This window comes from Paramacrobiotus metropolitanus, unplaced genomic scaffold (assembly GCF_019649055.1).
Source record: "Paramacrobiotus metropolitanus isolate TYO unplaced genomic scaffold, Prichtersi_v1.0 Parri_scaffold0000025, whole genome shotgun sequence".
NCBI classification, from domain to species: Eukaryota; Metazoa; Tardigrada; class Eutardigrada; order Parachela; family Macrobiotidae; genus Paramacrobiotus; species Paramacrobiotus metropolitanus.
The window spans coordinates 292,758-558,883 of record NW_026570245.1 but is presented as its reverse complement, the minus strand read 5'-3'; the positions used below and the strand labels follow the sequence as shown (position 1 = coordinate 558,883).

The 266,126-nt window shown below is 41.6% G+C and overlaps 49 protein-coding genes, 1 long non-coding RNA gene and 1 other non-coding gene across 82 annotated transcripts; 29 read left to right on the top strand and 22 right to left on the bottom strand.

Annotated features, from left to right (window-relative positions):
• Positions 1-130: 130 nt before the first annotated feature.
• On the bottom strand, positions 131-7,214 carry LOC129587595 (moesin/ezrin/radixin homolog 1-like). Its single transcript, XM_055481404.1, has 8 exons — positions 6,912-7,214; positions 4,843-5,179; positions 2,949-3,474; positions 2,340-2,449; positions 1,792-1,952; positions 1,068-1,296; positions 778-872; positions 131-660 (listed from the first exon to the last, which is right to left on the bottom strand). The coding sequence occupies exons 1-8, from the start codon at positions 7,005-7,007 to the stop codon at positions 496-498; spliced, it is 1,719 nt and encodes a 572-aa protein (XP_055337379.1). The 5' UTR covers positions 7,008-7,214; the 3' UTR covers positions 131-495.
• Positions 7,215-7,784: 570 nt separating this feature from the next.
• LOC129587598 (uncharacterized) lies at positions 7,785-9,983 on the top strand. The gene is made up of 4 exons (XM_055481407.1): positions 7,785-8,002; positions 8,198-8,292; positions 8,493-8,634; positions 9,294-9,983. Exons 2-4 carry the CDS (start codon positions 8,205-8,207, stop codon positions 9,697-9,699), a joined length of 636 nt encoding a protein of 211 aa, XP_055337382.1. The 5' UTR covers positions 7,785-8,002; positions 8,198-8,204; the 3' UTR covers positions 9,700-9,983.
• Positions 9,979-14,495, bottom strand: LOC129587596 (arginase-1-like). The gene is made up of 7 exons (XM_055481405.1): positions 14,188-14,495; positions 13,379-13,558; positions 12,422-12,723; positions 11,601-11,657; positions 11,420-11,524; positions 10,865-11,001; positions 9,979-10,382 (listed from the first exon to the last, which is right to left on the bottom strand). Exons 1-7 carry the CDS (start codon positions 14,305-14,307, stop codon positions 10,198-10,200), a joined length of 1,086 nt encoding a protein of 361 aa, XP_055337380.1. The 5' UTR covers positions 14,308-14,495; the 3' UTR covers positions 9,979-10,197.
• A 272-nt stretch (positions 14,496-14,767) lies between these two features.
• LOC129587476 (organic cation transporter protein-like) lies at positions 14,768-19,943 on the bottom strand. 2 transcript variants are annotated; one of them, XM_055481242.1, is made up of 9 exons: positions 19,636-19,943; positions 19,196-19,425; positions 18,880-18,940; positions 18,228-18,397; positions 17,690-17,886; positions 16,990-17,235; positions 16,760-16,894; positions 15,994-16,264; positions 14,768-15,283 (listed from the first exon to the last, which is right to left on the bottom strand). In XM_055481242.1, exons 1-9 carry the CDS (start codon positions 19,649-19,651, stop codon positions 15,101-15,103), a joined length of 1,509 nt encoding a protein of 502 aa, XP_055337217.1. In that variant the 5' UTR covers positions 19,652-19,943; the 3' UTR covers positions 14,768-15,100. The 2 variants fall into 2 exon arrangements, with proteins under 2 accessions (XP_055337217.1, XP_055337216.1); XM_055481241.1 differs by having other exon boundaries at positions 19,196-19,753.
• Positions 19,944-20,436: 493 nt separating this feature from the next.
• Positions 20,437-24,423, bottom strand: LOC129587480 (formimidoyltransferase-cyclodeaminase-like). Its single transcript, XM_055481250.1, has 7 exons — positions 24,186-24,423; positions 23,818-24,130; positions 23,527-23,615; positions 22,642-23,091; positions 22,097-22,288; positions 21,706-21,867; positions 20,437-21,067 (listed from the first exon to the last, which is right to left on the bottom strand). Exons 1-7 carry the CDS (start codon positions 24,345-24,347, stop codon positions 20,696-20,698), a joined length of 1,740 nt encoding a protein of 579 aa, XP_055337225.1. The 5' UTR covers positions 24,348-24,423; the 3' UTR covers positions 20,437-20,695.
• A 41-nt stretch (positions 24,424-24,464) lies between these two features.
• Positions 24,465-27,547, top strand: LOC129587481 (calponin homology domain-containing protein DDB_G0272472-like). The gene is made up of 3 exons (XM_055481251.1): positions 24,465-25,008; positions 25,354-25,932; positions 26,662-27,547. Exons 1-3 carry the CDS (start codon positions 24,748-24,750, stop codon positions 27,268-27,270), a joined length of 1,449 nt encoding a protein of 482 aa, XP_055337226.1. The 5' UTR covers positions 24,465-24,747; the 3' UTR covers positions 27,271-27,547.
• A 2,687-nt stretch (positions 27,548-30,234) lies between these two features.
• Positions 30,235-33,788, bottom strand: LOC129587482 (something about silencing protein 10-like). Its single transcript, XM_055481252.1, has 11 exons — positions 33,553-33,788; positions 33,313-33,472; positions 33,178-33,231; positions 32,675-32,759; positions 32,019-32,212; positions 31,798-31,956; positions 31,513-31,631; positions 31,164-31,260; positions 30,926-31,102; positions 30,580-30,810; positions 30,235-30,512 (listed from the first exon to the last, which is right to left on the bottom strand). Exons 1-11 carry the CDS (start codon positions 33,573-33,575, stop codon positions 30,423-30,425), a joined length of 1,389 nt encoding a protein of 462 aa, XP_055337227.1. The 5' UTR covers positions 33,576-33,788; the 3' UTR covers positions 30,235-30,422.
• A 263-nt stretch (positions 33,789-34,051) lies between these two features.
• Positions 34,052-41,583, top strand: LOC129587397 (E3 ubiquitin-protein ligase SHPRH-like). The gene is made up of 21 exons (XM_055481135.1): positions 34,052-34,950; positions 35,306-35,551; positions 35,709-35,972; positions 36,039-36,114; positions 36,282-36,421; positions 36,481-36,686; positions 36,835-37,064; positions 37,149-37,802; positions 37,884-37,978; positions 38,083-38,291; positions 38,348-38,497; positions 38,576-38,727; positions 38,789-38,974; positions 39,121-39,386; positions 39,448-39,518; positions 39,580-39,864; positions 39,930-40,042; positions 40,144-40,300; positions 40,365-40,544; positions 40,619-40,794; positions 40,980-41,583. Exons 1-21 carry the CDS (start codon positions 34,266-34,268, stop codon positions 41,251-41,253), a joined length of 4,815 nt encoding a protein of 1,604 aa, XP_055337110.1. The 5' UTR covers positions 34,052-34,265; the 3' UTR covers positions 41,254-41,583.
• A 4,692-nt stretch (positions 41,584-46,275) lies between these two features.
• Positions 46,276-49,320, top strand: LOC129587537 (uncharacterized). The gene is made up of 3 exons (XM_055481330.1): positions 46,276-46,813; positions 47,223-47,612; positions 48,631-49,320. Exons 1-3 carry the CDS (start codon positions 46,359-46,361, stop codon positions 49,070-49,072), a joined length of 1,287 nt encoding a protein of 428 aa, XP_055337305.1. The 5' UTR covers positions 46,276-46,358; the 3' UTR covers positions 49,073-49,320.
• A 4,977-nt stretch (positions 49,321-54,297) lies between these two features.
• LOC129587407 (protein FAM91A1-like) lies at positions 54,298-58,647 on the bottom strand. Its single transcript, XM_055481146.1, has 8 exons — positions 57,921-58,647; positions 57,454-57,719; positions 57,047-57,133; positions 56,750-56,973; positions 55,794-55,992; positions 55,161-55,645; positions 55,020-55,089; positions 54,298-54,732 (listed from the first exon to the last, which is right to left on the bottom strand). The coding sequence occupies exons 1-8, from the start codon at positions 58,072-58,074 to the stop codon at positions 54,601-54,603; spliced, it is 1,617 nt and encodes a 538-aa protein (XP_055337121.1). The 5' UTR covers positions 58,075-58,647; the 3' UTR covers positions 54,298-54,600.
• On the top strand, positions 58,460-65,462 carry LOC129587440 (GH3 domain-containing protein-like). The gene is made up of 9 exons (XM_055481182.1): positions 58,460-58,791; positions 58,924-59,441; positions 63,051-63,450; positions 63,595-63,705; positions 63,771-63,943; positions 64,223-64,350; positions 64,520-64,668; positions 64,722-64,819; positions 65,111-65,462. Exons 1-9 carry the CDS (start codon positions 58,638-58,640, stop codon positions 65,333-65,335), a joined length of 1,956 nt encoding a protein of 651 aa, XP_055337157.1. The 5' UTR covers positions 58,460-58,637; the 3' UTR covers positions 65,336-65,462.
• A 761-nt stretch (positions 65,463-66,223) lies between these two features.
• On the bottom strand, positions 66,224-67,351 carry LOC129587406 (allatostatin-A receptor-like). The gene is made up of 2 exons (XM_055481145.1): positions 66,476-67,351; positions 66,224-66,241 (listed from the first exon to the last, which is right to left on the bottom strand). The coding sequence occupies exons 1-2, from the start codon at positions 67,349-67,351 to the stop codon at positions 66,224-66,226; spliced, it is 894 nt and encodes a 297-aa protein (XP_055337120.1).
• A 2,475-nt stretch (positions 67,352-69,826) lies between these two features.
• LOC129587449 (uncharacterized) lies at positions 69,827-75,101 on the top strand. Of its 3 annotated transcripts, XM_055481194.1 has the most exons (10): positions 69,828-70,128; positions 70,199-70,244; positions 70,360-70,396; positions 70,792-72,284; positions 72,344-72,436; positions 72,505-72,920; positions 73,101-73,416; positions 73,691-73,801; positions 73,961-74,098; positions 74,593-75,101. In XM_055481194.1, exons 1-10 carry the CDS (start codon positions 69,995-69,997, stop codon positions 74,821-74,823), a joined length of 3,015 nt encoding a protein of 1,004 aa, XP_055337169.1. In that variant the 5' UTR covers positions 69,828-69,994; the 3' UTR covers positions 74,824-75,101. The 3 variants fall into 3 exon arrangements, with proteins under 3 accessions (XP_055337171.1, XP_055337169.1, XP_055337170.1); XM_055481195.1 differs by lacking the exon at positions 73,691-73,801; XM_055481196.1 differs by lacking the exons at positions 73,691-73,801; positions 73,961-74,098 and having other exon boundaries at positions 69,827-70,128.
• Positions 75,102-75,493: 392 nt separating this feature from the next.
• LOC129587553 (uncharacterized) lies at positions 75,494-78,486 on the top strand. 2 transcript variants are annotated; one of them, XM_055481352.1, is made up of 5 exons: positions 75,494-75,644; positions 75,895-76,464; positions 76,782-76,856; positions 77,047-77,730; positions 77,849-78,486. In XM_055481352.1, exons 2-5 carry the CDS (start codon positions 75,901-75,903, stop codon positions 77,996-77,998), a joined length of 1,473 nt encoding a protein of 490 aa, XP_055337327.1. In that variant the 5' UTR covers positions 75,494-75,644; positions 75,895-75,900; the 3' UTR covers positions 77,999-78,486. The 2 variants fall into 2 exon arrangements, with proteins under 2 accessions (XP_055337327.1, XP_055337325.1); XM_055481350.1 differs by lacking the exon at positions 75,494-75,644 and having other exon boundaries at positions 75,655-76,464.
• A 332-nt stretch (positions 78,487-78,818) lies between these two features.
• On the top strand, positions 78,819-80,208 carry LOC129587468 (mitochondrial import inner membrane translocase subunit Tim8 A-like). 3 transcript variants are annotated; one of them, XM_055481231.1, is made up of 2 exons: positions 78,819-79,000; positions 79,600-80,201. In XM_055481231.1, exon 2 carries the CDS (start codon positions 79,616-79,618, stop codon positions 79,880-79,882), a length of 267 nt encoding a protein of 88 aa, XP_055337206.1. In that variant the 5' UTR covers positions 78,819-79,000; positions 79,600-79,615; the 3' UTR covers positions 79,883-80,201. The 3 variants fall into 3 exon arrangements, with proteins under 3 accessions (XP_055337206.1, XP_055337205.1, XP_055337207.1); XM_055481230.1 differs by having other exon boundaries at positions 78,819-79,023; positions 79,600-80,194; XM_055481232.1 differs by lacking the exon at positions 78,819-79,000 and adding an exon at positions 79,033-79,225 and having other exon boundaries at positions 79,600-80,208.
• A 31-nt stretch (positions 80,209-80,239) lies between these two features.
• LOC129587467 (COMM domain-containing protein 4-like) lies at positions 80,240-84,080 on the bottom strand. Of its 5 annotated transcripts, XM_055481227.1 has the most exons (11): positions 83,915-84,080; positions 83,570-83,803; positions 82,899-83,463; positions 82,544-82,830; positions 81,782-81,853; positions 81,345-81,410; positions 81,249-81,288; positions 81,066-81,185; positions 80,909-80,986; positions 80,673-80,843; positions 80,240-80,487 (listed from the first exon to the last, which is right to left on the bottom strand). In XM_055481227.1, the coding sequence occupies exons 4-11, from the start codon at positions 82,544-82,546 to the stop codon at positions 80,432-80,434; spliced, it is 606 nt and encodes a 201-aa protein (XP_055337202.1). In that variant the 5' UTR covers positions 82,547-82,830; positions 82,899-83,463; positions 83,570-83,803; positions 83,915-84,080; the 3' UTR covers positions 80,240-80,431. The 5 variants fall into 5 exon arrangements, with proteins under 5 accessions (XP_055337202.1, XP_055337204.1, XP_055337203.1 ...); XM_055481229.1 differs by lacking the exons at positions 83,570-83,803; positions 83,915-84,080 and adding an exon at positions 82,177-82,196 and having other exon boundaries at positions 82,899-83,525; XM_055481228.1 differs by lacking the exons at positions 83,570-83,803; positions 83,915-84,080 and having other exon boundaries at positions 82,899-83,181; positions 83,341-83,401.
• A 3,476-nt stretch (positions 84,081-87,556) lies between these two features.
• LOC129587386 (moesin/ezrin/radixin homolog 1-like) lies at positions 87,557-89,703 on the top strand. The gene is made up of 5 exons (XM_055481119.1): positions 87,557-87,833; positions 88,020-88,347; positions 88,463-88,985; positions 89,084-89,193; positions 89,308-89,703. Exons 1-5 carry the CDS (start codon positions 87,738-87,740, stop codon positions 89,382-89,384), a joined length of 1,134 nt encoding a protein of 377 aa, XP_055337094.1. The 5' UTR covers positions 87,557-87,737; the 3' UTR covers positions 89,385-89,703.
• A 435-nt stretch (positions 89,704-90,138) lies between these two features.
• On the top strand, positions 90,139-94,790 carry LOC129587385 (methylcrotonoyl-CoA carboxylase subunit alpha, mitochondrial-like). Its single transcript, XM_055481118.1, has 10 exons — positions 90,139-90,314; positions 90,399-90,475; positions 90,559-90,704; positions 91,314-91,679; positions 91,755-91,876; positions 92,325-92,853; positions 92,949-93,050; positions 93,224-93,706; positions 94,094-94,276; positions 94,446-94,790. The coding sequence occupies exons 1-10, from the start codon at positions 90,253-90,255 to the stop codon at positions 94,587-94,589; spliced, it is 2,214 nt and encodes a 737-aa protein (XP_055337093.1). The 5' UTR covers positions 90,139-90,252; the 3' UTR covers positions 94,590-94,790.
• Positions 94,791-96,405: 1,615 nt separating this feature from the next.
• LOC129587485 (protein argonaute-4-like) lies at positions 96,406-101,882 on the top strand. The gene is made up of 12 exons (XM_055481258.1): positions 96,406-97,023; positions 97,564-98,379; positions 98,528-98,914; positions 99,254-99,371; positions 99,433-100,052; positions 100,176-100,212; positions 100,281-100,396; positions 100,480-100,596; positions 100,688-100,847; positions 100,914-100,987; positions 101,082-101,272; positions 101,348-101,882. The coding sequence occupies exons 1-12, from the start codon at positions 96,709-96,711 to the stop codon at positions 101,448-101,450; spliced, it is 3,054 nt and encodes a 1,017-aa protein (XP_055337233.1). The 5' UTR covers positions 96,406-96,708; the 3' UTR covers positions 101,451-101,882.
• On the bottom strand, positions 101,879-104,602 carry LOC129587486 (leucine-rich repeat-containing protein 27-like). Of its 8 annotated transcripts, XM_055481261.1 has the most exons (8): positions 104,463-104,506; positions 104,325-104,369; positions 103,955-104,194; positions 103,658-103,847; positions 103,252-103,407; positions 102,961-103,096; positions 102,724-102,876; positions 101,879-102,320 (listed from the first exon to the last, which is right to left on the bottom strand). In XM_055481261.1, exons 3-8 carry the CDS (start codon positions 104,054-104,056, stop codon positions 101,930-101,932), a joined length of 1,128 nt encoding a protein of 375 aa, XP_055337236.1. In that variant the 5' UTR covers positions 104,057-104,194; positions 104,325-104,369; positions 104,463-104,506; the 3' UTR covers positions 101,879-101,929. The 8 variants fall into 8 exon arrangements, with proteins under 8 accessions (XP_055337236.1, XP_055337235.1, XP_055337237.1 ...); XM_055481260.1 differs by lacking the exon at positions 104,325-104,369 and having other exon boundaries at positions 104,463-104,602; XM_055481262.1 differs by lacking the exons at positions 104,325-104,369; positions 104,463-104,506 and adding an exon at positions 104,510-104,582.
• A 268-nt stretch (positions 104,603-104,870) lies between these two features.
• On the bottom strand, positions 104,871-105,824 carry LOC129587405 (lysophosphatidic acid receptor 6-like). Its single transcript, XM_055481144.1, has one exon. The coding sequence runs from the start codon at positions 105,822-105,824 to the stop codon at positions 104,871-104,873; it is 954 nt and encodes a 317-aa protein (XP_055337119.1).
• Positions 105,825-108,936: 3,112 nt separating this feature from the next.
• Positions 108,937-112,275, top strand: LOC129587563 (transcriptional repressor scratch 1-like). 2 transcript variants are annotated; one of them, XM_055481363.1, is made up of 4 exons: positions 108,937-109,713; positions 111,311-111,385; positions 111,517-111,666; positions 111,859-112,275. In XM_055481363.1, exons 1-4 carry the CDS (start codon positions 109,171-109,173, stop codon positions 111,967-111,969), a joined length of 879 nt encoding a protein of 292 aa, XP_055337338.1. In that variant the 5' UTR covers positions 108,937-109,170; the 3' UTR covers positions 111,970-112,275. The 2 variants fall into 2 exon arrangements, with proteins under 2 accessions (XP_055337338.1, XP_055337339.1); XM_055481364.1 differs by having other exon boundaries at positions 108,940-109,713; positions 111,571-111,666.
• A 2,835-nt stretch (positions 112,276-115,110) lies between these two features.
• Positions 115,111-117,114, top strand: LOC129587587 (rhodopsin-like). Its single transcript, XM_055481396.1, has 2 exons — positions 115,111-116,634; positions 116,806-117,114. The coding sequence occupies exons 1-2, from the start codon at positions 115,687-115,689 to the stop codon at positions 116,950-116,952; spliced, it is 1,095 nt and encodes a 364-aa protein (XP_055337371.1). The 5' UTR covers positions 115,111-115,686; the 3' UTR covers positions 116,953-117,114.
• A 612-nt stretch (positions 117,115-117,726) lies between these two features.
• LOC129587538 (uncharacterized) lies at positions 117,727-120,677 on the top strand. Of its 2 annotated transcripts, none has more exons than XM_055481333.1 (2): positions 117,727-117,856; positions 120,008-120,677. In XM_055481333.1, the coding sequence occupies exons 1-2, from the start codon at positions 117,815-117,817 to the stop codon at positions 120,413-120,415; spliced, it is 450 nt and encodes a 149-aa protein (XP_055337308.1). In that variant the 5' UTR covers positions 117,727-117,814; the 3' UTR covers positions 120,416-120,677. The 2 variants fall into 2 exon arrangements, with proteins under 2 accessions (XP_055337308.1, XP_055337307.1); XM_055481332.1 differs by lacking the exon at positions 117,727-117,856 and adding an exon at positions 118,179-118,430.
• A 574-nt stretch (positions 120,678-121,251) lies between these two features.
• LOC129587583 (gonadotropin-releasing hormone receptor-like) lies at positions 121,252-124,971 on the top strand. Its single transcript, XM_055481389.1, has 5 exons — positions 121,252-122,266; positions 122,803-123,025; positions 124,276-124,440; positions 124,504-124,605; positions 124,708-124,971. Exons 1-5 carry the CDS (start codon positions 121,805-121,807, stop codon positions 124,935-124,937), a joined length of 1,182 nt encoding a protein of 393 aa, XP_055337364.1. The 5' UTR covers positions 121,252-121,804; the 3' UTR covers positions 124,938-124,971.
• Positions 124,972-125,464: 493 nt separating this feature from the next.
• LOC129587404 (uncharacterized) lies at positions 125,465-126,561 on the bottom strand. Its single transcript, XM_055481143.1, has 3 exons — positions 126,283-126,561; positions 125,686-125,868; positions 125,465-125,581 (listed from the first exon to the last, which is right to left on the bottom strand). Exons 1-3 carry the CDS (start codon positions 126,370-126,372, stop codon positions 125,465-125,467), a joined length of 390 nt encoding a protein of 129 aa, XP_055337118.1. The 5' UTR covers positions 126,373-126,561.
• Positions 126,562-127,536: 975 nt separating this feature from the next.
• On the bottom strand, positions 127,537-131,864 carry LOC129587473 (uncharacterized). 3 transcript variants are annotated; one of them, XR_008690370.1, is made up of 4 exons: positions 130,813-131,864; positions 129,967-130,743; positions 128,602-129,592; positions 127,537-128,522 (listed from the first exon to the last, which is right to left on the bottom strand). XR_008690370.1 is itself a non-coding variant. In XM_055481236.1 (4 exons), the coding sequence occupies exons 1-3, from the start codon at positions 131,675-131,677 to the stop codon at positions 130,658-130,660; spliced, it is 777 nt and encodes a 258-aa protein (XP_055337211.1). In that variant the 5' UTR covers positions 131,678-131,864; the 3' UTR covers positions 128,934-129,592; positions 129,967-130,657. The 3 variants fall into 3 exon arrangements, 1 of the variants encoding a protein (XP_055337211.1); XR_008690371.1 differs by having other exon boundaries at positions 129,967-130,894; positions 131,069-131,864; XM_055481236.1 differs by lacking the exon at positions 127,537-128,522 and having other exon boundaries at positions 128,934-129,592; positions 130,813-130,894; positions 131,069-131,864.
• Positions 131,865-132,358: 494 nt separating this feature from the next.
• LOC129587564 (uncharacterized) lies at positions 132,359-134,126 on the bottom strand. The gene is made up of 2 exons (XM_055481365.1): positions 133,322-134,126; positions 132,359-133,235 (listed from the first exon to the last, which is right to left on the bottom strand). Exons 1-2 carry the CDS (start codon positions 133,940-133,942, stop codon positions 132,609-132,611), a joined length of 1,248 nt encoding a protein of 415 aa, XP_055337340.1. The 5' UTR covers positions 133,943-134,126; the 3' UTR covers positions 132,359-132,608.
• Positions 134,127-137,005: 2,879 nt separating this feature from the next.
• On the top strand, positions 137,006-140,124 carry LOC129587389 (transmembrane protein 220-like). The gene is made up of 6 exons (XM_055481122.1): positions 137,006-137,386; positions 137,524-137,553; positions 137,714-137,774; positions 138,078-138,207; positions 138,351-138,419; positions 139,728-140,124. The coding sequence occupies exons 1-6, from the start codon at positions 137,183-137,185 to the stop codon at positions 139,876-139,878; spliced, it is 645 nt and encodes a 214-aa protein (XP_055337097.1). The 5' UTR covers positions 137,006-137,182; the 3' UTR covers positions 139,879-140,124.
• A 46-nt stretch (positions 140,125-140,170) lies between these two features.
• Positions 140,171-142,365, bottom strand: LOC129587390 (uncharacterized). The gene is made up of 6 exons (XM_055481124.1): positions 142,209-142,365; positions 141,827-141,966; positions 141,332-141,412; positions 141,059-141,125; positions 140,759-140,925; positions 140,171-140,445 (listed from the first exon to the last, which is right to left on the bottom strand). The coding sequence occupies exons 1-6, from the start codon at positions 142,245-142,247 to the stop codon at positions 140,343-140,345; spliced, it is 597 nt and encodes a 198-aa protein (XP_055337099.1). The 5' UTR covers positions 142,248-142,365; the 3' UTR covers positions 140,171-140,342.
• Positions 142,366-143,545: 1,180 nt separating this feature from the next.
• Positions 143,546-146,325, top strand: LOC129587388 (palmitoyl-protein thioesterase 1-like). The gene is made up of 10 exons (XM_055481121.1): positions 143,546-143,848; positions 144,092-144,198; positions 144,368-144,495; positions 144,953-145,032; positions 145,153-145,228; positions 145,295-145,309; positions 145,399-145,543; positions 145,668-145,712; positions 145,880-145,951; positions 146,074-146,325. The coding sequence occupies exons 1-10, from the start codon at positions 143,734-143,736 to the stop codon at positions 146,197-146,199; spliced, it is 909 nt and encodes a 302-aa protein (XP_055337096.1). The 5' UTR covers positions 143,546-143,733; the 3' UTR covers positions 146,200-146,325.
• Positions 146,326-146,432: 107 nt separating this feature from the next.
• On the bottom strand, positions 146,433-158,478 carry LOC129587387 (voltage-dependent calcium channel subunit alpha-2/delta-3-like). Its single transcript, XM_055481120.1, has 25 exons — positions 157,882-158,478; positions 156,464-156,613; positions 156,166-156,320; positions 155,719-155,871; positions 154,992-155,102; positions 152,777-152,830; positions 152,460-152,536; positions 152,325-152,376; positions 151,967-152,095; positions 151,591-151,679; positions 151,475-151,528; positions 151,330-151,412; positions 150,864-151,117; positions 150,339-150,483; positions 150,150-150,278; positions 149,899-150,085; positions 149,591-149,768; positions 149,468-149,521; positions 149,170-149,325; positions 148,376-148,590; positions 148,148-148,315; positions 147,933-148,052; positions 147,736-147,840; positions 147,467-147,670; positions 146,433-146,874 (listed from the first exon to the last, which is right to left on the bottom strand). Exons 1-25 carry the CDS (start codon positions 158,044-158,046, stop codon positions 146,519-146,521), a joined length of 3,543 nt encoding a protein of 1,180 aa, XP_055337095.1. The 5' UTR covers positions 158,047-158,478; the 3' UTR covers positions 146,433-146,518.
• A 3,868-nt stretch (positions 158,479-162,346) lies between these two features.
• Positions 162,347-180,599, top strand: LOC129587454 (protein AF-10-like). Of its 6 annotated transcripts, none has more exons than XM_055481204.1 (13): positions 162,347-163,085; positions 170,313-170,434; positions 174,306-174,470; positions 174,815-174,918; positions 175,043-175,148; positions 175,481-176,730; positions 176,999-177,150; positions 177,997-178,138; positions 178,251-178,342; positions 178,596-178,850; positions 179,107-179,630; positions 179,749-179,854; positions 179,955-180,599. In XM_055481204.1, exons 1-13 carry the CDS (start codon positions 162,947-162,949, stop codon positions 180,083-180,085), a joined length of 3,288 nt encoding a protein of 1,095 aa, XP_055337179.1. In that variant the 5' UTR covers positions 162,347-162,946; the 3' UTR covers positions 180,086-180,599. The 6 variants fall into 6 exon arrangements, with proteins under 6 accessions (XP_055337179.1, XP_055337184.1, XP_055337183.1 ...); XM_055481209.1 differs by lacking the exon at positions 162,347-163,085 and adding an exon at positions 164,632-164,743; XM_055481208.1 differs by lacking the exon at positions 162,347-163,085 and adding an exon at positions 167,102-167,315.
• A 384-nt stretch (positions 180,600-180,983) lies between these two features.
• On the top strand, positions 180,984-183,667 carry LOC129587541 (uncharacterized). Its single transcript, XM_055481336.1, has 4 exons — positions 180,984-181,575; positions 182,061-182,584; positions 182,705-182,914; positions 183,073-183,667. The coding sequence occupies exons 1-4, from the start codon at positions 181,095-181,097 to the stop codon at positions 183,370-183,372; spliced, it is 1,515 nt and encodes a 504-aa protein (XP_055337311.1). The 5' UTR covers positions 180,984-181,094; the 3' UTR covers positions 183,373-183,667.
• An 80-nt stretch (positions 183,668-183,747) lies between these two features.
• LOC129587580 (zinc finger protein 474-like) lies at positions 183,748-191,784 on the bottom strand. Of its 4 annotated transcripts, none has more exons than XM_055481386.1 (4): positions 191,488-191,784; positions 185,157-185,264; positions 184,320-185,046; positions 183,748-184,052 (listed from the first exon to the last, which is right to left on the bottom strand). In XM_055481386.1, the coding sequence occupies exons 2-4, from the start codon at positions 185,241-185,243 to the stop codon at positions 183,916-183,918; spliced, it is 951 nt and encodes a 316-aa protein (XP_055337361.1). In that variant the 5' UTR covers positions 185,244-185,264; positions 191,488-191,784; the 3' UTR covers positions 183,748-183,915. The 4 variants fall into 4 exon arrangements, with proteins under 4 accessions (XP_055337361.1, XP_055337360.1, XP_055337359.1 ...); XM_055481385.1 differs by lacking the exon at positions 191,488-191,784 and adding an exon at positions 185,528-185,817; XM_055481384.1 differs by lacking the exon at positions 191,488-191,784 and adding an exon at positions 185,319-185,521.
• Positions 185,981-190,532, top strand: LOC129587579 (L-lactate dehydrogenase-like). The gene is made up of 8 exons (XM_055481382.1): positions 185,981-186,064; positions 186,176-186,284; positions 186,372-186,407; positions 186,692-186,763; positions 186,850-187,006; positions 188,827-189,063; positions 189,568-189,685; positions 189,808-190,532. Exons 2-8 carry the CDS (start codon positions 186,186-186,188, stop codon positions 190,094-190,096), a joined length of 1,008 nt encoding a protein of 335 aa, XP_055337357.1. The 5' UTR covers positions 185,981-186,064; positions 186,176-186,185; the 3' UTR covers positions 190,097-190,532.
• A 449-nt stretch (positions 191,785-192,233) lies between the features above and the next one.
• Positions 192,234-200,630, top strand: LOC129587578 (DNA ligase 4-like). Of its 2 annotated transcripts, none has more exons than XM_055481381.1 (16): positions 192,234-192,419; positions 194,475-194,853; positions 195,336-195,495; positions 195,581-195,756; positions 196,068-196,298; positions 196,671-196,784; positions 196,845-196,955; positions 197,409-197,515; positions 197,610-197,860; positions 198,278-198,575; positions 198,958-199,184; positions 199,276-199,486; positions 199,558-199,696; positions 199,817-199,905; positions 199,966-200,127; positions 200,188-200,630. In XM_055481381.1, exons 2-16 carry the CDS (start codon positions 194,500-194,502, stop codon positions 200,384-200,386), a joined length of 2,829 nt encoding a protein of 942 aa, XP_055337356.1. In that variant the 5' UTR covers positions 192,234-192,419; positions 194,475-194,499; the 3' UTR covers positions 200,387-200,630. The 2 variants fall into 2 exon arrangements, with proteins under 2 accessions (XP_055337356.1, XP_055337355.1); XM_055481380.1 differs by lacking the exon at positions 192,234-192,419 and adding an exon at positions 194,196-194,392.
• Positions 200,631-202,432: 1,802 nt separating this feature from the next.
• Positions 202,433-205,262, top strand: LOC129587577 (L-sorbosone dehydrogenase-like). The gene is made up of 3 exons (XM_055481379.1): positions 202,433-203,265; positions 203,492-203,736; positions 204,467-205,262. The coding sequence occupies exons 1-3, from the start codon at positions 202,751-202,753 to the stop codon at positions 205,009-205,011; spliced, it is 1,305 nt and encodes a 434-aa protein (XP_055337354.1). The 5' UTR covers positions 202,433-202,750; the 3' UTR covers positions 205,012-205,262.
• A 585-nt stretch (positions 205,263-205,847) lies between these two features.
• On the top strand, positions 205,848-208,310 carry LOC129587545 (uncharacterized). Its single transcript, XM_055481339.1, has 6 exons — positions 205,848-206,120; positions 206,198-206,319; positions 206,670-206,733; positions 206,920-207,182; positions 207,582-207,735; positions 207,823-208,310. Exons 1-6 carry the CDS (start codon positions 205,962-205,964, stop codon positions 208,021-208,023), a joined length of 963 nt encoding a protein of 320 aa, XP_055337314.1. The 5' UTR covers positions 205,848-205,961; the 3' UTR covers positions 208,024-208,310.
• Positions 208,311-210,555: 2,245 nt separating this feature from the next.
• LOC129587592 (uncharacterized) lies at positions 210,556-213,496 on the top strand. The gene is made up of 3 exons (XM_055481399.1): positions 210,556-210,906; positions 212,136-212,489; positions 212,936-213,496. The coding sequence occupies exons 1-3, from the start codon at positions 210,652-210,654 to the stop codon at positions 213,059-213,061; spliced, it is 735 nt and encodes a 244-aa protein (XP_055337374.1). The 5' UTR covers positions 210,556-210,651; the 3' UTR covers positions 213,062-213,496.
• On the bottom strand, positions 213,278-213,349 carry Trnaw-cca (transfer RNA tryptophan (anticodon CCA)). Its single transcript has one exon. It is a non-coding gene; the product is annotated as a tRNA-Trp (tRNA).
• Positions 213,497-214,549: 1,053 nt separating the features above from the next.
• On the bottom strand, positions 214,550-216,221 carry LOC129587586 (uncharacterized). The gene has a single exon (XM_055481395.1). It carries the CDS (start codon positions 216,102-216,104, stop codon positions 214,707-214,709), a length of 1,398 nt encoding a protein of 465 aa, XP_055337370.1. The 5' UTR covers positions 216,105-216,221; the 3' UTR covers positions 214,550-214,706.
• A 3,546-nt stretch (positions 216,222-219,767) lies between these two features.
• LOC129587475 (aldehyde dehydrogenase family 16 member A1-like) lies at positions 219,768-226,944 on the bottom strand. The gene is made up of 13 exons (XM_055481240.1): positions 226,693-226,944; positions 226,428-226,624; positions 225,838-226,016; positions 225,165-225,321; positions 224,958-225,051; positions 224,404-224,742; positions 223,967-224,080; positions 223,622-223,861; positions 223,412-223,500; positions 222,936-223,100; positions 222,637-222,838; positions 221,822-222,007; positions 219,768-220,232 (listed from the first exon to the last, which is right to left on the bottom strand). The coding sequence occupies exons 1-13, from the start codon at positions 226,795-226,797 to the stop codon at positions 219,933-219,935; spliced, it is 2,367 nt and encodes a 788-aa protein (XP_055337215.1). The 5' UTR covers positions 226,798-226,944; the 3' UTR covers positions 219,768-219,932.
• A 634-nt stretch (positions 226,945-227,578) lies between these two features.
• LOC129587466 (lysine-specific histone demethylase 1A-like) lies at positions 227,579-232,135 on the bottom strand. The gene is made up of 5 exons (XM_055481224.1): positions 231,673-232,135; positions 230,810-231,276; positions 230,074-230,460; positions 229,200-229,761; positions 227,579-228,730 (listed from the first exon to the last, which is right to left on the bottom strand). The coding sequence occupies exons 1-5, from the start codon at positions 231,887-231,889 to the stop codon at positions 227,889-227,891; spliced, it is 2,475 nt and encodes an 824-aa protein (XP_055337199.1). The 5' UTR covers positions 231,890-232,135; the 3' UTR covers positions 227,579-227,888.
• A 902-nt stretch (positions 232,136-233,037) lies between these two features.
• On the top strand, positions 233,038-235,649 carry LOC129587571 (BTB/POZ domain-containing protein 6-like). Its single transcript, XM_055481373.1, has 10 exons — positions 233,038-233,300; positions 233,386-233,508; positions 233,727-233,886; positions 233,966-234,150; positions 234,207-234,342; positions 234,493-234,589; positions 234,654-234,756; positions 234,819-234,979; positions 235,061-235,125; positions 235,186-235,649. The coding sequence occupies exons 1-10, from the start codon at positions 233,155-233,157 to the stop codon at positions 235,282-235,284; spliced, it is 1,275 nt and encodes a 424-aa protein (XP_055337348.1). The 5' UTR covers positions 233,038-233,154; the 3' UTR covers positions 235,285-235,649.
• An 873-nt stretch (positions 235,650-236,522) lies between these two features.
• On the top strand, positions 236,523-239,108 carry LOC129587591 (uncharacterized). The gene is made up of 4 exons (XR_008690381.1): positions 236,523-236,703; positions 236,984-237,228; positions 238,271-238,495; positions 238,649-239,108. It is a non-coding gene; the product is annotated as an uncharacterized LOC129587591 (long non-coding RNA).
• Positions 239,109-239,277: 169 nt separating this feature from the next.
• On the bottom strand, positions 239,278-241,935 carry LOC129587585 (uncharacterized). 2 transcript variants are annotated; one of them, XM_055481393.1, is made up of 5 exons: positions 241,807-241,935; positions 241,199-241,228; positions 240,497-241,095; positions 240,012-240,245; positions 239,278-239,866 (listed from the first exon to the last, which is right to left on the bottom strand). In XM_055481393.1, the coding sequence occupies exons 3-5, from the start codon at positions 240,796-240,798 to the stop codon at positions 239,419-239,421; spliced, it is 984 nt and encodes a 327-aa protein (XP_055337368.1). In that variant the 5' UTR covers positions 240,799-241,095; positions 241,199-241,228; positions 241,807-241,935; the 3' UTR covers positions 239,278-239,418. The 2 variants fall into 2 exon arrangements, with proteins under 2 accessions (XP_055337368.1, XP_055337369.1); XM_055481394.1 differs by having other exon boundaries at positions 240,497-241,228.
• Positions 241,936-247,359: 5,424 nt separating this feature from the next.
• Positions 247,360-250,319, top strand: LOC129587565 (uncharacterized). The gene is made up of 4 exons (XM_055481367.1): positions 247,360-248,005; positions 248,320-248,525; positions 248,873-249,063; positions 249,511-250,319. The coding sequence occupies exons 1-4, from the start codon at positions 247,899-247,901 to the stop codon at positions 249,949-249,951; spliced, it is 945 nt and encodes a 314-aa protein (XP_055337342.1). The 5' UTR covers positions 247,360-247,898; the 3' UTR covers positions 249,952-250,319.
• A 588-nt stretch (positions 250,320-250,907) lies between these two features.
• On the top strand, positions 250,908-253,725 carry LOC129587557 (uncharacterized). The gene is made up of 5 exons (XM_055481354.1): positions 250,908-251,271; positions 251,538-252,748; positions 252,825-252,935; positions 253,042-253,185; positions 253,416-253,725. The coding sequence occupies exons 2-5, from the start codon at positions 252,266-252,268 to the stop codon at positions 253,566-253,568; spliced, it is 891 nt and encodes a 296-aa protein (XP_055337329.1). The 5' UTR covers positions 250,908-251,271; positions 251,538-252,265; the 3' UTR covers positions 253,569-253,725.
• On the bottom strand, positions 253,685-257,536 carry LOC129587556 (vacuolar protein sorting-associated protein 33B-like). Its single transcript, XM_055481353.1, has 8 exons — positions 257,210-257,536; positions 257,047-257,127; positions 256,447-256,767; positions 256,007-256,287; positions 255,366-255,581; positions 254,988-255,270; positions 254,313-254,561; positions 253,685-254,227 (listed from the first exon to the last, which is right to left on the bottom strand). Exons 1-8 carry the CDS (start codon positions 257,303-257,305, stop codon positions 253,970-253,972), a joined length of 1,785 nt encoding a protein of 594 aa, XP_055337328.1. The 5' UTR covers positions 257,306-257,536; the 3' UTR covers positions 253,685-253,969.
• Positions 257,480-260,031, top strand: LOC129587558 (transmembrane protein 65-like). The gene is made up of 6 exons (XM_055481355.1): positions 257,480-258,355; positions 258,856-258,894; positions 258,983-259,105; positions 259,288-259,330; positions 259,492-259,597; positions 259,693-260,031. The coding sequence occupies exons 1-6, from the start codon at positions 258,040-258,042 to the stop codon at positions 259,804-259,806; spliced, it is 741 nt and encodes a 246-aa protein (XP_055337330.1). The 5' UTR covers positions 257,480-258,039; the 3' UTR covers positions 259,807-260,031.
• Positions 260,032-266,126: the final 6,095 nt, after the last annotated feature.

Here is a 266,126-nt window from a genome sequence, read left to right as displayed (position 1 = left end):
TCACACATTACTTACGTATAACGGTTTAAGCGCAGGTAACCCATGTTTTGAGGACATAGGATTGCCTGTAGCAGAAGTCTGGAACTCCAGTTAGCAGATATGGGCGCGATACTTTGCAACTTTCAAAATCTTATAAAAGTAATCTTTATTCATGCTTTAGGCAAAAGGCAACATATGAAAGCGTGTGATTACAAAGCCGGAATAACATGAAGTCCAAGTGGTCAAAAACAAAATAACAAACAGCTCCAAAGAAGCCATATCAGTAAATCAAGTCAATACAAAAAAGCCTCGAAATAGAACCTTTACGTCGCTGCTCCAACCGCTCAAATAAGACACATAAAAAGATTAATTAAAAATATATTATTAATTAGAATAACAGTAAAAACAGACAACCCAACAGGACTGGTCCCGCTCACGCCGGAACGGAAGCCGCCGCTATGACAGAATCAGTGCTGAACAAACTGCCAGTCCCACAATATCGCCGCCGCATTTTTTTTACAAATTCTCAAATTGATCCACACGACGCTTAGTGTTGCCCTTGCGGATATCGCGGAGTGTCTTGTACTTATCACGGCCTTCGCGCATATTGGCCTGGTGCAGACGGTCCTCTTGGGTCTGATATTCATCCACTTTTGAACTCTCCAAATCACGATTCAAGGCCTGGAGTCGGAAAAGAGTGATAAGCAACAAAAAAATCAAAGGCGCTTTAAAATACTTTCAACTAATTCTGACCAGAAAGCCCTGCCAATGCGTACGATACGAAACTACAATACTTACTTCAAGCTGCTCCTTCATACGCTGATTACGATCCTGTAACCGCGTCCTTTCCAATTCACGCTGATCCAAACCTTCCACTTCAGCAAACTCGGCCGCTAAAAAAGAAAAATGCAAATAAATCCCCAGGCAACAAGGAAATACAAAAACCATGCAGAACGCTTGTTTTATTTTGTTTCTGGTTTTCTACATTGGTTCTCTTAAAGCAGCAACACTTGATCAAGAATAGTATTCACATTCCAAAAATTTCCACCTGCCGCCTGCACCATTACATTAAACCAAAGCCAACTTACATGCACCGTTACCGTTGGACATGCCGTCCTCGGTGTTGTCATCCTGCTCCAGTTCAGGAACGTGAATATGGGCAGGAGTGGCAGCATGCAGCGCAGCCAGAGCGGCCTCTTCTTCACGCCGGCGCGCATCCTCCACTTCACGCTGAAGACGGCGAGTTTCCTCTTCCTTTTCTTCCACTTCACGCTGGATTTCCATTATGGCGCGCTCTTTTTCACGGATTTGGTCCTCCTATAACGTAACCCACAAATTAAATAACGCCTCATATCCAGCAGAATTCAGAATCGTTGCTGCAATTAAGTAAGCTTACTAGCAAAAAGTATGTACTACTAGCAAAAACTCCCGATATAAGTGTAGGACAACCAAACCATATCACAGGAAACTAATAACACCAACCACCGCAATATTTCACACAGAATTTAAATTAACCCAGAAATTAGCTAAAAGAATATAATTTTCCATTACGCGTCTTCATCGCAAAAGTTTCTTAAGCGACCATTGCGCAACATCAAAAGTATCCAGATACCCGTATCAATTTTCCTATGTTCACAACTCGACACACCACTGAGCAAACAACCCAAGTTGCCGTTTGCATTCAGACTAAAGTCAAGTTTATCCACCATACGTAATATTCACCGCCACACAACCGTTCTCCCCCTTTTGTCGTCAAGGTGAAACACAGTATCGTCGAAAAATCTATGTCAGCCATCAAGCGCCAATATTTACCAATCGACTCCGCTCGTCCGACTCTAATGACTTGGCATGCTCCAGTTCACGCAGCAAGCGCGTCCGCTCTTCCTCCATGTCTTCCAGTTTCTTCTTGGCCAGCTGCACCTCACGCAGCTGATCCTCTTGGCGGCGAATGGTCTCCTGGGCTTCCACCAGTTCTGTCAAAAAAAGAGCGCCGCTCAAATCAACATTATGCCGTCTGTGTACACGAGTATGTCGTAAAAACCATACAAACAACTTTTACGAAAAGTTGCATGCACCAATTTAATTTAGCAAACATTGACTCAATCAACAGCTCATCGATAAGAACTGTTGAGTATAACCTGTCTGCAACGTCACAATAATAATAAACAACAAAACTCCGTAATACATTTAAATCGCTCCAAAATCTATAATTGTAAAAATAATTTCTGAAAATAATTTAAGTATTTTTACAGCGTTTTAAATTGTTAGTTCTTACATAACGGAGCATTTCAGTTCGTTGCACGCTGGCCGCGAAAGTATGTCAAAACAACAAAAATTGTTTCAAGATAACAGCCACTTACGTCGGTTGCGTGCATTAATTTCGTCTTGCATAGAACGAATTCTGTCTTCATAGTCGCGCGTCTTCCGTTCAGCATGTTCACGGGCCAACACTTCTCGCTGCAGGCGCTCACTACAACAACAAACAATACCTCAACGTGTTAATGTTTTTGGAAAACACGCACCAGACATCCAAAAAGCAACTAGGCAGTTCCGTCACGCTACCGCCAAAACGTTACATTTGATGCGAGAGCGGTGGTATCAAAACATTCAAGCGTCTCTTAAAATATTTCGACATAGAAATCCTCAGCCCGACGTACAGCTTATGGTTAGTGAAAACGTCTAACGTATGTAAGCGCCAACACATCAAGCAAAAAAAGTATACACAAATTGAACAAGACGTGATTAAAAATTAATTTCAAAAATTATTCACAATCCGTACAATAAAAAAACAATTAGAACTATGTCGACTGCGAAATCTCTCAACAGCCACCACGCAAAACGGTTCTGTTGCACTTTAACGGTTCCCCTCGACGACAGATCCGTTACATTACTCGTGTCAACACGTATGAAACGATAAAAACTCCAACCGCTCATTAACGTCCAGCACCGCGCTTGATAAGCGTCCTTACCGTTCTTGCTGGCGCGCTGTCTTCTCCTCGCGCGCCTGCGCCTTCATCTGCTGCACCTCGATGGTGTCGGGTTTACGGCGTCGCATGTACAGCTCGTGGTTGCCCATGCACAGCGCCAAAATCCGCTTGTTAATTCGTAGCCGCGAGGCAAAGAAGACAAAGTCCGGAGCCTTCTTGTCAATGGGTTTGATAACAAATTTCTTATCGTTGAAGGAAATATTACGAATCTCACTCCAAGGGAAGCCAATCTTCGGCGTAAGTTTGTCCTCCTTCTCGTAGATGTTCAAACCGAGAGCGTCCACGCCCAGCCACAGATCGGTGCCGCGCTTGTTTTTAATGTCAAAATAGTTAACGCCGTACATCTCCAGATCCTGGGCGATCTTCAGATACTCCATCATGGCTTCCTCACGCATCATGCCCTTGTGCTCCGTCCACCAGTTCATAATGCGCTCTTCCCAGGCTTCGCGGGTCATCTTGTGCTGATCCATCACACGCTGTGGCAACAAGCGATCGTTTGACAAAAACCCTGCCAAAAAAACAATTTTAATGGATCAGTCAGTAAAAAATTTTTGGTTGAAAATTAAAGTTTTAGAGGAGCTTAAACGAACTGTATAATGATTTTAATTACCGACGTGTATAACCCATTTTTCCCATCATTGTGCAATTTCTGTTGGCAGAAGCTTCTTTCCAGTTCACAACGCACGTTTCGCATTCGTGCTTTTCGAAACAGTAACATTTCTCAATGATTCACCACCGAATCGTAATTAAATGCCCATTACCTAAAATGCGTAATCTTCTAGTGCGAGAAAAAAAACGAACTAAAATTAAATAACAAAATCTCACGATGACAGAAAAGCCAGGCATATGCGTTCGAAATCTTTCACACAAGCTTTTACTCTCACGAAACTTGAACCTTTCAAAACTGCTGTCGTTTACATAATCCCTACATGAAATGTTTTAAATTATTTAGATCTCAATGACTTTCATCTTCATTTACAAATCAAAACAGTCCGGCAATGCTGGAATCAAATTTCTGTCAGTAAATACCACCGGCACCAACAATATGAAAAGATCTTCAAAATGAACGCTAATCCGATTACGCACAAGCTGACATAACATGGTTAACGGCCTCCAATTAATCAATATTAAAAGCTCGACTTTTAACTTTTTAATGGCCGGTGCTGACAACTGCGGATACACATCATAAAGCACGGACCATCATCAATCACCCGTCACATCTTGCTCTTCTTTTACGGAAACGTGAGCGAAAACACCATATCTGCATAAATTGATATTTCACAAAACAGCCCACCCAGGAAACCATTCATTAATACTTGGAAAATATGTTTTTTAGTACAAAAAGTTTAATAAACTTTGTAAACGGATCATATAATTTCAAAAAGATTCGTCAGGCTAATTACACGAAAATTAGATGATCTAGCAGTCACGTGACTTCGTGAGTCGGATTTACTGGAATACTCATTCCCGGTATTAAACGTAAGACGTAAATCGATGTGTAACAAAACTCCGCCTTGATCACATCTTCACCTTACGTAAAAACCGATCACAATCGTTAAAAATACCGAAGCATTTCCCACACAATTCGTGACACATAAAGATGCCGCTTCGAAAAAACGCCTGCGTCAAATTAAATCAATCATACTCACACAAAAATGTACAGAGCCCACATTCCTACAGTTCTATTCGCATGATTTTGTAATCAAATTTTTAAAAGCAAGCAACAAAAAAAACAACAAAAAAAACAAGATGACAAAAAAGGAAAAAAGCAAGCCAAGTCGATAACTGAAATAATCAGTTCGTGCTTCGGTTCGAAATAATTGAATTCTTTGAAGCCTGCGTGACTATTGTAAACACCGTTTTATAACTCATTTACCGGCTGGATGCATGTCCTTATTATGATCGCCATATTTAGCTTGGCAGGCGTAGGAGGCCAGCAGGACGGAGCTCTCCGGCGGACAGTAAATTTCATCATTTAATATGGCGTTTTTCACTTGCAGATAAAATAATCTGAGAGTAATATCCTGTATAATCTCCTCACTGACGTCTTCGGGGAAGAATTTGGAACGGAATTTAAACTGCAGCGGCACCTCCTTTTTGATATCCTGACTGAGCACCTTCTTATTCAATTTGAGCCATGTCGAGAATCCATCACGATCCACATACTGCAGTCCAAAGAACCAAATCTCCCGCAGACCAATTGTCTTCACCACCTGCACAAAAACAGAACTCTAGCAATCATATATCTGCTAGGAACATACGAGTACAAAAACATCCACTCATAATCTGATACTAAATGTGTCAAAATTAGGACCTAGTTGTTAAACAATTCAAATATCTATACAATTTTTTATGAACTTACGGCCTGAGAACCTCTAATTAGAAAACTTCCAAAACAGCTTTTCACCACAAGCTGATGGTGGGTTTTATAATTCAAAATCTAATTTCATTTTCTCTACGCTTTTCTTTGGTTCACTGTTGCCACAAGCGGTGAGGCACTTGTCAGTACCTCATAAGGTCCTAATATTTTTAAGCCATTTCACTACGCTAATACGCAAACGAATTTTATTTAAATTGTTAGCAACTCATTGAAGGTGTTGTGTACAACTGTACTGTACAATTATGTCGTAACAAGAAGCAAACGGTACAAGGATCAAGTTCTGTCGGTCTGACAACATTATCGGGCACAAGAAAGCTTTGATAATTCTACAGCTGAAATCGTAATTATCATCAGCATAAATAATAACTCAACATAACACAATTGCGTAACGAATACCCCATTGTACCTTCGCTGAATTGCAAAAGATTCAACTATACAATTCAGATATTTACCTAATTTTGCTTTATCAAATCCGCCCATGTCGAGTCACTTCCACAGTAACTTAAAAAGAGATTATAAATCTAAATTTATGACTTTTAGGCTGATTCATTTCACGCTTACCAACTCAACAGTTTTTCTGTACAGTCAAAATACTTCACTCAATTGGGTTTTATTGCAGTATTATTATATTCACAGCCAGACCCATGCAAATTTGATCTGCGAGAATTCGCAATAATAAAATATTAATGCAAAACTGCGCAAATTAATAACCCTCCTTAAATTTCCAGCCAGAAAAAAACTTTAATTAAATCATCGTAAAATTACCCAAATCATAAGTTCAAATTCAACAAGAATGTGATACGCTGCTTCAGATTTAAATTTTATTATCTGCAACCACCACTGTACTAGCATAATATATATATATATATATATATTATAATAAATTTAATTTTTCCATGAACTGTTTTTTTATAATTTACAGTTTAAATTTATTAAGTTATCCGCCAGACAGATAGCAACAGATCTGGGTCAAGATCGTCAGAAGCAATTGGCTAGTGGCACTTGGCATCTCATTAATCTTTAACTACGAGCCGCACTAAAAAACACAACGCACACGCATCTGCCGCTCACACACCGCCGCGTTAAACCGCCCTGCACTGCATTTTGAATTAACTGACATAAAAAAGATGCTCGCATATTCAGCAGCGATGCTGCAACTGCCAGTGCATTATGACGGCTGTCGAATGGCGCGATGCAGAAAATGCAACGGCTTTGACAACAAGGAAGTCAGTGCGTAAAAAACCAACGCTGTGATGGTTTCAGAAAAACACGATATGAAGAGACAGGTGAGTACATTTTCCGATCGACCACCTAATACCCCATATCGATAACACTATGAACCAATACTTTTTTCACTACTCTGTTATTTACCCTACAGCTTAAATTCCAGCAATCACAAGGCAGGAAAAAACTCAACAGAAAAAAATCAAAAATTAAAAGACGAGCGCTCTCACATGCAGCAAAGAACCGCCTTTTTCTAAATTATTTTCTGAAATAAAAATATAAAATAAACTTGAACTGGCAAAAGTTAAAGTATGTATATCTAATTCTCTGCAGCAATGTACCTGATCGAATAATTGTTTGCCCGTGGTGCTCTGCTGGATGGCGAACTCCAGCTCGGCATCCATGGTGGTAACGCGTACATTGACGGATTTAGGCATGGTGGCGGTGAGGGATTTGGGTAGAATAAAAGGATAAAAAAACCCAGGGACAACCTCCCGTGGTGATACGAATAATATCCGCGAGCAATTGATCAATCAGGCCGCGATGGCATTGGGAACAAATGAACCAACCTAGAACCTTCCCAAAGACCGGAGAAATTTTCGTGCTTTGATACACACGATCCGACCTGCGCTAAAATGAGGAAATGGTATAAAGTAAAACGGCTTTATTATGGCTAATGGTTGATATGAGTCACGGTGACTCGACCAGAAGCGAGCATGCCGTTGAAGCGTGGATGTGGCAGTCGAATCTGTTCTTTACAGAAAGGCAGTTTTAGGCGGTAACAGGTTGTCTTGTAGTCGCGCATTAATTAACCGATTCGCGTTACTCGGTCCACAGGTCCGTGTCGAATCGTCAAACGGTAACGCCCCCGTGAAACACCTGTTATTAGAGGAAAAGGCGGTGACCGAGATATTAGTAATAACTTTTAGATTAAATCTGCACTGATTCTTGTGCAATACGAGATATTAATTTTTAAAAAAACAGATTTTTCTTTATGGAGCATTTAAATCAGTCTAAATTATGGGCCTCGTACGGCACATACTACTTGTTTTCTTATTAGGAGTTTTTCGCAGTTTGCATTCGGCTCCTGGTGTACTGGTTGCTTTATCAGTCGCAACGAGGACCACCCAGAGGTGGCACTGGCTGTTGCACCCTAGGTGTACTAGTAAAGTAACGCAGAGCTGAGCACAAGTGATTTACATTTTATTTTCCAACGTTTGTTTGGGTTCGTGCCAGAGAAGTGTTCTGCCTACGAAGCATCACGGTGGAATTTGCCTTCGGTCTAATTTCTCATTTGGGTGAAAATTTGTACTTATTGAACCTAGATTGTGCGGCATCTGAAACGTTTCAGTTTTCTAAACTTCCGGAAAGTTTAAATCTCGTTCTGTATTTGTTACAATCAAGTTGATTCGATAATTTGCTCATAACCACGGTGCGTACGAGAGCGGAAACTGCTGTTTGCCTGTACATTGTAAAATATTTCTTTTTGTGTAAATTTTTAGTTTATAATTTTTATTTTCCCGATATAGCGCTAAGGTTATATTGCGATTTTGCTTATCTGATTTGTTTTTGATCTTTAAAAGATCTACGGTTGTGTACGTTAGTTTACCTGCGCTGTCCTTTGAAGGTGGAAAATGATGGATTTTGCGACGATTCAAGGATACTCGGACAGTGAGCTGTACAATCAGCTGAAGAAGCATGGCTTGGACAGACCTGTTAATGGTAAAATATAAGTAATTAATTAAGTACTGTACTTCATAAATATTGTAGGTATGTTAGGAAAAGAATTAATTATTGCGGTTTTCTTTTTTAATTTCAAGTTGCCGATTGGGATGCAAAACTTTTATTTTAGTTCTATTTAATTAATTTTTATAATAAATTTAGCTTTAACTAAATTTGATGTTTTGCTGCAAAACTAACAGGCAATACCAGGAAAATATTGGAAAAGAAGCTAGCCAGCATATTAGGAGTGCCGACGCAAGGCAGCTCACCCGGCAGCGAGGAATACGAAGAAGTCTACGATGAGCCAGAAGGAGATGCCACATTTGACGAGAGTTTTTCCGGGTAAGTCTTTACAGCGTTTTCATATGTGAGAATTCATCGGACAATACCGGTATTTAAAAAAAATTTTTGGTGATTAATTCCGTAATGTAATGCTAAGCGAGCACAATGCAGATGTGTAATTTGAGAAGGTTGTTTTTCTTACTTGATATTTATCAAATAAACGCGCTGCTTGTGCGGCAATTCCGACGCGGCTATCGGTATTTTCTGTCAGTTTTTCCAGATTGAGCGTTCTTAAGCTCGTTTAGTGGTGGCTTTCGTTATTAAAAAATTATGTCTGGGGAAACTATTTTGTGAACGAGTAACGTAATTTTAAATTGGTTTTACATGTCTCTGATAATTCAAAAAATGATACGAGGATAATATTGTATCGTTTTAGGGTTTTGGTTGATTTGTCTGAAATTCTGAATACTTGATCGGTTTTATTTTGGTTAGCTCGCTTGATGTACAGGGTTGGTGAGATCACAGTTAATACGGGTATGGAAAAAATGAAATCACATACGTTTGAAAAGAAGTCCTAATCAGCTTGTTGCATTACGCAGTATTAGAGAAGCAGTAGAAATCGAACCTTTAAATTTGTCAGGGATTGTTTTATCAAATTTTGGACACCGAAGGATGGTATGTTGATCTGTTGTAAACTGACAGCACACTATTTTCTACAGCGGTAATGGTGACTCGATCCGCCGCCGTGGTCGTCAAGGCCACGATACCTTCGGCAATTCGTTCTACGTGGAGGAACTGGACGCCCGCCCCACGGAGATTCTGCGTGCACGCCGTGCCTCCGAGGTAGAACACATGGCGGAGGAGCTGGCCAAGTTGGAGAAGAAATGCGAGAAAATCGGCGGCGGTCCCGGCGCGGCCAAAGGCACGGGTAAGGGCCTCATCGTCCTGGCCATTCTCATCGCCATCGGGATCTTCTTCGTGATCACCTACATCACCGGACAGGAGAACGCCGACGAGATCATCATCGGCAAAGTGCCGCATGTCCAGGTGAACACCAACACCGGCGAGGCCAAGATCCCCCATAATAAAGGGCCCGGTATCCCCGGCGAGGATCCGCCCGTGTAGATTGGATGCGCAATTGTTTGGCTCTGAAGGTTTCCTTGATTCCTCTGTGTCCTAGCAGATTGTTTTACCTGGGTTTCTCGTGGGTTATTTTGATGGTTGGGCGCCATTTTCACGTTTATGGTTGATTTTTAGCGGTAGTGTAGTCCTTTCGTTTCATTTGGGATTTGTTAGCTGTTTCATTGCTTACTTATGTTTTTCGCAATAAACCCGATAGAATTCAGTATTGAATTTTGCCGTTTCCGCTATGTGGCTATGTGTTGGTTTCCATTAAAAGCTCGGCAAGGGTTGAGTCTTTTTCTTCCACAAAAATAACAGAAGGATAAACCAAACCATAAAGGCGGCTAAAAATTTGGGTTTCGTCTTTGCTCAACTCAGACAGTAACTGATTAACTACTGTAAAAATTCTCCATAAAATTTTAAGGACATCACAACGAAACTGCAAGCATACAGCCATAATCTCCAGCAAAACCAATAAACTGAAATATGGAATGCTTGTTTTTAAGAATCTTTGGCCAGCGCTTCGGGAATAGGCAGCACAAAACCGGGTTTTGGCGGAACACCTTGACGCGGTTTACCCAGTGCACCCGATATTATGGCAATGGCGGCCTCCATAGTCTTGGCTCGCTGATACGGCGTGCCCAGTTCGGGATTCACTTCCACCAGGTCCATCGCGCTTAGTTGACCTAAGGAAAACATTTGGTTACAACCCAAACCGGCCGGAAAAAAAATCACAGCTCTGCTAAATGTGAAATAATGTCAAATTTCTGTTTCGCCAAACGGCACGATTTATTCACGGACGTACTGTAACACCATACCTGGGCAACATAGATATTTTCTTGCTGCACACTGTGCACAGTGATGCACTACACTACGACTTAGCACTGCACTACACTGCGACTTAGATTTAAAGTAAAATGTTCAGGGCAATATAGAATACACGAAATTTTTAATATAAACTGAGCGGTGCAATGAAAAGCCCTTTATAGCGCCCTTATCTTCAAAACGTGCTACGTACTCGTACAACCTCAATGTGCAAATTATGCTGCGATACGAATTAAAGGTTCCCGGCGAGGGAATTTTTCTCTGTAAGAATGCATCGGGACTTCCGATAATATGCCATAACTCTGTGCAGCTGCATTTTTAAGTGTGGGGGTTTCAAAATTACCGCTTTGATGTACGTGCTCCACAATCTGCAGCCCTTCGCGTAAAGTTAATCCTCCCATAACCGGTGTACCGGTGCTGGCCGCCTCATTTGGATCCAGGGCATCGATATCGTAGCTTAGGTGTAACGGTAAATCACCTCTGCAAAGACAACACTAAAATGATTGGCCAACGTTGATGGATCCGAAATGTCGGTGTTTTTGCAACTGGTAAAAATACGTGGAAGAAAACTGATGACGTATAATAAATTTTATTGCGCTATTTTACTGGCAAAATCCGGTAGCTGAATAGTTTATTAATTTTATGAACGCATCTATCTGCCCAGTGACTACGATATTCCACTATAAGATAAGTACTTATTCATATTCATTAAACTGCACTCGCTAATGCATCGAATATTAGCGAACGCTTCGAGTATGTTAGAGCACAGAGTACTAACAGAATTTAAAAGATTATTACTGTCAGTAATTACTTGATTATTTTATAATGTATTATTATATATACAGAAATAAGTAGAATAATATTTTGTGATCCTATAATTCCATTCATTATGGCGCACCGTGGATTAATGGCATGCAACGCTCGTTCAACGCACTGTTGTACACCCAATTTGTCGACATCCCGCATATGGAAATAGGTGACATTCAACTTTTCTAGCAGGTAACTAGACCGGAAAGAAAAGTGCAATGGAGAGAACACCGGCATTAAAGGGAAACGGAAGTGCGGACGATTTGGCTTACTATTCATCTGGGTCCAGAGCACGAAGGCCAATGTATGCGATGCGATCAGCTGTTAAACTGCAAAGTAGCGAATGCCCGTTAACCAACAATATGAGCTTGCAGCAATATATCAACAACTCAACATAATGTACGTTTTGACGATATTAATAGTTGTCAATAACAAACTACAGTGTTAAAACGGTAACACAATTCGTATTATTCAGAAACGGATGGATATACTGTAAATGTGGTTGCGAGGTATTTGCAAACACAAGAATTAACCAACCATCGACATCTACAATGCATGGTATTAAAAAGATCCAAATTGATTAATTTTAAAGCATAATTATTTTTATAATAAATTTAAATGATAATTATTTTAGCGGTGTTGAATTGTGGAACTGTATTTAAGAATTCGAGTAGTACGAAAGTTATTCAACAAAAGATCTCAAAAGAACCCGAAAATATTCAGCTTCTAATTATAAAATTTGAAGTGCAGTTTCGGCGTTGCTTGATTCTCAGACATTATGAGTTTGCCACTACTCTACGAATTCAGCACATTTCAGTACGTGCGGTGTTCGGAACTACAGAATACTACCGTATGCTGCGGACTTTTATTGGCATGTCTTTAGCGCCCTGGAAAAACTTCATAGACACAAAAATTTCAAAAACAGAAAATGCGTATTACGGATAATTATTACTGCAAGTAATTTTGTTTCACGGCATGGCATAATTACGTGATACAAGCATTTAGGCGTAACCGTTATCGTTGGTAGAGTTGAACCTGGCATATAAATGTACTTTATTACGTTAACTATAGTACTGTAGTACATACTACATACCATGGTCGGACCCATTCCATGCCGGGCATACCGTGGGGAATGCAGTTCATGGTCTCGTGCAGCAGGAAGGAAACGGGACATCCGTGCAGATTACCAGTATAGGTGGTCAGCGGAGTGTTAATATCGGCGTGCGCGTCCACCCACAACACGCAGATAGGAGATGTGGTGCCGACGTGCTGCTTCCGTACATCCCGGATGGCCTGGGCGTGGCCCAAGATACTACCGATGGCTGTCGCGTGGTCCCCTCCCAACATTACCGGAACGCCTTGGTCTTTGATTATCATGTCCATTTTTCCGGCAATCTGCATTTAATGACCAGAAACAGGGTGTTGCGCTCAACTTTAATCAACGGTAGCGCTTTACACAAGTTCAAACATTCATGCACAAACTGACAAATATATTAAAAATCGTACAACGAGGATGCAGAAATTGTAATGTTTCTTAGCTGGAGCTATTGTCGCGCTTTGGTCGTAGGAATGAGTTATCATTCTACCACAGCAATATCAAGATGTGACAATGCGGCGATGCTTGCTAAAATAAAGGCGAACGCTCTCAGTCAAGACTGCCAAAATTTCTGAGTAAGTACCAAAATTTCAGCAACTAATAGGAGCCAAAATGTTTGCATAAGCTTTATAATTCAAATGGCAGAGAGAAAACACTATAAAAATAGAAAAATTCAGAAGTGACTGTTTATTTTTACATCTGAAGTAATTTTATATTTTGATTGTAAAATTTGTGTTTGACTTTTAGATGTTTTCGGTACTCGTAGATAATCTTTATACACAATTCAGTGCACCTCCTGGACTGGGTTACGTAAGGTGATAGCGTACAAGCACGTCGCACGAACTAATAATATTATTGGCAGTCAATATTTATAAAAATATTGCTATACATATTGAAAAAGTATGCCATTCTTGTTACAAATCATCTGGAAACCAGCAAGTTAGTTTTACACACCATTTTGCATCCGTTGCCGACGGTGCGGCAGTATTTGACTTTCTTCCACGGATCATCCGACGCCACCGCTTCAATCGCCACATCACCGTAATCCTTGGCGGTTATTCCACAGTCACTCAGCTGCTGGAACAAGCCGGCTTCACGGATAGCGTTAGGTCCATCGCGTACTCCTTCCTTGCCCTGTCGGCACATTTATTGCCCGATTATAAAAACAATAATAATATAAAAAAATAATACAATCTGCTGATTAACCAAAAAAAAGCTCTGTACTAATACTGAATTAAACAATTAAATTTAAACGTTGCGATTTTCCGATTGCACAGGTCAGTCCGCAATTAAAGGCCTACGGTATGCATCCTGACAGGCTGACAGCCACAGTACTACAATATGATATTAGTCCCATATTACTCGGACGCATACGTAAACAAATCGCTATAAATTATGTGTACATTAAAACCGTACAGTAAGTAATTTGGAACCGCGGGTGTTCAATGTACTCAGGTTTTACTGTATAAGTAATAATATTATGTTGTCACATACACATGTACTTTGTACTTATGTACGGACTCCTTTATGCACTACAGCCGCTCTGCGACGACAGTCCATTGACAATTTTGCGAATGTCAATAATCAAAACGTATAAAAATTGTTGCGTTAGAGTTTAATTTAATTGAATCATTTGAATGTATGGGCATGTTTCAGCAGGTTGAATCATATGAATAACGGTGTCCTTAAACTTCGGCAATGATCAAATTAAATTCGCATGCTAATTCTGACTGAAGCCATTGCAGAAGGAACTGCACAAGTACCTGTCCCCGATTCATCAAAGCCCCGAATATTCCAGCAAACTTCGGATTCGTGTACTCCGATCGCAGTCCATGTATTCCGCGCTTAGAAATATGGAAGATTGTCCGCAGTCCAGCAGCCATGTTACTGTTCGGTTGTGAATTAAGTGAGAATGGTATAATCGATAGATTATGCAAGCAACGTTTGCGGCGGACTATCCAGTCACTACTTAACTAAACGCAGAACTTTGTGAAAATTAATTCCACGTTAATTTTGTACTGCACACATAAGTATGGCACTGATAACTTCGGTACACTGCGCAATTTGAAGAATTCGCCCAAACAGCTGATTACGGCAGATAGACGGAAACACCAGCCTTTTATCAGATAAAAGCCTGTGCCCGCTGCGTGACGTCACCATTGAATGTGGCTTTGATATCGCTTAACACTGTGCTAGCGGCAACATTCACAATGATTACACAAATGAAATCAGATTTTCATTTTTGGGACACATTCTTTGTCAGATATGATAACTTTTGTATACGGAATGACGGAATAAAATATGAATAACAATCAATAAGTCAACACAGCAGACATTCCGTGACGCTGCATTTATTTATAGATTGTAGTCACTGCTTTCATTTGCTTGCGCTATATTATAACATTTAACACAAGCCAACACCGTGCATAAAACATTCAACCAAAAACGTCTCGAATTCCAAAAAACGTATTATCTACGATGCAACAAATATTTATAAATATGTGTCAAACAATAAATATTCCACATACATGGGATGTGTTAAAGTAAGCCTAATCTGGAATAATAGATTATCTGATCGCAAAAAATAATGGTGCAAAATTAGCAAAGCGCTACAGAAAGTTCAGCGCGCTACAACATTATCACATTATCGCTCCGCTGCTTAATTTCGTCTGATCTTTAATCATCGGTGAAATCCTCGACACGCTTGGATTTGACACTGGTTTGACGTAATAAGAGGTCTTCCACAGTTTCCGGCATGGGATGACCTTTCGTTTCCGGTAACAAGTAGGAGATGAGTGCGGCAGCGCCAGCCATAACCCCGCACGTTATCATTGGCAAATAATCGGTGGTATAGTTTCCCTAAAAGTTAATAACACACGCTTGTTGTGTCGAATAAACTGGTTAGGAATTAAATAATTGTAGTCTTTCAAATCTGCAGTTGCTTAAACGCTTTTCAATGACAATTGGTTGCAAATTGACTATCCAAAGCTGCTTTATCAAAATAAGTCTTTTTCTGGGTAATAATTGCCAGAAAATAAACAAACTCACAGCGTTAGAATTATTGAGCGGTGTGTTTCTTTTGGAACAGTTGCATCAGTGTAAAGAATCTATGGTCATTGTGAGGTGGTTAGATGTTTACGTTTTCCGAGTTACTGCAAAAATGTCAGTATCGTAGTGCAATGCATATAACTGTGTATTATAAAGAAAGAGTCCACAATAATTGTGAAGTAAAGAATAATTGCATATTTGTGTGTTAAAAAGTAAGCGCGCATACTTATTTACCGCGGCCGGTCGACGTCCATACTTAACGTTTTAATCTGCACTTGTTTAAAGGTGTTTCATACCGGTGAAATGTAATTTTATTAATTTTAGTAGCAAACAATTAATCAACGTATATTTAAGTGGCGCTTTTCTCTTTGAGTGATGGCTGGCTGCGCGGGATTTCGGCTACTGATTACAAGCGATCATTTCTGAGCTACGCCTGTGATGTTACAGTTACTCGCTAGTACGAGTACCAAAACTTTTTCGGATACGGAAAGACAGAAAATTTTTCGTTGACAAGCACTTACTAGTAACAGTAACTGGGGCGCCAGGACACCCCCCAGTCGCATACCGATGCCGCACACGCCCAGTCCATTATTGCGCACCACAGTGGGGAACAATTCCGACGCATAGGGGATCATCATGTTGAACATCCCATGCGACACCGCCCGGGCGATCTGAGCGAACACCGTCTTAGCGATCATGGCGGCGTGCGAGTGCAGCGGGATGGAGGCGGCGATCAGGCACAGCACACCGGAAAGACCGGATGTGTAAATCAATGGCACACGGCATCCATATCTGCAGATAACGTTGTTTTCACACGTTAGAATTCTGGATCAAGTCAGGCATGTTTTTTGCACTGATATGTACAAAAGATAGGAAGTATTTCTGAAGTATATTGACCATGATGGCCATCATATTTTCATTACAAACGTGACATATTAGTCTAGTCTGCCACGATAACCGGAAGGCACAATTAACAGCAACTAACAAATTGCGAACTTATGTAGAAAAGTGGCGCTGTAGTGTTTTTCTACAGAATGTCGAAATTGTAACACTGTTTTCTGTTATACTGAAAAGTTTGAAAACTTCAAAACTGAAGGCTGAGCAGCCTGCTGACCATGCTAAGTAGTAATTATTATAAGCCTTAGCTGTAATTATTTTTTGCTATTATATATACTTCAGGGTCTTCTAATAAACGTCATATTTATACACAACAGAAACAATGTTAAATGACATCGAGTACACAGCTGCTGACAAAACACCTGTTCATTATTAGCAGCACCCACGTACTTGGACACCAGCAGCATTGTTATCAGCGTTATGGGAACGTCCACCAACCCGCCAATGGCCAGGTTCCAGTATTTACTCCCAAACCAATCGGACAATGAAAACGATATGGCATAGTAGCAAATTGCGCCGGTAAACCTGTACGATAACATAGTTATTAGCTATTGCAATACTAACGCAAATCAATACGTACAAAATTTTGCAGTGTCGAGCATACATTGTACTAACCTTACCAGATAAAGGTCATACACAAGCAACGCTTCCGGAGTTGCGCGCTGGTGAAGAGATTCCACATGGAATGCGACGCTTTGTCGTCAATTTCCTCATCTTTCTGGTGCCACATAACCAAATAACTCATACAATCGCTAATTCGTTTCGTTAGCTGCACTCCATTAAACCGCATGATTTTGTGGACAATGTTGCTGGCATGCTCGAAGCGGTAGTTGATGTACAGCCATCGGAGAGATTCATGCACGAGGCTAAATGAAAGCAAATATAATAATCTGAAGATGTTCAGTTATAATAAAATAAGAAAAACTACTATTCACATTTTCGATAAGAAAAAATACTATTCACAAATGCAGATAAAATGTTTGTATGAACTTCCTTAAAGAATCTACCACTTTCTAGTTCCACTATCTATGCCTTCTTTCTCGGTGCTCTTTATATGATTAGTAAGACGATTTCGTAATTGATGGTGAAGTTAAATGCTGGTAACATTGCCAAAACTGTAATCAAACAATTTGGTACAAACGATAAGCAGCTGTAAACCAAAAACGACGGAAACCACAATTGTTTCTTAGCGAAGGAAGTGGTCTTCAATGTGAGATTTACAATCTTGTATGGCGCTCCTTTTGCTAGCCACTACTCTACAATTCTGCACATTGTCGGCTAACGTGTTCTGCCTTGCACTTTGCACTCGTATATACGCACAAAATGTATGCGACGGCAATGAGGACGGTGAGAACGACGAAAAGCTGTAAGTATCTCCAATTCGGGATTAAATATGCAAAACCGGCCAGGAGAACGATCCCGATAGCGAAAACAAACTGTGACGCCACGCCGGCCGACTCGCGGTAGTCTCGTGGAAAAGACTCCATCATCAGTGTAAAGGCGCTCATGGATCCGCCCTGCGGTTATGCATGCAGGCTTAATAAAGTAAACAGTTAGTAAAAACTCACAAGGACTGCACTTTTCACAACTCCAAACAGCACATGTACAAGAATTTATTTTACGCTGAATTGTATAAGAAATTTCTGCAGTAAGTTTTCGAAAAGGTTGCTCATGTGTGTTATTCTTTTATGTTAGAGTTCATTGTTTCCGGTCGCTGAAAAATAAAATCAAAATTCGATGAAAAAATTACGCATTACATGTAATGAATTTTGTAAAATTAACTTTTATCCAGTGCTTTGAAATCAAAACACATTTTCAGAAGAGCTTTCGCTTAAGCCAGTAAATTGTCGCATCTTACTTGTAAACATATTCCCAGGATTGTGCGGGATATTGCAAACAATATTAAATGCGGTGCAAATGCAGCGGCTATCCCGGCAGCTAAGCCCATTGTGGATGCGGCAATAATTGAGCGTTTCCGGCCAAATTTATCGGCAAGGATGCCAAAGACTGCTCCGCCCACCATCGAGCCTACAGAATTCAACCACTACTGATAGAAAATCAAAGATAAGTGTTCAATTCGTAAATACAACACACTGATAAGAACGGAAATTCACACTTAATTAACCACGCAATATAAACATTTTAAATACTGTCTTCAGTAATTTGACGACTCTTATTTGCAGAAGTGTAGTGTAAACCTGGGACCTCAAATGTACATTTCATGCAATATGAAATTAGTGAATCGGACGCTTATTTATGTGGAAAATGATTAGTTTTAAAACAGTAACCATCGAAGAGGCTCCAGCACCTTTCATATGTTTTATATTCAACAAACAATTAAAAATGCAGAATATATGTACTAATAACTGTGGCATGCGCGGATCCCGAAAACTGAAATCAGTTTACAAACAGCGCGGGCACAGTGATGACCTGCAGCGCAATACGTGGCAATATAAAGCAATTTTCTATTTTGCAAATTTTTGCTGATATGTATGTCACGTAAAGCTTACCGGCAAAATACATGGTGTTGCATAAACTGACCAACCAGTAATCCTCGCAGATCAAGTCAAACTGGAAATAAAAAATTATAATAATAACATATTTATTCTGTATTGCTCTCGTTAAAAAAACAATCCCTGTTAATTCTTTTATACACTGTTTCTCACAAAATCGTTTTGAAGTTTGCGTACAATAAACTTTATTAGCACAAAAAATCGGATCCCGTACATTTCATGATTAAATACGAGTACCATCACCGGTCAAACTGCTATATAAACAACTCGTATCTATAATTAGCATGTCGGTATTTTAGAATCAAGACGTTACCTCGCCGACTATAGACGACTCGCCTTCATTTCCGTGCATATATCGCTTCCCTTCGCAATTAACCGAACACCACAGAGAATTATTTCCGTACGTATCATTCCCCGCCATAACCGAAGTCGAATCCACTTCCGGCCGCTTTTTTGTACATGTCCGAATATCGTAGTCTTTAAAGGAGATTTCGCCGGCACAGCCCTCTCGTAACGAAAAATTCGACGCCGGGCAATATATTCCTGTTGGTTTATCCCCAAGAAAAATCATAGCGAGATTATTAAATGACAGTGGAATGTACTGGAATGTCAGGAGGAAGAAGATCATAATCTGATAACGGCCCGGCTGGCCTAACTGACTTAGCAAAGTATCCACACTCTGCCGAGTCATGGTCGTAAAACTTACAAAAATAGCTAATGCAGAAAATTACTATTAATTAAAAACTGAATTACCGGCGCAGAATCGCATAGCGCGTTAGCTGGGCTTTTCCGGCTTCTGCCAGGGCGCTCGCTCGAGATTACTGCCACTAATTTTCCGGGTATACTGCGTTCGCCATGTGGTTGATAGTGGGGACATACAATTGTATATGCAATATTAAGTATGCACGTAGGAGCGGAAGATAAATGGGTATGAGCAAAGTCCACACCTTTATTGTGGCACATGTGTACCTGTGTGTAAACGCTGATAAAGAGCGATTATTCATCCATAGTGTTACGCTTTAGTGGATACTGCTAAGGCCGCGAGCGATAACACTAGCGTTATTAATACCATAAAAAATTACAAGCATTAATAGTATTGCATCAGGGTGTGTTAACAGAAATCTTGCAGTACGTTCTAAATATCTCCTGGACTTAGATACGCGTTTTGGGTCGGCATTCAGCCCACTCTGCCTTTTTTGGCATTATGCTAACAGCAACAATTTGCATAATTTTTACAGAACCAACTAATTGTAAGGAGTCAGCAATACTTTAAATGTAAAGCCACTGCCTAAATGAATGTGTGAAAATCGTTAATTTTGAAGTTAAAATAACCAATTAACGTTAACCATTTATTCAAAAATTTAACAACTTATTCTTTCGCTTCGCATACATGACTTTAGAGATATTCCATCAACATGAATTACGAAACACAAAAAACAATTTTCGAAATAACATTATTTTGAAGCAAACTACAAGGTTAATGTTTGACATACAAATTACATATAGTGTGGTCAGCAATGCACGTAATTTAGTTTCAGGTTGAGGCTTACAAAATACGTAAAAGCTTTAATATGTACTCCATCACATAAAATGAAACACAGGCTCTGTAAAACGCGAATGTTGGCTGGTACTGGATACCATTTGAAAAAAACCAATAAACAAATATATTAAGAAATACATAAACGAAAACCAAGTAAAACAATTTCGGAAGATAAATAAAATTAAAATAAACTTTTCAAAAAATTCAAACAGAATTGAGCAACATTTTGAATATTAAGCAAAGCATTCACTGAAATTTATCAAACTTTCCCCTTCAAACTATCTTTTTCCGTTTCTCCACCATGTCACATACACGCCAGAACTGGGTCTGGGAGTATTTTAGCTGGGCATCCGCTTCCGCGGCGATGTGCTCCTTGGCAGCGGCATCCGTCAGCCCCGATAAATTGATGTGGATATTCCACACTGCTCCTGCTACCGCCGTCTCGATACTCTTGGCGCCCACTTGCAGATCGGAAATGGCGGTGATGTTGGCCAGGGCGGCCAATTCTTCCATTGCGCGCCAGACGGAATTGGCCGCTTTCGCCGTCTCCATCGGGACATTGATGGCCTCCATGGTGGCGCGCTGGATGGCTTGTTCTTTGGCGGTCTTTTCTTCAGGCGAAGTCGCCGGCAAGCGGTTAGCTTCCTGTAATAAAAGCGCTTGTCTTCTTGTTTGTAAGACTAACTGTATCATGTGTTACTTTTCGACGATCGAATCTGTCATTTAAAGTTCTCAGACGAACCAGCCGGCGGAACTAGCAGTCTGTATAAATATGTCTTTGAATTCTTCAAAATCCAAAGAGGAAGAAAAAACTAAAAATTTTCCGAAACGTCTGCTACAGCAGCGCATCACCGTATACAAGCGGAGCGACCATATCAGCCATTAATAACACAAACAACTACGACAACCCGGAACCCACTAATCTGCAAATCACTCCACCAAGACCTTTCAATAGCCAGGCTGGAAACTAACAACTACTCCAGAATAACAACACGTGCGAGCTTGGTGTCACTGCCTTATGGTGAAAAAATTAAACTCCAAGAAACAATTATTAGCTTATTAGTACAAATCGCCTCGCACATTAAACGCAATAGTTTCTGCAACAAAATGCTCATTTCTCTGTTTCTATGACCCTACACATGCCTTATTCCACAGGCTTACATGTGGTATTCTCGGCAATCAGCTGTTCCACTGTATTACAATTAGCACGACGGAGAAACCGTAAACAAAAGTTTTGTGCGGATAATTAAGATTTTCTTATAAAGAAAATGGAAGGCACGTACTAGAATGGAGTTGAAGGCTTTCGTATCTTGATCAACGAGCAACAGCAGTCGATTCATGGCAACGTGGAAGACCGGCGTTAAACGCCGCATATCGGTTTCCATCGCTTCGAATTTCTTGTTGCCGTGGGTCAGCAGGCCCACCATGCGACATAATCCAGCACCCTAACATCCCCAAAACTCTGTTAACTTACAAGGATTAATATTTACTAGAAGCAGCAAAGCGCTCTGTTTAATCCTTCCGAAACTAGAAGAAAATCATCAGGTGTTGTCACTGTTGACACCAATATGGTGTGCTAATATGGCGCGTAAATTCGTTTGTAATTTATATTTGGAAAGAAAAAGGAACGGCGTTAGCAGTTCCAAGATCAGGACCGAAAACCAAACCGCTTACCATGCTTCCTATGAGTGCAGCTACCGATCCACCTCCCGGCGCCGGCTTCCGAGCAGCCACCTCGTTTACGAATTCTTTAACGGTCAAATACAGCAGAGGACTCTCGTTCTTGGAATTATCAACCGCGTATTCGATAATTCTGGTCTTATAGTCGAAACGACTCAGCGTGTTCAATCCAAGACGATTTACGGCCTGTAACACAAGCAAATCATAAGTAATTATTTGACACTTGACAGTATTTACGCAGAATATCTGACGCTTTATTGTACATAAGAAATTGTCAATAACAAACTGTTTCACAAGAAGTAGTGCAGTGGCCTGGCTAGTTGCACTCGCGTCAAAAAATCAAAAAAACTTAGTAATGCTGCTTAAATGGCAGCGCAGTAGCGCAGTTTAACCCTTAAGTTTTTATCCCGATCAGCTGTACCGAAAGGTTTGCGGCTTTTGCACTAATCATTCTGATCGTATTCGAAACCTTTGTCTAAATGGAACTTCCAATTAAATGGAAGGAAGGTACTGTTAAAAATAAAAAAAGCACCCCCTACCAGCTGAACTTTCTGCTCTTCCTCCAGCACAAACAAATTTTCCTTTTCGATAAAGTAATCAGCCGCCTGAAGAATTGGTTTCAAGGGTATTAATCCCACCAATTCCGAGCCAATGACGGGCAGTTTCAGTTCCCCGGCATCGTGGAGCGCCGCTTCATACACCTCATGCAGCGTGGTGACATCCAGATCCGTCAGGTTGGTGGAGATCTGCGCAATCTTTCCCTCTTCATACCACCAACCCAGTCCCTGGACGCTCTTTAGCCGACCGGGCTCTTTGGGACCGCGACCCTGCTCACGGATATTCAAAGCGATACGATGGGCTTGCTCTTTTGTTGATAGAAGATTGATGTTGTAAGCGGCGAGAAATTTGCGGGCGCCGGCAATGGTTGCGCCCCACCGGGGAACGAAGGTGGTCGGGCCAAAATCGGGTGTCCATTCGGGCTTCTTCAGCTAAAAAAATATAACTGAAAGCATTTTCCTCAAAGATCGTGATTATAAAATAATAAAAAAACGTGCGAATTAAGTTTTGTAAACAACAAAAACTATTCCGTGCACACATATATATTTTAAGCAATCGTCCTAACAGCAGGAGCATCGATCAGAAATGCATATCGGCATGTTTTGGAAGTCCATTACTCTACGATCCTCAGTAAGTAAACGTACAGTACTAGTAAACAGGCGCACAATGAAAATCAATAAGTACTTTGTAGAATGAAATCTTATTACTGTACACCGTATTGTTTAAATACCATCTCTCAAATTCCACTCAATATTTCACTCAATATTCTTTTTGACAGTTATAACATGTACAGTACACCTCAAAATTATATTCTCAAAAAATTAATACGTAATTTAGTTTCTCAGAAAGCTATTTGGTTTTCGTACCTTTTCTGCCAATCCTTCATACTCACCAGCCCGAATCTGTGGCACTTGTTTTCGGTAATCGCGATCGGAAGCAAAACCATACATATATACTAAAAAAAAACAGGAATATTAAACTGATGTAATATTGGTCAAAACGAAACATTACATATGTACCGTGATACCAAAAGGATGAACCGCTAAGCTGCTCAAAATCAAAATCAACAAAATCATTGAAATCGAAAAGGGGAAATTAAAATTAATTAATTAACAAAAACTCGGTGTCGATTGTCGAAGTATTCGACAATTACCAACCTGGAACGTTCAGATCTTCACCCAGCCGTTTCGCGAACCGATTAGCACACTCCACACAGTCCTCCATCGTGCTGTTGGCCACGGGAATGAACGGACAGACATCCAGCGCACCCAGCCGCGGATGCTCCCCGGAATGCTTGGTCATATCAATCAGCGTGTAGGCCACTTTCGCCGCGGCCAGTGCGGCTTCCACCACATTCTCCGCATTCCCGACGAACGTGTACACCGTGCGATTCGTCGATTTGCCCGGATCCACGTCCAGCAACGACACACCGGGCACGCTGCGCACCGCCTTACTGATGGCTTCAATCACCTGCAATGCAATGTATCACGCGGAGAACAGGAATGGTGGCGCAGAACGGGCTTACATCGGGACGACGACCTTCGGAGAAGTTTGGTACACACTCGATGATCTGCGCCATTTTACGCTGTATGTCGAGCAGTAAGGGGCGTGTGACGATGGTGCGGAGTGGAATGTATGCGGTGGGCTGCGTAAAAATGGTGGATAAGGTGTGGAGCGATAGCAGCATTATCGCACAGAACGATCTGATCGTTCCGTTTCCAAATCAAACGACATGATCGGAAAAATAAATTCGCGGTTTCAAATTTATCGCAGTTCACAACTACAACGCACAGTCTGCGATCACAGCTGGTCCAGGCAAGCGTTTTAGATGTACTGCCTCACTGAGGCGACTGGCCTTGCGTTATCTTCAGATTGAGCCACCCGGCAGCGGTTGCCTGCTGGTGTAGCTTCCTGCTCCGAATGGCAGTTGAACAGAAAATTTATGTTGCCATTTTGTTTGTCAGCTTTTGATAAACCGCTCTTTGAATATAAAAATATGTCAATAAGTTGAGTGTAAAAGTGACAGTTTATGCTGTATTCGTGTTAGATTTTATGTTTTTATTGTTTTATCATTTTATGTTTTTATTATGTATGGATCGTCGAATGCCAGAAGGCCTCCGCTATCTAGCGATCAAGTACAGCAGGCGAAAACCAAAGACTGGAAAGTGCGTCGCGTACTGCGATTAGTGCAGTCGCGACAGCAAGCCAATAAATTTGCGGGCTGTATGAGGGAACGATTCTGGAAGGAAACTAATCTTATCATTCAAGCGCTGGAAGCAGCCAGAGCGGAAGAATTGGAGGTCTTACAGGAGCTGAACAGGCGCCGTTTGGAAGCGGAACAGCAGAAAGTAAGCAGGCTGCACGACCTTGTCCTGGTTAGACCTTGGGAAAATTTAAAAATCACAGTATTTCCAAGGAACGGTTAAAATAATTCGTATTCTGGTGGTAAAAAAATAAGAAAGTTTTTATTAATACTTTAAAGTGATCCGAATTTTTTTAAGCTTAACATAAATAAAGTCATGAATTAGAGACAAAAAAATTAGTATCTGACAAAGCCCAAAAATTGAAGGAAATTTGTTTTCGAAAAAAAATAATTGTGCCATTGCGCCAGCTGAAATGATTTTCATGTTAATTTTCGTGCAGAGAATGTAGTTTCCAAGCGTTGTTCAGCAGCTGTCCTGTGGGTTCTATAGAGAGAAAATGAAAGATTGCAAGCGATTGAAAAGGAAGAGCGCGAAGAAACTCTAAGAGCGGATAGAAAGCGCATCGCTGAGTTTTACGATGAACGGGCCAAAGAACGTCAAGAAAAGGCACTGCAAGAGGAACGTCGACGAAGACAACTCGCACAGGAGCAGCGCAATGAAATTCCCGCACGCGTGCGAGATAATCGGCGTATGGAGGATCAGCTAGCGTTCATCCGCCGCGAGCACTATCGACAGTCCAAACTACCCGTGCAGACGGAAGAGATTCCCACCGTCACCCGTGAGGCACTGCAACCGCGCAATGGAATTCCTCAGCCGACGCCGTTCGTCATGGCAGTCTCCGGAAGTGGATTAACCTTGTCACCGGCCAGCAGCTATGCGGAGCCATCACCATCGAGATCTGCGGGATTGGTGGTGTCTCAGCGTGACGATGCGAATCTGACGGTGGAGGACGAGGATCTCAGTATGTCGATGGGATCGATTATCTCGCTGGATAAGGAAAATATGCAGCCGGTGTCCGTCAGTGAGGATTCACGAAGACCACGGGCGGAAGAGAATATCGTCGAAAAGGTTTGCAGATTTTGTTTGGTGAACTTGATAGCTTTTTTGCTTCAGGCACTTTTAATTTTCTTGCTTAAGCGAGCCACGTAATTTTTAATTCCTTCCTTTTTATTTTGAATTTCTTAATTTTTCCGTTAATTTCTACATGCTGAACATTTATCTGTTAAAGCCGAGAGTACTAGTATCTGTTGTTTCCGGGGTGCAGGCATAAGGCTGGGCTTAAAATGAATTTTAAGTTTTGGCAGACTTATTTTGAAAAAAACTGATATCTCTGATAGTACATAAACGAAATAAAACTTTATGCCGTCAAAGTTATTCATTGTTAATTTGGAGGTGCGCTTAATGTTTGACAATGTGCCATTACACTACATTACACTATTATCGTACACTATTATCGTTCGGTTTTTTCATGCAAGTAAGCAATAAATCAAGCTTGATGCCTAGCCGCCTGTCTGTACCTCGGGGATAAGTGGTGGGCTTTGTTTGTCTACAGTTTATACGCTGGATTTTACGCAGTTTACACGCATACTGGCATTTAACGATAAATAGTGAATACTAACTTATTGGCACCGCTACAACAACGCTGAGTCGCTGCCAGCATTGGCCAGAATGGCTCAGGTGCATGCCCAATGTATTATGAGTCTGTGACCAAATTATGTCATCAAATTTCTTGAAAGTTATTGCGAAAAAATTTGTGAAGAGGTTGGCTGGTGTTTGCTTTAACTAATGCATTTGCAGAGCTCCCGACAGTTATCGGTAAGCAGTGGAAGTGACTCCTTCCGGTCGACGACCTCCGACGCGCTTCTACAGATTCTTCGCTTCCCTGCATGTGAGCTTTCCCCGCCAAAAACCCGACACGACACACGATGGTCCCCGCGCAAGCTCCCTATCCATAAATCTCCCGCAGCCAGCCCACGGAAATCCATCCCCCGCGCGCAGCCTTTCGTTGCCCGCTCGCAGAAACGATCTCCTGTTTTGTCGAAACGCCGCACTCCTCCGTCATCTCCGCCCCGGTACCCCCTTCCGGAAAATGTTCAGATTAACCTGGATAACATCATGCATGCCCTGACGCTGCTTGATGACCATTTGAAGGACTTTGAGGCGAATTCCTCCGCTCTGTCCATTAGTTCCGGTCCGTTGTCGCTGGCGGACACGGGCCATCCGTCCAGCGATAGCTGGTTAAGTCAGCAGACGCTCTCGCACTCGTCCTTCCACAGCACCGGTTTAACGGCGGAGAGCGGTAGCATATTCTCTCGATTGAGCATGACACCGACTAGTTTACTGGAGGATTCGTTGTTGTCGCAGAATGGCATGTCGGTCATCAGCGACGGCCAACTGGATGACTGATACGCTGGATTTGATCTTTTTATTTGTTGTTATTGTTTTAAATTTTAATTTATAATGGAAGTTGGAACTGTCTTTAGCCAATTGTCACGCTTTACATTATGATCACCGAAGTGTATACCTACCGTGATGTAATTAGCAGCATCGCGTGAACGATTTGCAAGGTACAATATATTCTACACATAGCTTCTGATGCTGATAGATATGCAACAGCACCAGTGCTGTCAGTATTTGAAGAAAAAAACATTTGTACCCGTCCAGAAATTACATTACATGAAATAAAAAAGATCAGGATGTCATCTGCTCTATGACAAATTAATATCTACGTTTCTATTGCATACGTACGTACGTATCAAGATTCAGATCTATATTGCCACGAATGGGATACACCAGAGCCGGCAAACCAGAAAAGACTGACCAAAACCAATATTATATTCTGAAAGCCCGTAGTCGAAAACCCGGCCAGATGGTATTCATTTCTTTTAAAACCTCTCCCGCTTCGAGCGCCACAGCGGAAGAGGTTTGACTACCTTCACCAAATGTAACTAAATTATTATAATAATAATTATCATCGTGGTATTTTTAACCAGGCAATGTTGCCACGTAAACCAAATAAAATATAGTTAAAAAATGAAAGTATTTTCCACTAATTAAAATATCAGAATCAGTTTAATTAGCAGACCGTTGGGCGTTGGCGTTATTGCAACAAGAACGACTACATATCCAACGTTGTCGTCGAGGACAATTCTAAACAAGTGCCGGCCAAGCAGCGACAGACAGAACTACCGCCACTGTTCAGTGCACAAGCCCGTTAGTTGACCGAAATACCACTAAATTCTAGTTAAAATAGCCCGCTAAGCCAGTGGCCGAACTGCCACTACGGATAGCTATGTGAGCGGTTGACCGAGCTGTCATTACTGTCCGATGCCGAGTGACCGAGTGAGCGAGTGACCGAGCTGTCACTACTTTTCAGTGTAAAAAGCCCGTTAGGGAACGAGTGACCGAGTTACCACTACTGTCCAGTGCACAGAGCCCGGTAGGAGAGCGGGTGACCGCGCTGTCACTAATGTCCGGCGCCGAAAGTCCGCTAGGTCAGCGGGTGACCGGGCTACCACTGCTGTCCGGCGCAAAGAGCCCGTTCGGTGATGGAGTGCTGAGCTGCCACTACTGTGCACAGGTCCCGGAAGTTGAGCGGGTGACCGAGCTGTCACTGCTGTCCGGCGCAGAAAGCCCGGGAAGTGATCAGGTGACCGAGCTGTCACTACTGTCCAGTGTACAAAGACCGTTAGGTGAGCGCATAAGCGCCTTAATCTCTGTACCGCAGAAGCATTTAACTGTACGCAATCACCTCGTGAATGCGTACACCGTTGTTTCGGAACTGGAGATTTTAAACCTTTTGATGGTAAAGTTGTGCACATCTAAAGAAACAAAGAAAGATACACTCGAAATTGCTAGATTTTTGTATCCTTAGTAAGGTTTTATTAATCTTTTCTGCTGAAAGTACGCGAGAGAATTGTTTTTCTCTGTTTACATACACATAGATTGATGCAATTTTGTATGTGAACTAATGAAATCCATGTATTTTATGCATTGCACAGTATGTGCAGAGCATTTCATAGTGGGGCAGTGCCCCTAGTCTACAGTCACCCCTTTGGGGGGCTGGGGGTAGCTAATTTGAATTCCGTACACCCCTGAATTACGTACGAAATTTTCCGTACGGAGCTGTACGTATTTCAGAGGTTTCACTGTACAAAGCCCGTTAGGGGAGCGGGTGACCGAGCTATCACTGCTGTCCGGCGCAGAAAGCCCGGGAGGTAAGCAGGTGACCGAGCGGTCACTACTGTCCAGTGTACAAAGTCCGTTAGGTGAGCAGGTGACCGAGCTTTCACTGCTGTCCGGCGCAGAAAGCCCGGAGGTGAGCGGGTGACCGAGCTGCCAGTGGCGGCTGTCACTACTGTCCAGTGTACAAAGTCCGTTAGGTGAGCGGGTGACCGAGCTACCACTGCTGTCCGGCGCAGAAAGCCCGGGTGGTGAGCGGGTGACCGAGCTGTCATTATTGTACAGTGTACATGAGTGACCGAGCTACCACTACTGTCCGGCGAACGGAACCGGTTAGCTAAGGAAGTAATCGAGCCACCACTACTGACCGGACATACACCGCTGGGCACACACCAACTTCCAGTGAAAAGAGCCAGTGAAGTGATGAGTTACCGAACTAGTGATCTAGTGCACTATCACTGTTTCGAATTTCACACCTTATAGACTGATATTTCGGCTTTCTTTTCGGGTAGGGGATATCATAAAATTATCTGTATGTACAGCGAAAGGGAATGGTTTCAAGGTCGAGAGAATCATGAACTGATTTTCATAGAAAATTCGTTTTTGCCCTATTGCATGTACCGATCATGTTTCGACGAATACACTGATGTTAATCTAATAAATATTCATTCAAATTCAAATAAAATGGCCTTGGACCACAAGAAACGCGGAGGCGAAGCCGAGGCTGTTTCTTGTATAGATATATTATATTGGCAACAGAACTCATATTGGCTCGCAAACTACGAACAACCTGAACCGATCCCAGAGTTAGCCATCGCACTACCATATTCTCCATCGCTTCCTAGCGCGATTTATGCAGTCATCTGCAAATCGCAACGTATAAAAAATCGCTGCGGCATGCCTGCTTGCTTCAGTTGAAACAAAACCAAAGAACTCAGAACATGAACAGCAAAAATCATACTTCGCTGCTCATGTTGACACGAACCAAGAAGGTGAGTACGTTAACTGTGTCATTATGAGAGCCTATTTTGTTTTAGTATTCAGTTTTGTGATTATACGTGATACTTATTACAGGTACTTGAAAAACAGAGTACATCCAGATGAAACGCTGGTTGCCCCATTCCGCAGATGGACCGTTATCAAAACGTAATAATGGAATACAGTCTGCACCTTAAAAACGTTTAATATAATATATCTATCTGTATTTACGATCGTTAATCTGATGTTCTCTCACGCACAGCGGCCACAGCCCCGTAGGCAGATACGTACACATTCAGTGCACACTACACCGCACGATTTGGCCCATCTCGCAACACTCATTCAACGAAACATTTAATTAATATTTCAGTTTCAGACTCTTGTCTCTCATTTAAACACTATTTTAGTTTTCGACTCTTAATGACACCAGCACGTATTCCGGAAATTTCTCCACCATACTTTCTAAGCTCCGGGCGGTGCTCTTTCACCTACAACAAAGACCATGTCCAACAGTCGTTCTTAAACAAACACCAAATTTTCAGTTACTGTACAAACCTGTCCTTTCCGACTGATCAGAGCTTTGCGGTATTTCATGCGGTGTTTGACACGCGGGTTGCGGTACTCCTTCTTCCTGTACGGTGTAATTCCTTTATTCTTGGCAATTTGATAGGTCACGGCACGCTTGACATCGCCCGCATTCGGGTTTTCTTCATCCACTTCCATTTCATCATCATCCTCAGCGGACGCGGGCGTTTCCTTTACTCGTTGTGATAAAGGCTTTTCTTTCTGTAAACCCAGAAAAATTGATAACCTTTGCATCTCCACAAAGTCAGACAAAAATTCAACATAATTCTGCAAAGAACAAGGTTGCAAAGAAGATCTAAGTTAGCATCACGCATACCGTTATTGCAGGCTTTGCAGCAATATCATCCATAAACTTGACCCTTTTCTCTGTCAAAAGTGTTTTCATTGCTTTCCGCCTGAGGGATTGTAGTTTCTGTCCGTTTTTCAAGGCGGCAACGGCTCGCTTCATTTCGGCGGAATATAACTTATCCAGCGGCTCCAGTTTAATAAACAACTGTAAAATACACAAAATGAAGACGCTAATTACGAATCAACCGTTGTAGGAAAACACTTACTTTACGGAAATCCACTAACCGCCGCGTAACCGGATGATTATCCATTGAAACCCTCTTGGCTTTCAGGGACAAATAAAATGCAATATTCTGACAATACCTACACCAAAAAAAGAATAAGGAATAATTTTTTAATTATTCAAGGAAAACCAATAATCAAGGTTTCAACGAAGCATGACAAATAGTTTATTTTAATCAAATCGTACATTACAATATTTGTCTGCTGCGATGTGCAAATGCGTAATTAAGCTATAAATTGAAGTACTTATATCTGTCGCTTTACTTGTAACTGTAAGCTGCTAAGATACCAATCGCATCGTTATACAGAAAAAAATATCGCAGCGGTACTCACCCTAAAACCAACTGATATTTCGTTTTAACGTATCGCTCCGCGCGATCAGTTAAAGCGTTCTGATCAGTTTTGGTGACTGCAGAAAACAAAGGATTCCAAATTTCCGTGAGCTCCGACATCTGCAAAGTACCGCAGCCTTCAAATCAATACCATATACAATCGGGAATACGTGGCCACCTATTTTCATTCCGTATAAACACAGAACAGTTGTACGCTACGGTAATATCATCGTAAAACGTGACAGGAAAATACGATACTCCGGTAACATTGTTTTCCGTTCCCAACCTTTCGTTTTCCATCAGCGATTAGGTCCAGCAATTCTGGAGATTCTTGCTTCAATCGCTCCATCTTCTCCAATTCTGTCAGCTTGGAAATATCCAGCGCTGTGGTTTCAGTCACAACCGGCGCATCCAGCGCTTCATTTGTTGAAGGTGTTTCCAGTGGCTACGACATCCACACAAACTGATGCATGGATACCACAACAAAGAACGGAAGAAGAGATTTACCGCTAATCCGGTAAGACCAAAGTCGTCTTCGGTCAGCTCAGCCGTCATCTTGGCGCGCAGTTCACGCGCTTCGCGTTCCTCTTCCTCTGCTTCTTCGGCATCGCTACCCAGAAACTTTCCGTGGTCCTTATCGACGAAATCCGTCTGATAATACGCGGAGCGCTTGGTGCCCCAAGCGGATCGATTTGGAAGACCTGGATTCAAGAAATGTAAGCGTAACAAAACTTGGAAAGAAGGACTTAACTCACTAAGATAAGCGTCCAGATGAATGCACGAGGAACGCGTAAACACTTATTTTGACCATTAGAGTACAGTATTGTAACTGAACAATTGCTACGCTAAAGGTAAGCAGTGTACATACATACAACACACAACTATTCCGCAACAAAAAGCCACAACAAACAGAACACACCAACACAGTGATACGTAATTAACACCGACGCAGTCTTGAAATACCAAAACTCAGCAACAGCAGATAAAAAATGTGAATCCCACAAATTACAATATCTTTGGGTAAAATCTAATTAGGAGGCCGTCATTCATTAATTACTTCGAAAAAAAACGATATGTAGAATTTAGTAACAAACGTTCGCGTGAATGTTCTCCTGGATAAAAATGTGCTTGGAAGTTTCCTATTTGAAATCTGGGAATTCTACCTTCTTCTTCATCATTCTGGGCATCCTCCTCACTATCGTCTTCTTCATCTTCGGAAGATTCGCCGCCGACGGGAAGGACTTCTTCCTACAAACAAACTCAGCAGGTAAAAAATGTAAATAATTTGAAACAGCTGCAATGCAACATCTCCAGAACTGCTCACGGAAAACAATCCACAATTTCGTAGTGAGTTTTACCATCGGTGTACCCGCTGCACGTACCGGAATATGCAGTGCTTATTATTTAAATAAGTTGTGCTTATAACTCATTTCACGCACTGCGCAGTGAAATTAGTGAGAAATTATGTGAAACTAATGTTCACCGGAAATGCGATTGCAAAGTCAAAATATGATCTCATAACCGTAGTTTTGTCGAATTTACCAAACTGAGAGCCCGCATTATAATTTCATAACGTGAAAAATCCCTTTTATGAACTTCGCATAAGCTGAAGACCGGTAAACGCTATGAAGTGAAAACGTGCACAACGAAACAGAAACAATCATACCTCATTATCGGATTCGTCTTCTTCTTCAAACTGGAAACCGCTGGCCATGTTATCCTATCACAAATAAAAGAATTTAAAAACGACTATGTCTATAAACCGCAGAACAGCATAGTAGCCGAAAATAATCACGAAAACCTTGTGCTTTTGCTGATGGTGCCGATCGACATCGTCGTAAATGAAGTCTTCCGCATCGGGGTCCACAAAGCCGTCATCCTTTTCCATGACATTCTCGCCAGCTGTGACTTTCTTCGGGCCACGAGCTTTCTTCTTCGCTTCTAGTCGAAGCTCCTTTTGGCTATAACGCACAGATAATGAATAAATTAATTAAAAACGAATAAAGGTATGAAGAGTCCGAAAAAGATCATCACGACTCACTTCTTTCGCGCAAATTTTCCCATTTCTGACGGTACGCGGGGCGCTGCTTAGGGAGAATATAGCATCGAAATCAAACGCGGAGTTTTCTCAAATGGGGGTTTTATCAGTCCAGTACGCTGCCAACTTCTCAACAATCACTTATCCAAAACTACACAATCAATCACTTATTACCTATAAAAATTTAATAGAAAACAAGAAAAAACTAAGTAAACAGAAACTAACGAAATGTGACGAAGTCTTTTGCAAAGTTTGCAAAGCAAGCCATCACAATCAGCGTAGGAGGGTAACATCTAACGGGTAGCGAATACCTGGAAATATGCTAGTAACGGGGCGAAGTGTTTTAACAGGGCCCATCCATTCAAAGTTGCATACTAAATGCATTATATCTATGAACACCTTTTTTGGTGGCAGTGCTCGCGATGCCGCTTCTAGAATGAATCATAGCTTTTCACATTCCGTACCAGACAGACATCGTGCCAGTGGCGGGGAAGAGAGAAAATTTTTATTTCGTGTTTCGACAAGATTTCTCTTGTATGAACTTCCTTCTTTCGTTTTGTATTCCCTTCGGACCGCGTCCGCTCGAAATTATTTCATCTGACCGCATAAATGCGGTTTTATAATTTTTATTTCTTTTAAAATCTAATCCGGTGGAGCTTATGGTTACTGTAACTCGGTTGAAGAACTTTTTTCTTTATTGACCTGTTTTCTCAACCATGAATTCGGAAATGGATGGTCTAGCGCCGCAACCCGCTGCTCCCAAGAAATCCCGAAAACGCGGGCTCTCGACAGATTCTGAACCGCAAATTGTGCCAATCATTCCGGGCCCGACGAAACAGAAACCAAGTGGAAGTGGTATTCGCAAGGGTTCTCCTAAAAAGAAAGCCAAAAGTTCGCGCTCCGAGCATAAGCACCAACCAGAGGCTTCTTCCCATGAAAATGTTACCCAGGCGCCTGTCCCCGAAACTCCGCCGGTCGTGCCCCTGCCGCCTCTCACCTCCGAGTTCTTAGAAATTGATACCGTGTACTACGATTTAGGCTACATTGTCCGCGACGTGAACACGGCCATTCCGGAAAATCTGTGGCGGACTAAAATCTGTCGTTTCTCCTTCCTAATCTCCCCGGATGCGTCGTCCGCTAAAGATATTGAAGCTATGAATGATATGCCGTATCTTCGTCTGCTCTGCACGGCGTCGGAGGCTCCCAGCATGTTGCTGCTCCCGGACAATAATGTGGTGCGATGTATTAAGGGCCGTCTGCAGTTTAATTACAGTGGCAACGCGGTGGATGTGATCGAAGCACTGCGACACTATGTTCCTGCATATATGGCGGAGCGTCTGGGATGTGATATTGACTTGCCGCCGCTTCCTCTTAGAACTCTGAAAGGCGACTTTTTCTTAGGCAAGTGAAAACCAGATATTATTAATGTATTCACAAGCCGAGCGTCATTCACAAAAATATGTTCAAAAAAATTAGAAATATGACGATACAGTAGGTCATTGTTTCACTGTATGATATGTATCGAGTTTTTTATGTATGGAAGTACGTTACTTTGTCACGGTGAGTTTTCTGTGAAATATTTACAGTATTTTTGAATTCTTACAGAATGCGTCAGATTAATATAATTTATTATTAATTTGTTAAAGGGATCACCAGATTATGTGTTAAATGTAATTTCTTGAAAAATAAAGATATTGTTTGAGAAATTGTTTAAATCGTTTATAAAATTAATTAACTTGTAGTTGCTTTTTGACAGGTGGGGGAAGGCATCCATGGAAGAACCGTCCGCGTATGCTTTATGGTTTGACCAAATCGAAGGAGTTGTATTTTGTGGGACAATTCGATGAAAGCAGCCACCAAATGAACATCGATGTATATCTCGCCGAAGACTTTTTCAAACACGACGAGGAGTATTCCGAAGCAGCGGAAAGTCACCACGACATTATACAGACCAAACGCGTGCGATTACTCATGGAAATGGGCAAAGAAATTGTTGTCAAAGGTATTTTGACTACGCTCTAAATTTGCAGTTTTTCCATACTCGTTTGTAGACACTTTGCGCGCGTTTGGTTTTCTTTTTCTTATTAATTTTTGCTTTTTTTATTAATTGAAGCTTTGGCCGTGTGCTTCGATTATTTTGTTTTGTATTTCAATCGTAGACAATCCATTATTAGAGATGTTGTTTGTGGAAAAAGGCTACGTTCCATCGCGCGAGAATGTCCAGGCAAAGCTGCTGGGCGATCACATTAGCCCGCATGATTTGGTTAGTCTGTTCCATCACGTTCAAGCCGTTCATGCTGATCAGACGATTCTCAGCACTCCCAAACCACAGCATTCCCGGCTAAAGTTGCAAATGCACACTTATCAGCAGCGGGCTGTTTCTTGGATGATCACAAAAGAACAGACAATTATGAAGAATCTATGTAAGTGTAAAAGTATAATGTGATCCTGTGTATGTTGCTGAAATTTAGTGGTTCACTGGTCGTCAGGTTTCCCTCATCCACTTTATTTTCCGATCGAGACGTCGGATGGTTATCAATTGTATATGCATGCGTCCACGGGAAGGTTCGTATTGTTAGGATTGTAATGGTTAAGATAATGTTAATGATTTATTGGTGATACTGAAATGCACCGTTGAGTTGGTTTAGTTATGACGTACGTATGGCAACTTCTTCAGTAGTACTCATGTTTGTGTTTATTAAATCATTGTTGATTCTGAATTCTCTTTGTAGGTTAAGCGAAACCCACCCGGCAGTTCCGGCATCACTGGGTGGAATTTTGGCCGATGAAATGGGTTTGGGAAAAACGCTGGAAACGATTTCCTTGATATTGGCGAATCCCTCACCGCTTTCCAAACCAAAGAATCCACAGAGTACGATCGTGAGAAGCGATTTTTTTGGATATCCTCGCAATGTGATGGTTTAATTTCAGGCGCAGAGGTTGACGAACCAGCACTGCCTGGTGAATGGGACTGCAAATGTATCGACAGAGGCGTGCCGTTAGAGTCAATGACGGCACAGAAGATCCCTAGAATTTCCTGCAATCTTTGCGGTGTTACTCGTCATAAGACCTGCTTTGAAGATCCATATCGCCCAAAGAATGTTAAATATTTGTGCGGGAAATGCCAACGAAATCATGTAAGCGTTTAACATTTAATGTGGTTATGGAATCCGTATTTTGCAGTGGTGTGCTTCAAAATCTTGGTTTTTTTACCGGGAGTTTGCCTGGAAATGCTTTCCAATGAGTTGATGTGTCATGAATGGAAATTGCCGTTTTTTGTTGTAGCGTATTTTGTGTAAAACCACACTCGTTGTGGCGCCGGCAGCGATTATACCGCAGTGGCAGAACGAAATTGAAAAGTCTGCACGAGGCCTTACAGTGTTCCAGTACCAGGGAGTTGCGGTCACTCCTGAACTTTCTCCGTGGGAAATGGCTTCGTACGACATTGTGCTAGCCAGTTATGAGATACTCTCAAGTGAAATCCTGTATTTCCACGCCGAAGTACGGAAGGAATCGTAAGTGTTGAGAAAAAACTGATACTGATTTATAATATTTTAAGAGAAATTGTTATGGTACAAGTACATTCGTTTTGTTTACAGGTTACGCAAAGGAATTCGGCGCCGTATAGTCCGCAGTCCATTATTAGCCATCCGCTTTTGGCGATTCGTCCTGGATGAAGCGCAGATGGTGGAAAGCCAGACGTCGAACTACGCGGAAATGGCCATGAAAATTCACGCGCAATTTTACTGGGCTGTTACCGGGACGCCGATCCAGCGCGGTGTGGCGGATCTGCAAGCTCTTTTCAGTTTTATTGAATTCGCTCCCTGGTCCATCTGGAAATGCTTCAGTGAGTATGTCGCCGGGCCGTTTAAAGCCGATATCCGGGAACCCCTACAGGATCTCCTGGGCGAGTGTATGTGGCGGTTGGAGAAAAGCAGCGTGGAGAATGAAATGGATCTGCCGCCGTGCACTGTGCAGTTGCATAAGCTGACCTTCTCCGGTATTGAAATGCAGTTGTACCAGCAAGTCTACCGGGACTGCATTAAAATGGTGACGACGAAGCTGCGTCAAGGACGTTACCGGAATAAAGATATCTATGACAAGAAAGTCAGTGAATTGGACTGGGATCTGGTGAAGACGCTGCGCACGTGGATGGGACACTTGGAGAAATTGTGCACATCACCAACCAGAGTGAAGTACTTCTTCCGAGAAACTAAAAAGAAAAAGGACGAAGAAAAAAATCCAGAGGATGAGTAAGTTGACAGTAATTCATCTTCGGTTGTTGTGCGGATTTTAATCAGATTACTTTCGCTTCACGGGTGTTTTTCGTTTAGGAACGATTCATTGAAACGGATGGTTAAAACGCTGCTTGAGAAAGCGAAATTGGAGTTTACGACGACGTTACGTACTTGTATTTTGGCTTGCGATGGTAGGTTATCTATGTATATTTCCCGCGGAAAATGCGCACACCATTTCTTTATGTGGCATTTAAATAGCAGTTATTTTCCAAGGGTTCGTAATTGTGGATTTCAGGTGCTGCTGGGATTTATTGGTTGATGGAGAAGTACCCCGAAGCTGCAGAAATGTATCGCGAAGCGAAACGTTTGTGGACAGATAATGAGCAGTTCGTGAAAGTGGATATTGGACAAAAAATGCATATCTTGAGTAATTTGGGTGAACTGCTGGCGCAACATCGGGATGCGATCCCACCTACCCTCGAAGACGATCAACTTCTTGATCAAGTATGCTGTCGGCGGGAAATTGTTTTTGTTGTGATTGTTAACTGATATTTGTGTAGGCCGACGCTTTGAAAGTTGATTTTCTTGGGAAGAATAAGCTGCGCAGAGAGAACGCTACCAAGGAAGTGCATGATGCTTGGTTCGTGTCCAGTCCCGCCGGGGATGGGCAGAAAATTGAAGTGCGTCACGATACGAAAACTCTGCAAAAGGTGTGTCAGTTGGAATTTAGAGTCCATATGGTGCATATTATTTTTATGAAAATGAGGTGACATTCCGTATTTAAATAGGCTATCCTTCCGGTATATTCGGCATTGCGGTGTGTTGCGAATTGCCAGCAAGATGCGGTGGAGTTGGTGCAGGAGTGTAAACTAGCTGCCCTGGGAGGTCTTTCTGCGGATGCGAAACACACCCGACTAGGCCGCAGCCGAGCCATGGATTCGTACGAGCAAAACTGAAAATTTGTGTAATTTTAAGGAAAAGTAATTTTGGTTTTTGTACAGTGCGTATCAGACGCTGGATGGTCTGAAATTTGTCCTGCAAGGACGCTGGTCCATCATCCTGGAAGAGCGTGAGAAGATTATGGAACTGGTCAAGGAAGTGATGGAGTACAGTATGAAGGAAGACGAAAGCTTTATAATCGAATGCGCGGCTTGTCACCTGACGAACAGTATATCGATTAATAAACGGTAAGAAAAAGTATCTTTTAGTGCAGATCGGTTAAAATCAGATATTGTTGAAAATAATTCATTGCATATATCTTGTGTGTTTGTCGTTTCAAATACAAAATGTTGCTGTTTACTGCGGATGAAGAAAAGTTTCTGTGCACGTGCAGATGCCGTCTCTGTGTACTGGAAAAGGCTTTTACTGGATACGAAGATCTCATTTTCCGAACTGTGATCGAATTAATTGACGATGATGATGACGCCGAGCTGACCGATCGACAACGCAAACAGAAAATGGATAAGAAGAATTTGGAAGGTGAAGGGCGCGTATCGAACCGAGCGGACAGTGATTTTGAGAAAGTCTGCAAAACAATCTCCACGTATCTGCGTCAGAAGCGCTACTTGAATGGTGACAAGAAAAGGAAATATATCAAAGGTACGACATGAAGCGAACTGTCTCAAAATTTGGTTATTGATATTATTATGTTTTTCGCCAGATTATACTGAGTGCGAAGCGGAATGGAAGCATTTCCAGCTGGTTTTGGATCTGCTGAAAAAGGAGCAAATTGTACGAGTCACTTTTTGCCACAGTTAAAGATTTTCCGCCTTATTGTTATGCATTTTTGCAGTGCTGTTCGAGTCTATACCAGACGCTGTGGACCGAAGTTAGCACCTGTGATGAACTGCGCCAAAGTCTAATGCGACTGCGTTTTGCCACGGAAGATGAGATGGCTGTGTGCTCCAGCCTGACGAAACCCAAGCAGAAAGAATTCATGGAATTTCGCTCTATTCTGAATCCATCCGATAAGAATCTGCAGCGTCATCTGGGATCATTCCAAGCGATGTCCAAAGAATATTCGCGGCGTCTCGGTGGTGATATTTCCCGATTCAAATACATTCAGAATATGCACGATGTAAACAGGCCTGTTTAATTTGAAGTTATTAACTTTTTACTTAATTACGGCGTTATTTCGATTAGGGCTACGTTAACGAAGGTCAGGTGCAGCAGCGCGAATGCTGTGTGTGTTATGATGCGGTGGGAAAAGACTGGGCTTTGTTTCCGTGCGCTCACATTATCTGCCGGACCTGCCTGTAAGTCGCTACATCGTCGCATGGAAAGCTGTTAAACTTTCAGAATTTCGGCTGTTTTAACTTGAAGTTAAAATTTAGTGTTTAATTTTTTTATTGTTTAGCAAAATGATGGAAAAAGAAGCCGCTAACCAGCATATGAGTCGGACGCAGTGTCCGCTCTGCCGGAAACTCGCCACGAAACATGAAATTGTCCAGGCCAACGGTGTACAGCGTCAACTTTCGCCAGTAAAAACGCAGTATTTCGATACATTATGTTTGGTGAGTAAAACTAATTGCGCTTTGACTTAGTACTCGATTTTATCTCCGGTCAAATTTTTTGCAGAAAGGCGCGCCGCAGAAAATGGAAGCGGTAGTGCGCGAAATTTTCCGCCTTAACGGTGTCGATCCGGATGCGAAAATTCTAATTTTTTCTGATTATACGGAGAGTCTTGAAGATTACACGAAGATTCTCGTTCGCAACGGTCTGACGGCTATATATGTCAAAGCCAAAGCTGGCATTCCTGTAAGCAGGAAATTTCGGCAAAAATTTGAATTATGTAACGTATTGTATAACGCAACCCGAAATTTGTTTTGTAGGTTGCTATAGAGAAGCTGCGAAGTGGGCGAGTAAAGATTCTTCTCATGCCGATTTCCATGGGCGGCAAGGGTCTGACCATTATTGAAGCGACGCATTTGTTCTTCCTGGAGCCAATTATGAATAAAGCAGCGGAATTGCAGGCTATTGGGCGCATCCATCGTATGGGGCAGACAAAGTAGGATTATTTTGAAACTTTTTCTGGTTTTCTTGAGGTGATAAGCCAGGTGACATAAAAATGAGCCTGGACAGTGATTGAAATTAAATAAATTTCAGCATTGAGAAAACAACCAAAATCTTGCATTTTTATGCTTGTTTAAAAAGTTATGTACAATTTTTTCAAGTTTTCATTGGTGTTATTAGACCGACTTTCGTTCACAAGTTCATCGTGGAGCAGACGATCGAAGAGCAGATCCATCAGATGATATCGACCATGGGCGAAGAGGGCAATCTGCTGCAGCAGGATTTGACGCTGCGCCAGACCTTGGATCTCTTGAAAAGCGCCGGTTTCCATGGACCGGATGCGGCGGATGGTGATATCTGGAATATTGAGGCGGGGACGGTGGAAAACGAGGGGGTGATATATATTGAAGAGGACGACGATATGGACAATCAGCCCAGCACTTCGGGGATGTGATCTTGTTCCGGATATACTTGGAGTCTGTTGGAGAGCTGAATCTCTACCAATTTTTTTACCTTATACACCGTCTTTTTTGAGCTTTCCAATAGTTATGTGAGCAGTTTTTGTCGCATACTGGCTCGTTTAATTGTTTATAAAAAATCGTTGGCAAAACGTACAGGCGTTGTTTTGGTGGGGTTATGATGATTCATGGGAGATTAGGAGTTGTATAAGTCTGATATTTTGTAGTTTCTTTCGAAATGATGCTCTTTTCTCTTCAGAGACCAGAAATGACATAAAAGTTTTCGCATACGACGAACGTGATTAAAAACAGCAGTTTCCTTGAAATTTAATGTATTTTGCGATTTGTCGAATTGTTTCTCTGGAAGTTCAAAATTTATCCAGTACAGATAAGAGTGAAATCCAACTTGTTGATTAAGGACTGACACTTCACAGAATCCTGCGGATATTGCGGTGCAGTCGTCGTAAGGTCAGTTTAAGCGTTTGCTGGGATCCCAACGATCTGCTGTAGTTTTCCAGTGCAGCGCAATTCTATGCACTTTGCAGTTAACTGTAAGAGTATCCGTTATCCTAAAAGCTTTAATAACGAGATTGCCTTAACCGCTACATTATGCCGGGTATGCGGTTTAAATACCTGAATACAGTACCGGGAATAGCAAAATAATTTTTATTAGAATATTAAAGCGGCATCGGAAGTGTATGTAGTAAGTCCCAGTGTAAAACTTTCCCTTGTCCCTGCAGTACTGTATGTCGAACTGTAAGCTTACGTATCAATAGTTTTGTTGAAAAAGTTTTACATTAATAAATCCGGGGTTATTCATAATTATTACCTGCACAACATGCATGGTGTTTTTTACTCGCACAAAGAAATTTCAATGAGTTTACTTACGGCCGCGCCGGCACACCGCACGGCTGCCGGCATACGGGCCCTTTCCGGTAAAGTTTCATGAATTCAAATCCGATACGTTTGCCGGTTTACGAGGGTCAGGACAGTGCGGCGCGTTTAATAAAATGAATGCGTAAATTTTGTTAATTAATTGTTCCGACTATTTGAGAATTCCAGAAGTTATTCATTCTTTTAGTGTACACGCAAACAGTTTTGTAAATTCAGCACAGTGTGATAGAAATAATCTCCAGATAATGGTTTCCGAAAAGCGGCGAAGAAAATACATTTCGACATGGTAGTCTTGCTTGCTGAGTGTTATAACTTGCCTGCATGCAGAAGGCCTGCAGTGCCAAACGCCAGAATGGCGTTGGAACGCCTGCGTGTAGCAGACGTTCGCAGCGGGTACCCGCCTACGGGTTCGGCAATCCGAGTTCAGTGGACTGGAAGCTGGAGTTCAGAGGACTTTAACAGCCGGAGCCTGTCATCCCTCTCAGGTTGTCCGGGAATGTGACTCCTGACAGCAGAAATGCGATACCGCACCAGCACTCCGGATGCTGGTGTTAAAGCAGTAAGGAATGTAAAATCCAAAAAATATGCCAGGCCCTAACCGGGCCATCAAAAATAAAAGAAAAGGGAAATCAATGGGATGGGTCTTAAATGTGCGGTTTTTTGAAATCAAAATTTTACTGTATTGTGGTTGCAACTGGTGAAGTTCTCAATCAGATGTCCAGTGGGGATCCAGTGCGTGGTAGATGTTTTGTTTTGTGGACATGGGTGTTGGTACTTGGTAGCATCAACACGCATACCTTTAAATGTTAACTGATATTTGCACAGATAATAATTACGTCCATATTTGCTTATTTTGCCACTTTATCGGCAGCGAAAATAAAATGAAAGTACAAAACACAGCTGTCCTTGATTTCTGCAGTACATCAAGAATCATTAATTATTTAATATCCAGAAGCCAAAAAAATACCAAGATACGGTAAACATTATCTTCGCCCGGCATCCCAAATGTTACGTATAAAAAGGTTTGTTTTGGCTACGTTGAAGTTTTGAACATATAGACCAACGAATATCTTCAGCAATCGTATTACCGGCATTTTACCGCTCGGCACCAAACATGACCCCGCCGCAGTTTGTTAGAAGTTGGCTAAGGTCACCCGGTCATGTCTGTAGTGAATCCATCTAACATATGAGTAGGTATTAACGCATGCAAGTATGCATTAATAAAACGTTTGATGTTTCACAGATTTGGACGATATTGCAATTATTACAATCACAACAGTTGCGATTAGCTTGAAAAATTGAATGTTGTAACAATGACAAAAACTATGGAAAGATTTGTTGTATTAGAAAAGACATTAGAAGACAGAGGTTAGATAGAGTACCTGTCTTCCTAATACCGTAGCCGAAGGATCAAGTCGGAATTAACTCGTGTGCAGCATTTGTTCTTGGTAAGCGAAGCGCACAAGTGGCACGCGAGACAAACTGCATCTTTCTAATTTTCCTTAACGAAGGACAAGGAGCTCAGCAGCTGTCATGAGCGGGATTATGAAAATGCTAAAAGCGTCTTATTGTTGTCAATCGGCATTTGGCTACCCGGGCGCACTGCACTGCGCCGGCATATCGGAACCGGCAAGAAATTGGAGCAACAGATGATTATTGCCCGTGTGTGCAGTGATCAGTTAGCGCACGTGCCACCTGCTCAGTGCTCACCAAAACGCCAATATGGCCTTGGTTGCTTATTATTATTACTCGGCAGCTGTTCCGTGGATTGCATGTGCCGGTCAGCAGATCTGCAAATTAACTCATAAAAACACAAGAAACGTATGGCGTGTGGAAAATGATGACGAAGATTGACCATATGCACGTGTATAAATCAATGACGTTGTGCCGACAATCGTTGATACTGTAATTACTGGTTTGTCTCAAATATCAATCTTGAGACACGGTTTTTTAGTAAGGTATTTATACTCGTGCGGTGCGACTACGACTAGTACACCAACGGTTACAAAAATGCAAAACATGAAGGAGTAGAGGTATTTATTTAAAATAGACCACAGAGACAGAGAAACCACGTTTTAACACGGCTTTTTATGTATTAATATACCTATATGCACTGGATTTTCCAAAGTGCAGTTTACTAAATTTACCTTCTGTTTTACGAAAAAGTAGTAACTAATATATGATTTACTATCAAAGTCAGTTGTAAGGTCGACCCCAAGTAATTTGAGCGCTCCTTAATCAGGGTAAAACAAATACATAAAATTAAGTATGCTCCAGCGATGCTTGTATCTGTATGGTAGTATTAACTACTCGTAGATTCTGCAATACTATCGACACATCACGCAATACGCACTGACTTCGCATTTATTAATTTATTGCAATAATATTATTATTAATTTTAGCGTTTTCCTTGTAGTACTGAAATATTAGCAGTAGCATTACTACACAACATACAAATAGTGCCATTTAACCCAGCTAGCTTTTATTAGCTTACTCAAAAATCGAAGCAGCTACCCATTTTGATCAGTACTTTATTCCTAGTTTCGTTAGTGTGAATGCCAATTATGCCCATACCAGTGGCAGTTACGATATCCACCTATACGCGTTTACACCAGTGTTAGGTACATCTGCTAATTTTGTATCGCTTTAATTGTCAATGAAAAGTTGAATTCGCAATCCATTTGTAATACGAATGTAATGGCCAATGGATTACTGCAGCCGGAATAATAGGGACAATAGCGAGTACTTTGTACAACTGTATATTAATGCATAAAGCGGAATACAACAGAAATACCTTTATATGTACGAGTACCTTATTCGTAGATTGGTGCAGACCGGTGCATATACTGCATATTACACGGGCATATTTGGAGCAGATGTTCCAAAATGTTCGTCGGGGCTCATTTCTCGAGTATCATTCTCCAACACCTCAAGCAGAACCGTACACAAATACACAGCGATGACAGCGGGGAATGACCGCTGGTCAGTGCTGCACGGCTGCACGCTAGAGCAGTGGCTCGTGGACGACCCGCGTCGCCAACTGTTGCGCCGTCAATTACCGAGAGGCCTGCAGCAGGCACACGACCACTCAATCAGCGCTATTCTCTAATTTCATCTGTCAATACTTGCACAGCGGACAGATGCGGGCAACAGCTGACCACTGGTCAGTGCGGGTATATAAATTGCTGCGGCTGGCAGATCGGCGAGTTTAGTCGGCAGTTTCATTCACTCTCAAGTTGTCGGCATCCACACGTCTGCGTCTGCAGAAACTTTGTGGACAGTTTTCTGCAGATTATTATCCGTAGTTGCTTCCAGAATTTTTTGCCACCGATCACGCGCAGCCAGGCTTATTTTTATTTGATACCGTGGAAAGTTTATTACAATGGACTGGTAAGTGCATGCATGATCACTTTTCTAATGGTAAACCGTAAAAGTTTTTTTCCGGTTGGTTTCGTTTAACGAATACAATTACCATTTGGTTTACGTAATGTACATACTGTGTATACTTCGTGTGTGCGCTGCTCAACGGAAACGTTTGTTTGAAATCTGAATCGCCCGTGCGTAGCGTTAACGCTGTATTAACAAAATCATTGTCCAGAATAAACTCTCGAACAAATTGCTTTTCTATTGATTGCCTGGGATAATTAAATGAAACAGCAAACGTGAATTTAATTGGCGAAAAGCCATAAACATTAGAGGGAACTGCCGGGAGTAACGTGATCCGGCACGAGACTGTCCGCGTGCACATTATCGGAAGTCTGTGTACACTCGCATCACCAATCTGCCGGCAATTATCCCCATTCATTTATCTATTATAATTAATGACCTTCCGCGCTTTCCTAGAGATCCCCGGGTGATGCTCACGAGTTTGCTCTAATTAGCGCCGGAATAAATCAGGGCGATTTGTAATTTTGCACGATTAAGGTTATCGGAAAATATTTATCGACGCAGGATTTCCCAGTTGTGCTGTACATCACGAAGTCAACAAGGCTAATCGATTACTACATATTAACGGCCGATATAATAACGCGCGCCAAGTATAGCCAATCCGCGCTGCGCTGCTTGCCTCGGAGGCGGGGTCATACTGGGCGATATAAAGCGAGCGTTGCGGTGTCTCTTGATAACGCATTCGATCAACGATGTAAAACCAGGTTGTAATATTTTTCTCCGTTTTTCTTTTCACAGTTTACCGTTCCCGCTGAAAACGATGGCGACGAAAAAGCCGTCGAAACCGCTGATTAAGATGTGCAAGCTGATCTCCCGTGTGGGGAAGGTGCTGAAGCGCTCGGAGCAGGCCCATCCCGTTATCAAAGTGGCTTGCTGTATGGACGATGCCCCGGTCAAGACGGCGCTCCCTTCGCTGCCCACGGCGCCGGTATCGGCGCCCATTCCCGTCCAGAAACAGTTGCTGGCCATTCCTCATATTACCGTACCGGATAATCATGGGGATGGGGAATCACCGGTGCCCAGTCCCCGTGCGGCATCCTTCCCGCCGACACCGGATCATATTAAGTTCAATAGCAACTGGGATTGGGAAGAGGAGAATTCCTTCTTCCCGGCCACTCGCGAGGAGGTGGTGGAAGTACGGGATTGGGCCATTGATTTCGCTGATCTGGATGTTGGGATGAAGATGTGCAAAAATTCTACCGGAGAAATTTACCGGTAAGTTTATAGCGTAATAAAAATGGTACTCGTACCAGTAGTTGAGCATTATAATTGCTGATATTATGACTACCTGCGTTAGTATGTTTCCACATTATTACCCAGTTGGCTCGTTTTTATATGGCTTAATTTAATGCTACTCGTATCTGTTCAGAGTGTTCCTATATCTTTTCCGTTTGTAAATTTCTGGTATGTTTGTTGTATTGAAAAGTAAACGCGTACATTACCGAAGATCCTTATTCTGAGTAAATATTGCTTGCAAGATTTGTTGTTTCTTAAATCAGATTTTTCATTATAGTAATGATTTACGCAGTTTAAGAAATTTGTAAAAAAGAGAAAATTTTTTGAAAGCACTGGAATGTAATCTTGTGACATTTTTGTAATTTTTTCGGTCGTTTACTGTTTACAGCGGACGGTGGCATGGGAATGTGTTAATTTACAAGCACCAGGATTCCAGTGCCGTTGAGCAATTTATGTCGGATGTGGAGAATTTCTCTAAAATTCGCCACGAAAATGTGCTGTTATTCATGGCGGCATCGGTGGATAACGCGAATGAATTGGCTATTGTCATGCAACCGCCCAAACACGGTGAAAGCCTACACCGGCTGCTGGCATCGCCGCGGCGCTTAAACAAACTTCCGCATACACTGAAATGGAGCATTGCCCATCAAATAGCCCAAACCATCAGCTACCTGCACGCCAAAGATATTCTCGTTGGACCGGCACTGCACAGTGGAAATATTTTCCTTGAATCCAAGATCAAATTGAGCTTGGTGGATTTCGGATTTGGCTCCGATATGTAAGTAATCGAATTCTAATATATGCTTACTTATACGAATATAATAATTTATCATAAATCCAGTTAAGGTATATATATATATTTTAAAATTATCTTTCAATCCTGTAATAATAGAACCAGAAAAAATAAAAACAGAAAAAATAAATTAAACAATTAATTAATTAATTTTAATTTTAAACAAATCCGTTATACCAGGTATCGTAAATTAGTATGATATGACCAGGATTGCAGTAAGCCAAAACTTGATCCTAACAGGAGCACGGAAAAAATTTCCAGTTACTGCAGTGTTTTTCGAATCCAGTTGTAACTATGGCATACCGGTATTTTTGGGTTAAAAACAATTTCACGCAGTTTCCTTGTTGTTACGGAAATATATCCCGCATGAGCGCACACGCTACGCACGTGTTGAAGTGGTGAATCGGCTGCAGCGCGATACATTTTTGCACTTTGTACCGGTGTATCCAGCAACGCTTGTTTGGAAATTTAATACGTTGAGCATAGTTTCGAAACGAGAGCAAAAAAATCCAAACAATCGTAGCGGGATTGTTATCATAGTTTTCCGTTGTAAAAGCATGTGGTCGTTCATGTGCCCCGATACTTAGCCTTTGCTACCGCGACCGCAGCGGTGAAGGTCAAAGGGCAATATTTCATGAGCCTCCTTTAGTAACTGAGCGCTGTATATGGGTTACAAACTTGCAATACCGCTTGCCTCATCAAATTTTAAAACTTTCCCAATGCATCGATTATAATACATTCACACAGCACAACAATTTTCGCAAAACTTGTTTAAATGTAACAATTACTGATAATTATAACATAACTACAGCAAAAAAAGTAAATAACAAAAATTTTAAATAATTTTTATATGGTAAATTTTTTTGAATGGTAAAATAAGAAAGAGGTTATTTACGTAATTCGGCAATATGTAGAGCACATATAAAATTTTGCTTGGTTTTCGTGTACAGTTATTTGAAATTTTTATTCAAGCGGTGATAACTAATTTTTTATGGTTTAATAGGTTTTCGCGGGATGCATCGCAAAACTATTTGGCTTCATATCTGGCACCGGAACTGGCCACTTTGGAAGGCCACCCCTCCAGCATGAACATTCCCGAATTGAAATCCCACTGGACAGAAGCGTGCGACAGTTTCGCCTTCGGCTCATTGTTATACGAAGTATTTATGGAAGAAAAACCCTTTGCCAATCTGACGCCGGCCCAGCTAATTGAATCATTACACAGCGGTGCGGCGATGAAGATGGTGGAGCGCGTAGAAATACCGCCAACCATCCAGAAAATCATCAGCCAATGCTGGCATGCCGTACCGGCTAAGCGGCCCACTTTTGTGGAGATTGTACAGTTGGCATCCAAGCGGAAGGTCTTTATGCTGGGCCGGCATAGTTCATCGCAGCCGGATAATCTGGATATGCTCAGTGTCTCACATTCCAAATCCTTCGGCTAAATTATTATAGACGTTTGTTGATTTAAGGAAAAATGTGTTTCTCATGTATATATTTGTTCTCTCTATTTTTATGCCATGAATGAAGCTCGTTGTAAATTTTTGTACATGTGCGAGTATATTTTTTGTCTGTGTATATTGTACATGTGTGTATTATGGATGGCGTCGTTTTGGTTGGGATTTTCCACTGTGCAATCACAGCTTTGTGGTTCATTCGAAACGGAAATTAATGAATTCAATGACAGCTGAAAATAAAATACTGGAAATGATCATTCCGGAAATTTTCCCGTTAAGCTCGACAAAGAGCAGCCTGCTTCGGAAAAACCTTCCACTTTAAATTTTGACCCAGAATTTATTAGCACTAAATACATGTACACATATATTACAAGAACACTGGCTTTCATTAGTGAAAAGACGAACCGAAAAAACAATCGAAAGTTCGGAAAGTTCATAGTACGGCGTGTACAAAAACAGCCTTGTCAAATACGGGTACAATACACGAATATGAAATTAATCTTTCATAAATCAACTGCAACCTTTTGCAGATGCTATGTGTACCTTCACTAGATTTACTTTAAAAATTCTTATACTCACTTCAAAATTTAAAAACGATCGTTTGATTATTCTACTTTTCTATGGACGCACGTAAAGTAAAAAAACATAAGATCCATAAAACGATTAATAATTCTTAAATTATATTAACTATTTAGCAAAACTATTTAGCAAAAAGTCATTGAATAATTCAACTGAAGGTTGAGCCTCGCTCGCGTATCCGCGAATATTACCCGTCCACTTTTGGTAACCTTTCCCATGAACCCAACATTAAGTGTAGGGAAACGGGACAGCCGCTCACTTCTTTTTTGATCTTACACAATACCAACCCGGAATACGTTTTGCAGTAATTTCTAAATTTAGACACGCACAAATGAGATTGGGAAAATGTCCCCGCTGTATGGGCCTGGTGAATGGGTGTTTTTTTATCCCTTCCCGGATGCTGAGAGTGTGGAGTTGAAAGGGAAAGTGCATTAGGCCTGCATAACAATAGGCGACCCGGCATCTTAAAGCGCAGCAAATTAGCTCCACGAAAGCCATGTACTCGTGGATGTGTATATACGAGTGTATACAATCTGTACTGTGCACATCCCATCAATCCACCGAGGTCGCACTCTCCTGTCAATAATTCTCCCGTTATGTTTAAGCATTCCCGGTTGAGCCACTCTGTATCGTGTACACGTATGTGTGTGCGTGCGTCGACATTTGTTGAAGAGAGTTAGCGCGCGCCCCGGTCGACCGGTCGGGATCGGGACACAAGTATCGCGCTCAATTAGCTATTCATCCGCACAGCAAATCACTGAGCTGTATCCGGTTGGCGATTGTGGTGGCCGCATGGGGAGCCGGAAGATGGCGATGGTCGGGAAAAAATGTGTCCCGACTCCCGCGACTCATATTTCGCAAATATACATTCATATAAAAACGCCTGACCTCTTTCGGAATGTGTACTGACGCAGAAATCGGTTAGAAATAACCGGCACAGTTGGCTTAATTTGCAGCCCTTTTTCTTTCGGAAATTGCATAAAACATTTGCTAAAAATTTCCGATCAGTTCTGTCACTTCTGTGTTATGCTATTTTTGCAAACTGACGTAAATAAATTTAAGTTACCCTGTCCGTTCGTATTTTGACGTAATTTAGCGGTTTGTTCAAAACGCTGATAGGACCCATGTCAGTGCAGCCGAAATATTGTTTGAACGCAGCTTTCCGTAGTTCCTGACGCTGAACTTGTATATTATCATACATTATGGTACGTAGTTTTCTTATCAGCAGAATAAGCGGTCGCTAACCTCGCTATCAGCGATAGAAAATGCTGTGTTTGTATTTTCATATTAGCTCATTCCATACCTGAATAGCAAATAGACCGGCTGGTACGTCACAGTGCACCCTCCATTCTTAATTAGCGTGTAACAGAAAAAATGACGGGCATCGTAGAATAATGGCTGAGTTTCTATCTCGTCGCTCATGCATTTTGCCTAGAAGGGGGAATTTCTGATTCTCTTGGCATTGATGGCAATACAAAGTTTTATTCCAACTTTTTGTCAGGAACTTGTAGCTTTAATCTTTCCCACAGCAGCATCACTACTATTAAACGTAAACAATTTGTGGTTCACTTTTGTGCGAAAAATTTTTCGGAAATAAGTACATAAACCCGCACACATAAAATTCAGTGTCACTCATTTAGATATTTCGTATTTTGTTGGATCACCGTTATTTATTATGCAAAAATCAATATAAAATTTTTTATTACTTATTATAAGTGTCAACAGAATTGTATAACCTTTTTGAACATAACAGAATTATATAACCTTTTTGACCATACCATGATATACGAGTATGTACGTTATAGCTAATAATTAATTATTTTCGCAGTTTCCTCATTCCTCCACTCATCACCGCCACCAGCCGGCAGACTGGACGCCTGGTGAACTGACGGCGGGAAGAATGACGTGGGTCTAACAAGCAGCGGCCTGGACCTCATTTCCGATATCGTTTTGGGGAAACAGCCACTGCGCTGACGAAAAAGCCGGGTGCCCATTATGACGGGGGATCCGTGTAGCACACAAATGTCGTGCGCCGGTGTTCAGCGCATCACGCACACACAAGCACACATACAGCCGTCGACGTAATCGGCCGCATATATCCAGGCACCGGTTGTGCAGCCGGCCACTTGGTCGCCGATATCAATCACACTTTGCCGTTGGATAAATCGGGGAAACTACTCGTGCATAGGAAAACTGCGCGGCTAAAGGTGTCAAAACGCTGTCTTCCGGTAATATTACACACGTAAAACGCATAAGTAATCGGGCCGAAACGCCATATAGATTTCTTCGCCGAAGTGGCGGAAGTCCGTGTTTAATTCTGGAATGTGTGGTAGTACCATATTTAAACCGACACCATACGGATTTTATGCGCAGCGGAAATGGGCAATAAAAACAGAAATAAATTTCTGCGTAGTTGGAAAATGACGATTATGGTCAGAAAATAAAATTTGTAAGGGGAAAATAAACACCGCCAGCATAATGCACTTATATTTTTATGTGAATTTCGTGGAAACAATTAAATTTGGCTATATTCGGCGTCTACGTGACCGCTCTATTTTGGGGGTGTCTTTTGTGAGTTTTGCCGGCAAAAATAAAGAACCTATGTTTGTTTACATCGCGCACGAACAAACCGCTGTAGTGTGTCCTTTGAACCAAGTCGGCATATTACGGCGTCGCTGACGTCAAGATGGATGTGGCGCTTTTTAGAGCGGATATGCCGGAATAATCTCATTAATAAGGCACGGGATCACCGGTATTACGACAGCGTTTCACAGTGGGCGCTGCCATTGTAAACAGCATTAAACATTTCTGTCTTGACGCCTGTAGATGGCAGACACGAGTGAACTAGCCCGTGATTTCCCGAAATACTCACCCGGTACTCGCTAAAAAATTGGTTTTTAAGATTTAATGACTGTTCATTTAAGCGGATCCGGAAAATAGTAAAAAGTAAGGTATTATAACAGACTTTCGGTTGTTACTACTTGATCCAAGTTGACCATATGCAGCAAAAGCACTACCCGTAATAGTAAACACAAATAAGAGCATCTTCTATGTAACTGCCAAATTTTTTGTTATCGGTTAAAGGAATTTTTGTATTGTTGTGTCTGTTGAGTCTAGCGTTGGTACGTACCAATAAAAGTACTTGTAGCACGTTTTACCAGGTTAATGACTGAAGTTTCTACGTCTCTTACTATATATACATCTATGTATATACTGTACACTCGTACGCGCATATACACAGTGTGTACGTTTAGCCTACTTTCTACGTCACAAATATTTCTATAATTTTAGTCTTACTTTTAATAATTTTGCATCGATTTAACAGTTTAACCTTTAATTACTAGAATTTAACATTTTAGGATAATCTTCAATTTCCGATTGATATTCTCCGGTAAATTGCCGGATAGTAGACTTAAAATTGTTTGGGTATTCAGCACTATAGTGCGTGATTTTTGTCCCTGTTTTATAGTGACGTTGGTTTGTGAATCAGCCAAACATTTCCCTACGTACAGATACTCCGTCTTTGTTTGTATTTGGCGGAACAGTGTGTAGTTTGTGCTAGACTGTGTCCCAGATACAAACCTGCTGCATCAGCTACACACACCGGCATGACGTCCACGGAGCAGGTAAAACTACAAAGGTCAGCATGTCAACAATGCCCAGTACGCTCATCAGCACATGATATAGGGACTTCTTCACGTGCTGCGTTTGTTGACACACACCACAACAATTCCCGTTCCGTACCGAGTCACCCGTGCCGGTGTTGGATCTTTTGTTTGTCCGCAGCGGCCAAAATGGCCGAGCACAGCAGAAGATTACAGCGCCGGTGACGTAAGCGGCAGTGTACCGGCACATCCGGTGCGGTGCTATATTGGGCAACTGGCAACTGCACCGGGCGTCCCGCTAATCAATTGAATTCGGACCATAACAACGTAGGCGTCATTGATGTGCTTCCCCCGAGCATCACGAGTCAGGTTGAGGTGTGAAAAGTCAAATATTGTTCACAACTTCAGCAATCAACACCATATATCCGCTCAATGAAACAGTTGGAAGCGAAAATCCAACGCGCCAGTACTAATCAAGTATTACAAGCCGCAAGGTGCTACTTCGCCCGAGATTGAGATGCCCATTAAAACTGTAATAAATACATAATTACATACATCCTTGCCTAAGCTATTCTTTAGGCACCGTGCACCATAATTTCGTTTACGAAATTTTCGATCCATTTCATCAGCGGAAAATCTGAACGGCTAATATTTAATAAGAAAAAATATTTTGAAATGTAGGAAACGTTAATGAACGCAAAATTAGTGTTAAGCTGTACAAACATTCAAGATGTTACGGAGAAGCTTTAATCACGCCCACTCACTACAATTTCTCCGCATACGTAAACACTAAACAGATCCAACATCTTCTTACGAGTACCGTATCCGGCGTATCTGTATAACTGCAGTGAAAGGAAACATGTTTAATCTTCGATTCCTTACCTTCGATCATTACTGGTAACGTTCGCACTAAGGAGCATACAAATGATTAAAACTAAACTTTGCAAAACAAATGATTAAAACTAAACGAAAGGTAACATTCGTTGACATAAACTAAACGAAAGGTAACATAAACTAAACGAAAGGTAACATTCGATATGGAACGAATCAGATCTGCAACGAACTGGTACAATCGGTACATCGATCGCTAGTTTCGCGATGTTTTTTTTCTCAATATCAAAGGCAGATCAACCAGCAAAATTTTTCAATAACTTGTTACTTTACACATCTCTGAAATGAACTCGCCGACACCGGAATTTAAATATATCAAACAATCTGTCCAATACGTAATGTGCACAGATATCTGTACAACCAATTTGTATCCCGCTGCACTGCACACTAAAGAACGGGTAAAAAAATCTCCATTTTGATGTGATGCATGATAAACGGCATTCATCTTGCAGCTTTCAGCGCGGAAATGGCAGCGGAAGCGCCGAGGTTGTGTGTGGGCAGAGGGATGTATTCTTTTCCTTCCTCCTCTAAGATCAGCGGGCCCAAAGCCGAGGAAATTTGCAGAGGAATATCCTGAGAGGAAATAAAATGTACAGTAATCACGCGCTAGTTTTTCATAACCACACTGAATCATAAAAATCTGCAAGGCCAGCAAGGATACATTCAAAGACAAGTATACATTCAAACAAACAGAATATTCTCAAGCAAACAGTGCAAAAAGAAAACAAAGTTATGCATATCACGAATTAACTCTGAGGAAGAGGTACACTGCTTGAAACATCTCGATATGTAGTTACTATGTACTATAATCAAAAGCCCAGATTCTACGATACAAATTATTACAACCACTAACAACCAACCTGATGCTTGATAATGAACTCTAATAACTTCTCCGAGGTGGACCGATTCTCACTTTCCACTCTCTCCAAACTAGAAGATAAAGAGACATACAATTTAGCAGTGTTACAATCATATTGTTTGAAACAATAACATTCTCATACTTCTCGTGCGAGAACAACTGATTGTCCACAATCCGCCGACAGATCTCATCGCACAACGTGGCCGAAAACACCGGAATGCCGTACGAGCAATCCAGTAACACCCAGTCATCCGCGTTCACCATTTCCATGGGCTCGTTTGGGGCCGCAACGTCGCCTTCTCCGACACTGTCCGCATCACTGGCGCCGCCATTCTTCCGTTGGTACGACATGTTCAGCAGGGTGATGTATCCACAGGTTACATCCAGCTGCAGTTCCTTCCGCAAAGCCAGCACCGCTGGATGCGATTCGAAGCTGGATGGTGACACATTCTCCGCTGATTTTCGAGGAAACGGCACGTACATGAGCTGTGGATCCTGAATGTTCCCGTACGTTTGCAGCATGATGGGATGATGTTTCAGGGCGTCGTTGGTCAACGCGAGGGCGATGCTGGACGGAATGACAGAGGAATCGTGACCCCATGGAGTTAGTAATAAATACTCATATTTCTACAAAAGGAAATATTAATACGAGCAAATACAAGCAAATAAATACGCGCAAATAATCATTAATACGAGCAAATTTTTCAGTTAATAACACCGACAACCATTTTCAATGTGCAATGTCAATAGAATTGTGGGTACCATGCATTCTTACGTAAAACTGTGCTGGCAAAGTTCTTAGAACTTCACCCCGTCGGTAGACGACGGTGAATGGATGCGATGCGGCTAGACTGTAAATATACAGTTTGAACCAAATCGTATGGGCTTCCGGCACCGGACTGCCGATGTGCGGCGGAATGAGAGGGCAAACAGGACGGGCTTCGTTGCTCATAGGCGCCAGGGACACCAATAATCTAAAATTAAAAGCCTCAGATGACAATTAATTCGTATATATAGAATTTCCCGCAACACATTCATTTCATCGATTTCCACGGATTAACTACGTCAGCAGAAATTCCACCGATTTTGATAAGATATTCATGAATTGTAAAAAGATGCATAACGCTGCAAGACGATCGGACGTTCTGTTCACATGAGTCTAGTGATTAGTAAGTAGTACTAATCACTAGACAGATAGTGGTACTAATTTTAGTACCACTGTCTGGGAGCACGTAAAAAGTAAAACTTACCCATCCCTGAAAGAAAGAAATCCAAAAATTTTTCATGAACAGTGCATTTACGAGTGCATGATGGAAAAACGATAAAGGTTGGACGCGTTTGTTTTCAGTGCAAATCTAAATATATTTAGAGAAAAACGTTAACGCAACAATATTGTTTTTATAATTTAATCTGTATACGAGAACAGTGCAGATATCCAGTTGTGGAAAATTCGGACGTTCACAGCCTTTGAACTATGACTCAACAAAATCCCACCAAAAATATGGAATTATTGATTGTCCATTATCCGTACCAGCTTAGAATTATTCTAAAACACTGATTGATCTGTTACCCTTTCGTATTTCTACTAATGATGTGTAAGCTATTATTACCTACCAAATTCACAGAAACTGCGAAACAGCTCTTCCAGCTCATTAACCAATTTCAGATACATAAACTTTAAGGTACGTATATTTTAGGCCAAACTCCGCTGATTTCATACCTAGGACTTACGAGTAATTTTTCTTGAGTACTCGATTTAATGATGCCTTGTCCAAACCACGTAAACTTTCGCAGCGCAGCAAATCCAACCCTAATCCATTCCCCACATCGCCGTAAACAGGATCACCGATATGCAATGCAGGATTATGACGCAAAAAGCGTAACAGTTTGCGCAGGTTGATCGCATGATCGAAATAACGTTTCGCTTCACCCTGGATTTCTTCTTCAATCATCACCTGTATAATTTCGGGAACAGTAATAAAAAAATTAATATGGTAAAATTTATATTATATTTCCATGGCTAGGCACCTTTTCCAGTTCGCCCAATAAAGAATCAATGCTCTCATCCGCTAGTTTGCCAACCTCAAACATGGTCACGGCATGATTTTTCAATCCCTACAATGAAGAACGCAAAATAACATCACAAATCAACCTTGAAGCTGTGATTAGAATCACTCCATCATATTAGGGAGTAAATTATAAAGCGCGCACAGAAGGACAAATGCCCTTGCTCTCGTACAAGAACACTTTCTGTCACACCCGTCATTTTTTGGCATTACAAAAATTCGGATAAAGGGAAGCTAAGTATATATAAGGGAAAGAATTTTACTACCTATCTACATTTCACTAGTTACTCACGTAAGCAACACATCCGTATGCACATTTACGCAGTTGTGCATATGCTTATTTTACCAATATCAACAAAATTGTCCTACCGGAGAGAGATTTCCCATCATTAGGAAGGCCGTCAGCGTCGAATCGAACATGAATCCAATCCTCTTGGACACCGGTCCCAATCCGGGCGTCACCGGTTCATCGTCAACACTACTCAGCAACGGACTCGCCGAGGGAGAAGCGGAGCGTTCATCCACGGTGCCCATATCGGTTAACGAACCGGTCTCCTCCGCATCCTTCTTCGTTTGGACGAATTCGTCTTCCCACGATGGATGCAGTCTAACTTGGCCTTTGTCCATCCCTTTTCCTGTGCCGACAGGGACTTGACGTCATCCTGTAGAATGCATCCGATCTGCACTACCCACCACGGTTCAATGGTGGCATCGTCCACGGGAACCGTGGGCATCACATCGGAAGAGCTTCTTGGGCAATTTTCTCAATGTACTGGTTGCGACCGATGCCCATAATGCGAAGAACATCGCAGTTGGGCAGCTGGCGTACTTCTTACCCAGTCCATCCCATTTCATCTGGCGCTGAACGGCAAAATGCACAACAAAACGATTATATTCCCGCTCGTTGCCTCCGAAATGCTGGCGAATATCCTGTGGCAGACGCGACCATGGAGTGTTCTTGGAGATCACCACCTCCAGCTTGCTGTCCATGGTTGGCGTCGATGCGGAATGCTGAAATGCCTGTTTCCGTGCTGCGCAGTGTGCCTCGAAGAAGTTGTCAGGCTGTCAGGTGACTGGATGTCTGGATTCATAAAACTCCTTAGCATCGAAACCTACTGGAGCAGTAAAAAGTAAAAACCATGCCAAAAGCTTTCGTACTGACTACTGAATAATAGTGAATATTATAAAACTGGCTGGGCGCTGCACAGTATAGTACAAAATTACGTTTAAAATTCAGGAACAAAACAAAACCGAAAAGTACACAATCCAAATACTTGTGCACGACGAGCACGAATAGCAAATGTTGGTGTCTCATACTATGATTGTTGTTATCTCCTGCGGCAGTCCTGCCCGAGCCACTGTACCACACTAGGCACTGGATTGTATCCTGGTTGCATGCTGTTTACAACCAGTATACAGTTCAGTCGACGTCGGGTGAAAAGTGATAACTCAACACTACTTAATTAATTTTGCATTTCTGCAGCACTGTATTTTGTTTGTTGAAAGTTCACTGCGAAAAGATCTATATACAGTATTTTGAGTATGACTGCTTGATGTTAGGATCGCATCAGTCCGGAATACATACAAGTAGATACAACATGGGAACACGATCCGGATTATTGGGAAATCTTTCGATTGCGACATTGATCACCGTGCTGTTTCGACTGTTTTTTGCTTCTGAATTCTCGTTCATTGCATGCTTTGCAGGTATCGTATATCATTCGTAGGTTTGGCGTCAGTACGAGATATGCTTGGGCAATGGGCATGCAACTTATCGCATGATCGTGGGACGAACGGGAATACAATTAGTACTGTAATCGTTTTGGTTTATGTTTGCAGTGTTTTCGGTGGCTTTCACGGCAACTACGGTGTTGGACATTGCATCCCGCGATGTCGCACGTTCTCATTCTCTCCGTTCCGCTCTGGACCAGTATTTCGCGTTAAACTTTCTGAACCTTCTCGGATGGATTTTCTACAAAATCCTGTTGAAAGATACTAAAAACATCCAACAAACCCAAACTCGCACTCTTCTTGGATTTCTCCGCGCCAATAGCACGTCGGAATTCGGCATGCAGCATCATTCCTCTTCAGTAAAGAATACGGAAGATTTTCGCCGCCAGTTTCCCCTGACGACAGACGCGGATTACGAGTCGTCCGTCCAGCGCATGATGGACGGCGCACGGAATGTTTTGACGAGCAAACAGCCCGTCGTCTTCGCAGTGACGTCAGGCACGTCGGGGCGGAGCAACATCCTGCCGTTCTTACGGAAACAGCGGGCTGTGTTTTTCTTCCGCGGCATCACGGTGATGAGCCATATCATGATGAAGCATTTTCCTCAGACCAAATGTTTACGAAAGGTGTGACGATTATTCATAGTAGAGCTTTATAACTTGTAGCCTGGTACATGCAGCTACTGTGTAGGCTTAACGCTTTTCTGTGGTATTTTTTGCCAGATGAATTTATGGCTTCCTTCTCTTTAGGTAATCAAGCAAGCGAGCGAAGCGAGCTTGCGTTATTATAGATGAGATTTGAGTTTTCTGTGACACGGAGACCTCGAACCCGGGTTCCTGGGTTCGCCGCTGACTTTTTGCTGCTAACCTGCACAACTCGACACGCTGAGTCGAATGGCATCGAAGAACCCAAGAACCCGGGTTCGAGGTCGCTGGGTCCCCGAGGTCGCCACCGGGATTTTGCACTTTTCTGGTACAGTTTAATGTGGCGAGTCTAACCGAAGTACCCGGGGTCGAGGTCGCTGGGTCCCCGAGGTCGCCACCGGGATTTTGCACTTTTCTGGTACAGTTTAATGTAGCAAGTCTAACCCAGTCCCCGGGTTCGAGGTCTCGGGTTCCCCGAGGTCGCCACCGGGATTTTGCACTTTTCTGGTACAGTTTAATGTGGCGAGTCCAACCGAAGTATCCGGGTTGGTTTGTAAATGACTTTTGATGTACGAAAAGGATAATCTAGGATTTTATTATGCTGCTTTTGCAGAAGTTGTATGTAGCTTATGCATGCAATTATCTTAAAATATTACTCAAAGTATTTTTTAGAATTTCTTTAAAATAAATTTCTAAATATTACTAAGATGTTTCTAAAAATGGTTGAATATTTTTAAAAACTGCTAAATTTATCTAAATATTTCAACCTTTTCTGCAAAAGATTTCCAGTAGTTCCTTATATATTTCTAAATATTTCTGGAAATGTTTTTAAATACTAAAAAATATTTTCAAATATTTTTAAAAATACTGCATATCTAAAAAAGTTAAATAAATTTAAATAATTTGTTAATCTTAAAAACAAATTCAGTGTTTCTAACCAGGGTCCCGTCACCGGATGTTAATTCAAAAAATTTTGATCTTTTGAAAGACAGATGAATGTTAGACTAAACGAAAAAAATGTCTCATTTGCTGTGGTCAATTGTCGTGGCCAAAACACAATTTTACAACAAATTCTACGCTATGCTTTGGTTTATATATATATGGACAATGCACCGCATCATACGTTGTGACGTTTAACTGAACAACTTGTACGGGGCCAGTTTAAGTACTCTTAACAAATCATGAAAGGGGCAGCGCTAACCCCTCTGGACTGAAAAAAGAAGTGTTAACTGTACCTTCTCCCAAAAGGGTGAACAATGACTACAGTGCACTTCATAAACTCATATTTTCATTCATATTTTGCATCCAAAGCCACATAGTGCTATGTGTAGATATTGTGCAACATCATTTTGATGTTCCAGACATAAGTTTTGAATAAACTTTTTAATAAAGATTTCGAAGTCCAAGGATAAAGTTCTGAACGAGCGTTTGAATTAAATTAGTATTTTTAAACATTTCTAAGAATATTTCCAAATATAATTAACAAATGTTAGTAAAAATAATTCCAAATATTGCTAAATTCATTTAAATTGCTTTAAATATTTCTAAAAATATTCTCAAAGATTTCTGATATTTTCATATGTATTTCTAAGTGTTACTAAAAATATTTCTAAAGATATTCTATGAATATTTCTAAAAACTTTTCTACATACTTTTGAATATTGCTAAATTCTCCTAAATATTCTTAAATATTTTTAAAATGCTTCTAAATATTTTAAAATAACTTTTTACCTATTTCTAAATATTTCTGGAAGACGCTGAATTCTTTTGAATGTTTCTAATTATTTCTAAATATATTTCTAAAGATGCCAAATTTTTCTATTTATATTTCTAAATGTTTCTAGAAATAATTTTAAACTTTTTGAAAAATACTTCCAACAATTTCCACATGTTTTTAAACATTGCTAATTTCTTCTACATATTTCTGAATATAGTTCTAAATATTTGTAAGTATTTCTGATTATATTTCTAGATATTTTTAAATATTTCTGAATATTTCTCAATTTATTTCTGAATATTTCCGAATATTTTTAAGGAAACCGTTATGGGCAACTCCTAAAATCCTTGTTTATTATAGGCACCCCATTTCGCAGAGTGTTTATTTTAGGCACCCGTTCTGAATTAATAATTATTATGTCCAATATTATTTGAACGTAATATTATTTGCATATTCCGACTTTAAATCATCATTGTTTTATACTGTTGTTAAATTGTTATGAACTTAAAAGCTTACCATGTGCAAAAGGTCAGTGTTAAGAATAATGTTTAATGGAAGGGGCAATCGAAACTTCTGATTTAGAAGTCGTTATCACTGATATAGTATTCCCATCTCTAGAAAATATCGAACACCAGAAGGATGCAAACCCTTCTTTCGAGGAATTTGAGAAAGATCTTCAGGCATTTTCTTGTCGACTCACTTGGCAGCACCGTTTTGTACAGTGAGTTATATCCTATTTAAATCGGATGCAACTCGCCGAATGAAAAAAATGCCAAGTTGACTCGACAGTACAGATACAGTGCTTCCCAGATGCATATATCGTTAAGGTATATCTTACGTTAGCCGGCATCGCAACCTTGACGTCTTGGTAGTAATTAAGATTGTTTGATGAAATGATAATGATGATATTTGCGTTATTCCACATTCTACATTATGTACAATAATTTTACAAATCTTTGCCCCACTTTCAGCACTTCCCCACATTGGAGGTGGCATCTTGATTCTTTAATCATCCGTAATATGTTCTGCTGATTTGTTTTTATCGAGAAAACATTAAATAATCATGTTTATCGATAGCAGTTAGTTTTCGAATAAAACAAAGAATTTAAGGCTGTCGGTATACTCGTATCTCCGACATATCGGTGCAATATTATAATTTTGCACAACGTAACTGAGGCTTACAGTCGTATTTAATGTTGTCATAATATTATGTACCACGGGAAATATTACTCTTTAAGAAAATAATTTTGAGACAAGTCATTACTTGCATTAACACTAAAAACATTCATACAGTGTTACTGGGTTTAAAAATTAACATACTAATCATTTTGCACGTTGCTTCGTGCGCCATTTCTTTTGTTTATTTGCCGAATTAAGCAAAAAATGCTAAGGGCTTGCACTCCTACGCCTACATACAGCTGCAATATGGGAGCCATCCTTGATGCTATCTTTGTTTTTGCAAAAAATGTCTATATGTCGCTCGCTTGCTTGCCCTTAGGGCTGCTGAGACCTATACTAGTGTACTTAATGTCCTTATGCGGTGCATAAGCCCGTTGACGTTATGCAGTTAAATCCATTTCTTCCTCTCCTTTTTTTAAATATTCTCTCCGTGATCTCACGTTATATTAAAAAAGTTGGATTGTTTGTTAAGCAACATGTAGTGAAGATTTGCAACAATATTACCTTTACATTTTTTTTGACAAATCCGTTTGTAAATCTGTTAGCCGCTGTTAGTGTATACTTTTGGTGATGTCTGCCGTATAATACTCGTGAATATTTACGTGATATTATATGGAGATTTAACATGAAGCAAGTTTTAAAAATGCATTATAAGTCTATTACTTTTTTATGACAGGTGGTTGCCTTTTTGGTAGGGTGTTAAATTCTTTTATTCGCCACGATGGCGGACATCCCCAGCCGGCATCCCGATTGGCCCGAATTCTTCCTCCCCGACATCCACAAAATCCATTCTCCATTTGTACAGCACGCCGAAAGTGGGATATGATATTGCATCGGAACCGGATGCCCTGTACGTGCATCTGCTTTTCGCTTTAAAGGACCGCGAAATCGGTCTGATCGAGGCCAACTTTGCGTCACTCGTCTACTATGCTTTCCAGTTTTTGGAAGCAAATAAAGACGATTTAATTGATAATATACGGAAAGGAAGAGTGAAGTCCGGTTTGAGTTTTACACCTGAAATTCGCGTTGAACTGGAAAAGCTGTTGACTCCGGATGAACAGCGTGCTGATGATATCACCGATGCGTTTGCTAACGGTACTGTATTTTACCCTGCTAATGCTGTCTTTGCTCGTTTCCTGGTTATTCCAGTGACAGTATTTCTTATTCTTACTTACGCCGACTACAACCATGGCGACGTTAAGATTTTCGTTTTGTGGCAAGTCTGATTTTGCATTTCAGGCAGTGTTGGAATTGCCAAACGACTTTGGCCAAAAATGGCTCTGGTACTGTGCGTGGATTCCGGTGCCTTTGGAAATTACGGGCAGGTTTTACGCGAGAAATATTGTGAAGGTGCGACAAAATTTTCTACATATTGCTGGAAACACTTCGTACACGAAACTTTAATATTTCCCCAGGTGTTCCATTGTATTCTCCGTTGTACGCTGCAACCGAAGGATTAATTGGGTTGAACGTTTGGCCTTTACATTGTCCATCTCGCTATCTGCTTATGCCGACTGCTATGTTTTTTGAATTTATACCGCTCGATCGAATGGATGAGCTGCAGCCAGAAACGCTGTTACTCCATCAGGTTAGGATTTGTAGTATTTCGGCGTTGTTTCATTACCAATCGGAATTGCTTATGCCGTTCTGCGTTGAAATGCACAGCGTGATGCATGTGATGCAACTGTAGAAGTTCATTTCTTAACATTTTTTCTCTGTTTGTCAACATTAACCAAACAGTGTCATGAAGACCATTACACGAGTAGTTGGTACGAGACTACGGTATACAAAAAAAGTATAAAAATACAGAAATAAAGTTATTTTACGATATAGAGTTAAACATGAGATGCCGTCAACATGTTGACAGGTAAAATGCGGAGAACCGTATGAAGTCGTACTGACCAATGCCAGTGGCTTATGCCGGTTCAGGTTTGGCGATGTGGTGCGGGTTATCGATTTCGTTAACCAGTGTCCCGTTGTGGAATTTTTATACAGGTGTGTGAACGTATACCGTACATATTAAATATCGAAATGCTGTCTGTTTGGCAATCGTGGGAATTTTGGTTTCATAACTTTTGTTAGGCAACCGAAAACCTCCCATTTACTGCAGCTGCATACTTGTGGTAAATTGATAGCAGGAGTATTGAAAATGTGTTTTTTATAGAAAAGGACAACTGCTGAACGTTAGAGGCGAAAAAACATCGGAGAAAGCATTATATGATGCACTGATGACAGCTGCGCGGGATGTGGGCGCGGAACTGGTTGATTACACCACTTGCGAAAGCGTTTTACTTGGAGAACTGAAATACCAAGGTAAAATAACCCGTGAAACTCCTGCGCAGATCTTTTAAATTGAGTATTTGCAGATCAATCCCGGAAGTTGCCGTTTTATGCGATATTTATTGAGTTTAGCGATGTGCGGAAAATGTGGGCAGCAAGCGAAATGCGAGATCTGGCAGCAAAGGTGCGTATTTGTTTACAAGTTTTTCAGATCTTGCAATTGTGTTAATAATTTGGCATTGCTGTTGGTTATTTATTTTTTGTGCAAGTATGGTAAATGTGATATATAATGTTCATAAAATCGTTGTTCAGCTTACCAAAAATATTGAAATTATTCTTTACTGCCTTGTGTAAATAGAAAAATGTGTAAATAGAAAATTTAATTAGAATTTAAATAGAATTTACAGATATAAATATACATAATGTTAATTTGAACTGAACAGATCACAAGATATTAATTGTGATATTTGTGTAGATTGACGAAGCCCTCCAAGATTCATCTTATGTTTACAAATCGTTTCGGACTAAAAACGCTGTGGGACTCCCGGAAGTATATGTTCTACGTTCTGGTGCCTTTTCTGCTTTGCGGGCATTTTTGCTAACGAATTCCGAGGCCTCTGCCAACCAGATAAAAATTCCGCGAGTTATGAAGAAGACCCAGTCGGTCGAGTTCTTGCTGAACAAAATTGTTAAAGATTGATACGCCTGCTGTTATGATGGTCTATCATTACGAACATGATTCTGTGGTTACTGTGATATCGGTTTATTACGACTTTTTACATGAATTGTTTGGAATACCCTGTTATTGGCAGTAAGAAAATAACAAACAAAATTGTCCAAAGCAGACCTACAAGGAACAATTAATCTTTCGATGCGTGCAAATTACAGTGGGATCTTCATTAATAAAATTCCATACGTATGATTGTAACATGTTAAATGATTAATACGTATTCCAATTTAGTGATATTAGATTCACGACGGCAGCAGTGATGGATGGGAATTCCTCTGCACGGTCACCGTGGTGCAAATTGTCGGTACGATTTCTGACCTTTTCATGCTACAGTTGACTATCCGCCTCCACAATATTCGACCACCATCCATGTACTCTTGGCTGATGAAAATGAAAAATACCTGCAAGGTATGAACAACACGTGTCGAACAACAGCCATCGCGTCAATTACTTGAATACGTTCAGAAAGATTGGGGTAAAGTCAAAAATCTGATATACAATACACCGTAATTATCGAACTGGAGCCCCAGGGTTACAAATATTTCAAACGCCTCATGGGGTGGGCTCCAATTACGGGCATGGGCTTGTATTTCGGAGGGGGCTTCAGTTTTTCAAACTAACTTGTTTGGCATTCGCTAACATGGGCTATATAGCATTTAATTAAGCCCATGGGCTTATATTTCGGGGGGAGCTTATAATTTTCAAATGACCTGAAGGGTGGGCTCTGATTACGGGGGGAGCTTCTATTTCGGGGGGGGGGCTTATAATTCGATAATTACGGCAAGTAGTGTAGTCGTGTTATCACGCGATTCCCATATTTTATTGACACCGATTGTGTCATGCAACCGCGATTCACGTTCACGTGTACAGCAATCTCTAAAATTTCACATTAAACATAGTCACTTAATCTAACTCGCCAAAAATCACAAGCTAAGATCGTTTTCTGAATTAAAAAGTTTAAATTATGTAGCTGGTGCATCGTAGATTGCAGGTTTGCAAGCTTATAAAATTAATGGTTGCCGGTTATAATAATGTCAATAAGGTTTGAGGAAACTTATAGTCGAACTTATCTAAGTGTCACTCGTAAATATTGTTGCTAATTATATATACCGGGTTGGCAGCATATCCGATAATTAGAAGCGTTCGTGTCCACATCAGTAAACGGAACTCATGCCGCCAGACATCCGGGAAAAAGTTAATAAGGACCGGCGCCGGCAACATGCACAGGCAGTACCATAAAAAGGAGCAACATAACGCTTTGGCCAAGGCAACGCGCTTTCGCATTGCTTCCCGTTGACGCTTCGCCTCTCGCTTGCACAATTTCTGTTGTAAAAACACCGTCATGTACATTGCACCCAGAAGCGCAATGGGAAAATACGTAGACACAATCCCAACACTTTGAAAAAAGTGTCCACTAATTTGCACGGTCCCACAAGCTCCGGTCGGCTGCATTCCCAGCACCACGCCCACATTGAAATACATCGGGACACTGCAGGCTAACGAGATTATCCATGCAGTAGTGATACCCAGCGCCAGGGCCCATCTGGTCGTGACCTTTCCATAATGCAGCGGTAAGACGATGGCGACAAACCGGTTACCGGCTAACAGCACTGCGGACCAATTGCCCACAAAAACAAAAAGTATTTGTGTAAACTGCACGAAACGACAGTCGATGAGCGTGTATCGGCCACTTTGGATTTGGAGAATTGTAACGTTCTGTACCGGATTTAGAATACTACAGATGATAAAGTCAATTAGCTGGGAATGGGAGATCATAATGCCGGAACCGGTGCGAAATTTGTTTAAGATGACCATGATCATGAATAAGAGTAAGGTCAACACCGCGCCAACAATACCGAATGCCGTGGTTAGTGCGAACCAGGCCTTCAATTCCTGTGGGCTGACCAAATGGAGGCTCCGGTTGCCGAACACATGCACAGGCGTAATACCGGGATACGAAGTGTTTGTAAAATATGTGTATGCCATTTGCAATTTTAATTTCCTGGAGTACACTGATCAAGCCTGAATCTAATGACCTCAGTTCAGTATAACGAACACCCAGGGTTGAGATAACATACCTCCATAGGTAATCTGTTGGGCATGCGTGGAAACTGGGAATATCTTAATAAGGATGTCACAAAATTCCCATTCAGCATATAGACATATCGTATGCACATGCGATACTTATCAATGCTTTAACGGGCAGTGCGCAGCCCGCGTCGGCAATATTAATCCTGGAATCTCGGTACGCTTGCCTGTAAGCGAAGATGATCGCCTCATATTTACATGCGCCTACGCACCCACTGTACACGACGAGCATAGAACATATTGAATCCCGGGTATGGTAATTCTACATTAATTCAAAAGGCATGTCGTTAACAGGACAACTTCAATGATGCATTAGAACGACACGTTTAATTTGCACAGATCACTTCTGCTACCTTTACGATTCAGATGCTCAGCTGCACGGTCAGATAACACAAGTACGAGTATTTACTGATCTTCGAGAAATATACAGCATTATCTATTTTGATCCTATAAATTATTATCGGTACAATAATTGAGTTTGCCAGGACTGCAGAATTCAGGTATAAAATGGTGCACAAGCAAGTAAGCAGCCTTTGTCCATGGCCTGGCCATGAAAGTAATACTAAATACTTAGCCAAAACAACATACTGTTTATCGTTATATAGAATAGATACAATCTCCACATTTATTTTATTTTTATATTTTTACATTAAGTTTTTCAACCAAATCGTTTGCTGTAATAATCCCGTAACTGTACAGTGCGACTGCATACGTCTGGATTCTGGATCGCTAAAAAAGTAAAAATGAAAATTTGTGCATTTAATTTGAAATACAAATATTTACAAACTTTTTCGCATTGGCAGTGTTTGGCACTGTAGTGTATGTACGCTGGATTTGGCAAGAGAAACTGGGATGTAGCCTACATTCTACGTTGTTTATTCTATTTACATCGGGGCAGGTACAGAACTTCGGTTTAAGTGGTGTTTCTTGGCATCGCTCTACCTGCAGCTTGTAAAACCATCTCGAAATATCTGACTTTGTACAAAATACGATAACCGAGAACTGCCATATTAAATTGTTTACACAGCAAACTTATGAGCAGTATAAGATCAGAGAGGCAATAAATACTAATTAAATTTAATTGGACAATCAACCAGCATTCCAGAATAAAACTAAACTAGTAGCTAAAAAGTAATCATCACTGATCACTATTCTTTTAGAACTCATCAGCCAAATGTCAGAAACAATTAGCCAATTTCAATTACGCAGAAATATATGTTTCATCATAAAAAAATGCGCAGACGGTAAAAATCGTTGTAGAACAGTTTAAGTAAAAAACTCACGGCAGAATGCTAGACTCGCAAAATAAAGTATTTCAACACTAGCAGTACAAGCCAAACAAGCACAGGGCGGAAATTTCAGAATCACAGAACATAATGCATTTACAGTGGCAGCAGCCCTATTTCTCCACCTGCAGCTCCGGGAAGGGCCGAGTGAGAACAATTATTCCCCGCTCCGTGGATACCGTCTCCAGCTCCGTCGTCGGCTGCACGACCCGATGAGAGGGTTCTATTCCGGTGATGTACTCGATGGCGTACGTGCCCATCTGGTGCGAGGCAGGCGGTGGAAGATAGACACGGTTCTCCTTGCCGTTGTTGACCACTGCGTCGTACTCGGGCGGAGGATCCCAGGCCAGCGGCGCTGGACCACAGATTCGCGAACAGGATGACACGGAGATGGTCGCGCTGGTCGGCGATCGGAGCGGAGTGCCGCGACGACGACGGTACCGGATAATGAAGACGTAGACGAATGTTGCTGCAGATCCGACGAGAACAGCCAGGATGACGGCATAAGCGATTTGGGTAGAGGATGCAGGCATGTTTTCACTGGATAATCGTGCAGATTGATGTACAGTACTTCGTACTTATTATCGCGTCTAAAAACTTTGCGGCGACGGGTGACTATTGCTTGATAACCAGAAATATTCAAAACTACTTGTAAATAAAATACTGAAACACAAGCAGTGATAAGATTTATTACGCTACTGCAGTATCTGAATCCGTCTGCTCATGCTAAAAATTTTCGAAATTTTCGACTGGACAGTCAAGTCCACAATTTTTAAGCGGAAGTGGCGTACCGTGCCGAGCTTACTGAATAATTTTCAAATTTAGGGGCGGTAGCGATTTAGTACCGCTTCGTGTTTAACACTTCCTGTTCCAGCCAGTTTATTTCTGATAACTAAATTCTGTTATGCATATAGCACTTTTAAAAAGTTTTAAAAAGTACCGTATCTTAATTTTCTAAAAATAAAGAAAAGATTTCCGAAATGTAGGAAGACCAAAACAGAATTCCATCAGGCAGGCAGACTCAGCGCGCAACTCCGTGGGCACCCAAGGACAGTCCAATATATGATAGCCTCGACGCGCTACGTTTGAAGCGCAAAACAGCCTCGAAAATGCATTTAGGGAATTTTAGTCTTCCAACTTCTTAGGCTGCAAAAACCTGTTAACTAGTTCTACTCTAGCCAACGGATCCAGCATGTTATCTAGTCGCTAATCTTCTTATTTATGTTTCACAGCTTGCTACTCTTTGTTTTTTGAAATGGATGGCAGTGACGAATGGAATCCTTTGGCCCGGGCACTCCGCAAACAGCAGCAGACGGCGCCGACCAGTTATTCGAGAATTCCCGAACCATCAGACCCGTATCGTCGACGTAGTCGGTCGCCTTCGCCACGGTGCGTGGAAGGTTTTCGAAGTTTTGTAATATGTGGCGTCTAGTTGGTCAAGTGGTTTACTGTTTTTTAGTTCGCTTAATTCGCACGGAGTCGATAGCCGCAGTGATTTTCCACAGGTAAGAAAGCCACAAGCTGAAGAACTTCGCTTATCGTTGTTTCTCGTTAAGAAACAACAATCTTACAACATGCTCAAAATTGTTTGACAAACCTTTTCTAACATAATGGTTTTAGGATCGATATCGCGAACCACGATCGGCTTATTCGCAAGGTCTGTACGAATTCTGTTTTCTGCTTGCGCGCTTTCTGCTTTTGCAGTTATGTATAACTATAACTACAAGCTATGTATTGGCACACAAGATAATAAATTATATGATCAGTACGAAATACGGTTCAAATACCGTAATTAAGTAATTCCGTATGAAAAATTTCTTATAATTTATGGTTGTGAAGTTTCTTGTAGTATATTACAGTACAAGTATATTATTTTATCTGCCGCTTGCAAGTGAAAGATACTGTCTGCCATTTCGCTGTAGATTTTGAGCAGAATTTATTGAAGTGCATTTAATCATTTAATCGTATATTCGTGACATACTGGAGGTTACAACGTGACTGTTTTGTTGCAGGTCGTAAATTCTTAGCGCTAAAATGATTGTTAATTTTTAGTTCCAGTGGACTCGCATTATCAGCGTCGGGACCACCAGGGCCAGCCTGCGTACCCATCCGATCAACGCTCCCCTGTGCAACAGCGTGATTTGTCTCGCGCATCGGACAGGCGCCCGTTATTAGACGATTTCTATGCGTTTCGTCCCGCTCTCGTCTCGCGTGGCCCGGAACCCATCCATTCCGAGTATCAACCCATCCGCCGACGGGATCCATCCCCGCCGCTGCGCCAACCGCCAGCCTCTTCGGATTACCAACCCTTTCCACTGAGTGGTGGCCCCGATCGTCGTCATCATAACGAGAACTTCGCTCCCATTCACACTTATGAAAACCGACCTGATCAGAGAAAGCGCGGATTAGAGGATGAGTTTGATCGCGTTCCGAGGCGGGGAGATCTGCGGGATAATGATTTGCCTGGGCAGAGGAAACTCTTTCAGGATGCCGTCCGATCGGCATTGTTGATGGATGTCGATGATCGCTTGCCGCCAAAACCGACGTTCAATGAGCCGCGGAGTGCTCGAGATGATTATCCACAGTCTGATGGACGATTCCCAGATATCCATGTGGCAAGGAGTGAACCAAACAGCCTGATGGATAATTATCCGCCACTTGAGAGACGATATCAACAAGACGTTCGTCCCTCTAAGACTGAATTAGTCCGATCACGGGACGGATATCCACAGCCCGAACGGCACATGCATGGAGATTTGCGCCCAGCAGAAAATGAATTTCCTGGGCCACGGGGCGATTTCTCTTCGCCGGAAAACCGATTCCAGGGGAATCTTCAACCTGTAAGGACTGAATTGCCGCGACCAACACAAAGTTATTCGCATCCAGAACAGCTATTGCGCGAAGACGTCCGTCCAACTGCGGCGGAAGCCGGATTGTCAAGGCCGAGTGATGGTTATTCGCAATCTGAAAAGCGATTCCCCGAAGATTTTAGAACAACAGAAAGTGATGTACAAAGGCCAAGGGATGATTATTCTCAAGCGCCTCTGGAAGGCTTTCCAACAGCGCATCCAGTAAATTCAACGGCATTGGGCACGGAGATCCCGAAGGGGGTACCCGTTGCGATGGAATCAGCGCCGCTGCGAGGACAGCTCGCTTCTGCACCACTGGTTGCAGAAAAAGTTTCCAGACCCGTGGTGCCGGAAGAACGAAGCTTCATGGCACTGCAACGGGCGGTGCGGGTCTCTAAAGAAGAGGCTGAGAAGCGTGTTGAGGAGCAGAAAAGCAATGGATTCGGACTTTCGAAGAAAGATAAGATTCCGGTGACACCTGTTAAGCAGTCACCACAAACGCAGTTAAGCAGCACGGTGACATCTGTTATGCAGCAGTCACCAAGCAAACCACAAACGGAGAGCAAAGTTGAACCTGTTGTTCCAAAAGGCTTGCAGCAACCAGGAGCGAGCAAGCCAGGTCCACCCCCGGCTCCGCTGTTTCCGTCTGCAGGGAACATTCAAAGCGCCGCAGCAAAGAGCACCACGGAATCTAAGGTGGAAAATGTTTTTTTTGCTCTGTTATAAGTGACTGACGGTACTATCCTATTTTGCAGGGATGGGTCGATACTTATCCAGAAACGGAGGAAACAGTTCCAGAGGAGCCCACCGCGCCAGTTTATACAGCACCTAAACCAAGCCCCCCAAAGGTTGGTGTTTGTTAATATTATGATAATAGCGTATTTGTTGCTGACATTTTGGTATTTTCACCTTGTAGTCAAAGCCGCTAGTGTCTCTTCTTCCGGAACCAGCTCCGTTGTTTCCTCTTCTTCGCTCCGAGAAGGCAGCACTATTGCATTATCCATCTGATGAGCCGGTATTGCGCATGGATGCCTGTCCGACTGGTTTGGATAATCCTTTGCTACAGGCGTCGCCACCGCCGCTTTGTCGTCCCGGGATGTCGAATCCATTGCTGGATTTCCCGCGAAAGCCGCTATTGCCTATGTTTGGTCAGCCGTTGATAGCTGAGTTACCACGTCAGCAAATTAACCGAACAATGGATTACGGTGACACTGATTACCGACGTCCCGAACCATACAACGACCGGGACAGGGAATATTATGACAGGAGGAACGGACATGAGCAGCGAGTTGGGGAAATGCACGGTGGATACCATACAACAGCAGAGGAGCGGTACAGCTCGAATTCTCCATATAAAATTTTCGACGGCATGGTTTTTTTAAAATAATACATTTATCTTTTATTTTCTGAAATGCCTCAGTTTTTTTGAAACCTGTTACGATAAACATTATGGTGACATATCGAATATTTTCTGACATTGAGTTATAATAGTGAACGGCTAATTTATTCTAGATATGGATATGACGAGAGGAGAGGAGGAGATTTTCGGCCAGTGGATGATCGCGATGGTTACAGACATGAACCGCGTGATGATTACCGTTATCCGGCCGAGCAACGGAGACCGGATCCACCGCGTCCGCTTGATGGCTCGGATGCGCCGAGAGCCAGACCAGAAGACCCGGCTTTGGAAGAATTTTATCAGCAACTGGCAGCACGGTCGTCATCTTTTGCTGGGGATATTTTTGCTGTTAATGATCAGCTACCGCCGCGGCGTTCGATTGGTGATCCTACTGGATCTCGTAATGAAAGTGTCCGAAATGCGGAATCGGTACGGAACTCTTCTTTTGTTAGTATTTTTTAATGTTGTAACATTTGACATACGATTCACGCCCGCATATAGCGTTAAACAATAGAATTGATTTCTTTATCTGATGAATTTACATCTCATAGGCTTTAGCATAGTTGTTTTTGGTCTTCGCTCTGCTCGACTGATTTTTTTCCCTACCTTAATCATTGAAGTTGATTGATCAACAAAGCACTATCAGCGTGAAATTTAAGCCAACTCAGTTGGATAAAGTGAAGGTTTTCAAGGCCTTTTGTAGGACCGGCCCAATCAGGTTCATGCGCAACAGGAAACAGGATCTCACAGTGAGCCTACGGGCAGCTCTCCCTCCGTTAACAAGCTGCTCCTCAATTTAATAGTGGCTTTGGCGGTTAGTTGCTTGCTGTTTGTTTCTCGTTCGAAATTTAGTTTGAGATGCTAGGTTATATGTTTTCCCAAATCAGCTAGCGGGTGTTCGGTGATTCTCATCATCTCAGAAGCGGAAATAGTGTTTTCTCTTTCTGATTATTGTCGCATGAATCATTCGTAGGAGAATGATCGTCAAACTGGTCAACGGCACAATGCCATGACGTCCCCTGACGAAATACAGACGGTCGAGATGGAAGACGCTTTCTCTTCCGGTGCAAATCAGCCGAATTCTGGGGCGGACAGTAGAGCAGATTCTCAGGTTAGCGCAGCTCGGACAATTATTAACTGGTTAATTTCCGGGCTTGTGTTAATGTACAGATATTGTTCATACTTTATGTTATTTGACAGCAAGATGCTGTGTTGCTTGAAGCGTAAATTGATGATCTTGAAGACGATTTAGGCTTGTAGATTTTTTTTTATCAACGTACTTTTAAGTTTTATGTACGTTGATAATAAAAAATGTATGTATTATGTACTTCTTTCAGTTGTACAAACATCCTTTCCAAAATTATGATTTAAGGTATATCGGCTTGAAGTCTTGAAGTCTCGAACGGCTTTGGAGGCTGCGGAATCTATAAATAACTACAGTATATATAATATGTACTGCTTCTTCGTAGACGAAAAAGCTTAAGTAAATTTGATATGCTATTGTACTACAACAACTACATGATTTCAGTAAACCTCGTGTTATGTTTTTAATTTGGTTGACTTTGAATTATTGCCGATTTGCGATGTGCACCCATTTGTTTTTAGACTCCTCGATGGGTGGAAGGTTTCTCCGTATCGGACTCTGTGTCGCCGCCCACGAAACGAGCTAATATAGCGTCGCGGTCCTGTCGTGTTTGTAATGTGGACTTTGGTAGTAGTGAAGAGCTGGTGGCGCACATCAGGACACGGGAGCACATTCAGGCCTGCGGTCCAGTGAAACCGACCACCGTGGATTCATCCCAGTTCCGACCGGTTGGCGGGCGATATTATTATTGATGCGGTGCTTCTTTCTACCTCTATGATTTACACCATGTGAATTAATTGATTGTGTACAGGTTTTGGGAGTTTGAACTCTGAATGCATTAAGTTTTTGTCGAAGATTGCGTTCGAAGAGGCATTCACATTGTACTTTTTAAGTTATGAAATCACGCATATATACATTGAATTTAGGTTTCGGTTCTCTGTTATTTTCATTTCAACAGCATGTTAGGTGGTTTGTTGGTTGTGAGTTTTGGCGGTTTAATTTCACACCATCGTGAAAATAAAGTTGCATTGCGCCTTTACCCATGTGCCACCACCCTTGCGTGATCCCGCTTTACAATAACGTTGGAACGTTAGTTCTTTGCAGGAAACTTGGCACTACAACCATTGTTTATCGAATTTTTTATGGCTACCGATTTACGGTTGACCGTTGGCGGGTATGAGGCGATCAAAACATATGTTGCAGAAAAACCAGCATACCGATGATCAAGGAAAAAATGTCAGTTTTTAAATTCTATCTTCACACACTGATAAACAGTCTAAATTGCATTCTGATATGCTACATATATGGGTGTAAAGACTGACGAGTGGAGCTCAGAAAGTTAGGTATGGTAATTTCTTCACCGTCCCACCGCTGTATTAATGATATAGTAAATCAAATTTTACCAAGAATAAAAATTAATAATGTTATCGGAAAACTACTTCGGGCTTCTCTTTTCTGCTGTCGATTTCCTCGTGTGCGCTGAAATAACCAGTAATCTCGTATCGCATGACCTCGTCGCATCCGTACCGCCCCAGGTCGAACGCTGCTGAAGCAATACGCACCATTTTCCCAAGTACGCGATCTGGTACCAGTAACTTCCAATTGCTGCAAAGTCCGAACGTCGAAGGTTCTCCGTTTGCTTTTCAAACGTTACAACGCGTCGACGACGGAATCTACCATTTTATAGCATTTCACTACATTTTCACTCTGTCGAATTTGTCGAATGAGACCGTAAGCAGCCTTGTGCAGACTTCAACTGAGAAGGCTGTGATCTGCGCTGCACGGGGAAACATTGCTGATTACACTCATTACACTGATTACAGACAGAAATGTTGTCGGCACTGGTTTTGGATGAGTGCCACTGTGTAGTGGATGTTGTGCGAAGCGGCGGACTTCCGCAGCGCGGAATGGTGTGGGATGTGATTCCCGGGCAGGGCGTCATGGTGGACTTCGACTACGCTGACCAAAATCGCCAACTGGTGCCGTTCGATCAGTGCTTCAAGCCGCCCATGCGACGCGATACCTACAAATTCATTCGTGGTGACACTGTGTCGGTGCTGCTTCAACGTTCCTCGGACAAACCATGGTGCTGGTATCCGGCCGTCTTCCTGGCCCATCTGACGCAGAGGACGGTCTTTGTGGAAGTGAACTTCAACGGGAAACTGAAGCTTGAAGTGGTGGAGAATTGCCAGGCTCGGAAAGCGCCCACCGAGTACCAACCGCTGACAGGAAATGCGCTTTACAAGCATGTAGTGCGCGATCGAACTAGCGCCCGTCGGACGGAGGCGGATAAGCAGTTCTGGGAGAAATGGGGTACAAACGGCCTGGGATATGAGGGAGATAAAATTAAATACACGTCAACATCGAATCAGCCATCCCCTCACCGTCACGCTGTACGTTGTTGTCGTTGCATGATCACATCTTGTTTTTTTCTTAACCTTATGGTCTTATGCGGCAGTTTACAAGTTAGAGTATTCACTAGATACTGCAGGTACTGTATTGTACAAATTACGAGCATGCTGTAGCACCACAGTATAAGGGTTAGCAATTCACGTGCACAGGTGAGCGTCAACACGCTCACAACGACATTATTACAGTGTTATAGTTTCGATAAATTAAAAAAGACTGTTAATTTTCAGTTTTTAAATTTTATTCGTAATTTATGGGGGAACGCAACTGCAACACAAAATCAAAAACCATTATCTTTCAGAGAGTTCTTTTCTCGATAATAATGCGCTACAGAAAAGAAACGCCGTCCATAAAGAAGACCGCGAATACAATTCTGGTAAGCTTCATTTTTTTAATAGATGATTAACAATTGTTGTAAATAGTTATGTAACGGAGCTTCAATTACTTACCTAAACTATGCATTAATTTACAACTTCTTGTACTTCTCGTGTTTTACTCTACACAAGTGCTTTTACATGACCTTTGTCAACGTTAATGTGCCACACTGGAACTTTTACGAAATTCAGGAGGTCACTGGTGGCATCGATCTGGACGAAAATCAGTGCAGTATCACGGAATTACCGGTGGATTTATTGAACGCGGTATTTACCCACTTGAGCGTCTACGACCAACTGAAATGTCGCAGTGTCTGTCATACCTGGGATGTCCTTGTGGCGTCGTTGCTGTCCTACCGGTTGGAGTTAAATGTGGACACATGCGGTGAGCGACTTCTGACCATTCGCCTGCATAAACTGCTTCTACCAGCCACCAATGTGCTGATTCTGACCGGCAATCGGACACACGTGAGCGGCTACCTGCCACTGCGCATTCTGCGAAAGATGCTGCAGCTGAACGGTGTCAAAGTGTCACGCATCGTGCTGGTCAATTTATTAGTGACCATAATCGATGTGTACGATTATTGGAGCGGTGGAAATTTCCTGCCCCTGCTGCCACTGTGGGCGGATGTGTGTGAGAAATTAACGGTAATCGAGGTGGATGTGATGCTGTTTTCCATACATCAGGCGAAGTCATCCACGGTGACCTATCGGGTGAAACGGCAGTCGATTAACTTGAAACGCGACGAGTGTGTGGGTACAGTTTTGGAAAGTTGGTACCCGGGAGTTAGTAAGGAAGACTTGGTCAATACAGAGAGAAAGTTGCGCACCGAGTGGGATAATCCTGACCATAAACATCGGAAAAATATGTTTTCGGTAATACAAACACCCAAGTATAATTTGTGCTTGCATGTCGGATTTGCATGAATATTATCAGCTGACTTGTAAGATGCGGTATGAATTAATTCTTTTACCGTTGTTTTGTTTGCTGCAGATGATCAAGGTGTATCAGTCAGGAGACGAGGGGTTTGCTTCGTTCAGCGGTTATGACAGCATCCCTGATAATCTACCACCACTGTCATCCCTGCGCAAATCCACTGTTTGGTTCCTGAAGACACGCTATTTGGATGCCGGCAGTAACTGACGAAATGTTGGTAAATATTGTATTTGGTCACAATTAAACCAAACTTGGCGATGCTCACAATCCGCTGAAAGCACTGCGTCGGTTGTTTTGATGGAGTGCAGCGTTTAATTGTCATATAGATATATTGTACTAACGTACTCGTGTATCTGCATAGCTTGCTGCGCGAAACTACAGCAATATGGCTTCCAAAATTTGGCTTTGTAAAATGTAAATGACCGATTATTCTGAAACTTAAATTTTGCCGTATTCTGTTTACCTTATTTCTCTGTTTACTTTATTTACTGTTTACTTTCTTTCGCAATTTTTTGCTCTTTACTGATGGTATACAACTAATACAAGCACATGTCCGATATTTTTATTTGGTAGCATTCTTGCATGATACATTGTTTTCGATGGCTCCATCGCAGCACTTGTGTACTAACTGCTTGATTCCATTTTTTTACCCCCGTTAATTGGTCAAATGATCCTAATCACCCTAATGTGCAGTAAATCAGCCATCGATGGCGCAGTGTTCCCACTACTTGCCAAGGGAGATGTCGCATTTGCTCGTTGAATGATGTTTATAAGACGTTATAATGCATATTATTATGAATTATTTATGTTGTGTATAAAGCATATTGTATTAACGAAAAAACGAAAACAAACACATTTGGAAAAAAATCATGTATGTACTCTGTACAGTGGTTTAACTTATTTAATACGGTAAAATAATAAAAATAATGACATGACTGTGCGCCATGTGGACGGTTACGTTACCAACATTATTATTCATAAGAACATTTCCTGATTCTAATTGCACGGTTATTTGCACCAGTGACAGGCTTCCTGCCGCTTCCAGTTTAATTTTCCACAGTTTCTGTATCTTCCCGGCAGATTGATCTCTCCTGGGTGAGACGGATCTTCCTTTGTGTTTACTAGTACATTTATGCTTCTGGGTTTTTAACAAAATCAGGAATATTTCTGCGACTTCTTATTTATCGGAAAAATCGGAGTTAAGCACCCGTAAGTCCACAGATACTCGCGCGGTAAGTAATTGGGGAACATTGATTCCGGTTTCGCGATGCATTACGCACTGGTACCATATTGACATATTCCAATCACCTTCCGTTCGCAGTTTGTTTCCGGTTTTTCGCTTTGATTTCCGTAAACTCATACGTCTAATACAATTTCAAGATTGAGAGATCCCTGAAGTCTTGCGTAGTTTTCGGCTCGTGCGTCTGTTCATCGGTGAGCACTAGGCAGCACGCATAGGCTTGCAGTGGTGGTGCTTTGGCCCGTTTTGGGGCAGCTTCAAGGGAAGTAGATTCAGGGATGAGGGCTTTTCGCATTGGAAATATCCGTAAACGGCGTTACCCTGTCGAAATTTAAAACCCTTGCTTTGATTGATTGCAGATACTGTAAATGATTTACTATTGGAGGGTTTTACAGAAAGCCGAAGCTCTGCTGTTTGCGTAGTACTTATCGTTAGTAACTTAGATGATGCAACTCAGGGGCCGTAAATTTCGGTTTTTCGTCATTTTTACGTTTTACACTTATTCATATAGTAAATTTATCCGACTGTGGCAAATGCTATTCTACATGTTTCTTTTTTTATTGTTTAGATTGAATCGCGTGAGAATGTCGTTTGACGGATCGGAGGATTTGGCAGCGGTAATGGACTCGGATCTGCAGGATTTCATCCAGGTGCAGCAGCAGAAAGCGCAGCTGCAGAGTTCGGCGCATAAACTGACGGATATGTGCTGGGATCGGTGTATCGGGGATAAGCCGTCCTCTAAGCTGGACGGCAAGACGGAGGTCTGCCTGAGTAACTGCGTCGAGCGTTTTATTGATGCCTCCATGTTTTTGGTCAACAGACTGCAGAAGAATTTGGCATCTCATACCTGATTGATGTCGTTCTTAAAAGTTTGTTCTTTTACTGATTTGTATTATGACTGGCTCGCTGCGAGCCTTCGACGGGTGTTTGGAATGATGGTGTTGTGTATCTGAATGTTTTAATGTGGGGTGTGGAAGTTGTGCTCTTTTGTAAGTTCTTATTGGAATTTGGTGCGGATGTTGTGTGCATAAACTACGAATTATGAAAGCTGTTTTTTGTTGTTCAGACATCAGATTTATCATGCTGTAATCGTGCACACTCTTGTTCATCTGTCATCCCTTAAACGGAGTGCTGTCGCAGATATTTCCGTTAATTACGGGGAAAATTACATATTAACGCGTACAGTGTAATCGTACTTAATCGGCAAGTTTACAAATTTCAACTTTATACACGATTTTCTTTCAGTTCGGCATTCAGCATGAGCGAAAAATCATTAAACTAATAACTATGTTAAATAGACATGAAAGGGCAACAAATGCAAAATTAACCAATAAAATGTTAATTGCAGAAATCACAGCATCAAAATACAAAAAATTTTCTGTGCAGGAACTGTTTACACTTCACACTGACGGGACCTTTGGCAATGAATCCATAATATGCAAAATTTCCGATATTTCTGCAAAACCAGAAGTACTGTTAACTTATCCGGCCAAAAGAAGGAACTATTCTTACTAATTCCTGATTTTTTAATTTCTTTTCACGCATAACATAATGAAACTAACCATAAAACGGTCGTGTCAGGCGCAGTTACATACGAATAAATTTTTGCATACTGGAGTATATTTTTCCTCAGTCACATACCGTGCTTTAAAATGAGCATCTTTTCCAAACTCATGCTAAACACATGAGACCGTAGATGCCCGTCCTTCTCTAGCTTCATGGATACCGCGATTCGGAAATCGGTGGCCTCTTGTTCGGACGGAGAGCGAAGATTCATTTCCGGTCTCCACTTTAACTCGGTCAATCTGGAAACTGCAGACAACATTTCAGGCCGCCCCTGATAAATCTCCAGCATTATTATTTTGTACTCAACTTACTTCGAAAACCGCCCTGCAGAAAAACTTGGGCAAATTGCGGCGTCGACTGGTAAACTTTGCTCAAGCTTGCCGCATGTTCTGTTGAAAGACAAAAAAATTATCAACTTTATCGCTGTCACAAGAACGGGAAATTTATTTACCATCCTGTCCGTTTTACCTTTTGGAAATCCCAGTTGCTGCAGCTCGTTCGAAAAGACTTCTGCGCTGACATTATACTTGACAGCACTGGATAAGAAGAATTCCACAGCAGCGATAACGATTTTGCTGTCTTCCAATGCTGCCAGAAATGAAGAAAGTTTGCACATGTTCATTTAAGCCAAAAACTGTCAACAATTCTCACATAATTTAGCATCTTGACAAATTTTCCCAGCGGCTTCGGACTATAAAGAAAGCCATCAAATCCAGACTACACAACTCCAGTGATAAAAATATTTACCGCTTCCGACATCTCCAGCAGAGTTTTCGCTACCTCCTGCGCGAGCTGCCGCATTTTGATGGATGTCTACACACATCACAATGAAGCAGTGCAATAATGCCAGATTTAAATTTATTCCTTAGTGGAACTTAACTTACAATTAAATATGAGCTACGCAAAACAAATTTTTAAAAAAACGCATAACGCAGCTTAAAATTATCGCATACAAAGGATTTTGCAGACTGAATGGCTTCTATAAATTCTTAAAAAACCCAACGAAAGTATTACATATAAATGAAAAGTGTAGTAGACAGAAATTCCACTAAAACGTTAATCAAAAATTTAAAATACAACCAACCGTAATAAAATAATACATTTAAAATACAATTTAAATTTAAAATACATTTTAAAATACAACAATTTAAAATACAATACCATTCTTCACACGACATACTTACCAATTTCGTTAACAGAGAAATCGCCGCCAGAGCCCAGTCCGGGCAATCAAGATCTCCGCAAAACCGGAATTTCTGTAAAAGAAGAAAACAACAGCGAATTAAAAAATTCCGTTTTTGTTCGGTGCACGGTTAATTACCGAACTTAGGAAACGAACAGAAATCGAAAAGTCTTCTGTCTGGGCACGAGAGGATTATTATAATTATCAAAATCAAACATTCAACCAAATTAAAATGTCAAAAACGCTACAAGAGGGGAAGCCTGGTATGGCAATAAATTAGGAAACAAGCAGAAGAATGATCAAACTCAAGGAACACAGACACGGTATAGTGACTGTAGTCGGTTTTGTAGAATTTTTTGAAATATAAGTCTGCATGTCCGGTAGCCTTTGACTTACTTTGTGAAGATCTTTAGTTCCTGAATTAACAAATACACAAAAAAAACAGCGAACTCGAAACAAATAATGATAACAGTTAACAGTGTAACACTGTCAAGTGTCAACATAACAAGAGACAACATTGTCAACAATCACAACATCATAACAGTAAGCTCCTACTGACTTACAGAACTGCAGCCTTAATCACTTACTCCACATTAGAAACTTGGGATTTTGAGTGTCAGCCAAATCCAAAGTTATTGTAATGTAATTTTTAATTAAAGATAATGTTATAAGAAATAAGTAATAAATGTTAATAAATTATGAGACGCCAGACGCCAGAGGCCCAAGCCAAACGCTTCTCACTGCATACGCAGTACGCACGTACCATTGTTTACAAACGTCCGAAACAAAACAATTTCACAAGATCCGCTGAAATAATAAATCTAACGGGATAGTGGCAAATTCGAAGAGTCAAAAGCCAAAGTTCGAAACACACAAAAAATTAAAAATACAATTCAAAAGTGAAAACTGAAAAAGAAAGTTTTCCAACTTTTCCACCAGAAAAACTACACACTTCCTGGGCCCTGAACTAGTTTATGCGCTAGTTTACAGTACTGTCGTGTACGAAACTCTTCCCTCGTACGGTAGACTGCGACATCTTTCTGAGCGCCCCTACAAATAACAATTGATTTGGTTTTATTATTTTAACATTTTAGTTGGTACTTAAATTTAGAACTTACTGGACAACTGCCGTTGGATAACTCTGAACCCGCCGATTGTTATTATGGAAACATTTTATCAACGGAAGCGCCGACGTATTGACCTTTTTGCCACCACAAAATTCTGGGACTGTGCATGCTTAAATACCACACGGGAGCCACAGATCTTACTGCCCTCCACTCCGTCACGGCCGATCTGCAGAGTCCGAAGCGCAGTTCCAGTGCGACAGAATCGACCAAAAGCCCACGTCCACTGAAGAGTTCGGTTAATCGGGATATTCCGTACATGTCGATTATCAACAAGCTACCAGGTGGGAAGGCGATCGGATCGGGTCCAAAGGCGGCGGAATTAATTATGAGAAAAATATGATTTAAATGTTATATCTGTTCGGGCGTCGTGGCTAACAAGCTCATAACTTCGTTCACCCTTATTGTTAGCACCACCACCGCCCGACGCGCTTACCATCTACTCAGCCAATCGTCTGCCGCCGGCTGTTTGATTATGGTGACCCTTTCGATTGCAAATTGGCAGCCACGGTGACCCTGCTGATCTGCGCCGCGGTTCTGCTGGTCTTTCCATGGCCTCCTTCGCCATCAACCATATTGACATTACCCCACAATACGCCGGCATTCTCATGGGAATTACCAATACTATCGGCGCTGTGCCGGGAATCTTCGGTACCGGTCCCTACCTGGTGCGTACCCTGCCACAATCTGGTTCAGTAGTCCATTGTCTTCCATCTTCCATGGGCACGTCACGGCCGGCATTTTCACCCGACGGTGTCTTCTACGCTTATTGCGCCTCGGGAGAACTAGCTGCAGCCCTGGATATAGAATAAACCGCAGACAGCGCAGCATCAGCTAGCTGACCGAAGATGACATATTGGGAATCCCTTCCACCATGAATCCGTGTATTCTTTTTGTGTCTGTTTCTTCCACAGAAACCGGAATAATTACTGATATATTTCGTAGCCGGTGGCAGTTTACTTGCTTTTAAATTTTATTTGTTTTGATGTGCTATTGAACTTCGAAATTACCGTCAGCATGTTGGGGCGCCTACTTTCCGAGAAGCGCTGCAAATTTGCAATCCTCAGTATTTTCTACGTGCGGTATATAAAATGTTCACTTCTTCAGATGGTTTACGGAGAAAAAAGATTGTGATACGAGCAGTCGCACTAAATTTGCATCAAAGCACGCATTTTAGCAAGTACGCGTAGTAAAACAAATGAAGTAACACTGGGACTAATAATGTTGCGACGCTTCTGACGTTCGGACTTCATGCCAGCGCTGTCCGGCAATCGGCATTGCATTAATCCAGATAAAGTGCATGATTAAAGATAATTAATGTGATATCACCTACGCGGTAATCTTTGCGCAAACGGTGCATTCAAAACATCGGTGCACATATTTGGTCCACATTTTGTGCGATTTGCAGTATCAGATAATACGATGTTCACTCGGCGGCTGGCATGCATTCACAGACGCCTTTGATTAAACATTTTTATTTGTTGAGCATCTACACTAGAGCCTTATTTGAGTGATCTAACTTGATTGGTTCATTGACGGCTACTGCAAGTTCACGACTATCGGAACCCTTGCACCACGATGTCCCATATAAACGTGGATAACATTCATGGCACCGGATTCGTAGCCGAGAACCAGAGTCATTTCGAAGTCCGTGCCTACGGATGGGGCACCCGATTTCGTTTGGCCAACGCAGGTCAACCCGACCATTCCTTCCACGCTCCCATTCCTGTACCGACACGTCGGGATGGGCGCTGCCCGTATGTGGAAAGTGTCACGCTTCATTATCTGCTGGACGGGGCCACGATCTTAGGTGTGGATTTGTGGGATGGCCCAACCAAAATTGGTGCTCATGATTCCATGTCTATTAAAACCGGCACCGTGTACACATGGTCTGTACACCAGGTTATCAATTATGGACTGAATGTATCCGTTTCCGTTAGATTTCATGACAGTAAAACAATTACTTTTCATGCTGCATCGGCGCAATATTACTTTGTGTAAGCGTCTTCAAATTTAAAGCAATTTGTTTCTGTACATTCCCGATTTTCGAATATGCTGTGATTTTCGAATATGCTGTAAACCGATCAGCTACAGTGGTGCACTTTCTAGTCAGAACCGTTAGGTCAAGGTGGACATGGAAACTTGATAAGCACAATAATACGAATATATCAGGATGTTGAGCGAAATGCGGCGCAACTTTGAAAAAGTTTGATTACGAATGCATATACCTTCAAAGGTTTTGCAAAATGCCAGTAAATTTAAGCGGGAAAGCGGTGTCCTCACGAAAGCTTTAAATTAACTTTTAAAAGGGATCAGTAAGCAGACTTATTCATAACTTCTTCGATTGTCAATCGTATCCCCTGCATGTCGGATGCAGAAAGCTGCTTGTCGCCCATCTCCAGGATGACCGTCGCATATGTCAGAACTCCAGTAATTATCTGCGTAGCCAAAACAGATTATTAGCTGGTTACTACCTGTTGATTTTAAGACCGTAACACGCTCCCACCGTCACAATAAATGTCCGGTTGATTGGAAAAACGCTTCCAACGGTAAATCCAAGGTGTGCAGATCGCAAACGGCTCAGATGAAAGTATACATCTAGTTTGTCGTCTTTACTGCTTAACCAGTTACGATGTAGAGCTTGTTCAATGCGTGGAAGGATTTTCTGAGCCTTTAAAGCAACATTCACGAGGTACGTGCTAAGGGTTTGCCATGAGACTCTCACCCTATCACACTTGCAGCGAAATACTAACCGAACTGAATGCAGCTGCCGTTTGCCAGCAAAGGTAACAAGACATATATATACAAAACAGACTACTGAAACAATTACAAATTTTCTCGCAATGCAACTAACAATCACATGCTCGTGCATGCTGCTTCGAAACATTGGCGACTGCCTTACCTTTTCGTTGACGAACAAAAACCGAAAGGTCATCAATGACAACCAGAAGATTCCTTCCAGCAATACAATTTGCGCCGCACTGACTTTCGTTCCTTGTTTGATAGCGTCTATACTTCGCAGAATGGAAAGGACATGGTATGAGTACAGCAGAAACGTTATCCACGACAGGCTGGCATCCAAATCCCGCACCTGCTCACTCAGCCGAAAATGATCAACCAAACTATCCATGCACATTTCAACCATAGCACTGGGTTTATCCTTCAGCACTTTCTTAGCGTATTTCCCGAAAAGTACACCACTGGCTATGCAAATTTCGAATACAACAGTTTCAGACAAGAAATTGCTCAAACCATTAAAATTGCTGGTTATTTGCATGCACCAACTCAGAATTCGACAAATGACCGGGTATTTAGTTAATCCCAGATCAGCATAGAGAGCTTTATTTGCCATAAAGAAGGATTCCGATCCTTGCAGATCGCTAAATGTACGGGCACCATGCCATGAAATGCTTATTACTGATAAGGTCACGAAGCAGAGCGTTAGCGCAATTGTTTCCTTTCTAGTGAGGTTGCCCTTAAGCTGCTCATCCAGTTGGGTGATCATCTCCACCAGTTTGTCGTATATCAACATAAAGTAGATTGTACCCACCGCAACAACGATGTACTTTAAGACGCGCGTACCCATTAAAACGACACTGGCGGCGCTGATGTCAATTCCCGAACCATTGTCGTTTGCCGGTAATCCAGTGACGACTGCGCCGTATAAGCGGTACCCGTACATAAGGATCATGGAGGACAATAGAAGTCCCACCCAACACAAATGGACGGTGCGCATAAGAAACAGTATGAAATTTGGGACTTTGCATTTTGTGTTTTCCGCTGCAGGGTGTGGCCGTTTTGACAAGCATCCGTAACCAAAACATTTTAACACGAACAAAAAAGGAGCGACACGGTAAGCTATAAAGCCACGCTTTAGTTTCGTCTGCATTTTAACTAATGGTAATTTGTTTCTGTTTTGCTATCCAAAACATTAAACGATGCACATCGAAAGAAGAGGACGTCGTTGTCGCAACTCGCAGAAGTGTGATATCCAGGCTCTTTCATAAGAGTTATCTACAGCTGCAAGCCTTACAGCTACTCTAGTGTTAGTTTGTTATGTAGTAATTGGCCGCGTTGCGTTACTTTCCAAAAATTAATGCTGACACTACGCTGACTAGAGTACAGTATAATTCTCAGAAGTTCAAAAACATGTTTAAATTGTAAAATCGATAAGGATCAGTTACTTCGCTGGTATACATATTAACACTCTTGGTATTTAAATTTCGAACTGCACTATTATACATTAGATCTGTCATGTAAATAATAAAATTTTTAAACGCTTTGAATATTACTAATTGGCATTTTATCCTGTAACGCTCGGACATCGTGCTAAGAGCTGACGAGTCTCAAAAGCGTTATTATTATGCCGAAACAACAGAAAGGAAAAAGGTCAACCTGATTTTCGAGTAGTCTAGTGATTGCGCGATGCAGTTTTTAAGCCCTCACTGGAAGGAAATTGCCATTGTTAAGTCTAGCAAATATGAGATGCCGTTATCTGTAAGTATAAGTATATATGCGACTAATACGAGTACAATAGCAATAATGCTATCTGCATTTTGTGTGGATATCGTTATCATGCTGCGTGGTTATCGTTACTGCTGACACTGTGTTTGTTTTCGACTTTAAGGATCAATTAAGAAGAAAGTCAAAATTGTACTGTTACCATCACTCGAATCGATACAAACTAACGGCAACGAAATACGAAATTCGACTAACACTTATTAGATAGAGGATTCAGATTTTTCCCCGTTAATTCTGCTTTCATTTTCCCTGACCAACGGCATCCTACCTTCTTGTTGATTTTGGTTTGAGTTATTTTTTTACAAAGACAAAATGCCGAAACTGTTTAATGCCCGTATTACCACCGTCGACGCAGAAATGGAGTTTGATGTTAAGGAGAGTGTTACCGGCAAAGAGCTTTTCGATCAGGTTAACCAACACTTTTGGCAGTTATGAGTAATACGAGTACGTATACAAATTGGAACGAAGATACTTTTCTAGTAAATGAGTTTTAGTTAGTTACGTATCAATCCACGTTCCGGTTTTCCATGAGGAAATTGATCGCGCAATGTGGATGCATCGTACAATATGGCGGCATGTTTCGGGTACTTTTAGGTGTCAAAAGTGATTGGTCTCCGCGAGATTTGGTATTTTGGCCTGCAGTACACCGACACCGAAGGGGATGTTACATGGATTAAGCTAAATAAAAGAATCACAGATCATAAATTCACACCTTCGCTGCCCTTTATGTTTCGCGTCAAATTCTTCCCGGAAAATGTTAATGACATTATAACCGACACCACTTTGAAATTGTTTTATCTGCAAGTCAAGCATTCGATCGTCAATGACCAATTGTACTGTCCACCGGAAACTAGCATTCTCCTAGCGTCATTCGCCTGTCAAGCAAAATATGGCAACTACAATAAGGAGACCCATCCGGCAGGTAGACGATACAAAACGTATAAATTAACATTCTAACTGGTACGAGATAAAAAAGACAATAAATATTCGACAGTATTAATACGAATTACGTATTGGCTCAGTTTGCAAAACTACAGGATATCTTGCGAGTGACCACTTGCTGCCGCAAAATGCTCGAAATCAAGTGAAAACGGGGCAAGACAACGAACACTTAATCAAAAAATGGTGGACGGAACTGAAGGATTTATCGCGTGAAGAAGCCATGCTGGAATATCTGAGGATTGCACAGAATTTGGACATGTACGGGGTCAGTTATTTCCCGGTCAAAAACAAACACGGCGCCGAATTGTGGTTAGGTGTTCATGCCCAAGGGGTATACGTGTATGAGAAGCAAGATACTTTGCATCCCAAAGTCAAATTAGGATGGGACGAAATACGGAACGTTTCGTTTAACGACAAGCAGCTTATCATAAAGAACAATGATAAGTCTATTGCCGACGTCGTGTACATTACACTGCGACATCAGATTTCCAAACGGATTCTGGCATTAATAATGGGCAATCATGAGTTGTACATGCGCCGTCGCCAACCGGACACCGTCGAGATACAGCAGATGAAAATGACGGTTAAAGAGGAGAAGTTAGCCCAAAAGCAGGAACGGTAAATTTTGCTGGCTTACAACCAAAATCTGCTTTCGTAATAAACAAAATACGTGACGTTTTGTTCCTCATTTCTTCAGTTGAAAGGCTTTTTTCCAGAGAGCGTCTGCTGCGTGAAGTACAAGCGCGAGAAGAAGCGGAACGTGAGGCACGCAATTATCAGAATCAGATTCGTATTCTGCAAGATGAACTCCGTTCACGTAATGCGCGTACGTCACTCGTCACTAGTTAAAGCATTGATTGTCTGAGTACCGCAGCCCAGTTGTCAACAAGGGTGACAACAAGTGCAGCGCTATCAATACATGACCTTTTGTTTGTTATAGAACCACCCGAAGGAGCCTTGCCCTATCCCATGCCAGTTCCATCTCATGTCCCATGGAGTGGAGCAACGCCGCCATAAATTAATGATATCATGACGCTAAGGTTATCCAGGCTTGCTCCTGTGGCACAAGGTGCCAAATTAAAATGTAACCTGCTTAGTGAACACTGAACACAGTGATGGAAAGATATTAATTTTGTCAATCCTTCTGCAAATAGTTTTATTTCTTCCTATGGGTGCGGTACCGTTCTCCTGCATGAAGGGTAGAGGCAGTACTAAGCTGCGTCAACATTTAAAAATTTTATTCCTGCCAGTCATATTTGTGCTTATTGAAAGTATATTGCGACTGCTCACCGTTGCGTATTTTGGTTGTATTGTTCAGAAAAAAAGAGGACTTCCGTACCCCCGAGAACGGTCAGCGTGAAATACGCTGATCGAAAATCCTAAATGAAAGATTTACTGTACTGTACTTACAAAAAATTCAAAAGCCCAGTACTCACTACTACAAAGTACTTACGGACGTTACGGTACTGACTTATACGATATATTCATGTTACTGGTTACTCTAGGTATAGCAAATAATAAACAATTTGTTGCTCCTGTTGTTGTTAGCAGTTAGTTGTTACTTGTTACTTGTTAGTAGTTAATAATTTGTAATACGCCGGCTGTCGGCCCACTGGCAAGCGTTTTTAAAATGGAAAGTTTTATTAGCAAGGAAAACTGGAAATGGACTGGGGTAAATGGTAGTGGAATCACCGTTCAAGTCAGCTGTCGGCTGTATGATCCTGCCACAGCGCCGAATGCATTTCTGACGTGAAATGAAAATCCACTTTTTCTGGCACAATTCACCATAGCTGTCAGTCAGCTGGAGAAATTCAATGTGGTTCCCAAGTACCACCATAGCTTCAGCCACATTATCCTATTCGAATAGTTTTTTATTCTCCTAAAAATGGATAAAATGATACGATTGTTCTGTCGGCATGCACAGCTGCAGCAAGGATTCCGCGCAAGGTACGAACGAACGAGTTTGGCATGTGCAGTTTGGAATGCGTGCGCCTTTAAAATTAATTCATTTTGGTTTTCATCCGCTTCCAGGTTCCACGCTCAAACATGTGCGCTCGCACAGATCCCGCACGCATCTGCGAAACCGTCTCCGGAGCAGTCAACGCCAGGTTAGACTAAATTTCGCATACATTGCTGGTAGTGGTGGGAGAATGTGCGAGGAAAATCTTTAAACAGCGAATGAATATTGCAGAGATTGCCAGAAGGAATCTCTCCAAAATCCTCATTGCCAATCGAGGCGAAATCGCCTGTCGTATCATACGAACAGCCCGAAAGATGGGCATCGACACGGTGGCGGTTTACAGCGATCCGGATCGTGCGTCCTTACATGTTGACATGGTAAGACTACCGATCTGTTGGTGCCGTATTTGTCAGACTTGTTTTTCGAAATCAGAACTTTGCAGTCAGTGTTGCAATAATAGCGATCTAGCCGATTTTTAATAAGCGCGTTCGTTCGTGATATAAATTTTTGGCGTTATTTTTTCCTGTATTTGCACAGGTGCCTTTTACCACAAATGGGCACTGCTTTTTTCGCTTGCAGGTTATTTTTAGAAATTTTAATGTTTTAATATTTATTTTGTGTTTTAATAATTTTTTTTGTAATTTTTAATTGTAGCTTAATTTTATCATTATCGAAATATCTTGGTAGACGTAACTTTTGAATGCATATCATCTTTCTGCTCATGAATAAGTACTTCATTTTCGAATGTGTCTGATAAAAGTGCAATTTTTGCATGCGTTTTTGAATTTTTTAGTTTGTAGAATTAGCTCTTTATCGGCTTATTCTTTATCTTTATCGGCTTATTAAATTTTAGAAATAAAATTTTAGTCACCGAAATGTTAGCCAGTCATACCCATATTTGTGCGTAATATAGTACATATAGAAGCATTTTTCACCACAAAATACAATCTGATTATTTTGAAAATTGTGATTGATTGGTTGTACAGGCGGATGAAGCGTACCGCATCGGTCCAGCATCAACCAACGAAAGTTACCTGAACGCCAAGCGCATCATCGACGCAGCTCTAAACAGCGGCGCTCAAGCCATCCATCCGGGCTACGGATTTCTCAGTCAGAGTCCGGAATTCGCTCAGCTCTGTGCTGATAATGATATCGTCTTCATTGGACCTTCGCCGCGCTCCATTCGCGACATGGGCATTAAAAGCACTTCCAAAACTTTGATGGAGGCAGCCGGCGTCCCGGTGATACAGGGATACCATGGTGATGATCAGAATGTGGAGAGACTGCGAGCGGAAGCGAAAAAGATCGGGTTTCCGGTTATGATCAAGGCCTTCCGTGGCGGCGGTGGCAAGGTAAATACAATGGAAGCGGAGTATTAAAATGGAAGTATATCCAGGTCGGAAACTGTGGGGAATTGTTTTCCATAGGGAATGCGAGTAGCCATGCATGAAGGGGAGTTTGATCAGCAGCTGGAATCAGCCAAACGGGAATCCATCAAATCGTTTGGAGATGATGCTATGCTGGTGGAAAAATATGTCCAGCGGCCAAGGTATCCTAAAACGTTTCTGAAAAGTTATTTCCAGTATACTGGTTTTCCTGGGTGTTTAAATTTTTGCGATATAGCGTCGATTAAATTTTTTCATCTGCTGAAATCTGAATAAATGATTGACTAGCACATATCAGAAGTTTTAAATTATTACCATTGACTTGATTATGAATTTAATGCTTTCAGTTTCGTGATTTTTTGTATCTTCAGATACGTACATAAGTTTTGGCTGCTGTTTGATGCCTTTTTTTATCCATAATCCGTCATCATTGACAGTTTGGATGCGTAATTACTAAATTTGATTAGTCTGCTGATTATCTTGTGTTTTGTGAACTTGGAAACTTGCACCTTGTGTTTTGTATCCTTCGCAGTTTATCGTGTTCCGTAGCAGATATTAGTAGTTCATACTTTCCTGGTTAGTGGTTACCATTCCATCTGCTTGATTTGCTAGGCATGTGGAAGTCCAGGTCTTCGGTGATCACTACGGGAACTGTGTATACCTCTTCGAGCGCGACTGCTCCGTCCAGCGACGCCATCAGAAAATCATCGAAGAAGCACCGGCTCCGGGCATCAGCTGGGAAACGCGTAAATCTATCGGCGAAGCCGCCGTACGTGCTGCTAAAGCCGTGGATTACGTGGGCGCCGGAACCGTGGAATTTATCCTGGATTCCAAACAACATGCGTTTTATTTCATGGAAATGAACACCCGCCTGCAGGTGGAGCATCCCGTTACGGAAATGATCACCGGCACTGATCTCGTGGCCTGGCAGCTGAAAGTGGCAGCGGGAGAGCCGTTACCGATGCAGCAGAAGGATCTGCGCATTAACGGGCACTCCTTTGAAGCGCGCGTGTATGCGGAGAATCCCGAGGATAATTTTATGCCCGGCGCTGGCCCGCTGACGCATTTGAGTGTCGATTTTGATCCAGCGCAGTTTGGCGGCACCGTCAGGGTGGAGAGTGGAGTACGACAAGGCGACGAGGTTTGAAAATGATCCTTTTGATATTTTATTTGTTTCCTGTTACATCGTAACTTACTGTACAGATACATATGTGTGCTTGACGTTGCCTGTTTTAGGTCTCGGTACATTATGATCCTATGATTGCCAAACTAGTTGTCTGGGGAGAAGATCGAGCGACCGCCTTGCAGAAACTTAGAAATTTGCTCAACGGATACCATGTGAGTTTTTAAATTGCATTTTCAGATTTGCGCAGAGTTTCGGTGATTTTTCTGGTTCAGCCATACAGTAAGGTTTTTTTGTCAAAACAATTCTGTTGAAACTAAAAATAAACATGTTTACTCTCTTTACGAACTCTTGGTTTTGTGCTTGTTAATAAACGCTTCTTTTGCAGATTTCCGGTTTGCCGACGAATATCAACTTCCTTGCGCGTTTATGCGACAATCCGTCCTTTCAAGCAGCGGAAGTCCACACCGACTTCATAAAAGAGCATTTTAAAGAACTATTCCCCGATGCATCGTCAGCGGACCCCACTTCTCTAGCAGAAGCAGCCCTGGGTGTTTTGTTATCCTCCTCGGCCGCATCGCGTGCCCCCGTGGATTTGTTCTCCGATCCCTTTGATGTTGAGAAGAACTGGAGGATGAACCATGCACCGACACGGAATGTCCGACTACGTGCGGGAGGCAAAGATTATGACGTACAGGTGGTGTCGGGTGCCGGTGGGAAGTATGTGTTAAAGTGTCTTGGGAAGGAGATGGTGGTGGAGGGGCAGGGTGCGGAGAAGGATGGGGCCTGGGAGATTAAAGCGCTGGTGGACGGACGGGGCAGTCGATTTAAGTTGGTCTCCAGTGATGGACAAATACAGTTGTTCCGAAAGGTAGAGTACGATACCTATACTGCTTTCGAAATTTTAATTGGCATTATTTTTTCATTAACGTTTGTAAAATCGTATAACTTAGCAGATTTGGTGTAATGCACAGAGTATTACGTGGCTATTAATCATGTGTTTATAATGATTTCAAAATCGTGCCAACTACTTACTTATGTATTTCTTACGTATGAACTATACCTTATAATACGTGCTATGAATAGTTACTTACTTAAGTTTTGCTGTAATCCATATTTCGTATGCAGGAAGTGTTTTGATTTGCACGCCATGAGTGCTGTTTGTCTCACCTGGATAATTATTATTGTGCTTTATCAACATCATTTCAGCTTTTAAGCGTATTTCTAGGGCCTTTAACTGGTCTTTGGTACTTCATAGAACGGAAGCACGACATATGATCTGCCTGCACACAAATACGAATCTCTCCTGTCGCATGGTCAAGGCGGTGCCGGCGAAGCCATAGCGCCGATGCCGGGCGTCGTGGAAAAGATCCTGGTTCAGCCCGGTCAGAATGTCAGTGCCGGTGATCCGCTGATTGTCATGATTGCTATGAAGATGGAGGTAGGCGCTCTGGGACCAAATTACGTTCAGGCTTGGATAGAAAATATAATTCCCAATTATCACTTGATATTATGATTAAATGCTGAATGTGTGTTGTTTTTGTTGGATAATAGTGATACTTTGACTGTACATATTTCTTAGCTGTCCACTGAATGATTTTGCTTTGTAGTATGTAATCAAGGCTCCCAAGGCCGGAGTGATCAAGAAGGTGGCCTATAAGCCCGGAGATAATGTCAAGAAAGGCGATCAGCTAGTGTACTACGAGGAATCGGAAACCGGAACGGACAAGGGAAAAAATTCTCAAAATAATTAGTGCTGGACCGCTGGTTATTGGTTTCGTTGAAAACTGTATCAAGAGTTTTATTGACTTCCGGTCTGTTTGAAAATTTTACTCTTTTATTGTTACCAAATATGGTTATTGCTGGATGCTTGCTGCTTACGGCTATTTGGTCGTTGTTGATATGCATTGGATCACTAAGCATTTACGAGTAAAGAAAGTTGTTTGCGTACATGATTCAGTTCGCAGCTTTAGCCTGTAAAATCCAGCTTGAATAATACGTAGCATAACCAGTTTTTCGGTTTTATGTTCAGCGAACCGAATTAAGCTACTGCTTTATCCTGGTTTGCATTTCGGACTTTTGAATACCAATTTAGTATTTACAAAACCACCATGTGAGTAGTTTAATTACTTTTTTAATACATACAAAGGTTTTCGTTTTACACTTCACACTGCGTATAAACTACGTGGAGAATGCAGAATACTGTAGATCTTAATTATTAATACTGTAATTAATACGCTGTTGGTCTTGAATCTGGTAGGATATAAGTTTGTAACCGGCATCGGCACTATCAAAATATTAAATCGTCGACTGCTTTACATTGCACATTCTAAAATTAAGCCAATGCAATTTTATCAAGCGCACATAAAAACAACAGATAAAATACGAAGTTTACAATTCAGAGTTATAAATGCAACCTGTACAGTGCATGTTGTGCAAGTGTTGTTGATGATTCATTTGAATAAGTACTTACTCATAAAAACACATTCGTGACAATTCCTCCGTAGAGGAATTGAATACGTAGGCGGTGGTTATATCATTATTACATAATAAAAATATGCAGTGAAAAATTTGAAAAAAAAGCTACATTTTACCGTCTCACCGAATTTCTTTTCCGCGACTGCAGTATTTTACAAAGGAAGCCTAAATAGATCGAAAAAGTGCACCCATACCACCGGAACATCGCTTCCAGTGTTCCCTTTCATTATGGCTACACCGGTGACATGGGTGCAGTTTTCGATCTATTTGGGCTTCCTTTGTAAAACACTGCAGTCGTGCAAAAGAAATTCGGTGTGGATATTGGAGAGGAAAATACAAACTTCACTGATGCCATTTACATCGGAACCATGCGTTCATCTGCGTACGAGTTGTCCAGTTCCAACGTGGATTTTCTAGGGTAGAATTTCGGAATGCCTGAACTATTCTGATGTATAGCAATACGTTATTTTGACATGCACTGTTCATTCTGGACACAGCATTCTTGTCCTGGGAAACGAGCAATTAAGTGTTCCAGTTCAATAATTTTTTTCTGAGCGCAGATAGTATGGAGAGTGAGGTGAGTCGTCCGCTAATACTGTCGCAGGACAATAAGAATGCAAGCCTGCTGCCCTACGTGTATGATTGTTGTTGGAATACCGACCATCTAGCTTTGCGATACATGTACTGATGTACAGCATCTCTTCACTACTCAAAGGGAATCCGACAGAGAATCGGCAACTGAACAGACAGGATTGAGGCTAACCTTTAGTGTCCTTTACTTTCCATCTTTTCCGCGTTAGAGGATAGACAGACGCAAAAGCTCAGAACAGACAGAATCATTCTGACCTTTCACTTAGAGAGTTCTGACCTTTCAGTTACACGCTGGATCCTATACTAATATAATATATAGACAGACTACGTCTGCCATATGTTATATTAGGCTTGCCCGTTTCAACCGTGCAGCGCCTACGTAAAACAAGAGCCACACGAATTGAACCACATAGCGCATAAGCATAAAGTTTTCCCTCACATGATGCCAACAGCCAACACGTCGGCTGGCGGTGTCAGTGCCACTATAAAAGCCACCGCAAATTCCAGAAATTTATAGAAACTTCTGTTATTCTGTGTTTGCATGCTTGTTTAGCCTTCTACATACCGAATGAACTGCATGACCCGCAGATAATCGTGTGCGATGACATCAGTGAGTTATAACTGGCATTCTGGCTTGCTCGACCATACGATCGAGTATTGAATAAGTACTAGTATTTCTTGGCAAAGCAGTTTCAGTATTTTCATCTCCATCAGTCTGCTGTCTCCTGAAAGTGAGGCTTTCCTCCGTTTGAATAGTTCGTCGTACACACGTAATATTTCAACATCCGCGAATACTTGATAATTATGGCTGACCAGAGACGTGGTCGTGAAGGAAATCAGCGTGGTGGGTATAACAACCGCGGTGGACGTGGTCGAGGAAGTAATTATGGACCACCTATCCCGTCCACTGCCCGCAACCCAGCGCCAGCCCCGTCTCGTTCTGCCCGTCCACCTGGTCCCAATGTGAACATTCCGGCGAGCCATCCCGCTCCTCGCATTATTTCTTCCCAGCAAGGAACAGGACCACTGCCCAACGCATCCGGTGGGGCCAGCTTTTGGAATCGAGGCCCTGCTCCAGCGGCCGCCACTGCTCCCTCAGCTTGGTCCTCTCAATCCTCGGTAAGTAATGAAGATTTCAGAGGAAATACTGGTTTCTCTATTTAGACAATAATTTTGTTATCTATGTTCTATTAAATACACGTGCTATGCGTTTCTTGTAGTCTGTACTGCACATTTGGTAGGAGAAAAATGTATTGTGAAAACAGTGAAATGATATGGTTCTGTGTATTAAACGTCTAAATAAAAAATTTAATGGTCGAGTCACGAGTGGTCAGTTTAAGACTCCAGAGTAGATTTAATTTTAAACTGTGCAGCGTGTGTTTGTACTGTAGAAAGAGTTTTTTGGAATAATAATTTACGTTACCATTATGATTAGAACAGATTATGATTTAGTACTGAGGCTGTTAGAATTTTGTTCTTCTTGTGTTTAATCGTGGAGCTTGTGCAGGACCATGTGCAGAAGCAGCGATAACAGAGACTTTTAAATTTTCTGCATGTTCAAGCATCTGAGAGTTACGAGTATCCTACGACAAAAACGCTGTAAACAGTAAAATATTTTCTCCGGTCAAAATCATTGAAGATATTTCGTCTTAAAATTAGATTCGGTCGGTTGCTCCATCCAGCGTGACCAGTCCGAGTGCGGCCGCACCTTCACCGGCAGTAAACATGGAGGCACTGAATCTGGGAGAGGCCAGTACATCCGGACAAGCGACAAACAGGTCCAGCGCTGTTGCGACGTCAAGTGCAGGAACTGGCGCTTCGACAGATTCATTGAAAACTGATGACAATTTACGAAAACCAATGCGTCGACCACTGTCTGGCGGCTTTGCTACGAGCAAGCCTGGTTCACGCAAGATCATGCTAAAGGTCAACCATTATCCGCTCTACATTACGGATAAGAAAGGTATGCTCCACTGCTATGCGCTGGGTATGTCGGCACGATGTGGTGAACGGACGGTGCGCACTCCACTGCCAGCCGCCATGAAGCGTCATATTATGAAAGAATTTCGCCGGCTCAATCCACGAATGGTTCTCGGGCAAGGACGCGGCGGAGAGATTGCGTATAATAAAGCGGATGAAATCTTCGCCGGGTTTCTGCTGGCCAATGTGACGGAGGGAGCCGTAGAATCGTTCACGTTCGATACGACCATGCCGGATGATCAACGCACGTACACGTGTACGGTGGAGTTGCAGAAGAGATGGAGCGAACGAATGAGCAATGTTATCGGCGCGTTTCAAAGTGGAAATCTGGGTACGACACCCGCGGAGGATTATATACGGCCTGTGGATACTATTCTAAGGCAGGCCATGCTGGTGGACACTCTGCTAACGGTGGAGATTGGGCGCAGCTTGTACATTCCAGAACAGACCTTTCAGCTGCGCGATGGAAGGGTGGCCATTTCCAAATTATTCGCGGTGCGCAAAAGAGAATTAAAAATGAATCATAAAGTGCAATTGTTTAAATGTACAGTAAAGTATAAATAAAATTTTCATGCGAGTGCTGTACAAACTTACCGGGGTTAACACCGTAATAAGAAGCGCAATAATCTGGTCTTGTTCACAGAGCGTGCGCCCATCTGCTGCCATGCATGGCCTTGCCGCTGTTTTACTGACATCCGGCTCAGCGTTCTATAAAGAACAGCCTCTTCTGCAGTTCTGTAAAGATTTGGGAGGAAAATTGTCCTATGGATCGGATTTCCGTCTCCCGGTTAGGTTCGCGCGGGAGATTAGCGAGAAAGAACTGCAGGGACTCAAGGTGGAAGTGCCAACGCGTGATTCCCGTACCCGACAAGAGTACCAGAAAACGTACACTATCCGACGGATCCGCGATGAAGGCGCTGCGGCCCCTGCATTAGCATTTAATCACAATGGGGAACATTTCACAGTTGCGGACTATTACACTCGCGTTCTTCACAGACGTATTCAGTTTCCTAGTCTACAAGTTGTTGAGGTATGTACGCAGGTACTTATTATATTGTGCACTCGTACGTATGTACAGCGCATAAATTTTATTAATAATAATTATTTTAAAATTTTATTTAGGTATATCATTACGGTAAGAGTCAACAAACTGTTTTTCGTGAAACGCTGCCGTTACAGAGTTGTAGGGCATGAAACGATAGTTATGGTATTTGTATGATTTATTATTTTGATGCTGGAAGTTTTCAGCCTTGATATCACGAGAGTGCTGGAGTACGTAGTGTTTATTATGTCTTAATCCTATTATCGTTCTACGATAAATGTGTATCAAGTTGCACAATTGATAAAAACATGTTGGTATATCTTATAGATGACGAACGGTGCCTTCATCCCGATGGAATACTGCGTGGTAAAGAAAAACCAGCAGCTCCTGGATCGAGTCGCTTCGTTGGTGGCGGAGGAAATGGTCAAGAGATTTTCCAAAGCCGGTAAGCTGTGAGCTCGGTACGCTTAGTGACAGTATTGCGTCACATCTTTACACAATTACAGCTCCCCTACGTATGCAAGATGTCCAGACACTGCGAATGCAGCTAATTAATGACACCAACCCAGTTTTGAACAGCTTCTCCTTGGGAATTGGTGGAGAAATGCTGGAGGTTGAAGGACATGTCCTCCGGCCGCCCACCGTGAGTCAGCGTAATCGCTCACGACCTATTGAAGATGGAAGCTGGCGAGCGGATGGGGATCCAGTTGAAAGCCCTGTGCATCTTGACAAGTGGACGTTATGTTACATTGACTGCTATGAGGTCCAGAATTTTGTTTCGGATTTACAGCAGATCGGTGGCCGAATGGGGATCCGAATCAATACACCACAAGATGTCAGCCATATTCCCGGACAGGAAATAGAAGGCTTTATCAATTGGCTACGTCCTCAAAATGTTCAGCTGGTGATTTTCATTGAGAACTGCAAGAAAAAGGCATCACCGTGGCATTCGATTATTAAACGCTGCTGTGAAAGTGGATCGCAGACCGGGATTAAGTCTCAGTTCATCGTCAGAATGGTAGCCGAAAGGACTCCAAATTTGGCAAATGTTCTGCGGAAAATTAACGTAAAACTCGGAGGTCTGAATTTCAAGTTCAGTCGCCCTGTATTTCTGAAAGGAGTTAAGGTTGGTGTGCAGTCCGTGCTTTTTGTTGCCGGTTGTATTAGAACAAATTTGATATCTGGTTATAATATTATCATTAGTGTTTGTATAGTTTTAATGAAAATTTAGCATATGCGTCTTTTGCAGACGATGATCATTGGTGCGGACGTTACCCATCCAAAAGGTACTGATTAAATCCTTTATTTCTTGTGAATTCCCTGACAAATCATTCCGCACTGTTTGTTTTATCAGGCGCTGGTCTTCGTAAACGTCCATCGGTTGCTGCTGTGGTGGCCAATACGGATGAGGATTTTGTGCGTTACAAAGCGGTTTTGGAACCTCAAATCGGCGAACGCGGACGATTGCAGGTAATTTAAAATTTTCATATATACCTATTACCGGAGATTATCTCGTGAAGATGCTGGATATATCTTTGCTGTATGTTTTACAGGAAATAATTCCAAATTTTGGCGCTGTTATGAAGAAACTGTTTGAAAAATACGGAGATATTCCACCTCAGCGAATTATCTACTTCCGTGACGGTATCAGTGAAGGGCAGTATAGTCAGGTACAGCACCAGAATTATTATGTCTTCTACATACTGCACAAATACAGTTAATATGCATTTGGAACTTACATACTCTTCATCACAAAATTAGGCTTTAACAACGGAAATGATTGGATTAGTGGATGCGTGCCAACGAATATACAAAATAGTTCCGCCCATCACTATGATCATTGTGACAAAACGGCATCAGACACGTTTATCCTGTGCGGATAAAAAAGACGAACGGGGAGCCGGACAGAATGTTCCCGCCGGTAATCATATGCCGCTTTCAAGGTGGAATAACCTTTTTTTACCGATTGTGTTATGAAATAATATAGGCACGGTTGCTGATAAGGGCATCTGTTCGGATTTGACATTCGATTGGTATCAGGCGACTCATCACGGAATTCAGGTAAGCTCTGGAGCACTGCAAAGTGAAGAGGGAATATCGTAAAATACTGTTTGTCTTCTTTTTATCGAGTTGCATCTGTATGCCATCTTTGCAGGGAACGTCGCGACCGGCTCATTACGTTGTTATGGTTGACGAGAGCAATTTCACGGCTGATCAGCTGCAGGAACTGGCGTTTGCGTTGGCCCATGGTTATCAGCGAGCCACGCGCAGTGTCTCACTGCCGGCACCGGTCTACTATGCGCATCTGGCCGCTGAAAGAGCTAAGCAAATTTTGGGACAGGAAGAGTAGGTTAAATTTTGAGGCGGGAACTTTTTGTTTCATTAAGAAGCAGTTCTGATGTTCAAAAGTGTGATTTACAGATATCCGCCTTTGGCTTCGGATAATCCGGAAACCGTTAGCGTCGCTCTGCAGCGAATCCGCGAAACGCTGAAGATTAATACCGACGGGATGTACTGGCTGTAATGTTACGTGGGATTTGTTTGGCTTTCGGACTTATTACGTATTTTGCGCTTGTGTTTGCATGTCGTTGGGACCGTACTGGTTTTATGAAATGTTTTAGCATTTCATAATATACGCTTATTTTATTCTAAACGCATTAAGTAGTGACCAATCCCAAGTTCATAATCAAATTTTGTCATCACTTATGTTTGTTTTTGTTTAGCTTACAAATCTATTCTTTACGTACTCGTAAAACTTTTGTGCTACTTACTATTTTTGCACTTTATGATAGATAGGAATTTCTGTTAAGCAGTGCCATTTTCGATTATTGCATTTTATGGTGCTTTTGATTTACTGCGAATAAAACACTAGGATTTTTTACGCTCTGTGGGAAAATTGTGTAGTTTCGTTACGATACATGTAATTCTATTCGAAACCCCAAATAAAATGGCTTTCATTAAGTGCTTTTGCCTTTATATATAAAACGGTGCATAGAAGCTGCATTAAAGGGGTTTTGTTGGATGTTCGAGACGACTTCGGAGGGTCTGCAGCTTCAACAGATCTTCGTTGGCTTTAACCAAGGCTCTTTGGGGTTCCGTGGCCCCCTCCGAGATTGTGCTGTTGCTCATTTGGGCTATTAGATTCTGAATCTGGTGACGGATGTCGTCAATGTCCGATGTTTTATCGCCCGCGCTCAACGCCGTAGAATGGGTGCGGTTGCGGTTGACCGTCGATCGACGGGTATGAATCTGTTCTGTGCCAGGGGAATCGCCTGCCATGGCAAACGGTGGTCGGACAGGTGGGAGCGTCAAGTCACCGGACAGGATCCGCACTGACCTTTCGTACTGCTGCCGGCGTGTTTCGTTTCGCCACTGATCTTCCACATCCTGCTTACTGTGATCGAAGGTCAAATACAGTTTTACGAAGGTTAGATACGATGTGTGCACGCTAGCAGAAGAATTATGTACATATATATACTGATATATATACTGATATATATATATATATACTATATATATATACTGATATATATATATATACACATATATATATACTGATATATATATACTGATATATAATATATATATATATATACTGATATATATACTGATATATATATATACTGATATATAAGAATTATGTACATATATACTGATAGCTTTACAGTAATTTCACAAAAAGTCAGTCAGCGATAAGGTGGTTATGTCGTAATAATTATTCAATTAAAAGAAAACTGAGCATTTTGTCAGACTTGCAACACATTGAAAAGGCAGGCTTTTTCAGATTTGATACTTACCGCATGCGTTCAATTTCTCTGAGGGCAGTGGCCCTGCGAATTTGCTCCTGTCGCTGCTTTTGTAAATTACGAGCCTTATTTCGTAAAGTTGTTTCACTTGGAATCGGAGCTTTGCGCAGTTTAATGCGGTCATCACGGGAGAGAAAAGCAGCACTGTATCAAACACACGATTAAAACTGAGCCTCGGCGAAAACTTTAAAAATTGTGTTCGAGCAGACTGCGAATTGTACAGTTTACCTTCGCTGCATAACCAGACGCCGACTAAATGCCGGTTTTTTCCGGGATTCGTGTTTGTGCCAAGTTGAGTGCGTTTGTGATGGAGAATCCCAGAGCTCATACTGGCGCCCATTGTACTCCGCTGCTTCCAGGGAGTCTAGTCGTACGGTATTCGAGTTAAGACGGTACAAAAGTTCTTGACAAAGCTTACTGCTAGTTATGCGTACATAAAGATATGCCAGTTAGGAAATGTGTAATGTTTTGTCTTTTTAAATATCCGAAGCACGGAATGGAAAATTATACTGTAGTTACCACGTTTCGTTGTGTATTCATGCCGTGGTTTCGGATGAATGTCGTATTTGGCCAGCCATTTTAGAATATGCCCGCAACCTTGTTTGCACACTTCGGGAGGTGGTTCGATTAGAGGATTGCCGGACAGATGCAAGCCGCTTAATTCACGACAGTAAGCTGCGAAGTGCGAACATAAATTTTCTTAATTAGAAGCGTAAATGTTTGTGTACGTACTTATTTACATTTGCAAACTATAGAGCACAGCAACCGCATGCAATAAAATTACTTATAATTTTGAAAATTGAAAATTGAACGGCTGTACTCGTATACTATTACCATAATCTCGAAATCTTAAATACGAATCCCGAAATGCAGAGGTCACAAAAAACAGGACATTCAGTATAAAATTTAATAGCGTATGCTTTACCTAGTGTAACTGGCAAACGTGTGAGACAATTATTGTCCAGCAGCAGACATCGCAGATCGTGCAAGCGACCAATTTCCTCCGGGAGTTCATGCAGCTGATTGTCACGCAGATCCAGCCATTGGAGATTCGGGAGGCGAGAAAACAGTTCCATTGGCAATGTTCCCAGTTTGTTGTGGCTTAAATATAAATACTGATTTCGTATTACAGGGTACACACGCTTTTATCCTGAGCTTCTAACTTAAATTAGGTTAAAGTCTGAGTTTTAGAAATCTTAATTTTAGAAATTATTAGAATTACTTGTAATCCGGGAAAGGAGTAGCTGACTAAATGATCTGGGATGGAGAGCAGATGGTGGTTGCTGAGATCGACGAACGTCGTTTCCGCATCCAGAAACTCCATTTTACGAGCGAGCGAGACGCTCCGTAAAGACTGGATGCCAGTAATCAAGCGACGTACACAGTAACACAGTTAACCAAAGCCTATCGGAAAAACTTCCGTCGTGTACCCGGGAAAGCCATTCAGAATGCGTACTAAAGACTAAAAGGTTCAAAATTCCAGTTGTTATTATTCTTTCTATTATATATATCTTGCAAGATTGAAAAATATGCACTGATATGATACTGAGAGAAGTGTTCGCCATGGGCAGATAATAAACAGTATTGCTTACCCCCGGCCGATTTCAGTTAAATCAGTACTTTATCCATTTCACTGCCTATCGTACCGTAAATTAAATTGACTAACATGTGAATTAATAAGAAGATTACAGGTACACACAGCTGCATACATACAAAAGTATAATACTTACTTTAACCAAGAGGTACAGCGCTTCACTTTACGTATTTTGCATTTTACCTTATTGAGAGTGCCCCTTAACATTTTGTTGTGAATTGTAGTTAACACCTAACAACAATAAAGACTTGGATATTTAGTGATTCCAGTATGTACACTAATGTTGGTCTTTAGTTTGCTCGAATTTGTTCAAGGCTTGTCTATCTTATCTACGGGTTTGCACCTCCGCTTAAAATAATATCGTTCTGGTAACTAAGCGATAATGGTACTTACTGACATATCCGTACGTAGATGCATCTACTACCCACCTAGAATTTCCTACAAACAACAGCTCGCTAGACGCATATCATGGCATATGTACAAACAGTAAATATTGACAGCAAATAAGGTCATTGTAGGTACCTAACATTGGAAAATCGAGCGGCTATCTTTTGACAGCTTCCGGCACTTTTCGCACACCCCATTGTACAGCATCTCTGGCGGCCTGTCGTAGATCACTCCACGCCACAATAAACAACACGGGATCCACGGCCGTATGCAGTAGCTTAAGGGTCACAGCTGCTTCCATAAACGTCACATTCGGAAAATACTTCATCGCCACAAAATACGCGTTGGTCGGCGTCCAGCACACAGTTGTACTAACGGTCAACAGTGTCAACACCATAAACGAATGCACCGACTTTGTGGATCCTCTCGCTTCATCAGTGCTAGACCTCAGCGTGATTTCTTTTATTTTTTTACGGCGTTGCCGCCGTTTCCATAATGCAAAGGGATAGAAGAGTAAAATTACCACTTCCGGCACGATACTGAGCGTAATCGTCACCGTGATACTCCAGTACTCCATTTTCGGGTCGCCGGTGCTGAATGTACATAGAAAATTATTTTGCCGAGTACGGAAGTACAGACCTTCCATGAACAGACCCGGTACGACGACCACGTGGATGAATAACCATGTACCGGCACAGAGAACCCCAGCGAGCTTCTTGGTGTGCCGATGCCGGTAAGACATAGGATAGCACAGCGCCCAAATGCGGTTTAATGCTACCAGCATGTGGAACGATGGTAAAGATGTGCCGATGGTTTGCTTTAAATACAAGTATACCATACAGAAGGTATCACCTTTGCCATGGACAACATAATCCCGTACAACAAAGAGTAATGGATTCTGGAAGACTGCATTGAGAATCTGGCTGATGGTGATCGTTAGGATGTAGATGCTGAAGACTGTGCGGAGATATCGGCGACGGAGGAACAAATAAAGAAGAAATCCGTTTAAAATATACACGGCAACGCAGATAAGTGATGTGCACGTTTGTAATGAATTCCATGTGGAGAGCACCGATGGAATGATTAACAGCGCCACCGAGGTGTTATTCATTTATTCTGGCGAATAAGAAAACAATCCTAAAGTCCCAGAATAGACTATCCAAAAATATTAATAAAATCACGAATAATTTATTCAATTAAAAGCCGTATGCAGATGCGTGAGACGGAAGTATGGTCGAGAAAAACAATTGCTAACCAGACAACTGCTAACCGACAAACGACATGATCACTATCGCCAGTTAAAGCAAGCGTCATAATTTTTTATAATAAAGCAAAAGCATAACGGAGAAAAGCGCAACTATAAAAGCGAAATGGAGAAATGCATTTGCATAAATGCAGCTGGAAAAAAAAGAAACTATCAGCTGCCTTTCTGTTTGTTACCTCTCATCAAAGACGACTGGCTACGAAATACTCAAATAATATATTAACATAATAATGTACTTTAATGGCCGGAATTCGGAACCGGTTCAGACAGCAGCCAAAAACGTGGACGTGCGGGTGTGCGCTTAACTAAGCGTAAACGCTTTCGACATCTACAACTCGAAAGCGTAAACGATTATTCAGTGTCAGGAAAAGTTCCAGTTGCTGGTAAAGAATCACCACTAAACGTGAATGCGTGAAAGACTACTTGAAACTGTCGTTAACAAAAACGTTTATGTAAGGGCTGTCAAGTTGACCGAGATACACATCCGACAAACGGTGCCTCATCGGTAAGTGTCGTATCCTGTCCGTGCCGCACGACAGGTGCGAAGACGTGGATTAATGGAACGTAGACCAGTGACGGTAGCACGCAAAGAATCTACTACCTAGTATCTACTACCTAGTTTGTTTGCGAAAATATCATAAGAGCCTAGAGGTAACAGTTAATACAAGAAAACGTGTCATCTTCCTATCCGGCTTAGGTGGAAACCTGTAAACTGGGCACACAAGGGTTCGTTCTATGCACCAGTAATGTCGATCAAGGAGAAACCGTATTCGTCTTAGTAATACATGTTCATCGATTGATTGTCAATTTTTCTTCCCCGTAAATAAAGGGAGCAAAATAAAAATCACGCTTTACATAATAAGACAGAATTATACGGGTCACGATTATTTTATTGTGCCAAACTGTAAATGGAGAGTCACCGACTCACCCTAGTCAGTATTCGTATGGGCGGCACGTAAAAACGCGCATTTAATATTCGTTTAACGACGCTGTAGGCTTGTTCACTTCTTTCAAATGTAGAGATACGGCAATTACGACTAGTCATTTCACCAAGTACGACTTAACTGACGTAACGGCGCTAACCACATACCAGAGGTAAATAATCTTTTAAACCTTAAATACAGCAACAGCCGCAATAACAAGGGAACTCTGCAAAAAAAACCAGTTCTAGCGGGGACAAAATCTACAGCGCCTTTACGTTCTGGCACGCTCGAATATTTAAAGCGAAGGGGGTAACACATAGTAGCAACTAAAACCACCAACGAAGGGTATGTAACACAATGTTGGCGACAACACGAGACAGTTGACATTGATCCATGAACGTTGTGTTGGTTCGTGACCTTTCGCTTTCGTTGTGCGTGCTACGGTAGACTGTGTTCTCGATTCTTTCCTATGATGTTTCTAACATTGGCCTGTCTGCACAGGCCGCAGTCCCATCCCCACAGGCAGATCAAACTTGCACTGCAAAGCTAAAGCATGACCAATTTAACAGGGCGATTTTTTATTTGAAGTGCATGAAAATCCACCGGCGAATTCGCTAGTCCTTCATAAGGGCATAACGGACTTATACGCAAAGCGTTCAATTGCAGAAGCATTACCGTAAACCCACCACCCGGTTCTACCATGCATAGCCGTCATCCGTAAAACAGTTCTGTACGACTTGCCCATAATGTTTTATGCACCTAATATGACGCCCCGTTTGCACTACCTACGATTATAAAGTGCAGTAATCTAGGAGGTACTAGTTCATCTAACTGCCAAAAACTTTCTGTCGTAAGTTGTGAATTATGGGTAGTTTTATTATTATCGTTAGTTTATGTAATTATAAAATTAGGTAGTGTTGTGTATTATACGTAGAGTAGTTCATATAATGCAGTCGCCGCCAATCTGCTAATTCACATAATAATTATTTGTTCAGAATTTCGAATCTGCAATATTTCTCGTGATATTTGTTGAAATCGATTTGACAACATCCAAAAAAAACTGAATAACCTGAAATCATCTCTCGATTTTGTGAGTACGAAGTACATATAAATTACGCTCGCACTGATCAGCATCTGCAATCACACGTCAGTGACGTCACACCGGTTCGATAGAACAAGTACTTACAGTTACGCAGTAAAAATAATTAGTACCGTACTTTTCAAATTTTAAAACTTTTAATGGAAATAAATCCCCATGGTGTACGGTATACGTACATGTATAGAATATGACACCGTAAATACTGCAGTCTGCCCTGATATTTTAGTTTGAGAAGAAAATCAGCTATACATTTATTTCCGGTATTGAAAAATAATTTGGGACTGTGGGCTGTACTTGTGGTTAATTTTATGTCCATCCTATTTTGATTTTCCTTGCGTTAAACTATCGCAAGTAATAGCCGAATACCATTTTCCCACTTGTTGCCTAGAGTAGCTGGGAAAATGGCACCATATGCTGTTGCCATTTTGCCTGGGAGCAAAAACATGTCGTCACAACATTGCACTGCAGCGAGACCAACGTAATGCACCCTTTCAGTTTAGCTGAATCGCTGCATTCTACCGGCTGCTCACTGGTGATGACAACTGTTCCTATCATTCCGCACCAAATTAAAGCAACCAATCTAATCATCGCTCAGAGAGACAGAGAGCTGCGTAACTATTCCAGTCTGCCAAAATGAAAATTCGCTGCTGTATCGGATTACTCTGACTGCAGACCCGTCCCGAGCGATGAGCAACAATTTGAAAAATGTTCAAATTTAAATGTCGTGCGTTACGGGTGGTTCGGGGTCTGAACTCTGAAGGTTTAAAAGTACAGCCGCAGAGAGAGAATTCCGAACGGGTTATAATTATTCTGGCACACATATTCTCCGATGATCCATATTTTCACACACAACAGCATAACAGACACACAGAGACACTGCAAGCCAGTCATTCAAACGATGTTGGACCATCTCCAGATGGTTCTGCAGATCCGTAGCTAAAATTAAAACAGTTACCAGCCAGCTGAGGATGCTCATGAAGAGCGATGGGTAAAATGCGCGCTGATTATTCTATGCTGTGCTTTGGAAGCTAAGCCATATTAACGAAAACTCCATTCCAAGCAGTTTCCCTTCTCCCGTCCTCTAAACGCTAGCAGGTTGCCAACACAGTGGCCAAAGATCAAGTGGTCTTTCTGCGGAAATTATTCCCTCCTTTCAAAGTTATAATCCATCATGCCGCGAGCTTTTTTATTCTCAGCCAAACGGTATTCTGCTGGTCGACGGACGTTCCGTGAAACGCCGTGCAGTAACCATAAACCGGATGACACACCGTCGATTAATCCAATCATAATTAAACCCAGCACGGAGAATTTCTTCGGTGGAGTTTTTAACGTCATCTTTCCTGCGCACCTGGTGATTGAGCCCAGTCAGCCATTGGCTAGCTTACCTGTGAATGTCGCCGGACAGACGGGTGTCGTTGACACTGTGACCACTGATAGCGATCAACCGGTTGTGAGCGACACGGATACAATTCAACGTGATAAAGAGAGGGGGAATAATACGGTCCAACGGCGACATAAAGTCAAACGACCCCCAACAGGCAGCGAGAATGGCAGTGTTCCCGGGGCGCATGTGTGTCCGGATTGCGGGAAATGCTATACAACAGCCAGTAATTTGACACGGCATCGGCAAACTCATCGGAGTATTTCGGATAAAAAAGCTCGAAAATGTCCGTATTGTGATCGCATCTACGTGTCTTCGCCCGCATATAACATGGTAGGTCAAATTTAAAGCAGTAGGTATATTATTTTCATAATAATCAATTACGTAACTTGTATTAGAACTTTTTAGTTTTTTACATATTTCAGTTCTGTTGTGTATAATAAAAAATTTCTGTGACCTTTTGTTTAAGCGTGCAATGGTTAGTTAATTTTTCTTCTGGTAATTTATTGGGCCTAATGAATAACCTTAAAAAATAAAAATATAATTTGCCGTAAAATTTGGTAAATGTAGAGTGGTAGTTGCAGTTAATGTAGTTGAACTAAAATAGTAATTCATTTTATGTAGTTATCATGTGCTAAACCCTTTTGAATTATTGTGGCGGCATATTGCTATAAGCCACATAACATTTTAATTTCAAGCAAATTAAGAATTATAACAATTTCAAAAATGCCTACCAGTAGCTTGAAACCGCAAGAACAGAACGTATACTGTACTTGTTTATCTATAGAAGTAGCGTAATGAAATTACACCACTGAATATACAGTCTATACAAGCCCGTCCGGAGTTAGAGCACGATAAAGAACAGCTAACGCATAATAAGCGCGATGTTAGCGCTTAGTCGATAGCCACTGCACTACAGTTGGCGCAACTCGTTAATTTACATTGTTCGCTGTTCTCTATCGTGCTCTAACTCCGGACCGGCTTGTACAGATACGGATGCGTACTGCGCATTTCAACCGAACTGGAAAGTTACATGCGAAGTTCGAGTGAGTCTATTTAAAATATAACTATAATCTTTATGTTTACGTAATCGGACAACTAAAAATTATTTTCGACTGCCCTGTAGTTTGAATTGAAATAAAATGGCAAAAATGTTACCTGGAAAGAACGGTACATGCTGTAGATATCGATGTCATCTACGTATGATGCTGTATGAAGTCTTTTGCTGTTCCGGTCCTTTCGCAAAACAGTTTCCTATTGATTGACTTGATAATGAAGAATTAATAAGGTTAAATCGATACTTATGATCCAAGTAAAAATTTGCGCACGAAGAAAACGTTTTCCTAACAGTTTCATAGGTGAAAGTTTTCCTAACAAGAATGAAGAAGCCCTGCTCTACGAGTAATTGTGGCCAGAATAAAAACAAGCAGCAGAACCGCATGCAGGGGATTACCATTTATTGGCATTCACAAACCCCCGATGACGCGTTCCAATATCAAATTAATATAATGGGAAAATAAAAAAATTCTAACGAGGTTGTTTGCGCTGGTTGAGCCTCGCATAGATAATAGGTCCTAAGATTACTAACCGAAACAGAAAGGCCACTTGTACAGTAGTAGTACGTTTATTGAATATTTTGTCGGCGACTGTGCTGTGTTAATCGATAAAATTAATAATTATATAACAGTAATAATAACAATTTCGTTGACGATGAGTTCCGGTGCATAAGCCTATTGTGACCATAAAGCATAAGGGCATGCGCAGCAACCGGTGCAGCCACTGGTCGACTGCAGTCCATGCACCAGCTTTTAAGGTCCCAGGTCTGATTTATCCCAATTGCAAAACCTGTTGAATACTTTTAAAATTTTGTAAAAGTTGTCAAATTTTGTGGAAGACATAACATCTTGTGACTCGAACTGTGTGTTTTCAGCATGTGCAGACGCATGTCCAAAGTTGCGAGTGCCCATACTGCAAAAAGCGATTTAGCCGGCAGTGGTTGCTTCAGGTAATGCTCACAAGTCAGTAACTAATTCTTCTTATTTATTTTATGTTGATATATATACGCATATCGTGTAATTATTACATGTTATCATGACATGCATCGTTTCCGTAATCGAAACAAGCACTTCTTTAAAGGCAACGTCGGCAAGTAACGTAAGCGATACTGAAGTATTCATTCGGCTTGTGCAGGGACACATGCGAACACATACGGGAGAGAAACCATTCCAGTGTAAACTGTGCAATAAACAGTTTGCCGATAAATCCAACTTACGAGCTCATACACAGGTAAATAAGCAAACGTTTGTTTATATGATTACGAAAGTAAGTACTGTACTTCGAGTGTACCGTATATCGACTGACCTTAATCATCACCATAACTTATGTGTCACATGGCCGGTAATGACACATACTGGTCAGGTGGTACGGATTATTTTGAAATGGTTGCAACTGGTTGCTCATAAGGAATTTGATTTGCAGACCCATTCGGCGGAACGACCTCATGTATGCTCCGTGTGCGGAAAGTCTTTCGCACTAAAAAGCTACCTGACAAAGCATGAGGAAGCCTCCTGTAATCCCAGCAAGTCATAAGAGAAACTAGTCCGTCGCTTTATGTTGGAAAGAATATTGTTGTTTTGTTATCTTTTAATTCATTTTGTTCAGTTCAGGGATCGGCATTCCTTGCCAGTTAACTGTCATTATTGGTAATGAGCGTGGCTTGAATTACTCGCACCGAATGTAGCATTACGGCCAAATTAATCAGTCGAATAGCTTCTCCGGTTACGTGGATATGATTAACGATGATTATTATAGTATTTAAAAAAACAAATAGTAAAATTTTCAGTATGGGCTATTTATTCACCCCGAAATTTCTGAAAGATGAAATAAAGTGGCAGGTCACGGTCATCGAATATGCGTGGTCTAAACGTGTCGTCAGAATGCTCGATTTCGGTGTATTCATAGTTTGTTGCGAAAAGGAGCCAGCCAGTCATTCGAATACAGTACTTTTTGCTACATTGGCTAGCTACATTGGCTAACAACATCCCTTGACAGATTCCGTAAACCTGATCCATAGTACCTCGTAGGATCACGATATTTCCAGGTAGCCAACAATGAATAATATTGTAATGTAGTGTAAACATTATAGTGTTAATCAGAATCAGACATCAGCTACTCGTGCAGTTTAAATGGGTGAGCAAAGCCATCTCTTCGCGGGATCGACTGACAATATTTACTGATCTTTCAATATTTACTGCTGGTCTATTCCTAATGCTATTTATCCAATACTGGTTTACTTATTTATTTAGTACAGACGAATATTTGTGGTGCACGTGCTATTCGGAACCGACAAGCACTTGTCGATCGGAGATCTGGAATTACAAAGTAAAAGCTGTTATCATCACGAACTTTGAGGAAGCCATAAGTGACTGCAACAAGCTTGGCTAATACTGCTCCTTTTCGTATAGCATCGTACCGCAGCAAGATCTATAGCTATAGATCTTACTCTACTATAGTAGAGTAGAGCACCAAAATAGTAATTGTAAGTGAACAAGTGTAAGTGAACCTTGTCTGGATTGGCACGTTGTGATCCTGGGTTCATTCTCATTGATTGACGCAACCTTCGTAATTTTGTATCGAGGTATATTGCGGAAGTGGCTAATGCTGTGCTTTTAATAAATGACCAAAACAATTCGAAGCAGTACTTTTAAGCTAATACAGCACGCACCATCTACTTACAGTATAATGACAATTTCCGGCCTAGCCTTACATGAATAAAAACCGCACGCCTTACCAAGAAAGCAGTTTGGGTGGTTTCCCGCACCAAATTCGGAATGCTACTACAATGATTTGCATTGATGGTTGCTTTATTTTTCGCTATCCGCAAATTTCCATGATCATACTTAAAAAATATGCCCGTGTTAAGCAACGAATCTTTGCTGAACGCTACAAACTCCAGCTCGGCACTGCCGACGTGGATAGTCTACAAAACCACGCTGGACGTATGGCTGGGAGTAGTTGCAGTTCTTATTGGTATCGGGACTGTACTCAACCTGCCATTGTTTCTCACTATTGCAACCAGTGACAAACTGAATACCGGCTCCGGAGCACTGATTGCACATCTGTTGTTCCTTGAGTCCATGTTGTGCGCTGTGTGGAACCCCATCATTTGTATTTCCATGTACACCGCCCACATAACGCCGTTATCCAATACATTCTGCCAGTATTCCCTCTTTGGCTACTATATTTTTCTGCACTGCGCTAATTGGTCAACTCTGCTACTGGCTATCAACCGATTTGTCGCCATCATGTTTCCCCATCAGTACAGCAAGTTTTCTAATAAACCGGCACTTTTATCCAGCATGTCCTTTGCTTGGATTGTAGCCATTGCTTTTAACATGCCGGGTTTTCTGGGGATCAGTGGCAATTATCGTCCGATCCCACCGTGGGGTGGATGTGGGATGAAGGTCACCATGCTGTGGTTTAATTCTCTCACGACCGCTGCTTTAACGTCGCTTCCAGTTTCAGGAATAGGATTAGCCTACATTAGTATGTTTGTCAAAATGGGCGTTGCGTGGTGTCTGAGTCGAAATGCGCTCGTGACTCCTCATAAAAACGCTGGAACGAAAGCAGACGGTGCGGACAATCAGCCATCCAGGAATTTACTGCGCAAAAGATATGACAGTGTGAAAATGTTGTTCATTTCGTACCTGTGGTATTCACTTTGCTATTTGCTGCCTCCAATTGCGTCCAGCGTATATACTCAAGCTTATGCCTCGATGCCGGCATTGCAACTTGCGTTTCGTGGGATCGCGTTAATGGGTTACGCATTGAACCCAGTAAGGAACTTGAACTTTTAGTTTATCTGCAAACTGCACTAAAATAACACTTGTACAGCGTTGTACTAAGATAACGCTTAAAACATACGAGAACACATCCCCTGATATTAAGAAATATATTTCTGGTTTACAGTATTACTGTTGTTGAACTGGTGTGAAGCAGACGCTTTGCTAATACATGTAAAGTAGACTGCATTTTTTAACAGGTGATTTACATTAGCATGAACCAAGACTATCGAAAGCGTCTTCTCAAGATGCTTTTTGGGAATCAGCGATATAGTGGTACTAATACACTAACCACCACCAGAGCGCAGAGTCAAGCGGACCCCGCCGGAACGTCAAGCAAGGACTGATTAATACAGTTATAATTCGTTACGCGATGTCTATAACAAATGCAGCACATAGTTTGCACAATTCCTATAGGCCATAATAATGCCTTTTAATACTGCGCTGGGCGTTAGTGCACCGTTACGCTGGCTGTGACACTTTTGCATGGAATTTTAAGGAACATACGATACGCAATGATCCGCGGTTTCGGAATTCCGGGCACCGCTTGTTTTCCAGTCAGCAGACTTGTCTATACGATTCTTGCTGTAAACGCATATTCCAGATTAAATTGACAAGCCTTGTGTACTTTACGTGAGACACAGATGTTATTAGTGCGGGATCTATAACGTGATTACTTATTTTTTTAATATATATTTTACTAGTTCGTGCTCCAGGAGAAAACCCCATTCCCATTGACGTCAGAAAAGGATCAATAGTATGCGATCAGTGACTGTGTTGTGCTTAACTATTCACTTTGTTTTCATACATACGGTTGCTCAGGTTTGAATTAACGGGAAAACACTCGGCATTAGCGTTCTCATATTTGTCGGCCACTTTTTGCAAACCAGTTAGGTGTGAGAGTAGAAATAGTGAGGTTAATAATTCGTGCTGCGGAATCAAAGTAATTCTCGTAAAAACTGTTAAGCATTTGTACACAGTGTATCGCGGATTAATACATCTGGGCAGTGTGGCGTTGCGGTGTTGTTGCGATGTTTTCCCACAAATCCCGAACGCTGCCGGTATAACGATCTCTTTACAAAGAAATCGTGACCAAAGTATCCAATACGGCAGTATCGAGTGGTCTCTTTCGTTCTTAATTAAGAACGAAGGAGACCACTCAATATTGACGTATGGGATACTTCAGTCACGGAAGTAGCTAATTCGGTTCTTTCGTTGATTAACCGGAAGAGAAAATACACGAGCGCTGCTGTTTGTAACCCTGCGTCCTACTCATTAGCACGCACTGTTAATGACAGCCGGAATGCGCCGCTTTCCAATTTTGAGCAAGCCATGAGATTATAAAATTATCCACATCTTGAACTGCTGAAGTACTGCAACGAGAAGGCATATATCTCACTGGAAAATGTTCCTCTCAAGCAATTGCAAGGTCACATGCCGATATGCAGACACGTAGCATTTCATCATGGTAGTTTTAATGCTGTTCGCTAACAATTCCATTTCCAACAATTCCGCTGCCATTTTCGAAAACCAAAGTTCGTTAGTACCAGCCTGGATAATTTACTCAACCACGCTGCAAGTCTGGGTCGCGATAATTGGAATTCTGGCGATCATTGGCACTTCTCTCAATGTGCCATTATTTGTCACCATCGCCACCGGCAGTAAACTGAATACCGGATCGGGCGCGTTAATTGCGCATCTGTTGTTTATTGAATCGATGCTGTGTTCTGTATGGAATCCCATTATCTGCATCTCCATGTACACAGCCCATATAAAACCATTGTCCCACACATTCTGCCAGTATGCACTCTTCGGCTACTATATTTTTCTGCACTGCGCTAATTGGTCAACGCTGCTCTTGGCCATTAACCGATTTGTCGCCATCATGTTTCCCCACCAGTACAGCAAAGTTTCGAGTAAACCAGCGCTTTTATTCAGCATGTCTTTCGGTTGGATGGTAGCCATTGGTTTTAATCTACCGGGATTTCTTGGTGTGAGTGGGGATTACGTGCCCATTCCGCCGTGGGGCGGGTGTGGGACAAAGGTCACCGCGCAATTCGCCTGGTTTAACGCGCTGCTGACCGGTGTACTGACATCCATTCCGGTTTCGGGAGTGGGTCTAGCGTATATTGTCATGTTCGTCAAAATCGGTGTGGTGTGGTGTCGAAATCGCAATGCGGTTGTCACAAAGCAGAAGGACGATAGTAGCGCGGGCGCCCGCCACGATCGTAGCGTGCTGCAGAAAAGACGTTTCGACAGCGCCAAAATGTTATTTATTTCGTATCTGTGGTATTCGTTGTGTTATTTACCGGCGCCCATTGCATCAAGCGTCTATCCCCAAGCTTATGCTTCGATGCCTGCTTTGCAGTTGGCGCTCCGCGGAGTTTTATTAATGGGATACGCTTTTAATCCAGTAAGTTATGCAGTGCTTTATTCACTAGTACAGTAAGTATAATAATAGTATTATACAATTTTATACGAGCACATCTGTGTAGTGTACTTGAAGAGGACATTTTAGCTTTTACGGATATATATGCAAAAAACTGTTTTCTACAATATATAAGTAAATTTTTGCTTTACTTAGGTCATCTATATTGCCATGAATTCGGAATACCGCAAACGACTTTTTAAGCTTCTCCACATCACTGGCGACCACTTCACCAGCCATCCAACCCGAACCGCTACCGTAGCCAAGAGCCAAGTTGATTCTGCATGGACTGGCAGAGATTAGCTGATTCAATGGGACTCACTCGTCTGCATCTGCGGCCTACGCCATCGACCAGATTAAGCTATTTCGCTCAGCGCGCTTATACTTTTAATTATGTTATTACAATACAGTTTAGACTGTTTACAATCATGTATAGTGGCTCGGACCGGAAATACAGAATTTTTAGTGCATCCAGTATGTTGTTGTAGAGTAAGATGACGGCAGCTGGTTATAGGTCACAACAACCTGATGTCCGACTATAAGGCAATTAAAGAACACGGTAGCATTTCTTAAGCTTCGCGTGTTTATTCCACAGTTTTTCCCCATCTTACATTATTCCTCTGTAGCGAGACATCCAAAGCTTGGGAGATACCCGTCTCATTTGCTATTCCCCACCTCAATTTTTTATTTTACCTTAGACGGGACATTCCGTCAGTGTACGGTAAATGGCAGCATTCTTAATGAATTCAGGTAGGTGCAGCACATGCATCGTGTATTTTGTTTACTCATGTGGTTCATTTTTGCTTAAAACTAGGTTTTTTGTTGTTTCCATTCTAATCCCGTTACACTTATCACGGAAAGCGTCTCAAAAAATTTGCACATAGTTGCTTCATTTTCAGACGCTTCGTGCATGAAGTCGGTCAGGTGTTTTTCGGAATTTTAATTGGTATTATCCAATTTGGATAAAATTTATCGTTACCTAAGTACCTGTATTGAGTAGATATTATTATACCGAAAGAATATGTTACATTTGATTTAAGTACAGACGCATTAGTGAGTTGCCAAGGATATGGATTTGCAGACAGCTCTGCCTGCTCTGGTACAATGTCTTTTCTGCGAGATTATCCAGTTGTTGCCAAAGTCAGTTGAGTACGCCGAATCACAAATGTTCGGTTTCACATGTACAAATCTCCAATCTTTTATTCGAGTAAGTTGAAAATTTGTCTACGAGTATTATCTCATGTTTGCCAAATTTTATAAAACTATGTAACGATCACGCGAGATCGCCTCCTGCAGGACAACGTGCCAGTTTTGCGAAATATGCCATGCTTTCCGCAGGCGCTGGTAGTTCCCAGTTTCCATTGGCCAAATACGATTACTAAGAAAACAAAGGTCGCTTCCTTACCGAGCCACGGCCACCAGGAACGGCACGGTTGTTTGTTGCTTACACAACATTTGCGCTTCTGCTTGTATGCCGGCTTCGTGTGAACTGTTTTTATCTCAAGAGCATCGACGACACAGTGGCCCAGACGTTAGCCAAAAAACTGATCAAAAACCAGATAAAAACCATTTACTGAAATATCGATTGTTTGTTCTCAGTTTACCAGAATAACAACGTTCCACCTAGTTTGTTAGCTCTACCGGGATACTCTTCCATTCCCATTTTGGTCGGCCACGCTGAGGTTACATTCTGTTTTTTAGCATAAACGCTTTTTAAAATGTTTGCCGCTGTTATTATATTAACAATTTTACCATGCATTATACAGGGAAGACCACAATCGGTAAGGCGAAAACTTTCGTTGTAACACGACACCTTCCGTAGCGTTATCTTGTAAGCGTCGAAAATTTGTAATTACTTACAAACACTGTTTTCATAACTGGTAATAAAATAAATTATCAGGTAAGATATAATAACAATAACTCGTCATTGGGGCTTTCACTTTTACGCATGAAACAGTAAAGGTCACAGAAACACCGTTTTGTTATCGTTGTGAAATAAAGTAGATTTTAAAGTTTTACTGCCGAAATTCATCCGCAGTGTTAAAAATCTTACGGCGCCAGTTGACGACAAAAGCCTTTGCATTTTCTAAATGAAGATGATGAATCGTTGGGTGAATTATGAAGCATGGACTATGTTTCAGCTTACATTTCTTTATTGTAGAACAGAAATTTATTTGCAGTCTAAAACTATGTTTTAGTGAATATCGTGGTTGTCGACTGGGCGCATACGAGTATATGATTTGCGTAGTTAAATTTACTTACGCAGCGATGTGCAGAATAAATATTACGAATTTCATTAGAATAAATATTACGAATATTACGAATTTCGTTTTAGAGATGGGGTCATGCAGGACTCAGGAGTAGAGTATATATTCACGTCATTCCAATCAACACGTCGTATACGTAACTTAGTACAAGAAATTTTTAAGCTTGCTATAATATTATCAGTACTGTTGTACGAAAAACTGCTTCACAGTTCTGTATAAAGCACTATAAAAATTTTAAGCACTATAAAAATTTTGAGTAGTTTAAAATTTTTAAATCTTCGCGGCCTAGTTTTGTGCCTAGACAAATTAAATAATTTTGCTATTTTGGCTCACCAGAAACTAAAAAAATTTGGCATTGATACGGCAGGCATTTGGAAGACATTTTTCTACACGCAAAATGCAGCATATTGCGTACAATTTTCGAATAAAGAAGTTTTTACTACACTTAGAGCAGCAATACTCATTTTATTTACAAAGTACAGATTCTGTAAATGAAAGGTGCAAAAGTTTACTTATGTGAACAAAGGGAAAGGTTTTGGTACCACTTTTATGTGACCGCTGGATTAATAAGCGGTTGTTGATTTTAGTGAAGAACGTAAGGAATAAGTTGTAAATTAAATAGGTACCCACTTTGAATTGCGTAATACTAATATAAGTTTTAAGTTTAAGCGTTCGGTTTTGTCAAGCTTTCGACAAAAGTCAAAAACAGTAAGTCATTTGTATCGATTGTATCGATAATACAAGGGTTATTTTAACGTACAAGGCGAATAGCTCTGAATAATTACTGACGTTGGATAAAAAGCAACAACAACAAATTCCAAAAATTTCATATTATATTTCACGTGCATAGGAATGACCGAGCTGCATCCTTTATGCACTTTAACTTCATGTACACAACAGAACGAACCGATGAAAAATGTAAATTATAGTCTAAAAATAAAATTAATTGAAGCCTAGTACCGCTTGTATCTGTAAGGTAATGTATGCGTGCATGCGTGCGTCGCCGAGTAAACCGGTCGAATAATTCGTTTATAATGATGTTTATCAACGTCAGTATTACATATGTATTACTTGTGTACGGCTTTTTACAGTATTCCTACTCCTTCAACGCCCATAATCAGGCCCAGGCCAGCGCCGCATCCCAGCTGAGCTATCAGTTTTCCCACTCGTTCCCGCCGGCGCCGGCACCGTGCCAGTCATCCTGCGGCTCACCATGCGGTAGTCCATGTGGCGGCGGCAGCGGAGGCGGAAGCGGCGGCGGTCAACAGCAGTCCTACCAGCAGCCATCCCAGCCGTCTTACCAGCAACAACAACCGGCACCCGCTCCCCAGGCCACCAGTCTGACCATTAACCTGGTGTGCTCACCCGGCAACGGTTGTCAACAGGCGCCGGCACCTTCACCACCTTCGCCCAGCTTCCAGTTCAGCGGATCGTCCAGCGCCAGCGCCAATGCCCAGTCGAATTGCGGATTTTCTATGCAGGGATGCGGCAAAAAATAAAATTCGCGGAACGTACGAATGGGCGAATTAGAACGTACCAACGAGCAAATCAGTGATTACATACAATGCATTTATTTAATTGTGGTTTGAATTTTTATAGTAGACGTATTAATTAATGGTAAGAATTAGTTCCTTTATTTGATTCCTAATGCTAAAACATTTACCGTGAAAATTACCGGCTGACTTCCGACGAGCTTTGCTATGTAATATGTGCCGCAAAATTAAACCGTGTATGTGCCAATAAAATCGAAATGCTGAGAAACTCGCCCGACATAACTATGGCCATTCTATTAGTCTCAAAAGGCAATTACGCGTATATGTATATCCCACTATGTAGATTAAAAGCCATTTTACTGAATTAAAAATGATTGAAAGGTGCCGCAGCGTCCCATAGGCGAGCGATCCCGAGTTGCGCTAATGAGCCGCAGCGGGCCGGTTAAACTTCTCCACCAATTACATTTTACTCCACATTTCATAATGAACATCCGCCATGCATGTACATATTTGAGTATGGCAGTAATAAAGAAAATTGCTCTGACGCAATTCGATTGAATTGCCTCGTTGTGGATAATATATACATAATATACACACACATCGCTGAACGGCGTCCGACCGTTGCGGATTCGCACGCGTTGTACTCTGTACATGGCGGCACGATATACATTATTGTTTACGGTATCTGGCGTGCAGGCAAAAAGAGCAATAATCTCAGGCGATCTGCCCCTTAATTAGCACCTTCAGTAATACGGCTTGATGCTGCTGTTGACCGTGATCCCCGAACGGAGGAATCGGGCGTGAAAGTTGAAGCCGCAGTGGCGGAATAATCAGATACCGGATACGCCGCGACACTGATCATCACACGTCTCCTAACAATGATACTGACATATATATACTGTTCCTCGTATATATACCCCGCTGCACACAAGACTATGTCTAGCGGGAAATGATCTCGCGGTCAAGTCGTACACAATTCCTGTTGGCTGGCGTATGATATTAGCTTCATGACAAAAGTTTTTTTCCGGTTGCATGTGCAGTAATTATATACAATTCCCGTATACGACGCGCGACGAGACTGTTGAACTCAGCCGGCGAGCACACCATTAGTAACGCACGACCGAGATTGGTGGAAAGGTCGTTTAATCAGTCAAATGGGTCGATGGTACGTCTTAATCCCCGTATTCCCGACCGGCGTATTCAAGATTGGAGTCAGCATGTTTAAGCCGGCCGTTCACCGGTGATTTCCTTGTGATGTTGTTTTAATGCGTTTTCTGATAACTGTTTTTAGCACAATTCCGCATACCGCCATTTAATTTGGATCTTTAACCTGCTGTCCTTTTGCTCAACGTTTCTAGTTTTTAAATGCATTAATACTTTTTCGGATGCGGGGAAATGGATTTGAATTACACGGAAATCAAGGAGAACGAAGCGGAAGCGTATTCCCGGCATGTGCATATCGCTATACTATTCACCTTATCCGGGTTGGCCATTGTCGGCAACTGTGTCGTCCTGGCCATCCTCACCCGCAATCGCTCCCGGCAAAAACAATTAACACCTATTGATTATCTGTTATTGCACTTAGCCGCCGCGGATGTGCTGGTGGCGGTGTTCTGCCTGTTCACCGATGGCATGTGGAAGGTGACCTATTCCTGGCTGGGTGGGGATTTCCTCTGCAAGGTGGTCAAATTTATGCAGATGCTTGCGTTGTATGCCAGTACGTTTGTGACCGCGGCGATTGCGGTGGATCGGTGTATGGCTATAAGGTTCCCGCTCAAGAGGGTGGATCATAAAAAACTAATTAAGCGCGTAATGTCCAGTTGTTGGCTGGCGGCTACGATCTGCAGTTTACCGCAGGTGAGTTTGTGAGAAGGACGCACTACTCGTAATGCATATAATTAGAAGTTCTATTTGGTTAAATTTAAACTGCGTGTTTTTCTAAGCGCTGTACAATTTGTATACATAGGTAGATACAGATATAGGTCTTGCGTGCTGACGTGAAACAATGGATGTTGCATAACACTGTTGACCTTGTATGTATGTTCAGCACAGTTAAATAACGCTCTGGATATAACCTTACTGCGCGTAAAAAGCAAAAGAATTATATGTTAAATAATTGACCGTCGAGAGCTGAATCACGTGGTCAGGTTTATTTCTGCGTAAACCGTAATTGCATCGTGTTGGGCACGTTCTATAAAGTTATAAACCGCTGGCACCGTGCGTATGTTGCAAAGCAAACTGTTTTGACGTACTAGCTGCAGTGCCTGGTAGTAAAAAGCCAATTATCCCCCTCCAAATTAGAGCTGTATTACCTCCGTGTAGCATTATGATTAAGCACTATGTATTTTCGGTGAGATTAGCGCTCTACCAGTAATTTTGTTGTCGTGGTACAGTTGCTGATTTTCCGTGTACTCCGGGCCCCGGGATTATCGGAAGAAGATCGGTTCGAGCAGTGCGTGACATTTGGCGCGTACACAACATACTGGCAGGAGCCGGCATACATCTTGTTCACCTTTTCCGCCATGTTTGCTGTACCCTTGATGGTCATTTTTATTAGCTATTTCCTTATCGTACTCAAGCTAAAATTTGCATCGACGAGCACGGGACCAAATGCTGGTAAGCGCATTAAAAATGCAACAAGTGCCACAGATTTTTCAAGAAAATTATTTTTCAATAAAAGAGGCTATTCTACATAATACATGTATATTTGATCATGTGTATGTGCATTGATGCATCTCATGAATTGCTTTACTTCCTGCGGGTAGTTTCACGGTCATAAAATCACACTGAAGCATAGTTAGCAAACGTGTTACTATTTAAACTGTGTCTGTACAGTAACAGTACAGCCATTGTCGTATTACACCATCAAAACATGTTTGCTTTATACTCGTAATTAAGTGATCGGATTCTTGTTGGTTGTAACTGCTACCGGCGAACGGTAATTACGTAATCCACGGAATCATCAATACTTCTATGCGATGCATTCGCGCTGGATTTCAGCGAATAAACCGTGGGTACTGCATCACATGCACGATTACTTTGAAATACAAGCTGATCGTCCATTAGAAAAACGTGTGAAAAATATTTTCCCATTCCCAACCAATCCTGGCGGAAAATTCCGAAGAAGGTTCTGTGTGTCTCTGTACTAACAAATAGCGTGATTATAACCGTAAAGAAATCAGCATCATAGAAATTATTAGCACAGCCGGTGCAGTAGTTCTATCGTTGCATCATGATCAGGTAAAGAATAATAATTATTGAACGGAAAAGGGCAAAAACTTCCAAGCATTACCAGCCGACGTAAGCGGCATAACGTAATTTGTCGTGGCCGTTCATTCATTCAGCAAGTAACGACCGCGTGGCGACCAATCAGGCGATACGATCGTGAATGAGGATCGCTCACGTTTTCTAATTGGATACGCACTTGTACGACCTCAAAGTACCGAGTGGCTCAATCACCAAGCCGATCGTTACTTCCGCTGCTCCGCATATCAAGGCTCCACTAATTTCCACACTATACCATAACAAAGGTGTCGAATGACAAAAATATATGTACGCAGATGATTCGATCTTGCAAGAGAGAAGGATAATTCCGTAATCAAAGACGACAGCTTTCTGCTTCGGCGATTCATTTCAACGAAGTAATAAGAGAATATTATGGTAATCAGTTACGCGTCGTAGTGGGTTGAATGTACGGGCGTATTCCAATAAACTCTGTTGTAAAACTGCCACACCTTTTTCATGCAGTTAATGAATGCGGCACTTCGTTCAGTTTTCGTAACTGCGAGTTTGCATATACGGTAGCTGGCGTTGCAAAGTATTACATTTGAGTTTGTTACATTTTAACTAAATGTGCATATTGGTAGGACTGACGCAGCCAATCATGCAATCCAATCGCATGTCTTCAACGAAATCTACGCACACCAATGCCAGCTTATCCAACTCCAAACGTCAGGCCTTAATGCGGAAGGCTACGATGAAGTCCTTATGGGTGTCGATACTGGTCATCCTCACATTCTTAATTTGTTGGCGTAAGCTATGCGGGTTGTCAAAGGTCACCAGCAGCATTGTTTTAATGTACCATTTTCTTGCAGTTCCTTACTACATTTCTTTACTGTACTACATTGTTGTGGAGTTTTGGTTAAAGGAATCCAGCAACGAAGCGCTGGATATGTTCCAGTACATCTTCTGCTTCGGTACGTTGCCTGAAGACCATTTTCGTGGAACTGCGCACAATGCAGTTTCGTGTTAAACTCTTCTCTGTGGTGGATGATTAATTTGGTGTTTGGCGCTACTAGGTATGACCAGTTCCGTGCTGAACCCTGTCATCTATGGAGCCTTCCACATGTCACAAGGGATACGACGCCAGAACGCCAGATTATCTCGCGGGACTCACAATCGGCGGATGCATCGGCATTGTGCCGAAGACGGGGACATTTTGTATCGGAAAACTTTAATTAAGAAGGCTAGTAACGATGTTGATGATACCGTCGTGTATACGTCTGTCTATCAGAATGGTTTATACTAGAGTATTAATGGCACATTTCAATTGCACAATTCATTTTGGCGGCAAAAAGACTTTTTATCGTACAGGAGATACTTTGTGCTTCAGTATTTTAAGTAAAACTGATCTGCTCACCATAACCGCATGCTTAACAGTATTAATGTTGTAAAGTTACCGTTTTCGCGAAATTGTTAACAATCAATCCCCAGGTACAAAAAGACAAAGCGCAAAACAAAAATTTATTTACAGAAAAGGTGCGAGTAGACATATAAATAATACTTATACTACAATTGCAAAGCAGTGGGGTTTCGAAGTGTACATAATCCGTCCAGATTCAACTGACACAGCATTTTTTGGTTGGCTAGAAAATACAAACATTCAAGCTTTGAAATAAACATTTTGTGGAAAAATTTAAGATAGGACGAATATCCAGTGATGAAAAGCGTGATAGATTAACAAGTTGCGACAGTTTTAAGGAGCAACTGATGGACCATGCAGGTTAAATCGCACTCATATTTGCATATCCACGAATACTAACCAGTTTTAATGTCTTATTCCATCATTTCAAATTCTTCAATTACGCTCTGGTTGGACAGCATTGTTTGCGTGATTTCTCCGTTAAGAAGGTCGCGGATAACCAGGACGTACGTCGCAAAGCATCCAAATAGCTGCAATACAAGGCCGCTTATCTTTGTAACTAACCAGGTAAAGAAGACATCCAACGATTCCGATTATGAATAACGTTTTTAGATATCTGTAGATAATTTTATACCGCAAGCATCAATCCACGGTCAAGGTAAAGAACAGCTCCCGCCGTTAGGCGTATAGGCGATATAGACAGTAAAGTCAATGTGTGCTTCAAATTATCCATGTTCCTCATCGCGTAAGCCTCCAAGGGACTCCCATTTGGATCCATTTCCAGCTGTTCTCGCAACGTGTTTACAAGACTGGCTACCTGCAGACAAATATTTTGATAGAAATGTAATGTGGGCAGTGGCATTGCCTTAACGCTGCGTTTATATGACATTATTGACTGGCGTGCATTAAATTACGATACTGCAGTGCTGTTTTCGTATACCCGTATCTGTGGATTCGCTAGCCGCTGCCTTTAATTGTGAACTTTCTGATGCTTTCAATAAGTACCTTTATGCTGGTGTTTATCCACTCGCAATTCAGAAAAACTGCTGTATTACAACGAAGTAGTTTTACTCTGCAGTCGTTATTTAATAAAATATTGTATATACGACGTATTGTACAACGTAATAAGTACAATACTGCACATTAAGGCGGTTAACCGAAAGGGATGAGAAAGAAAAGCGAATAGTTGTAAATTTTACATAAACTTCGGGTACTGCCACCCGAAACCTACCTGATCTTGAGTCTTGATGGCAAACACAATCGGCACAATGATTTGTGCCAAATTCCAGGCAAACGACCCAACATTTATCACGACGAGCATTGCGCTTGGTTGTTGTATGGTGAAGCCTTGGAAAAACCCTAAGATAACGGCACCATTAGCGCCTATGAAGAGGAAAAGAATTGTTGAGAAAGTCTGTTCCACAGAATCGCAACAGGCGCGCAATGCAGTTACAAAACGGTGAAACCGCCGGATGTCGTTGTCTTGTTTGCCATTAAAAGCCGCATTCCAAACATGACCTTTAGCCTCAATCGCAGAACTGAGATTGGTGATGATGGAGTTTACTGAATGAAGTTTGAGACAGAAAAGAATTATGACCAATTCTGCAACCAAGCACACGAAACTTGTTAGAGGGAACGTGGCTACTTGCCACGCCCAAAAGGGCAGAATTAGTGGTAAATCGGTGACAAATTTCGCAGGACTCCACACTTGATACTGCAGAGCGATGGCGTAGTCCACACAACCCGCTACGTAGACTGTCACATGCAGAATTGCTGTGCCAAATAAAAACAAGCGTTCGAATCTTTTTATCTTCTGCAGAATGGTAGAATAGTCGAAAGTGGTGTTTGGGAGCTGCTCAGCTGTAACGATGAACGAATGCTCCGTAGTGCAAACTGTGTGAAAATTCCGTCTTTGTCTGGCAAACATCCCAATAACGACAATAGCGACGGTTTGCTTAATAACATATTTGCCGTTTAAAATGAACTTGGTAAACGTATCGATCGTTTGACTAAAACTGCGAATCATTACCAAGGTAAAGAAGCATACAATTATCCAGTACACTGCTTTCAAGATGTTATAGACCCGTTCCTTTGCCGTAGTGACTTTCTTTTTGGTTGAGGAATCATGAGTACATTCTGTCTGATCAGAATTCAAGGTCAAAAGAAAAACGGAAAGTAGCGAATATGTGGGACCGTGAGTGTTCATGGCGCCACAACTGAACAAGTTTACCGTAAGCAACAAATTTTCACGTCTGCTAGTGCAGTGTGAGTGCATGCGGTGCGAACGGCGGAATAACTAAATCGTGCTGCCGACTGAGTACCGAGCATTCAAACTGAAATACAGTATTATTGTCATTTATTATTAGACTAAGTTGCCGATATAAGTTTGATGTACGCTAGCGCTGTACAGAGTACACAGTGCAACATAATTCAGCAACCTGCATTTACCATTGGGATAATATCGTAAATATTGATTGAATTAAGTTATCAACTTTTTATTTCTGCTTTCTGCTGAAGTTACAACAAACAGTTCACATGGGAGTAATGACGGGGCTATTACAATAATTATCATTATATTAAAAATTGCATAATTCATTTACTGCTGCCACCGCCACCGCTTGGCGCATTAAATCACAGCTAGCCTTCAGAACAAAGCAAAATTATGAACAGCAATTATCCGGCTGCAGCTGTTTCCCGTTGGTCATCGGCATTTGGTTGCTTCGAACGCTCCATATGGAACTGTTTTATAGCATCCTCTGCAAGCTCAAAAAGCCGCTTTTCGTACCCTGCAGGAGCGCAAACCCCAACTTCTCCAACTATTCGCAAAACCTTGCTATCCATATCCACGTTGCTCTCGTGATGATTATTAGACAGTAAAGTAAAGGTCACTCGTCGGAAAATCAGCTTGCTGCATGCCGAATGCATTTGTCCCACGAACTTCACGAAGCGTTGAGGGAACCAGTCATGTATCGCTGTGGATGGTGCACGTAGACGAACGTCGACATTTGACAAAATCAGTCTTTTGATGGGTGACCGCTTAAGAACCATTATCATGGTGCTGAACGCAGTGAGTACATTGTCATCGAGCTGACCAGATAAAAGAACCGTGTCCACTCGGTCACCGTAGTAGTCATTCAGACAGTGTACGAACTCCCGCACATGCTCAGTATCACGGGGAAATCGTGCTTCGTTTAAATGAATATACAGCGATCGGTGCCGGAAAGTTTCACATAGTGGAAGAAAAGCGCTGTAAAATCGACAGACTTTACGGATCTTTATTTGCTGAAAGATATCCAACATGGAGAAGATGTCGTACAGAACGTCGACCGGCATGGTGCTGAAGTGTTGCGGTAATATGTTCGCAGGACATTCCACATCGTACTGATGGCAATCGTCGTCCACCTGGGCTGCTTCCGGAAGATAAACGGTGCATGTTGTCACTCCTGTTTCCGTGATTAGTCAAAAATCTCCCTGCAAAATAGAAACGTTTCACATCTACAGACTACCGCACTACTGGCGTCCGAGGACGTGCACGTTGGTTAGGTGTTACCTGTCAGTCAAACGAGTGCTCGAAGGATCAGAGCGTCAGACTTCGGGCGTGCTCATCCAGACTTCCGGCGTTGTCTGCTGATTTATTGCTGCACTGCTGCCCACCCCCAACCGATATGCACAGTATTGCTTCCTGTTGCTTCCTAGCGTAATCTGTTGGTCGAAGAGATACGCTTTGATGGATTGGGGTGTACTGCCAACGCTTTAATACGAACACGGCAAAATTTAATTATCCTTGAGTAATCGTAGACAAACGATGAAAACGCACTGCACCAATCGATAAGAAAACAGATAGGTTTATTCATCGTGTAAGGCTAAGCAAAAATGAACCTCTGCATATGTGCTCTTTACTGAAGTGCTCATATCATTGACACAAATTCTGAATCATACTACTGATGACATCATGCTGCATGACATCATTTTTAACCGGCTTTTCTTAGCACAATAAAATATGGTGTTGACAACGTAATTGTACGGTTTAAAATAAAACTCTTAAAACCGACAAGCGCTTGATACAGTGGATTAAGGGAAGTGTGTCAGTCGAAATTTAACATGGACGAAGTTACGTTTGGCCAAAATCGAAATGAAATGAAAGCCGAAAGCCGAAATGAAAACGGCCGAAGTGAACGGTAACCGCTTTTATACTTCGCCACAGTCTATTGAAAATGCAAAATTAAAAAGGAAACCCAAACAAAAACAAAAGTTCCCGGCGAGCATGGTTCCATTAGTGCAGTGACAGTTCATATAATCCTATTGGCCGGCATGTCGTGTGCACGTGGTCACCAGAAATTACTAAACGAATCAATGGCAGTTTCAAATTTGTATATATGGTCTTATTCCATAATTTCCGACAACGCCGTCATCGCGAATAAGGTGAGCTTGTTGAGACTATGTAGATGGTCAAGTACATCAGGCACACGAGTTGCATCGTCGGGGAGGTATAGATGGCAAGCGAGTGGGCGTGGATCCATATTTTGGTAAAACCTAATTATCTGTAAAAAATATGATATTAAATTGGTGACCTTTATCACTTTTGGCTCTTCATATTTTCTTGTATTTTTAATAAAAGCATGTGAATTACATTTTTGTTGTTGTTGTCACTCCCTTCACCCTTGTAGTCCCTTACATGTATAATATGTATTAGGGTCTAACAAGAAACCCAGACAGTAAATAAACGCTGTTTTTGCTGTCCTTATCCGCGCTGACATAAAATATCTATACAAGTATGATATTTGAAATTGAAAAATATTACTTCAACTTTTCCAGCACGGTCCATGATACAAAAAGACAGGCATCGAAAGGGTCTAATAACTGCAATGTGGCATGCGCTGGACAGAAGTGTGAGGTATTCCTGTACTTTACATACCGATTCTAGGCAGCGGAAACGGGATGGATAACCGTTTTCTCTATAGAAGTACGCAACCCGGACCCAATGGTGCAATTTTGTAATATCCTGTCGCTCTGCATCCACATTTATGGCCGTTTCCACCAGATCCCATAACCGACACTCGTAGTCAGCAGCCGACACATCGACTACACCGTGTATCCTGACGCTCCATTTACCCAACCGCTCTTTTTCGCAATCAGAGAACAGCGGCATGATTACATTGTCGAAGACGAGCTTCCTGCATGGCTTGTTTGCTGACACAAAACACTTGTGAAATCCATTCGCAAGGAATCGACGAGTTCTACTGAAATAAGGGAACGCAACATCGGACACTTGCAGTTGCGCCAGAGGGGGTCGTCCTTTAAGGCCGCCTGCATAGTTGTCAATGCTGCTGCTATCCGATGAAAACCGCCGTCCAAAAGATCTCCAGACAGTATAATGGTATTAACACGATCTGTATAATGCTCATTCAGACAAGATGCGAGCTCGAAAATGTACTGAAGATTTCCGTCCGACGGCTGATTAATGCGAAGCCATATGGATTGCGGTTTGAGGGTCATATTAAGTGGCAGCAGTTTGCTCCACAACTGACACACATTACGAATTCGAGACTATTCCTGCAAGTCAAAAAACGCGAAGATTCTGGCCAGCAGGGCATCCGGCAAGGTATTTATAACGTTGTAAGGTGGTGGGTCCTCATAAAGTTGGGTTCGGCCTTCACATCCAAAAACGCGGGATTTCTTTCAAGCAGGACACCTAGCAAAACATTTGTTTAGCTATTACAGCACTTATTGATTTTTGTGTTACATTCCACTTGGGCTTGACCTGGAGATGCTGGTGGTGTGGGCTCTTTATTTCGTTGGTATGTACACATCAGGCTTTCAATTAATCGATCCGGACCGTCATCCTAATTGTAAAAACATCATTACTGCACTTCTAACTCCCAAGTTTATTTCGAAACAAGTACTGTAAGAGTGTACGCCAAGTTACTGTCTCACTGACATTGTTCCTAAAGGTCACAGTATTAGTTATTGACGCTTTTTAAGGACCGACGCGGCTGCGCGGAGATTACAGGGCTTACGCTAGTCCATAATATTTCTTTGATGTTTCTGATCCAGTCGTTATTTCCCAAACACACCACCCTGTTATCAACAAAAGCAACTGCTTTCCCTTTCTTGAAGGAATCCATGGGAAAATGTCTATTCCACAATGCTATGAACTCTTCAGTAGTACAGAAGGAAAACAACTGCGGAAGATCAAAGCACATTTTGATATAATGGAAATTCGGCATAACTAGGTTACGCATCTGGCTGGCCAAACAAACGTGATCATAAGGTACAACATGAATTTTCTCCCCAAAGACATCGATCTTCACAACAGCAATAAAGTAAAACGCCAGAAGTTCACCCGGAAGCCATACCCAGGGCCTATCGTTGCTCAGCTGTGTTTTGACGAGTACGCTTGTTGGTAGAGAAAGCTGCTTATGGGAGAGAAGTGCCCACAACTCCTCTGCATAATTATGACGCTGGAACGCTTGCCAGTAGGGTGTCCAAACGGGTGGAGTATTGGGAATGTGCTGGTCAATTAGTAGAACACCAAAGTCGTCAACATCGATGACCGTTCCTTCACAGAAGAGCCCATCCGGACCTTCGGTCTCCACCGAAAAATAATCGTGCTTTTGAGAGAACATGTCAGGTTTGAAAAAATCAAGACAATCAGATTTTGATACTGAATAAGCGTTGGTAATAAGAGCAATCGTGCTACAGCACAAATCTAACTATTGCAAGGGCAACAATTTTTGCAGTTTGTCAGCAGTTTAAGATCATTCTGAAAATTGCACGAAGAACTTTATTGGTTTTGCGCCCAATGCCGAAAGATTTCAGGTTTTGTGTATTTATTTAGGTTGTGTAGCTTCTCGAGAACGCATTGATAAGATAACAAAGTAGAGAACACTATAATGTGCGTCATTAAAATGTATTTGTAGTCTTTTTGCAATATACGAGTACGTACTGTGTAACCTGTGATTTTCATGGCTAGCCACTTTACAGATATGGGAAGCGGTTATCGAGGCTCCTCAGTTTACACAGAGTTTTCACCGTCGAAATTTGTTAACCCATTGCGAGGCTAACCGTTGAGTAAAACCTGAGCCGTTTTTCTGTGGTTCCTAACAAATAACACAATAACAATAACACTAACAATAACACAATAACAAATAACAAATAACACGGGCCGTATACCAGCCAACAGAGAAAGATGTCTGACTCTTCGTAATGAGGCAATCTATACACGGCTCGTAGATGCGCTAAACAACCACCAATTCTTCACTTACTCAAATTTACTAATAAGTTAACAAAATAACTGTACATCCGCATTATATTATGATACTATGCATCTTTTACTTACTTCTATTCACACAGCGACGGGTTCATAGCTATACAATACGCGCTCGACAACGTGGATGCGTGCATACAAAATTTGGAATGCTATTATAAGAGCAGAGGTTAAGATGACAAAGTGTCGCAGACTCGCAGTATGACAGTATCACAAAATATTCAAGCCTCAAAGCGCAAGTAATTAGAACAATTGGCATTACACTGGTCCGATGCATCCGCAGATCTGGTTTACCCACAATCAATGATGAATTCTTCGCATCCCAAATGAGAACACGGGTGTGCTGCTAAAAGAAGGCTATTCACTAGTACACCGTTTGAGGTAGTATTATTTGAAAGGTCAACTGTAGACACTATCAGTCGTCTGAGCGGAGGCCTTTTCAAAACTCCCTGCATTGTCACCAAAACCTGTATAAAATCGTTAAACGCCCCGCCATCACTAGCATTGCCCAATAAAACAATGTCGTTCACCTGTTCCGAATAATACTGACACAAACAAGATGCAAATTTCAATATCCGATCGGTGTCTCCTGGAAATCGCGGCCCGTTAACACAAAAAGCTAATGATTGCGGATTCAGGGTGGTGCACAGCGGCAGGAGTCTGCTCCACAACCGGCACACCCTACGAATGCGTGATTGCTCACATACATCCACAAAGGCAAAGATTTTTCCCAGAACTGCATCTGGCAAGGTGTTGATAATGTTCCTATCTGGTGGATACTCGGTAAGGGATTTGCATTCGGGGGTTGTATCCATCATTAGTGACGTTGCCTGGTCCAGGGGTACTTGCTTCTGACGCCATACATTAGTTTCGGCGTCCACCATAAGGGTTTCCAGTAAACGCCCGCCGTACTTATCCTAGAACAACGTAACGCCTACGTCAGGACAAGATCACCATCCTTATATATTGCTTGGTGAAAAATTATTTCGGTTGTGAAACCTACATTACATGCTATCCGTGCTTTGACTTTGTCTATCCAGTACTGGCTTCCTAAGCATATGACCTGTCCATCGGCGACTGCAACGGCTTTCCCTTGTTTGCTTCGTTCCTTGTCGAAATAATTGTTCCACAACTTCATAAACTCCTCAGTTTGCCGAAAAAGCGTTGACTGCGGGAGAAGAAAGGATGCTTTCACATAAGTGAAGCACTGTATAACTGGAATTCGTGGATGGTTGGCCAGACGGACATGATCACAGGGAACAACACGCATCTTTTGCTCGCCAAAGATTTCGGTCTTAACAACAGCAAACGCCGGCCAATTCACTGCCAACAACCTACCGGGATACCACACCCACGGCATATCTTCGCATAGCTGTGTTATGATAAAAGCGTCTACAGCGTCCAAAGTGTCCGTAGTGCTGGTGAGGAAATCTCGGGGATCACACTTAAATGCGAGAGAACAAAGTGTCATAATCGGAGGCACGTTTGGCAAGTGGTGGTCAACAAGCAGGATATCGTTTTCGTCGGCATCCACCACCGTTCCATGATAGAACAAACCGTCTGGTCCTTCGGTTTCCACGACAAAAAAATCGTTTAACGAATCATGTCGGCTTTGTCGGAACATGATGTCACAAATGCTTGTCGGGTATCAGAAAACGCACACTGGAATAAAAGGTACTTTAAAGAATTAAAGAAAACAGTGTGAACTGTGAACGTTGTTCATGAACGATGCAATATTATAATATAGTATGTAAAACATCTGTTTACGTACGATCTAATTGTGTAGTTACGATTAAGACTGCACCTAAATGCGATATCACTGAATCGGTAGCGCTTAAGGTTTGGCGTCTTAAATTGTAGTACAGTACTGTTAAATGCTGTTATCAAGCTTAGCAGGGAGATAAGATACGCAGGTCAAGAAATGCACATCGTCCGGTTGATTACAGTAGGAATGAAATTTAATGATGTCATATGTGATAATGTGATCATTATCGTTTATAGGTGCGGAACACTATTCCGGTTTTTGCGTACTGTCGTAGCAAAAAGATGGTTTGATGGCAAAAAGATGATGGCAAAAATACGCTAAAACGCGTATTTCTGGTAATAATACAAATGATTAAATAAAACAATGCTGGATGAGCTTTCGCGTTTAATTACACCGCTTAATGGTTCATACCAGGGATACCAGCATCTGCTTTATTTGCTGGTTTGCGCTTTATTTGCTGACTGGTCTGAGTTTTGAGAAGCCAATCTTCCTTGCCGCTTCTTATCGTGTCATATCGCCTTTTGCATATATTTCCTTGTTTTCTCAGTTCGAATCAAAGTTTTTTTGTCATGATTTCTTTGTACTCGTACTGTCGTACATAAATTTACTGGTTACAGATCTAGCAGGCACGAAACCGTGTAATGTGAATCAGTACTCTAGTACTCGCACACATGTACTACAGTTTCAAATTTAATAATGCGCAGCGTTAAGAAACCCTACGCTGCCAGCTAGGAGTACTAGTACTGTAGAACGCGGGAGACTGTAGTGGTTGCTAAAACTTTTAACCTAAAAGTAACCGTTTACTGCGTCTGACTTTATAATTGTTATCTTGATTTTGTTTATCCACTACCCTTTCGTTTGCCTTTAGTTTTGTTGAATCATTTTTAATAATGTCTCGCGAATTCACCTCCTTGTTACATTGATGGATACTGCCAGCAGTACAATATATTGCACTTGCTGGGCGGCTAAGCGGAAAGGAGCGTTTTCACTTCCAGTTTAAGTAATGACCGATTACCATCTATTCTGCTCGTAATGCATAGCAAAGGTTACAGGAAACTCGCGCCAGTATTGCTTTTATGAGCGAAAAGCGGAATTTTACTAGTCTTTAAAGGAGTATTAGCCATAATGCTCAAAATCTAAGCAATCGTAATATATTTCCGGTTATCATAAAAATGTGCCTAATATTGGCGACGTACATGGTGCAAGGTATTTTAACTGCAACTGCAAGCCATAAATTAAGGACAGACGATCATGATCATAAGCACTAGACGTGACTGGAGTTAAAATACGACGACCCACAATTACAGTACACGCATATTACAGTACACGCAAGGTTCTACAAATAAAGTGAACGCATAAACGATATGGAGTGTTAACTTCTAAGCGGTGGCGCGGCTTTCTGCACCAACTTTTCCAGAAGCTGCTCGTATGCTTATTTCGTAATAAATCGGAACTTATAAATTCTTGCAATTAGTTCGTCCATTACTTATGTACGTATTGTAGCCGTAATGAGAAATGAATGCGTGGTTTGTTTTTGCGCCGCTGCGTCGCTTAAAGGTCATTGTCCCACTAAGGCTGTAATTACCAATTAATATCTGGCATGCGATATAAAACTAAGAATGCATCCCTAAAGAAAAATTGTAACTTTTGATTGGATTTGTCCAGACATGGTCGAGCCAGTAATTCAGTTCGTAGTTCAAGGTAAACTGACTTGGAACAAAAGTTGTTGTTATGCCGTACGGTATTGTGCGTCAAAGTCATAGGTCGTTAAATGACACGCGAGTATCAGATTACACCGATAAACATGGATTGTGACAATTTACCGGTACCGTGGATCCCGTGCGCTTTACCGTTATACAGCTTCCTAATGACACCCCATTTTCTCAGCAAACGTATCATTTGGTGCCCTGCACTACACTTTAGGGAATCTGGAACAACAGTCCGTTAAGGAATAATATTTGGCACAGGTATTTACCGTTCTGCAGACGCGAGCAGGGTAAGTATATAAATCCAAGCGACACGCGTACATTTGCCGTGATTTCACTCTTCAACGGATCCAAATTTCCTTCCACTATCTGACCTCGAGCAGTGTATTTCGGTTTCTCCACAGTGAAAATACCTTTTTCTCAAGGATGAAGAATACCAGTATTGTCTGCGTTATATCCGTGATGTGCTTAATCGGAGTATTTCTGTCAGCATCCGCCCAGCAGTTCCAGTTCAGCCGACAATGGCGTCCCGGTAAGCGTCAGCAGTACGAAGCCATGGAGGCGAAAGAAGCCGGTTCCGGGTTGGATGCATTACTGCAGAACTATCTGCGTCCTTCGCGCTACGGTGGCTATCTTATCCTTCCGGATTCTTACTCCAGGAGCCTCGTCAACAACGCAACATAAATAGATCTGCGGCGGAGGTATTTATTCTTGCCGGCGAAAAGGTGCGGACTGTGGATGAGTGACCTTTAAATGTTCTGTCTGTGTATCCGTTTGTTTGCTGTTGTTGTGATTTTACCAGTCGTATTTGAGTGCAATACTTCCTGTTACACGTACAATTAATCGCTAGCATATTATATATTGATCTGTTTAATTTGAATATGTGACAGCTACCGTCAACATGCGGCGCATTGACATAAGGTGTTCCTTTTCGCTTCCCTAATGGAACATGCCATGGCGGCGACTAATTATGCACATTTGCGAAGCGCTATCGATTTGACTGCATGTCATTAATGAGCATGTGGTATGCATGAGTCAAGGGTAATTCTGCTTTGCTGTCCAGGACTGCTTTAATTTTATCCCGACGCGTATATAAAGTTAATAAAGTTGTGATCGGCACATCCGGCCAAACTTGTCGCTGCTTGGCACTTCCGTTTTCCTGTTTTTCTATCCAACAACACGACCACATCTGTTGCCGGTTTGGCGAAAACACGGCGCATATAATTTTATGTACAGCCGCACAAGTATTTAAAGGGCGCATGTTTTTGCGCAAATATTTCACTCTTGTGCATTCGTAATGTTCACCACATCATATTAACTAACAATAAGATTATTCTAAACATTCCGAGCACTTCCTCCATATACAGTAGTTATCTTTTCCGTCGCGACAACGATGGCGAGCGGCTGCTCAGCGTTTCAGAAATTTCTGTACTTATCCGGGCAGAAGTTCTCCGATAACCGCGCATACCAATGGGATATCGCGGCGTCTAGCCCGGAGCAGTTGGCCATGTCGGATACAGATCGGTTAGGTGTGCGGATGCGGGTTGGGATTAATTTAGGCATGATGATGCTGTTCGCTTTATGCGCGGTAGTGCAGGTACACCCAATTCCCGTAATATGTACATTTAAATAAATGTCTATGGGTGGCGTTTAATGCGTCCGCTTATGTCATATCGGGGCGCGTTATATAATCATGGCAGTTTTTACGTTTGATATGTAATTTGTGTCGTGTAGTTCAACGATCCGGATCCATACATCTGGGTGGTAAGTAACCGAAAATTAATGTTTTTTCAGATGTGGAGCATATAATTTATTTAAGCGGTTTACAAAAAAATCTCTCACATAAGTCAGTAACTAGTAACATAATGATAACCTTTCTTCATTGTAATTGTCATGTGATACGTATTAAACAATATTTCAACAGCCCATCTATGGATTCCCGTGCCTGTTGTGCTTCCAAGAAATGGTTTCACCCAGAATTCTCGGTAACCATAAACAGTAGGAATAAATTTTAGCATATTTGCTTGCTTAGTTGTCTGTATCGAGAAATTAATCGTAAGACAGATTCAAACTTACAACCAAAAGGTTAACAAACAGAAAATTAAATTTTGGGGAATGTTTTCCAGTTTTTACTGTTATTTATAGTGCCTCATATGAGAATTTGCAGTTGTTGAATAATGGATTTATTTAGCGAATGATGTCAATACGCCCAACAGAAAATTTGAAAATTGCAAAATTATAATACAGTATACAGTTCTAAATTAATGAATTGTACTTACCGTACACAGAAACGGTGTGCGGATTTCTTTTACGATCCATGCATCTGCTGTTCTGCCTGGGTGTTCTCGGTTATGTAATCGGAGAATTTGTGGAGCACAGAAGTAGTGCATCCAAGGCATTATTAATGGAGTATGGAAGGTCTGTACTCAAATAAGAAATAAAGCTGGCAGAGGAATTATTAAAAGCAAATATATCTCATGTAAGACCTTTTGCTTAACACAACACACTATTTCTGTTTTCTGCTTCTTATGCTGTTTGATTAATTTTTAATATCTGTTCAGAGAGTTTTCCGGCATTGCATTGGTTATGGGATGGCATATTATCAATTACGTGTTTCTGCATCGCGCTATGTACGTATTTACCACACATCTCTAACTTTTATTAAAATAGTGAACATTAACAACTTGTGATTACGCAGTGACTTTTACATTATTTTAGTACTACATGTAAGATACCGAAATCAGGATGCGTAATTGCGTATTTTATTAAAAATATACCAATATACGAGGGCTACTCGGAAAGTAATGATAATCAGTATCAGTTAGTAATCATAAAATTATGCACTAATTTTTTAAAAACTGTAGCATTCATAACTAGATCATAGGGCAATGGCCGTGGCCATACCGCCTAAGGTTGGCGGTTTGCAAGACTCTGAACATGGCTGGGTAGCGCTGATTTTTCACTGATCACTGAAAACGTTGCCTTAATTACTGGCCAGTTTTCATGATATTATTTTGAAAAATTGATTTGCAGAGAGAAGTGTAGAATTTTTTCATGCTGCATTGCCTGTTCTGTTGCCTTAATAAGGACCATTCTTTGCTGATGTTGCCAGCTGGTTCCAGCGAACTCGCACCGAGAAATCCGTTTTGACAACGGTGCTCAAATTTTGGAATGTTTTTTGCGTTTTCACTTTCGAAAAGTCCTCATAGTCGAAACCCTGATCGGGAAGTATTCATTTCCGACCCCGAAGCAATAGCAGAGGGTCTAAGCATTATGGAAGGAAAGGTGTCGAGGGTGTGCTGCAGCTTCTTACTGATAAAGCAGAAGAAAATGGTTTTTGACACGGTATCACCCGTGTGGTGCAATATCGCGAAAATCCACAGATAAGCACTCCGTCATTGCTTTATTTTTTTTTCTCGGCCTGGAGTAAAAGTATCGTTCCACATTATTTTTCTTAGGTTACCTTAGTCCTTTATCTGTTCGAAATATTTCCTGGCTTGAAAAAATTGTTGCGTGGCAAAAAGTTTGAAAATGATGAAGAACTGGAAGAAAATATCAGTACACCGATCTCTAAGATACCGCCTAATTTCTTTTCGAAAGCGTTTGATGAGTGGCTGTTTAGCTGTTTACGTTGTATAGAGATTAAGGGACATTGTTTTGAGAAAATACGAGGAAAGCGCTGATGCAATAAAAAATCGTGCGATAGTTATCATTACTTTCCGAGTGACCCTCGTATCTACATATGAGTACACTTATAAAGCACAGGACTACTTACTAGTAAAACATTTACGGCTGTATCTCCTGTACTTTGTATGCATGCATATACCTACGCATAATTAAGGCATTTACATATTGCTGTATCATTAATGTCTAAAATGAATTCTGCTAAAGAGCACCAGCCTCCGTCATCAATAACGCCGGTGTGAAATTTAATTTAGTTTGGTTCAAAGAAAAATGGAGGCCGGTGGGGCGTTCGTCGTATTGGTCATTGTTTTGGTTACGACGTCGTGGACTTGTTTCCGCCAAGATTACTACATGGTCAACGTTAACAGCAATGGAACCGTGGATCATGGAATGATGCGACTGTAGTCCCGCGCACTTGAAATTTGATTCTTTTAATGTGCTTTGTGTGTTCGAAACATTTGTACGCATATACTCGTATATGCGCTCAAGGATAAATGTATATTCCGGTTCTTCAAAGCCATTGCAAATGTGTGGTCACGATGGAACCAACGCAATTTAGTCAAAACTCGTGCGTATTGATGCTGCCTACTTCTGGCGACTACATGTGTGGTGCAGGGATGGGTTACTGAGTAGACAGTAAGTAGCTGTACAATAGAGGTACTATTATTAATTTTACAAATAAAGTTATCTATCAGCATTTGAAAACGTACTCATTTATTTCCCGTGATCGAAGTCATTGTTTTGTGACCACTGCACACAAATTTTGTAGACTGTTTAAAAATGTCGGCGTTTGTTTCCTCGATTTTTGGTGACCTCGGCATATTACAAGTACGTTTCGAACCGTTTAGTCGATAAAAGTGTTAATTTTTTTAGTTGTAATAAGTACGACGACCGTAAGATGGTTTGTCATCTCCAACAGGCTGGTTGCATTCCGAGTTGGAAATCGGATAAGCGCGCCACTGATAATTAAGTCTGCAATAACAGTAAAGCGCAATTAATACTACCGTTAGATTAGCACCAACGTTAGGTGTTTTAGCATAAAAAATACTAAGATCGTTTTTATTTTATCAAGTAAAATGATCATACTATTTCGCCGGCATTCGTTAATTGTGTAGCGCTAACTTTGGAAATCGACATCTTGGATCGATAAATTAAATGCCACTATGCAAGTAACAGGAAGGAAAGTTTGACTAAATGGGAATAGTTGTACGTAACTTGTATAGATATAAGTATTATTATCATCCACACTGTACAAGTAATAAGAATAAATAGCTTTGAGACATACTTGACTTTGTCGGGATTGAATTTGGCTTTGCACGGCTGCACCGGCGACCAGTCGGAGGAGCCGCGGCGTGTGGCTACCTCCCGTCCGCTCATGCATTCGAACTGTTCAATGGGGGAGAACTTGTTGCCGGGATCCTTATCAGCCACCAGTACGCGCAAATTGGCACGCTACACCGGCAGACAAATCATTTAGTCAGCTGTTCACAGATCGATTACATGCGGCCGAAATAAAAGCAAACGGACGAGTGAAGCGAGCCTGTATCTGTTGTTACTACTTTGGTTTACAAAAACTTCGACCTACATCGAAACTGCGACGGCTGGAAGATGATCCACAAATATCCTTGGAGATGATTTTGTTCACGGCCATGCTGTGTATAAAGAGAAATGTAACAATATTTCCGGCACAGCTACTTTCTAAGTAATACAACCATCAATTGAAAGAAACAACACACAGCTTCTAACACGTAAACGTTCTGCAAAAACTAAAGTAATGGTTACCTTTTAACAACTATTTTATACTTTGTGCTCATTACATTTTATGATTGAGTAGATCACCTTTATGGGAACAACTCACCTTTCGCGCTCGTCAGCCTCCAAAACTTTCGTCCACTGACTGGTGGGCTTGTATCCAGGCCAAGCTTTAGATGGAGTATCACTAAAACAACAAAAACCTGTTTAACGAATATTTTTAAGTTTTACCAAGCATCGTAGCTTTTGACTATATCTCAGGTTGTCAGTAGCACTGTTGGCGGGTAAAATTAAAAAGGTTTTCTATAAATATCGCGCCGGCTCAAACGACTATTCTTCGTAACACCTCTAAAAAGTAAACTGCAATATGACCTTTTTGTGCCCTGCTTTATGATTATCCTTATGGCCATACCAAAATATTAATATTTACTGTTTGCATTTTTGATTATTTCTTGTCAGTTCGTTTGTTACTTAAAATAATTTACAGGATGCGATTAGTGCCTTATATAATTATTTGTTTGCACTGAAATAAAAAAAGTTTCCGTAGTTCAGTGTATAAAATCCAAAATATTAGCATGCACATAATGTTAGCAAAACATACGTATCAATGGAGGCAGTAATGACGGTATCACATTTGCGAGTACTTCCGCGTCCATCACAGCGTTTGCCGGTAGTGAGAATTCCGTGGTCATTCTTCAAATCTGACAGCAAAAATTCCACTCTGGTGCCATCGCACGCCACCTGTTCGGATTATTAATTTACGTTAGTACAAATATCCAGTTTATTATGCGACATTTCCTTAATTTTGCATTGCGATACCGGCTGGATACGTATATGCTCAGAAATTAATTAGTAAAATTTTACAATGTTACAACTAAATAAAATTTTTTGTATGTGCATTACAATTCTGCAAATTGCATACATCACAATTCTGAAGCACGATAATGAAACAAAATAGCATTAAAAATCCTGCGAGAACTTACGAGGGCGACAAAGGAACACAGCGCTAATAATCGCAGCATGGTTAGCGGAAGTTGCTTAACACTACCGGTAAACTGATTAAACCGAGCGGAAGACAAGCGCACTGAGGGTGGATATTAGCTAGACGGCCGAGTTTTATAAAATTATTGCTGGCTCGGAATTTCGATAATTATCTCTTTTCGTATGATTGCCAAAAGTTTACATGAAAGCACAGACATTTATTACCGTGTTCCGTACGTCGAAGTGGGCCGATTTCCCATTTCATGGAAAGGAGAAGAAAATGTTTATTCGGAAAGAATATGAGTACCGTAGTTTATGGTTTGCTGCACACTGTAGTACATTATTCGATCAGAGAACAAGGGCAGAAGTTTTCCATGTTTTACTCATGACCTTTTCGAAATTCTAGATTCATTTATTAAAATATTGTTCTTTGCTTTTGGTACATTTTTAGCTCAGTGCAGTGGGCTTCAAAATTCCGGGCACACGGCACACTGCTTAATATGCATGCGCCCAAGGTTGCGCATGCAAATTTTAGCCCTGTAATTAAAACTTAATTTACCTCTGAATGCAGGACCTCAAAGTAAAATCTTTAATTAAAGCGGTGCGATTTTATCAGATTTAATTATTATTTGGAGACAAGCATTAAAACTTTTTACCCTGTGCCTGTCGAGTTTCGGCTGTTGTCGGTGTTTTACTCTCGGTACAGCGAAACTGTCTGGATGCCGGTCAATTTGTCTTGAACATCTGGACATTTACATCCCATTTCGGCTTATCGTCCGCAATTTCTCTGCGGTAGTGTGCCCATCATATTATTCTGCACTTGTAGCCATATATATTGCTGCAGTTCTAAAAATATCATACAAGGTACATGTTTTTGGGGTGCAGAGGTTGATTGAAATCGGTAATCGGGCTCACAGCTCATAATATTAAACATTAATACAAATTTGTATTTACTCGGGTCCAGATAATTAACATCGTACGTCCTGATATCAGGACGTCCTGATATCAGGACGACAACAAAGTGGCCGCTTTTTCGACAACAAAGTGGCCGCTTTTTCGAGGTTCCAACTAACATATAATATAAGAAAACTGACATTATAAAGTACCTGTGCTGTAGTCGTACGTCAAAAATTAATCGCAAAATCAACATCGTTTTTGCATGTGTAATTACAAGTACGTACGGTGCAGCTGCATGGCAGGTATCAAATTCCATCAGTCAAAGCTAGATCAGTGATTATGGTGTTATCAAAGAGGAGCTTTATTATACGGTGTTAAACTAACATGACCTATGAGTATGCGTAGAATTCTGTTCTGTCAGATTGCGAACTGAATGATACAAAGCCGAGATAAGCGTGACATTCAGTCAATAAACAAAAACGTGAACAGCATGCACAAGATAAAAATTATCACCTGTTCAAACCGTGTGAGATATTGATTAAATACGCAGTATCAGCGCTGCAGTTCATATAACTGATCCCTGCAGCCTCGGTGTTTTTCTATCCACTCCGGAACATCCCATCCAAGACCATGGCAATCTTGGGAAAGTTGATCTGGCTCCCGCTTTTATTAACGGTAGTCAGTGCCGTTATTTTACGGAATCACAATAATGGACCAACTCCGATTGTTATGTGGCATGGAATGGGTAAAGTTGAAGCATCTCAGTTATTTGCAGCGACCGACATCTTCGAAAACGGCAGTAGCAATGTACTGTATTCGGGAAAAAATTGCAAGTTGGACACATATGCTGACTATATAAGCATTGATAATTTTTGTAGAAAATTTGAATAATTCATGTTAATCATTCTTAACATACCAAATTATTTCTTAACATTGATAATATCACGGTGAACAAATTTTGGTAAACTAAATTTGTTAATTTCCGTAGGAGACACCTGTTGCGCGAAAGGCATTGGCGGGATAGCTAAACTCCTACAAGCTAATATCAGCGGCGTATATGTGCACTCCATCGAAATCGGCACATCTGAAGATCAGGTCAGTCACCAGTGCTCAAATTGAACTGAAGTAATTATGCGACTATCATGCAGTATGCACCATAGATAAATTCGCTTTGACCAACGTTGATTGCTCAAGGATTAATATGAATTTTTATATGCTATTAAAAATATTTTCGTGTGTTTCTTATTGTTGTGCTTCCTGTTAGGACCGTGAAAACTCCTACTTTCAAGCGGTTAATAAGCAAGTGGATACAGTGTGCAAGAATCTGTCGGCGACACCGGAACTGAAAAATGGATACCATGCTATCGGATTCAGTCAAGGAGGACAATTTCTGTGAGTTAGCACTTTATTTGTCGCGTTGTCCGGTTTTGGAAGTCTTCCTTCAGCGGTAAATATCCCATTCGGAAAAATTGCCGGTGCGCTTCGCACGCATTCGCAATCTTTTCAATTATTTTATAATACGGTGCTTAACAACTGTCATGCTTGATTCCGATTAAATTTCGAATACATATAATATTATAAAACGGCAGCTAGCGATGCCAGTTCACAACTAGCACTAGCTACTACAGAGTACTACTTTGTAATAAATTATGTGCATATAAAATTAGGAGTTGTATAGCAATATCGTAGTGTGGTGGACAACAATTACACTGGCGGATGAAGTAATAAATCAGCCCGAAGTAGTTAATTTTGATTTGCATCGAACGTACATCAGCGTCATAATTATGATCATGCCACTTTACCGTCGATTCATTTTTTTACGTGGCAAACTTATTAAAAAATGATTTAGGCGAGCTGTGGCTCAACGATGTCCGGATCCACCTATGCTGAATCTGGTATCCATGGGCGGACAGCACCAAGGGGTTTTCGGTGGGTTCGGCATGCGCGTTTTTGCCAAAAAAACAATATCAACTTATTAGCAACTTATTTATATTAAATGCTGTATTTTTGTATAGCGATAGCAGTACTTCTTAATTAATCCATGTTTAGGTATGCCTCGTTGTCCGGGCAGTACCGCAATCTGCAATCTTATGCGGAAGTTATTAGACATGGGAGCTTATACCGAGTAATATAATTACTGCATTCTTTTATAATTTATTTGATCGATAATAACAGTGCGGTTCTTTTGCAGTTATGTGCAACAAAGGCAGGTTTGGAGTTTTAATTAATATGTTCGCTTCCAGACGTTTTATGCATTCAGAGCATACTTTATAAAAAAACCTAAAAATATTACAGATTAGTGCAAGCGCAGTACTGGCATGACACTCTCAAAGAAGATGTCTACCGGAAGAAGAGCTTGTTTTTAGCCGATATCAACAACGAAGTCACAAAAAATCCTCAGTATAAAGAAAACCTTCAGAAACTAAGGAATTTCGTTATGGTAAGCTCTGCACTGACATAGAGTTTCATTTTGATGTACGTCAATACATACTAAGCTTAGCTTACCAAAATTATTACCACCATTGCTTACCATTTTTCGGAAATGCCAAGGAAATTCTATGTAGGTGAAATTTTCCAAGGATACCATGGTGGTTCCAAAAGACAGTGAGGTAAAGTGAAGTTGCCTAAATTATGCCAGTTATCTGAAATTTCGAAACAAATTATTCAAGAAAGCATTTTTTGGCAGGTCATTATAAACTGCATAAACTGTGTATCTCTACTGTTTTATAATGTAAAATTAATTTGCATAATAAATAAAGATATTGCCGTTTTGCAGTGGTTTGGATATTACTGTCCAGGACAAGTCAGCACAATATGCTCGCTGCAGAATTCGACCATATATCAGGAGGTAAAAACCTGGAAAACTTAAAAACATATTCTGTTACACGAATTAATGGTGACATGATAGTTACACATGTTTTTACAATATAGACACCTGCCGTCCGGCTACTAAACCATTTGTTTTTCTAGGATTGGTTGGGATTAAAAGCCATGGATGCCGCGAAAAAGCTGCGATTTATTGAAACAGATGGCGACCATTTGCAATTTACAACCCAATGGTTTCTAGACAATATTGTAGCACCATTCCTAACGTAAAAACTTGGGTGTTTCTAATAATTTGCAATGATGAATCGTTCATGTTGCTGTGACCATGTCAACAAAATGGTCAAGTATGTAATTTAATAAGATATTTGCGTTAATAAATGTGTTGCAAACTGTAAATTATAGAGCACGATATGGGTTAAAAAGAAAAGCATTTTTCTACATAAACCGTTATTCTGCATACCACGATGCCAGTCCAAATCGCAAACTGAAATGGCCACCTGATATTCAATGTATAAGTGTTTAATTTTATAATTTCTCAGTCACATCCAGATGCATTAATTTAAAAAAAGACAAAATTCATGCAATGCGTTTAAGGCGGGTTCAAGAAGAAAATCATTAGTGTAACTATTAGTACAACCGGCAATGAATAATAAAAATCTCGATGCACCGCCTGCATCGCGGTATTATAATCACACGTGACGTTAATGAGTGATTCATTGCGCATAAGAGGACATTTGGTCTTGCGCTGGCCATCCCCGCCCTCCTTGGCGCTGCACGTCCCGTTGATGATGCGAAATGCACCGGATGTCACCAGGCTCTGGGTGATTTTGCAGTTGAAATTGTACGGTTTCTGACCGCGTTCCCGCTTCCAGTTTTCGATGACCAGGAGGAATAAATTGGTTTTGGGAAGTGCCGTGACGTAGTAGAAGCCAGACATGCACGGACCTAAAAGAATCACCGCGGAATTGATATAAGTAACAGAACCGTCACGACGTACAGACGTATGTATAGTGAATAATGCAAACGCACAACATTTCCTACATTTTCGAAATTCGCTGTAAGTTGTAAGTGAACTTATATTATAGCGCGTCAAACGCAGAGCATGAAACGCTTTCTGTGCTTTAAAAAACTGACAATGTCTTCTGGCTTCTGTATTCATATTTGTCGTAACCATATGTCGTCGCTGCTATAAAAACAATTTTTTTAAAAACATCCATTTTTCCAATTGCATACACGCCATAACTTTGGTATGCATATTAATGTTAACGATAAGTTTAAACTCAATTGACATTGCTCTGGTCAAATGTGGATCCGGAGATAATGCAGCCACCAAACTACGATACTACTCGTACTAATGTTCAAAGCACTCGTAATACTTGCTACCAGTACGTTTTTAATACCGTCAACACAACTTTTGTCGCTTAATTTATGGCCGTTATAGAATACTTCACCGAATATAAGATGTGCTTGAAGGTAAGTACAACTAACAGAATTCCTTCGAGTAACACGAATTAGGAATGTCGTTCAACCATCTTACCGGATATATTTCCAGTAATCATTCCCGTCTCGCCCAGCACGGTCTCATTAGCCCAGTAATTAACCACATCCTGAATACACCCATAACTATTGGAAAAAGCTGGAATGGGACCCTTGAACTTATAATAGTCATCTTGCTCCTCCGGGATCATGGGGATACCCGACAACGTGACCTTTGGCGTGTACGCGGTAATAGTGCAAGTGCCTGTCGAAAAGGACGCTCGTTTCTCAAACATATCTTGCACATCGCCGATGCACAACGAATTGTACCTTGGAAGTCCACTTGTTCTTTGCGGACAAATAATTTATGCAAATACACCAGTTCCTTCATGATTTCACCCTCTTTTTTGCCTAAGGACACTTCCCGATATTTTTCTGAAAGAAAGTGAAGAAATTATTAAGGGAAAGTAGAAGAGAAAATTATTAAGGGAAATTATTAAGGGAAAGTAGAGGTTTCGGCAACATACTTTCATCCAAACTGCTGGCGTTGACAAAATCAGCGTCCGTCAGGATGAATCCTTCGTTATCAAACAGGTAACACCGGGTCTGACACATCTCTTTCATATTTGGACAGGTATATTTCATGTCTACAAGCATAGTCAGATTCAACACGCAATGTAAATGAGAACAAAATTTTTATATATATTGATTTTGGATACGTAATTAAAAATAATTAACTTACCGCAACCTTTTGCCGGAGCCGGATCGGTCGACTGCATTATATTCACAGTCTGGTCGAAAAAGTCCTTAAACAGCATATCTAAACTTGTCACCGCTTCCACACGCTCCGTGGCGCACCGGGCATGCTCGTCGTTCGCAAAGGCCGGAGCTTGACTCATGTAACAACGTTCTGGAAAACAATCACCGTTGCAGATACTTCCGATATCATGGGTACAAGAGGGAAATATACCAGAAATGCAATCCTTATCCTGGGTACATTCACAGCCGCCTTCCCATGGACCAGTAGGATTTCTCTTAAGGCATTCCGCTTGCCGTTTTAACGGCAGACCCTCGAAGACCGCCTGCGAGATGGTGATGATCTTGCCCACACCGGCTGAGTCCATGTAGGCATTGGAAATCACTGTCTTCCGCGGGGCATTCTTTGCCCGTTTAAACCATGCACGGCTAGAAACCAAAATGCTCTTTAAGACTTTGGCTGCATGTTCACAGAAGCGGAAATTATGTAGGTGTGTCACATAGAAACAGGAACGTAAATCGCATATAAAATGCATATATGTATCAAGAAATGGAGAGAGCATTGCTGTTGCCAGAAGAAAACTGCAGTGGATGTAGCGAATGTAGTGCAATGGCATCAGTCGGTCGATCGTAAGTTTGTGATGAAATTAGTTCCATGAAGGCACTGGTAGTCTACTCAGCTTTTCCAGCCGAAACCAAATTCTTTTTGCAAAATAATATTATTCGCTGTCATCTTCAGCGTTACTGTATGCAGTAGGTGTCAACCGACCAACAAAACCGTGCCAAGAAAAAATAGTAACTGGCTAGGCATAGGATTATTTCCAGAATTCTGACTTATTTTTTAAATGCAAATGCAAACGTGTAACCAGCACGTTCCATCGATTTAAGTACTAAAAATTATCCCAATACTCTTGCCGCCAGTAGAAGCCTGGGATACTGTCAAAGTTAGCGATGTGTTGCCCATTTAACATGTTTTCCGACAATGTTCACAACAGGAAGTGCCCTTACGTGGTAGGATCGTAGAGACGCGTGCTGCGATGTCCGGGATAAGTGCGGAAAACTCCCGAGCGCATCCCTACATATGTCCACTTTATCTGATCGATCCACTCGAAATCACGACCTTTCCAGTAGGTTTCGATCGGCTGGGTAATCTTCACGTCGGCCCTGAACAATAACGACGCACACTTGCTAATACAACAGAATTCGCTGCCGGCTGAATATAAAATTGTCCCGCTTAAATTATTCCAAACATTACATACTTGGCGGGTTGTTTACCGACTTGATTATCAATCGTCTGTGACCTTACCGTAGCCCCTTTTCATACTGACCGCCACCATCACACCCGGAATCCGGTTCATCTCTGGAAAATTACAAAAAAATTAATATCTAATTTAAACTTGGCTAAAGTTTTGACGCGGCTTATACTCACTCGTTAATATATTTATGAGCATCCACTGTTTTCGTATGGAGATGGTCATCAAAGAAATACTTGTTAGGATCACAGTGGCATTTCGGAGCAAAGAAAATACTGGAGTGCCGGTAGGAAATGGTTAACTGCGGATACTTGGTGTCGTTGTACCGCACATCCAGAATCTCATATACAGGATCTATAATAAGGCCAAAAAGGATCATATTAATTTATTCAACATAAATGTAATTACTTTTTTATAAATTTTCCTATTTTGTATTAATACTTTCATAATAAATTGAATTTGGCAGGGAAAGGTGCACACTGACCTTTGATCTGGGTTCGTGCGTGGGTGGTATTGTACTCAATCAGCAGATTCCAGTAGCTCTGCGTATTCTGCCGATCGTCCAGCGGTTCCTGAGCACGCCGGAAGACCATGTCGGAATTGGCGAGAACAAAGGCAAAACTGTACTCATCCCCGGCACTCGCGTAATAATACGTCACATTTTCATTATTCTACAAATTTTGACATTTAATTTTGCAGAGCGGACTCGTATGATTAAAACCTTTTTAAACTTACCCTGAAAATAGTCTGTCGTCCTTTCTCCAGATTACGCATGGCACGTTCCACGGTGCTGAAAGCCTCTGGTTTGTGGTCTTTATCCTGTTCCAGCTGGTCAATACCGATAAAGATGGGATCTTCAAGTAGCTGCGAATACATGAAAAAATTGTAAAAGGCGTGATTATTATCAAATTTTCATGAACTTACTGTACTGCTTTGTTTCAGTTTGGGATGTAGAATGGTTTCTCCTTCCCGGTTAATGATAAAAGTATAGACGGAACCCCATTGATAACGTATGAGAAAATGCTCAATTTCTTCTAAAGTTGCATCCACACCGGCAACACCGATAGTTCTATACAAAATGACGCAGATTATTATAAAATAATCGTTTTTTTCTCGTATAGCATAGACGTACGAATCGTACGAGTATATACAGTATCTTACACAAACTCAGAAAACCGACAGCAACAGCCTTTTATCGTACAATACGTTTGTCAACTGATTAATCACTTTCATTTAACAGAAGTGTACTAGTACTGAAAAGCCAAGTAAATCTAAATCATTTACAAAACTGTTGATCTGTTGTGCAAACTGATGCCAAAAAAATTTAAAAGTTTTGAGCATTCCTTCATAGCGTAAATGGTCGTCCATTGGAATTTTGTGTTCTTGTCATAATTATCAGTGATGGCATCTGTATTAGGTTTGACACGTCGCACTACGATTTTTTCTTACTTTCCCGTTATTTTGCTGACAGCCGGCACCGCATACGTTATGGCCACCCCCAATCCCCAAGCGTCCAGATACGGAGCAGTCCACAATCCCGGCCAGTCCATGGTGCGCTGAGCCAGATACGTGAAGTACGGTTTCATGTTGTTGATCAGATCTTCCCCATCTGTCAGGCGCACCATCACACCATTATTGGAGCACGACAGATTCCCGGGAAAGACTTCGCCCTCATCAACAGTCAAAAAACTGAAAATCCGTGCCTACAACGACATTATACACTGTATTCCAGTTTTAACAGGGTAGTTTTACAAGCAGTACTAAAAATTCCGAAAAAATTAGGTTCAGGTTTTTCACTGTCTTCGTGTATATATTATTTCTTTCAAAGTTTTTACAATATTTTATTGCTTTGTCCTTGTGTACTGCAAGAGATTTTCCTACAATGTTGCCATCAGTATTTCATTGTCGCACGTACCCTTGGTGTAATCAGCTGGTTTTGTTCTTTGGCAAGATCCCACACTTTGGTCCAATTATAACGGCACACCGGACCCGGAACATCTGCATATTATCCAAATTTAAATATTCCGGCAACATTCTACATTTCCAAATAAATTTCTTACAGCCTGAACGTGTGTAATATCCCGGCGCACATCGTACTTCTTCGTTATCAATGTCTAAAAATATATACGGCATTTATAAAATTGCCACTATTTCGCCGACGTCTGATGTATCGTACCTTTTCCATCGGTCACAAAAACAATAATACTTTGGCACTGCGCCCGTCCAGGCGACTTGAGAAGCTCAAAAGCCGTTCGGAAACCAATTCTGAAAACAATATTATTATCATTAAGAGAATTTCTTAGTTGGCTAATCACCGTAGATACGTAGAATATTCGTAATTTGCTGGTGGTACGACGCACCGTTTTTTTTTAACAGTGTTGGCAATTTTCAGTAAAAAATGAAAACATTCATTGTTTTATCAAATACTCTCGCACCATTTAACATGGATTTGCCACATCTATCATCTGTAATTTCGGTTTAGTCATTTCGAGGCAAATTTGACGATTAATTAGAACTGGTTCGCAATTGCGCTAATCATGAGAAAAACTCACTCAAGTTCACTTGTCCCGCCAGCCTGCAGGGCGGTGACCTTTTCTATCAGATCCTTCCTGTGAGCATTGGTGGCGGGTACGAGGGAGGTTTTTTGGCAGCCCAGCACTTTGGAATTAAACTTATGCCATCTAACAATCAACAAGACAACTTTTTAATACACAACACACCCCCATCAATAATATTACGCCGTTAAGCGCGGCCAAACTGCCTGCTGCCGCTGATGGAAGAAAATCGATTTTTGAAAAACACATTTTCCCTGGATATATATAAGCGTATATGTCAATGGCCATAGCCGCCAGTATGTGCGTGCTAAATAATTCCATTCAAGCATGCCAACATAAAGCCAGAATTACTCACGTTCCCACTGAATCCCAATAGCTTTCCCTTGCGCAAACAATATTAACAGCATCTGCAGAAAATGGCCGGTTTGTTTGCCGGTAAATGGTACTCGAATAACAAATACTGTGCAGCACTTTTCCATCGCACACATACCTTGCTTGGTTAATGTGTTAATCACAGTCACCGCCACTGATTTGGCAATATCGAATTTTTGTCCGATCATTGAGGCACTGTAAAATGGAAGATAAAAAGGTCACTCCACTGGAGCCACTGCCGGCAGCATCAAGCCGCGCTGCAATGCTTTAAAAAGGAAAATTGCCCCCGTTCAGCGGCATTCTCTCACACATCGTCTCAACGCCGGATGTGGTAAACTTGGCCAGCGGTATTGATTTTTATGTCAGTGAAATAATACACTTTCTACCTGATTAGAAAACCGGTAAAATGGGGAAACTGACAGCCGTGCTTTTTACCTGCAGTCCAGAACTATCACAACGTCTTTCGGTCCGCTTGTGGCAGCAATATACCTGCACAAAAACCAGAACGCATTACGCATCTTTATGAATGACAATATTTATGGACAGTTATTCATGCACAATACATGGATCAGCTAAGTTCTAGTTTAACCGCCACTTTAATAATAATGGTGTCAAATTTATATCCAGGTATTTCTCACCAAATCGTAACCAGAGTGCCTGTGCCCTCAAATATCTATAAAAACGCCTCATGTAAAAATAACTATGTGCATGCCAAAATTAAAAACCAAATCATCACGCATTGGGACGCCAATTTTGGTTGTTACACAAAATAAGGTCTCCTGAGTTACATAACCACTTTTAGGATAATGCAAAAGTACACAATTAAATGCACAGAATTATTGGAAGCTAATGGTATAAGCGATATGTACGATATTATATTCGTCAGTCGTCATTCATTTAAGAAAGTCAGACCTCGACGTAGCGAAGTGGCACTAGAAAGAATTCAACTGCGTCTGAATAATTGCATGTTTTAATAAAACCGTTGAAACTATTAATGTTAAAATAAATCTGTATTTTTCCATTCCACCAGTGGTTCATTAATTTATCATAATTAGTACAAGCAATCACAAATTAAGCTGAATAGTAAATCTGGACTGCATATAGCATCCGCCAATACTTCAAATCCCAAGAAATGGTTTCCAAAATCAATATATGATGACTTGTATGGGTCATTATCGGGAATAGAATTGTAGGTTGTCATCAAAAATTGTGTGCTTGGAATGAAGAAAATGCGTCATTAATTTCGTTGCAGACCAGTGAAGCAATAAAAAAGTGGATATAGACGCGTCGCCTCAAAAACGTTACGCAACTCCAGTTGATAAGCTCTCACGATATGCCACTAACCGAACTGCTCATGCAAAAGGGCACTTATCCCATTTTATTCCTGTCTATCAAAAACGCTGCCTTGTTTGATCAACACAACATAATTTGCATTTTATTCCATGCCGTCCGGGTTAAACGTCAATAATCCATAAAGACTGTAGTTTTCCAGAAGTACGTAAACAAAGTAAACAAAAGCTACGAGATTTCACCAAACCGGCATTGTTATTAAGCAACCACGCGCAAGCGTTTATTTCAACAGAAAGCAACGAGTAAAAAATTCAGTATCGCAGACCACTCTATCCTTTCCTAAAGCACAATTTTTAAAAAATATCCACTCGTTTTTAGTATATGTTCATCTAGCTTAATTTAAGCCGACTCAAAATTTAATCAATTTTATTGCAATTAAAAGATCATCAATGAAGGGCCAATGGCAATTAAATAATCATCAATTACTAACAAAAACTTTCTTTTGGTTGCATGTGTACCCTATACACTTCTACATTTCCGTAGAGTAAAAATCAACATAAGAATATTTCAGTTCAAGTCTATATGCCTCGTTTGCATAATAAGAAATTCTTCTGAATGAATAGCCTGCATGTTGTGAGTCCGTTTATACGCCATCCAAATGGCTATGACAGTGTATAAACAGATAAAAATTGACTTTAACCGGATCTGTCACATTATATATTCAGCAGGCATCCCGAGCGGCAGGCCGATTATAACATGGAGCGTAATCGGTTTTATTGGATCATATTGCCGTTCACATATAACCGCCAGCGGCCTACAAACATTTTCTACCTCGGGTAAATTTATCCGCACGTCTATACCCCAAAGGTCAACATTTCCTCCATTTCTCCTCTCCTGTAACGTCGCTGTAATGCCCCCAATCCACCCGGGAGTGCTCTCATCAGCACACGCACTGTTCACCTCAAATTCCCAACAGACATTTTTTCCAGCTTTCAACTTAATCACTTGTGTCAGCGAAAAAACTGGGCTGCTGCTGCGCACCAAGGAAAAACGATACCATTAGACCGGAGCGGAGTTTGATGAAAATACGCGACGCGTAGCGTTGGGAAGTTAGCAACGGGATAACTATGGATGCCGACAGTCGGTGTCGTGTAAAGTATTGATAATCAATTACCGGCTGCTTCTAATTTGCCTCCTTTTTAGGCGCTCAAACCAGGCCGATGCAGATATATCGGCGTAGTATATTAAGCAAATGGAATTGTCGACGCCGGTTTATTGACTAAACACTCACGCTCTGCTTGGCGTACTTCTTATATTATTATGGTGCATATTACCGGGAGGCGGCAACTACCCAACTTACCATGGACGAATTCTTGGATCATAATCGTTATAAAATCCCGCAAAATTCGTATCCCATTCGCGACCGGGATATAATCGGATCAAGCCCACGTTCGTACCGAAATACTGCCATCTGCAAGATTTCACATAACAGGGTCATTCCCAGGAATCAAACAATTCTAAATATTGCAATGTTAGACAACTCAGTATGTCAGGTTAGCAACATATTTTATTAAAGGTGTAAATAATGCAAAAATATTCAACATTTTCGGCCGACAACATTTATAAAACTGAAAACTTAACAGATTGACGAGATGCTGCAAAATGCAAACCTCAAGCTTGCAGATGCTTAGCCTTAGCACAATAAAAGAAAGTAAAGTGCGGCTGGCAAAAATGTGCATTAATTTCCCAAAACAATATAAAGATCAATATACCGACATGATCACTACAAAGGTGGACCTACGTATGCACACTACCAAAGTGCTGAACAACGAACTATCTCCAGTAGATACTGTACATACAATCACCACTGCACTACACTTCTCTTGTAAGTTGCATTTAACCCGTACATAGTTGCATTTAACCCTTTGCACTGGCCAATACAAAGTTACATAAATAAAGTGTGCTAAGTATATTTTCAAAAAGTACTCATTTCATTCCAGCTTTGTCCAGTTTATTTTGCAGATATTTCTTTTATTACCAGATGCTAAAAAAGAATGGCATTTCCACAGCTAGTGTGATTATGTTACCGTATAAATTGATCAGATTTGCGATTCTGCCGGAACACCCCATCCAGCTCAACACTGTAATAGACGGCATCGATGATTTCCTCGCTATCTCGAGGGACTTGGTCGGGGATCTTAACAGTGCTGTAATCGTGATTGACTTCCTGTTTGAAATAACTACAAACAACAAGTGAATTAGTTAATTAAGCTAATCGAGAGATTCTCAGCGCGGACAATCGAACAGCAGAGAGAGGGAGCAACGGCTCTCCCTTGTCTATATATCGTCATGACCAATACAAAACATTTACATCGGAACCGATATGGTGGTAACAACCGGCAATTTCTCCCGTTTCCTACATAACATTTTGTCTGCCGGCGCGGTCGTAATCGCCCCGGTGTACACGGCATCGATCGCACCCATGATGACCGTTATTATCGACACATAACAACCGTTTCCCGACGACTACTTACGGACTGATCTTTTTGGGTAATACGGTATGCGGTATGTCGGAGTCACGATATAAATTCAACGGCATATCCCGTAAGCGTTTGTAGCGGATGGTGGTGTTCTCGAACTTGGAGCGCAGATAGTCATCGTGCAGCTTAATGGCGTGGCTGGCAATCCGCTACGGAAATGAAAAACGCCATTTCATCTCAGCGATCAGATGAGTGCGAGTGTGTGTACTATATATGCCAATGTGTCGTCAGATCGAAAAGGGCACATTTTCTCATTTCCTCTAGCATTAATACGCCGGCACATATTGCGCACCTTGGCTGCCACTTCTTTCCGGCGGAGATAATCCTTTAAGCTGGTCTCCACGTTGTTCATCAGGGAATCGCCGTCCTTCTGCTCGAATGTGTAGTTGGCCGAATCGAACAGGGCCTGGGTCTTATCGCGACCGATGCCCAAATTGGCCAGCTGCAATGATATACATAAGAGAGGTGTAAGTTTAACGATGCCATCCATTCCACCAAACGGCTGCGCCTCACAAACGCCCCGGCTGAGTACACTTGATTAAAAAATCCAGTCAATGTCTAACGATCGCGCTCTTCGGGACCCTGTTAACATGCATGCATCCCGCGCCGGAAGTTCCGACGGGCTACCATTAACATTAATTTGTAAACGGCAATCAGTTCCTCTGACAGTTAACGCGCGTACAATCGAATAGAGAACAATCTCTATTCATTCTATGAATGTGCAGAATCTGCATTGTCAGTCCAAGTCAGTCCATATTGATTTATTCTTTTTGAGTAATACTGTGTTAACAAAACTTTTCGAATATTTTTGCAAAAACAGGCGAAGGTAAAATGCGCACTAACCGATAAAATAATATGTATCTGTACACAGTACAGTAACCTTATACGTAATCAAATGAAATCTGAAAAATTTTCTGTTTGAAATACTGCGAATATGGAGTTTGTCGCCTACGCGCATGGCACTATTAACAACAAATTGTATTAGCTTAACAATGACAGATAAATTTGTTTATTACAAATGTTTTTCAAAACGAATAGTTCTTTATAGTTCTTTACTCCGCAAGTGCTTACTTAAGGGCAAGTAGTAGTAGGGAAATCTGAAACCATGCAAGCCGCAAGCGTAACGGCAAAACTTTACGTTAATTATATACAGCGTCACTTCCATAGATCTGCATGCCCAAAATTTAATTTAGTAATAACCAGAAGTCCGAAGCAAAAACAGCAAATCCATGGAACAGCAAATCTCCCTGCATCTACAAAACTACATTTGTTCGTATTGCTGATTATGAACCTGCGTCGCGATGAATTCAGCTACCGATCATAGTACCGTACAATAATCGGAATAATCATGGCTTACGGATAAACTGATGACAAAAATTGCCTTACTTACATTAATTTTGACAAGAGCAAGCAAAACTTGGTCTACTTCAGGCAGAGTTGATTAAGGCAACATTTTGCTTAGAGCTTGATTAAAAGAAATACCGAAAAAGACATATTCCATTCTGAAGCTCATGTTCACAAAAAACCTACCAAAAACCACGAAGCTGATCAACTCACTTGTCAGCTCCAAAAGGCTCTTAACCACATCAGTATACTTGAATGTTACACAATAAACCGTGAAGAGAAAATTGAGGAACCACACGGAAAGCACGTTTTAGCACGTCCCTCTTATGTAACACAAGTAACACAAAGGTCACCGGGTCAACTTACCTCGAGAATGTAATTCTGTATGAGCGTCGCCCAGTTCTGGACATCTCCAGAGAGGGTCCCCTTGGTAGCGGCCTCTTCCGGTGACGAGCCGAATAACTCTCCATCGGCTAGCGGCCCGAACCAGGCCAACGTGAACAATATCACAGTCACGGTAACTTTCATCATGCCATATCAACCGTAGTGTAACAGTGCGACCTGGCCTGGCCGCGATGCGTAAAACATGGAGAAAAATCGATCACACCACGGCATGATCTTAATCAACGGACCAGGTAAGACGACCCCAAGATGCGGTGTGTGCGCCGTTTATACGTTATGTGAAATAACACAAAGTCACTAACAACCACAATCTAATTATCGCGCGCGGTCCCAATTGGCTTTTCTTCCGGCAAGCAGCGCGTAAACTCCAATATGTGTCGCGGCGCCCGCGGGCCCACACATTCAGGGCTCTTAAATGGGAAAATATGTCGGGAAAAAGTGATGCCTTGCATATCGTATATATTTTTCTCCTGATGCTGTTATGAATTTCTCCACACTCTCTCCTCCCGGCAAACGTGTGAGATGGCGCGACAAAAACGTCGAGCGCGAATCAATCAGGAAAAAAAGAGGAGGAGAGTAAAAGTGCGCGCCGAGCAACAGACACACACGCACACATCCACGATGGGAAAACTACATCGACGACTGCCTATAAGCTGCAGAGACGATTAGTGCGATACTCATCTGGGATTCGCCTGGCCGGCCACGCGCGCCCAACAATACATCGATAAATCAATAGTCGGATGATATTATGTTATATGTATTTTTATCTAATATATTAATGTTTCCACAAAGACGCGCGGCGCTTTTGTGCGTATGCGCTTCCTTAGCTGGCGGGGATGTTGGCGGATTTTTTGCCCTGAGTTTCTGTCTCCATTACACTGCTCATCGGGATAAGAATGAAGGGACTGCGCGCGGGAGAATACAGAGCAATCAATCACCATACATACCCGGCATAGCCCGGGCCAGTCGAATGAATTTTTAACCATGAATAGCCTAATTTTTCTTTCCACGCACATCTTCCCCGTCTTTGCCGCCAAACGATCGGGGCTCCCCCAATTGTCCATTCATAGGCGCTGCTTCTTCCGCCCGCGCGCACGGACAGGAAATACGAATACCGAACGGGACCGCCGGGTGCATAGCACGCCATGGCAATTGTTCTTTGTAGCCAAGCGTCCCGTTCCATTCGCAGTGTTTATACACTAGCACTCTAAACCCAGAAAAAGAGCTTTCAGCAACGGATAGGTGGAAATTTTATAACCTTGTGCATGCTGAGCATCATGTTAACCGTGCAATTGCAACATTCGCTTTTCAATTTTCTGAATTTTTTCACAGAAAAGAAATCGGTGACAAATTATACACTATAAATACATTAGCGATAATCACATCAGATAATGCTATTCGCTTTACGACTTACGTCACTCTGTAATTATTTTATTTCGCTGCAAAAAGTACTACAGATATAAAATGTTTGAACTTTCAGTGTAGCTAGCAACTAGTGGATGCGAGTCATACTCATAGTACTCGTAATTTCATAGTTTACATCTACTATAATTACATATATACAAGTAGTTTACAGGTTGAACAGATACTAATAATAGTTTAAAAAATCCACGTATGTTCTGGCGATAATGCAGTTAATTGACAGAAGTGTAAAACGGCATTCAGAAGGAACAAACAAAATCTTATAATATGCTGATTGCAAAATTAATATTTTCACTAACGCACGTCGTCGGTACGAGATCGAATAAATGAAAGCAAATGCAACATTGCCTTGTATTAGTTGTATAGAAGTATAAAATTTTGGTTAAAAGGTAAAAATTTGCCACATATATAAAGTGGCTCGATTTGGCTGTTTTCGAGTTCGGTGTACTTTTTTCCTGAGTATCAGAGCGAAATTATTTTCAGTCAAAGCACAAAAGCTCACCGCGCATAATACGAGAGAATCATGCAAGCATGTACATTTCTACTTGTAGGTGCTTATGTATTGTACACTGTAAGTCTGTAACTACAAGTAATCGAATATGTACAGTAAAATTTATGCATTCCTGTATTAGACATCGTCAAAACAAGGAACCACTGGAAATTTGGAATGAACACTTGCAGCGTATAAGATGCGCAAGTTAACGTTTTGTAGTTACCAAAATTACCAAGATAATGTTTGCCGGAACTTCCGGCCCGGAACATACTTATTAATTAGCCGCACGACGATCTGCTTAAAACTTTATCAGTACTTCGTGCACCGATAATTAAGTACCAAAATTAGCCGGCAAGCAAGCGATTTTTAAGCCGTGTGAACAATGTGAATGATTTTAATTCAAAAATTTACTGACGATAAGCACTTATTGTACACTAGTAGAATGTTACCACTGCCGAAACCCGTAAAACGCAAAAACCGACGATACACGCAGTGATTTCGGGAAGTCTTCAGAGTCCCGCGTAGACATAAAATTTTTTCTTCAGCCACATACAGTATCTTTGCAAAAAGGACTGTCGTTCACCGAAGTTTCCGAAAGCATGTCTTGATATGTCTTGATCAGAAGCATTTCCTCGAGGCAGAATTGCTTATAAGAAATCTGGGCACCATTTAGCAGTCGTACACGGCTTCCTACCTTGGTACTACGAAAAACAGGAAACGAACAGTTTTCCCGACACATACCAGGTTCTCGTTTCACCCTGGATTCCCCTCCAAAACCCGGAACCATGCAACTCGTATCCGAAAAATATATAAATGCATAGACACTCAGCAATGATACTTTATACCAAAAGCTCTACTGCTAAAAACTGTAAGAATACGTATAAATATCCACACATGCATTATTTCGTGGTTTCAGATTTATTTCAGGCTCCAGAAAATATGGGAAGTATTAATTATTAACACCAGTAAGTTTAAAAAAATCACTGGTACTGCACATTTCGTTGACTACTTTCGGTTTATTGCAAAGGTCATTAAAAAATGTTATAAAATCTACGCTCAGTACTTACCTAGCTTTGCAAACACCCGTCTCATTCTATCGAATTTTTTCCTCTTTTTGCTCCACGATGTTGACAACTTTTCAGATCGAGCATTCCGCTTTACGGATAAAATCGTATGTCGATAATTGGCGTAACTTCGTTCGAAAGCGATATCGCGCAAGCTCGACATAGGGACACGAGACACGAGGAAAAGGGACACGAGTTCTTCCGGTCGTTCTTCTGGTCTGTTAAAAAAACCACATTCCGCACCTACAAATTAAAAAAAAACTAGTGTCGACACTGTTTTTGATTTCGGCTATGGCATGCGATTCTGAAAATTAATATCATACGGGCCGGCAAGAAAAAATATGTAACCAATAGTGCAATAACACAGAGAAATCTGGAAGACAGTGCGCAACTGATCGGCTCTGGATATCCTGCGAGTTCGAGACGGCTGTGTAAAATCGAAAAAACCATATTCCGAAATTTAAAGGCAAATCGGAATTCTGGGAACGGTGCCGTCTGTGGTCATGTTTGATCGTTTGCCAGACTGTCCGTGAGGACGTGCGTATACTGTATCGCACCGGTACGGGGGTACCTACGTAAATCTCCCTTTCGACCAGTACGCCCTTTCGACCAGTACGAGTACCTTTATAATATGCCACCTTTTATATCGCGCAACGAATCTCCAGCCGTATCTTCCTCTCTGATTTCTGATTGATAAAGAAGCAGCGAAATTCAGCTGGAAAAGATCTATTCCATACAGTTATCAAAACTGGAAGGTCTGGTGAAGGCGCACGCCATGTTCCAAGCCGGACCGGCATGTATTCGATAATTATAACAAACAATAGGTCGTGATTCCAATTTATGTTTTTATAAAGACGACTTGCATATTCAACAATTTTCAAGCAGGTAGCATTAATTTTCCAGCAAATAGCATGTATCCCACTAGCACTTACTCTAGCCAAAGAGAACTGGGAAGATAGCGTGAAGCCGATGCACTTAGCCGTAGCGAAATGGATGAAGACAGATTACAAATTGCAGATTCCTAATTTTATGGTTAAATTAAATTAAATGATGGGATAAATGTGGGATAGACTGCTTTCTTACGTACATTCAACATTGTACAGCGGCCCTACTGCAGCCGGTTCCGGTACGTATTTAGACTCACACGAAAAATAACCGATGGCCACTTTATTTTTGCAGTAGCGTCTCGTGGTCTGTTATATAGGGCTTCTCGTCCAAGTGCGAAAAGCCTAAGGAGCCTCGAGGCGTTACGAGACTGAAGGCAAAGCCGTAAACTTGGCGCTTATGTCTACGACTTCAAGCCGTTTAACCTTAACACCAAGGCGTTGCCTTATGGATCATCGCTGTTCGGTTAATCGGTTCCGCCTACGCGGCGTATGTTGGCGAACTCTGCGGTGCCACTCGCCAAAAACAAGCGAATCAGCGACAAAACGCTGGAGACCTAAATTTCTACCGTGCACAAAGTGTAAGCTGCCGAATGGTCTTGTTTGCCAATTTTTTCCTACGGGTCCGGTTGAACAAGCTCTACGTGCACACATGTGCACTTACACATCGACGATCGTCCTATATGGCCAATACGGCTGTACGAATAGTGCAATTTTTCTCTAGCGGAAAAACACGCTGCAACAAACTGCAACGTGGTGGCTTTTACTTTTTATTTCCTTTTCTGTCAATTCTCTTCAGAGCACGCTTTTTGTCTCTATTGCACTCTTGTGTCTTAAAGGCGAACGAACGCCGATAGAGCAGTGCGTAGCATTTATCAATCCGCAGACTTCATTTCCGCCTCCCGTTCGGCCTTATCAAGCGATAACTTCTGATCATTGCAATTATTGGATTTTGTGATATATTTATTTTCAGTCTATTAATATTGCCAATATTAAACATTTACGAATATTTATTTTTATACGATTGTTTTAATCTTGTTTTGCGGGATGATGCGCAAGATCAGCTGTGGAACATTCGAATGTTTTTAAGTTTTAGCTGGATTTATCATTGAGTGATTTGCTTTCAGTCGATCCGCTCTGCTCTCGGTCGTTAAAGGACGACGTTTATGAGCAATTTGGCAACAGCGGTCAGTTGTATTTTGGAGAGCATGGAAGGCTGTTGTGTTTGTGCGGATGATACAGGAACAGAAGATAATCCTCTCGTTTATTGTGACGGAAAAGGCTGTAACGTCTGTGTACATAAAGGTACTTAATTTTACAATTAGTTCAAGATTTTCTGGAATCGAGAATTATTAATTATTAAAGAGTTAATTAAACGGATTTTGAATCCTACAGTTAGCGATAATTTGAAATTATGTAGAGTTTGAGTGCGTGATTTATACACCTGTCTGTTTACTAATTGAATTTGTATGTACTGTAATAATTTAATTTCGATGCATGTACAAGTTGAAATACGAGTACTGTACTTGAAATATTATAAGTTTACGACTGTCGGACTGCGCTGTTTCTTACAATTAGCTGTTATTGTTTAATTTATGCAAGAAACCATTACATTCTAAATAAAATTTTAGTGAAAATGCTTTTTCTTATTAACCACCGGCTGTGGTTTTCTTTGAAAGAGTCAAGAGACGCACTGGCACCGGCTAAGAATTTGCATTTTGGTCCTGTTTTTGGGTGTGGCGAGTTCTAATAATGTGTCAGGAGTTACGTTACGTAAAAGTCGCTGAATTACTTAAGCAAACCGCGCCCACCTTCCAAGTCGATTTTTGAATTACTCTATTAGAATCAGGAGTTACAATTCGATTAAAAGGTGTTCTTGTTTAATCTTGTGCACAATATAAAATGCGGCCTACGTGAAAGGCTCTAGCGAACGATGAATAAATCTTTTTGACTGTTTAATTACAATAAGTTGAAAAGAATGCTACCCGTATTACAGAATTATTTATTGTTATCAAATTATAACATGTGAAAAATATACTCCCACAGTAGTTAAAAAATCTTGATGGTGTGTTGGGAATATAGGTATATTCCTATGAATTTATTTGGTTTCTTTTGAAGAAATTTGAAGACGACTGCATTTGCAGTCGAACAATTAAGCGCTTATTAGTAAATGCCGGATTGCGCACTAAAATTTGATAATTAAGATTCAAAATACCGCAGGGAACTTACTAAACAACAGGCTACAATATAAACCGATATAATAGATTTACGCATTCAATAAAAATTTACGGGTTTTTTTTGTAAGTGATGCCCTGATTGACTTGTCAAAGATCATAATAATTTTGTTTAATAGTGCTGGCTTGTGCCTTTTTGTTGCATCGGAATATCAGATTAATAAGGTATGCACGGTTAAAAAAGCTATACACTGCAGTTTATGGTTAGAGTAACTGACACTGCTGTGAAGTTGTGGAAATCATGAAGTGGATTTTTCGCGTAATCAATGTACATAATTATTCTGAATTTTCTTTTATCGCATGAGTTGCGTTTGTTACTGCTGATGTGCTTAAAATAATTTTTAATATAAAAACTTCTGCTGCAGTGCGGTCTGTCAACGCCTAGTTTGGTATATTTTCTTAGTTATTTGTAGTTTTTGTTAAGATGATAATTTTCATAACATTGGAGAGTTTATTGTTAATTAATTGTTATTTTATTACAGAATTAGCGTGCGCGCCTATTTATGATTAATTTTTAGTACTGTACTAATACAGCACAGTATTTTGCAGTTTGTGTGAGTGCCGGGGAAATGCTTCGAGATAGCTTGATATTCAGAATTTGTCCGGAGCACGAAAAAGTAAACGTGTGGTTATTAAATTATGTGAAAGTTGAGCTTTTTCCATGTGCTTGGTTGGGCGCCTGCGCGGCACATCTGTTGATGAGTTGCGGAAATGCATGGGAATAAAAAGGTCTGTACGTCATTATATTTGGTTTTTTTCTCGATTCTTCAGGAAAACCTGTTGGTTTCTTTTGTGTGCAGCTCGATTAAAAGGTCTGCACTGCATGGCCAGTAGCTCAAGTTCGTTCGAGGTAATCCGACCAGTTGGAAGGTTTTTTCGGTTTATACTTTCAAGTATTGTTGAATGACCTCAATGTACTTTAATGTCGATGCCTCGCGCTCGACGCTGCGAGTGCAGCCAGCAACAACTGGCTCGATCGATGCGCAACGGAACCGCAAAAATGTTCTCCATCGCGGCGTGTCTTATTAGATTTTATTACATCAGTTTATAACTTTATATAGAGGCAAATAGAGAATAGACGTATATTTGGAATTCACATATAAATACTTCAACAATAATATTAGGCCACGTAATAGGGGCCCGTTAAATAAGTCTTATCTAACCGGTGTTTAGCCACGCAAAAATTTGTGTATGGTTTTTTTGATACGGTATAATATCCGCAAAACGATGTGAACTAGGTTGTCATGGAACTCTGTTTTCTGCCGACGAAGTATAACATAACTGATCTTTTTCGTGACATTCGAGTGTTTTGCGTTGTAAGGTTTCGGTCGGCTAGGTGTTAACAAATTATCGTATTAATCAAGAAAGTATAGTACCTTTATTCTTGATCCCACATAAATGCCGACAGGAAGTCACTCACAAAGTCTCAAACTAATTAAACAACTGCATAACGTAAGTAGGTAATTTACAGACAGTAGGTAATTTTAACGTTAACATGTTTAGATATTCTGCTGGTTGTAAACGTATAACCTTAAATTTTTACAAAGCAGAGTATTTTCTTTTTTGTGTGCTGTTACAGTTTAATACTGCTGGTACACTTTAATACTGTAGATTTAACGTTGTGAATCCTACGAGTTAAAGTATATACAGATAGTATTGAAAAAAAGATAACTAAAAAGCCGTTTGGTTAATCGTTTTACTTACCGATTTACGCTCAAGACAAACTACAGTACCATTTTAATGACTAATTGATCGCTGGCAGCTCAGAGTCATTTTTCTTGGTATTAGCTTATCGAAAATTTGCATGGGGAATATGGTGACTTTTGATTTCACCGAACAGAGGTCGTTTTTGTTGAATGTTTCTCCAGTTCTCACGTGAGGCTAAAAATATTTTGTACCAGAGTATTAAACAATTAACGATGTTTGAAGTAAACATCCCCTGATTGCAACGTAAATTCTGCACTAAAAAGCTACCTGATTGCACAATTAAAATATTGGAAGTGTGTTATCGATGCTGTTGGTCTCATAACACCTTGTTGTGTTGTATTGATTAAAAAGTGGTCAACGCGATCAGCCAAGGGGAGAGAGGCTAAAGGTTGTAAATGTCCGATAAGAACAATAATAGAAAAATGTTTGATTCAACGCTATTCAAACGCCTAGCGCTGTGCATGCGAAACGAAACGGAAGCGGTTTTGTTGATGGCTAATTTTCTCCTCAAGGTGACCTCGTGGGCCCTCGGCTGGGTCGAGCTACTGCTGATTAGTCAGAAATTGTATGGTTTGGCTGCGCAATTGCTTGTTTACTCATTGACTATTGTGGAGGACAAAAGATAGAAACTGCCGGTAAAGATTTTATTTTTGTTGTTTTAAGGCTGAAGTTGAAGCCTTCCTTTATTGTTTCAACGCCCGGATGATCATATAAATGCCGTAATTGGTTTTTAACAGTTTTTATTTATTTTTAATACTTCTAGTTTTGATAATGGCACTTGTTGGTTAATAATGTACAGCATATATAAACGATACCGCAGTGTATTTAGTGACTGTAGGCACTATTGACGAATCATAAATTGTGAAGAATGGCTGTTGAATTGTTTATAGTAAAGCTTGGAAGTTTTCCAGATTCAAATACACGGAATTGTCATTAATTTGTTATTAGTTGGTTTTACTAAATCATGTAAAACAAGTTTATGGCAGTTTGCGGTAAATTTTTTTGGCCCCACAATTAATCGCTTTAAAAGAGAAAAAGTGAGTATTAAAGTAGTTGGTGTGTCTTTCTGCCTTTTGCTATTTAAAAGCCGAAAGTCCGGTTTCGTCATCGCTTTCTTACAATTTTGCCTGTAGGAAAACATTGTGTGCGCATTTTTTGCCGGGATCACGCGGTGATAAATCGACCGTTCGGTTGTCAGACAAGAAAAAAATCGCTCTGCTATGTTGTTCCCATATTTTGTTTATCTGGACAGATCCCGCCCCTGATTATTGTCACACCACAACATGCACACATGAAGCAGGAGCCGTTTTTCTGACGATAAGCACTAAACAGTCGGTTTTCCTAACCCGCGCACACCGTCGTTTCCGGGCCAACATTTATTGCTAAAGTTCATTGGCTCTGTTTAAACAGCCATTGCTGCGATTTGAATTTCTGCGTTTTCTTTTCCGAGTGAAAATTGCTGATGGTGTTCTTTCTCTCTGTCTCTCGCTCTTTCTGTCTGTAGGTGCCTCTCTAGATCTCTCTGCCGGTTAAAACCAGGCGTGTTGAGTGGCAATTTTAAAAAGAACCAGTCAACTCTTGGCACGCGTTGCCTGTAAGTAATTGTTCGATAAATATGAATGTTTGAATTTTGCACGACTATTTTTTATGTAATGTGGAGTAGTGCTCATTGTGAGGTCGCGGTGCACTGTACGGCTGTGCCGATCGATAACGTTGGGACGTTGCCGATCAATTTTTATGATAACGCCTGCACCGCTTTGTCGGCAGGATCGATACTGCCTGACCGGGAAATTTAATGTACAGCTACAAACTGTAAACACCGTATATCGTACGCAGTTATTCTTGCTTTTTTTTTATATTTGGTGTTTCCTTTTTGTTTTCCCTTTTGTGGAAGCAGTTTTCCATTAATTATCCTGCATGCGTAAAGTTGTACAATGTACATACATCGCTTTTGCTTTTCTGTGCCGTCACTGGCACTACCGGTTTAATTAGCACTTTATCGTTAAATATTTGAATCCATGCCTACTTCGAATGGTTATTAGTTTGTTATTAATAATAATAATTTGCAGTTATCTTAGTACAGTACTTATTTGATGCTGTTCCATTTTTTACTACGATCTAATTTTTAATAAAACAAGCTATGCCTATCTACTCGTATCACATTTCTTGCGTTTTAAATGAATTGGGATTCACGCATTTCATAAAAATTTTGTCGATAATAACCTTGTCTGGTGCATAGTAATTTCTTGTTAGGCATATCCGAAATTTTAAACTTCGTAAATTTAAAGCAAGAAGTCATGAAATATATTCTTAGTTTTGGGATTGTTATTTTACGGGCGACTGACAGCATCTAAATCCTGATGGAGCCGTTAAATTGCATTAGAATTTGACATGTTATTTTAGATGCTGATAGAGTAGAGCAAAAATTCCATTTAATATTCCACCCCGTTGTCCTGATTCCTCCCGACTTAAAAACTGTGTTATCACGCATCTCACTTTGCTAATCGATGGAATGTAGGCCGCTTTTGTGGCGCGACTCACGCGGCGCGGAAAAAGGAAATGATACTCAGACGAGGGGATGGAGATTCTAGACGTCGCACAAGTGACAACACGTTTAAATTGTGTAACAGCACTGTTACAGCAGTACCGACTACCGATGCCCGTAACGCCATAAGTCACAAATTTATACGGGTTACAGACTTTTATAAGAAACAAGGGAGAATTGATATACTTTCACACGCCTTACTGTGTACGTAGCCTGTACGTGAAAAATGTTTATTTTTTGAATTTGGCGCAGTATCTGCGCATACAAATGCATTTAGTATCAAATTATGGTTTAAAAGAAAAATAGCAAATCGCTATCGAAAATCTGACTGTGATACGGCAGAAAAGTTTCCGTAATTTATGAATTGCTGAAATATACTAGTGATATGTTGCAATCTGTTTTAAATTTGCAGTTTTGCGTACCTCCGATTTTGTTTCGTTTACTTTCGTTTATGAAGATGCAGTCTGCAGTCACTCTGCACTACGGCGGAAGTGGTCAGTTTTTTCGATGTGAAGATGCTGAGGTTTGAAGCGTTACGCCTGACGGTGCGAGTTTCCTTGGGGGGCGTGGCATTAAATCGTGGCGGTAGGCCGTAGGACCGTCTTCACTTGAAGCGGCAACCGTTTTACCGTACCATGGAGTATGGACATTGGGCAGCCGGCAGCTGTTATTTGGCCTGTTCCATTCAGCCTGGCCGCCATGAACTGTTACCGAACCGAAACCGCTGGCACCATACTGCCTTCGTGATTTGATATCAGATGGTTTTTCTCGTAAAACGCTCGCTGGCGGTAAAAACCTAAATTTAATCTGTATTTCGCTCGAGCGCCCCATTGGGATCCAGATTGCAGATTGTGTACTTATTCCGTATGAGAAACACGAAAATTTCTTATAGAAAATAAGTATTTTAGGTAATTAAATTTATTACGCCAGTGGACTTTCGACATTCGAATGCATGTTACCGATGTATTAGCGGTAATTTTATTACTCATTTAATCATTTTGATAACATTGTGCTAATGCTGCGATAACAGGTGGGTGACTTATAACTTATGTAGATCAGCTTACCATTAAGTTTTCAAGTTTTAATGAAGAGTTCGAACGTTTGAGCCCAGTAGCGTCGAATGTTGCCAAATGCGGATAGATTGCGGCGCATTGCGCGATCGATTTTCTGTGGAAGTGCTTGTATGCAGTTTTATTTGATATGCTTTATGGCGTTCGTTAATATCATTCTAATTAGTGCGTACAACTTGAATGAAAATCCATTGATAAATGTCGATTACGCAAAATGGCCCTCACTCGTACAGCCGGGATGCGTCATCGGGTTTTTGTGCAGTACGAATTTGTCCGCGATTTTTTACCGCAATTTTTTAATTCATTCTGGCATAACGCCAGCATTGGCAAGTGAGCGGATGGCAGTTGTCTCGCGTCTGTTGCTCCGTGCCATCTGAAAAGTCTATACTTCTACTGCAGCATTTCTTGATTTTCCGCTAAGATAACCGTTTGAATGGCCATGCCAATGACCGTATCCTTTTCATTCTGTTGTAAAGATTGGAACGCTGGTTGTCATTTTTGTTCGCATGCACAGATACGAGGTTAAATCCGGGATCGTATCGATCGTAATCAGCTGGATTTAGAATTCTGGTCAGTTCAGTTAGGACGCTCGTGTCGCCGACCATGTACCGGTTAATTTGAATGGATATTGTATAGCCGTACACAGGGAATTCGTGGCCGGCGGCTGTATCAGCGTACGGCGTATCAAGGTGCCGTACATATTCTTTGAAAATTTCGAAGACTTTTTGGCAGAAGAATCTGCCCGATATCAACCTTTGCATTGGAGTAAGCAGAATTGTTGTAAATTTAGCACAGACACGTACATCTCACAATGTGAGCTGGCTGGTGCGAGTTGAAAGGGTAAAGTGCTTTCTGTCCGATTTTCGATAAAGCTACTCAATAAAGTCCGCTGGCTCATGTGTGCTTGGCAGACGACTGCACAGCCGTGAAAATTGGCAAAGTTACTAACGAACTTTTTGTTGCTTTTTCTGTACAGCATGCTATGGAATTCGGGCCATTCCCACAGGAGACTGGTTTTGTTCCAAGTGCGCATACTTGCGGAATACGGCTGTGGGTTCGTCGAGTTCCTCCAATGCTGACGCGGGTTCCCCGACTGTGGTAAGTGCTGGCAACGCAGTTTAGGCGTGCACTAACTGGTGAAGTTAGCTGTGGATGTGCTTTTAAGTGCTATTTGATAAGCGACATCGTAAAATATGGGTAAAAAGCGGTGGTTGGGGAAATATGTTTGTGTATTGGCGTTTTTGCTGTTTCATGGTACGAACCGTACGATAATCATTTTCCCAATACGTGCCGCTTAAATGCTTGATTGATTGGAATGCATCTTGCTGTGTGGGTTGTGGGCGATATATAAAAAACTGGGGTGTGTGTGGTACTTGCAAATTGTGCGGACAAAATTAATGACAATAGCATTTAGGTACATTTAACCCAGCTTTGTCAACAAATTGGAAATCATCCTTTGCTGCATTTAGGTGTTTTCAATAATTTAATATTGTTTTTTTAATCACTGTTTCAACCGTAGTGTAATAGATAGTTCTGCATTATAAGAACATGGTTTTGCATAACATACAGTAGATATGAAAATAGCACTGAAATGACTGAATAAATCAAATCTTCAGCAAATATAATACTAAAAATAAAATTGTTTTGAATATAAATTGAAGTCGGCGGAGATTTGAATTTTGAGAGCTTCTGTAGTTTTGCTTTGCTGAGTATCGCATGTTTTCAGTGTTGTCAGCGATTAGGTGTACGGTGTGCTCCGTCGACACTTACAAAAAGAACAGTTGCGGTTAAGGGTTTTAGAACGGCTTCTGCGAAGAGTGGTTCGGAGAAATTTTTTTCGACACACATGCTGTGAATGGATTGACTGCGAAGCTTTGAGATGCCAGATTTGACCTAGAATCCGGCAGTGCGGTTTTGTTCCCTGTCAGGTAGTTGGTGAGCGAAAGAGAGCGCGGAGTGTGTGCGCGCGTCGAGTGTAAAGCGTTTTTGATTGAGGGCTCTCGTTGGTCATTGGCAGGTTGGCTGTGGTGTGTTGTGCGTGTTGTGTGTAGTGTTGTTTCGCGCTTTTCGGTTCGAGCGATGCGGCCATGCGTAGATACTGGCCTTGTGAATGCTTGATTAAATCTTGAAGTGATTTTTTCCCTCGGCCATCGCCAGGCGAAATCAGCAGTCGCAGCTGTTTGTCAGTAGGTTTAAAAATATATTTCTGTACGTTGGTGTTCGGCGCTGTGTCTTGTCTCTCTCTCTCTCGCTGCTGAAGAAGAGCGGCATTTCGGAGAGTGTGGAGGGGTAAAAAAACAACACAGCTGCTGCTGCTTGTCACGTTGGCTGCCGTTGTTAACCGACCTGTTTTCTGACCAGCGCCAACGGACTTAATTATTTGGTGAATCACTTATTCACTCGGAATCGATAATGAGTGACCAATGCCGAAGCGGAATTGATAATGAAGGCAGATGCGTAATAATGGGGCGTGCAACTGTTCTTTGAAAAGATTAATTGCTGTAAAGTACTATCTTGGTGCTCAATCTATTTGACACGTTTTTCCGGTTCTGGTAAAAATTTTCCACGTTTTATTTCGTGGTTAGAAATATAGTTATATACGTTATAAACCAAATGGTTTCAATTTTTCACTGAGATAGTAAGTCTGCGATTTTAATTGTTGTGTGCTCATTGAAAGTGTGATGCCGTATCTTTTATCTTCACCGGTGTTTACCTAAGAATTTCCCGTTACCCGCGTTAATGTATAGAAGAAAATCTGAATTTACCATGATCCATGAGAATTTTCCCAGGATATTACTCTAGTTACGAGAAATAGTCATTGCTGTACACCTGGATAAACGCCAGCTACTGTATCGGTCTGGCAGATTAAACTGCCGCGGAACAGAGGATTTCGGAATTAATAATATTGATTACTTGCGGCTGGCACGTAGTTTTCGGAGAAGCTAATTACAAAGGCTCCAGTGATTGCATAAGAGTGCTGATCCAGATAGAGTTGCCCTTATGTTTGCCATTCAGCGCGGTGGCATTACGATCCCACACAGCAGCCCGCAGGGACGTGAACCAGAGGAAACAGCACCTGGATTGCGTGGTGTGGACGACACAGTCCCTGATTGGCAAGCCAAGCAGGCGCGACAGTTGCATCCTGTTGTGGCAATGTCTTTGGGAGTGTAATTATAGGCGTCTCTTAGGCGAAGATGGAAGAGTAATCATACTTGTGAATTTGCGAAACCGCTTCAACTTCAAGCTCAAACTCAAGTTCAAGTCAAAAAAGTAATACACGCTAGGCTTTGGCCCGCCGAAACATGAGTTTGAACTTGCAAAACGCAACTTGTGCAAGTTTCAGCTCAAGTTGGAGGGCCCTCCAACTTGGGTAACTTTCGAATGCCTGCAGTTTGTTAACCGCTGGATCAAGAACTTGAACTCTAGCAAGTTTTAAAAAGGAAAAACATTTTTCTGTTACTTTGCTGCTTGTTTACAAGTTTGGTTCAAAGTAGTTCGACTCCTATAAATAATCTACGGGCAGCACCGACGGCATGGTTTTTCTCGTCAACGCTGTCTCTACCAGCCTCTGGCGTCGGCAGCTACCTACTTGGCTTATCGCTGCCACTGTTGATTTTTGAATCGTTACGCGACATTTACTTTTATTTAAGCCCTACATTGAATGTCGAAAGAAAGAAGAAATTCCAACAATTTTTTTGATCCTATGGGAGTCTGGTTTTATGCACAAAAAATGCTCGCAGGCCAAGTGGAATTTATCATAGAATCTCTACGGACGACGGGGTAGTCCGCATGAGCATTTCATAGAGTGCTATGGTAAAATTCATTCGCTAATAAAAAGCTTCACTGACCACTAATTCCCTCTCTCTTGATATCAGAAAACACTCTGAGATTTCTTTTCCGTTTAACTTGTTGCGTGATTTGTTTTTAAATACTGAAGAATGGACTAAAGCAGCCCGGAAACCTTCGGTGCTTTCTCTTGCAAGGCAACATTACTACCGCTTGCGGGCTGAGGTTACTAAGAATGGTTAACTTAAAATTTAGTTTGGTGTTCGCAAAATCAGGAATGCACAAGTTCAGACTACAACTCAACTTCAAATTCAAGTCTGGAACCTGAATTTGAGTTTGTGTTTGAACTTGAGAAGCTCTCGCAAATTCCCTAATAACATTAGCAGGGCTCATGTGACAAGGGCGAGAAAAGGAATTAGGATCAACGAACACCGCCGATTTACGCGGCTGGTAGTAGTATTAGCCGGGAATGACGGGAAGCACTGTTGTGTCAGTGTATGCTTTCTTTTTTTCTCGACACTAATACTGCTGTTTCGCCGGATTGTGTGTGCACGTTTAAGTGATCGATTTTTGCTTGTTGTAATTTTCTCAGTGGACCTTCGTGCCGCTTCGTAATTTTTATTGCCCCGATAATCCTCAACAGTAGTTTGATCAGAAGAATTCCGCACAGCGGTTAAAATTAGTGTATTTATGGTTGTTAGATAATTGCCGTTTATTTTTAACACATGTTGCGGGTGTGTTGGTCCACATAAAGTTCTGGCCAACTGCGAGAGTAGGCACTAGGCACAGAACTTCCAGTCGCGCTGGCAATGATGGGTTTGATAACCCTGATACTTTCTGTAGTAAAAATAATCTGGCAGGGTTTGTAGCGGAGAGAAAGTCCATTTTGATGTTAACTGGGTTGGCGTGTGGATTTGTTGCTTTTTATATTTTGTTTTCGCGTTCGTTGCGAGTACGACGGCTGACTACCGGACTATTTTCTGTGATGTGCTAACGTGCTTGTGTTTGATTATCATACGGTACTACTGCTGGAATATTCGGATACTCTTCGGCACAGCGGTGGTTACGGATTATTACCTAATTGAGATAACAATGTTGCTGCTGACGCTTTCGCGCTAGTTTATGGCTTTCTACTTCATTAAAGCTTCGATTATTTCTGGATAGTCAGGATCATCTGTTGTAGAACTGCGAACTGTGTCCATCTAAAGAGGGCGCTTTCAAACCTACCGCATCGGGAAAGTGGGCCCATGTGATTTGTGCGTTGTATATCAAGGAAGCGACGTTTGGGGATACGGATGTTATGGAACCTATTGTAACAACAACCTTACCCAGGGAAATTTTTCAACGGGTGGGTATAAATTTACTAGACCCAGTTATATTCCCATAATTATTTCACATGATGTTCCCTTTTATTTTCATGCTGTTTGGGGCAGCTTCTTTAATTAAGCCCATAGGCTCGTTCAAATAGGAATGAGATTAATTTGTGATGTTTGTGTTTTTGATTTTACTGTACGGGTTGTTCGGCGCTATATAAAATATCTGGGCGTTCGTGAATAATTAATCAAACGTGGATGTTTCCTGGTAATTTTCTTGTTATTCGAAACACAAATGATTGCTCTTGTAACTTGATAATGTGTGTTACCAGAGCGGATGGCATCATGACTCTGGCTTACAATGGAAATTTTTTTATAGACTTGCTACATTTGTCTGGAGGAATCGTCGAAAAACGACGCATCAGCCGGTGCGAGTGCTGTTTGTGAGAAGAACGGCTGTCGTAAGGCGTTTCACGTGACTTGGTAAGGGTTTAGTTTTGTACAGGCGATAGCCATCAGACATCTACGTTGGACTTTGTTGTTACGACGACGATCTATCAAATTGGGTAATGGCTAATTATCTGTCGGTCTTGATCGATTTTCATAGTGCGCAGAAGAAAGGATTACTGTGTGAGATTACCAAGAAGAATAACAAGCAGCAGGTTGTTTATTCGGGCTTCTGCGGCGAACACATTCCACCAGAGGAAAGTGGAGTAAGTGCAAATTGCGTGCGTTGTTAAGTTGTGTACGTGAGTGAATACAGACAAGGTGTTTCTGATAGTTTGGTGTTCTCTGACAGTGTAGTTGTTGACGATTTGATTGAGGTAATTTTGTTGTTACCTGTTCAGTAAAAGCTGATTTGTATTTCTTCTGGCGCGTAACTTAGTGATTTGCTTTTGGCCGTTTTTTTATAATTTAATGGCATTCTAATCCGATCAGTTGATTTTATTAAAAATGTTAAATACATTACAATACATTAATTTATTCGCAGTGTAGTAAAACAGTACTTATCTTATCATGCTAACTGACATCCACGCATTTTCAGACCATTGCTGGGGATCGCTATCGAAAGATACCCGCTTACCCCCGCATATCCGAGCCCGGCTGCGAACGCGCCTCGTCCAGTTCCGGATACTCTACGCCGAACAATCCCGAAAAGTCCCCGCAACCTCCTCCGTCGACGACGGATCCGCCTTCAAACAGCATCCCAGTTGTGGATAACAGCGCCAGCAACACGTCCGTGGACAATCAGCGTTCTTCCTCCATCAAATCCACGGCCTCCGTGGGTTCTTCGGGTACCACGGAGAGCGCGGACAGCGGTATTCAGACCACCGTCTCGGAGTTGCAGCCGGTGGTGGTCGAAGAGAAGCAGGCCATCCGGAAGCCCCATAAAAAGTCCTTAATGGCTAGGATGGACAATGCGGGCATTATGGTCAATCCCGCACCGTCACCCGTGGCCGCGTCGCCCTCACAACCGCCCCAGATAACATTCCCCTATGCGCCCATGAACCCGACACATCCGCCTCCGATGCCAAATGACTCGGGTGCTCGGTATCAGGTGGCTAATCCCTTTGCGGATATGCCCGTCCAGTATGATCTCTCCCGACCACCAATGCTCGTGGGTAAAGCGCCGGAGATGATGCAGCATGTGAAAATGATGAGCACCGGGACGCCGCCCCCGCTGGTGGCCAATATGCCTCTTCCCCGGAAACGACCGCTAACGCCGTCGATACTGGACAGTGAGACGTTGACCATTAGTTCGCTGATTGAGCGGACGATAGAGCGCGCCACCACCAGCACGACAACACTACCGCCGGTGGTTATGCCTTTTACCACCGGTGTCCGGCCGCCGTATATACCGGACGATAAGGGAATGGCACCCTCACCGGGTGGGGATTCTGGAGGCCAGAAGAAACCCAAGAAGGCCGCCAAGGAAAGCAAAACCGATCCGAGACGGGCAGGGAATACAGCCACGATTAAGGACCTGCTAGCGAATACGAATTTGTCCCCGGTTAGTGGCCAGCCGAGTGGACATCCGTCGCCGCAGTCGGAGATGTTCATGCAGCATCAGCAGCAGATGATGGCAACAATGAATTCGCAGAAAATGCAAATAGGTGGTGTACAATCGACGCCACCCAGGGGCACTCCAGTGGATATGGAACGAAATAGTCAGGGTGGAAATTCCTCTTCGCCGTTTTCCAGAACGGAGAAGCCTGTCTCGCCAAAGATGATTAACGTGGCAAGGGTGCATGACGATCGGCATCGGACTGCTGTGGAGAAAGTGCAGCATTACCTGTAAGTTTTTTCCTATAGACTATCTAGAATATGCGGATCTGTTTTTTGGTAATTTCCTAAACTGTTATTTACATACCGCTCTGTAAGATTTGATTTCAGAGACAAGCGAACGTCACCATAGTTTTTGCAGTTTAGACGAGTTCGATAAATCTGATATTTTGAAACACATCCGGCATTCGTTATTTGAGGAATGTGTCGCTTAACTGGGAAAGCGCAATGGTTTTAACCTTTGATCGCCAGCTGTAATGAAATCTTGTCTCGATTATAGAACCAATCAGAGCGGTCCGGAAATACCAGTGATGAACAACCAGCCTCTTGCCCTTACCACGGCACAAGCGCCCTCCAGCGGCGGCTCCAAATCTAAGCGGAAATCCCAGGATGAGCGCCCTTCGCGTGCTGTACATTCCGCGACGAAAGCCAGTAAGTGATTGGTTTATGGGAAGACTGCAAGTGTTTCGTTTTTATTTTCGGGGATGTTTATTGTGTAATCGGCTGACATGATTGGCTCTGATGTTTACCTGTCAGACAATGTGTCTGTGTTAATGCCAATTTTGCTCATTTGTCTCTTGTTCTGTGCGGTGGTATTTTCGCGAAAAGATCCGGGGGCGGATGGCATGTAAGGTGAACCGCAGATGAAAGCGAGGTTGAATTATTGAGATAGCGCGCGATGCGTTCGATTGAATGGCTGCAGGTGGAAATCAGTTGGTCTCGTCTAATGGGAGTTCGTTGGCATTGGGGGTTTTTGTTTCGCTGAAAGTCGGTTTTGGAAGCTTTCTTTGCATGGAATGATTGACTGGTTTATTAAGAATTCTACGGTTGTTCGGTTCGCTTTCATCTGCTTATAATTAATGTAGGATATGTTTCGAATGAATAATTTTGTTTTGCATTACGAAAATGGTAGGTCTTACCGCTCTTACGTAAACCATTGAATATTGAAAATAAACAATTAGTGGCAGGAATCTAAATTATCTTCTTACGGTACAACTTGTACATTGGTTTTTATTGCTGGGAAATTCGCCGACTTCTGACAGTTCACAAGGGTTATCCTCTATTTTAATTTCTCAGCCGGGGATTTCAGAGTTGTTTTTTAACTTTGAATCCTGTACCTTTGAATCCTGTACCGACTTTGAATCGGAACTTAGAGCATCTTTTGGGGAGGGATCATTAAATTAAAGCGCATAATGAACAGTATTTAAATATCTATAATTTTTGTATGTGTTTGTTTCACATTTTTGCTGACGTGGATCTGAATGATTTATATTACAGATCCTAGCCAGCCGGAAGAAACACACCTCTCCACACCTGTCCCGGCTAAAACCGAAATGGGCCGAAAGAGCAACGGCTACGTGAACGGCACCGGTCCTAACGCCTCCACAGCCGCCCCGCCCGACGAAGAGATGGATGCAACGTGAGTGATGCTGTGTTAGTTGCATGACTGGTTTTTTTCATCGTCTCTTCATTCAGTGATTATGCCGACGATTACGCATTTAACCTGCTTACTATGGGTTGGATAATTGCAGTGCCGCGCAGGCCTTCGATACGCTGATGATGGCCCTGTCGACCTTTGGCACGACAGCGGCGCATCAAACCGGAGCGGCTATTCATCCAACCGGTAAGCTGTCTGCCGTTCAGCCATTTGTGATATTTCACACCGGAGGGCATTTGGCAGAACTGATTTTATTGGATCGTAAATATTGTTTATGATTGTCTTTCTTTGCCGTGGTGTGGCTTAATTAACTGTACGTGCTGTAAATTGCATAATATAGTTGAGTAAACTAGATCCAGTTGCAAAAAGGCATAGTTACCTAACTAAATGTTTATGCGTTAGCTTCGAAATTCCGTAAGATACAACGTTCGCATTATAGTCGCCACCACGCTTGACGGATTCTTTCGGATGCAGAAGGAATTAAATATGTTGAAGGAAAAAGTTGGTCAACTGGAAGGACTAAAAGCCTTCTACCTAACACAAGTGCAAGCTTTGCGAAGCCTAACAGAGAAACATGTGGCAGCGGATGGCGGGGGCCTATCCGTGGTGCAGCCAACCATGCCCGAAGAGGTGGCGCGGTTATTGAGTGTGCTGGAGCCGCACGATGAGGCGGCCAGTAACACGCAGCGACGGGGTAAGTGGTTCGATGACTTTAATCTAATATTGTACGCAAGAACATCTGACGATATGTCGAATAATTGATGTGATCTACAGAGCACCTTGGGATGTTGATTAAATAATTCCCAGATTTAGTGAAACGCCTAATTGGATTTTGTTGTGATTTCGTTTCATTTCTCATGGAGCATTCCTCCTACTTTAAAGTTTCTAAATTTTAGATGCTGATAACGCTTGTTTTTGCTCAGACTTCAATAAATTGGGGTTTTGTTTAGGACCACCACATGAGAGCGCTTCGGATGGCCTTTTAGCTCGTCTTCACGAGCCAGCCGCCCGTGATCCCGTACATCGTTCTTCCCGTGACTCATCCCGTCCCGAGAGTCGCGCCCAAACTGCCACTAGCGCCTCCTCCCTTCCCCCGCCGCCGTCGTCCGTCCCACTCTACCCGCACCCTCCCAACGCCCACCTACAAACGGCGTCGTCCCCCTCCCAGACACCGAAACCCTATCCCCGCTCGAGGACCAGTGAGAGGGAACGCGAAAGGGAGAAGGAACAGCGGGACACGGCAACTAGCTACGCAATGACCAACGGCTATCCCGGGCAGCCTCCGTCCAACGCTTCCTCGTCCTCGTCGTCCAATCGGCGGGGTCATTATGCTCATCTGGAGGGCATGGACGGGATACCGTCGGGCGTAATATCGACGCCGGCGCCGGTGGCCTCCACACCGCAGCTGCTGATGCCCAATGTGGCTGGGACGCAGTTTCTGCTGCCAGGGCAGCAGTTTTATCCGATGCAAATGGTAAGAAAATTAATTCGTTACTGTAGTCAGTGGTCAGATTAGCATTTATGTACAGATAGATAAAATCTCGATAAACAGCCGTACGCTCTGCATAGTAATAACAATTTTCTCTTTCCAGGATCCTCAACGTTTGATGGCTATGATGCCTGGCCAGGCTTTCTTTCCGCCCGCCCTGTATGGAGCCCCGGGAATGGGTGGTTTCATTCCGGCACAAAATATTTCAGGTAATTTTATACGATTGATACGTGTGATTCGAATGAAATTGAATTTTACATTAAGTGGTATTTTAATCATAAACTGTAATTTGCTTTGGTGGTTCCGTAGATTACACAGGACTTGGCAGGATGCACACGCCAACAACGCGGTATCCTCCTGAGGACGGCAGCCACAACAGTGGATCACAGCACCCGCATAGCAGTATGAAACGCGAATACGAAGCGCGCGAAACCAGTTGAAAAGACGACAGCTGTGCCAGCGTTCTTTGATTTTTCCATTGATACCCGGTTAATGTGGAAGGCGTTCTTTCGCACCGTTATGGTTTCATGGATGGATTTTCGTGATTTGTATGGAAAATATGGATAGACGAGTTTGTACAGAATCCAGATTGGGAAGACAACGGGCAGAAGAGTGTGGATGGTATGCGCGATCTTTCCGTGTATTTTGTGCAAAGACTGATTATTTCGCGTGGTTGGTCCGGGATATGTGTATTGGATTTTTTAATTAATTTTTGATTTTATTAAAACTATTTTTTGTTTTGTTTTGTTTGAAGTTTTCCTGGAGAAAAATAATCCTTTGTTCCGTATTTGGTTTTTATTGGAGCTGTGTGTGTTGGATGGTTTTTTTCTGCTGGAATTGATTGGATTTCTAAAGAGTTTTTGGGATGGTTTTTCTTGGATTATTATTAATGCTGTCTGGGGTGAACTGTAACCAATGATCACTGCCCTTTTAATTAAAATGTTTGTTTGGTCACGTTGCTTGCTGGTTTGCAATCTGTATAAAGTCATCGATTTTTTCTACGGCAAATCGTACGAGTATACTTAAAGACCTATAAGAGCATCGCATTCGAACTGCGATTTAATACTTTGACATGTTTTCGCAACAATTTGATATACTGGCATATTCGAAACAAACTATTTTAGATGACTTATTTAATAGCAGAAAAATGAACAACAGTGGTTTTCTTACTTTCCATTAGAAAGAAAAATACTTTGGTTTGGCGGCAACTTTGGCCGTGCCTGTGCAATACAAATTATACAACTACCCAGTGGCAGCCACCCAGGGATGGCAGCATGAGAGCGCGTTCAAAGAATGTTTTTCCGCTGCAGCTACGTTTTCACTTTTCAGTTATGATGAGTTACGCTTTGTGCTTTCCGTTGTCTTTGCTTTTTGCGCGAAACCAGAGTGTTTTCCGAAGACAGTAATTGAGATCACTGTTTATGGCACTGCCTTCGCCACTTTGTAATAATGGAGCAAATGGAATCACCAGGTTTCGCAGAGGAATATTCTTCCTCTGCGATTGCGAGTGATGGCGGAGACCTCAGCAGTGACTTGAGCCTCCCTGCCAGTTTATTTTCTTCATCCCGAATCGACACTCCGCGTACGCGCACCAAAGAGATTTCAGGCTTACCGCTTAGCGCGGAAGAATCCAGCAGTGATAATTTTTTGCCACAAGAAGTCAGCGATCGTATGGCACTGGCGATACAAGCCGTCGAATCAGGCAACCTCTCGCAGTACGCAGCTGCCAAACGATACCACGTTCCATACACCACGCTGTGGGAAAAGCTGAAAGGGATCCAACGAGGGACGCTAGGAGCTCATAAAAGGAAGTTCACGGACGCGGAAGAAAATTACATAGAAAGTCTGCTGTTGAAATGTGCCGAAAATGGTTTGCCATTGGACCGTCGAATTTTGCAGCGGATTGTTCCATTGCTGGCCAAATCTAAAGGTACGAACTACGAAGTTCAAACTTCAAGTATGACAGTTATGTTTTTGTTATTGTGACGATCCCCATAGTAGGCCCATACGTTTCCTATATCAAGCCGTCTGAATATCTATAAAGTATGATAATTTGAATGTACAATTTAAAAGACAACTTTTGCTGTTTTAAAGTGTTTTGCTGTTTTGCCGTATTTAAAATTAATACTGCGATGAGTGCGAAGTACTAGTTAAACCTGTTTTGATTAAGTATTATTATTGCGAGTTAATGCATGCACTGTTTCGGGTTTCAGAATAAACGCATTTTAGATTGTTGTCAGTTTCGCGTGGCATTAAATTCTCGACATGATAATAAATAGAAAGAATGAAAGATAGATAAAAATAAAATTGAAGTACTTGTTTTGTTTGAGCAGACGTCTCCAGTGTTTTCATAATGTGTTCGAGTATGCAAATCCTAGTTTTTCTATTTTCGGAACAGTTTTCTGCTTCGTACAGACGTGCCAGAGCATCGTAAACTCTTCACCAAATTCTGGTACCGAAAATTCCTTGAAAGGCATCCCAGGCTGGCCCAGCGAATTAAGCCTGATCTGTCCAAAAAGAAGAAAACGAAAGAATGGACCGTGGCGAATCGGGAGGGGTGGATACAACGGCTGACGGCATTGCATCATGATGGACTGCTGGATGATCCAGCCGGCATCTGGAATTTCGACGAGTCGGCGTTTGAGGTTGCAGATGGAGCGATATCCGTGTATGCCAGTGAGGGTGTTCAGCCTCTACAGGTTCTTTCTTACTGCGATGGCTGTGACCGTGATTTGATAACCGTGCTTTCGGGAGGGAATGCTGCCGGAGAAATTGTGCGGCCTTTGATCCTTTTCGATGGAAAATCTGTCCATGCGTCTAATTCCCCCGGGACCAACAACAAGCATAATAACGTTTGTGAACCGTTGAACGTGATGGATGATGCCACCTTCTCCACTTATGTCAGAGAGAAAATCATCCCCCGAATGACATCGGCGAAGGTACGGTGTTATTTGTCGAAATCGAGAACTGTTGTAATTAGCGAACGATCACTTTGTTTTTAATTACGATTTATAGATATGAGCTTGAATTATAATTTGGTTGTTGCTGCTTTTTTTCAGAATGTTGTTTTCCTCGACGGACATAGCTCCCATATGTTCAGTCTGGAGTTCCTGGCGGAGTGTGTGAAGTCGGGAAAACACATCAGCATCGTTACACTTCCTTCGGGCCAGGCAGGGAAGCTGCGACCAAGGGATCTCAAAATGTGCGGCCCTGTTAAAAATTACTGGAAGGACTACTTACGGCAGCTGTCGCCGACTTCTATGGAAGAGGTTTGATTCCAGTCTGCTAAATTGACTTTTAATTGATACGAGTACAGCAAAGTAGTTGTCCGTTACTTTCTGATTATTTGATTTGTATGCTCCTGATGGGATTTAAATTTTGTTACGGTGTAAGTCTTATCATTTACGAAACGTCAATTTTGTCGTAGGTCAACAGACAGAATTTCGCCAGTCATATTGTAAAGAAATGGAATGACTTGAATATGGCGAAGAATGTTGTTTCGGGATTTGTTTCTTGTGGAATTTATCCGTTTGATCTGGATGTAGCCGGTCGAGCCTATCCGGAGCCAACTCCTAGTCAATTTCTCTCGGACGTGACCATCGATGTGGCCAAAGTGTATGCCGCTGAACTAGAAGGAGCGCGTCGTCATTTGCAGAAAATTCCTTTTTTGACTGAAGCCGCAGTCGACAGAATCATAGCGTTTGCCATTGCCCAAGCAGAAGACTGATGTGATGTCGCACCGGAAAATAGCTGTTGCGCACTTCATCAGTGAATGTGAACAGCTTGTCATCGATACACCTGCTCCAAATCTAGAAATATCACTGTTGTTCGCAGGCGAAACCGAAGGTTCTTCGTTATCAGTTAGTGCTACTGCAAACTTGACTGCAAATCAGTGTGTACATTTTTTCTTGGATTTTGTTGATTGGTGCTTTGTTCTCACGTCAGTATAAATGAATATATGGGCGATATACTTTGTTGTTATTGGACTGTTTTTAAAATAAACTTTTTTTGACATGCCGTGATTATTCGCCGCCGGACTGTGTTTGGTATCTTAATGTACTGCAGTAGTGTCGAAGTCCTGTAGAAGTAATTCATTCAGTACAACTCTGTACAAGCATACTCTGCACGCTGTTGAAAATTACTTACCAATTTTAAACCTTTTTTACATAGATGTGGAGTTTCACCTAGGATGATAGTATCTAGGAGTTAGGACCATTCTAGCCTAGGTACAATTCTCAGATTAAGTTTTCGATTTTTAAATATCTGGGTATCAACCTTTGCAGCTTCTCAAATGTACAATTAAGCGATCGGGTAAGAAACGTCGGCCACACCGCTCACATTGCGCCAAATTGTTCTTGAAAGCTTCGTATGCCTGGGCATTGATCTGTTCCATTGTCGCACGACTCCCTGTAATAAAAAATCAGCCTTTTTATTGGGGATACAGTCAGGTCGTTATTGGGAATCATGATCGAGTTCATATCTCTATTTTTTATTTTATAAATGTAAGTGTATACGTAACTATCGTTACAAACCAGAAGCTGCAAACGGTGGGTTTACTTCAGTACAAAATATTATGTAATTACAGTACTAAGTACATGCAGTAAGTAATTTTATAAATTATACGAGTAGTCGTTCACAGAATAGAGAACGGTACATATGTCAAGGAAAATTTACCGAGTAGTGCCGTATCAGGTTTTTTGGGTTCCTCTTTTCGGAGATGCGCCGGCTGTTGACTGTTCTGCGTTCTCCATTTGTCTAAGCACTGTCGCTCATGAATACCAATCGATGTCCTGCCGAATTCCCTACCGCAGATGTAACACACCACCGTCGGTGGACCCTGTCCCATGGAGCCACGCGGTTCCTGGACAGTGACCTTTCGGTTCCCTCCACCGGAAGCCATACTTTTTGACATGCCCGTACTTGGCGCAGCTATCCCTCTTCCCCGCACAGAGCCCTTCCCGGCCATCGCCGCACGCGGACTTAACAGAGTGCTGGTGATCGGCGCTGCGCTGACACTGGCGCGTTTTTGCGCGGAAATAAACTGCCGGATTCTGCTGGCCTCCACCGACTCCACGCGACTGGATGGCCGGGCGGTGCTGCCGCCGCCTTTACGGAGGATAATCTTTTTGTGACGCGAGAAACCGGGTGGTTTGGGGAGAAAGGTCACCACCCCCGGGCGGCAGGCTTTCTGGTGATGGGCTAAACTTTTTGGTAGGAAGCGTCGTCCGCAAATCTCGCATTGTACGAGGTTGGCATCCTTGGCCGCTTGATACGCCGCCTCGTTGAATTCTTGAATTGCCTGGCGGTCCGACTGCCCAGCGAGGGGGAGGGATTTCTGAGGTGGGCGGGGCTCTGGGCGACGCTCTTTCTTGGGGAGCTTGTTGTTCTCGTTGCGCCATTTCTATATGGTTATCGACGACAGAAAAACTGAATCCAAGAGAAGAAAATTTATTTCTAAAGTACTTATAAAAAAACATCACACTGTTGCGGGTTTAAGGCTTTCTGAAGTACCTCGAGGCATTTGGGAATGTGGATGTCGATGCTGAGACTACCATACTCTCGACCGCAGATATAACAGACGATCATACGTGGGTTCATTCATATGATCAATTAATTCCACTGCAAGAAAATAATTCCTGACCGTTTATACAAGCAGCTTGTCCAGTGGCTTACCCCGGTTGCATTCAATAAATAATTATACTTTCAGGCTTTATGAAAACTTCACGCGTAATCACCATACCAGTTCTTATAGAGTACGCATGTTCTTTCAATTATAAAAAATTAATAAGAAAAGTTAACTAATATTGCATTTCGTGATTACAAAGCATTATACAGCTGCATGCATAGTTTAATACTGTCTTAAGCTTAACTTGTGTTCTTACCGTAATATTAATAAAAAAATGCGGAAGTATTTGTGTTCTCAGAATTCTTGGGCATCGTAATTCAACGTAAAGGCACTGGCAGTAACCGAAATTTGGGGAATTGTGTGTAGTTGTACTTGTATCTATATAATTATTATATAATCTAGCACGCTAATTTTTAATCATTCTCGCCTGTCGTTTGATCCAAAATTTTATTGTGAAATTGTCGATCTCATGAGACATTTGAGTTTATTGTATTTGTTTTTGAGTATTGATCTGTACATTTACTGTGCTGGGTTAAGTATCTTTTTTCGGGAATTCTGTACGTTTTCCCATGTTTTGCTGAATGCTGTGATGAGCCCTTCGCTACACCAACCGGAAGTCGCCAGGTTACGGCTGACGTACGTCCAGATGAAACTTTTAACTGATTGTACGCACTACGCAGCACCCGTACGAGACGTCGAGACGTACCGCCGGTCGAGCGTGCGTGCCGGAAAAAAGCCAAACAGTTGTGAGTCGACACTCTTGACAGTCCACAATTTTCATCCCTTTATTTTAGTAAGTAACAACTTCGCTAATCGAGCATAAACTCATCCTTATAAACTCTTTGTACCTTCGCCTTTTCCTTTTTTTCGGAGTTTTTTATCGTAAACTTGAAGATTGTTACAGAGCTGTAGCCATGGCTGAAGGGAAAGGCATTCGTGATCAGCTGTTGCTGGATGTGCAATCCCCGCCTGAGCATGCACTGGGCAAAGTCACTGTTGTCGGCGTTGGACAGGTGAAGCCAGGAACCGGAATGAGTTTTCTGATCATTTGCATTTTAAATGGCGATAATTTATATCGGGTTACTTTTTGCCTGTGACAGGTCGGCATGGCCATCGCCTTTTCAATTATTAATAAGGTAAGTCTGAACGATGGAGTTGGCGGGATTTTCCCGGCCAATTTCCCCAATCAGATGGAACTTTTAATCTAGATCTGATCACAACGTTATTAAGTGCTTATATTCGTAAGTCTGATAATTTTTTTACGCTTATATTTTAATGTTTAATTGCAATACATGTGGTAAATACATTTGGTAAATAGTAAATACATGTTTGAATTATACAGTTGAGAAAACAATTTTTTCCGTTGTATCTCGAGCTGTGTCAAGGTTGAATTTTTATTGGTGTTTCGAAAATGTTTTAGCGACTTGCTGGGGAGTTATGTCTCGTGGATATGGATGAGAAAAAACTGAAAGGCGAATTAATGGATTTGCAGGTTGGAATGCTACAGCAGTTTATTGTTAATTGAATTTGTACCAATATCTGGCGTGCATTAGCATAATTTTGTTGACTTTTTCGTAGCATGGTCTGCATTTTGTTTCCCATATGACACTGCAAGCCAGCGTTAACTACGACATTACAGCCGGATCAAAATTATGCATCATCTGTGCCGGAGCGCGGCAGCGCGAAGGAGAGGATCGACGGGCGCTGCTTGAGCGAAATATTGCTGTTTTTAAAGGTACAGATATTAGAATATAATAACAGAGGGAAATTAGTAAAATAATTGTTTACTCGTGTAATAGTCGTATAGTATAAATTATAATTATTAGTTCATAGTGTTTTTTATGTTACAAACACTGTATTTGTATTATGTGAAATTCTTGATTTTTTTGCTCCTGTTGACTTGTGCGACACGATTACGCTGACATGCAAACTCGTATGGCCTTCACTGTGGTTCATACGTAATTCTGCAATGATGCCCTGACGCCAGGTTCCCAGAATACAATTATGCAGTTACTTTTTAAGCAGTAAAATCTATCGAAACACCGATTAACTTTTGGTGACCACTCCGTACACACCCTTTCACACCCTTTTACTCCGTGCACAACCTTTTTGCGCTTCCTTTCATTCCGTACACAACCTTTTAAATTTTTTTAATTTTTTCACAGCAGAGTTATTTCTGGAATAAAAAAAACGCGCAATCTCGACCGTTTTTTGGATTTTGAACAGCAACGTTTTTCACCCTAATCTCCGCAAGATCTGCTCCGTAACACTTGTATATTCAATCTTCGCTTGCCACGTGAGTTGTTTGTCGACGCTGCCATACACCAGGACGTCTTCGTCGGAACGGTCCCATGATGTTGCAAAACGTAGTAATATTTTTTTTTCGTTTTGCTTTTCTGTAGTAATATAGATTACAAATATTTAAGTATAATACCTATATATAAATAAATATATATAAAAGTTTGGTAGTGCACCGAGTGAATGGTAGTGCGCAAAAAGGTTGTGCACGGAATGAAAGGGAGTGCAAAAGTGTTGTGTACGGAGTGAAAGGGTGTGAAAGGGTGTGTACGGAGTGGTCACCTTAACTTTTTTACGCGCACTTTTTTGATGTATTAGCTGTATTTTGTGATGCTTTGATTTTTCGGCATTGAGCGGTTTAATGATTACTCTAGAATTTTATTCGTAGAAACCTCAAAATTAAGAATACCTCGATGGAAGGGTTTCCATACTTTGGTATTTGCTTTCTTTCCGTCTGCTCCGTTGTTCGTTATACGGCTCTTTCCCTGGCCTGTCTTTATAAGTGTGCATTCCGCCTTCGTGTATTAATAGCATCCAGACGCAAGTCTGGAAAACGTTTTCTGCGAAACCTATCCAAAAGGCTGTATGGCAAGCACTCTTCTCGGCAATCACTTGCGTGCTGTGCCATAAAAGCCTCCGTGATAAATTCAAGGTCGAATTGCAAGGGCATTGGCTTATTGAAATTTCAAATGTTATTTCCGCTTAGAGAGACACACGGTTCATTTGTAGAGGATCGATGGCATCCAAGTAATCCTTATCGGATACGAGATTGAGGCTCGCCGGAGCTAGCATGTCAGTCAGACAACATCGACTAGACAAAGACATAAATTTATATCGATTCTATATGATTGGAGCTGTGTGAACCAAGATTTCGGTGGAGGCGACTGAAAATGCTACTGCATCACAGTCAGTTATAAATTGATAATAATATCCATCCGGCATGTCTGAGCCTCCTTCGAATTCGAAAATTTTGTTGTTTCCAATTTTTTTCGAAAGGTTATTTTTTCCGAAAATTGATTTTAGTTTGTAGACTACATTTAATTTAATTTTCTTCAATTTTGTGTTGGCAGCAAAGCAAAAAGTCGATATTGAACTGTTATTACGATTAAGTAAAAAAAGTACTGTAGAAGTGTTTTTTTGGAAACAAACAAGAACATATCGTACGTACAAAATATTTCGAAAAATATTCCTGGAAGAACGATTGGTAACAGATAACGGTTGAATCAGGCAAAATTATCCAGTTTTCTGATTTTACAGGCATTATTCCCCAGCTTGTCAAGTACAGTCCCGACACGATCCTACTGGTGGTCTCTAATCCGGTGGACGTCATGTCTTATGTGGCTTGGAAAATCAGTGGATTTCCTCACCATCGCGTTTTTGGCTCAGGGACATCGCTAGACTCTAGCCGTCTGCGCCATTATATGAGCGAGCGTCTGAACATTGACGTCAGCAGCTGTCATGGGTTTGTCATCGGGGAGCATGGAGAATCAAGCGGTAATGCACAAAATTAATACCACCAAATGAATGGCGGCTACTGATGAAAAGCTTTACGCTTTTGGGTTATTTATGGGAAAAATACCTAGCCAAAATTATTTAATCAAAAAATTACGTGAATATTGTGTGTGGTATAATACGTCAATATATTGTTTTTTTTTATAAAAATTACGAGAATATTGTTTCTTATATTTAATAAAAAAAATACGATCGGGTAGCAGAACGAGTTCGACCACCGTTGTGCTCACAATTACGGAAACTCGCGGTAACGCGGTGACGTCGTCGCGCGCAATCGGTAAAGTTGTGCTGTATTATATATAGTGCATGAAAAGCTTCATGGTAGCTTTGAATTCACTGTTTAACATGTACTGGAACTTTACTGGTTTTTTTATGTTATGGTTTTAAATTTGTTTGATGGGGCTGCGGAAAATGTTTTGGGTACTCACTGTTCTGGTAGTTCTGTACTTACTAATCATGAAAGAGCAACATTTACTTACTTTGCAGTTGTGGTTTGGAGCGGTGTGAATGTTGGAGGTGTACGTTTAATTGATCTGAACAAAGACGTTGGAACCGATAAAGATCCCGAACGATGGTTGGACATTCATAAACAAATTGTTGACAGGTGTGTTAGAAGAATCTATTTTTTGTTACGTTAACAGAATTCACACAGGATTTAAGTGCAGCACTTAATGACATTTCACTGCTAAAACGTTTTTGATAGTCTTTGACGAATTTGTATTGCAGTGCAACGGAAGTGATCAAACTGAAAGGCTACACTTCCTGGGCCATTGGGATGTGCGTGGGACGTTTAGCCGAAGCGTTACTGCGCAATCAGCGCAGCATCTACCCGTTGTCGACCATGGCCAAAGGTTTCCATGGTATTGAGCAGGAAGTATACGTCAGCCTGCCGGCGGTGCTGGCCGAGAACGGTATCAACGCAGTGGTTAATATCACGCTGACCGATCATGAGAAGGAGCACTTACACAAATCCGCCAACGAGCTGCATGAATTGTTCAAGTCTGCCAACCTGTGAGGAGGAAAGATTGTTATGAGGATTGGCGTCAGGTTAAATTTGATATAGCCGGCATCTCGCGTTTTCATGTGTGGCTTTCCTGGATGTGCTCGAAGAATAATTTATTAAATTAATTGTGGTTGGGCTTTTGTGTGAATTGTGTCTTGTTAGTGACGGAGCGTCTTCTTGTTATTGTTAGTGATGGCTGCTCGTGTTTAAATAAGAATGCCGTATTATTGTCAGTCTGTTAATGTATTTGTGACGCGAAAGACTGACATTTCATTTACAATTAGCTTAAGAGTCTGATGTTATGGGGAAAGTTTTTCCATACTAATAATATGATTGTCAGGAGGACGTGCGCATTGTTTTCTAACAATGTGTTTTGTTAGAACAATTTTAATCGTAATGTATCTCAAAATAAATGAAATTACATCCTACTGTGACGTCGTTCTTTGCATAATGCTCGAAATTCGAATAAAGAATACGCTGTGACACTCAACAAGAAATCAATAAATGGCAGGGAACAGCTCAGATGAAAAACATTAAAGTCTAAAAAATGCTGAGTTAATGAGGAACTGCTCGTACAGTGTAAGGTGTATTAAAAGACGACCTTGGCAATTGTGACTTGTGAGCGGAAAATCGGCCAAAAACGAACACATATTGTACTCAAGAACTACAAAATAATTATATATATTCTGCGTGTGTATTGTGTACCTGTATCTATATTACTCGTACTTACGTATTGTGCGTGTCGCCGTGCCGGTGCTTGAAAACGTTAAACTATCACTAGCCATTTTTACGATACCAACCATCACCAGGAAATTGTCCTCATTAAAATCCAACTCTTCAAATTTAGTTGTAATAATTTCGCAAGAGGGGTATTTATCGACCCTTTTACTTCATGGCTCATGCCCAGTTGCCCAGTGCCCAGTGCCCACTAGTCTACTACATACATGCTGTATATGTGGCCGAATATTTTTATCAGTTTAGCATTCGCAGCCTCAGTACCAAAAACATATATTATATACGTTATCGGTAGTTTTTCTGTAAATAATATTCTGCCATGGTGCAACTACATACTTCACTTCAAAGACGGTAAAAGGTGTTTGCACTACGATAATACAAATTACAAAAATTCGTGCTGTTATTGCGGCTTACATTGTAACTGTGAACGTTATTAATTAGGCCAGCAAATTCATCCGCATGCATTAACAGTAAGTTGTTAATGGATATGACCCCCAAGTTATCTAAGTACAATAATTAGAGACATAACGTTTGACATGACATTAATTGAGACATACATATCTAAGTACAATAATCTGAGACATAATTTCTCGTATAAACTATGGAAACTGTTAATTTAAAGTGTGTAGTAACCTCTAATTATGCAGTTTTTACATCATGCAGCTTACCATGATGCACATAGCGCGCCAGTTTATGTCCAACTGATTAAGACCAAATAACAACAATCATACAACAACAATCATAACAAGGCACAAGTCCCAAACCAAATAATATAACTTCAGAATTAAGCGTTAAAATGCAAAAAATTGGGTAAAACCGTAAAAACAAGAATCTTAAACAAAAAGAACAAGATAAAAATACTTCATTTCGTTCCCACCCCAACAGCTGCCGTCGAAGCCAATAAAATGCCTTTATTGCGTAAAGATTTGATTACTGATCCAAATATTTTGGCAACGCGAAGGCATGCTGTAGCCGATGTATCCCGACGTTTGTCGATGATTACATAATCCATATGCATGTACGCCACTAATGGCTCTCCGGGATCATCGACAAAGACATTGTTTATTCATACCGATTCACCATAATGTATCGCCATGGCTCAACGACACGATATGGCGAACAACATAAAGCCCGCCCTTGGAAAATCCTGTCAAAGTGTCACTTAACCTTTGGAAAACTCTTCGACCCGGCATCCAGGTGGATGTATGGTTCTGTCTGTAAGCCGGTATGATGCGTCATACATCCATAAATCGATCTGAGCAGGTAATATAGCGCGGAATAAACTTTCTTAAGCTTGTATTTGATAATAATATTATTACGAATGCACCATAAAGTAGGCCAGGTACAGTACTACACTTTTACCTTTTACAGCGTACGTTTAACACTTGAAAAAATACTGTATGATTACCAGCATTCTGAATTCAGATGCACACATTCAAATGCACACACCATATCAAATTAACTTAGAATGGCTTTGTGGCTGATAAATCGGTTTGGATTATCCGCTTGCGGCAAATAAGTTCTGTTGTACTGTGCTTTAAGTTCTGCCACAAATATGGGCATGGAGCCAAAAGATTTTGGAGTGTTTCGGGACATATTTGTAAGTTCCGGTATATTAATTCGACAAATGGGCTAAGCACTCTTACAAGTTACAATCCCATGGTTTTGCTCTACTATCGCGAAGTAGATTTGCACAATTCGTATTAGCAAATTTTGTAATAGCGACCGCCTTTCCACGTGTCAAATCGGGTAAACTCGTAAGTAGTACTAAACGGATAAAGGTCATCGGATAAAGGTTCTCGGGAGTGTTCGCCCAGTTGCGTGACTTCACTAACAATGAAGCCGCCAGTTTAGTAAAGTAATACGTACAGTCAGACTTAAGAGAGTAAGTACTAATTTAGTAAGTTTGGTTGCAGAAAAAATTTGCCCAAGATGAACATGGGTCGATGACTTTTTGGTAATTTGTTGCAACAGCCCTTTTAACACTTCCTAATCTAATCTACCGCTGAATGGGAAACTAATAATTTTGCTTACTCCTTGTATTTTTGTAATTTTAGTCATCTTCTAACTCCTTTAACAGTGTGTTTAATTCTATATACAGCCCTGCCGGGCCAAGTTGGGGCAGTTTTTTCGAAAAATAACTACATGTCTGCCGTCAGTAAATAAATAAATATTTATTTTCAACTTTATTGCCGAAGGTGTTAGGCATCTTTTGGATTATAGGTCTCTTTGTTTAGAAGGTGCTTACAATCACAGTGAGGTGAAAACTAAAGTTGACCAACTTCAAAATACCACTAAACCCGTATGGAGTGACAGCTTCCCTCCCACTCATTATTTTTTTAAAAATTCCGTTGAAACCGTAGTCTAAAGGTGATAGACCAAAGTTGATCATCATTCAGTTCTCCTGTGGGAAGTGCTTGACAACAGGCGATTTCAGCCATAGCCTCTATGGCCTTTGCACTCCGTCGGCGAGCACCGTCAGAGTGAAGGGTGACCTTATCCTCGACCTCGCCGCGCAGCCGCAGAATGCCAGAGAGAGCCGTGTCCGATAAAATCTCGTTCCCAAAGCACTAAGCGTCAGCTCCATGTTTTCAATTCTTGTAAGAAGCCGAAGACACTCGTCTCCAACAAACTTCGCCAGCCATCTCAAGGTTTTGTTGCTACAGCTTTGCTGGTTTTTTCTTCCACAGTTCTGGCACTCCCAACTCCCCGCCTATGAGGCAGGAATTTCTCCGCGCATCAAAGTGGACTAACAGGACCCATGACTTACTCATAGAGAGTAATAGTTATAGGTCACCTCAATCTATGCGCTAGGCAACCACATTCCTCGTTAGGCCACTTTTAACATGCAAGTCTATGGGAGGTGTTCCTTGTTGTAAGGCTAAGTCAACAACCGATTGCTCAAGAATTTTGTTCTGACCCGTGACAAATACCTTATTGGTCACTCAACAGTTTGCAGAAAATCTCACGCAAAAATATCGATCGGTGAATTTGTTAGAGAGACAGTTGTAAGGATCCCTCAAAGGACTACTACCTCTCCCCCTAAATCAACCTTCGGCTCCCTACTGTCAAATCAAAAAACCCTGATTTTAGTGTTTTTGGATTGGCGATAAAAAGTTACACCGGAATAGTTTATACATAAAAACAAAGCAAATTATGGAAATATTTGCCAATTGTTTTACAAAAGTGCCCCAACTTGGCCCGGCAGGGCTGTATCTAGATCTACATACAGCGTACAGTCTGTAAGGTTCACTTGTAATAAAATTCTGCGGACGACACTCTCCTTCGGGATGCGGTGAGGGTATATAACGACATAAGTAAAGGTACGAGTATCGGAGTATGTAAAGTAAAGTATGTTTTCATGTTCCAACCTGTTTTGTATTTTGTCAACTTTACAAACATCCAGTTGTATACAAACCGAGTCATGCCCGTAAAACATCATAATAATTTACGTACAAATCGTAGAAAGCGTTTTTTTCTGATTTTCTATCGCGAAGATTTGTGGAAGTAGGAAGCTGAATGAATTCGATTTGATGCCAGAGTATAACGTAGGAGCTGTCTAATTGACGGATTGTAAGTGCTTGTACGAGTCTTTCACTCTTTCTAGTAAAATTGCGGGATCAGACTTACTTGAGCTGCATTCTCTACTCTCCAGAGAGCTGGTTATAAAAAGCAGAGCCATGGCAGCGACAGCGAAATCCTCCGTAGCTGACACTATTCAGTTTCGGGAACTGGCTGCACTATGCGACACATTGGCGAAGTTGCCCGTGAAGGAGAAGAAGCGCAGCACCCTCGCTCTGTTTCTCAAACGATGGCGAAACGAGTACGATCGTATCTATCCCAATCATCCGCAGCCACCCCCGGAGACGTTCTTTCCCTTTCTCCGTTTGCTGATGCCGTGGGCCGACAAGGAGCGACCCGTGTACGGGATCAAGGAGAACACGCTGGCCAGGTTGTACATCGAAGAACTGGGACTGACACCCAGTGGAGAACCGGCGCAGCAGTTACTGCACTGGAAGAAGAATAAACCCAGGGTAAGCGCGATCACCGTTTATGGCAGAGGGTAGTGAATTTGTGGTTGTTTATTAGCTTCCTTAGACTTTGGTTGCTGCATTTCAGCTTTCTGATATGATCGAATTCTGGACTATGCATTTATAAAATTTACAGGGTGTTCGAAATTTTTATGCGATTTTATAAATTAGCCAAGTTAGTTATAAATTGTTAGGCATTATTTAAGAATATAGTATGAAGGACGGCGAACCATAATAATTCTGCCATTGACCGACCGTTTTAATATCGGTGGAATGCAGTACGGTGGCTGCAAACTGCAAAGAACGTGACTTCCGAAAATCTCACACAATAAGTAGTTGATATATGTTTATATTGGAATGACTTGGTTTGCTTCGGATGTTAACCGTTGCAAATTTAAGATTTTGCTAATGCTAATTACTTTTTTTTTCTTGACTCTTGCGCATTGCACATTCTGGAGTATCACTTCTTAATATGATTGTCACAGAATGCCGGAAGTAAAGATGATGTGTCCGATTTTGCCGGAGTGGCTTATTATGTCCTGCAGAATCGTCTGCACAAAGAAGGAGAAATCAGTGTGGAAGCTGTAAATAATCACCTCAACAACATTGCGGAAGCGAATGCTATCGGCGGTCAGGAACGAAAAGGTAAAATGATTTACTATAAACTGAATTTTCCCGTGCGTTTATTTACTCTGCTATACCTGTTTTGATTAAATTTCCCGCACTTCAGATACGATAAAAATGTCTTTACATACATTGCTACGAAGAACGGATCCCTTGGAACAGAAATGGTTAATACGGATGATAATGAAGGATTTGAAGTTCGGAATGGGTGAAGATGCCATTTTGAATGTTTTCCATCCGGATGCCAAGGATCTGTACGATGTTACCAGCAGCATCTCCACGGTAATCGGTGAATGATTAAAAGATCTGGAATTATTTCTACGCTGTTGTATATTCCTGATAAATTCGCATTGGCAGAAATTACGTATATCCACCGCCCGTAACTAAAATGGACCATCCTTTATGCATTTTCGTAGGGTTTCAGCGCCGTTATTCAATATACGTATAGATTTGGCCGCTTAGTTTGTGTAAATTTATTAAACGACCATCGTTCGTTTGGGTTGATGCTCTGTCGTTATAACTACGGGCTGTGGACATATGTATAGTACTAACAGCAGGCGTCGCGCATTATAGTTATTTTCTGTTGAAATTAGGTTTGTACAAAATTGCACGATCCCACGCTTCGCCTAAGTGAAATTGAAGTGTCCCTCTTCGCTCCTGTGCGACCTATGCTGGCGGAAACATGGAATCCTGAAAAACTGCGAAGTGCGCTGAAAGGCGGAGTCTATTATGCGGAAATCAAGTATGACGGCGACCGCTGTCAGATCCATAAAAACGGAAAAGAATTTCGCTATTTTTCTCGAGGCGGAAACGACAATACAAACGTAAAGATGCTAAAGAAACTCCTAAATTGATTTTTGATTTATTTGATGCGATGGTTCAGTAAAAAATAGTGGGAAAGCTTGGAAAGTTTCTGTGTATGTACATGTACAGAGTATTTAAAAGCTTGCATTATCATTTATTCGTACCGGAACGAGACAATTTTGCAATAATATTTTGAATGAGTTGATATCGTTATTTTTGCCCACAACAGCAGCGGTTATGCCATATGATTTGTAGTAAAATGGAACCGACAGCGATTGTCTAAGTTCGGTTATGCTGCACAATTACGAGAAGCAAACAAAGTGTGGTAGCAAACAAAGTTGGTTAGATTTCGTGTGTGCTCTTTATTCAGTGATTTTATTATTGTATTTCAGGTTTTGGGATCATCGGCGTCTGAAGGTACATTGACGCAGCACATTGCTGACTGTTTTCGCCCAGATCTGGATAATTTCATTATCGATGGGGAAATTGTAGCGTACGGATTGAAGGTATTTTCAGATGTAATTGCACTGAATTTTCGTAACCGGTATATCGAACGATCGCTACAGGAAAAGTGCATCTGTACCAAAGCGGAAAGCTACTCGATAAAAAACCTTACGGGCGAGACTGGATATCAAGTGTGCTTCGTAGCCTTTGATGTGTTGCTCACCAATAATAAGGTCAGTACAGATCCGTATTCGTGATCCCTTGTCTTTTCGATATTGATATTTCATAACGTTAATTTTATACCTGTTTTTGTATTAAAGAAATAGAAGATTTATGGGAATAAATGCCGTGAACTACTCTCTGCAGCCGTGAACTTATCAGTTTTTTTTCGTGACAAGTCAAAAGTAAACTCTGTAAAATGTTTGCTTTACAAAGCAAGCATACAAATCGGATACAAATAGATCTTGTATCGGATACAAATTGGTCAGAATTGCATAAGTTACTTACGTTGCCCCAAAACTGTACTCAAGGGGTTGGCCCTTGAGTACAGTTTTGGTTGCCCACAGTGATGCCTTTCTTTACCACAATTTTCCTTGTTTGTGCTGAAGTTAGGCATACGGTTTGCTGCTTTGAAAACACTTAATAAGTCTTTCTTTTCACCGTGCGGTAACGCTTGAACGTTGTAGACAGTAACTGCCCTTCCTCTACGCCAACGTGTAGAAATATTGAAGGACATGTTCCAAGAGGACGAAGGACGCTTGTATTTAGCAAGGCGGAAAGAGGTGTCCACACCGTAGGTATTTTTAAGCTGGTTGTAAGCTGCTTTTGCCTTTAATTCTCGTTCGGTTTGCTTAAAAACTCCTGGTGATTATGTGTGACCTTTTCAGAGATGAATGTTATGAGTTTCTTAACGAAGCCATTGATCGGAACGAGGAGGGTATTATGCTAAAAGATCCCAGCTCCGTGTATAAGCCCAACGCACGGAGCGCTGGCTGGTGGAAAGTGAAGCCGGAGTATGTGGACAGCTTGTCCGATCAACTAGATGTACTGGTTGTCGGTGCTTATTACGGTACGGGACGCCGCAGTGCAGGGCCTTCGCATTTTCTGCTCGCTGTCGCGCAGGATCCTGAAACTCCCGGTGGGTCACAAATTCACATTGTTTTCACCTTTCCGATTTCGGTCAATTCCTCTAATGTTTCATTGTTTCGATTTCAGAGTTTTGATTGATTTATTTTTCATATATTATTTTTATTTTTTAAGTGTGTAGCATCAGTCATTACGTAGCATCAGGGATTCAAATTGGTACATTGGTCTAACTTTTTTCAGTTACGTACGTAGTTTACGGGTGGCTGCGCCTGCTAAAACATCATCTAGATGAAATACCCCTTCTAATTAACGCAGGAAGGAACAACTTTAAACTGTAATTATCGAAAAAAAATTCATTTGTATTTGTAACTTTATATTTTTATTGAGCGTCAGATAGTATTAACGGCAGTTAGAAAGTACTGGATCAAATTATTTTCAGGAACATGTGAAAAATTAGTTCGTTCTGTAGGCGAAAAGCCGACAAAGTTCCTCTCATTTTCCAAAGTGGGCAGCGGTTATACATACAAAGAACTGGATGAGATGGGCGCCCGATTGAATCCGCATTTCAAGAAATGGACGAAAACCAGTAAACCGGAATATCTACAATTGGCGCCAGGAGAGAAGAATCGAGCGGATTTATGGGTTGAACCGGAGAATTCTTTTATCGTGACGGTCAGTGCAGCGCAGGTGCTGGATTCGGATCAGTTTGCCACGAAATGCACATTGCGCTTCCCACGAATGAAGGAGCCACGTTATGATAAGCCATGGTATGTGTATTGTGCGTGAGAACTCCGTTTTTACTCCGATTTTGCTTGATTGGTGTAGCTTTATCTACGAACATACTTTTTCTGCTACTCAGCAGGCACGGTTGATTATTTGCTGTTTTGGACGGCAAGATTGAAGTTTTTGTTAAAATTAGGTACTTACAGTAACTGATCAGATTGTTGGATCGGTGAGTGCTTGTTGCACGCTGTGTGCGTAGTACGGTGGCTTTCATCCTTGTTTTCTGCTTTCAGAGAGAAAGCTGTTTATGGAGAATTTAGAGAAAGTGTTTATAGCATAAATTTGTGCTCGCTCGTGTCTTTTTCTTCCGTATTGGTGGTCTGCGATCTGGTCGTATTCCTTTAAAACTCGTATATTATTTGTCAGGTTCGAGTGTCTGACCGTTTCCCAACTCCAGAAACTGAAAGAAGAGACGAGTGGACGCTTGGGTGGTCGTAATATTACCGACGAGGATGTGGGCGATGGAGCAGGGAAGAAGCGTCCCCGTGTTAACAAAACAGTAATACGTCTAGCCGAACAATTCCGTCCAGCTGATCTCGCGGAAATTCAAGCGGAAAGCGGAATATTCACCGGCAAGTCCTTTTATGTTGCCGGTAAGTTAGCGTTGGGAGGTTTTTGTGAAAGGAAAAAACGAGGCGTATCTATCTTTTTTTGCACGCACGACATCGTACGGTATGTTTTTAGATGGAGATGAGCTACATAGTAAACAGGATCTCGAGCGGATTATTGCAGAGAACGGTGGTACCTGTGTACAGAGTCCCGATACAGGAACATTCTGTATCGTCTGTCGGAAACTGACCATACATGTGAGAAACGCAATCAGGCGGCTGCCTGTTGATGTTGTTTATCCTTCCTGGATTGTTCGATGTGTACAAGAAAAAAAGTTGTGTGTTTGGTAAGATTAATGCAGATTGTGTGTGCATCAGGTTTATCCTAATTTCGGTAGTGTTTTTGATTGTCGTACAGGCAAGCCAGTGATCTCTTGCATGCCAAACCCGCAACGAAGAATTTGATTAATTCAGCTTTCGACGACTGGGGTGATAGCTATACGGAAGATGTGACGGTGGAGCAAGTAGAAAATTTATTCACTACTCTTTTGGGAAAAGTAAGTACATGTCTGTAATCTAATTGTTTTAAATTTGTCGTGGCTTCTGTTGATAATTCTGCGCGTATTGTAACTGTCTCTTTCTAAGGAGTACAACCTGAGGTCGAACTTTTTAAACAGGTAGAGCCGATTGAAAGAGACGTCCTGGCGGAATTTGAGCAAGAATATTTTCCCGGTGTAAAATTGCCCGGAATTTTCCGTTTAATCAAGTAAATCACCTTTCTGCTTTCCCATAACCCTTCCATTCATCTATAAAATGCATATTGCAGTGCACACATCGACAAATTTCAAGAATTCAATGATGAAAGTACTCCCAGTGCGACGAAGACTATCCTTGGCGTTGCTGGAGATTTAATTGAGATTCTCGGTGGAGAAATCAGTGATGAGCTGTCTGGCAAGCACATCAGCCATGTTGTCGTTGCTGCTAACGGGTCAGTGAGCGAGGGAAATCGTCGATTAAAACATCTTCATTGCGTTTTGCTTGTTTGTAGATCTTCAGGAAGGTTAGAGAGGCTAAAGGCCGCTAATCACAGTCGAAAGAGAAAATTCCACATTGTTACGGAGAAATGGGTGTTTGACAGCATTTCTCGTGAAAAAATCCTGGATGAAAAGGGTTATGTCGTCCGTGATTATGTGCAGAGGCCGGCGCCCGTACAACAATCTGCCTTCGATGGCCTCTTTGATGTTTGATGTAATACAGTTTGTTTTACGTGCCCGGAGCAGTCTTATTGTTTTTTTTTCAGAAGTTTTCGCTGCACCCTACTAGTCTATGATTTTGTATTCCGTTCGAAATGCAGCTAAATTGAGTTTTAGGTTTTTTTGTGTGAATATACCAGATTTTTTAAGGTTTTTATTGAGTGAATGGCAGATGATACCACCATGTTCCAAGTAAATCTGTCAGATTGTTTTGAGTGCCTTTTGTAATAAAACAAGTCAATAATGCGGGCGGCTCGCCCCATATAAATCTACGTATGTATATACGCTCTACACAACGGGACTCGGCGCCGGCATTTTATTCCACTGATCAGAGGAGCTCCCTCTGCGCTAGCACAACCGACACCATATATACTGCCACAGCGCAGCGCAGCTGCGCAAAAATCAATGCTCTGACATCACACATCCAGATCGTTCTGGATACTTCCAGAGCGCACGTCAGTCATACACTGATCATGCGTACAGCGCGTGCACATGCATACAGCCTGTATGTGGGAGATATCCCACATACTTCCCCCTTTCTAAACCGACACGTATAACAGTAGTCACACATCAGAAGAAAAATCGATGACAGTAAAACACTGCAAGTTAAGGAAATATCTACGATTGCTCGCACATCCAGGAAACGCAGAGGGGTTATTGATTTTTGTAGAGAGTAGTTCTTGGAAAGCAGATCATCGTCACATGGGAATCCGTTTAAAAACAGGCAGGCATTTTCTTAGCAGTAGAAGCATTGCATCGTCAATGTTCCATTTCCCCACAGGCCGAACTGGCTACATAAGCTATCAGGCTACGAAAGCAACTCGGGCTACACAGGCTTAATCAAATCAATGGCTTCCATACTTCGTCAATGTCTGCATATGGGAAAATTCATAGGCTTCCTACATGTGGCTGCTTCATGTCCTGGCTTGCGGCAATTGTAACATGAACGTGCGTGAAAGCGATGGTGTTTCTTTGGTGTTTTCTGGGACGTGTTGACGTGTGAGTCTTGTCCTGGTATAGCATGTAGTTTGATCGCATTAAAATTATATGGGGTTGGGCATACAGCATGGATTTGTTGAACAGGAAAGAATAATCTTGGTCGTGAATAAGGTGGGATGGAATTCAGCTCAAAAGTCAGCTGTTGAACAAAGGTGTTGATGGAGTCAGGCAAATTAGCAAAAAATGTTGGTTTCAGCTGTTCTGGCAGATAGTCGAAGAGAAAAGATAATAAATCTTGAAACGTTGGATTAGGTGTGGTTGATTTCAAGTAGCAGTGGATTTCTTGTACGTATTGCTCAGGTGACAAAGATTTGGCATCCATGTTGATGGTCAAATGTTATGAAAGGTCACATTTATTCGTATAAATTTCTCAATTGATTTTAAGGTAATAGAGTTAAATAACAGTTCACTAAAATACGTTTAGTACATTTAGTAAAAGGTCAAGAAAAACGATGGAATTTCTGATCAGCATATGCAGGTGATGGAATTAGAATCATGCGTTGGTGAAATCCCGATGAAATATCGCGTTAGGTAGAATAACTACACACCGCAGAATGTATTCAGGCGGTAACAATCTTGTGTTGGCAGAATTCAGAAAAGATGGTGTAGATTCGTAATGGGCTCGTACTGGGGCGAGCCACCACACAAAAAAAACTTCAGATAAAAAATATGAAAGGTCAGAGGAAAATTGATGTTAACATAGATCTCAACCACGCTCTGCTACCAATTTGCGGGCGGCTCGCCCCATATAAATCTACGTATGTATATACGCTCTACACAACGGGACTCGGCGCCGGCATTTTATTCCACTGATCAGAGGAGCTCCCTCTGCGCTAGCACAACCGACACCATATATACTGCCACAGCGCAGCGCAGCTGCGCAAAAATCAATGCTCTGACATCACACATCCAGATCGTTCTGGATACTTCCAGAGCGCACGTCAGTCATACACTGATCATGCGTACAGCGCGTGCACATGCATACAGCCTGTATGTGGGAGATATCCCACAATAAGCTCAGGTTTTTATTGTGCTTTATGGCGGTTTTTTATGGCGCAGCTCTAGGCTTTGCTTTAGCAAGCCACTTTATAAAAACCGGATTTAAACCGCTGACTTTGGCGTATATTAACGGCAGTTCCCGAAGTTTGTTATTAGCGTACGGCTGCATGCCGTAGACTGCACAGCAGTATTGTGTCCAGTCATCTTCGAGAAACTTGCGTAAGTTCTTACGGATGTTGATATGCTTTACCACATGTTTTGTGCAACACTGATATTTTTCCGCTGTTTATAAGTTTTCGTCAGCATCAGTATATCGGATATTTGAAGTCGAGCTTGCTGTTATTACTTATAATTTGTACAATGTTCAGTCGACGTTGGTTATCGGTATCAGTGGTATTTGCTACAATATCATTGATAATCGCTCAGGGACGACAAACACCGTGTTTAACCGGTCGCGACGCGATTAGCGGGGATTGGAGGACAGACGCCCCGGGAGTATGCCGGCACATTACCGTAGCTGATCTGCCGGCTCCTTTTTCCACGAATTCCGTGGATAATGGTCCGCGGTTAGTCCGGCGTCCGCAGAATGCCTGGCCGAAAGTCCCACAGGGCTTCCAAGTGCAGGAATATGTCACGGGGTTGAATAATAATCGTTTGCTACGCACGGCGCCGAACGGGGATGTTTTTGTGGCGGAAAGCCAGCCGGGACAGATTCGGGTGATTCGTTATAATGACGGTGCAGTGCGGCCGGAAGTGATTAAAATCTTCGCTACCGGATTGGAGCAGCCGTTTGGGATTGCTTTTTATCCGCCGGGTAACGATCCACAGTGGATGTATGTGGCCAATACCGGCAGTGTGGTGAGATTTCCCTACAGGTAAGAAGGGTATGCGCTTTTACGTTTTGCTATCCGTTGTTCATATAAAAGCAATGCAACGTTTACACATTTTCGAGTCTTGAAATCATTACCGTGTAAAAAAATATTACTACATACCTGATTGATTACTCGTACAGGTATTATTAAATTTCACATTGCTTTTTGAATTGCATGTTACCAAAATCTTTCAGTACTCATTTTTATCACGTTGAAAATGCACTTTTAGAAATGGAGATTTGCAAGCCCGAGCCGCACCGCAGATGATCGTGCCGGATATTCCCAGCGGGGGGCGGTTACGCGGCGGTGGACATTGGACACGCGATATTGTTTTCTCGCAAGATGGTACCAAAATGTACGTTTCGGTGGGATCCCACTCCAACGTCTTCGAGAATCCCCGCGAAGACGAGACGAAGCGTGCGAATATCTTGGAATACAATCCTGACGGAACCGGTTTCCGGATTTACGCTTCCGGTATGGTACTGCACCTCTGTACATCGTAAATCTTTTGGTACTTATCTACTTTTGGTACTTTTGGTACTTATTTGTATCTTTTGGTACTTTTGGTACTATAAATCTTTTGGTACTTGTCTTACGTATTTAACGTCCATTTATCACAGGAAATAATAATAATAATAATATAATAATTTATAATAATTTTCTTTGTGAGTCTGTGACCAATAAAATTCGTTGTTGGCGCAATGTTTTCGTTGATTTATGTCAGGAAAGTTATTACTTCCTAAAGTAGTTCGCTTGATTTCTTCTGGTTTCTTATTCCTTTGAGGAAGACTGGCAGAAATATCAATAGCTGCAGGGTCGGCATGGATTAGTCATAGTTCAACACTTCAGACTACACTTACAAATCATTTTTTTGACATATTTTATTGTGGTTCTGATTTGTTACCATTATCAGGAGCGAAAGTTGGCCAATTTCCCATTGCAGCTCAACTACTGCGTACAGTTCAACTACTGCGTACACACGATACTCATGGAATGAACGTTTAATGCAAAGGATTTCGTGACAAATAAGTTCCGTAACACACGTACAAACGTATAAACACACGTATATTATCGAATCCTAGCTGTAAACTGCAACGTAAAGTATAACTGTACTCTGTATTAATCGTAAAAGCAGTTATAAAGGCGACGATAAATTTACTTATATCCTAACTGCTCTAAAGCGTTTTGTGCCATCTTAATGCAGGAATCCGCAACCCAGTCGGTATTGCTATTAGCCCGACCACCGGCGAACTGTGGACATCCGTTAACGAGCGCGACGAACTGGGTGACCTTCTGCCACCGGACTACATCACCCGTGTACAGAACAACGGTTTCTACGGCTGGCCGTGGTACTACATCGGTCCACATCAGGATCCCCGGCATGCCGGTAAACATCCCGAACTGCAGAACAGCGTCATCGTCCCGGATGTCCTCCTGCAGTCACATTCCGCCTCGCTGCAACTGACCTTCTACAACGGCACGATGTTCCCCAAGGAGTTTGTCGGCGACATCTTCGCCGCCGAGCACGGCTCCTGGAACCGCGCCCATCGGACCGGCTATAAGGTCATCCGGGTGCCGGTGCGCGGGGGCCAGCCGACCGGGGAGTATGAGGATTTTATGACCGGCATGGTGACTTCGGACGCCAATGTGTGGGGGCGGCCGGTGGGCGTGACTGTGGCGCGGGATGGGGCGCTGCTGGTGTCGGATGACGGGTCGGGGACGATCTGGAGGGTGTCATACACCCAGTAGACTAACTGCAGTACATACTGGTATAGTTGGTGCGATGACAAAAATTACCGGCAGACGTAAGATTCTGCGGCATTGTTACGCTCGGTGTCGCATACAACGATCTGGTTGGTCGGGCTTTTTTGCGTACTGACGACGATACTGTACCGTTTAAGATGGTGAAAGAAAGTTTCCACCCGGTAGCCGATTCTGTCAGATTGTGCTTCGAAGTGACTGCATGGTGCATGATAAAGTCATTAAATGGATGACGATGACGTTCAGTTATTATTTTATAGCGCGGTACTAGGAAAAATATTTGTTACGATTTTTCTCTTTTCTTTGTGACGGTACGAACGGTTTGGGTTAGATAACAAATAACGACAACGAAACAAGTCCCATAAATATCCCCCTTACGGAGCCAAAAAATTATTGCCTGCCGCAGAGCGCTGCAGTGCCGCCGCCTCGCTAAGGAGGGCGTTCGCCCCTGGTTAGCCAGTTTTCTGGACTGTCCAGATACGGGTTTGTCCCGAAAAACAATAGCGAAAAGTGTAAAATCCAAAAATCTATCTGAAAGTCCTCACCGGACTCGATAAAACCAAAGAAAGAAGCGAAAGGTACGGTATTAATTTGCTGCAGTGTAACTGCGAATAGCGATTGCTGAATAAACAGTTTTCAGCTTCAAGTAATGACCACTGTCCATCACAAAATGTAAATTGAAAGTTTAACCTGATACACACCAAACTCGCACACGTGCTCGTACAACCCATCGTGCTGGCTGTTTAATTTATATCAGTACAGTACTACTGGTGATCATATCAGTACCGATGGTAAAAGCCAGATAAAACCGCGATGGCGATGTGTGCAGCCTGATAAGAAACGGTGCAGGTCCTTCTGTTGTGCATAGCAATTTCCAATTTGCTGGCATCATTTCGTGCGATATCTTCTTTTCTTGGTTTCACACGAATCTTCGCACAATGTCAGCCTCGAACGGGAGTACAGAGCACGTCCCCGTGCTGGATTTCGGGATATACAATGAGGCCGATGGGCAGGTGAAACTAGGCGAGCAGATCGCACATGTGCTGAAAACGTCGGGCTTCATGTACGTTAAGAACCATGGAATCCCTCAGGAAACGGTACAGACTACGCAGACGCGATGGAGTAAGAGCCATGCTGGCAACGCAACTTTACGCTCTGTCTCTTTGTGGTGCAGATTGATAAAGTCTTCAACAGCTCCAAGAAGGTCTTCTCCCTGCCACCGGACATAAAAGCCAAGAAGCCTCGTTCGTCTAAATTCGAGCCCAGCTGTGGATATGTGGCCATGGGATCAGAAAAGTAAGTTTTGTACAAGATGCAAATTAAATACAAACGTTTTCTGTGTAAAAAAATTTTGCTAAGTTACGGGTTACCTATTGATACTTTTGTTTGCAGTAATAATAACTCTCATATTTTAAGTTCTTTTAACAAGTTTCAGTAAGCCTGAATTATGTACGTCTTATCGTCTTATGGTAACCATAAAGAATTTAACTTACTGGCTGCTTTTGTGCTTTGCGTCTGCAGTATAGAACTGGTAAAAACTGATACTGTAGCTCAAATTGCCGTAGCTTTTGATAATTTTTATTCGTTTTTAGAGAAGCGAGTTTTTACAGTGTGAGTAAGTGTGTTTTTGCTTTTTTTTTGTATAGGTTAGACGAAGCGCGAAGGGATGAAATTCGGGAAGCCTATAACTACATTCCCTATAACGACGAGGTACAACACTCCTTAAATAATATAATATTTTAAAGCTATATCTATATCGTAGTTTAACTGATAATGAACCAACCATAGTACGAATATTTATTTTTTTATTTGTCAACCATAGTACGAATATTTTATTCCGTATTCTGGTGTCTAAATGTTCAGCGTGACATGCAATGGTTACACTTTTCTGAGCAGCGCCTTCCAGAGGAAGTGCCCGAATTCGGACCGGCCTGCAAATCGCTGTTCTGGGAATCGTGGAATTTCTCCAAGAAACTTCTGGAGTGTCTGGCGCAGGGCTTGCATCAGCCGCGCAAAACCATTTTTGCCGATGATTCCCATCAGTATATCGGCCGACCGGGCAATTTCACCACGCTGCGCATCCACAATTACCCGGCACGCGACATGTCCAAAGCGGAAGCTGACCATTTGACGCGCTGTGGCGCCCACACGGATTACGGGTAAAACTGGCAAATTTACTATCGCCGCTATACTGTTGCACATTTTCCTAGTTTTTTTAAAATAATGATTGATCCTGAGCAGACGTTTTTGTGGTTAGTAAAGTTAAACATTACGAGATTTTCAGTGAATGCATGGGCTTTGTACTTAAGCTTTAATTTTTTCTGAATTAAGCATTCATTTTTGTTTTGGTATGTACGAGTATAAATTTGCCATTATATCTGTGTTGTTTGGTTTAGGTTTTTTTTAATCCTTTTATGTAGTGCAAGAGTGTCGTGTGCGTGACCGACGTACGCGTTTTGGATCGGTGTTTACGTTTTCCCTGCAGTACACTGATTTGCAGCGGTAATCGGGTTCTTGCATTTCGAAACTGGATTTGCATTCTTGAATGTATGTTGTAGGACTTTGACAGTGTTGTTCCAAGATGATGTTGGCGGACTGGAAGTGGAAACCACCCAGGGCGCCTTCATCCCGGCACCGCCTATCCCGGGCACCCTGGTGATTAATATTGGGGATATTATGCAGCGCTGGACGTGTGATAAACTCCGTTCAACGGTAATTTTTTCCAGTGGTGGACACTACAGTTTTGCGTCGTACTATAGTCACAAACATGTTGCGAGTGAAATCCTCCTTTGAATTTAGGTACACGCGGTGACCTTTAGTGAGCAGAATCGTCATCGTGACCGGCAGTCGATCGCCTTCTTCCTGCATCCGGATGACGCTTATATGGTAGAGTGCTTAGATGGCAGCACAAAGTATCCGCCCATCTCCGGCAAGAATTATCTCCAGGAGCGCATGTTCGCTTCCTTCACTAACTACTTCGGACAAGGCCAGAACGCCTAATTACAAGAAGCGAACTGCATGGCGCAAGAGATGTGTTGTTTGGTTCCTACCTGCTGGCTGCTGTCAGTGTGTTTCGCTTTACGATTTTCGACTTTTCTTGCAGCGAATGCAGAGCTCACGTTTTATTTAAAACTGAGATTAACTAAACAAACGTTAAAAGTTAAAACACGGGTTGACGTCTAAAATTGTGACTGTGAGTACATAATCAGCAGGTAGCCTTAGCGGGGCTGTGGTGTGTTTTCATTAGTTGTTCACAAAAACAATGAATAAATACTCACCTAAATAAATACTGCTATAAAACTATTTAGGTATTTATTATGTACGATTTTTACCGAATGTTGACAAGATTATAGAAACAAAAATAATTTCGACCCCGATAATTTCAGTTACCAGTAGAATGTTCTGATTCATTCCTTACGACGATACGAACGGTTTAACACTTCACTTTGTGAGCAAGCGGACGGTGACCTTGCACTACGATCATAATATTACGTAATTGATTAGTTAACGAAAATATGAAGCGTCCACTGTCCAGGAAGACGGAAACGGCTGATGGCGTCGGCAAAATTCTTTGAACAAACTGCTTGAAAATTTTAGAAGTATATCGTCCTTTGGCTGTATGTAGGAGGTATGTTGATACTACGCTTGTAGATTTGAAAAAATTCTCTGCAAGATCGATTACAAAAAGCGAAAACGAAAATATGTCCAGTAGAGGTACCCCTTGTCGAGCCACGTTAAAGTCGGCCTGCAGCAGAGCGCTGCAGTGCCACGGCCAATGGGGCGCTTGCGCCAAATTGCTGGCTATCCAGCTGATATAGGGGCTTTCCCCGTTTGAGGATTACCTCGTATGTTCAGATTGCCTGGAATTCCTGATATCAAACTGTAAATAAAACGTAAAATCCAAAAAATTCATAAGGTCCTCACCGGACTACAAAAAATCAAAGAAAGGGGCAAAATTTGATGGGACGGGAGGTTAAAACAAAGCAAGAAGTTTGATATCGTTCATACATTTACAGGTGTAAATATTGCATACAAATAAATATTGCATGTTGCCAGGTATAAATATGCAATATTTACAGGCGTATGTAAAGACTGCAGGATGGATATACTGTAACATGTAAGTTACTGCTGTGGTATACCCGACTCGTATGCAATGCAGCGCTGTTCTAATGTGATCGCCAACAATTAGTTAAAAAACCTTCATTACGGAATCGTTATTAGCGGTGGTTTGATAAGCGACAGCAATCTCCACAGGAATTCTTCAGGGACTTCCAGCCGACTTCTTGAGTTACTGTATATACATAATTTTACGTAGCGGGTCTTTCCTTTTTATATAGCATTTATTTTGAGTGCGCAGTGCTTGTAGATGCGCACAAAACCATAACGGTATAATAACTTCAATAAGTTGAACGCTATGCAGTTTGAGTCATGTCTTATCGGTACTACACGGTGGAAGATTGTTGTTTACCTTTTGACCAGAGAGCAAAAAGATCTCTTGTAGGAGCCACTTAAAACAATAGCCAATGTGAAGAGGTTCAACAGGTCACCCACCTGCTTTGTTACCGAATGTCTGTCACACATCGAGCGCCGCTGTGTATACGTAGCGTTGCGGCTACTTAAACCAGATACATATGTGATTAACGATAAGCTGTTTAATCGGAACTTGATACGGAATTGATAAACAAGTGTCTATCGGTGAAAACTTGTGGATGTGTAGATTTGCAACGAATTATGCATAATTACGTATTGTATGTGACTATGTGTGGTGTCCACCAACCGACGCGGAAGTGTTAACCAAACTGGATAGTCTGTTAAAAACGCTTTATGTAAACGTTTCATTTTCACACATGGGCGCAACCTCAAAACTGACACCGATAAACTCTATTATATTTTCTCTGTATAGTTCTGAGATTTAATGTTAATTACAAATAACTATAACACTGAACAATCCACCGAACAATTCAACCGTGTTAACAATTTTTGGTAACCGGATTATAGTTTTGACATACAAAAAATTAAAACATTTAATATAGAGCAAGAAATTAAGCTATGATTGGGTCACCATACGCGATTAATTTACAGCAATTCATACGAAACGATGGAATCAGTGGCATATCCGAATTAGATGCCAAGTTGATAATGGATATATAAATTATCAACAGTTGGCCGAAAAACAAAAATGTATGAGATCTTTAAAATTTTTTGGGTGAAATTTTATATCCTGTGACATTGCGCATATGCTGACAGTTTGTTCGAACCACCCTGTACCGCCGTCCACCACAGCCACTTTTGATGGTCATACCGTGAGTGAGTCACGGCGCAAATATCAAATATCACCCATTTCATATTATTTAGTACACAACAGTGGTCAGTGTCAACGAGCGAATGGGACTGGCTACACCACCGATTACTGCATACACCAGCCGTACGCATATCTCACGTATATAATATTGGATAGAGCGAAATATAAACTAAATTGCCTGACAAGTGTTTATCGATATATCCGGTCTTGATATTTAGCCTGACAATAAACAGTACACCGATACACATATATGTACAGGATCTAACTATACATTTCCGCATTTTTTTCTTGGCCTGCTGCCGCACACGTGGGTCAAGTGCGGAAATATGCGGCTAACACGCAGTATCCTGCGCGGATACTGTCTGGGATGGACACTGTTATTAGCCGTCCATGTGCCGCTGACACAATGGGATTATAAACGACTGCGCTTTGTGGAAGATAAGGGTCTTGTGAAAACCGGCTTCAGGAAAGGGGAGAAACTGGCTAAATTCAAGGATAAACAACGTTCCGCGGAGGTGAACCATTCCAGTGATAATCAGCTGGATAATTTTCTGGATTACGACCTCATTGAAGTATTTCGGGTATGTGACCTTTATGTTTCTTGTAGTGATTTTTGCTTTTGCAAATGTTTTTGTGTTGTTTATATCGTACTCGCGGTAAACTGACGTAGAAACGGATTTTCCCTTGAAATGTAGGAAAGGTTAACTGATTGTTGACGATGCTGTTGAATGTTGCTATCTTAAACGGTTTAAATTAAGCTACTTGATGATAGTCACTTGATTGACCTGTGTAGTGGGGGACTGCCTTGAATTAAACATTAACTGGGTTATTTTCAGGCAGAAGATGCTTGATGTTGTTAATTAAAACTTAATGCAGGACAAACATGTATTAAGAAATATGGGAAAGAACTGCTCTATCGAATATGTACGAGCTTATGTGCTCCGATTTCGTCGGTCTGGATTATTTTCCCCTGAAATCTAGGTGGTTTATTTTTAGTGCAATTTGAGATGTAAACTAAAATTAACCTGGCGACAGTAGGAATCGAGTGTCAGCGCACGGAGGCCTTACCGGCTGCAGATTATTGTGGCAGCCCCTATGCACCTTACCTCCAGGCTGTTTACACCTATGACCATAGGCGCTTTATAGATAGTAAAATTAATTTTGTAAAAGATATGGTTAAAAATAAATGCTTTTGGCCTCGCCTAGGTCAAGGAGCGGCAAATATCAAGATTACTTAATTAAAGTTTTTCTATGCCTTTGGCAGAGACATTACAGTATTTCTGGACAAAGGTTCAAATTTTTTTAACGAGCAGTAGATATTATTGGGAAAGAGAAACAAAATTTAGGTCTAATTTTGTAATCTGAACTAAGCACAACTCGTACAGGTACATCCATTCCCCCTTACATTCCCTTTTACTCTTTAATAATTTTTAGCCAAATCTATTTAGATCCAGTAGGCAGTTGTACATATAATTAGCGATTCCTTTGGTTTTCGTTCTAATCCTGAGCATATTATTCACGAGTGTTAAAAACTGAAATACGGTACACATTTTTCTTCGTTAGCACCATACTGTACAATATGCGAACACGAAACCGTTTCTCGAGTTCGTGTTTCCGAATTATTAGTTTTTTTACACTTTATCTAATTTAGTTGAGAATGTTTTTGTGACGAGTATAATAATAGTTAACACGATTGAAGACTCGAAAATATTGATATTCTTTGCTTAGTCGTACCACGGTGTAGTCGTACCATTATTTTATAAATGGTCTCATAAAATTAATTGTAAATCGATAAATGTATCGATTACAGACAGATGCGGTGGCCAGTGCGGAAGACGGCATGGGATTCTTGGCCGTGGGTGGCCGGCACTGTCCAGGAGAGTGTATTCGCGGCTTATCGGGTCTGTGTATCTGTCCGCCGGCAACCGCCGCGACGCCGCCGGCGAAGACGCCGGACAGCGCCGGCACGGCTCGTGTTGCTAATAAGACATCGAGCGACGTTACCACATCCGGCGGGGAGTCCTCGCCCACGGCAACTTCACCCCGGTCCGGTCGTCACAATAACCAGCTCGTCCATCTTGACGCCATGACCGACAGCCTGTCGGCGTCATCGATGACCACATCGCGCAATCGGCGCCGGTATAAGCGCGACGATGAAGATGAGGTAAACGTTTATATATACGCTCAAGTTATCGATGCCTTTCGATAGTCGTTCAGTATAAATCGCGATTAAAATGATAATAAAAGGTGACCGGAAACTGCACAATTATTCAGCTTCGCTAGTAATTTTGTTTTCAAATTTGCAGTTTCCTCTTTAAATAGAATATTACACTTTAATATTTAGAATATTAGTTTTGATATAAGAAAATAGAACATATATACGAGTATATTCAACCATATTCTGCAATGAAAAAACGGAGTAGCGTTTTGGAAACCAGCTTCATTGTTCGGGAACAGTGCTCTGGGTTTAGCCAAAATAATATATTGTGCAATTAGCCTAAATAATATATTGTCTTCCTGCGAGCTTTGATTATGGTTTTGATGTTTTAATAGTGTTTACAGTTTGCATAATTATTATACATGTCTTCACCTCTCACTGTATCTTTGCAGGAAGATCACAAGCTGTGTAAATGCCGGCGCTGTACGAAGCTGTTCAAACGCACTTTATACTGCCGGGTTTTTCCATGCTATCAGAAGAAATGTAAAAGCGGCGAATGGAGGGAACCGCATCATTAACCATCCACAAGCGGTTATCCAACCCGTCCCACTGGATTGTGGGATGTAATTTTAACTATTTTTATTTTTATACTGAGGTTTTTAATTAATATTTTGGACGTTGTACATGATTGTCGCCTGTGTAATTTTCCGCTGGATATAAACGACCCATTTGCCTCAACCGAACACTGCGTAGCTGATTTCGCTGCTGGGTAACCCTATGGAAAAGAAAAAACTGGGAACTCAAGGGACTTGAACCCTTAACCTTTCGATCTGGAGTCGAACGCGCTACCATTGCGCCAGAGCTCCTTTGTTCGATTACGTAATAATGACGCATGCAACAGACGTCACGCTTAGTCAGAACTGGCGGTTTTCTAGTGGTTAGTACTTTCTCATCAAAAAGGTCACAACGCGTTGTTCTCTAATTGCCGCCAAACCAACACCTTTGCAAATTGTTTACTGTAGCAGATGTTGTTAACCACCGGAAAGTGAAATAAATTGGAAATAAATAATTATAATCTACTGTGCAGAGTCTGGAAAGTAAAAGGTTGTCTTCCTGTAACAGTACGTGGGCGCACTATTGATACAGTTGAAAGTTTAATTTAGAACAAGAAATACAAATTACAATCTTTTGTATGTATATGAATTATGAATGTGTGATCTACTGTGATTATATTTTGTAAAATTATTAATAAATCAAAACCACCAATAATGACTCCATATACATACTCCATATAAAGACACTATACATGTGTTTGCATTGTGTTCTACGGCGTTCCTGTTAATGATTCCCACTGCTTGGAGCCAATTTTAACATTTTTTAAATGGCCGCTTATCACGACATTAGGAACATGTCAGTATGCTGCACATCACGCGAAAAACGGGCATCTATTCGCCACACCTAGGTCGGTATACAGGTAGCTGTGTATTGTACAATACGTATGAGAAATCTCGAATTTCTGCATTTTTAAAAATTTGCCACGTAATCGACTATCAATTAGCTGTGCCGCACACTACATAGTATTTGTGATAACCAATAGAGTAATTAATAACCTGGGTCCAGGTAGGTAGAATCGAGGTACGAATAATTAAGAAAACCTGTTAAACTGTGGAAACCCGTTTGTGCACATGCTCCCGGCCAACTGGCGAGGAGTACTTGGCAGTTTTCCCGTGTGTTCCTCATACAGCTGTTCCTCATACAGACAACTGCCTCTGCACATTCAGCAATGCTATAAATTCTGTCAAGACCATCTTTTCCTACCGGCAGCTACGTGTTCTGTTAATAATTAATTTCTGACAAGCTGCGCCTAATTACATAATTAAATTCACAGAATTATAAGCCTGGGTTATGCCAAGATTTTTCTTTGAACCTCATTCAGAAATTTTCAGGTAAACAGCTTACAGCGATATGTGCGTATGTTTCTCGCTCCGCGATATTCCACGTACACCGTTTTTAATTAAAGTAATAAATACTGCAGACTGCTGTGCCAAATTCTGTCCATTGTGCTATAAGGGTGGCTGTGTACAGATCGCGGCGAAAGAAAATAGAAAACAAAAAAATCATTAAGAATATTGACAATAAATGAGAAAATTAATGATATAGACGCTCTATGATCAATTAAACAGTCAGATGGTCAGTGAACGCCTCCGCGCAGCGCTGGCGCCGTCATATCCCCATCAAAGTCATCAGATCCTTCACCGAGCTGCCACCCTTGGCAACGGCCGCCCCGGCCACCGTCTGCAGGCGTTCCATGGCCTTCCGGTAGCGGTTCTCGTTCTCCTTATCCCCGTACACCGTCGTGATGGCGTCCCGCAGGAGGACTGCGGCGATGACCTTTGTGCTGTTCAACCCGGTCTCTTCCAGTTTTACGGCGGCCGCTTCCCGCTCCAGGAACTCCGCGTTCATGTATTGATCGGCGTACATCGGCCACGCCACCACGGGCACCCCGCTGCTGACCGCCTCCAGGGTGCTGTTCCAGCCGCAGTGCGATACAAACACCGCCGTGGCCGGATGCGCCAGTACCAGCTTCTGTGGCACCCACGGGAGCACTAAAAAGTGCCCGCCCGGTGCATCGAATTGGTGTTTAATCTTGCGTTGAATGTCGGCCGGGAGATGCTGGTGTTCACTCTCACGTAGTGACCAGATAAAGGGCACTTGCAGCGACAGCAGCGCCACCGCGATTTCTTTAGTCTGGTGGGCAGAGGCCAGCGAGAGTGTCCCAAAGGAGACGTAGATCAGTGTCTGGGTGTCGTGCTGATCCAGCCACGTCTGCACTTTCTGCGCTAAGGTCATACTGACCGGTGACCTTTTGCGGCCGCTCTTCAACGCGAACTGATCGCCTGGCGTCGTATCGTTCAGCAACGGCCCGACGTGATACGAAGGGACGTTATCAAATCGGGGATCGTTCGTGAAATCTAGCATCGCGTCGGCTTCGAATTCCCGAACGGAATTGTGGATGACCCCCGCAGCTAACGGCCATGTATGATTTAACTCGTACATCCAATTCAGACACTGCTCTTCCACGGCAAAGCCGATATCCGTATTCTCGTTGGCTTCACCGTTGTGAAAATCCTGCGACGTGCGGGCTTTCGTGGAGGGATTGATTTTCAGAATCCCGGTCATCAGTTTATCGCTGGCAGCGTTGAATACGTAGCACGGGATATTGCGCTCGTGACAGATCTTTAACGGTACATACATCATGGAATCCGTGATAACCATGCTTACCGGTTCCAGTCCACTGTCGTCTTTTCCGCCGGATCGGTTGGCCGGGTTAATCCCGTATAAAAGGTCACTCTGGGCCTGCTCCATGGATTTAACCAGGCCGGCCATTTGTTCCGGAGACACCAGACGGTCAAAGTTCTCGTTGACGCCGTCGTTTAATCCCAGCATTCGAATCGATTCACCGTAACCGTGCAGTAGTTCCCGCTCTTTGATATAGGTGACCTTTTGCTCGGAAACGCAGAATGTCACTAGGAAGTTGTTGCTCATCTTCTTGGCCAGTTCCAGCAGGGGAATAATATGCCCGAATGCCGGGAAGGCTATACACAAAACATGTTGAGTCATTTTGAAAAATTATACAGCCGCGCCAGCCGTTGTGGACTTGTTTCACCACACTAAGCGGAAATGGCAGAAAGGTCCCGTGTGTTTGTTGATTATTATTTGTAGCAAGAAAATTCTGTAGTTAAGCTGAAAACTGTGAATGAGTGGCGGTTTAAACGGCGTTTATATTTATATACCGCTGGTACCTAGTATAAGCACGCCAAAATTTATATTAACGAGAATTGTGTAGTTGTATTAGTATAACGTACCGATGGAGTCTATATATACGTATGAATGGAGAAATTGTCAATGAATCTTACCGGTTATTGATCTGATTGATTGGCTACATTGATAGAATGTGGCTTAAGGAAAAAACGTAATAATTAGAGGGAGTGGTATAACGTCGGCCAGACGAGCGTGAGTAAGCAGATACGCGGATAGGGTGTCAGTGGTGTATCCTGAAAAATTCCTGGTTTATGCCGGTGTTGTATGTGATGCATGAGCTGATTGACGGGTTGACGCTTTTTAGCCGTTTGGTGTAAAAATAAATGACGTTAAAATTTTAAACGGATCTTTCATTACTTATTTCGGCCGCAGCTGACAAACATAATATTAAAAAGTAGTGCATTCTTCTGAAGCTTCCGAAATATTCCCAATAAAACATATCAGATCCATTTATTCAGTCTGCCCCAACGAAATTAAGAGCAAAATTTATTTTCAGCGCCAGTTTTATTGATACTGTATTTTCCAATACCAGTATTTTTGAGGTACATTTTCTATCGGATTTACACCAATTAAAAATGAAAAAACTGCATTGTCAGAATAACAGTAATCTGTATTTTAATCATACGCAGAAGTGTAGGTCTGTACAAAATCGTTTTTGTCTATTGTTAGTTGTTTATAAAGTTGAGAGCTTTTAGTTGCACGAACGAGATTCTAAAAATCACCACAGGCGAAAAAACCTGTGTACATGATACCTCGTAAATAAACATGCATAATTATAAGCATTAGCAGACAAACAGTTTCATTCATAATAAATAGAAAATATTGTTGTTTTCGCTTTTCTTTTGTTATGTAACTGTCGAAAAAATTGGCGTTAGTGAACCGCGGTAGCAGTATTGCCGCAGGCCACATGAATTGCCAAAAAAGCCCCTGTCCAATTGCCCTCCCCATTGAGAAAACTGATGCTTCATCGCCAGCCTTTTCGTGATTTTCCTGCACTGGCGCTATTACTACGGTTTAATCCGTGCATACGCCTGGCGGAAGACCGCAGGCGAAAAATGCGGCTTCCGATTGTTACATACGCCGAATGTACTTTGACCTTGAGATCACGTGAGCATATACAGTGGGTCGCTCTGCTGGCAATATGTAATTCTTCAAGACTAATAACTGATTATGCCACAAGATTGATAGAAGTAATAATAATAAATTAAACTTATTAAAGTATATTTTACCTTACTTATGTGTACTCGTCTCCTTTACACTTTGCTCAAATTTTGCTCATAATTTCGTTTTAAAAATATTGTGCAGCTGCCAGATATATAAGCAGTCTATTTGATACTGATACAGCACACGGAATTAAATAACACACATATCACTTAAATGCTTCATTCACCTATTTAAAATTTAACTGTTTTTTTTGTCGTTTTTAGTATCAATAAGCCAGTTTCCATAAACGAACTGTTGCCAAAATTAAACCTGATTCCACACAGCAATCTCAACGTCTAAGTTCTTGAGTAATTTTATATAACTGATTATTGATTGTCTAAGATCTTTGCTCAACCTACTATGCTGAAAATATGGTTAGATAGTTTGCTGATACACTGTTCTTTTAATAAGGTCATCACTAAGAAAATAACCGTTACGACTGGATGCAGTAAGTATTACTCCATCGGCTAGGTGCAATGTAACGTATTAGTGAATTGCAATCCATCTACTGTAGAATTTATAATTCAAATGAATATGTAAATAAGTTTCCTAAAGGTCATGCGGCATGGCAATCCTATTGTGATTTACAGTATAATGGGTGCCATGGTCTGTCAAAGGCATACGAAACACGATAATATTCCTAAAGTTATTTTAAGATTGAATATTCGACTTTGTATAACCGATACGTCTGTATAATCTCCATTATGAAAAAAAACCAGTCTTTAATTAACTGTACACTGAGGCATCCGGCAGAAAGAACAACTGTAGGTGCGTTTAATGCGTTTACTTAACGCACTGCATACAAGTACGCAACGCTATACCGAACAATGGCGCGCCAGTGTAACGCATCATAATCTGACCACCCTAGATAAAAATTATTTATGCCTTTTCCAAAAAAGCACTTCTGGGTCTGGTGAATCAAATTTTGACAGCTATTGTACTCTTGTCAGATACACAATTGTACAGTCGGCATAGTCAATATTGCATCGGATCTTTCGCTTGCATCATTACACTAAACGTAAAAAACGAAGTTTTTGTGTCGAACACCTCTGCTCTTTGAATAAAGAAATTAATTCGCGACCGGATATGTTCAAAACAACAACTTCGTTATTTAAGTATAATTAGCGTAACAAACATTATACTGAACAAACTGCTAGTCCGTGAAACAGTGCAGTACAGAAACACATTAATTATGCGAAAGTAAAATACTATCGCATGCGTTCCGTGTTGTTGCAAGCTGCTAATCAATTCTAAGGGTTCGTGACACGGTATTATAATATTATTAGCAATATATCAGAAATTCAAAATGTCAACTCATCACTTAATAAAAAGTGCATTATTTTACATAGTTCTTATACAGTTAGTGGCCACTACGTGAACGTATAGAGGTTTTTTTAAAAAAATTTTTTTTTTTTAAAAAGGGAATACGCTACAATCATACAAAGTTTTTAGTTTTGCCGTCATACTTGCATTAAGAATTTTTATGAATAGTTTTATGGATTTAATAATACTAGTATTACGGATACAGAAATTACTCATTTTCGCTTTCGGTAGTTTCAGTATAAGTTTATAACGACTACATTTCACCCAAGTCCGTACGCTTATCGAAATATTTATAATAATTTATGCGGAAGAAGAAACGAAGTAGATTTACACTATTAAGAACGACATATACATAAAATAGTTAATAAAACTAATAAGTTATTTGTACACAAAATATGTGAAATTTCACTGCCTAACTATGATAAAGTGGGAAGTTATTAACATGTTACATGTATTCTGCACACAAAACGAAAACATTCACCGATCGGAAGCAGAAAAAGCAATGCACCATTAATTCATATGCCTTTTAACGACCGCAGTAGCTGCATTTTTTTGCCCGAGGAAGAATTTCCGCCGATTATTCATCAAAAGTCAACTTTTTCGCCGAAGTTTTCACCGCGGATGTAAGCGAGTAGTATATACAGTACTCGTAATTATTTTGTACGCACGCCAGGAAAGACAATACCCACACGGCCACAACAAACAAATTTCAGCTTTATAAGGAAATGTTTAATGAGCCCTACTTTTACAACATTATCATTACTCAAACCTTCACATAATGCATAAACAGTATCGAAGAATTCCATCACCCAAGCTTTTATCGGTATAAGACCACTATTTGTGTTCCCACAAAAAGCTTGTATAAAGTATAAACCACAAATGTTTCGTACGTGCAACACTTTTAAAGCGAAAGGGATTTTGCAAACCAACACAAAATCAGCAAACCGGCTTTTAATTTATGATAAACAGTAAATAACGTAACAACAATAAAATAAAATAGCAAAATAAACTTCAAATCCCATAAACCATGGAAATCACAAACTGAAATAATTTACTGAGCAATTATCGAAACCAGAAGCAACTACTTCTGGAAAATGGGAATTAGTTAACGAAACTCTGCAGACTATTAATCCAGATGCGCTTATTCTTCACTGCATAATTTCTGAATAAATTCCCATGAAAGCCACTCCATTCATTACCGCTGTCAAAAATGCCCACCGGGCGCCATATTCGTTTGCCCTTCTCATCTGCCCACGCATCCCGGTTATTTTGTGACGATACCTCTTCAAACAACCACACTGTGGAGACGTCGGGATATATTTTAAATGATTCCATCAGTTCGCTCTGGTTTCCGGTAACGATATTTATCGCTCCAGCTGGAACGCCAGCGGAACTCAAAACCTACACAAACACAACAAATCATTATCACACAACAATTAGTTTATTTTCTAATCATGCCAGATCATTGTGAAACACTTGTTAACAATAATTATTATGGAGGCTACTTAATTCTGGGCAAAAATTAGCAATTACAAACAATCACTAACAAACGGAAGAATTCCGCGTACAGACGGCAAAACAAAAGTGTACAAAACCGAAAACATTTTCGAAAACAGTAATTTCGAAAGTCGATACCAAAGAAAGACAACACGTTACTCACAATAAAGGGAAAAACAAATATATAGCGAAAACAAAAATGACAGCAGCAAACAATATTTTACCTTGAAAACATTAGCCTTGTACAACAAAAATAATGTATTTTTCAAAATAATTCATAGACGTACAGATACATAAAATGAAAAATCGTATTTTAAGCCAATCCACTAACCCTAAAAAGCAAAAATTCTGTACTATTTTCAGTAAATGTACATAAAATAACGACGCGGCAATTTCATTAAACATAAAAGTACTCTCAAGAAATAAACATAAAAAAAAAACAAGAAAACAGCATTAAAATGCTCTCAAAACTGTCCTTATTTCGGCACAATTTCACAGACCGCAGATTTTTGGAAGGGCGGCCCAATTTTCCTACTTGGCATGAACGTACCAACAATTTTAAAAAATTACTGTCAACGTGTCGACGCCAACAAAGCAACAGAAACCCCTGAAGAAATCGGACCAGCAAACAATTACCACGGCGCCACACAAGCACGGAGAAAACTGTAAACAACCGATAAATCATAGGCACAGCGCACCGCCCGTCACGGTAGCTTTCTAAGCAATAAAGAATCGTACAATTCCACACTACATAAAAAATTCGATCAATTAATCACGGGGTCATTCAGATTTCTTATCACACGACAGACAATTAGTGCTGCATTCCTAGAAAATTGTAAACTCACTCCACATGAGGGAAAACGTTTTCAAAGTATCGCGCAACGAAAAAACAGGTTAATGCATCAAAAAAATTAATAACATGTATCAATCACAATTAGATATTGATATCGCACTTAAAGAGCAACGTCAAAGAAAAAAGAGCTAAGCGAAAAATGATTGAGCAAGTATGATTTAGCAAAAAAATGTTACGAATAACCGGAAAAAGTAAAACAAAACGGACAGGGAAATGTGATTTATGATTCTGCGCATCTGCTATAGAGGTCACAAAATTTTTCAAATTGCGAGAAAAAAAAATTACCAGATAATTTTAAAAAAAATTTGTTTCGGAGCAGTGTCGCAACACAAGTCATGCAAACTTAATCAGAGCAAAAAACGGCATAAATAATGTTTAACTAGCTCTATGAGCCTTCCATGATTGACGTTAATGCGCGATAAATTATGCCTGAATTCGGAAACCACTCGAGATGAATTTCAAGTTCAAAACTAATTTACCAAAAAACTCGAAAAAATGTGCGTCTCGTGGTCTTCGTAATTCCTCCGTAAAAAAAAACAGTCCAAATCGGAAACAACGATGGTAATAATCAACAGGATTAAACCAGTAAAAAATAAACCACTTGCGCAAGTTAGCCCCGCATATATAAATTTTTACTCACCTGACAGAACTCCAAAGCGATCGCCGAAGAACGGAGCGCCGGCACAGCCACAACGCAGTTCCCATTTGCCACAGCAGTCCCGATAACTGTCGTCAAACTTATCAGCGGATGCTTTTCCGGCAACGCAACGCCAATTACACCGCAAGGATCCAGTAAGTACGTCACGGAAATTGTTTCATTTAGTTGCTACAAATATGATGACGACACTTACAATTATCAAACCGTACTTCGGAGTGCGTAAAAACCACACAACATTACCTACGTAAAAGTTTCGAAAATTTCTGGAAAAGTCATTTAACTGAAAAAAAATGCATAGTGCATACACGCAACAGCATGAAATGCATAGTGCATACACGCAACAGCATGAAAGGCATGCATGCCTGTCATAAATGTTTCAACTATAGGCCGTAAAGAATTAATGAGCAGTTTAATTCAGCAGCATCCATGTTCCATGTTTCAGAAAGTTCCAAAACGTGAAAGTACCACAAATCAATTAAATCATCTAAATTTATTGTATACAACGATCATAAACTAACGATCTGCTTTTAAATGATTTTTTGAGGAACACTGAATCAGGTGCTCCTAAACTATCGTTGTACTGTCTAACATCCTATTATATTAGTCACATTTGATTTTCTTTCAGAATTTTGTCATACAAAAATTTGTCATCAGAATAAACGACACATAAAACCAGAATTAATTTGTAATAAATAAATAACTATACATCCTGTCATGCAATGAAACTTATTAACTAAACAGTAACTTACAAGCTAGCTTCATTATACACGCACCATCACACGTTGCTAATTGCTTACCATACAGTATCCACCGCCTCGAGCACATTCATTTCCCAGTATTTTCAAGCGCTCTACTGTCGCATCGAATTCCCGTTGCGCATCATCCCCGTCAGGTGACAACGCTCGGAGCAATGTAAGGAAATCGTTGGCGCGCGCCACCATACCCTCCGCCAAGGTGATCAAAAGTTGCCCCCGGCTCACACCAGTGGTTTTACCCAGTCTGAAGTGCGCGAAAAAAGAAAGGTAAACCAGCCGACTCTGCGAGCGGTTGACAATTCCCCGAATTATTCATTCAGTTACGGAGCACGTGCACTTACGGGACTGCACCCGCTACAGCTATCTCGATGGCTGATTTGATGTCTTTACTGCTGCCAATCGGTGCTTCAAACTTCCCCAACTGACTGCGTGGGAAACTGATAGTCTGCATACTCCCGCTGTCGGCGCTCTTCAAACCGTTTCCGTAATAAAATTTTCCGTATTTTCTACGAAGTCAGTGGCGACGTTAAAGATTTTCAATAAACTATCCCGTGCTATTCGTATTTACAGTAAATACTACAGCAGATATTCAGCTCTATTGCGCTATAAGTAGGTTTATATTCAAATTTCAAATTATGTTTTTTAAAATTCAAAAATAAACAGTAAAACACAGACGTCTTGGACAACTGTAAATGCAAACTCCTCCATTAAATTCCAACTTTTACGAGAACAGCCCAAGACTGTAACTCTTCGCGAAATATGTATAAAAAATCACATGTAAATTATGTGTAAAACCACCTAAACATTAAAAAATTACCTTAAGGTCATAGCAGCTTCTTTATCTTGTTCCGCAACGGGTACGTTGGCGTCGGACTTCGTCCTCCATGACAGAAATTCATACAGTGCCTGAGAAAGAAACAGTACGCAATGAGAAAAACACCATCAAAATGCTAACAACCGAATGCAACAGGTGTCACCAGCCGAAATGGCATACAGTGTCATCATAGTTTTTTTATTACTTGTGTACCTCTCTGCCTCGCACTCCCCACCCACTGGCACCGCTCCCACCTTGCCCCACGCTGACATCATACACATGACAGCCATTGATCCACACCGTGGCGGCCCGCACCGCCTTGGCCAGCTCCATGGCTCCCGTTATGTTCTCCGCCCAAATACTTATACTATGCCCGAAGGGGCCGTTGTTGGTTAGACTAACCGCTTCTTTGAGGGTGCGAAAGGGCAGTAGCACTGCAGCCGGGCCGCGGTACTAAAAGAATTTTCACTAAATTTGTCGATTTGTAATGGGTGAAGGAAAATACATGTGCAAGTACATTTAACACTGATTGTCACAAGTGTCGCAGCGGAGTTGTACCTGGTCAGTTAGAAACACTGATGTTGTGCCGACATTGCTGACGATAACGGCCGGAAAGCTGACAAATTTATCGGTTGTTTTATCCAACGCCGGCATCTGACCCAGGAAAACAATCTGCAAGAATCACACTGAATAATCACAAAAGCACGGCACGCAATCGAATAAAAGTCAGTAAACAATAAAACCATTAAAATCCAATGAAAAACAGTACTGTAACATCTACGAAATCAAACCACATAACTCGTACGCTATGTAACAAATTTCAGAGTCAAACCACATAACTATGCGAAGCTGTGTAACAAATTTCAGAGCAGAGAGGGTAATAACATAAAGAATTTCGAGAGTGTTGCGCGTGTTTACGTTCTACGATACAGTATTCCATTACTATACTGCCTGAGAACAAAATTCAGGACACATCTTCCGACTTTTATACGTACCTCCGCTCCTTCGCTTTGGGCCTGCTTAACATGATCATTCAGTTTCTTCGCATTTGACGTATCCGTGCGCCAAGACCAGTCGGCAGATTTATCCAGCGGTGAGCCGAAACGGATCTGCTGGGCTCTGGCACGCACGGCATCCACAAATTTCTCATAAATCGACTCCTGTACAACGATCTTCGAAGGGCACGACTTAGACTGTCCGTTGTGGAATAAAACGGCATTAACAATGGAATTCGCAGCGCTGCTGACATCTGCCGTGTCGGCCACAATGGCTGCGGATCGACCATAGCCAGGGTAAATTATGTGTTTGTAACCGGGAAAAGATAACGATGACACCTGCAAGAATACCGAATTATCAGAGACTTACTTCCACCCGAAATAACCCAATTTTGTGAAGGGAAAGGTGAAAAACTAAAAGTGAAATAAAAACTGCGGTCGCTTTATATAATTATACAGCAATTCTTTAAAACATAACTTTCCATGAGTTGCAAAAACAAAACAAAAGCGTCTATGTAACCAAAAACAATTCCCAGCAGTGACAGCACACTAACCTCACGAAGGTGTAACAGAGACAAATCCAAAACGTCACCACTGCCTTTCCAATCTGCCAAAGTTTGTACGACGAGGAAATCGACGTTTTTGATGCTGTAAGTAACCCAAACCAGTTGTATAATTTCTAAAGCACAAATTTACACTGCAAAATTTCTGGAGCAATGCGGGAGAAAACAACAAAACCATAAAAGTTATGACTCTCTAACCCAGCTTGTGCCAAGCAGTCCATCAAGATTGTAACGCTGCGAGCAGTCTGAACCGGTGACACGAGTCTCACGCAATTTCCGGTTATTATCGCCGGGCACAATCGGTCTAATAACGCTGCTAGCGGTGAGTTCTGTGGAACCGCGATATCAACCGAACCTAGAAAAAGAGCAATAAAACGATTTAATGGTGCATGCCTACATGGAAAGGATTATATCCATTATTGTTCACAACTGGACGAAAGAAGGCAGTTAAAAACAACCAATGTACTAGTAAATCAAGCAGCAAATCCACATATGGAAATAAATCTGAGAAATTAAGTTATTAAATACTACCACAAAATCATTTTTCAAACCAAAACTTCGCAAAAGTAATCGACGAAAGTGGCGTTAAAAACTGTCGTAATAAGTACGATTTTAATAAACTGACAACTGAAACAACCACTGTAAAATGAGGCAACAAGCTCTATGGTAATAAATCTGAGAAAATAATTTTTCAGATATTTCCACAAAATCATTTCTTAAAACCAAACTCGATAAAAGTAACGGAAAATTGTGGCGCTAAAAAAATTGCCCTAATAAGCACAATTTTAATAAACTGACAACTGTGAAGTCCTACAACTGCAAAAGCTATAAAAATTATTCAACTACGACACCGGTGTTCTTAATTTCTTACCCACAGGATGCCAAGCATCTTTTTCGATAAGCAGTTCTTGAGCCGCAAGACTGAAAAACTGTAAAATCTTGGTGGCTGAGATGATATCGTGCTTTCCACATTCCGAGATATGCCGGCCACTGTCACCCGTCAACGCCAATCCGAACACTGTCTGGTTCTTCTGGATAATTTGCGCTAAACTATCGATAACACAACAACAAATGTGAATTAGTTACCACAAAAAACACAGACTGAATAAATCGCTTTACGCTAAAAATTCCGAGTGCGGGCACGGTACTGAACAAAAAAACGAGAACCAAATCACATAACAGTAAAAAATAAAATCTGTTTAAATCACGTTATGAAATCACGTTTCCTAGATTTTTGAGACAACTGCCACGAATAAGTTTTTTTCTGTTTTTCCTTACAGTAAGGATGCCAAATTTTTTAACCAGTTTTTTTAAACTTATTTGGCTCATTAATACATGTCTGAATCTATCTACAAATAACTACGCAGCAGTAAACTACGAAAAAGGATTTTTAATCAGCAAATCTGTTCTTCCTCTGATTATCTGTTGCATTTAAACAGTGCCACAATTAATGCTTTATACCTCGCAAGCTTTTTTACATCACAAAACTCCGCAACCTTCTTGCTCTCCGTTTGCGCCTTAGTATCAGTAATCGCAACCTGAACACCCGATATCCACGCTAAATCAACGAGGTTCTCCAACTGCACACGGTTTCCGCTGTCGACGCGCTGGCCCTCAACAACCGGCTGGATGAGGTTGTTTGTCGCGGAAAACCATGCCTAACATAGCGAGTGTCAATTGCCAATTCGCTATTGTAACAATTATTAGAAAAGGGGCAACTGCGTACCTTCAGAGGATCGGTGGATTCCATGGACGTGCTGTATGGTAGACCGTGCGCTTTAAAAAGAACCCCCACGTTCGCTGTGGATGTGCTACTGGCTCCAGCAGACATTATCTCATAATATGGCGTTAAGGCAAGCCGGGGATATATCTACGGAAAAGTATAATTTATTTGGGGTGTCAAATCAAAAGAGACCGATGATTTTCACGGAGGTAATTGTCCGTATCTACAGTGCGTGCGGACAGGCAGCAACGTAAACAGCTGTTTTGAACACTGTTTGGCGTTTGCCTATCTTGAGACTTGATGGCTAGTTGGCTAGCCTGCCAAACGGATACGGACGCCCATACTTCTTTCTCTACGAAATGCGCACTCTCCCCGGGGGTGCATTCATCAATACGGCTGTAGCCAAAAAAAACGGCTGGTGCAAACTCTGTAGGCCGCAGTGGGTACAGAGCTAAAATGAGTGAAAGCAGTTTTGAACTTTTGTTTGTTTTGTAACTTTTATTGCTAATATTGCGTAAACGTTTCTGTTTACATGGCTTAAACGTATTTGTTGTTTGTTTTGGGATTAAAACATCCTTGTTTTGCACTGCTGTGCGAGCATTTAGAAGTGCTTGGTAGTTCGTAATTTATCGGCTATCGCTAAGTACGCAGACCGCAGGCGCTTGTACTGCTTATTGCTTAAGTCTTCATCAGATCAATGGACTTTGATACCATTATTAGGAGTGGAATGAACAATGATTTACTTAGTTAAAATGTCGTTTCATTTGTATACAAAGCACGCTCATTATTCAGTTAAATTTCGTGAGATACAAGTACCTGAAGCCTAACAAGTAGTTGTGGCCATAAAGGATAGAAATGACTGTCACGTGAAAGTTAGTCGACGTTGTTTTAAACTTTTAATACGATAGATCGATAGGATCCCACATTGCTCCCTCCAAATATCAATGCAGAACTGGTACGGGTTATTTGCAGCTGTGCACTACAAATAATATTGTGCACTATCAAAATGATATTCCATGAGTTTTCGATTCATGCAAATTAACTGTAATCCGTACAAGGGCACATGATAATGTGTCATGTTGAATTATAGTTACCAAAGGAAAAAAACCACAAATACTACAACAAATACCAATACGTAACAAAACATGGTTAAAGCAACGCTGCTAAAACATATTCAACAAAAAAAGCAACAGCGAGATCTACGACGCTGCATCCTCCATGTACCACAATTTATCCAGCGTATCGGCAATCCTCGTCGCCTCTCGCAGCCCACTCAAAACGGCGCCATGCACCGTAGCGGGATAGTTTCGGATCGTATGCTCCCCGGCAAAGAACACCACCGGCTCCTCCTCATTGGGCAACGGTTCCGCCAACACATCGTAATTCGCACCCGACGCGCCGGGCCCGACACTACTATACGATCCACAACTCCACAGATCCTCGCCCCATTTCGTCACCACCGATTCGACCGGCTCCTCAATGTCATCCCCGAAGATCTTCTTCAACGTCGCTTGACAAGCTGCCACCACTTCCTCCTTACTGCAGCGCTCCTGCAGGGCAACGGCCGCTTCCCCGGCAATCAGCACCACCAGGGTGGGATGATCGTACAACGACCAGAAGAGGAAGAACTCCCCGCGCCGCTGCACATCCTCGTTGACGAAGCCGAAGAGGGCGCGTTTGGTCTGCCAGAATTTGGTCTTGTACGTCAGGATGACTTTGTTCAGTACGCCGTAGCCCATGGACTCAATCGCCCGGATCTTCTCATCGGGTAAGGATGGCAGGAAATGCACCACGCCTTTTAAACGTCCAATCGGTTCCGTGGTGTTGGCCATGGAGCGCTTTAGAACACCCAGAGGGACCGTGCAGAGCACGGCGGATACGCTGTCTCTCACCATTTTCTGGCAATGATGGAAATAGCTCACGCGACCCTTTCCGTTCTCCACTTCAATGGAGCACACACTGCAGTCGTACGACACCTGCAGACCGTTACACAGAGCATCCACGAGGTGAGATAGCCCCGCCGGCACGCTGAAATGTCCACCTGAGAATATTAAAAAGCGTTATATTACTTGAGCAAAATTTCAAAAACCGAATGAAATAAGTTCAACAGCATCAGGAATTATGTAGTGCGTCAAACTGTGCAAAGCGCTTTTTCGCTGGTTAAATGGATACCAAAACTCTGCACGTGCAGGCTCTACATACAGATATACAATTCCCGTATTAAAAATATATAGTACTATCAATTTTGCATACAAAACGTTAAAAAAATGCACTGGTAGTGTAAATACCAATGTGCGCTAACATTAACAATGTGCATATTTAAAAAGGTGCAGATTAAATGTTAGTGCATATTCAAGAATTTAGATGCGGTGTAACTTTTAAATCTTCACATGTCAGAACTTTTCTGAACCGAACATCAGTGTTCCTCAGCACCGAGAAATATGAATACACTATAAAGTGCCCTTTCAGCTGGTTAAACGAACCACAAAAACTCTGCAAGCTAATCATACCCGGTAGTTCATATTCATCGTCTTGATCCCAGTGCTGTAACGACAAACAGTCCAAATGATTGGCATTGGCGAATTCCAAATTAGCTTCATGCCATCCGATGATGGCGCGACCTTCGGTATCCAGATAGCGCGTCGGCGGCTGATTTTTGACGGCTAACTTGATCTTGCTGTCCAGCATTTTCAGCTTCTCATTGAGATCGGCCAGTTTGTCGGCGGTGATCAACATGTCCGACTGTGAAGTCCGGTAAGCCCACTGTGTTTCGCTGTTGTTAAGAGCGGTCATGGCCACCTTGGCCTTCATGTACTTCTCCTTGTCGGTGGTCAGTTTGGCCGTCAAGGTCTTTCGATCGCGGTAGAGCATCTTGAGCGTCTTGATAATATCTATCTGATTTTCCTTGTATTCACGTGCGCGACGCAGGCAGTCGAGCTCTTCGCGTTTTAGCATTAGAGTTAGACTTTCGCCGAGACTTGGGGGGATCTTTAGACTGCCGGGAGGAGCAGCTCGGCCGTTCTTGGATGCAGCGGAAAGAAGAGTGTTGAACTCCACTTCCAATACTTCGTCCTAATATGGACAAAACGTTTTGCTTATCACTTATCAGAGGTTGTAACAGCTGAATACCATTTCTACAGTGATCCTAATTAACTTCACAAACCTCCCCAAAAAGTATCCTAACAAAAAACTCTATCATCTGCGATTACACTCAACCAAAGCTATCCCAAGTGATAAACACTGATAACATATTTATTCAACAAACAACATCTAAACTAAAATCCTTTTGTCAGTCAAGAAAAGAACTTAAATATCAATTTCCTCCAGCGTTAAGTTCGTTCTGTTCTGCAATAACAATATAATACACAAAAGCAGATTTCTTACTGTGAACTTTGGTACAGGATTGCCCTGGCTGTTAAAAAGGGGGCATCTGGGGCCGATTCGTTCCAATTCCAGTCCCATCTGCTGATGTAACATGGTGTAAAGCGGATTGCCTTCCAAACCCGTGATGATCATCGCTCCCATTTCCGCTCGCGGCTCGGGACGGACCTTGGAGGCCGTCCACGTGTGCACCCGTCCGCCAGCTCGTGAGCGTCCCTCCAGTACGACGACATCGAAGCCCCACTGCTTCAGCTTACGGGCGGCTGTCAGTCCCGCGATCCCGGCACCCACCACGACGACAGCATGCCCGTAGTTGGCTTGTTTGCGGTATTTGTTCATGATAACAGGCCTAACCAAGCCATAGTTGATCACGCACATCCGGTCCAACAGCTGGAAAATAGAAATTCATATTTTTCACAGCAGGTGCAGGTACATCCAATCTCCAGCAGCATGGTCTACACTTCTACCGGCAGAAATTCTATAAAATGTGTTTACATGGTGTTAACACCTGTACCGTAAAAGCTCAAGCAGGAAAGTGCAACTTGTCATACTTTTCGAACAATCTCTGAATTTCTGAGGCAAAAAAATAACACCTACTGCATCATGCCGACATGCCCTAACCACCGATTCAAGGCTCATAAATTGTAAATTTATAACCAACAAACAACCATAAATTAACTGACCAATAAATTAATCAAGGGATTGGCCTACAATTTTTAACTGCACACTGATAACCTACCACTAGTATATTCTCCACACGGTGCCTCCACTCTTCGTCATCCTTCTTTGACGCGTATTCCTCCAGTTTCACCAGTTGCTCCAGCACGAAATCCGGTTCCAGGAGACGTTTGGAATTCTGATGCCACACTTGCAGCACCGCATTGCGCAGCTGCAGATAATGCTGCACCGCCTCCGCATCCGACGGCTGCACCTCGGGGAAGGCCTTACACTCCCGCGGGCTCATCTTGGCCGGATCCATCCGGCTGAGGACGGCCGCGTACTCGGGCGTATCCGCCACGGGAAGCACTGTCTCCGTCTGCTCGCTCTCCAGATCCTTAAGAATATTCACGGCATTCTGGTAGCGCTCGGCGGACGACGCGATCGGGGCTGTCCCGGTCGTCGTGGGTGATGGCGCTTTCACATCAGGATATTTACGATCCGGGTATTTGGTGCGGAAATCAGCGGATAAACGGCGAGTCTTCCAACCTGTAACCAATGTGACCAATACTACAGACCCGCTCGGAAAGAAGAGCAGAAGACCGAAAGTGTAAGCGGGGAAAATAAAAATTACTGGGTTTAAGCTAACACAGCGCGGTACGAGCAGATAAGATTTTAAAAAAATATTTATAATTTTAATTAAAGAATAAAATTTTTATGCGGAAAAAAGTTTTTTATAAGAATATTCAACAAAATACATAGATGTACTCGCGGTAGCTAGACCACGCTTTTGATACAGTACTGTACTTGAAAACGCCTATTCGTACGTGCCATTGCACTACGATAATTGCTCTGCACTGTGCAGCACTGCGGTCTTTCTTCCCGGACTGGCTTTTTACGGTGCCAAGAAATGAATTCATCAGCACAATGGTTACTAAGATTTACCTTCGTCGGTGCGGCTGGTGGAGTCTGTTTCGCTTCGCTTAGCGGAAGGTTTGACGGAGGTTGTTGTGGCTGTAGCTGCATTATCCACTGCGGCGGGCTTGGCTGATTCGCTGGGTCCCGGTTCTGTAGCTGCGCTGGCAGGAGCAACAACAGAAGACGATTCCGGAGTGGGTGTCATGCTTTTCGCTTTCTTCTCTTCTGCTATGGCGTTATTCATCTACAGATATGCTCGCACAGCGTAGTTAAATAATTCAATAACAATGAATGTTCTTCGCATAACCTTCGCAGCAAACAGACAGCAAACTATGCCCCTCTATCAGATTCCATTATCAAAAAATCTGCAACCGTTCACATAAAGCTAACACACACATTAAGCTTCAAATAAAAAATTGTGGCAACTTCGACTTCTCCAAATTATAAAAACACAACTGCAAGAACACTATTCGAAAAACAATTCGAATTTTCGAGGAGATGAAGCACTGAAACTGAAAGTGGAAACTGGAAAGACGGTTTGCACGCAAACGCCACCGCCATGCATATGGCAGCTGCAGTGCTGTACCGTGGTATTGGTAGTGATGGAAAAACTAAGCTAAACTAAATCCGGTTAAACTAAAAACTTGGTTAAAAGCGTTAGCCGCCTAAATCTGCTTGATTAAAATTTAGCCTAAATTTTCACTTTTAGTGACTAAAAGTGGTTTGTATTGGTTAACCAAAGTTAATGAAACTAATTTTATAAATAATTAAAATTTTTTCATTTGATTTTATTTTCATACGGTCAGAGCACGACTTACCAGTATCGGCATTTATGAACCATCCGTAAGACAAGCTAGAGCTAAAGTCTGAAGTCAAGTCAATCAAGTCACAATTACGAATTTCGCGCATTTAACCCGTTAAATTACCCGTTAATGTTATGGTAATGTTCGAGACAGTAAAACGGCCGTAAGGTTGATTGTAACGGTAACGTTAGGCAGAATGTACTGTCAAGCATACGCATAACGCTTGTTGCTGATGATAGCTGCGAGAACGCCTGAGATTATATACAGTTCTGTCAGTTCCGTGCTTGAGTGATATACGGTAATTTTGCCAGTTTCATTGGGGAAAAAAGAATAAAATTGGTTAACTGTTAACTTCTTAGTAGCTAAAATTGACTCGGCTTTAGTCAACAAAGTTCGACTAATGCTACCTACTAACATTGTTTTAGTTTTAGCCAGGTTAACCGACGTTAACCGACTAATTAGTCGGCTAATTTTAGTTTTTCCATCACTAGGTATTGGTACCGTACAAAACATTATTTTATCATTATTACAGTCGTGTCGACAGCGTCCACCGCCACTGGGGGACTCAGTACTAACGTTTGGACCACGGGCACGGAAAACAGGAACCCGGAAATCGAGAAAAGTTACGATTTCGATTTTTCTTTTTTTCCAGTATATTTTTAGTACTTCTTACTTTAATACCGTTTTGCGGTGTACAACTGCAGTCATGTCGCGAAATTTCACACCATATCCGGGCCGGATCACGACCATGGGTGAGGGTATGCGACATTTGTTTGTCAGTGGCGAAATGAGCGATGTTCAGTTCGCGGTGGGACGCGACTATGGCGCCGTGACGATCTTTCTCGCTCACAGGTGGGTTCTCAGTGTTATACCTGCCACTCTGCACCATCGCATCCGCTGCATTCATTCCTTGTTGATCGTCAATTATGTCGTGCAGGCTCCTTCTGAGTGTACGAAGCGCGGTGTTCCACACCATGTTTTATGGCAGTGGGCCACAGAACCGCGCAGCTCACATCGACATTCCTGAAATTCTTCCGGAGGCTTTCGCTAATATGCTCTGGTATGTCTCGTTCCCTATCTACTTCATTTTAATTTCGATTCGTACAATTTATTAATTTAAGTGAAATAAATTATGAAGATAAGATAAAATAAGCAGTATAAGCTGAGTTAGCTGACCGAAAACAAAAATAAATATTATTTCCCGAATATTGCTATCCACACTCACGGCAGCCGATTCTACGCGGTATACTGTAGGTGACAATGGATAAATTTTTTCAGTTATATCTATACCGATGCCGTGGACGGCTTAACTCAGGACAATGCCTTCCACACGCTGGCCTGCGCGGACAAGTATGATTTGCCACTGTTGATGGACATCTGCACTGACTTTGTCCTGACCGAGCTCAGTATCGGCAACTGCCTGGACATCTTGGATAATGTAGGTTTTCCTGGGGACTGTTGCTGCCTGGGTCTGCCATCGAGTAGATATTATTTATTAAGAGGTGTGTTGTGTGTAGGCGGTTTACTATGCTGTTATTGCGCCGAGCATCTTGGAGGAATGCTTATGCCTGATTGATGAGTCCGCGGAAATGGTCTGGCAATCGGAGCAGTTCTGCGCGATTGGACAGGAGGCGTTAGACCTGATTCTGCAGCGGGATTCGCTGACCGCCAACGAAGAGACCATTTTCGCGGCGGTTAACAGGTACACCTCTGTTATAAGGTGTGATATTTGGGACTGCTGCCAGGTTTTTTTAACAGGTGGGCTTTCAGCATGTGCAAGCAGCGGAACATGAAGGCTTCCGCCGCCAATCGCCGTGAAGTACTGGGCGCGACGCGGTTTCTAATTCGTTTCCCGCTCTTGACCGCTGCTAAGCTGCTTGATGGACCAGTCAAGGTGCGGCGTCTTCACGTTAATTTACAATCCATTTTCTACCTGCGTTATGTGACGATTTAATCAGCCCTTGGTTTGCCACAGCCGATAAGCTAAAAACAGCCGTTAGATCAGCTGAAACCTTAAGCTCAGTTATCTTTGAAATGTCTTCAGAGCGGTTTGTTGCTGCGATCGGAAGGATGGAACATCTTACATTACCAGCACGCTAAGCAGAAGCCACAGCTGCCGTTCCCTACGGATACCCGACAAAGTGAGCGTGCTACTGGCGTCAACTGAAAATGGTAGCCCGTGATATTGGCATTTCTTTTTTCTAGACGTGCGCGCTGAAGGTACCATAAATTATACGATCCCGGATTTGAGAGAACTCGAGGAGACGCTGACGTTTAGTGATCCCATAACAGTCCGGAAGCTGCTGTGGTGAGGGGATCGCCGTTGTTGGAAGGCTGACGTTAAACCATACATACGTATCCGATTTGCAGGCGCATCGCGGTAACTAAGTGGACTGACGCCGATGGAATTCCTGCCCTGGGCTTCTACCTGCATTGCGATGGCTGTCCTGAATCCGGGGATTGGAACTGTGAGGCAGCTGGCGAGTTGTACCTATTCCCATGGAAAACGGAAATTGCACCGATTGAGGAACGTATGTGTGTTCGCTATATTGCACAGTTATCATAGCTAAAAATATCTGGTATTGTGTGTTGAACGTTTTAAACTGTTGTAGCGGTATTCCATCTGTTCTGCCAGGATGACAATCAATGCGGAATATCACGTTTTATGGCACTGGAGGTAATTGTTTTTATGTGAATACGATCCTGCATTGCACATTGTTTGAAACTGGTTTTCCAGGATTTGCTGGATCCGACAAATGGATACGTCAACCCTGATGATTTTTCGTTGTATTTGCAAATTCATCTGACTGCTGACATGCCTACTGGAATTGAATAATTATTATGTGCGCCGCTGTTATTTGAATTACGAAAGAAGACCGGTCAGAGCATTGCACAAGTGTGTAATTCGACCCCTGCAGTATTTCAGTGAGGTGGATCTCTGTTCGTAATTTTGCGATTGATGTCCTGTGCCTGTTACTGTTCTGAATCTTTTCGAGTTCATAGTGTGATTATTTTTACCGGTTTAACATGTATGCCTTACAGTTTTTAAAATCTCCCTTTATATTTTGTCGTTTTTCTTCGAATTTCCCCGGATTCGGAAATATGAGATAAGCTCTTATTTTGATAGAACTCGGTCGAAATTCATCATGATATTGTATTCCGGAATAAAGTTTTGCATTTTGTACCCATGCGCTTGGTCTTTTAGTTCTTGCCGTTCATGCACGTGCGCAGATTTGTTTTAACTTGTCAGACTGGCAAGGCTTATTACATATATTTAATCTTTTCTAATTTGTTCAAAAGCGTTACTTACCATTCGCAGTAAATATCTATATATACCCTATAATTTCTGACACAACAATACTATATCATATATGTATGGCTTCCGCGGTGAAATTTTTTTATTATTTCTCAATGAAAAATGTATACCGTAGCTCGTTGATGATCGTAAATAGTTACAATTATACGAAAAAAGGATAACGATATTAGTAATTATTTCGCTTCTACCAAAACTCAGTAAGAATGATATACGACTCTAAAACACTTAAAACAAATTCGTTAGATCCTGTGCTAAGCAAAAAGTTCTACAATTTTCGTTAGAACACGAAGTATGACCGAGGCATAATACGAGTACGCACACTATACAGTAATGGTCATTGTACAGTACAAATGCCGAAAATAACTTAAATAAGTAGACAGTTGGCAAATAATTTACAAAGCATAATTCGCCTTAAGTATTATACCCTATAGAAAGTTTTCGTTTGTTGTTTTATCTGCTGTGCAGATTTCTGTGTCATTTGGAATTTGTTGTCATCTTGGTTTTACTCTGTCCGTGGATGCTATCGAATGGATAAACGTGGAAATTTTCCTGCAGCTGACGGTGAGTGGTATCGATCAGTGCCGCCTTTTCGTAAAACAACATAATTATCCTAGAGTAGCACCTACGAGTCTGAGGTTGTGAACAAGTGTGAAGTATTAAAATTGACTGTAGACACCTGTGCCGCTGCAGGCTGCGCCAAGATTTTCAATATTACTTTAGTAGGTGCCGTCACCGTGCCGACAAGATCATACTGCACATTCAGCATGAACCTCTACATTTAATATGCATATAAATATCTGGGAAGGTCTATTTACGATCACATCGGGTAATAACAGTCAGTAAAATCATGGTGCGCGTGCGCGTTGTAATAATGCACATTGTTGGCAGTATTGTCGGAGGATGGGTTCTCAGCAATGTTTTTTATGACTATGTACTTTTGTAAGTAAACTATCTAGGACATAAATTATACCTTCTCCTTTTAATCCGAGTTTCTCATTTCTTGATTTAAGCAAACTTTGTTATGGAATTCATGAGTTCATGTACATGTATGCTGTGTCATATATAAGTTGTAGTCAATATTGTACAGTCGGTACGCGGCGCATATTGGCCATCATTTGCATACATAGATATAAACTGATTCATCCGCAAAATTACTATGCTTCTGTAATTATAACTACTCGTCCGGGAATTTTTTTATAAGAGCAGCGTACTTCTGTAGCCCGTACTGGTATCCTGGCCAGGAACGACCGTACAAGCGCACCACACTGACCGACTGGCTACTGCCGGAAGCCGTGCTCTTAGTACGGCAAAAGGAAATCGCCACCAGCGAATTCGTATACGATGCCACTGATCACTGGTCACTTATCGGTCTATGCTCCGCGGCGGAATCTCTGGATATTTGTTCAGCATTTGGGATTCCGGAACTGTCTCACAACCGGAGTATTTCACGGCCGCGAAATTCTCGTGAGTCTCGCATCTTTATCTACTCTTAAAATATTTTTTATACTATATGTAACATTTACAAATCCCGTCGTGGAGTAGTAAATTTGTGCAGATAATACGAGTGCAACAGTAGAGGAGCTGTGCTTGTTCGGTTCTACTCTAATCCGTAGGCCTAGAATTCATGCATGTGTAGCCATATTTTGGCTTTAGCCGACCCATTACTGGGAACAATCAATCTAAATAATGTATCTATATATATATATAACGGGTTCCATAAGTATCTCATATCTGTAAACTGTAATGCGTAAAAAAATTACTGCAGTAGCTGAGACAGGTACGGTATACAGATACACTACCAGTCTGGTAAAAATGTCTTCCTTATGCGTTACCCAGCCAATGAACAAAAAAACTGCGAGTCGAGCTAATCGAGTTATACCAAAGAATATTTTAAGACAATATAAACTACAGAATCGAATGCTGTTGTTATTATTATTTTGTCGCTCTTATGTACAATTTTTACAAACTATTTTTTTGCTTTAGTTACAGCAAACTGTTAACATCAGCCGTGAAGCATAATATTGTATTGTACTACCTATAGAGCTTTTGTATTAATTTCTATGCTCCTGAATTAAATCGTGGGATAAATGCCTTTGATATTAACTGATATACGCAGAAACTTTTCTTCTTTGTGCTTTATTGGCATACAGTACTCGCACTGCATGAGTCGCACAGATATCCAGAGTACCTCCCCTCAACAAATTTATCTTTGCAACCAGCGATAAAAAAACTGATACCAAGAGTTGCGTATCAGACAACTCACGTCACAAGTCAGTTACTCGTATAATAAGACATGGTAGGTATCTCATACATAGTGCGCTCATACGCTCATACCTGGGAAGCGTCGAAATCCAAAAGTGCTTTAGAATGGTAAGCGCAATGGAATGGAATGGTCACATAGCTAATGGTAAGCGCAGCGCTGCGCCGATGTCGAAGTAGCCTTTTTGCATGTTTGCTTTTTTTTCTATAAATGGCTGCACGCATATACCGGCTACATTTTTTTTAGATCCTCGACGGAGAACCCACCTTACCTGTGGAAACCGGCTGCAACGGGGATGCACATGCCGCTGCATCACGGAATACGCAGTACGTGTACGGAACAGCGGTGCGTGATGCCGTAAAGGTCAACGCGTGGAAATTCAATACCGGCGTTGCACTTACGTCGCCGGTTGTTGTTATTGAAGATCGCTCTGCTTTTTGCCACGAGCGTCGAAGAGGCTACTTTTCCCTGGTAATGCGAACACTTTCAAATTAGGGATAATTTTGAAACATACGGGGTAGCATCTCGCATTTCTGCAGCTAAAATAATTCATTTTGAAATTCTGTAAATATACGTCAGCATTCTCATTATTTTGGAGAAGAATACACTGCGTTTTTATTACAGGTATATCCCGACCGTGTAGACTGCACTGTCGTTCTAAGCTCTGCTGGGACATCTCCACCGTCGAGCGATTTGCGACAAAGGGCCAAGCAGCGATTACGGCCCAGCTTTTTGGGGGGCCTTCGAGCAGGGTAGCGCAGTGGTTCTGGTTTTGGACAGTTGCAATTCGTTCTCAAATCTCATTTCGCACATTGTGATAGTGAATAGATTGTAAAGACTGCGATAGAGCATGGCTAGAATAAAATTTTGTTATTACACACAGTTCGAATCCACCACCAATGAATATCGTTCTACCAAACTCTTTTCGCTTACAGGCGTACTGTTACAGAGGAAATTATTGTATGTATCTATACAAAAACCACGGGTGATCCAGGAATTCAGTTTTTTCAGAGTTCAAACTAACCTTATATCCAGTCGAGAGTGAAATATCGCAAATAAAATGTTTATTACAGAACAGATCGAATAAGTACAGTAAGCGTATGAATATTTAATTTAATTGATAGCACATACGAAGCACTAATAAAATTTAATACTACCATCGTATGTCTGTTTAATGGAGGTCTACGAGTAGCTGGTATCTATCGAAAACCTAATTTGAATGTTGGAGATTGAAACTTATTTCGTTCTTTTATTCTGATGTCTACAGCTAACAAAGAAAGATAATCCCAGTCAGTTATACACATTATCAATTAGTGTGTGCCAAAGTAAATATTACAAAAAGAGTGAACATCGGCTAGTGTACAGTATTTTGTAACAAACTACTATTTATATATTTAGCCAAAAGCCGCGTTGAGCATCATGGCGTTCATAGGATCGACGGCCGCGGCTGCCGCCGCATGCGCATAGTGCCGGAAGTGTGGCAGCTGCATGGCCATTGATGGTGCCTGGTTGTACGGCACCGGTTCAGGAGCTTGCGCCGGCACGCCCATCCCGCCGCTGTTCATCATGGGGTTGGCTTGGACTGCGCCGTTGGCCCCGCCGGCGGCGGCATTGGCAGCCGGCGCGGCGGTGGTGGCTGCAGCCGGCGCTGCCGCACCGGCTATACATTCGGGACTGAAGACCAGGATATGCTCGGTGCGGATGTAGGGATGAGCAATGTGGGTGCAGCACAGACGGGTTTCTTCGCCCGTCAAGTCATACATGGCGGTGGCCCGCCCGCAAGCGTCCGGTTTGGCGAAGACGGAGGCGATGACGCCGGGCGGGGCGATGACCTTGTTATGCCTATAGACCAATACTGTTTCTATCGAATTTTATCTCCTCTGGCACTATCTATATTCCCTCCTGTATTAGTTTTACAAATACACACTACGTATAATATACGCATTACGCACTGTCAGGAGTAGGTGATGCCGAAAAAACCACTTACTCTTTGCATAAAACAGTGCCAACGGAAACCTCTTTTTCCGGCACTACGTTTTCCAGCCCACCTTCCTCAAATAAAACATTGCCGGTCAATTGGCGCTGCGCCTGTGATCGGCAGGCGTTATTGCACTGCTGAATGGCTGCCTGGCAATTTTGACCGTTAATCGTGGGATAGTGCAGTTTGAATAGGAGTTCACCGGGAGCGCCCATCTTGTTTATACGCACATCACAATAACATCTACAACATGGTATCCACTTATATAACTTTTATCTCAAAATGATCTGCCCGTGTATAACTGTTTTAATACCGCAAGGTACAATAAAACGCTATTTATAAAAGAATTAACTTAAACAAAGTTTCATGCTGCGTAACAACAATTTAAATTGAAAGGCCGCTTGGATGTCTTCGTACAAAGCTTGAACTTATAATGACGTATACTAGAGATACAGTTTGGCGAATTTCCAAATGGAATGCTAATACAACCTTACATCGAACCAATAGCACCGCTGGACCCGCCGCGATACGCATTGTAATTCGGGAGAAAATTCCCAAACGGATTGCTCGCTGCACCGGCCAAACCGAACTCCCCAGGCCCGGCGGCCCCCGCGCCGGGATCAGCGAAAGGATGCCCGCCGTAGGGATTGGCACCGGTCATCATCCCGGCCGCCGGATCACTGAACGGCACCCATGCCTCTGTCACCCGCATCCACAAACACCAACACAGTAGCCGCAACCAAGCGACCTTGGCCAGCAGCGCCACGGTCGGACAATAAGAAAACACTGATTTCATCCTGTACGATAGAGATTTCTTGGAGATAATTATTCTATCTGTCGCTCTAGCCCATTGCAGTCTATGAAAATGTAAAGGTCACCATTCACTGATACTAATAAATTTGTCCGTGCAGGCGAGGAAAATGTTAATCTGGAGCGCACTAACAGTGAAGCCAGACTGTCGATCGGCGTGATATGATATGAGCGGCCCTGGCGGTATGATTGGGGATGGAGTGCATCCATTCAGGAAGGAATAATTAATCGATGCAACTGATACCTGGGCTGTAACGCATCCGTTCGCTTGTTCACGGCCAAACTGTACCGGTTTATGATGAATAAAAGTGAACTTTTCAGAATGACATGATCACATTCCAAGCTGATATCTTTCGGCATTAAACAAATGTGATGAGACACGATACCTTGTCGCTCTGGTGGCACATTCACATCTTCTGTTGAGCATAATACAGAATTAAGTACGTACCTACTGGGTAGGAAGTACGGGTACTCGTATTATTATGTGATTGTATGTTTCTATCTACTATCTAGGAAGTGTTGTGTTCGGCCGGCCGGCCGGAAAGGATAAAGCAGCAGTCGAAAACAATTGTCGATCTTTTTCCCTGATAATCCAACGTTCCGTTTAGTTGCAAGCAAAAACGTTTCTTGTGAAACAATAAGTAATTATATATATAATTTTATTACATAATTATCATATCGAAGATGGTTTATCACTTCTTGATCCTCATTGAATTACTTGTGCGATTGCCTAGCTTCCGCCCTACGAAAGCCACGGTATACGAATTCCACTTTTCAAATACGAAAGAATGAACGCTCCAGCTTTTTATTGTGAAAAGTACTTACTTAAGGGTTTTTATTGTGAAGTCAGTAAATTGGGTTGTGAAGGTTTTTTTTTGTGAAGTCAGTAAATTCTGCTGATAACAAGATTTGGCGGTAGAAATTTTTATAATTTTGTAATATTTGTATGAATTCATTATAGAGTATAAACTTGCTGCGAGTGTCCGTAACCTACCTTTGAAGCGGTCGGCATTGTATTTGGTGATATGCATCAGAATTTATTATCGCATGGTCCAGTGCTTTGGATTTCCACAGATTGACAAAACCCATCCCATCCCATCCGATTTCCTTTCTTTTATTATTTGCGGCCCGGTTAGGACCAGTACGAGGATGATCAAACCTCGAGTTAAAGATTTTTTGGTATTTTACATTTCGTCGTTTGCTTAACCTGTTTCCAGGCACTGCTTTACGCTGCATGTTATGCTCTACTGCTTTCATACTCATACGTTCCAGCTGCGCCCGTACATACGTTACCATACGACGCTTTACTTTCCTATGCGTCAGTTGGAAGCTGCGCCCGTACATACGTTACCATACGACGCTTTACCTTCCTATGCGTCAGTTGGCAGCTGCGCCCGTACATACGTTACCATACGACGCTTTACCTTCCTATGCGTCCGTTGGGTCGCACCGATCGCGCAGTAAGATCGGTCTACCAATGATAAAGTGGAGGGGAAATCCAGGACTATGCCGGTCAATAATTACTCCAGGACCGTCTATTCTACAAGTTTTGTACAATATAATCGTTTCCCAAAGAAACTTTTCTATCACATTTTTATGTCCTCTAACAAAACAGATTAACTCAGGCATAATCAAATAAAGTAAATTCTAGGGTAGTTTTTGGGGATATAACTAAAAATCAACTGATGGGTTGCTACTGAATGACCCGCTACCAGCTATGTTTTGTGTTGTACGACACCAGCTGCCATAAGCTACTCGAGTAGGACTTTATAGTATTATGAGTTGTGTTATGTACTCGTATCTGTTATCCTGTTGTTTTCGTGTAGCGGAAACATGCTCAGTTAAGTAAGCGTAAACAACGTTCACAATTTAGCGTCCAAAGTTTAAAAACAGTGAGAGTAAAGTAATTTTGACAATCAGAGTACCGATGACGTGCACGACAGTTAGTCTTTAACTGTTTGCTCGGTAAAAAGCGTAAATTTTTTATAAAATAAATACAAAATGCATATAGATTATCATTAATTTTATGTTGCAGTCTATTGCTTATGCACACTGGTTCATCTGTACCCACAAAAGTCACAAATGGATTGTAAACGACAATACAGTCGGCATTTACTATTGCTGTTTAGCTGATGACTATCACTCTATCAGGCGGCATTATAACTTCGGTTCCGTTTTCGAGGCCAAGGTCTGTAATTGTTTCGCATAATACAGCCGCTTTCCCAGCAGATGACGCACGTTATGAAAATGTTCAGTGAAAATCACTGGCACTATTTTCAGAAACCTATCCTTTCGTCAATTCAGGTTTCTATGCAAAAATACCCGACCTACTCCTGCATAAAATAGTACTACGTACATTAAAGTGAATGAACTTGCATCGAATTATAAAATCAGAACACATACTTCCTTGAACGCACTCGTATATAAGCCGTGCAACTATAAACATTTTCTCATAGTCAAACTTAAACAGCGCCATCAGAACTAGCTCTGCACTTATATAATTGCCTTTCCACTTTATTTGTTTAATTAAGAAGTAAACGTTCTAATAAGTCGACCTAACATTATCGTTACCAAGTTAAAATGACGAAAGTACAGATTTGTTGTCTTAGTGTGGTGCTTTTATCAGTTTTGTCACTATCACTCCCAACCGACGCTCAAGTAGACACGGCCAGTGGATTAATTCAGTTTGGTAAATTCCTCAAAGACGTTGCTTATCCGGGACTGCGCGAGCTGCTGAGCGAACACAAAGCCTGGGAAGCATTCGGGATTCCCTGTACGTATCGCCGCGAAGCTGGTTTCCATCGTTTTCAGTGGAAGTACGACGGAACGATCAACTGCAGTGGACTGGGTGAATGGCGGAAGAGCGCGTGTAAGAGCCGGGGTTGTGCCTTTAAGGAGCCCATGAAGGACTATCTGCGCGCCCTGGCGGGACGAGGTGTGGCCACCAAGGAACAGCTTATCCAGCACATCCAGAGTTGCGACTGCGGTTTCAACGAGGGCGATAAGCAAGAGATGATTAGCAGCATTAACCAGGGTTAACCTCTGATGACCCTGCAGTTGTTTTCTGAACCATCCACCAGATAATGTGAGGATACTTCTATTGTGTTTATGCACCAGAATCATGCGGTTCGGTCAGTTGCTGGACACTTGCCCCTAATCATTTCCGCTTCATAATTCTTAATTTTGTATATTGTATCGATAACAGTACATAACATTGTTTACAGATAAACGGTTGACTAATTTTAATGTCCACGGCCGGTGTGCACTTTGTCCCTCATTCCTCAACACAGCCAAATAAGAACTGCAATGAGATTTGCGTAAACTTCCTTAAATTACCTATCAGTTTTGTACTACATTTATATAAGGAGTAGCATCCGTCAGACAAAACTCAGACTATGTATTAAAAATCAGTGTTTTTAGGCATAATACTGTATTAGTGCGTAATTAATGTGCATAAATTTGCGAGTATTTTTTCGTATGATTGCATTAGATGATTACAAGCCTATTACGTATAACATTATTCTAAAAGTAGGTGATTATAAATTACAATGTAATTAACATTAGAATATAAGTAACTGTTAGAACTTAGACCTACTTATAATATCGCATGATCTTACATACGGTGGGTTTGTGTCTTGTGATACGCAACACGCGTAAACAGACGTAGTAACAGCGGAAATTTCATGGGCAATAAAGTAGTTGTTCTGGAAATTCGGGAAACCTTACTGCGCAGCGCTCTATACATTGGCGGACGGAAATTTAACTACTGCATCCGTGTTTACTTTGCTGAAATTTCCGGAAAAACACCATGAACAAAAATTATCGCACCTATCGTTCTATTTGGAATACCGATCGGTAACAATAACTGATTGCAATAATTGTATCAGCTGGGTATTAGTAGTACAGGTAACGGAATTTACCAATATGGGCAAACGTGAATAAATAATTAGTGTTTATCTGAACAGAAAAAGACAAAGCGGCTCGTAAATAATTTTGTCCACGTTTTCTGCCTGTTTCATTTATTTTTGCGGCTGCTAAACAAAAGCAGCTCAGAAATAGCTTTACAGTTCAATGAGTTTATACGTCATAGGACAACATATGAAATTGTTTTCCCGGTGTTGACATTTTCCTTAACCAACAACATCACACCTCGCGATAAACGGGATTTCTAAGAGTTTTGTGACGCAATTTATATTTTATGGATGGCTTCGATATTCGACGATTAAAATATTTTGTGCCGAACTGCCGAAACCCGTATAAAAAGGCAGCTGCAGTCAGCTTGCCAAAATAAGTAACCGCTTAATACGTATTTGTTACACTATACTGAATACTGTACGCGCTGTTGTGCATTGTCAACTGACCATGAATCGTTACAGCCTGTATCTTTGCCTGCTCAGCGGTCTGTTGTTTGCGATTTCCACGCGATTCCAATCAGCAGACGCCCAGGATACTGCTGGGCTGATCCAGTTTGGACAATTCCTGCAAAACGTCGTGTATCCCGGTCTCCAGGAGCTGTTAGGCGAAAACAAAAGTTGGGAGACTTTTGGAATCGCTTGCAACTACCGTCGTAAAGGCGGGTTTTACAAGTGGCATTGGAGATACGAAGGAACCATCTCTTGTAAAGGCTTGGGAAAGTGGAAGAAGGACAAATGCAAGAGCCGCGGATGTGCCTTTAAGGAACCCATGAAACAGTACCTGACGGCGCTGGCCCGTGCCAACGTGGCCACCAAGGACCAGTTGATCCAGTACATCCAGCAGTGTGACTGCAAGTTCAGCGCCAGCGATAAGCAGGAAATGATCAACAGCATTAACCAGGCCTAGTTAAAATTAACCAATGCTGCTGCTGTATAGTATAGCGACGATACTGAGCGTGTGAACTTTTTTGTACAAAAGGTCAGGCTAGACGAATAGCGCTGGAAATGTTCGTTCCGTATGCAAACAATCAGCGATAGGTTTGCAATTTTAGTCTAGAAAATCATTTTATGTCCTACTCTGCGCAGGCTTTGAGTAGAATAAATACCGTATGTTATTTCGATGATTTAAATTTGTGTATTAAAATACAGTATGACGGTCTGAATGATTCCTACAAATTACAATCCACGAAAATGTTCGTGACCTTTTGTCGTATAACAATCGCTTCGAATTCGTTCATGTCGTGCGCAAACAAGCGACAGGAAAGAACAGGCATGTACAGATATGAATATCTACAACCTACTCGTACTCAATACTGAGAGTGCCGTTAACTAATCACATTTGCCGAGAACAACAACAGAAATACTTTTAATGGCGCGAATGACAAGAAAAATCAACTCCCTCAACATTAGTACAAATACAACGATCTCACGCTACAAACAACCGACAGTGTTATGGTTGTACAGTTGTACTCAGCGTTGTTGTATTTGTTGGCTTATACTTTCCTATCGGCATAATCTGCAGCGACCTTTCATGCAATATTGCGCGCATATTATTTCAGACAATTTCCGTTTGACTCACTCTGCCCTTTTACTGTATATCCAAATTCCGAATGAAAGCGATAGGTTATCCTTATCAGCCATGTCTAATCGTAAAGATTTGCTTCTTCATATCTTCTTCTTCATATCTCGTATCTTGATTAGATTCGCTTCTTAATAATATCTCTTTGCGTAAGCGCTTCTTCATATCTATGGTGTTAATCTTTGTGCACGTGCGAACATTAATGGTACGTAACACCATCTGCTACCAATTGTCATTTCTTTCATTTCTTTAGCTGACTTAATGAAATCATATCTTTGGCTTGAATTATATCAGGAGTAAACATATAAAACATTTGCTCTGTGAATTTAAAGGATAAGCGAAAGCTACACTCGAACCACGAGGCAACATAACAATAATTTTTTTATTTCCTTGTTGCGGTTAATTAAAATACTATAAATAGGAATCGCCAGAATGTCAGACCATGAGCAGGATTTGTTGGCGAATACTTATCCAGCCAGGAGAAAACCAATTCGGAAAATGGGTAAATAGCCAAGATACAATAAGATGGTGGACGTATCTGTTATACTCGGTTTCATTTCGTTGCTGTTGTCGGAAACCTGTTTTACAGGAACTACAGAGTACAACTGTACACAGAACTGAATTTTACTGAAAAAATGTTTTAACGATTTCCATTCACAGATACGCAGGATACGATAACGTTCTTCAAATTCCTAAAAGATGTTGCATATCCTGGTGTCAAGGAGTTGCTATCCGATAAGAAGAGCTGGAACGCATTCGGATATCCTTGCAGTTACAGTCGAACAGCCGGTTTTTACCGATGGCGTTGGCGATATGACGGAACCATTACGTGTAACGGCTTAGGAGAATGGAAGCAAACGGATTGTGCGAGCCGCGGATGTGCCTTTAAGGAACCCATGAAACAGTACTTGGCGGCTCTATCCCGCGCTAATGTGACCACCAAAGAGCAGCTGGTCCAGTACATCAGCCACCCTAACTGTAGGTTCAGCGACAATGATAAGCAGGAAATGGTTAACAGCATCCAACAAGCCTAGGACCGGCGTGCAGTTAGCGTTCTTGTAATACTCAGGAGTCAGAACAATACTTGAATTCGTAGCAGAATTTTCTCTGTTTGCATATATAGTATTGTTTTTCACGAGCATCAGTAGCATGTACTGGATCTAAGCTAATGAAGCCTTAAGATCTGTGACCTTTAATGCCATCAGTAATTGAAAAAAATATCAGTAAATATTCACAATCGCATTAATTCGTCACACGTACGTCATATAGGAATCGATAGCTCATCACTTTACTGGCATCTTCGTTAATCTGCATATGTGACCTTTAACGAAATGTGTTGCCGTTAATCGGATAGAGATTTGTCTTCACACGTATAATCGGTCTGTTTATAAATTACGGAATAGTGGAAATGATTGCGCTACAGTTGCATATGCAATCCACACTGATTGTGTGTACGTATCGATCGTATGACATGTACCCGGTTGACTCCACAGCATCGTGGTTCAGCTAGCTAATTTGTGGGTTTCTCGGCAGCTTCCAGTGCAGTAACTGTCATACCATGAGCGCACAAGAGTCACTCCCTATGAACGCTCAATGCATGCGGCGCAGAATATTACCGTACAACTCCCACATCCAGACGTCGGCTGCACGATGCGAACGAGAACTGCAAAAACACGATCGATATATGCCTTAACTGGGATGTACGTTATTCTACGAAAACGAGCGCAATGTGTTTCTTTACAATATTGTACATATGAAAACAAAATAGAGCATACCCAGAGTACTACTGAGAGTAGAGCTCGCTTGAACAACAAGACAATGCTATTAATCTCAATCAACCCTACATCCGAATCCGCAATCAAGCGGGCCTGTAGTTCCAACGGGCGCCAAAACCGTTTTGATCAACTCATCAAACAACTACCATTTTCTGTTATTATTAATTTTGCCGATTAATACACTTTTACTTACGGTCGACAATCGCGTTAACAACGATGCCAACCGTTATTTCCCGTAGTTCCTCGGTGGACGAGGGGATGACAACGCTAACCGTTAATGCCGCTGCGCCATCCGTATTCTCCCGTATATTCCATGATTATTATGCTCAGAAAATCCGAATATCAAGGCTCGACAAACCGCGACCCATCCTGCTGTCTTCGGGGTTAGGATTGCTGATTTTTGGATTGCTGCTGCTGATGATGGCTGGTGATCGGCGACACCACGGTAAGCAAAATACATAGGTGCACCTTATAATTAGTCGTAAACAGAAGACTGAGAAGAGATTGTTCAGAGTATGGTGACATGATTACTTTCATAACTTGCATCATTGCATGCGATTGTTAAAATTGCGGAGAGGTAATACTGGTGTTTAATTTTTTGTTAAATAATAAACGCTTATGTTTACTTTATTCTATATTTAAGCCACTCTGGTGCATTCCAAAACATATAAAGTTTTTGTTTATTAAATTATAATCACGCTGCAGTCTCAAGGTTGACAAATAGCGTACTAATAATAATAGTAAAGTGTTTGCTCATCTAGAATAACAGTTAATACTTTGGCTTTCAAACAGATTTAGATAATGCTGTAACTGCTCTGCTCACCTGCGGATGGTGCGCAATTACTGGTATCGTTGGTCTCTTTGCGGCTTGCTGGTGTCCCAGTGGCAAGGCTAATTTGGAATGTTACCACGACGTGGAAAAATGCCTGAAGAAAAGGGCTTTGCTGTTCTATCGCGCATACACTGGATGCTTGGCGGTCTTGGTACGAGAATTTGTACATCGTAGGACGCGTTTTGCTCATTTGCAAAAAGTGTATAATAATATTCTTTCACCAAAACGCTGCATTAGTTGTAACATTAAACAGGCAAATTATGCGTCAACTTTAAAAGCTTATTGCAATAAATAATTACCATGTTTCATGATATTTTTGCACATGTGTATATATACATACAGTCTGCACAGATACAATTTGCTACTTTTAAAAATACAATTTGCTCCTTATAAAACATGCACAATTGCATTGACTGTAGAATTAGTCAATTAGGTACTTATAATTATACCGTATCAACCGTATGGTTTAAATGGTTATTATAATCCATACTTCTATGGTTTAAATTTTTACTGCAATATTGAATTGTTAAGTTGTACTGTACTAGTGCTCGTAGACTAGTTTTATTTTTTTATTGTCATTATCCTTATGCTCTTGTAGATATGCTTCGCTCTGGCCTTGATTATCCATTCCGTTGTGGCCGGCATCCTGACGGTGTGGGATGCTCCGCGAGGTGAAGCGGAACTCTTCATCGTCTTCGGCATTATTTTACTGCTCAACTGTCCCATGTTTATCTGCATGGTGCTGGCGGATAAAGAGTCTTTTATCGAGTATCACAACAGAGAACACGGAGGCCATGAGGACGCCGAGGCACGAATCGGTCGGCCCATCCCGCACGCGGGAGCCCATAGCCTGCAAGCAGACACAGTATCCCTTCCACCGCAGTATTCCGATGAGCTCAGCCGCGGTCTGCTGCCCACATACGAGATGGCAGAATTGGAGGAGCCGCTGCTGTGCTCAACGCTGACAATACAGAACGGAAAAATGGTGGAGCTGCCACCATCGTATTCGCAGATTGTGGCATTCGGTCATAGTTCGTAGTGGCGAAGTATTGACCAGCGCAAAAAATTCTGCTGTATTATAGGGCGACCTTAAACCATTTGCACCATCTTCCATAGTAACGCCATTTTTCACCGACAATACTTATAATAGTCCTGTATAAGAATGACACCATGCAGCGCTCAAGAAAGGAATGTATAAAATGTTATTTTCTCACGCTATGTCCGAATCATGGGAAAGGTACATATGCCGGTCACCAACAGGTTGATTTAACCTGTATGTATTAATCTGCGTTAAGGACTACGGTGTTATGGTCGTCAATCAAAATTAAAGAATGCTCTAAAAATTACTCGGGAAAAATGTTATGAGCACTAGCCAAGTGCCGTACGCGTTTGTAACTAACTGTAACTAATTTTCCTCACATTAATGCCGTCGATGATGCTTCACTGCAAATAAAGTGTAAAAACTATTATTTATTATTATTATTATGATATGATCATTTTCTAATGCTCCGTTTTAGTACCTTTACAGATACGTAGCTGCCGGTTTAAGCTTATCAAAGCTTTAAATTCCTGATGTCTGATAACGATCAAAAGATCTGATAATGAAAGTCCGATAACATAGCACTATATACGTCAGTTCGAAAATATTCGTGGCGTAATTAAACTGCTAACAATTAATACCCTAGAAATTACACAACGAAGTAGAATAGCTATGGGTAGTGGAGTTGTAGCTAGCCGAGTGAACGAACCACTAAAAACCTTTGGAGTACGTTGTATCGTATAAAATTTAGATAAAATTCTACTGTATTGTACTAACATGTACTTACTCGTTAATAAGCAGGCATTGACGTATGACGACGATTAATCACTGTAATCAGAAGGTGATGATCGCGCTGATACTGCATGCAATTTTCAACGCCACCCGAAAGTTTTGCAAAAGATTTGCGTATGTTGGAATTGTAATTTTTCGCACTAAGAAATGTGCAAAACCGTGAATTGTATATTTTTTCGTGTGTACTGGTATTAAACTGATCACGAAAATGCTACCAAAAAGTTTAACAAATAGCGGAAATCGGCTATGTATTGACGCATATGCAGCTGCATCCACAATGAGGCGTTTTACTGCAGTGGCAGTATTTTTTATATGGTAATATATTTTGCAGTAGCTTTAAACGCCATTTGGCTTTAGTTTACAATACTGTGTTAACCAAAAGGAAAAACCGACAACCCATGCCCCGTTGATACAACAATTTTGCAAAACCTTTCCAAGATACGAGTAGTTACCACCGGAGCATGGATTTCTTTATCTGGCTTCTTGCTGGCTGTTTAGTGCTGATCGTGACGACAAGAAATATAGCGGGTAAGCTGCGTAACAATGCACGCTAGATGGCTTACAAACGCAAGTCTGCAATATTTTTTTCGAAATATACATTTATTTCAACGTAAATGTTAAAGCTATGTTTGCGAAATAGTGGGGCAGTCGCAAAACCTTTACATATATTGCACGTTATGGATAAGTCGCAGTGCCACACAATGCAAGTCTCAGCTAACCTTATTCCTGCGTACCTATTTATAATTTGATAGACTGACTTACAGTTAATTATTTCGTTTTTTGATTGTTTTTAGCAATGATCAACTTATCGATACCGGCTTTTACGATTCCATACGAGAACTCGCACTACGTCGAAATTTTCCCCTTGCCGGTTAACGCTGGCATAGCTGCACCACTGTTTTTTTACGGTCCTGCCGGTATTTTTCATTCCACTACTGTACAAACCATATTGAATCCCAGCGGATTGGCAGCATCATATTTTGTCAGCGTTAAGATTAAACTATGGGATGCGGAGTATATCGAAAACCTGCAGTCGTTTGTTATACGGCAAACCAGAAATCCCGAAGCATCAATATCTCCTGCACCATTCAAATGGATGCGTGTCGAGTACACGAACGACAACGGCCCTGTGAAACCGGCAAAAAGCCATTGGCAACCAATCAGAAACTTTCCCAAAATGGTTTCTCTTTCGCTTCACTGCGAAACACTGGAGCTGTGCGAGCGCATCAAGGAATTCATCCAGAAGAACACAGCGCACTTTGCATCGAGTATTCACCTGTCGTTCGCTTTCGATGACCCCGTCACACGAAAGATACATTTTTCTATCGATGCACAACATTCACCAATTGTCAACCAGCTAATGGAAGACTTCACTGCACGGGATTACATTTTTATGCAGGAAACCGATTACTACACGTTGCTGTATGATATCCTCATAAGCAATCTGGAGGAGCTAAAGGTCACGGATGAATTCGTTGACGACAATGAAATTAACTGCTGCATAAAAAGGTGAATACCGGCAATGCGGTATAACATGACTTCTACGGCACATTTTACGGAAGAAATGTGGAAAGGCACGTATTGGTCGGATCAAGGTCACCGGCCTGATATCCGTGCCCGGCACCTGGATGATCTGTTCAGTAACGGGAGAATGTGGCTGCAGAAGACGATGTGTGGCGATAACATCTCCGCCGAGATGAACCCATTCGGGCGGTCACAGTCGGTGGCCGAAGCCTTGGAAGAATTAAGGTCAGGGAAAAGCGGATTGCTGTTTGATGGCAGCAAGATCGTCATTCAACCGATGACCATGTACTGCATTGATATGAGGAAACTACGTCAGTCACAGGCACTGCGCAATGTTAGTATCCGACTAACGAAAAACAGTGTGGATTATATTGCAAATGTGCATGTGGTGCAAAACGTTCGCGACAATAACGAGATGGCGGCAACCGTTGGCTCAGTGGGTAACTGTATGGAGCCACCGAATCATTACGCATGGGGCGAGGTAAAGGTCATCGTGGGCAGCATTGGCTGTATGGTAGGTCAATTTACGATCGCAAGTGCAACCGTTTATATTGTAGATTAGGAATGTTGGCGGAAATTTATGTATCGTTGTGACTTCGACAAACCATAATGACCAGCTCGGGTTGGAATCGTGCGTAAAAGACGAAAACGATCAAAGGGGCGAGCAGGTTTGTGATTATTCTATCATCCACGTCGAAGTCCCCACGAACATCACAGTATTACCCATGGTCTACAGACAGGGTTTCTGAATAAAAAGCTTTTCGGCTTTTGTAGTTTTTCCTCTTGACATGGTACAAAGATATTCGTCCGCGTGGGCGTGCGGTGTGTTTCGACATTTCCTCGTACGACAATATGGCGCCCGTGATATTGTACGAATGTCGTCAATTACAGGGATATCAACAATGGAGATATATCCCCGTAAGTGTTTTCTAACGCCCCTTTACCATAAAACGGTATTAATAAGGGTCATCGCACGAAATTATTATGCATAAATTTTGTAATGCTGTAGCCAGGTACAGTAGCTTTCACTTCGTAGCTCCATGTGCGTGAAGAACTAAACCACACAAGAATATGTACAGATCTAGAGTACTGCACAGAACTTACGTGCAAAATAAGTGCTGGTACTGCTAAAAACGTTTCACTTGCAGGACACTAGAGCCCTAGTCCATTCGAATTCTGGAAAATGTTTAGACAGCTGTAATGATAGGAAAGCGATATTCATAAGCGATTGTGATGCATCGAAATCAAGTCAGCAATGGTTGTTTGAAAGTTACAATAACGCACTACTTTCCAAGCTGTAAGGTCAAAGACTAAAAGACTTTCCCCAAGAGCTGCGTGATTCTGGCATTAACTCATTTTCATTTTCAGAGGACGATTTCTCTTGAATGTGATTCGTAAAGATAATAAATCGCAGGCATCTGCTTGGTTTAAAACAAAATATGTAACAAAGATACGAAATAAATGTATTACTACAACAGTCAACAGATCAAATTATTATTACGCTCTGACGGCATTCTACGTCATCACAGAAACATCGATTTATGGAAACAAAGCAGAAATTACATTTCGCCAACTCTGGAACTACTACGCTCTGACCACGTTTTACGCATTAATCAATACATCATTACAGAAATAAAGATTTCGGGAAAAATAAAAACAGAAATATAAAACTAATCTCTCGGTTCTCTCCCAACGGGACACCTCACAGATCATCAACAATACTCGTTAAAAATTTGCTACCGGATACAAAGGCCGTGGAAGCTATAATCAAATTCACACCGAGCTTTCTGCTGAGCATACGCAGGCACGCCACTTCGGAATAACTGCAGCCACCGAGAAAGAACACCATAACATTACCATGACAATTCTCTGACTTGTTCGTTACTTCTTGAGTGTGCTGGAAGTAATGAAAATTTCTGGCGCTTTCCGCAAATCCCGGCAGTTTGTCCACTAATAACACCTGTAAGCCCAGACAAACGATGGTGAACCGGAATTCGGAAGAATTCAAAAAGAATGCGAAAGGGTTGGCATCTCCAAAACGTTACCTGTTCGACTAAACGACAACTTAGCGGCACATAGGCACCGTTGAAAACATAGTCCACATCCTGTGGATTACGGATATCACAGTCGCCGCTACGGGACGGCAAGAGCTGAAGATTCTTGGCCACCGCGCCGAACCGGCTCTTTCGGATGCCCACTTTAGACAAATTCACGGACGCAGACGCGCTCAACTCCGATATTAATCCAGCCCGTTTCAGGTTGTGCCATGTCAACATGTGTTGGTAACCGTAACTCTGGAAAGTAAAAAAAACAATTTCAAAGTCAAGTTATGGACGTTCGGGGCGAGCGATTCAGTTACGATAAATTTAAATTTTAAGCACAGCCCAAGCAAGAATTTAACAATACGCATAATGCAAATAAATTACTTTTACGGTTACATCTCTAATCGCTTAAAAACCATAAGTAATGATAAAGCTTCAAAACGTCCCTTAAAAACCAGGTTAGCTGTCCGTGTCATTCAAGTCAGAGATTTGCAAATTGTATGCAATCGAATCATAATCGACCGATGTTGAAAAATCGAAACAATAACACGTACCCCGTTGTACTTGTATAGTTGTATTTAATACGGTTTTTAATAAGGTACGGCACTCTTAAAATTACTATGCCGCAAATTATTCATACCGACACTGACTGGGAAGAAGAACATGCAGTAGAGATACCTGGAGAAATTGATCTTTCCATTGCGTAAACATCCGACTGGGAATCCCACCCCATGTAAGGGAATAGAGGCACAAAAGTCGCACAACATCCACAATGGGATAACACCGCATCATTGACTCTTCAATGAACTGCTGGCAGATTTTCGGGTCAACAGCTTGAACGAGATTGTGCTCTGAGCGCAGTTGGCGTTCGAAATCCACTACGGTTTTGTGCTGCATTATGGACTCGCACGCGGCAATATGCAGACCCAGAGAACGATGCTGCGAACTGCTGCCTTTCAAACTGGACAACAAAAACACATTTGAATTCCATAATATTCCACCATATCGGCATATTGCCATCGTGGTTCAAGTTCTGATACGTATTGAACAACTCACTGCTTGGAAACGAATGTTTTCATATCACTGACAGTCTTGAGATCATTCTTTTGATTGTACACAGCTTGAATTTCTTTGGCTTTGGCGCTTAGTCGCGCAAACACAGCAGCGAAATGCCGATCCCGAATGTCACGGAAGATCTCGTCTTGGTCATTGAGAATCCACTTCACTGATTTGGCTTGACCGGTGATGGCAGGCTCGAAATCTACCGTACCACTAAAATCCGAAAAAAAACATACTTTGTACCAATGCACTATTAGTTAAATGGTAAAAAGTGGGTTACACAAAGCCACGTCGTTACAAAATTTATGCAACGTAATCTGTAGTGAATAACTCCAATAGGAAAAAATAGGCAATCGTATGCTGCAGACGAAAATACACTTGCGCACAAGCGCAATCAAAGCCAATCAAGTTTGCGATCATTATTACATGACTTTGAAATCATTATCAGGTTCGCCCTGTGTGCAGTACGCACTGAACATGATAGACACCTACTGCTTTACACGGCATCAATAATCAAATAAAGAAAAGCCTCTTCGGGAAAAAGGAAGTTAAGAAATGCTGATTAAACAGGAACACGCCACTGACTTTTCGCTACGCGTTTCCAAAAAATAAAATGCGACCGAGCTGAAGGTTTTTACCTGGATATCCCAAAATGTTCATCTAATAATCCTTCGTATGTCAATGGCGACAATAGGGCGGATACATAATCCACATCCCGGTCAATCATAATCAAGGTGGACACTTCCGACGGAATGCGATTATAATCGCCTATCTGCTGTTCCTCCTGATGCTTCTGTTTGATGCCGAAAATTATATTCGCACAACGTCCAAAGGTATGCACCACCTGACATTTTCCAAATAAACTTTCAAAAGTCACCAAGGTGCGGGCGACATTGGAGAGAAACTGGAAGTTATTGTCCTGCAACATTACACTCCATGAAACAATTTTCGAAACGCTAAAACAGGATAAAATCCAAGGAAATATTTTGCAGCAGTTGTAATACATATAATTAATGATCACATGCAAAAATCACGAAAAGTTAAACAGTTCTCGGTTTCCTTGCCGTTGCCTGCTTACAACAAAGAATTCCCGGAAAAATCTGGGATATTCCATGGAAATAATATTGTCATCCAACGCCAATAATTCCAGCGGGAATTCGTCAAAGACAACGCGACTGTATACGCCAGCCATTTCCAGAATTTTCTCACAGATTCCCGATCGTTTCGGCACCATAACCAAACGGTAAAAACGTTCTTTATGGGCGCGTTGATCGGCCTGGATGTGCTCCGCAATGAGACCACTGTTTTCCACGGTGGGTCGGAATAAATACAACCGGTTGTCAGCACCTTGCAATAAATGACCGCTCTCCAATTTGTAAATGCATGATACTCCATGTTGCTGAGAAAGAAACACTTTTTCAATAGCCGACTAAGCCTAGTAAGACCTAATAGCCAGTGCTAGTTACAGATGTCACCATAGAAAAAATAATAAATCATAAAGTCGATGATAAAGATAAAAAATTTGATGACTTCCAACCATCTTTATGAAGTGGCACTTAAAAAAAATCAGTTTCCTAGTGCAGGAAATACATGGCGAAACATCACCGAAATTTTGAAGTACTTACTATGGTGACTGGTACTTATAAGTTATAGTTTATCAATACATACTACGGTCTACCTTCAGAACTGATGCTCCAACAATGCGATCCAGAGGACGCATTAAATCATCGTCCAGCACCAGATCTTTCGGCTCCGGAACCTGCACAGTAACGATGCACAAGATCACCAAGGATACACCCTGTATCAGCTCTACAGTTATTTAAGATTCTGTTTAAGCTTACCGATTCTAACAAATGAATCAGCTGGTTCTTTGCCACCGCCTTAAAAACCGAAAAATCGGGATAAGGCACTGATGGCGCATCTTGCTGGGCTGCCATAATTCAATGTTATCGCTCATCCACCAGCAGGCAAAAATTATGTGCTCTCACTGCTGTATAGCAACAAATCAACGTGAACTACATGAAAACCACAATCTAAAAACAAACAAAACGATATCGCAAAACTCCATTAGTATAAACTATAAAGCATAACAACCGAAAATAATTTCTTCGTGGGACGTGGAAGAAACTATTAATTGTCTGATCTTTTTGACTCTTTTTCTGAGATTTTCTTTCGTGCAACCAGCAACCTGTTTGTTTATTTTGTGGGGTAACGAGGCGGTCTCGCTTTTTTTGTGCTTTTACAACGCACCTATCCTCGATGCGACGCTCAGCTCCGCATGCCGCTCCAATAATAACATGAAATTTGATCAGCAACATCGCAACAGTTGCAAACTGCAATTTGTAGCCTTGCCAAATTTGTTTAAAGATCAGAAGGTTTTGTTTGGACAGCCTGAGGTTGTGTTTTGAATCTGTTTTCCGAATCAGCGGCGATTACGAGGAAACAACGCATTAAACTTTCATGCATTCCTGCAGCTAAACATCCCATTGCGATAATTACGCCCGTGAGGAGGCGAACCAGCTGGGGAATGGATGATCCAGCTGCGGATTGATTTTTGACTGCATTTTTGATCGTGCCGGATGCGAGCGTCGCTGTTTTCCGGTTCGGATTACATTGGCATCCGTCCAGCTCACCGTAACTTGCCGTGTGATTTCTAATTTTTTTTTACAAAATGCCACCGAGAGGATTTATTACCCAGCTAGCCAGAAGAACACTTTTTGCCAGTGAGGCTGTGAATCGTCCCGATGCATTTCATCCGTCCCTGTTATCGTCTGCTGTAAGGAGATGTTGGCGTAGCGATAGCCATCGCTCTGGGCTCCACACCTCATCGGCCTTGTTTGTGCCGCGGTGGCGCACAGCCTTGATAACTCTGCGGGGTGAAGACCATAAAGTGGATGCGGAGGAAGCCCGCAATTTTGTCTTCCTTCTGGAACCGCCTGAACGGGAACTGATACTGAAAGAACTCATGTCGTTCCAAGAAGAGCCAGGTATAAATTGTACAGATATAACTTCTAGCGTTTTTTAGGATGCGGATAGCTTTTTTAATCATTGTAAATTTTTTAGTTAAAATTTTAGTACAGTAGGTAACGTTTTGGATGCGCTTCATTAGTCTGTAAAGTGTAAAGTTGTAAACACAGATTTACAATCAAGTTAACCGGCATAACAATCAAGTTAACCGCTTGTGTTTACAATTGTACCTGGTTTATTTGCACAACTTGTGAAATATAATGTAAAATTATTAACACTTTAATAGATTAAATGATTCATTGGTAGGAGATAATGTACAATTATGTTTTAAAATATGTGGGTTGTTATACTTTTTATGGAAACCTGTGAAAAATAAATTTTGTGAAACGCAGGGTTGTTCGATATGTTTTTTTCTCCCGATTTTCTGTAGTTGTTCTCGCTTACATCTCTTTTTGCTATTGTCAGTATTGTGTGTTTACGTTTTTTTCATCAAACTGACAAGTGTATTTTCCATTTCCAGGTGATCCCCTTCCTCCTACACCTGCCCAGCTGCGACACTGTACGTATTTGTTGATTCTTATTTTATTATTGATCCCTTTCATATTGATGCACCTTCACGTTATGTCAACTTAAACTTTTCTTCGCAGTGGCCATGTTCTGTGCCTTACCCTTCATCGGATTTGGTTTTCTGGATAATTTACTCATGATCATCGCCGGTGCCTACATAGAAATAGGAATTGGAGCTGTTTTTACCATTTCTACCATGGCCGGTATGTCGCATTTTGTTCTCCGCTTTGGTGCCTGAACGACGAAGCCTGCATGTTTTTATGAATTATCTGTGTGTAGTTATGAATTATAAATTATTTTGACGCTCACACAAAGGAAAGGCGTATATGATATTGATTTACAGATTTTGTATTGCGTATTTTAATTACCTTGTATTGCTTTGTAGCTGCTGGACTGGGAAATGCCGTTTCGGATGTTGCTGGAATATGGTAAGATCATGATTTAGTTATTTGACGGAATACTGGTGACACCGCAGTTTTAGGCACCTGGTTTCGTGCAAACTGCGCGTGGAATGGTTTTTAATGACAGAAAGAGATTCCGCACTGCACAATATGATAGTTGCTATCAAATCTGTAGTCTTCGCTTGTAGGTCCGCTGGTTATATTGAACATTTTGTCCGAAAATTCGGTGTTACACCGCCAAGTTTGACGCCTAAACAGACTGGGATGGGAAGGACGCGCTGGGCGATGAATGTGGTAATTTTCGTTATTCGTTTTAAAATGGGTGCTGCTTTTCTTCCTTTCGTGAATTTATTAGTAAACAATTACAGCGTTTTTGGGTTCTTATTCAGGGACGTGCCGTTGGTATAACGGTCGGTTGTATTCTCGGAATGTTTCCTCTGTTGATTTATGATTTTGATACGAAGGACGACAAGGAGGATAAGTCACACAAGAAAGAAAAATGAAGGGTTTTTATTGATTTTTTTCGTAGTAAAAGGTTGTAAAAATGCGTTTGTTGATTTTATTTTTCTGTTGAAGTTGTGAAGTTTACTTGAAAGGCAGCTGCTGTTTCATATTTTTAGGTCATGTTATTTTTATTTCATGTACAGGAGGATTTACGTACCGGTTTTGTTTTTCTGTCGAAAGTATTATTGTGTAATAAATGCTGTACTTGTACAACGCCAGAAGTCTTCATAGAGGAGATAATTAAGTTTTGGTCCTTTATGTTGGCATTATTTTTCGTGATCTGTGCATTAGACGTCTGCGCTATGTACTCAGACTGCTAATGCCGAAGGATGCCTGGATGCTGGAGCACTATCCGTGAGTCCGTGCAGTGACTAACGCAGTGCACAGCGCACACTGCATACCGGTCTTTTAGCATCTTGTTTCTTTCCAGCATATTTTCCGCACAATTACACGCCTGTTGGACTAAAAAATGCATAAGCAATTATCTCAGTTTTCGCAGCAGGGTGTGAGACCGCAAATAAGGCTACAGTATGCTACGTTAGTACGAGGCAAGCGGCAACTCTTTCCCATCGCTTTAGTAAATTACCTCACTTTCCCTGCTGCATTTTACCCGTATGCAGGCGCTCACGTGATACTTGATTTCAACCGTTTCACGTCTAGAGATATGGCACTGATTGTTTAGGTTGAAAACGCGCGACAGTTTATGATTACTGTAACTGACGGAACTGTATGGCACTTTACGGAATTTGACGGAACCCAATGGAACTCTACGGAACCTGACGGAACCTAATGGAACTCTACGGAACCTGACGGAACTTGATGGAACCCAATGGAGCTTTACGGAACCCAATGGAACCTGACGGAACCTAATGGAACCTAATGAAACTCTACGTAACCTGACGGAACCTAACGGAACCTAATGAACTGTACGGAACCTGACGGAACCTAACGGAACCCAATTGGAACTGTACGGAACTCTACGGAACCTGACGGAACCCGATGGAACTCTTGCAGGAATTGTACGGAACTCTATGTGACTCTACGAAACTTGACGGACCTTAACATAACCTAATGGAACTTAATGGAAAAAGTTCGAAGTACTAGTAGCTCGGTCACTCGTTCACCCATCAGGCTTTGTGAACTGAACAGAACCGGAGTGCCGCTAGCCCGGTCACCCGCTTACCTAACGGGCTCCGTACACTGGAGGATACCGGTAGCCCGGTCACCCACTCACCTAACGAGCCCCGTGCACTGGACAGTACCAGTTGCTCGGTCACTTGTTCACCCATCAGGCTTTGTGCACTGATCAGAACGGGAGTGCCGCTACCCCGGTCACCCGCTTACCTAACGTGCTCCGTACACTGGAGAGTACCGGTAGCCTGGTCACCGCTTACCTAACGGGCTCCGTACACGAGAAAGTACCGATAGCCCGGTCACCCGCTCACCTAACGAGCCCCGTGCACTGGACAGCCAGTATCTCAGTCGCTCGTTCACCCATCAGGTCCTGTGCACTGGACAGTACAAGTAGCTCGGTCATTCGCTAACCCCTCAGGCTCTGTGCACTGAACAGCACCGGTAGCCCGAGACATTACCTTAATTTTAATTTCTGCAACATTACAATTCTCAGTGTCCGACCTGGAAGGAAAATTATCGAAACTGGGTAGATTGACCTTTAATAAGTATCACATGAAAGTACAAACTAAGTACTAAAAAACAAAAGTTTGATTATGCATACGAAACAGCGGCATCTACTGCTCCTTAGGGGTGAACAGCCATTCACGCACCCCGTAATTTAATTCAAATATTATCGTAACTTAATTCGTATTATCGTAACTTAATTCAAATATTTAGTGTTATGTTGAACACTAGAAATTTTTAGAAAGGAGAAAATATTTATTCCGCGCAATTTGCGCGGGGTCCGATAGTCAGTGTCAAAATATTCCTAACAAACACAAATATTGTACGCATTCTTATTCTTTATTATAACGGATTTTAATATTTATTATTACCCTACTCTTTTAGTTACTCAATGCTTGTTTGCTTGTTTTCTCAGGTCCCGGGGTCCAAATTTGGATTATATTTCCAGTTTCCCAGATCGCTAAAGTTGTAAAATGTATGCAGGTCTGTTTGGCTGCAAACTGCGATCTGGCTCTCTGGTAGGTGAAACAGCGCAATCAATGTGGGAACGCAGACCTACTTCGGAATAAGACTGAATAGTTTAACAGGAAGAATAGAGATTTATTTTTTCTGCAAACACATTTTAACATTACCTAAAACTTAATTTACCTTGGCGTGCATTGGTACATTTCAGGAACAGAAAAGCTTGTGGGCACGAGTTTTTTTTCAAAAAGATTGCCACCACGCCCTCGTTATGGAAAGTGTTTGACCTCTCCTATTTGTTATGTGCAGGAGCCGGGCACCGTCATATATCTCGGGCCCGGCGTCCTTCATTCCGTAATTATTCTTGGTGGAAATGTGAGCCAAGCACGAAACTTTGTCGACGAACGTTGGATTCCGATCATCGACACCGTTATACTCTTGCGCGAAAAAGTTAGTCCATAACAATTTACCTTGAGTGCCTCCGAATTTTAATCTTTAATTTATCTTAGTGTATCAAGTTACGCAACAACTCTAATTCCGCAATACTGCATAAATGGACGCTGCTGCTTAGGGAACGGTTGCTCGCCCGCACAGCTGCTATACAGGAAGTGAATCCACGTCGTTTTCCTTTGCGGCATAAAACAAATATGGAAAATTTTTGAAAGCTACTAGCTCATTTTCAACAAATTTCCCAAATGCTCTGGGTGAAATCGACGTTTTGGACATCAGCTGTCTGCCCCCTTCTGTATTCCCGACCAATTTAATCTTTGATGATGATGCCAACTGCCTTCTTGCTCCACCAACAACTGGAATATCAATAAGTGCGCCGTTAGTAAATGGTCACTTTCTCGCAGAACGAACATCACTGAATTCCGGAAAAGCGTTTGTGTGCCATTATACTGAGTGTACAAGATCTTACAACAGCATTACTCACTCAATCTCCATATTCGTGGGTAACACAAAAAGAAATATGTGTGCCATTTATGCAATCCAAAATTTGCATATTGCTCTCCACATTGGCTTAAAGTTCACCAAATTAACGACCATGGTAACCATAAAAATCAGCTTAAACAATATTTGGTTTCTTAAATAAATTGTTCTATCAGTTATAATAAATTTTTAAGCAAAGCTGCTGTAATTTGAAATACAGTGCTAGATTCATTTACTCTAAATGCTGCAGTTTTAGTCCGAAACATTTTACTGGAATTGTTTAGGTATGCCAGATGAACCACCGCGCAAGAAGTCCAAGTGCGGTCGGCGACCTATGAATATCACCCTGATTCTCTTTAAATGTGTGTTCCGGTGCGTTTTACCAGGTTTATGAATATGAGCGCAGCAACTGTTTGGTAAACGATTCTGCGCTGCAATACTAACTGAAAAAATGTGCCAGTATTTTTCTTCCAGCTGACGCAGTTTGATTTGATTTGAGACTTTGCATAACTGTAACACACGGCACAGCGTTATTTTACATTGCGCTACATGGAATTGGCTCCGTTTAACGTAGCATTTTCACAGATATACATGGCTTCTACTTTGGATTTCCGTTACTCAAGTTGGTTTTACATTGCTGGACACGGAATTGACGCCGTTTAGCACAACATTTTCACAGATTTACAGCAATTTTCAAGTGCATTTACGTTACTTACGTTGATTTCGCAATGCCGGACATGGGCTTAACGGTACTTACACAGATCTACGAAGTTTTACGTTGTTGGGCCAGTCGCCGGCAGCCTACGAGTATGGCAGCCAGCGACAGTCCCACTTACTCGGTGCACGGCTCAGTGGTGCACATCGCACACACTCACGCCTGCACGCACTCGCATAGCGACGTCGAATCACTGGCCTCAACTCCGCCTTGCCACACCTACGGCTTCACGTCTCGGCCAATCAGCGTTCGCCATTCGCTCGTGTTGGATCTGCCCAGTGCCGCATTAGGCTTTTCTATGTTACGGCTCGATATGCCGCTTGTTCATGATTCAGTAATCATTCTCACGCTGTGCTGTACACTAGCATACGCTATATCGAGCCTTCACGTGCTTTGTGTTTTGGTTCTTCGCTTATTGATTCCTCAATAAAGCCTTTGTTCTCACACTCGTGAGCCTTTGTTTGCCAGCTGTCACAACGTTGTATTTACGTTATTTACGTGATTTTTACTTTACCGGACCTGGACTTAAAATTGTCAAACCTAGATTAACAACATATTTACGATAACTAACGTTGGTTTCACTTTGCCGGACATGGAACTTCAACGGTTTGGTCTGCAATATACATTGCATTCACTTTTATATGCGTTGGTTTACGCGTACTTACCCTAAAAGGATTCCACTTGTTTTTTTCTTCGAACAAATCGTGCATTAAGTAAATTACATAAAAGATGCCATGATATTTGACAATACTCATAAAAATGTCCTTTTATGTCACTCCATCCTAAGAATTGAACGTGGTGTCCTTACTTAGATAGCACATTTACCTTACCATACTTAGATAACTGTCCGTGTTGTGCACTCAATGTGCAGCTGTCAACCACCCAGAGATGGCAACGCTAGGGCGAATTTGAAAATGTGTTGATTCAGCCATAACTTCAATTGCTCACATCTCGTGAATGTGGGAACAAAAACTGTTCAAGCAATATCTCAAAGATGCAGAAAAAAATTCACAAGATATTTGATGCCAAGTAATATAGGATTTAGAGCAACTGAAAAAAGTTGCAGCCTTTTTGAGTTTCTCGTAGACACACTATAGGATCTCTTCGCGGACCCCTTCAACGTAATACTTACTATGCTATGTCTAGGAAACAGAAACAAGTTCTAATATATTTCAGTCGCTCTAAATCCTGACTTACTGGTATCAAAAACTCCAGAATTTTTCCACATCTTTTTGAGATATTCCGGAACAGTTTTGTTCCACATTCACTTTAGATTGATGTTATCAAGGAACAACGGCTCATTCCAACAGATTTTTCACCTGACGTTGCTATCTTTGGGTGGTTGACAGCGCTGCACAACACGGGCACAGTTATCTTAGCGTAGTAAATGTGCTCTATCTAAGCAAGGACACACGCCCTCGTACATGAGGTTCCTTTACCATAGAATCTCAGAAGGTAACGTTACAGTGGCTTGGTGAATGCACGAAGGCAAGGTATCAAGACATCAGTAAGAGTCTCAACGTCTGGTTATAATTGAAACATCTAATTCAGGTTGATAAATATCTTCCTTCATGGAAAGCTGTAAAGCACAACATTATTTTACCATATGAAAATGCCAAGAACGACAACATGAGCAGCTGAAAGCACCTTCAAAAGCCGACTAGGCAGCACCACGTCAAAGTCTGATGTCCAACGTTAACTGGCCTCTTGCGATAGCTCAACCGGCCTGCATTGGGTCACCTCAAATTCCGTACACCCGTGGAGTTCTATCAGGTTCCGCACCGTTCCGTAGAGTTCCGATAAGTTCCGTCAAGTTCGTACAGTTCCGTAGAGTTCCATCAGGTTCCATCAGGTTCCGTAGAGTTCCATTAGGTTCGTACAGTTCCATTAAGTTCCGTCAGGTTCCGTAGAGTTCATTAGGTTCCGTCAGGTTCCGTCAGGTTCCGCGTAGAGTTTCATTAGGTTCCACAGGTTCCGTGAGGCCAAGGTTCTGTTAGGTTCCGTCAGGTTCCGTAGAGTTCCATTGGGTTCCTGTCAGGTTCCATTAGGTTCCGTACAGTTCCTTTGGGTTCCGTCAGGACCTGTAGAGTTCCATTAGGGTTCCGTTAGGTCTGTCAGGTTCCGTAGGGTTTCATTAGGTTCGTCAGGTTCCAGAGGTCCAGGTTCCGTTAGGTTCCGCCAGGTTCCATTAGGTTGCGTACAGTTCCATTGGGTTCAAGTTAGGTTCCATTAGGTTCCGCAGTTCCATTGCCCGTACACTTCCATTAAGTTCCGTCAGGTTCCTCTGCAGTTCCATTGGGTTCCGTTAGGTTCCGTAGAGTTTCGGCTAAGTTCCCGTGGTTCCATTAGGTTCCGTTAGGTTCCGTCAGGTTCCGTAGAGTTCCATTGGGTTCCGTAGAGTTCCGTAGAGTTCCATTGGGTTCCGTCAAGTTTCGTAGAGTTCCATTAGGTTCCGTCAGGTTCCATTAGGTTCCGTAGAGTTCCGTCAGGTTCCATTAGGTTCCGTTAAGTTCCATTAGTTTACGTCAGGTTCCGTCAAGTTCCGTAGAGTTCCATTAGGTTCCGTCAGATTCC

Bases quoted from the DNA above. Each gene is read 5' to 3' on its own strand.
- LOC129587595 (XM_055481404.1), bottom strand. From the start codon at position 7,007: ATGCCTAAATCCGTCAATGTACGCGTTACCACCATGGATGCCGAGCTG. The intron at 5,180-6,911 runs GTACATTGCTGC...GTTTTTGTGCAG, and splicing joins GCAAACAATTATTCGATCAG to GTGGTGAAGACAATTGGTCT. The intron at 2,450-2,948 runs GTAAGGACGCTT...TTGTTGTTGTAG, and splicing joins ACAGCGCGCCAGCAAGAACG to TGAGCGCCTGCAGCGAGAAG.
- LOC129587598 (XM_055481407.1), top strand. From the start codon at position 8,205: ATGATGGATTTTGCGACGATTCAAGGATACTCGGACAGTGAGCTGTAC. The intron at 8,293-8,492 runs GTAAAATATAAG...CAAAACTAACAG, and splicing joins CTTGGACAGACCTGTTAATG to GCAATACCAGGAAAATATTG. The intron at 8,635-9,293 runs GTAAGTCTTTAC...TATTTTCTACAG, and splicing joins TTTGACGAGAGTTTTTCCGG to CGGTAATGGTGACTCGATCC.
- LOC129587596 (XM_055481405.1), bottom strand. From the start codon at position 14,307: ATGGCTGCTGGACTGCGGACAATCTTCCATATTTCTAAGCGCGGAATA. The intron at 11,525-11,600 runs GTAAGCCAAATC...TTTCCGGTCTAG, and splicing joins GCTCTGGACCCAGATGAATA to TTACCTGCTAGAAAAGTTGA. The intron at 11,002-11,419 runs GTGCGCCATAAT...TTGTCTTTGCAG, and splicing joins TTGCATGCCATTAATCCACG to AGGTGATTTACCGTTACACC.
- LOC129587476 (XM_055481241.1), bottom strand. From the start codon at position 19,573: ATGACTCGGCAGAGTGTGGATACTTTGCTAAGTCAGTTAGGCCAGCCG. The intron at 16,265-16,759 runs GTACGTGGGTGC...CGTTATCTGCAG, and splicing joins ACAATGCTGCTGGTGTCCAA to ATATGGATGCCGTGTGCCAT. The intron at 15,284-15,993 runs GTAAGTGCTTGT...ATTAACTTTTAG, and splicing joins CGCCCCAGTTACTGTTACTA to GGAAACTATACCACCGATTA.
- LOC129587480 (XM_055481250.1), bottom strand. From the start codon at position 24,347: ATGCTGCTATCGCTCCACACCTTATCCACCATTTTTACGCAGCCCACC. The intron at 23,616-23,817 runs GTTGGTAATTGT...GTTTTTTTTTAG, and splicing joins TGAAGATCTGAACGTTCCAG to TATATATGTATGGTTTTGCT. The intron at 22,289-22,641 runs GTAGGGGGTGCT...CTTGTGTTACAG, and splicing joins AAGAGCAGAAAGTTCAGCTG to GCCGTAAATCGTCTTGGATT.
- LOC129587481 (XM_055481251.1), top strand. From the start codon at position 24,748: ATGTATGGATCGTCGAATGCCAGAAGGCCTCCGCTATCTAGCGATCAA. The intron at 25,009-25,353 runs GTAAGCAGGCTG...TGGGTTCTATAG, and splicing joins TGGAAGCGGAACAGCAGAAA to AGAGAAAATGAAAGATTGCA. The intron at 25,933-26,661 runs GTTTGCAGATTT...ATGCATTTGCAG, and splicing joins AAGAGAATATCGTCGAAAAG to AGCTCCCGACAGTTATCGGT.
- LOC129587482 (XM_055481252.1), bottom strand. From the start codon at position 33,575: ATGGGAAAATTTGCGCGAAAGAA. The intron at 32,213-32,674 runs GTAGAATTCCCA...TCTTGAATCCAG, and splicing joins CCAGAATGATGAAGAAGAAG to GTCTTCCAAATCGATCCGCT. The intron at 30,811-30,925 runs GTATGCGTGATG...CTGGGTTTACAG, and splicing joins CTGCAAAGCCTGCAATAACG to AAAGAAAAGCCTTTATCACA.
- LOC129587397 (XM_055481135.1), top strand. From the start codon at position 34,266: ATGAATTCGGAAATGGATGGTCTAGCGCCGCAACCCGCTGCTCCCAAG. The intron at 35,973-36,038 runs GTAAGTGTAAAA...ACTGGTCGTCAG, and splicing joins GACAATTATGAAGAATCTAT to GTTTCCCTCATCCACTTTAT. The intron at 40,301-40,364 runs GTGAGTAAAACT...AATTTTTTGCAG, and splicing joins ATTTCGATACATTATGTTTG to AAAGGCGCGCCGCAGAAAAT.
- LOC129587537 (XM_055481330.1), top strand. From the start codon at position 46,359: ATGGCGACGAAAAAGCCGTCGAAACCGCTGATTAAGATGTGCAAGCTG. The intron at 46,814-47,222 runs GTAAGTTTATAG...TACTGTTTACAG, and splicing joins TCTACCGGAGAAATTTACCG to CGGACGGTGGCATGGGAATG. The intron at 47,613-48,630 runs GTAAGTAATCGA...ATGGTTTAATAG, and splicing joins TTCGGATTTGGCTCCGATAT to GTTTTCGCGGGATGCATCGC.
- LOC129587407 (XM_055481146.1), bottom strand. From the start codon at position 58,074: ATGGACAGCAAGCTGGAGGTGGTGATCTCCAAGAACACTCCATGGTCG. The intron at 57,134-57,453 runs GTAGGACAATTT...TCTTCATTGTAG, and splicing joins TGATGGGAAATCTCTCTCCG to GGATTGAAAAATCATGCCGT. The intron at 54,733-55,019 runs GTTGGTTGTTAG...ATTTCCTCTCAG, and splicing joins AGTTCATTATCAAGCATCAG to GATATTCCTCTGCAAATTTC.
- LOC129587440 (XM_055481182.1), top strand. From the start codon at position 58,638: ATGTTAGGATCGCATCAGTCCGGAATACATACAAGTAGATACAACATG. The intron at 64,669-64,721 runs GTAAAATAACCC...GAGTATTTGCAG, and splicing joins TGGAGAACTGAAATACCAAG to ATCAATCCCGGAAGTTGCCG. The intron at 64,820-65,110 runs GTGCGTATTTGT...ATATTTGTGTAG, and splicing joins TGCGAGATCTGGCAGCAAAG to ATTGACGAAGCCCTCCAAGA.
- LOC129587406 (XM_055481145.1), bottom strand. From the start codon at position 67,351: ATGGCATACACATATTTTACAAACACTTCGTATCCCGGTATTACGCCT.
- LOC129587449 (XM_055481194.1), top strand. From the start codon at position 69,995: ATGGATGGCAGTGACGAATGGAATCCTTTGGCCCGGGCACTCCGCAAA. The intron at 70,129-70,198 runs GTGCGTGGAAGG...ACTGTTTTTTAG, and splicing joins AGTCGGTCGCCTTCGCCACG to TTCGCTTAATTCGCACGGAG. The intron at 72,437-72,504 runs GTTGGTGTTTGT...TTCACCTTGTAG, and splicing joins CTAAACCAAGCCCCCCAAAG to TCAAAGCCGCTAGTGTCTCT.
- LOC129587553 (XM_055481352.1), top strand. From the start codon at position 75,901: ATGTTGTCGGCACTGGTTTTGGATGAGTGCCACTGTGTAGTGGATGTT. The intron at 76,857-77,046 runs GTAAGCTTCATT...TACGAAATTCAG, and splicing joins AGACCGCGAATACAATTCTG to GAGGTCACTGGTGGCATCGA. The intron at 77,731-77,848 runs GTAATACAAACA...TGTTTGCTGCAG, and splicing joins ATCGGAAAAATATGTTTTCG to ATGATCAAGGTGTATCAGTC.
- LOC129587468 (XM_055481232.1), top strand. From the start codon at position 79,616: ATGTCGTTTGACGGATCGGAGGATTTGGCAGCGGTAATGGACTCGGAT.
- LOC129587467 (XM_055481225.1), bottom strand. The intron at 81,411-81,781 runs GTAAGTATGTCG...TGATGTGTGTAG, and splicing joins TTTCTCTGTTAACGAAATTG to ACATCCATCAAAATGCGGCA. The intron at 80,987-81,065 runs GTAAAACGGACA...GTCTTTCAACAG, and splicing joins GCAACTGGGATTTCCAAAAG to AACATGCGGCAAGCTTGAGC.
- LOC129587386 (XM_055481119.1), top strand. From the start codon at position 87,738: ATGCCGAAACTGTTTAATGCCCGTATTACCACCGTCGACGCAGAAATG. The intron at 87,834-88,019 runs GTTAACCAACAC...GGGTACTTTTAG, and splicing joins GCAAAGAGCTTTTCGATCAG to GTGTCAAAAGTGATTGGTCT. The intron at 88,348-88,462 runs GTAGACGATACA...GCAAAACTACAG, and splicing joins TAAGGAGACCCATCCGGCAG to GATATCTTGCGAGTGACCAC.
- LOC129587385 (XM_055481118.1), top strand. From the start codon at position 90,253: ATGGATAAAATGATACGATTGTTCTGTCGGCATGCACAGCTGCAGCAA. The intron at 90,315-90,398 runs GTACGAACGAAC...ATCCGCTTCCAG, and splicing joins CAGCAAGGATTCCGCGCAAG to GTTCCACGCTCAAACATGTG. The intron at 91,680-91,754 runs GTAAATACAATG...TGTTTTCCATAG, and splicing joins TCCGTGGCGGCGGTGGCAAG to GGAATGCGAGTAGCCATGCA.
- LOC129587485 (XM_055481258.1), top strand. From the start codon at position 96,709: ATGGCTGACCAGAGACGTGGTCGTGAAGGAAATCAGCGTGGTGGGTAT. The intron at 97,024-97,563 runs GTAAGTAATGAA...TCTTAAAATTAG, and splicing joins CTTGGTCCTCTCAATCCTCG to ATTCGGTCGGTTGCTCCATC. The intron at 99,372-99,432 runs GTAAGCTGTGAG...ACACAATTACAG, and splicing joins CAAGAGATTTTCCAAAGCCG to CTCCCCTACGTATGCAAGAT.
- LOC129587486 (XM_055481260.1), bottom strand. From the start codon at position 104,056: ATGGAGTTTCTGGATGCGGAAACGACGTTCGTCGATCTCAGCAACCAC. The intron at 103,848-103,954 runs GTAATTCTAATA...ATACGAAATCAG, and splicing joins ACTCCTTTCCCGGATTACAA to TATTTATATTTAAGCCACAA. The intron at 103,097-103,251 runs GTAACTACAGTA...CCGTACGACTAG, and splicing joins TGAATACACAACGAAACGTG to ACTCCCTGGAAGCAGCGGAG.
- LOC129587405 (XM_055481144.1), bottom strand. From the start codon at position 105,824: ATGAATAACACCTCGGTGGCGCTGTTAATCATTCCATCGGTGCTCTCC.
- LOC129587563 (XM_055481363.1), top strand. From the start codon at position 109,171: ATGCCGCGAGCTTTTTTATTCTCAGCCAAACGGTATTCTGCTGGTCGA. The intron at 111,386-111,516 runs GTAATGCTCACA...ACTTCTTTAAAG, and splicing joins GCCGGCAGTGGTTGCTTCAG to GCAACGTCGGCAAGTAACGT. The intron at 111,667-111,858 runs GTAAATAAGCAA...TTTGATTTGCAG, and splicing joins ACTTACGAGCTCATACACAG to ACCCATTCGGCGGAACGACC.
- LOC129587587 (XM_055481396.1), top strand. From the start codon at position 115,687: ATGGTAGTTTTAATGCTGTTCGCTAACAATTCCATTTCCAACAATTCC. The intron at 116,635-116,805 runs GTAAGTTATGCA...TGCTTTACTTAG, and splicing joins TGGGATACGCTTTTAATCCA to GTCATCTATATTGCCATGAA.
- LOC129587538 (XM_055481332.1), top strand. From the start codon at position 118,368: ATGTTTGCCGCTGTTATTATATTAACAATTTTACCATGCATTATACAG. The intron at 118,431-120,007 runs GTAAGGCGAAAA...GGCTTTTTACAG, and splicing joins TACAGGGAAGACCACAATCG to TATTCCTACTCCTTCAACGC.
- LOC129587583 (XM_055481389.1), top strand. From the start codon at position 121,805: ATGGATTTGAATTACACGGAAATCAAGGAGAACGAAGCGGAAGCGTAT. The intron at 124,441-124,503 runs GTAAGCTATGCG...ATTTTCTTGCAG, and splicing joins CACATTCTTAATTTGTTGGC to TTCCTTACTACATTTCTTTA. The intron at 124,606-124,707 runs GTACGTTGCCTG...TGGCGCTACTAG, and splicing joins CCAGTACATCTTCTGCTTCG to GTATGACCAGTTCCGTGCTG.
- LOC129587404 (XM_055481143.1), bottom strand. From the start codon at position 126,372: ATGCTCGTCGTGATAAATGTTGGGTCGTTTGCCTGGAATTTGGCACAA. The intron at 125,869-126,282 runs GTAGGTTTCGGG...ATTTGTCTGCAG, and splicing joins CCATCAAGACTCAAGATCAG to GTAGCCAGTCTTGTAAACAC. The intron at 125,582-125,685 runs GTATAAAATTAT...CTTGTATTGCAG, and splicing joins ACCGTGGATTGATGCTTGCG to CTATTTGGATGCTTTGCGAC.
- LOC129587473 (XM_055481236.1), bottom strand. From the start codon at position 131,677: ATGTTCTCTCAAAAGCACGATTATTTTTCGGTGGAGACCGAAGGTCCG. The intron at 130,895-131,068 runs GTAAGCCCTGTA...TTTTACAATTAG, and splicing joins AAGAAATATTATGGACTAGC to GATGACGGTCCGGATCGATT. The intron at 130,744-130,812 runs GTCAAGCCCAAG...ATGTTTTGCTAG, and splicing joins CACACCACCAGCATCTCCAG to GTGTCCTGCTTGAAAGAAAT.
- LOC129587564 (XM_055481365.1), bottom strand. From the start codon at position 133,942: ATGTTCCGACAAAGCCGACATGATTCGTTAAACGATTTTTTTGTCGTG. The intron at 133,236-133,321 runs GTAGGTTTCACA...ACGTTGTTCTAG, and splicing joins AAGCACGGATAGCATGTAAT to GATAAGTACGGCGGGCGTTT.
- LOC129587389 (XM_055481122.1), top strand. From the start codon at position 137,183: ATGGCGAGCGGCTGCTCAGCGTTTCAGAAATTTCTGTACTTATCCGGG. The intron at 137,775-138,077 runs GTAACCATAAAC...TACCGTACACAG, and splicing joins GGTTTCACCCAGAATTCTCG to AAACGGTGTGCGGATTTCTT. The intron at 138,420-139,727 runs GTACGTATTTAC...AATTTAATTTAG, and splicing joins GTGTTTCTGCATCGCGCTAT to TTTGGTTCAAAGAAAAATGG.
- LOC129587390 (XM_055481124.1), bottom strand. From the start codon at position 142,247: ATGCTGCGATTATTAGCGCTGTGTTCCTTTGTCGCCCTC. The intron at 141,126-141,331 runs GTGAGTTGTTCC...CTTTATACACAG, and splicing joins GAGGCTGACGAGCGCGAAAG to CATGGCCGTGAACAAAATCA. The intron at 140,926-141,058 runs GTAGGTCGAAGT...CTGCCGGTGTAG, and splicing joins CCAGCCGTCGCAGTTTCGAT to CGTGCCAATTTGCGCGTACT.
- LOC129587388 (XM_055481121.1), top strand. From the start codon at position 143,734: ATGGCAATCTTGGGAAAGTTGATCTGGCTCCCGCTTTTATTAACGGTA. The intron at 143,849-144,091 runs GTAAAGTTGAAG...TAATTTCCGTAG, and splicing joins TGTTATGTGGCATGGAATGG to GAGACACCTGTTGCGCGAAA. The intron at 144,199-144,367 runs GTCAGTCACCAG...GCTTCCTGTTAG, and splicing joins TCGGCACATCTGAAGATCAG to GACCGTGAAAACTCCTACTT.
- LOC129587387 (XM_055481120.1), bottom strand. From the start codon at position 158,046: ATGATGAAAGTTACCGTGACTGTGATATTGTTCACGTTGGCCTGGTTC. The intron at 155,872-156,165 runs GTAAGTAGTCGT...TGTTGTTTGTAG, and splicing joins TTACCCAAAAAGATCAGTCC to TTATTTCAAACAGGAAGTCA. The intron at 152,537-152,776 runs GTAAAAAGCACG...TCCATTTTACAG, and splicing joins GTGATAGTTCTGGACTGCAG to TGCCTCAATGATCGGACAAA.
- LOC129587454 (XM_055481204.1), top strand. From the start codon at position 162,947: ATGAGCAATTTGGCAACAGCGGTCAGTTGTATTTTGGAGAGCATGGAA. The intron at 170,435-174,305 runs GTAAGTGCTGGC...CATCTGTTGTAG, and splicing joins ACGCGGGTTCCCCGACTGTG to AACTGCGAACTGTGTCCATC. The intron at 174,471-174,814 runs GTGGGTATAAAT...ATTTTTTTATAG, and splicing joins CCAGGGAAATTTTTCAACGG to ACTTGCTACATTTGTCTGGA.
- LOC129587541 (XM_055481336.1), top strand. From the start codon at position 181,095: ATGGAGCAAATGGAATCACCAGGTTTCGCAGAGGAATATTCTTCCTCT. The intron at 181,576-182,060 runs GTACGAACTACG...TGCTTCGTACAG, and splicing joins ATTGCTGGCCAAATCTAAAG to ACGTGCCAGAGCATCGTAAA. The intron at 182,585-182,704 runs GTACGGTGTTAT...GCTTTTTTTCAG, and splicing joins CCCGAATGACATCGGCGAAG to AATGTTGTTTTCCTCGACGG.
- LOC129587580 (XM_055481386.1), bottom strand. From the start codon at position 185,243: ATGAACCCACGTATGATCGTCTGTTATATCTGCGGTCGAGAGTATGGT. The intron at 185,047-185,156 runs GTACTTCAGAAA...ATAACCATATAG, and splicing joins ACATTCCCAAATGCCTCGAG to AAATGGCGCAACGAGAACAA. The intron at 184,053-184,319 runs GTAAATTTTCCT...TTTTTATTACAG, and splicing joins ACCTGATACGGCACTACTCG to GGAGTCGTGCGACAATGGAA.
- LOC129587579 (XM_055481382.1), top strand. From the start codon at position 186,186: ATGGCTGAAGGGAAAGGCATTCGTGATCAGCTGTTGCTGGATGTGCAA. The intron at 186,408-186,691 runs GTAAGTCTGAAC...AAAATGTTTTAG, and splicing joins CCTTTTCAATTATTAATAAG to CGACTTGCTGGGGAGTTATG. The intron at 189,686-189,807 runs GTGTGTTAGAAG...TTTGTATTGCAG, and splicing joins CATAAACAAATTGTTGACAG to TGCAACGGAAGTGATCAAAC.
- LOC129587578 (XM_055481381.1), top strand. From the start codon at position 194,500: ATGGCAGCGACAGCGAAATCCTCCGTAGCTGACACTATTCAGTTTCGG. The intron at 199,185-199,275 runs GTAAGTTAGCGT...GTATGTTTTTAG, and splicing joins CAAGTCCTTTTATGTTGCCG to ATGGAGATGAGCTACATAGT. The intron at 199,487-199,557 runs GTAAGATTAATG...ATTGTCGTACAG, and splicing joins GAAAAAAAGTTGTGTGTTTG to GCAAGCCAGTGATCTCTTGC.
- LOC129587577 (XM_055481379.1), top strand. From the start codon at position 202,751: ATGTTCAGTCGACGTTGGTTATCGGTATCAGTGGTATTTGCTACAATA. The intron at 203,266-203,491 runs GTAAGAAGGGTA...ATGCACTTTTAG, and splicing joins GTGGTGAGATTTCCCTACAG to AAATGGAGATTTGCAAGCCC. The intron at 203,737-204,466 runs GTATGGTACTGC...ATCTTAATGCAG, and splicing joins TTTCCGGATTTACGCTTCCG to GAATCCGCAACCCAGTCGGT.
- LOC129587545 (XM_055481339.1), top strand. From the start codon at position 205,962: ATGTCAGCCTCGAACGGGAGTACAGAGCACGTCCCCGTGCTGGATTTC. The intron at 206,320-206,669 runs GTAAGTTTTGTA...TTTTTTGTATAG, and splicing joins GTGGCCATGGGATCAGAAAA to GTTAGACGAAGCGCGAAGGG. The intron at 207,183-207,581 runs GTAAAACTGGCA...TGTATGTTGTAG, and splicing joins GGCGCCCACACGGATTACGG to GACTTTGACAGTGTTGTTCC.
- LOC129587592 (XM_055481399.1), top strand. From the start codon at position 210,652: ATGCGGCTAACACGCAGTATCCTGCGCGGATACTGTCTGGGATGGACA. The intron at 210,907-212,135 runs GTATGTGACCTT...TATCGATTACAG, and splicing joins ACCTCATTGAAGTATTTCGG to ACAGATGCGGTGGCCAGTGC. The intron at 212,490-212,935 runs GTAAACGTTTAT...GTATCTTTGCAG, and splicing joins AGCGCGACGATGAAGATGAG to GAAGATCACAAGCTGTGTAA.
- LOC129587586 (XM_055481395.1), bottom strand. From the start codon at position 216,104: ATGACTCAACATGTTTTGTGTATAGCCTTCCCGGCATTCGGGCATATT.
- LOC129587475 (XM_055481240.1), bottom strand. From the start codon at position 226,797: ATGTCTGCTGGAGCCAGTAGCACATCCACAGCGAACGTGGGGGTTCTT. The intron at 226,625-226,692 runs GTACGCAGTTGC...TCGCTATGTTAG, and splicing joins AATCCACCGATCCTCTGAAG to GCATGGTTTTCCGCGACAAA. The intron at 222,008-222,636 runs GTAAGCAATTAG...TCATATTTGTAG, and splicing joins GAGGCGGTGGATACTGTATG to CAACTAAATGAAACAATTTC.
- LOC129587466 (XM_055481224.1), bottom strand. From the start codon at position 231,889: ATGAATAACGCCATAGCAGAAGAGAAGAAAGCGAAAAGCATGACACCC. The intron at 230,461-230,809 runs GTAGGTTATCAG...TCTATTTTCCAG, and splicing joins GTGTGGAGAATATACTAGTG to CTGTTGGACCGGATGTGCGT. The intron at 229,762-230,073 runs GTAAGAAATCTG...TGTCCATATTAG, and splicing joins ATCCTGTACCAAAGTTCACA to GACGAAGTATTGGAAGTGGA.
- LOC129587571 (XM_055481373.1), top strand. From the start codon at position 233,155: ATGTCGCGAAATTTCACACCATATCCGGGCCGGATCACGACCATGGGT. The intron at 233,887-233,965 runs GTAGGTTTTCCT...TGTTGTGTGTAG, and splicing joins GCCTGGACATCTTGGATAAT to GCGGTTTACTATGCTGTTAT. The intron at 234,151-234,206 runs GTACACCTCTGT...TTTTTTTAACAG, and splicing joins ATTTTCGCGGCGGTTAACAG to GTGGGCTTTCAGCATGTGCA.
- LOC129587585 (XM_055481394.1), bottom strand. From the start codon at position 240,798: ATGAAATCAGTGTTTTCTTATTGTCCGACCGTGGCGCTGCTGGCCAAG. The intron at 240,246-240,496 runs GTAAGGTTGTAT...ACCATGTTGTAG, and splicing joins AGCGGTGCTATTGGTTCGAT to ATGTTATTGTGATGTGCGTA. The intron at 239,867-240,011 runs GTAAGTGGTTTT...ATTGGTCTATAG, and splicing joins GGCACTGTTTTATGCAAAGA to GCATAACAAGGTCATCGCCC.
- LOC129587565 (XM_055481367.1), top strand. From the start codon at position 247,899: ATGCATGCGGCGCAGAATATTACCGTACAACTCCCACATCCAGACGTC. The intron at 248,006-248,319 runs GTACGTTATTCT...TATTTCCCGTAG, and splicing joins ATATATGCCTTAACTGGGAT to TTCCTCGGTGGACGAGGGGA. The intron at 248,526-248,872 runs GTAAGCAAAATA...GCTTTCAAACAG, and splicing joins TGGTGATCGGCGACACCACG to ATTTAGATAATGCTGTAACT.
- LOC129587557 (XM_055481354.1), top strand. From the start codon at position 252,266: ATGCGGTATAACATGACTTCTACGGCACATTTTACGGAAGAAATGTGG. The intron at 252,749-252,824 runs GTAAAGGTCATC...TTTATATTGTAG, and splicing joins ATCATTACGCATGGGGCGAG to ATTAGGAATGTTGGCGGAAA. The intron at 252,936-253,041 runs GTTTGTGATTAT...CGGCTTTTGTAG, and splicing joins ACGATCAAAGGGGCGAGCAG to TTTTTCCTCTTGACATGGTA.
- LOC129587556 (XM_055481353.1), bottom strand. From the start codon at position 257,305: ATGGCAGCCCAGCAAGATGCGCCATCAGTGCCTTATCCCGATTTTTCG. The intron at 256,768-257,046 runs GTAGACCGTAGT...TTTCTTTCTCAG, and splicing joins TTGGAGCATCAGTTCTGAAG to CAACATGGAGTATCATGCAT. The intron at 255,582-256,006 runs GTAAAAACCTTC...TTCGGATTTTAG, and splicing joins GAACATTTTGGGATATCCAG to TGGTACGGTAGATTTCGAGC.
- LOC129587558 (XM_055481355.1), top strand. From the start codon at position 258,040: ATGCCACCGAGAGGATTTATTACCCAGCTAGCCAGAAGAACACTTTTT. The intron at 259,331-259,491 runs GTAAGATCATGA...CTTCGCTTGTAG, and splicing joins TCGGATGTTGCTGGAATATG to GTCCGCTGGTTATATTGAAC. The intron at 259,598-259,692 runs GTAATTTTCGTT...GTTCTTATTCAG, and splicing joins CGCGCTGGGCGATGAATGTG to GGACGTGCCGTTGGTATAAC.